Genomic DNA, 288,358 nt, shown 5'->3' on the forward strand with positions numbered 1-288,358 from the left:
CTTAACTACTAAATTGTTGATGGGATGTGAATGAGTATTCCGCAGTCGGTAACGCCCGACTGCAACGTTCTTACTTGTTTTTAATTGTAGTACTTGATTAATCCCAGTGGGCAAATTGGAATGCGATTTTCGATTCCTTGCACCTGCACATATACATGTGAAATTTACCTTTTTAATAAGAAGAATATGTATGTAAACACATACATACACATACTGGCCAAATAGATCCATTTTAAAGGGATGTAAAACTCATGCAATTAAAAAATACCTATTAAAGTAATGGGAAGTGCACTTGTTACTTTAGTTAGTTAGCTACTTAAATATTAGCGCGCCTCTTCAATTAAAACCCAAAATCGTTCACACAATTCTAAGTTGTCGTAGGCACACGTCAATGCTCATGTCGCATGCATACACATATAAACATACACAAACATACGCACATACATATAAAGGCACTCAAATGCTTCTACAATGATTACCCCATCATTTGTGAGCATCGCGGCCCCTGCGTACACACAATCAAACATACATGTGTATGTAAGTCTGAGCACTCCACAAGATCAACCAAATGCAAATTCTGGGCTTTAAAATTGCTACAGGCAGCAATAGCCTTGCACACAGGCATACAAATGCTCATAGTACATGTAGCAAAGGAGAGTGTGTGCGTGCACGCTCGTCGCGAAAGAATTTTTATTATGCGCACCAACGCTTTCATACCCTTCCCACAAATAATAACGAAAACGCAAACATTTTGTAGCAGCTTGGCAATCGGTTTGAAAAGTTAGATATACTCTTCACACAGAAGGGAAGGTATGGGCTCTTGCTGCGAAGAAATTTCAATTTTTGTGATCTGCTGCTTGTGCTCACGTGCATACATACATATACTCATTCGAGAGAGCAGAGAGCATCGAGAGAGAGAGAGAGCAAGGGAAACATTGAGCATAGAGGGACCTTTTGTTCAACATTTGACCATCTCGGTCGAGCGCATGAAGCGAAATGATTGTGCGTTCGTATATTTTCGTAGCCCGAACCCAAAAAGTGAAGAGCCGAGCAAATACGAAGTGTCTGGGAGATAACTCCCGAAAAAAAGTGTGCAAAACGCTTTACACTACTTGTCCGGTCTATGTGTTCTCTGGTTAGTGCTGAAACGCACCGTTCATATGACACTTTACAATACCCGCTGATGTTTTGGCAAGAGACGATGGATATCACTTTAATATCAAAATGATTAATCCATTGAATGGTAAAATCAATCATTGTTTTCATTTTAACTTTATATACATTTCATTCTTTTTGGTTTTGGTACACAAAAAAAGTTATCACTCTTAATTTAATAGAGAGTAGCTGTAAGAGTCGTAAACCTATTAGGGGTTCTAAAATACAATTTTTACGATCAACAAATCACAGGGCCAATCTTTGACTATTTGTGGCCTCAATCTAGAAAATACGTGTTTTTCTCAATTGTACGTGGCATGCTCACGTGTTGGCAAACCATCCGCATTATTTGTTCTTGCACCTGACCAAAAAACGAAGAATGTCGTTTACCACAAGGTGCTTGAATGAAAATCCGATTAATAAATTAATCAGAGTGTATCCACTGACCAGAGAACACATAGACTAGACATGTAGAACAAACTTTTTCAACACCGAAAAAATGCGCTGAACGGACCGGACAACTTCGTATTTGGTCGGCTCGGTCTTCTGAGGCTCAAGCAGTGAAAATAAGGCAAGACAAAATCAGTGTGCTGCGACTGCTGCCACGAAATGCACGCATTACTAAATGAAGCACGGATATGCACTCTTTTTCCCTTACTCACTCTCTCCCTCTCTTTATGCTCTCTCTCGCCTGTGTGCATGAAAAGTTCGATTACAAGCTGCCTTACTTTTTTAAGGAATGGCCGCTTTTTCTCCCGGGTGCATGAAATTATTGAATTTTGTAATGCAGAAAGTAATGAGGTGACGAAGTTTCCTTCGGCTCTCCATTACCCATGCGTATACTTTTTAAATATTGTAATGTAGAAATTCCGCAACCTGAAGAAAACGCCTTATACATTTTCAAAATCGCTTATGGGTTAGTAATGTGCGTACATTACAACACAATATACCTGCAACCCATTTTCCCACTATATAAAATGGCTTACTTCTTAATGCAATGTAATTGGAGAAATAATTGATTACTAATTGAAAGATAGAAATGCTTGAGTAATGCAGTATTTTTTGTTTTAATTTTTAAAAATTATTATTTATTATTTCTTAATATCTATAAATAAATGTATAGTCTTAAACTATGTATTATTACTATTTTATTATATCTATCTACATCTAAATCTAAAGCTATGTCTTATTATCTAGTTTGTCCTTATTATCGAACTTCTGATTTGCCAGTCGACCTTTCTGGACGCGAAAGCAGTTTCTTATTGTACTTATATAGGTCTTCTTAGTGGACCCTTCGGTTTTTATAGCATCTGTAAATTAAACAATATTAATTTTTTTGTCATTAAAAATACATGTAAGATGATGTATACATACCAGATACTTCCCTTTAAATTTACGTCCGCACGGCTCAACAATAGCAGAAAAGTGACGCGCCGCGGCGGGTAAAACGAAAACAGAAATCATCACACATATGCATTTTTGAACTTGTATTTACACTCATTAACACTATACACACAAAAGGAATAGGCATAGACAAAAAAACCAAACGAAAGAAGGCACGCATTCCATGCAAAAAACGGTAAAGTCCAAAACGAAATTCGGCGATTTCGTCGCGACGCAACGAAAGACGAAAATCGTTTGTTGGTTAGCGGGGAAGGGGCATACAGTAACGAAGTTGACAAGAGCTCGATTCTGTCGTATGAGTAGCACTTTTTATTTTGTACATTACAAATGCGCTGAAAAAAATGTTCATAGGTAATGCATTACTTTTTTGTCGTATGTATTGCATTATTTCAACAGACCTCATTCAGGTCGTCGCCACTGGGTAGCAGCAGCGCACAGAAATTGAATATTGTTCGCGACGATCCCAGCTCTTTCCTCTTGAGTGAAGGGTATACCGAAATCATAAAAGCATTTGTCACGCTCATGCAAACAAAATGTAAGCGTTTCGCTGGTTATTCGTGGGAAGGGTATGAAAGCGTTGATACGCATAAACAATATTATTTCGCGACGGGCAAGTACACACACACTTGTAGTCCCTTGCTACATGTAATAGCATTTGTGACCTGCGTGCGTTACTCTTGCTGCTTGTAGCAATTTTAAAGCCCAGCATTTGTCGTCGGTCGGTCTTACGGACTGTCATAACCACTTTCAACAGATGTACTATGTATGAACATACATACATATGTACATAAGTACATTTATATATTATTATTGCTAATCATGTTTATAAATGTGTTTATATCCGTAAATAATTATATATAATTAAAATTATTTTATACACATTTTTAACCGAAAAAATGATCGTAAAACACTACTAACTTTATTAAATGCTTTGCAATATATGAAATACACATGTCATATTATACTCAAGCTTTACTCATTATTGTCAAAAATTTCTAATTAAGTCATAATGGCCCATTTGATAGTCACCCTACGATTCAAATCATACAAAATTTACAAACTACTAAATCCAGAGACAATTACCTTGCCATCCCATACAAGCATACACATACACAAATTTATGTATGCATGTGCTCACTTCACAAGACAGACCAACGGCAAATTTTGGGCTTTACAATTTGCACAGCCTGTTCTGCACAGAAAGAATACATTTTCGCGACGAGCATGCACACACACATTTACATCCTTGCTACGTGTATGTGCTTTTGTGTGCGTGCGTCGCGAAACTCAATTCTTTCTCAGTATTTTCGTCTATTATCAGCCCAAAAGTTGCCGTTGGTCTGTCTTGTGAAGTGAGCACATGCATACATAAATTTGTGTATGTGTATGCTTGTATGGGATGGCAAGCTAATTGTCTCTGGATTTAGTAGTTTGTAAATGTTGTATGATTTGAATCGTAGGGTGACTATCAAATGGGCCATTATGACTTAATTAGAAATTTTTGACAATAATGAGTAAAGCTTGAGTATAATATGACATGTGTATTTCATATATTGCAAAGCATTTAATAAAGTTAGTAGTGTTTTACGATCATTTTTTCGGTTAAAAATGTGTATAAAATAATTTTAATTATATATAATTATTTACGGATATAAACACATTTATAAACATGATTAGCAATAATAATATATAAATGTACTTATGTACATATGTATGTATGTTCATACATAGTACATCTGTTGAAAGTGGTTATGACAGTCCGTAAGACCGACCGACGACAAATGCTGGGCTTTAAAATTGCTACAAGCAGCAAGAGTAACGCACGCAGGTCACAAATGCTATTACATGTAGCAAGGGACTACAAGTGTGTGTGTACTTGCCCGTCGCGAAATAATATTGTTTATGCGTATCAACGCTTTCATACCCTTCCCACGAATAACCAGCGAAACGCTTACATTTTGTTTGCATGAGCGTGACAAATGCTTTTATGATTTCGGTATACCCTTCACTCAAGAGGAAAGAGCTGGGATCGTCGCGAACAATATTCAATTTCTGTGCGCTGCTGCTATTTGAGAGACCATATAGAGAGAGAGAGAGAGAGAGAGAGAGAGCATAAAGAGAGGGAGAGAGTGAGTAAGGGAAAAAGAGTGCATATCCGTGCTTCATTTAGTAATGCGTGCATTTCGTGGCAGCAGTCGCAGCACACTGATTTTGTCTTGCCTTATTTTCACTGCTTGAGCCTCAGAAGACCGAGCCGACCAAATACGAAGTTGTCCGGTCCGTTCAGCGCATTTTTTCGGTGTTGAAAAAGTTTGTTCTACATGTCTAGTCTATGTGTTCTCTGGTCAGTGGTGTATCCCAACCTGAACAACGTAGCTTTCAACAATTTTTTACCTAGAAATAATAGATAGGGCAATGCAACGTTTGCCGGGCCAGCTAGTTATTAATAAAGTTCAGGCGACTACTAAGCATTGCTTTTATTATTACCTACTTGACGGTTTTAGGAATTTATCCATATTACAATCCTACAATCAAATGTCACAAAGAAAAAAATATATAGATGGTTCAAAAAAGCCATCACTATCGGGATATTCAATATCCATCGATAGATCGGTAACAGCCATCGATAGATTTGCAGGCCTACCTAGTGATGTAAATTTGGGTCGAAAATTCGATGTCGATGTTCATCGATGTTTGCAAAATGATAAATCGATGTTGTGTAAAACATCGGCTATAAACATCGATGTATCGATGTTTTCTACCAATTCCGTTATTTTTCGTTAATTCAATTCTTAAAAGCCTTTTAAATAAATGCTTTCTTAGTTTTTTTTTTTATTTCCCTATTGAGTGGTTTACCTAACAATATAATTAACAGAACTGAAAACTATATCAATTTTCGTAGTCTTGTGATTAAAAAATAATATAACAAATGCTTCCTTAGCAGTCTTTTTCATTACATTGCATTTTGCGCTATTTCCATCAATTTTTTTAAAGTGCCTCCAGCAAAAGCTTGTCTTTGTTGTTATTGTAGAATAAATACATTTGTAATTGCAAATAACTATATTTATATATATTTTCAACAATTTACTTACTTTGGCATTGCAAACACAGGGTAAAAAAATAAAACAAATTCGCGATGTTCTGTCAAACATCGATGCATCACTTAACATCGGTATCAATAAAAACATCGAAAAACATCGCCAAGAAACTTCGATTGTCGACGCATTGATGTTTTTTCACATCACTAGGCCTACCTAGTAGCCGTAATTTTACAAAATCCTTAAACATGAAGTTAAAGAGAGTGGATTATAAAAAATTATTTAAAAAGTTAAAATGGCGCATTAAAATTTACGTATTAGTAAGTTACCAGTATTTACTTATACATGATGTATTTTTGAACTTGAGAAGTAGTAAAATTAACATAAGTGCTATGCTATTTTCAGCGTAAATTTTAAACATGACTTTTGTGCAATTGTGTTATTTATTTTTATACCCTGAACCCATTTTCAATGGGAAATCAGGGTATAATGGTTTCGTTAAATGTATGTAACAGGCAGAAGGAGGCGTGGCAGACCCCATAAAGTATATATACAGTGTGCCACTAAAGTCACCGTACTCTTGTTATATTTGCGCGAATCACCCTGAAACTTGGCCAAATTTTTGTTAAAATAAAAAATTTTAATGCAGGATTATAAACTAATATATTTTCTTCTAAACTAAAAAAGAAAAACAGTGAAATTTCAAACTTAACATAATAATATTAATTAAAAACAAAAGGAACTCCAATGTCTGCGTCAACAAAAGTCTATGTACTCTTACAAACTAATATAAACTTACTAGCTATAAGGAACAATATAATCAAATTTCAAATTTAATATCTAGTGGGATAAACACCAGTTTTTCTATATATTTGGGATCCAGCGCGCACCACTCTTGGTGTAATGCCTCTCGCAGGAGGTTTTTGTTGCCAATTTGGTGCTTCCTTATTTTTTTTTCGAGCATATTCCAAACATGCTCAATTGGACTGATATCCGGGCTCTGTGGTGGCGTCTCTAAAAGGTGTAGTGTGTTGTACGCGAGATACAACCTGGTATTCATTGCTTTATGTTTTGGGTCATTATCCTGTTGAAACCAGAAATCAGATCCAATTCCAAGTTTCTTGGCGCTGCTCTTTAAATTTTTTTTTTTTTTTTTAAATATCAATGTACACATATTGGTCCATCACTCCGTCAACCCTAAACCATAATACCTTCGCAGTTTTTTACGGTTTTTATTGTATTTTTGGGGTTCATTGCTTCTCCTGGTCTCCTCCAGACGCGGAGACGCCCATCTGAGCCAAAAATATTATATTTAGACTCATCTGAGAAGACCAGATCTCTTGTTGTTTTTGATGCGCCCTTCATATTTGAATCTACCAATGACAGTCTGTATAGTAGACTTGCTTCTGGACATGATTTCTGCTATCTCTGCATACGACTTTTGCTCCTTTGTGTGGAGATGCAAAATCTTTCCACGATCTTTAAGCGATAACTCTTTTCGTGGCATTTTTACTGCAAAACTCAAATATTTTGTCCAGCTCAAGCAAAACACGCCAACTATTATGAATTTATTCATTATTGCATACATTTTTCGAAAACCCCGTTATTTCTAAGAAGAACGCTGACGCCAGACAGTGCATGAAAATAAGAGTACGTAGACTTTTGTTGACGCAAATATTTGGGTATGTTTACATTCGCTGTAATATTATGGAACTTAAATTAAAAGTAAATGTTTTTCTTTTATAATTTACAAGAAAATATATTAGCTTACAATACTGCATTAAAATTTATTTAATTTGACAAAAATTTGGCCAAGTTTCAGGGTGATTCGCGCAAATATAACAAGAGTACGGTGACTTTAGTGGCACACTGTATTCTTGATCAGGGCGACGAGCTGAGTCGATTTAGCTCTGTCCGTCTGTCCGTCCATCCGTCTGTCCGTATGTTTGAACGCGTCGATCTCTGAAGATATAAGAGCAAGAGACTTGAAATTTTTTTTCCTAGATCCGTGTATATCACGCGCATATCAAGTTTTTCTTTATATATCGATAACTACTCCCGATATTTTATTATCGATCAAAAACCTTATCGAAAGCTAGTTATTTAATTATATCTCCTACACCTTTAGAGCTAGAGCTTGCAAATTTTAAATGCAGACTTATATGTATTTTATATAATTTCGATTTTTGTTGTAATTTACCACCCCCCCTATATCCACCCCCTCACCCTCACCTCTGTAAAAGGCGTATTTCAAGTACTAGAGACATGTGCTTTGGAATGTACATACATTTTCACCATATAATTACGCTCTGAAACTTTAATTAAGATTGTACGTATACAAATTAAATTATTCAACAAATAAATTCTTATAATGTTACCTACACTACAGCGCAGCCCAAGCACAGTTAGCAGAGCGCATTCTAATACGTGTGTGTGTATGTATGTGTGTCGAAAAGAAGAAGTATGTGTGATTAGAATATCAAATTAGAGGGTTCAGGGTATCTCCTAGTCGAGCAGTCTCGACTAGAGTCTTCTTACTTGTTATACCCTGAACCCATTTTCAATGGGACATCAGGGTATAATGGTTTTTTGAATGTATGGTTTTTGAAATGTATGTAACAGGCAGAAGGAGACGTGGCAGACCCCACAAGGTATATATATTCTTGATCAGGGTGACGAGCTGAGTCGATTTGGCCCTGTCCGTCCGTGTGTCCGTCTGTTCGTCTGTCCGTATGTATGAACGCGTCGATTTCAGAAGATATAAGAGCTAGGGACTTTTTTATCTTATAATATAAAAAATTATAAAATTTATATCTTCTACACTTTTATTGCTAGAGTCTCCAAATTTTTAATGTATGCTTATATGCAATTTTTGCAATTTCGGTTTTTGTTGAAATTTACCCGAACCTCTATATCCACCCCCTCACCCTCACTTTTGTAAAAAGCGTATTTCAAAGACTAGAGACTTGTGCTTCGGCAAATACATGCATATTTATGTTATAATCATAAAGATCGTCCATCGACAAGAAAAGTTATTAAACCATTAATTTCCCATAGTAAGCCACCACTGCAGCCAATGCGTGCGTGCGTATGCCTGTGTGAGCGTGTGTGTGTGCATGTACGAATAATTATTGAAATATCAGTTGTTCAGGGTTCTTTGCCTTAAGAGATCTGAACTGGGACAGCAATTTATAGTGCGTTTTATGTTATATGTTATGGACCCATTTTTAATGGGAAATCAGGGTATAATGGTTATGTAACAGCCAGAAGGAGGCGTGGCAGACCCCACAAAGTATATATATATGTTCTTGATCAGGTCAACGAGCTGAGTCGATTTCGTCCGTGCGTCTGTATGCCTGTCCGTATGCTTGAACGCGTCGATCACAGAAGATATAGAAGCTAGAGACTTGAAATTTTTTCCTAGGAACACACCCACGCGCATATCGAGTTTGCTCATATATATCATATCATTTTCCCATTTTCAATGGGTTCAGGGTATTATTAAATCATACTAAGTGTTAACCACTGGCTGCAGGGGCCTTCGACTAACCCTTCTATATCTTGATCACTTTTAGTGCTGAGGTCATGAAATTTTGAAAATATACTCGGCTTAATAGTCTGAAATCAATAAGATATGGCAAAGGAATATACATCGATCTGTAATAGTTTTCTACCGTTTTAGAGCTAAAAAAAAAATTGTAATTACTTAAATTACTTTTTATATCGTATATTGATTTCCATTTTGAACTGTGAAGCCTGACTGCAAAGTTTTAGAGCTAAAATTGATTCATGTATATGATTAGTTTAATGAATTTTAATCAAATAGTTACCTAACAATACATTGTTTTTAAATTTGAAATGATAAACTTATTGAATTTGGTTTAGTATTCACTTATGTATTGATATATATGTTTATATTTAATAGTAACAAATATCAACAATGTTAAATACAACAACTACCATAAAAATAATAATAATAAATATAATAATAATAAAATTAATAATAATAATTATAATAAATAAAATAGTAATAAAGATGTAGATTATACTATACAATTATTTTATTATATCTAATTGATAATATACATGTCATGTAAGGCTTGTGTAATATTCAAAATAATTTGTTTACAAAAAAGTCTTCATTATTAGTAACGAATAATTTAAAAAACATAATAAATAGGTTTTTAATGTTTTTTTTTTCTTTATTGTTTTAGGAAAACGCATCTATTGTTGATGAAGTTTGCATTTTACAAAAAGAGCTCTCTGCTGCTCGATCAGAGAGACTGGCTCTAATAGAGAGACTTATGTTTTATGAAGGACTTGAAAAAGCTGCCGTAGGACAAGATCAGTATTTAAATGATGGTCGAATTCAAGAGCATTCGAGTAAACAACTTGAAAAAAAACAAAGTGATCTGATTAATAACAGATGTGAAAATATATTTAATAACATGCCAACATTAAGTCAAACGTTTCCTTTGAAATTGAATAACATTCTGGTACACTCGATTGGTGAAATAATTCCAGCGAATCCTAACTTCCATACAGCACACTGGATATACCCAGTTGGATATGTAGCAACAAGAATATATGCACATCCACGAGATCCGCGAAAAAAATGTGTATTTACATGTAAAATACTTAATAATGCTGGAGTTCCTCAATTCCAATTAATTCCTGATAATGATTTAGATGGAGTGTTTTTTGGAGACACAGCTAACAAATGTCATCAAGAACTGCTTAATTGTATACTGGGGTTTACGCATGATTCTTTAAAAGATAATTTCAAGACAAAGGGCGAAGAATTTTTTGGCCTATCGAATCAAAAAGTACAATTTCTTTTGATGTCAGATATAAGAATTAAACAATGTACTAAATTTAAAGGATATATATTGAACAGTGAAAGAGAGCAGAGTGAAAATAACGATCCAACATTATCCTTTGCGGACCTTCAAAACTATCTTAGATAATTTTTTTTTTTTTTTTATATCATTGCAGAATAATTGCAGAAAAGGAAATTAATTGTAATATTCATATTTTTCACCTTATCAATAATATTGATATCACTCTGATTTTAAGTTTTAAAAATAAAAACAATATCTATTCAGTCGAGTTCCGATAATTCGAAATGGCAAGTTCAGTTTTTCTTTTTCGATTTAAATAAAACTTTCAAATTATCGGTTTTGTGCAATGTCTTTCTTGCTGTCCGTCCGTATTTCCGTATGAACGGTATTTATTTCTTAAAGCTATTGACAAAAACGAGAGTCAATTTAATTTAAACAAGTAAGAAAGCTCTAGTCGAGACTACTCGACTACGAGATCCCCTGAACCCTTGGAGTAATAGCTATTTCAATAATTTTTCGCGTCTTTCAGCTTACACAAGAAACACGCACACACACACACACAGACGCACGCACGCACGCACGCACACACAGGCATACATACACACACATACATACAAACATACACACACACACACATACACAAACAATTACATACATATACACGCATGGGCGGCAGTGAGCGCTTACTATGAGAACTTAATTGCTTAATAACTTTTTTGTGAACGTACGATCTTCATGAAACTTTCAGATTATGATTATGACATGGATATGCATGTAATTGCCAAAGCACAAGTCTCTAGTATTTGAAATACGCTTTTTACAAAAGTGAGGGTGAGGGGGTGAATTTAAGGGTGGGGGGTAAATTTTAACAAAAACCGAAATTGTATAAATTGCATATAGGCATACATTAAAATTTTGGAGACTCTAGCAATAAAGGTGTAGAAGATATAATTTTATAACTGGTTTTCGATAAGGTTTTTTATCGATAAAAAAGATCGGGATGAGTTATCGATTTTTAATGATAAACTTGATATGCGCGCTGTAATTACGAACATTTTAAAAAAATTTGAAGTCTCTAGCTCTTATATCTTCTGAAATCGACGCGTTCATACATACGGACAGACGGACAGACGGACAGACAGACGGACAGGGCCAAATCAACTCAGCTCGTCGCCCTGATCAAGAATATATATACTTTGTGGGGTCTGCCACGCCTCCTTCTGCCTGTTACATACATTTCAACAAAACCATTATACCCTGATTTCCCATTGAAAATGGGTTCAGGGTATAAAAAAGCCTAAACAAAGTACAGGATATAATTTCAATAGTAACACCGACCCGATGGGGGTATTTTATTTGCAGGTCTGGCCAGCTATGCCCACGTCTCACAGCCAAATATGGTCAGTGATACTAATCTATATATATAAAAGAGAGTTGTGTAAAAGTGTACCGAGACTTATAACTTGATATGTACTGGACCAATTTTCATGGTTTTTGATATGTTGGATTTGTCTCCGCCACGAGTAGGATAGTAGATCTTAAAAATACTGAAAAAATTTGACGAATACTTGAAAAACGCGGGTTTTTTCCCTAAAGGCTCAAATTTCCATTGATACTCAGCACAAGCACCCACGAATAAACACGCATGGGCTGCAGTGTGCGCTTACTATGAGAACTTAATTGTTTAATAACTTTTTTTGTGGACATACGATCTTCATGAAACTTTCAGATTATGATTACAACATCTATATGCATTTGTCAAAGCACAAGAGTCTAGTATTTGAAATACGCCTTTTACAAATGTGATGGTGAGGGAGTGGAAATAGGGGGTAAATTTTAACAAAAACCGAAATGGCATAAATTGCATATAAGCTTACCTAAAATTTGGAGACTCTAGCAATAAAGGTGTAGGAGATATAATTTTATAACTGGTTTTATATATATTATATAAAATACATATAAGTCTACATTTAAAATTTGGAAGCTCTAGCTCAAAAGGTGTAGGAGATATAATTAAATAACTAGCTTTCGATAAGGTTTTTGATCGATAATAAAATATCGGGAGTAGTTATCGATATATAGAGAAAAACTTGATATGCGCGTGATATACACGGACCTAGGAAATGTAAGCTCGCCTCTTCAAATAAAACCCAAAATCGTTCACATCATTCTAAGTTGAGGGAGGCACACGTCAAAGCTCATGTAGCATGCATACACACATAAACATACACAAACATACGCACATACATATAAAGGCACTCAAATGCTTCTACAATGATTACCCCATCATTTGTGAGCATCGCGGCCCCTGCGTACACACAATCAAACATATGTATGTAAGTGTGAGCAGTTCACAAGATCGACCTAATGCAAATGCTGGGCTTTAAAATTGCTACAGGCAGCAATAGCCTCGCACACAGGCATACAAATGCTCATAGTACATGTAGCAAGGGAGAGTGTGTGCGTGCACGTTCGTTGCGAAAACTTTTTCATTATGCGCACCAACGCTTTCATACCCTTCCCACAAATAATAACGAAAATGTAAACATTCTGCACGACCATGGCAAACGGCTTGAAAAGTTCGGAATACTCTTCACTCAGAAGGGAAGGCATGGGTTCTTGCTGCGACGAAATTTCAATTTTCGTGAGCTGCTGCTTGTGCTCACATGCATACATACATATACACATTCGAGAGCAGAGAGCATCGAGAGAGAGAGAGCAAGGGAAACATTGAGCATAGAGGGATCTTTTGTTCGACATTTGACCATCTCGGACGAGCGCATGAAGCGAAATGATTGTGCGTTCGTATATTTTCGTAGCTCGAACCTAAAAGTAAGGAGCCGAGCGAATCTAAAGCTGTCTGGGGTGTTAAAGCCTCAGAAAAAGCGTGCAAAAAGCTTTCCACTAGTTGTCTAGTCTATGTGTTCTCTGGTTAGTGATATAAGCTTACATTAAAAATTTGGAGACTAGCAATAAAGGTGGAGAAGATATAATTTTATAACTGGTTTTCGATAAGGTTTTTTATCGATAAAAAAGGTCGGGATGAGTTATTGATTTTTAATGATAAACTCGATATCAGCGCTGTAAATACGGACAGTCTCTAGCTCTTATATCTTCTGAAATCGACGCGTTCATACATACGGACTGACGGACAGACAGACGGACAGGGCCAAATCGACTCAGCTCGTCGCCCTGATCATGAATATATGTACTTTATGGGGTGTGCCACGCCTCATTTTACCTGTTACATAGATTTCAACAAAACCATTATACCCTGATTTCCCATTGAAGATGGGTTCAGGGTATAAAAACAAGAAAAAAAAAATTAATGAAAAAAAAAAAATAAATAAATAGAATTTAGTATAGAAAAAGGAAAAGGAATGTATTAAAAGAAGTTGCAAGAAAAGTAAATACAAAGAATTAGAAATAATAAAAGGAAAAGAGTAAGGGAAGAGCCAAAATAGAATATATGTAGGATAGAATTGAGAAATCACTACACAACATTGGCAATAAAAATGTAAATGCTTATGCCTGGGCATTGTGAGTAATTTCTCTAAGATATGCTAGAAGTAAACTTTTATTTTAGGAAGAGAGAGCTCTAAGGAAAAAACGTGATAATATTTATTAAAATTAACGCAAAGAACATGAAACGCACTAGTACACACAGGTAAATGAAGCGGACGATAATGTCTAGTTGCTCGGGACGGAACCGAAAAATTTAGACGACCCAACAAAGAGGACGAATCAATATCACCCCTAATCAATTTATGCAGAAAAACAATTCCTAAAATTGTTCTGCGATTGGTTAGCGATGGAAGATCAACAAGCTGGAGCCTACTATGATATGACGGTAATCGTAAATTACTGTCCCATCTAAGGTCTCTTAAGGCAAAGAGAAGAAACTGTTTTTGGATCGATTCGATACGATCCTGATACAGTTTATGCTGCGGAGACCATACAACAGAGCAATACTCAAAGATAGGACGCACAAGCGAAGTGAATAATTGCTTTGTAGAAAAAGGATCTTTAAATTCCTTAGACCAACGTTTAATAAAGCCAAGCACATTTTTGGCTTCATTAATGATGGTAGAAATATGAAGATTAAAGTTAAGTTTACAGTCAAAGAACACACCAAGATCTTTGACAGTAAAGATGCGTCGTAAGTTGCTAATTTTATAATCAACAATTAGAGGAACGGTACGACTGAAGGTCATTATCATACACTTTGTCATTTATAAAAAGGGAAAAAAGCAATGTACCCAAATGGCTACCCTGAGGTATACCAGACGAGACAAAGATGAGTTTCGACATAGCTGTTCTCAGCAAGATTTTTTGGGTTCTACCCATTAAATAGGATGAAATCCAAGACACAAGTCTAGGTGAAAATTCTAAGCGTTCAAGCTTAATTTATTTCGGCGCTATTGAAGCTAGAGACTTAAAATTTGGAACACGTACTCGTGTATATCTCCGATAAAATGTGTTAAAATGCATTTTCCGATATGTTAAAAATTATATTAGTTGAAGAGCTAGAAAGCTGAAATTTTGAATGTAGACTCTTGTTGACGACCACCCAAGATCAGCAAGCTATGTATGTACATTCCAAAGCACACGTCTCTAGTACTTGAAATACGCCTTTTACAAAGGTGAGGGTGAGGGGGTGGATATAGGGGTGGGAGGTAAATTGCAACAAAAACCGAAATTATATAAAATACATGTAAGTCTACATTTAAAATTTGCAAGCTCTAGCTCTAAAGGTGTAGGAGATATAATTAAATAACTAGCTTTCGGTAAGGGTATTGATCGATAAAAAAATATCGGGAGTAGTTATCGATATATAACGAAAATTTTGTTATGCGCGTGATATACACGGACCTAGGAAAGAAAATTTCAAGTCTCTAGCTCTTATATCTTCTGAGGTCGACGCGTTCATACATACGGACGGACGGACGGACGGACAGACAGACGGACAGGGCCAAATCAACTCAGCTCGTCGCCCTGGTCAAGAATATATATACTTTGTGGGGTCTGCCACGCCTCCTTCTGCCTGTTACATACTTTTAACAAAACCATTATACCCTGATTTCCCATTTTCAATGGGTTCAGGGTATAACAAGAACGTTGCAGCCGGGCGTTACCGACTCCGGAGTACTCATTCACATCCCATCACCAATTTAGTAGCTAAGTTTAGGTCTAATATTGTAGAAAATTCAGTTTTTCTCGATTTGCCACGCTTCTACTGGGCGTAGACACCTCATTTTTGGTCAGTTTATAGAACTTTTGCGGTTTGCCACGTCCCCTGTGGGCGGACATATGTCCGTCTTAGCTCTTTGGTTGACCCACCAAGACCGAGTATATATATCATATTTCAGGTCTCTAATATCAATACTGCCTAAAATATAGCAGAATTGGAAAAGCACTATATCTTCAGGTCCACGTCTTTAGTGGGCGTAAACATTTCAGATTTTCATTAATCTTTTTGGAATAATAACATTAGCTCACGTGCAAAATTTAGGCGTTTAGCCGTGAAACTCTATGAGTTACAGTTTTATCCGATTTGCTACGCCCCTAATGGGCGTAGTTATATCCGCCATAGCTCATGGTATTGGGAGGTCGTCGCGGATCTACATTCCGAATTTCAGCTTTCTAGCTCTTCAACTATGATTTCCACATTCCGAATTTCAACTTTCTAGCTCTTCAGCTATGATTTCTGGCATATTGGAAAAGGCATTTTGCGATTTTCCACGCCCCTAGTGAGCGTATCGGGAAAAAATTAACACTTTATAAATCGGAGATGTACCCGAGTATGTGTTCCAAATTTCAAGTCTCTAGCTCCGAAATAAATTGCGTTAATACGGAGAGACGGACGGACATTACATAAAACCAATATAGTCATTTCACTTTGGTGAATGAGTATAACAAGTAAAAAAGCTCTAATCGAGACTGCTCGACTACAATATCCCCTGAACCCTTCTAAGAATTTATATTTTACGTCTTTCTGCTTAGACAAAAAACACATACATAGGCATGCACGCATAAACACGCATGGAGTGCAGTGTGGGCTTACTATGGGAACTTAATAACTTTTCTTGTCGATGGACTATCCCCATGAAATTTGTAGATCGTGGTCATAACATTGTAATGCGAGCATGTGCTAAAGCACAAGTCTCTAGTATTTGAAAGACGCCTTTTAGAAATATGTGGGTTATTTCTACAAATTATTTCTACAGTATTAGAGCTAAACGTAGCTTCTAAATTGCGAATGGGATGTGAATGAGTATTCTGCACTTCTTACTTGTTATACCCTGAACCCTTTTTCAATGGGAAATCGGGGTATAATGGTTTTGTTAAATGTATGTAACAGGCAGAAGGAGGCGTGGCAGACCCCATAAAGTATATATATTCTTGATCAGGGCGACGAGCTGAGTCGATTTAGCTATGTCCGTCCGTCCGTCCGTCTGTCCGTATGTTTGAACGCGTCGATCTCATAAGATATAAGAGCTAGAGACTTCAAATTTGTTTTCCTAGGTCCGTGTATAGCACGCGCATATCGAGTTTTGCTTTAAATATCGATAACTTGCCCCGTTATTTTGTTATCGATTAAAAACATTATCGAAAACCAGTAATAAATTTATATCTCCTACATCTTTAAAGCTATGCATTTTATACAATTTCGGTTTGTGTCAAAATTCACCCCCCACCCCCTAATTCACCCCCTCACCATCACATTTTTAAAAGGCGTATTTCCATGCATATCCATGTTATAATCATAATCTGAAAGTTTCATGAAGAAAGTACATCCACAAGAAAAGTTATTGAACAATTAGGTTCCTATTGTAAGCCACCACTGCAGTCAATGAGTGTTTATGCGTGCGTGCGTATCTCTGTGTGTGTGCGTGTTTTTTTTTTATTTATTTATTTTTTTTTTTTTCGTTTATTGACAATCTTATCATATTACAAGTTGCAAGTTGTGTGGTGGCTCGGATAGCGCGCGATGCTTGCGGGACGGCCGTAAAGCATTGCTTCGCAAGCACTATATGCTACCTTAGCCTGGGACAGCTCGTCTTCTTATTCTGTGGCCGCGAAGGTGCTTGTTAGTTCCCAAGCTTCCTCCGATTCCCAGCATGGCGTTGACTATGTTGCCCGCTCTGATGGAGCGGCCCGATGTCTCTTCCAGACGACGCCTCTCCTCCAGGAACCGTCCACATACGAAAAGGATGTGGTTGGCGTCATCCACATGCCCTCGCCCGCATCAGAAGCACTCATCAGTTTCCTCGTGACCAAAGCGCTTCAAGTAGCTCCGAAAGCATCCATGGCCCGAGAGGATCTGCGAAGTATAGAAGTTAACCTCGCCGTGTTTGCAGTTAACCCATGGTTCGAGCTCCGGGATGAGGTTGTGCGTTCACCGCCCATTAGCTGAGCTATTCCACTTTCTTTGCCATCGTGCAATGCTGTTCGCCCTGATAACGTTGTGTCGCACAGGCGCGTGCGAATTCCGCTCCACGGCTTCGGCGACCAGGTACTCCAGTGGCACCATGCCGGCTATGACAAGCGCCGCATCATCGGAGATTGTCCTGAAAGCGCAGCTGACTCTGATTGTGCTCAGTCTGTAGATCGCGCAAATGCCCCGGCTGTAGCTCGGCGTTGCCATCGCTCTTGACCATATTGGCGCAGCGTAGAGGATGACGGACCTAATGACGCTCATTAGGAGGAGACGTCGTTGCTGTTTAGGTCCCCGCGTGTTAAGCATAATTCTTGAGAGAGCTCTACAAGAATCAGCTGCCTTTTTATGCACATATTCTTAGTGCTCGCGGAAAGTTGATCTTGTGTCTAACATGACGCCAAGATACTTAATCGCCCTCTTTGACGCGATGGTGACGCTGCTTATCCTTATATTGGCAGTCTCCACTTTTTGCGACTGCTTACTAGGACGACTTCCGTCTTGTGCGCTGCTAGCTCGAGCCCAGCTCCTGTCAACCAGCTTCGTATGCGATTGATACTTTCGCTGCACATATCCTCTGTATCTTTAAGCTCCTTGCCTATGGCGACGACAGCCACATCATCAGCAAAGCCAATGGTGTGCGCACCTGCTGGTACTTCCAAGCGCAGTACGCCGTCGTACATGATATTCCATAGGAGAGGCCCCAGCACTGAGTCTTGGTCTCACTCGTGTTGTATACCAGTGTTCTTCCTCTGAAGTAGCTTTTTATTATCTCTTTTAGATATTTAGAGATATTATATTGTGACGGCGTATTCAGTATCATATCCCAGCTAGCTGTGTTGAAGGCGTTGTTAACGTCCAGGGTCGCGATGATGCAGTATTGCTGCGTCCCGTGCCTCCATCTGGTGCCTTGGATGGCGGAGGTTGCCAGGCCAACAACTTTTTCTAGAGCATCTGTTGTTGACCGGGCCTTCCGGAATCCAAATTGAATCCAATTTGGTGATAGGCTCCGGCGCTAGCAATAGCAGTCTTCAGTCTAGAGCAGATCAATTTCTCAAACACCTTTCCCATGGTGTCTAAGAGGCAGATCGGTCTGTATGAAGATGGCTCATCTGGTGGTTTGCCAGCCTTGGGTAGCAATACCAGGTCCTGGGTCTTCCATTTTGCCGGGAACGTCTCTTAAGCATTCGTTGAATAATTCGGCGAACGTACTAGGGTGCAAGGCGAGGGCTAGCTTCAGCGCACGATTTGGGATCCCGTCCGGCCCTGGAGCTGTGTCGGTTCTAGGACCTCTGAGAGCTACTAAGATTTCTTCGTCAATAACTAAAACAATTTGAGTTCTCGTTGAGCCCTGATTAACAGACTCGGATTCCGGGGCATGAATGGAGCTTAATCTTTCTGGAAAGAGCGTTTCCACAATCCATTTAAGCTCCAGACGATCCGTCGGATGCACCTGTTTACCTGCGTATAGTCTTTTAACTACTATCTTATATGCCCTGCCCCAAGGGTCATATTCGGCTGAGTCGCACAACTCTAGAAAGCATTCTCCTTGGTTGCCCGAATGGCCTTCTTCAACTGTCTTCTGGCTGCCTGGTAAGCTAATTGTTTTTCGAAAAACGTAGACCTACCCCGAGCCCGTTGATAGTTTCTTCTCGCCTGGATGCATTTACGTCGAATGTCACCTATTTGTGCATTCCACCAATACGTAGGCTCTTGTTGTCGCGTGAACTGCTTGCAGGCACTCTGTATTTGGGGCACAATTTGGCATGCTCTGACCTCAGCATTACCAATTGTGCCCAGAGATTGAATGGCCTCTGAAAAAGCCGCGGGATCAAAAGTATCCAGCCGATACGATTCCCTCCACAAGGTTGACGCCCTGGCAGGTGGCTCACCTATTGTGAACAGAAGTGCCGTATGATCGCTGCCCGTATAGCTATCGCAGTGGCTCCATGTTGCTTCCCGAACGAGGGATGAAGTGACAAAAGTAATGTCAATTACAGATCCGTATCCAGCCCGACTGAAGGTGAACTCGTGGCCAGTGTTGAGCAGTGCAACATCTAGTGTCGCGAAAATCTCCATTAAGATACGGCCTCTGGCATTTGTTGTGTGGCTATCCCATTCTAACACCCATGAGTTGAAATCTCCTGCTATAATGGCCTTCCGACCCCTAGCATCCTCGGCAAGCTCGTCAAGCGCAGTTGTGAAATCACTGAGCTGCATGCTGGGGGCCAGGTAGCAGCTGTAGAGCCATAGGCTACCATATTGGCTACGTACGAACCCATTGAATGACTTAACATTCGAAAGAACATTCGCTGTGTTGCCATATACCCACAACACCGCTTTGCCATTAGCATCTGTTGCCCATGTTCTAGGGCAGCTGGTTCTACAGTGGTGAGGCTCACTGAGAAATGCTACGTCTATACATTTTTCCCTTATAGTCTGCTCTAGAAGATCTTGGGCAGCGACACAATGATTTAAGTTAAGCTGAAGGAGCCTTAACATTTCATTTTACGAGCAGCCTCACGGTAGGATGGGCACTTGAAGCGGCCTGCTGAGTGGTCCGTCTGCTTTTCACCTTTCCGGATGCAGAGGCTACATTTTGGTGGCTTAGTGCATGCTTTTGCACTGTGACCCATCTTTCCACACCTGAAACAGGCGCCCTTTAGGTCACAGTCGCTGACGCAGTTTGCTGCCATATGACCGTAATCAAGGCACTTGAAACAGCGTTTCGGCGCGGATACGGCATACAACCCATCCAATTCTGATTTTGGACAGCTCGAGCAGTGTTTTGGATTTTCCAATTGGAAGAGTAACTGTAGCTCTTTGCTGTCCACCAAAAGCCGGTCGAAGCGACTTGATAACCTCAATGGGGAGTGAGCTATCCTTCAACTCCGGCCTAATTGACTCCAAGATCTCCTCTTTGCTCGCTAACTCATCTAGGTCACGAATCTCAATTTGAGCCGATTCGGTAAGTGTTTTAACTACCGCTCGGTCACCCAAGGCCTTGCCTACAGCTTCGTGAAGGGCCTCCGCGCTATGCTCCGGCTTTCTGCTCAGTTGCAACAAAAGGTCCCCCTTAGCTGTCTTCCTAATGCCTTGAACGTCGCTGCTCAGATGCTTCTTGACTACACGAAGCATGTCCACGTAGCTGCAACCACCTACGCCTGAAATCGCAATCGCGTCAGTCCTGGAACGTTTTTGCATAGGCTTTCGTCCCTTAACGACTTTCCAGCTGTTCGGGTTTGTCTGACGACCTGTCTGGTTTGAAGTTTTAGCTGCAGCCCGTAGAGCCATTGGTTCTTTTAGGTTCGCTGCACTTCTGCATTGGGCCTCGGCTTTTTTGAGGGAGTTTTCCTCTGTTCGGAGGCAACTTCGCTCCATCACTTGGGAATATTGCTACCGACTGGAGCACTAATGCTCGCTGCCTTAACATTCTCGCCTACTTTTTCAACCGATCAGTTACAGAACGCTTCGGCCGTCTTGTGGAGACTAACCAGCCTAGCCAGCTCCTCTCTCATTAAGGCATTTATATGACGTTGACCCCCAAATAAGGCAGACAAGCCATCTAAGGTAACTCCTAATTGAACTAACGCTTCTTTTAGTGATTTGGGTACCTGGCACTCAACCATTGGGGGCTGACTGGATGTCAACGGCTGCGGCAACGCTCTCTGTTGTTCCTGCGGCGATCGCTGCAACGAGGAACGGCGCGAAGCTTGCAGCTCATCCTCCATTATGGTATCCATTTTTGCTCCGACTACCACGGCGTGAAGCCTGTAGTGCCACTGCCAACCAATATAATTAGAGCTTAGAGACCGCAGTAACTTAAACTCAACATAACTACAGCGAGAGCCCGAAAGTATGCATTACTTTTAGTACCTGCTACCTCACATCAGCAGCTAGGTTGCTGTCTTTGCTAAGACTTAGCAACTCACCAAAGTTAGTGAGCGGCTGATTGTTCGCTGCAATTTCCAGCACTACTAACACCTGTTAGAGTGAATGCACCTGATCTTTATACCCTGAACCCATTTTCAATGGGAAATCAGGGTATAATGATTTTGTTGAAATGTATGTAACAGGGAGAAGGAGGCATGGCAGACCCCACAAAGTATATATATTCTTGATCAAGGCGACAAGCTGAGTGGATTTGGCCCTGTCCCTCTGTCTGTCCGTCCGTCTGTCCGTATGTTTGAACGCGTCGATTTCCGAAGATATAAGAGCTAGAGACTTGAATTTTTTTTGAATGTCCGTATATACAACGCGGATGTCGAGTTTGCTTTTAAAATTCGATAAATCATCCCGTTATGTTTTCATCGAATAAAAACATTCAAGTTCAAGTCAGATGCCACTACAGCTGATTGTGAATGATTTTTAATTTTTTTTTAAATTCTCAAATACTCAATATAATATGTAGATCATATGCTGAAAGTTTCATTAAATTCCATTCAGTCAAAAATTAATTAAAAATCATCAAATATTTGGCCAATTAACAAACGCACGTGCAGCAGCTACAACAGCATCGTATACGGAACTTTGAATAACATCAGCTGTTAGTTTGGTTTAGTTTTGGTAGATGGCGTTGCAGCAGTGAATCTATTTGAGTTTAGCCAGCGCAGCTTCCAAAAGTGAGGTGGCGTAGTGTGTTAGCGGCATAACGCTCGATCGAGAAGTCGCGGTTCGAAACCCGATCGGTGCAACGGATATTAATTTTTTTAATTGTTTCAAAATATTTTTATATTTTCATAAATGAGTTTTCTATTTCATTTATACTAGCTGGCCCGGCAAACGTTGCATTGCCCTATCCATTATTTCTATTGATATGGCAATTCTCATATTAGTGACAACGCTATCATGTACTTAGCTATTAAGAAGCATAATAAAACCAGTCTCACTTGAACAACCAAACGTTGCTCTTCTTCTCATCCACTCGCGCACAAATACTCGCCAACAGGTAATGGGCCCAGGGCTTATGTATGTGTGCAAAGAAATAGTGTAAAGCAGAGAGAGGAAAGTGAGCTCGAGAAGTTTCTGTGCATAACGGACATTGCAAGCAGAAAAGTAAAACTGAAAATGAGTTCTATGTACAATATAGAAAAGCTGGATGACACCAACTATGACTGTTGGAGTGTCATGGTAGAAAGTATTTTGGTTCATCATAACTTATGGGCCGTTGTTTCAAATGAGTTTGTGAAGCCAGAAGATGAAACGAGTGAAGCGTTCAAGACATGGATGTGTGGCTTTGAAATTACTCTAAAAGACGTGTTATTTGTACCAGGGCTACAGTGTAATTTCATATCAGTTGGAAAGGCAGTTGCCAATGAATGCTCTGTTGAATTTAATTCACGTTTTTGCAAAGTTTTTGACAGCGAAAATATAATCATATTAATTGCCAAAAGAATCAGCGGACTGTTTCTGTGTGAAACAAAAAATAATGAAAAGTTGTGTTTATCAAAAGGTGCTGATGATATCAAGAAATGGCATGCACGATACGGCCATTTAAATGTGCAAAGCCTTCGTGAACTGAAAAGCAAAGATATGGTGCGTGGATTGGCAGTAAGCTCTGACATAGAACATTTTGATTGTATAAATTGCTTGAGCCGATACATTTATGTTTACTTTATGAAACAAAAGTCTGAGGTGACCAAGATATTTAAAGAACATGTAACGATGTTAGAGCGTCAGAAAGGTCTGAAAGTGAAAATCATTAGAAGTGATAATGGTACAGAATATGTCAACAAAGATTTTGACGAATATATTAAAATGGCTGGTATTAAACGGCAGTTGAGTGCACCGTATACCCCGCAGCAAAATGGTGTTGCTGAGCGCTGCAATCGGACACTGGTTGAGATGGCAAGAGTAATGCTTAATAGTGCAGCATTAAACGAGAGTTTCTGGGCGGAAGCAGTCGCGTGCGCTGCATATCTAAGAAACCGATCACCAACGAAAGCTCTGGATGGCATAACACCTTTCGAGGCGTTTACAGGGCTGAAGCCAGTTGTCAAGCACTTGAGAGTGTTTGGATGCACAGCAATTGCACTGGAAAAGGGTCCAAAGAAGAAGTTCCAGGAGAAAGGAATACTCTGAGTCGTCAAAGGCATATCGACTGTTCGACAAGAACACAGGTGACATGAAGATCAGCAGAGACGTTTATTTCATCGAGGATAGCCTACGTGAGTCAACCGAGAAAGCTAGCGCTACGATAATGGTTGAAGATGATATTGCTGATCAGGAAGGTATACAAGAGGATCATTCTAATACAGAGGAGCAACCTGACGATAATGCTGACGAAGCTGAACAGCCAAGAAGAGCGTCAGGTAGGCCTAAAATAATCAGAACGGGCTTGAAGGGACGGCCAACTAAACAATACAACGTGGCAAATGTAATGTTAAGCAATAACATTAAAGTTCCTTTAACCGTGCAGCAAGCACAATCGAGTCCACAAGCAGATGAATGGAAAGCGGCAATGCAGGAAGAGTATAACGCATTGATGTGTAATGACACATGGGACCTGGTTCAGTTACCACAGGGTCAGAAGCCCATAGGCTGCAAATGGGTGTTTACTTTAAAGACGAATTCACCTGGAGAAGTTGAGCGCTACAAAGCGCGCTTGGTTGCAAAAGAATGCTGCCAAAGGTATGGCATAGACTTCAAAGAGACGTATTCTCCAGTAGTGCGCTATAGTACAATACGTATGATCCTGGCTATGGCTGCAGAATACGAGCTTTATGATGTTTCGACGGCATACCTAAACGGCATTCTGGAAGAAGATATCTACATGCAACAGCCAGAACTGTACGACGACCATTCTGGATGTGTTTTGAAGCTTAAAAGGTCGCTGTATGGCCTGAAGCAAGCTGGTCGGGTTTGGAACACTAAGTTGGACGGCGTTCTAACCAAAATGGGATACAGGGCATGCGAGAGCGAGCCATGTCTGTATACGATTCGCGTGAGCCAAAGGAAGCATATAGTGGGTCTGCTCAATGAGATGGGTATGTCTAATTGCCGCACCACGTCAACACCATTGGAAGATAACTTCCAAGTAAACTGCGAGAGAGAGTCGTGTAAGCGCGTTGATATCACAGAGTATTAGTCTGTGATTGGCTCGCTAGTGTATATTGCGTAATGCACACGGCCGGACATCTTACATTCGGTGTGCAAGCTGGCACAACGGAATTCGAATCCACATAGCGAACATCTTGCAGCAGAAAACCAAGTTTTGAGGTATCTGCACACCACAGCAGATCTAGCGTTAGTCTACGAGAAGACAGGAAAGGAGATTGCTCGCTATGCAGATGCAGATTGGGCTGGAGACTTAACTGATAGGAAGTCTTTCACAGGATATGCCTTCATGTGGGGAGGTTCGGCATTTTCATGGACCTCGAAGAAACAGAAGTCGGTGGCGCTGAGCAGTACTGAGGCGGAGTATATGGCGCTCTCTGATGCTGCAAAGGAGGCGATTTATTTAAGAAAGCTAATAGGCGAAATGAATCCGTATTTTAAGAGAAACTGTATAAAAATTTATGAAGATAATGTAAGCGCGTTAAATCTTGTGAAGAATCCTATATATCACGCAGCAAGCAAACATATTGATACTAAATATCCACCATACCATATACGAAATTGTAATGAAAATAAGTTAATCGATTTATCTTATTATCCATCAAATGAAATGATTGCCGATGTATTAACTAAGAATTTATCAAGAGTAAAACATATGAAATGTATAGCGTTGATCGGCCTAATGAAAATATAAGAATTGAGGAAGAGTGTTGATATGGCAATTGTCATATTGGTGGCAACGCTATCATGTACTTAGCTATTAAGAAGCATAATAAAACCAGTCTCACTTGAACAACCAAACGTTGCTCTTCTTCTCATCCCACTCGCGCACAAATACTCGCCAACAGGTAATGGGCCCAGGGCTTATGTATGTGTGCAAAGAAATAGTGTAAAGCAGAGAGAGGAAAGTGAGCTCGAGAAGTTTCTGTGCATAACGGACATTGCAAGCAGAAAAGTAAAACTGAAAATGAGTTCTATGTACAATATAGAAAAGCTGGATGACACCAACTATGACTGTTGGAGTGTCATGGTAGAAAGTATTTTGGTTCATCATAACTTATGGGCCGTTGTTTCAAATGAGTTTGTGAAGCCAGAAGATGAAACGAGTGAAGCGTTCAAGACATGGATGTGTGGCTTTGAAATTACTCTAAAAGACGTGTTATTTGTACCAGGGCTACAGTGTAATTTCATATCAGTTGGAAAGGCAGTTGCCAATGAATGCTCTGTTGAATTTAATTCACGTTTTTGCAAAGTTTTTGACAGCGAAAATATAATCATATTAATTGCCAAAAGAATCAGCGGACTGTTTCTGTGTGAAACAAAAAATAATGAAAAGTTGTGTTTATCAAAAGGTGCTGATGATATCAAGAAATGGCATGCACGATACGGCCATTTAAATGTGCAAAGCCTTCGTGAACTGAAAAGCAAAGATATGGTGCGTGGATTGGCAGTAAGCTCTGACATAGAACATTTTGATTGTATAAATTGCTTGAGCCGATACATTTATGTTTACTTTATGAAACAAAAGTCTGAGGTGACCAAGATATTTAAAGAACATGTAACGATGTTAGAGCGTCAGAAAGGTCTGAAAGTGAAAATCATTAGAAGTGATAATGGTACAGAATATGTCAACAAAGATTTTGACGAATATATTAAAATGGCTGGTATTAAACGGCAGTTGAGTGCACCGTATACCCCGCAGCAAAATGGTGTTGCTGAGCGCTGCAATCGGACACTGGTTGAGATGGCAAGAGTAATGCTTAATAGTGCAGCATTAAACGAGAGTTTCTGGGCGGAAGCAGTCGCGTGCGCTGCATATCTAAGAAACCGATCACCAACGAAAGCTCTGGATGGCATAACACCTTTCGAGGCGTTTACAGGGCTGAAGCCAGTTGTCAAGCACTTGAGAGTGTTTGGATGCACAGCAATTGCACTGGAAAAGGGTCCAAAGAAGAAGTTCCAGGAGAAAGGAATACTCTGAGTCGTCAAAGGCATATCGACTGTTCGACAAGAACACAGGTGACATGAAGATCAGCAGAGACGTTTATTTCATCGAGGATAGCCTACGTGAGTCAACCGAGAAAGCTAGCGCTACGATAATGGTTGAAGATGATATTGCTGATCAGGAAGGTATACAAGAGGATCATTCTAATACAGAGGAGCAACCTGACGATAATGCTGACGAAGCTGAACAGCCAAGAAGAGCGTCAGGTAGGCCTAAAATAATCAGAACGGGCTTGAAGGGACGGCCAACTAAACAATACAACGTGGCAAATGTAATGTTAAGCAATAACATTAAAGTTCCTTTAACCGTGCAGCAAGCACAATCGAGTCCACAAGCAGATGAATGGAAAGCGGCAATGCAGGAAGAGTATAACGCATTGATGTGTAATGACACATGGGACCTGGTTCAGTTACCACAGGGTCAGAAGCCCATAGGCTGCAAATGGGTGTTTACTTTAAAGACGAATTCACCTGGAGAAGTTGAGCGCTACAAAGCGCGCTTGGTTGCAAAAGAATGCTGCCAAAGGTATGGCATAGACTTCAAAGAGACGTATTCTCCAGTAGTGCGCTATAGTACAATACGTATGATCCTGGCTATGGCTGCAGAATACGAGCTTTATGATGTTTCGACGGCATACCTAAACGGCATTCTGGAAGAAGATATCTACATGCAACAGCCAGAACTGTACGACGACCATTCTGGATGTGTTTTGAAGCTTAAAAGGTCGCTGTATGGCCTGAAGCAAGCTGGTCGGGTTTGGAACACTAAGTTGGACGGCGTTCTAACCAAAATGGGATACAGGGCATGCGAGAGCGAGCCATGTCTGTATACGATTCGCGTGAGCCAAAGGAAGCATATAGTGGGTCTGCTCAATGAGATGGGTATGTCTAATTGCCGCACCACGTCAACACCATTGGAAGATAACTTCCAAGTAAACTGCGAGAGAGAGTCGTGTAAGCGCGTTGATATCACAGAGTATTAGTCTGTGATTGGCTCGCTAGTGTATATTGCGTAATGCACACGGCCGGACATCTTACATTCGGTGTGCAAGCTGGCACAACGGAATTCGAATCCACATAGCGAACATCTTGCAGCAGAAAACCAAGTTTTGAGGTATCTGCACACCACAGCAGATCTAGCGTTAGTCTACGAGAAGACAGGAAAGGAGATTGCTCGCTATGCAGATGCAGATTGGGCTGGAGACTTAACTGATAGGAAGTCTTTCACAGGATATGCCTTCATGTGGGGAGGTTCGGCATTTTCATGGACCTCGAAGAAACAGAAGTCGGTGGCGCTGAGCAGTACTGAGGCGGAGTATATGGCGCTCTCTGATGCTGCAAAGGAGGCGATTTATTTAAGAAAGCTAATAGGCGAAATGAATCCGTATTTTAAGAGAAACTGTATAAAAATTTATGAAGATAATGTAAGCGCGTTAAATCTTGTGAAGAATCCTATATATCACGCAGCAAGCAAACATATTGATACTAAATATCCACCATACCATATACGAAATTGTAATGAAAATAAGTTAATCGATTTATCTTATTATCCATCAAATGAAATGATTGCCGATGTATTAACTAAGAATTTATCAAGAGTAAAACATATGAAATGTATAGCGTTGATCGGCCTAATGAAAATATAAGAATTGAGGAAGAGTGTTGATATGGCAATTGTCATATTGGTGGCAACGCTATCATGTACTTAGCTATTAAGAAGCATAATAAAACCAGTCTCACTTGAACAACCAAACGTTGCTCTTCTTCTCATCCACTCGCGCACAAATACTCGCCAACAGGTAATGGGCCCAGGGCTTATGTATGTGTGCAAAGAAATAGTGTAAAGCAGAGAGAGGAAAGTGAGCTCGAGAAGTTTCTGTGCATAACGGACATTGCAAGCAGAAAAGTAAAACTGAAAATGAGTTCTATGTACAATATAGAAAAGCTGGATGACACCAACTATGACTGTTGGAGTGTCATGGTAGAAAGTATTTTGGTTCATCATAACTTATGGGCCGTTGTTTCAAATGAGTTTGTGAAGCCAGAAGATGAAACGAGTGAAGCGTTCAAGACATGGATGTGTGGCTTTGAAATTACTCTAAAAGACGTGTTATTTGTACCAGGGCTACAGTGTAATTTCATATCAGTTGGAAAGGCAGTTGCCAATGAATGCTCTGTTGAATTTAATTCACGTTTTTGCAAAGTTTTTGACAGCGAAAATATAATCATATTAATTGCCAAAAGAATCAGCGGACTGTTTCTGTGTGAAACAAAAAATAATGAAAAGTTGTGTTTATCAAAAGGTGCTGATGATATCAAGAAATGGCATGCACGATACGGCCATTTAAATGTGCAAAGCCTTCGTGAACTGAAAAGCAAAGATATGGTGCGTGGATTGGCAGTAAGCTCTGACATAGAACATTTTGATTGTATAAATTGCTTGAGCCGATACATTTATGTTTACTTTATGAAACAAAAGTCTGAGGTGACCAAGATATTTAAAGAACATGTAACGATGTTAGAGCGTCAGAAAGGTCTGAAAGTGAAAATCATTAGAAGTGATAATGGTACAGAATATGTCAACAAAGATTTTGACGAATATATTAAAATGGCTGGTATTAAACGGCAGTTGAGTGCACCGTATACCCCGCAGCAAAATGGTGTTGCTGAGCGCTGCAATCGGACACTGGTTGAGATGGCAAGAGTAATGCTTAATAGTGCAGCATTAAACGAGAGTTTCTGGGCGGAAGCAGTCGCGTGCGCTGCATATCTAAGAAACCGATCACCAACGAAAGCTCTGGATGGCATAACACCTTTCGAGGCGTTTACAGGGCTGAAGCCAGTTGTCAAGCACTTGAGAGTGTTTGGATGCACAGCAATTGCACTGGAAAAGGGTCCAAAGAAGAAGTTCCAGGAGAAAGGAATACTCTGAGTCGTCAAAGGCATATCGACTGTTCGACAAGAACACAGGTGACGTGAAGATCAGCAGAGACGTTTATTTCATCGAGGATAGCCTACGTGAGTCAACCGAGAAAGCTAGCGCTACGATAATGGTTGAAGATGATATTGCTGATCAGGAAGGTATACAAGAGGATCATTCTAATACAGAGGAGCAACCTGACGATAATGCTGACGAAGCTGAACAGCCAAGAAGAGCGTCAGGTAGGCCTAAAATAATCAGAACGGGCTTGAAGGGACGGCCAACTAAACAATACAACGTGGCAAATGTAATGTTAAGCAATAACATTAAAGTTCCTTTAACCGTGCAGCAAGCACAATCGAGTCCACAAGCAGATGAATGGAAAGCGGCAATGCAGGAAGAGTATAACGCATTGATGTGTAATGACACATGGGACCTGGTTCAGTTACCACAGGGTCAGAAGCCCATAGGCTGCAAATGGGTGTTTACTTTAAAGACGAATTCACCTGGAGAAGTTGAGCGCTACAAAGCGCGCTTGGTTGTAAAAGAATGCTGCCAAAGGTATGGCATAGACTTCAAAGAGACGTATTCTCCAGTAGTGCGCTATAGTACAATACGTATGATCCTGGCTATGGCTGCAGAATACGAGCTTTATGATGTTTCGACGGCATACCTAAACGGCATTCTGGAAGAAGATATCTACATGCAACAGCCAGAACTGTACGACGACCATTCTGGATGTGTTTTGAAGCTTAAAAGGTCGCTGTATGGCCTGAAGCAAGCTGGTCGGGTTTGGAACACTAAGTTGGACGGCGTTCTAACCAAAATGGGATACAGGGCATGCGAGAGCGAGCCATGTCTGTATACGATTCGCGTGAGCCAAAGGAAGCATATAGTGGGTCTGCTCAATGAGATGGGTATGTCTAATTGCCGCACCACGTCAACACCATTGGAAGATAACTTCCAAGTAAACTGCGAGAGAGAGTCGTGTAAGCGCGTTGATATCACAGAGTATTAGTCTGTGATTGGCTCGCTAGTGTATATTGCGTAATGCACACGGCCGGACATCTTACATTCGGTGTGCAAGCTGGCACAACGGAATTCGAATCCACATAGCGAACATCTTGCAGCAGAAAACCAAGTTTTGAGGTATCTGCACACCACAGCAGATCTAGCGTTAGTCTACGAGAAGACAGGAAAGGAGATTGCTCGCTATGCAGATGCAGATTGGGCTGGAGACTTAACTGATAGGAAGTCTTTCACAGGATATGCCTTCATGTGGGGAGGTTCGGCATTTTCATGGACCTCGAAGAAACAGAAGTCGGTGGCGCTGAGCAGTACTGAGGCGGAGTATATGGCGCTCTCTGATGCTGCAAAGGAGGCGATTTATTTAAGAAAGCTAATAGGCGAAATGAATCCGTATTTTAAGAGAAACTGTATAAAAATTTATGAAGATAATGTAAGCGCGTTAAATCTTGTGAAGAATCCTATATATCACGCAGCAAGCAAACATATTGATACTAAATATCCACCATACCATATACGAAATTGTAATGAAAATAAGTTAATCGATTTATCTTATTATCCATCAAATGAAATGATTGCCGATGTATTAACTAAGAATTTATCAAGAGTAAAACATATGAAATGTATAGCGTTGATCGGCCTAATGAAAATATAAGAATTGAGGAAGAGTGTTGATATGGCAATTGTCATATTGGTGGCAACGCTATCATGTACTTAGCTATTAAGAAGCATAATAAAACCAGTCTCACTTGAACAACCAAACGTTGCTCTTCTTCTCATCCACTCGCGCACAAATACTCGCCAACAATTTCTAGGTAAACAATTGTTGAAAGCTATGTTGTTCAGGCTTGGATACACTCTGATTAATTTATTAATCGGATTTTCATTCAAGCACCTTGTGGTAAACAAAATTCTTTGTTTTTTGGTCAGGTGCAAGAACAAATAATGCGGATGGTTTGCCAACACGTGAGCATGCCACGTACAATTGACCATGAGAAAAACACGCATTTTCTAGATTGAGGGCACAAATAGTCAAAGATTGGCCCTGTGTAAAAATTGTATTTTAGAACCCCTAATAGGTTTACGACTCTTACAGCTACTCTCTACTAAATTAAGAGTGATAACTTTTTTTTGTGTACCAAAACCAAACAGAATGAAATGTATATAAAGTTAAAATGAAAACAATGATTGATTTTACCATTCAATGGATTAATCATTTGATATTAAAGTGATATCCATCGTCTCCTTGCCAAAACATCAGCGGTTATTGTAAAGCGTCATATGAACGGTGCGTTTCAGATATTCTTTGTAGTTGCCCATTACTGCGTCGTGTAAGCACAATATCACGTGCTTCCAAGTTTTCACCAACAATTAGGATTGCCACTTCATCGATGGTTGGATTATATCCGTATTCTTCAATAATTTCCGCCCCAAATGAAGTCATTTGGAAACAGGCATTGTATTTTTTCTCGCGAGATTTCTCGTTCTTCGTCAGATAATTGACTCGCGATATTCCGATGCGTAATTGCATTATGGGTCCGCCGGGAAAGATTAGATCTTCTAGGACGCGACATTTTTATCAATAGTAGCACTGAATATTTTATTGTATTTACTTTTATACTATTGTATAATATGAGAGCAGGACCGAAAACTGTCACTGTTATCAAGCCTACTGAGTATCAATGGAAATTTGAATCTTTAGGGAAAAACCGCGTTTTTCAAGTCTTCGTCAAATTTTTTCAGTATTTTTATGATCTACAATCTAACTCGAGTTATAAGTGGAGGAGCACTTTTACACAACTCTCTTTTATATATATAGATTTTTAAATACACCGAAATTGAAATTTTAACCATACTAAATGTGCGTTTTTAAAAGTTTGGTTATTCTAGCAGATTCTTAGAATCACATCAGCAGTTAGTTTGGTTTAGTCTTGGTAGATGGCGCTGCAGCAGTGAATCTATTTGAGTTTTGCCAGCGCAGCTTCCAAAAGAGTATAATGGTTTTGTTGAAATGTATGTAACAGGCAGAAGGAGGCGTGGCAGACCCCACAAAGTATATATATTCTTGATCAGGGCGACGAGCTGAGTTGATTTGGCCCTGTCCGTCTGTCTGTCTGTCCGTCTGTCCGTATGTATGAACGCGTCGATTTCAGAAGATATGAGCTAGAGACTTAAAATTTTTTTTAATGTCCGTAATTACAGCGCGGATATCAAGTTTATCATTAAAAATCGATAACTCATCCCGATCTTTTTTATCGATAAAAAACCTTATCGAAAACCAGTTATAAAATAATATCTCCTACACCTTTATTGCTAGAGTCTCCAAATTTTTTATGTATGCTAATATGCAATTTATGCAATTTTGTTGTTTTTGTTAAAATTTACCCCCCACCCCTATATGCATCCCTTCACCCTCATGTTTGTAAAAAGCGTATTTCAAATACTAGAGACTTGTGCTTTGGAAAATACATGCATATCCATGTTGTTATCATAATCTGAAAGTTTCATGAAGATCGTGTGTCCACAAAAAAAGTTATTAAACAATTAAATTTTCATAGTAAGCGCACACTGCAGCCCTTGCGTGTTTATGCGTGGGTGCTTGTGTGTGTATGTGTTTGTGTATGTGTGTGTGCATGTGTTTGTGTATGTGTGTGTGTATGCGTGTGTGTGTATGTGTGTGTGTATGCGTGTGTGTGTATGTATGCCTGTGTGTGCGTGCGTGTGTGTGTGTGTGTGTGTGCGTGTTTCTTGTGTAAGCTGAAAGACGCGAAAAATTATTGAAATAGCTATTCAGAGGATCTCGTAGTCGAGCAGTCTCGACTATAGCTTTCTTTTTTGTTATTAGTTGGGTTCAGGGTAGTATCTTGTAAACAACGTCTTTGTTTTCTGAGTGCTGGATAGCTAATGCTCTCCGTATTTTATTCAAATTAAGTCTTAGCCTAAAATACATAAAGTTTACATAAAGAATTCTGTCGCTAAAAGCAGCGGCAGAATGGGAGTATATAGCATGCTTTATGTGTGTGTATATATGTTTGTATGCATATGCAGAAGGCATATACATTTTAGCGTTTAAGCTGCGGCGTGGACAAGAACGTAACAATGCTTACGTTGCAGATCCCACGCTGCAGGCCGGTCTATACATAAGTGAGCGATCATATTACGGCACTTATGTATAGCTGTTATAATATAAATAAAGCAACAAAGTGTTGCTATGTTGTGAGCATGATACTCTTACTTATATTTCGGGCATATGTCAACTTCATATATTGTATACACTACAATATTGTGAGCATATGCTTATATGTCATACAACATACTACAATATAGTCGAGCACTCTCGACTAGAGTTTTCTTACTGGTTATTAATTGCATAAGTCTGACGCCTAAAGTGACAAATCTTTTCGCGCTTAAAAAAAAAAGAAAGGGAAAGAGGAAAGCCCTGGCGCCAAAACAGTGACGCTATTGCCCCCCTCTTTTGCACCACCGGATTCTTCCACTGGGGTGCTCTGTCCACGATGGATCACGATGATGTCGACCGTACTCCACGAAAACGTGTGTGTGTGTGTATGTGTGTGCGTGTGTGTGCCTTGTGTAAGCAGAAAGACGCGAAAAATGATTGAAACAGCTATTGCTCGAAGGGTTCAGGGTATCTCCTAGTCGAGCAGTCTCGACTGGAGCCTTCTTACTTGTTTTAATTGGTTCAAAATATTTTTATATTTTATTAAGTGAGTTTTGTATTTTTATTAGTTGGGTTCAGGGTAGTATCTAGTCGAGCACTCTCGACTAGAGTTTTCATACTTGTTATTTATACAGAGCTTAGACTTATTTAATGTATGTGTAGCTGAGATATCATATTTACATTAAATTTAATTGGAACATTGATTGATATATTTAGATGGTAAAGGAAAATGGATGAAAACCCTTTAGTTGTGACTTAAAGCTATCTAGGTGGGAAGGACAAGGGCCGTATTAACTTGTATCTTGAGTTAAATATGATTTTTTCAATATAAATTTGGCTTTTGAGAGAGTGATGAGTTCATCAATCGCTCCTTGAGGGACTCCTAAGCAAATGGATTTTTTGGCAGACATAGTTTCGTTCAAGTATACGCAGAAATGTCTATCAGTCAGAAAACTTTAAATTATATAGGTCAAGTAAGCTGGAGTGTTTCAAGCTCTCAGTTTGTGGATCATCATGCCAAACAGTGTCAAAAGCAGCTTCAACATCCATGGTTACCAAACCTACGGATTGCTTTTCATCGAACTTGGTTTTGACAAATTTTATCAGTTTGTTCAAGGGTATTCTCTGAACCCATATTGTATTGGTAGTAGAATATTGTTATCTTCCAGGTGAGTGTTTAGTCGGATCTTGACCAGGCGTTCGAATACTCTCGATAAACCACAAAGAAGGCTAATCGGACGATAGCTCAACGAAGTACTAGGGGGTTTTCCTGGTTTTCCAATTGGAACAAGTAAGAAGGCTCCAGTCGAGACTGCTCGACTAGGAGATACCCTGAACCCTCTAAGCTGATATTCTAATCATTCTGCACTTCTTTTATGTACACATACATACACATGCACTTATAAGCACGCGCTCTGCTAACTGCGCAGTAAGCAGCGGCTGCACTTTGGCTGCGCTGCAATGTGGGCAATATTATGAGAATTTATTTGTTAAATAATTTCTTTTGTAGACATACAATCTTAATGAAACTTTTGGAGCGTAATTATATGGGTAAAATGTGTGTACATTCCAAAGCACAAGTCTCTAGTCTCTCTTGAAATGCGTTTTTTACAAATTGAGGGCGAAGGGGGCGTGGTATCCAAAATCTGTAAATTACAAAATCTTTGTATCCATTAACTTAATATACAACGCAAATTTGAAGACTCCAGGTCTAAAAGTGTTCAAACTAGGCTGAAAAAACCAAGTCGATTTTTCGATTATTCTCGATAAAAAAGTTATCGGATGAGTTATCGAAAAAATAAAGCAAACTCGTACTGCCTATGGTATACACGAGTATGCATGCTAAATTGCAGCTCTCTAGCTCATAAGAGATATAAATCTTCTAAGATCCTTTTGCTCATACGGACGGACGGACAGACGTACAGGGCTATATCGACTCAGCTCGTCGCGCTGATCAAGAATATATATACTTTATGGGCTCTGCGATGATTCCTTCGGCCTGTTACATACTTTGCACAAAACCATTATACCCTGATTTCCCATTTTCAATGGGTTCAGGGTATAAAAATTAACATAAGTTGTACCGCTCGGGATTCGAACCCGCGACTTCTCGATCGAGTGTCACGCAGCTACTCACTACGCCACCTCACTTTCGGAAGCCGTTTTGGCAAAATTGAAATAGATTCACTGCTACAAAACTAAACCAAACTAACTGCTGATGTGATTCTTAGAATCTGCCAGAATAACAAAACTTTTAAAAACGCACATTTAGTATGGTTAAAATTTCAATTTCGGTGTATTTAAAAATATAAATTAAATAGAAAACTCATTTATGAAAATATAAAAATATTTTGAAACAATTAAAAAAATTAACATCAGTTGCACCGATCGGGAATCGAACCGCGACTTCTCGATCAAGCGTTATGCCGCTAACACACTACGCCACCTCACTTTTGGAAGCTGCGCTGGCAAAACTCAAATAGATTCACTGCTGCATCGCCATCTACCAAAACTAAACCAAACTAACAGCTGATGTGATTCAAAGAATGTTCCAAAAGAAGTTTGAATATATGTGTGCACACGTATACGATGCTGTTGTAGATGCTGCACGTGCGTTTGTTAATTGGCCAAATATTTGATTTTTAATTAATTTTGGACTGAACGGAATTTAATGAAACTTTCAGCATATTATTTACATATTATATTGAATATTTGAGAAAATTAAAAAAAAATGAAAAATCATTCACAATTAGCTGTAGTGGCATCTGACTTGAAGTTGAATGTTTTTATTCGATAAAAACATAACGGGATGATTTATCGAAGCAAACTCGACATCCGCGCTGTATATACGGTCATTTAAAAAAAATCAAGTCTCTAGCTCTTATATCTTCGGAAATCGACGCGTTCACGGACGATCAACGGACGGACAGACGGACAGACAGACGGACAGGGACAAATCAACTCAGCTCGTCGCCCTGATCAAGAATATATATACTTTGTGGGGTCTGCCACGCCTTCTTCTGCCTGTTACATACATTTCAATAAAACCATTACACCCTGATTTCCCATTGAAAATGGGTTCAGGGTATAAAAATAAGCTAGCTTTAACCAACATGTAATAATCTGGAAATAAAGCATATATTGAATTGAGCTGAATTTAAGTCACAAGGCCAAACGTTGTCTGTATGTGGCTTAGATTTAGAAACATCAAAGTATATATATTCTTGATCAGGGCGACGAGCTGAGTTGATTTGGCCCTGTCCGTCCGAGCAGTCTCGACTATAGCTTTCTTACTTGTTTTATACTCAATTACGAAAGTGAATTAGTATATTGGTTTTGTGCAATGTCCGTCTTGCTGTCCGTCCGTCTGTCCGTCTGTCCGTATGAACGCAATCTATTTCGGCGCTATTGAAGCTAGAGACTTGAAATTTGGAACACATACTCGTGTATATCTCCGATTTATAAAGTGTTAAAATTTTCCCGATCTGCCCACTAGGGGCGTGGTAAATCGGAAAATGCATTTTCCGATATACCAGAAATCATGTTTGTTGAAGAGCTAGAAAGCTGAAATTTGGTATGTAGGTCCGCGCCGACCACCCAAGATCATAAGCTATGGCGGATATATCTCCGCCCTTTAGGGTCGTGGCAAATCGGAAAAAACTGTATCTCCAATAGTTTTACAGCTAGAGCGCAGAAATTTTGCACATCAGCTAATTTTATGATTCTGTAAAGTTTAAAGATAAAATTATAAGTCTACGCCCATTAGGGGCGTGGGAAATCGGACCTGAAGATCTAGTGATTTTTTAAATTCTGCTATAGAGCGAAACATAACTACTAAATTGCTGATGGGATGTGAATGAGTATTCCTCAGTCGGTAACGCCCGACTGCAACGTTCTTACTTGTTTATACCCTGAGCCCATTGAAAATGGGAAATCAGGGTATAATGGTTTTGTTAAAAGTATGTAACAGTCAGAAGGAGGCGTTGCAGACCCCGCAAAGTATATATATTCTTGATCAGGGCGACGAGCTGAGTTGATTTGGCCCTGTCCGTCTGTCTGTCCGTCCGTCCGTCCGTATGTATGAACGCGTCGATCTCAGAAGATATAAGACCTATAGAATTTTTTTCCTAGGTCCGTGTATATCACGCGTATATTGAGTTTTTCTCTAAATATCGATAACCACTCCCGATATTTTATTATCGATTAAGAACCTTATCGAAAACTAGTTATTTAATTATATCCCCTACACCTTTAGAGATAGAGATTCCAAATTTTAAATGTAGACTCACATGTGTTTTAAACAATTTCGGTTTTTGTTAAAATTTACTGCTCACCCCTATATTCACCCACTCACCCTCACCTTTGTGAAAGGCGTATTGTGCTTTGGCAAATGCATGCATATTCGTGTTATAATCATAATCTCAAAGTTTCATGAAGAAAGTACATCCACAAGAAAAGTTATTAAACAATTTAGTTCCCATAGTAAGTCACCACTACAGCCAATGCGTGATTATGCGTGCGTGCGTATGCTGTGTGTGTGCATGTGTGAATAATTATGGAAATATCAGTTGCTCGAAGGGTTCAGGGGATCTCGTAGTGGAGCAGTCTCGACTAGAGCTTTCTTACTTGTTTTCTAATTACTTTGTGAAACTGTTAGTTATTTTGTATTAATTGCTGTTGTATTTAGTGATTTGCTTTGAGTATTGTTACTTGATTCATTTCATAAGTTTGGGCTTTATATCATTTCTTTATTTTAAAGATTCTATTCTCTAACAATCGCAGTCACTGAACTACTTCGAACGAATACACTTGACTTCGATTGTGTTTTATTTCGTATTAATCTACAGTGGCTCACACCTTATTTCGTGCAGCAGCATAGTAAATCTTTGAAACCGTATTCCCGCTAAACCAGTAAAGATATCCAAAACAAGTAAGAACGTTGCAGTTCGGCGTTACCGACTGCGGAATACTCATTCACATCCCATCAACAATTTATTAGTTAAGTTTCGCTCTAATACTATAGAATATACAGGTTTTTTCGATTTGCCACGCCGCTACTGGGCGTAGCCTCCTCATTTTTAGCCAGTTCTTAGAACGAGAAACCGGTAACCTAAATGCAAATTTTGAATTCTTACGCTCAAAAAATGTGAAAATTACAGGGTATTTTTCGATTTGCCACGCCCCTAAAGAGGCGTAAAAATTATTTTTTGAGGCATCGATAGAGGAGGCTATCAGTAACTCAACTATCCAAGTTTAAAGCTAGTAGCTATTATACTTTAGGAGATATAAACTTTTGCGGTTTGCCACGCCCCCTGTGGGCGGACATATATCCGACAAAACTTTTTGGTCTTGGGTGATTAACCCGAGTATATATACAAAATTTGAGGTCTCTGGCATCAATAGTGTCCAAAATAAAGCAGAATATAAAAAATCACTATATCTTCAGGTCCGATTTGCCACGCCCCTAATGGGCCTAGGCTTATAATTTTGTCTTCAGACTTTAAGGAATCATAGCATTAGCTGACGTGCAAAATTTCAGCATCCTAGGTTTACAACTTTAGGAGATACAGTTTTATCCGATTTGCCACGCCCCCAATGGGCGGAGATATATCCGCCATAGCTCGTGATCTTGGGTGGTCGATGCGGATCTATATTCCAAATTTCAGCTTTCTAGCTCTTTAACTAACATGATTTCTGGTATATCAGAAAATGCATTTTCCGATTTGCCACGCCCCTAGTGGGCGGATCGGGAAAATTTTAACACTTTATAAATCGGAGATATACACGAGTATGTGTTCCAAATTTCAAGTCTCTAGCTTCAATAGCGCCGAAATAGATTGCGTTCATACGGACAGACGGACAGACGGACGGACGGACAGACGGACAGACGGACAGCAAGACGGACATTGCACAAAACCAATATACTGATTCACTTTCGTGAATGAGTATAAAAGTTTAAATGAGGTCTTATTTATTGCTTATTCATTATGTATTAACGCACTTCGTTATTTTTGTATTATAATTTATAACATTTAAAACTAAAGAAAACTAAAACAAGTAAGAACGTTGCAGTCGGGCGTTACCGACTGCGGAATACTCATTCACATCCCATCAACAATTTAGTAGTTAAGTTTCGCTCTAATACTGTAGAATATACAGGTTTTTCCGATTTGCCACGCCCGAACTGGGCGTAGATACCTCATTTTTGGTCAGTTTTTAGAAAGAGATAACGGTACCCTAACTGCAAAGTTTGAATGCTTACCCTCAAAAAATGTGAAAATTACAGGGTATTTTTCGATATGGCACGCCCCTAAAGAGGCGTAAAAATTATTTTTGGAGAATTGATAGAGGAGGCTACCAGTAACTCAACTATCCAAATTTGAAGCTTCTAGCTATTATACTTTAGGGGATATAAACTTTTGCGGTTTGCCACGCCCCCTGAGGGCGGACATATATCCGACAAAACTTTTTGGTCTTGGGTGATCAGTCCGAGTATATATACAAAATTTGAGGTCTCTGCCATCAATAGTGTCCAAAATATAGGAGAATTTAAAAAATCACTATATCTTCAGGTCCGATTTACCACGCCCCCAATGGGCGTAGACTTATAATTTTATCTTAAGACTTTATAGAATCATAACATTAGCTGACGTGCAAAATTTCAGCATTCTAGGTTTACAGCTTTAGGAGATACAGTTTTATCCGATTTGCCACGCCCCCAATGGGCGTAGATATATCCGCCATAGCCCGTGATCTTGGGTGGTCAACGTGGACCTACATACCAAATTTCAGCTTTCTAGCTCTGAGCTTTCGAGCTCTGAGATCAGCACCTAAAACCAAATATAAGCTGTGGCAGTGGCTGTTGCATGGTTGGGCCTGCAAGTCGGGTTCGGGTGTTGGATACTTAGTTTTCATTGATGTTAATATGAACAATAATATGTACCCATCCTTTTTAAAGGAGAATTAGCTCCAAAATGACGAAATCTGGGTCTCGAAGGGCGATCCCGATTGCATTAGGCAAATGACCAATAACATAAACCGGGTATTGACTAGTCCTGGTTGATCTGGAACAGTCCAAATGTGGTCAATCCACTGGCCCAGTGGTCATACCTAAAAGTTTAGGAAAATTTGTGGGCATAATTGGTCGTGGCCATTCGGAAATGGTCAATATCCAATAAAATTTACGTCAAAACGGCCCTCTTGGAGGAATGGTCAAAAATCTCTTGCGAAGTCATCCCAAAAAACAAAAAGGATGTATAAAAATCCTAATTTAAGAATTTTTAGACAATAAAGTCATTGAAAGTGAAGTGCACGAAATAAGCTGTGACATGGAAGAGGCCAGTTATTTTAGTTTTCTTTAATTTTAAATGTTATTAATTATAATACAAAAACAATGAAGTGCGTTAATACATAATGAATAAGCAATAAATAAGACCTCATTAAAATTTTTTTTGGATATCTTTACTGGTTTAGCGGGAATACGGTTTCAAAGTTTTACTATGTTGCTGCACGAAATAAGGTGTGAGCCACTGTATATTCTTCTGATCCCGATTTTATATACCCACACTCATGATTATTTTCAAACCTTAAATCTCGTGCGTCTATTGTTGAGTGTGTAAGGCTCACCATTGGTCTATTACATATTCTCATCTTATTGCTGAGTTTGTAAGCTTCCGCGTTGGTCTATTAGCTATTCTTATCCTATCGCTGAGTTTGTAAGGCTCTGCGCTCGTTTCTAACGTAATTTGACTATTTATAGAGTCCGTACATGTGACCCTTATCTTTTCCCAGCGCACTACTTGCTATTCGTTGAGTGCGTCGGAATTATGTGTACGATCTTGGTATATTCATCTGTTCATGTCTCAACAACTTGTTTTATATTTGTAGGATCAGAAGCGTTTTTCTGTTCAGCATGAGTTTCAGAGTATGGGGGTGCTATTCTACTAAACAAATGAGTCGTATATTAAATTCAGCGTATCGAGTGTAAGGAGAGTTGCACAATGCAAGAGCGACAAGTAATTATGCAGGTCCCAAATATAAATTCAAATTAATGAGTGAATTCGGCCCAACATACCGGCCCCCTTGAATAACGGAGTAGAGGAAGAATCACTATTTTGTGAACTAGTCTTCGGATTATGCCTTTGGTAGTGCAGACATCTTCAAGTCGTACTCGTTGATCTCGTTCATAGATTGTAACTTTAATGCGACACATTATACAGTTCGGAGAAGGTATGTTGTCCTCATGTATGAGAAACATGTCACCAATAGAGATACTGGATGATAGTTTGATCCACTTGGAGCGTACGTTCAGCTCATTGAAGGAGTCTGCTAGCGTCGCCAAAGTTTGATACCATTGTTTGATACCTGTCTTCAAACGCTAGCGGTCTAAAGATTTCTTCTATATTGTGTTCAGGCAATGCTCGCAAGGAGTGGAAGGTAGATATCAGAGCACCCAAGTCGCATCAATCTGATGATAGTGGAGTGAGCAGGAGCGAGTTGAGAAGGGTTTCTACTTATGCTGTGATTATGGCCAATTCCTCAAACGTGCAGCGGGCATTCATTAGGCTGTGCGTCATGAGTCCCTTGGCGCTTTTAACTGCCGCCTCCCAGAGGCCGCCAAAGTGGTGTGCTCTGAAACGAAAGTTTATGAATTCACTTGTGCAAAAACTAATAATTGATTGTTAATTTTCTTGCTTGAACAATTAGTTCCGTAGATCATTTAATTGATTGCTTGATCCAGTGAAATTCGTGGCGTTGTCTAAATTATATCCATAGGCAATCCTCGTCGTGCAATCATGTGCCCTAAAGCGGGTATGAAAGTATCCGTTGAGAGGTCAGATACCACCTCGCTAGGCACAGCCTTGGTGGCAATATATACTAATGTAAGCCGAAGGTAGACGCTAATGAATGCGTAGGTAGACGCTGACTGGTCCGCAAAAGTCAACTCCACAGTGAGCGAAAGGTCTCGATGGAGTTAATCGCTCTACAGGCAGATCTTCTGAAGATAGAGCGAGCCAGGTTTCGAGCATTTACGATCCAGAATTGAAGACGAATTAGTGCAAGAGGTGCCGAACCTCTGGTGCATTTGCCAATTCGAGACGGCCGCCAATCTTCAGTAGTAGGTATCCGTCTGTAATCTGTACAAATTGATTTCGAAATTTTATGTAACTTGAATTTCATCTGCGAAGTGTTGTTGCTGCAGATCACAAACGCACGTTGTAGCTCTTGAGGTGATGGCGAGGTCGTAGACAGCTCAACGGGTTTCGGAAGCGCGTGTATGAAGCGCAGCATCCAAGCAACAATTCGCAAACAGTCTATGCAACTGCAACTCTTTGGTGTTCGGCTGCATACAGAATCGAGGTCTTGTCAGCGACTCAACTGAAGTAAGCGATGCAGCAAACAATTTCCAAGCTAGGTAAAGTGTTTGTAGCACAGACTCATCCCATTGCAATTTGAGTATCCACAGCTCCTCCTGATCTTTGCTGTCACAATGACTGGCGCTAGAGGCGCTCACGACAGTCCACCAGGACTTGCCTGAACATTTTCACAACATCGGCAGTCAATGCATATTTGTAAGACCGAAGGCGTATCAAAAGCGTAAATAGATCCGTCTGAATAGTTGGTCCAATCACTAACAAGTCATTGAGTGATCGTTGTGATAAAGTTCGATTTGAGGAATCGAAAACAACTCTAAGCTTCGCTGAAGTGCTATTTGGCTTAAAGACGCAGTGATGTGGTATGCGATTGTGTGGGTCGACTAGCCTTCTGTATATTCAGCCTTTATCTGAGGATTGCGATTTAAGCGCCGTTTCAGTCACTCGACTCTCAGCCTTAAATGTCGATGGGCATCTTGAAATCCTCCAAACGTAACTTGATTATGGCCGAAGTGCCAAACTTGATGTTTGTGTGTTATTCGCCAACGCTGCAGATTCCCAATTTGGCAAGCGTAGGGATTTTTCTAACTGATAATCTGATATGAAGTGAGCAAGAATCCAATAGAGCACTACCAATCCTGTAGTTTCCAGATGCATCCATGACCTCGACTATGACCGTTGCTAGAATGATTTGGTCAGTAGTTCGTGTATGTATGTTTGAATACTGCAACGTGAAACTCGATGTTCTGAATAAAGACAAAGAGGACATGAGTGAGTTGAACAATTAAAAGACAAACCATGTCGCGTGGCTTCGTGGTTTGCTTGCAATCGCAGTTCGAAACTGGCTCAATTCTTACTTACCGCGTGATTCCAAATATTGGCAATGCCTCTCAACTACCTTTATACACGAATCCCACGTAGGCAACTTGGAATAATCTAATTATTCGTTCCATTTGCGCTTAGATTCCATGTCCATCTTATCTATGACAATGGCTATTAACATTGTCTGTGCGATATGTGCCTATTGATTTTAGCGAGTTGTCCAATGCTGTAGAGTTGTCAATCGATTTTCGAGACTATTTGACCTTGACATACTCTTGAGCATAAACAACAACGAGATATTGTCCAAGAACACTAATGTTGGATTGTCGTAGCGTTGATTCAAACGATCAAGTGCTTTTCGGAAGTTTTCAGGTGTGATCTGAAATGCCTTCACCGATTCTAATGTTGCTCCTTTTAAGCAGCTGATCAGCTGATTAAAATTTCCAAGCGACACTTTAGTTCAGATTGAATTGGCGCAGATTTCCCTTCTCTTAGTTTGGGATCGAAGACATTACGAATGCCGCTAATATTATGGCAACTGAGCGTGCAAAATATAAGGCGATGAGTTTCACTCAACTGAGCGCGTATAATGTCAAGCAGGAAGAAGGGCAATGCCTGCGACGAATTTCATGCCTTTATGTTATGCAGCGCAGTTTGTGCGTATGTATGTAAGCGCCTTTTTGTGAGCAGCTTCACTTATGTATTTCTACTTTGACGAATATGATTTATGAACGATGTCACGGCGGAAAGCAAATATATGCACAGCAATACCTTTTATGCTGGAACACTCCCGCTTATGTACATATGTATGCAGAATGTATATGTACCTGCGATGTACGGAGCTTTGAACAACACTGCTCCACGTAGGGCGCCAAAAATGTAGGATCAGAAGCGTATTTCTGTCCAGCACGAGTTTCAGAGTACGGGGATGCTATTCTTCTAAACAAATGAGCCGTTCTTTCGTAGAGTTCTTGATATAGACTAAAATATAAAACGTATGAGCAAGCACACTTTGCCTAATGTTCGGCGAATGAGTGTAAGTAAGGAGAGTTGTACAATGCAAGAGTGACAATTGATTAGGGTGGTCCCAAATATAAAAATATAGGTATTAAATTCAAATTAAATGTGAGGGAATTTGGCCCAACATTATTTATGATTACATCTATCGAATCTAGCTTATGTCCAATAATCTTTCTGGAAGATTTCTTTTTATTATATCTTATTATATTATTATATCTCATAGCATTGGAATCATGTTGATTATATTCTTTGCTTATCTGCAATATAGTATGAGATTTGGCTGGAAATAGTTATTGATATGAAATTTTGCATCCCCTCGTGCGGTCGGGCGTCAATAACACGACTGTATAATCGGACGAATCTGGCTGTCGATTCAAATCATGATTCATCTTTCGACCTTGTCGGGAGCGCCTGGGTAGGGGGTACCTTGAACCCATAAAAGTATTCAAGTAATTCAAGAAAACCAATTCCTGTAAGATTAAGGTGGGAAAATATTATCTATTTAATGTAATGTTATCGAACCCCCAATGAAATATGTTATGTAAAGGAAACAATATACAAATATTTTATTAATTTATGATATTTATAGTTTTAGCATATATATCATATATCAAATTGTTCCGAACCCCAAAACATATATGTATGTATATATATAAACAGCAATGCATTTTTCAAAATCTTTTCATAAATATTTTGCCTAATGATAATAATGATTCGTATTTTTTTGAAACGTTGTTCCTGCCTCTTCATCGATATTAACAAATTCATTAGTTATCGAAACCAATGCTTCCGAATTCGCAATTGTTTTCGAAACTTTGCTTAAGTAGTCACTCCTATATGAACTTTCATCAATATTTTGATTTTGTCTTTTACTATGGTGGCGACTACATAAGTTAAAGCATGTTTTTTGAGTTATTTCATTATTTTCTATTTTATTTTCTGACTCAATAACTGTATTATTGCAAGATTGATAGCAATTATCACAAGAGTCTTTATTATTTGCGCAGTCTGATTGATTTGAATTTGGTGAGGATGAAGGTTCATATTTGCGGGGCCGACCCCGAGATAAATGGCGTCTTTTAATGAACTCGTTATCATCAACCATCCAAAAAGAGCCGAAGTCATCTTCGTAACGTACAAAACATTTATGTAGTGACAAATTTGTTCGAATAGCATTCTATAGTTCCATGCAATTATATTATTGTAAAATTAACAAATATAAGAACATATTAATTTGAAATGAATAAAGTATTGGTACATTCATTAATTATGGAATAAAATATTTATATTTTTTTCTCCATAGCTATAGTATTTTGCAATAAGATAAATAGGTTGAATTTATTAAAGCATAAGACAAAATTTTTCACAGCATTCACTTTTTAACTGAAGCGTTTGGACAAGGAGCCATGTAAGTAAGTGTCGCAATGAGTAAGCTAAGTAAAAACGAACTCTCCGACTGTATTCCAACGTTAAAATATGGATATATTATCTGAGCTGAAGGCCTGTATTCCTAATTTTGTAATTAATTAATTAATCCATAGCCAATCAAATATAGGTTGTATTAAGTCGCATAAAAAAAAAAAAAAAAAATATTAATGATAAAGTAATATCAGTAACCATAGAGCACATAGACCGGATACGCAGTGTAAAGCCTTTTGCACAGTTCTTTTTTTTAGCATTAAAGCCCCAGATTATTTCTTATTTGCTCGGTTCCTTTTATGTTCGAGCTACGAAAATATGCGAAAGCACAATCATTTCACTTCATGTGCTCGACCGAGATGGTCGTCTCTTGAACAAAAGATGCCTCTATGCTCAAGTTTTTGTCTTGCTCTCTCTCTCTCTCTCTCTCTCTCTCTGCTCTCTCAAATGCTTCTATGCTCAATTTGGCGTAAAAAAAAATAACTTATGTGTGTTTTTCCCTCTCTCCTTTGGGCTTCTTTTGAGCCTTAATTTTCATACTCATTTACGTAAGTGAATTAGTATATTGGTTTTGTGCAATGTCCGTCTTGCTGTCCGTCCGTCTGTCCGTCCGTCCTTCTGTCCGTATGAATGCAATCTATTTCGGCGTTATTGAAGCATTTGCATATGCATTTTCCGATATGCCAGAAATCATGTTAGTTGAAGAGCTAGAAAGCTGAAATTTGGTATGTAGGTCCGCGTCGACCACCCTAGATCACGAGCTATGGCGGATATATCTCCGCCCATTGGGGGCGTGGCAAATTGGATAAAGCTGTATCTCCAAGAGTTTTACAGCTAGAGTGCTGAAATTTTGCACGTCAGCTAATGTTATGATTCTATAATGTCTAAAAATAAAATTATAAGTCTACGCCCATTAGGGGCGTGGCAAATCGGACCTGAAGGTATAGTGATTTTTTAAATTCTGCTATATTTTGGACACTATTGATGCCAGAGACCTCAAATTTTGTATATATAGTCGGGCTGATCATCCAAGACCAAAAAGCTCTGTCCGATATATGTCCGCCCACAGGGGGCGTGGCAAACCGTAAAAGTTTATATCTAGAATAGCTAGAAGCTTCAAATTTAAATAGTTAAGTTACCAGTAACCTCCTCTATCGATGACCCAAAAATAATTTTTACGCCTCTTTAGGGGCGTGGCATTCGACAAATACCCTGTAATTTGCACATTTTTTGAGGGTAAGCATTCAAATTTTATAGTTAGGGTATTGTTATCACGTTCTAAGAACTGACCAAACATGAGGTGTCTACGCTCAGTAGGGGCGTGGTACAGTATTTGAGCGAAACTTAACTACTAAATTGTTGATGGGATGTGAATGACTTCCACAGTCGGTAACGCTCGACTGCAACGTTCTTACTTGTTTTAAATTCATAACTCTTTGCGGTCCCTGGTTTTTACGCCGCCCGTATACCACGCTTTCTCCTGCCCTCGGTCCCTCGGGCTCCACTTGTAAGGTTACATTTATTACGGCCGAGGCTAGATCTCGGTCTCACAAGGGCCAGAACTTACAAGAAAATTTATTAAGTTCTACGGCACACAGAATCGGAAAGGGGGGGGACAGTTTTAAGCTTACGCGCTACAAAGCCTAGTTGCTACAAAACCTAAAACTACCAATGGAAACTTAATAAATATGCAACAATGCCTCACGAAATATAAATGAAACCTTATTATCCAACTTCCGCACTACAAAAGGCTGCTTGCTATGGCGCGAGCAGACAACGCAATGCCAGGCGGTTCGAGGGCATGAAGCGAAATGATTGTGCTTTAAACGTAAGGAGCCGAGCAAGTTGTCTGGGGCTTCAATGCTAAAAAAAGTGCAAAAACTCTTTATACTATGTGTCCGGCCTTTGTGCTGTACGGCTAGTGGTAGTATGCAGTTAAAGAAATTTTTGATAATTTGATGTTAATTACAAATAACAGGTAAACGAACGGACATTTATTACGTTATATACGTTATGATTCTTATAAGGCTTGGCTTAAAGACTAGACGAGCGGACAAAGCACAATTGCAAAGAAATTACGTACACTCAGTACTCTATTAAGGCGCTGTCAGTCAAAAATTACGAAACCGGTTATTAATATTTCTTTCAATATATGAAAATTATAAGATTTTCGTTATAAAAGCTTTCCTGGCTGGCAAGAAAAGGGTTGTATGTCATAAAAATAATCCCTTAATTTTTAGGAAAATTGCAGGAAATTTTTCGATATGCCAGCCTCAAAGAGGCATAATAATTAATTCTAGGTCATCAGCAGAGGCGATTATTAGTAATTCAACTATAACTTTTTTTCTATACTCATTCACGAAAGTGAATTTCGGCGCTATTAAAGCTAGGAATACTCCTGTATATCTCAGATTTATAAAGTGCTAAAATTTTCGCGATGTGCCCACTAGGGTCGTGACAAATCGGAAAATGCATTTTCCGATTAACAAGAAATCACATTAGTTGAAGAGCTAGAAGCTATGGTAGATCAACGCCCATTGGGGCCGTGACAAATAGGATAAAACTGTATCTCCTGGAGTCGTAAAGATAGAATGTTAATATTTTGCACATGAGCTAATGATATGATTCTATAAAGACTGATGAAAATATTACATGTCTACGGCCACTAGGGGCGTGGTAAATCGGCAAACCTGACGAACGTATACACTTGACTATGATGGTGTTTAGTTTCGTATTGATCTTTATATAGGTTTATAGACCCAGACTCATGCATATTTTTAACCTTAAATCTGGTGCGTCTATTGCTGAGTGTGCAAGGATCAGCATTGGTATATTACATATTCTTATCTTATCGCTATGTTTGTAAGCCTTCGCGTTGGTCTATTAGCTATTCTTATCCTATCGCTGAGTTTGTAAGGCTCTGCGCTCGTTTCTAACGTAATTTGACTATTTATAGAGTCCGTACATGTGACCCTTATCTTTTCCCAGCGCACTACTTGCTATTCGTTGAGTGCGTCGGAATTATGTGTACGATCTTGGTATATTCATCTGTTCATGTCTCAACAACTTGTTTTATATTTGTAGGATCAGAAGCGTTTTTCTGTTCAGCATGAGTTTCAGAGTATGGGGGTGCTATTCTACTAAACAAATGAGTCGTATATTAAATTCAGCGTATCGAGTGTAAGGAGAGTTGCACAATGCAAGAGCGACAAGTAATTATGCAGGTCCCAAATATAAATTCAAATTAATGAGTGAATTCGGCCCAACATACCGGCCCCCTTGAATAACGGAGTAGAGGAAGAATCACTATTTTGTGAACTAGTCTTCGGATTATGCCTTTGGTAGTGCAGACATCTTCAAGTCGTACTCGTTGATCTCGTTCATAGATTGTAACTTTAATGCGACACATTATACAGTTCGGAGAAGGTATGTTGTCCTCATGTATGAGAAACATGTCACCAATAGAGATACTGGATGATAGTTTGATCCACTTGGAGCGTACGTTCAGCTCATTGAAGGAGTCTGCTAGCGTCGCCAAAGTTTGATACCATTGTTTGATACCTGTCTTCAAACGCTAGCGGTCTAAAGATTTCTTCTATATTGTGTTCAGGCAATGCTCGCAAGGAGTGGAAGGTAGATATCAGAGCACCCAAGTCGCATCAATCTGATGATAGTGGAGTGAGCAGGAGCGAGTTGAGAAGGGTTTCTACTTATGCTGTGATTATGGCCAATTCCTCAAACGTGCAGCGGGCATTCATTAGGCTGTGCGTCATGAGTCCCTTGGCGCTTTTAACTGCCGCCTCCCAGAGGCCGCCAAAGTGGTGTGCTCTGAAACGAAAGTTTATGAATTCACTTGTGCAAAAACTAATAATTGATTGTTAATTTTCTTGCTTGAACAATTAGTTCCGTAGATCATTTAATTGATTGCTTGATCCAGTGAAATTCGTGGCGTTGTCTAAATTATATCCATAGGCAATCCTCGTCGTGCAATCATGTGCCCTAAAGCGGGTATGAAAGTATCCGTTGAGAGGTCAGATACCACCTCGCTAGGCACAGCCTTGGTGGCAATATATACTAATGTAAGCCGAAGGTAGACGCTAATGAATGCGTAGGTAGACGCTGACTGGTCCGCAAAAGTCAACTCCACAGTGAGCGAAAGGTCTCGATGGAGTTAATCGCTCTACAGGCAGATCTTCTGAAGATAGAGCGAGCCAGGTTTCGAGCATTTACGATCCAGAATTGAAGACGAATTAGTGCAAGAGGTGCCGAACCTCTGGTGCATTTGCCAATTCGAGACGGCCGCCAATCTTCAGTAGTAGGTATCCGTCTGTAATCTGTACAAATTGATTTCGAAATTTTATGTAACTTGAATTTCATCTGCGAAGTGTTGTTGCTGCAGATCACAAACGCACGTTGTAGCTCTTGAGGTGATGGCGAGGTCGTAGACAGCTCAACGGGTTTCGGAAGCGCGTGTATGAAGCGCAGCATCCAAGCAACAATTCGCAAACAGTCTATGCAACTGCAACTCTTTGGTGTTCGGCTGCATACAGAATCGAGGTCTTGTCAGCGACTCAACTGAAGTAAGCGATGCAGCAAACAATTTCCAAGCTAGGTAAAGTGTTTGTAGCACAGACTCATCCCATTGCAATTTGAGTATCCACAGCTCCTCCTGATCTTTGCTGTCACAATGACTGGCGCTAGAGGCGCTCACGACAGTCCACCAGGACTTGCCTGAACATTTTCACAACATCGGCAGTCAATGCATATTTGTAAGACCGAAGGCGTATCAAAAGCGTAAATAGATCCGTCTGAATAGTTGGTCCAATCACTAACAAGTCATTGAGTGATCGTTGTGATAAAGTTCGATTTGAGGAATCGAAAACAACTCTAAGCTTCGCTGAAGTGCTATTTGGCTTAAAGACGCAGTGATGTGGTATGCGATTGTGTGGGTCGACTAGCCTTCTGTATATTCAGCCTTTATCTGAGGATTGCGATTTAAGCGCCGTTTCAGTCACTCGACTCTCAGCCTTAAATGTCGATGGGCATCTTGAAATCCTCCAAACGTAACTTGATTATGGCCGAAGTGCCAAACTTGATGTTTGTGTGTTATTCGCCAACGCTGCAGATTCCCAATTTGGCAAGCGTAGGGATTTTTCTAACTGATAATCTGATATGAAGTGAGCAAGAATCCAATAGAGCACTACCAATCCTGTAGTTTCCAGATGCATCCATGACCTCGACTATGACCGTTGCTAGAATGATTTGGTCAGTAGTTCGTGTATGTATGTTTGAATACTGCAACGTGAAACTCGATGTTCTGAATAAAGACAAAGAGGACATGAGTGAGTTGAACAATTAAAAGACAAACCATGTCGCGTGGCTTCGTGGTTTGCTTGCAATCGCAGTTCGAAACTGGCTCAATTCTTACTTACCGCGTGATTCCAAATATTGGCAATGCCTCTCAACTACCTTTATACACGAATCCCACGTAGGCAACTTGGAATAATCTAATTATTCGTTCCATTTGCGCTTAGATTCCATGTCCATCTTATCTATGACAATGGCTATTAACATTGTCTGTGCGATATGTGCCTATTGATTTTAGCGAGTTGTCCAATGCTGTAGAGTTGTCAATCGATTTTCGAGACTATTTGACCTTGACATACTCTTGAGCATAAACAACAACGAGATATTGTCCAAGAACACTAATGTTGGATTGTCGTAGCGTTGATTCAAACGATCAAGTGCTTTTCGGAAGTTTTCAGGTGTGATCTGAAATGCCTTCACCGATTCTAATGTTGCTCCTTTTAAGCAGCTGATCAGCTGATTAAAATTTCCAAGCGACACTTTAGTTCAGATTGAATTGGCGCAGATTTCCCTTCTCTTAGTTTGGGATCGAAGACATTACGAATGCCGCTAATATTATGGCAACTGAGCGTGCAAAATATAAGGCGATGAGTTTCACTCAACTGAGCGCGTATAATGTCAAGCAGGAAGAAGGGCAATGCCTGCGACGAATTTCATGCCTTTATGTTATGCAGCGCAGTTTGTGCGTATGTATGTAAGCGCCTTTTTGTGAGCAGCTTCACTTATGTATTTCTACTTTGACGAATATGATTTATGAACGATGTCACGGCGGAAAGCAAATATATGCACAGCAATACCTTTTATGCTGGAACACTCCCGCTTATGTACATATGTATGCAGAATGTATATGTACCTGCGATGTACGGAGCTTTGAACAACACTGCTCCACGTAGGGCGCCAAAAATGTAGGATCAGAAGCGTATTTCTGTCCAGCACGAGTTTCAGAGTACGGGGATGCTATTCTTCTAAACAAATGAGCCGTTCTTTCGTAGAGTTCTTGATATAGACTAAAATATAAAACGTATGAGCAAGCACACTTTGCCTAATGTTCGGCGAATGAGTGTAAGTAAGGAGAGTTGTACAATGCAAGAGTGACAATTGATTAGGGTGGTCCCAAATATAAAAATATAGGTATTAAATTCAAATTAAATGTGAGGGAATTTGGCCCAACATTATTTATGATTACATCTATCGAATCTAGCTTATGTCCAATAATCTTTCTGGAAGATTTCTTTTTATTATATCTTATTATATTATTATATCTCATAGCATTGGAATCATGTTGATTATATTCTTTGCTTATCTGCAATATAGTATGAGATTTGGCTGGAAATAGTTATTGATATGAAATTTTGCATCCCCTCGTGCGGTCGGGCGTCAATAACACGACTGTATAATCGGACGAATCTGGCTGTCGATTCAAATCATGATTCATCTTTCGACCTTGTCGGGAGCGCCTGGGTAGGGGGTACCTTGAACCCATAAAAGTATTCAAGTAATTCAAGAAAACCAATTCCTGTAAGATTAAGGTGGGAAAATATTATCTATTTAATGTAATGTTATCGAACCCCCAATGAAATATGTTATGTAAAGGAAACAATATACAAATATTTTATTAATTTATGATATTTATAGTTTTAGCATATATATCATATATCAAATTGTTCCGAACCCCAAAACATATATGTATGTATATATATAAACAGCAATGCATTTTTCAAAATCTTTTCATAAATATTTTGCCTAATGATAATAATGATTCGTATTTTTTTGAAACGTTGTTCCTGCCTCTTCATCGATATTAACAAATTCATTAGTTATCGAAACCAATGCTTCCGAATTCGCAATTGTTTTCGAAACTTTGCTTAAGTAGTCACTCCTATATGAACTTTCATCAATATTTTGATTTTGTCTTTTACTATGGTGGCGACTACATAAGTTAAAGCATGTTTTTTGAGTTATTTCATTATTTTCTATTTTATTTTCTGACTCAATAACTGTATTATTGCAAGATTGATAGCAATTATCACAAGAGTCTTTATTATTTGCGCAGTCTGATTGATTTGAATTTGGTGAGGATGAAGGTTCATATTTGCGGGGCCGACCCCGAGATAAATGGCGTCTTTTAATGAACTCGTTATCATCAACCATCCAAAAAGAGCCGAAGTCATCTTCGTAACGTACAAAACATTTATGTAGTGACAAATTTGTTCGAATAGCATTCTATAGTTCCATGCAATTATATTATTGTAAAATTAACAAATATAAGAACATATTAATTTGAAATGAATAAAGTATTGGTACATTCATTAATTATGGAATAAAATATTTATATTTTTTTCTCCATAGCTATAGTATTTTGCAATAAGATAAATAGGTTGAATTTATTAAAGCATAAGACAAAATTTTTCACAGCATTCACTTTTTAACTGAAGCGTTTGGACAAGGAGCCATGTAAGTAAGTGTCGCAATGAGTAAGCTAAGTAAAAACGAACTCTCCGACTGTATTCCAACGTTAAAATATGGATATATTATCTGAGCTGAAGGCCTGTATTCCTAATTTTGTAATTAATTAATTAATCCATAGCCAATCAAATATAGGTTGTATTAAGTCGCATATAAAAAAAAAAAAAAAATATTAATGATAAAGTAATATCAGTAACCATAGAGCACATAGACCGGATACGCAGTGTAAAGCCTTTTGCACAGTTCTTTTTTTTAGCATTAAAGCCCCAGATTATTTCTTATTTGCTCGGTTCCTTTTATGTTCGAGCTACGAAAATATGCGAAAGCACAATCATTTCACTTCATGTGCTCGACCGAGATGGTCGTCTCTTGAACAAAAGATGCCTCTATGCTCAAGTTTTTGTCTTGCTCTCTCTCTCTCTCTCTCTCTCTCTGCTCTCTCAAATGCTTCTATGCTCAATTTGGCGTAAAAAAAATAACTTATGTGTGTTTTTCCCTCTCTCCTTTGGGCTTCTTTTGAGCCTTAATTTTCATACTCATTTACGTAAGTGAATTAGTATATTGGTTTTGTGCAATGTCCGTCTTGCTGTCCGTCCGTCTGTCCGTCCGTCCTTCTGTCCGTATGAATGCAATCTATTTCGGCGTTATTGAAGCATTTGCATATGCATTTTCCGATATGCCAGAAATCATGTTAGTTGAAGAGCTAGAAAGCTGAAATTTGGTATGTAGGTCCGCGTCGACCACCCTAGATCACGAGCTATGGCGGATATATCTCCGCCCATTGGGGGCGTGGCAAATTGGATAAAGCTGTATCTCCAAGAGTTTTACAGCTAGAGTGCTGAAATTTTGCACGTCAGCTAATGTTATGATTCTATAATGTCTAAAAATAAAATTATAAGTCTACGCCCATTAGGGGCGTGGCAAATCGGACCTGAAGGTATAGTGATTTTTTAAATTCTGCTATATTTTGGACACTATTGATGCCAGAGACCTCAAATTTTGTATATATAGTCGGGCTGATCATCCAAGACCAAAAAGCTCTGTCCGATATATGTCCGCCCACAGGGGGCGTGGCAAACCGTAAAAGTTTATATCTAGAATAGCTAGAAGCTTCAAATTTAAATAGTTAAGTTACCAGTAACCTCCTCTATCGATGACCCAAAAATAATTTTTACGCCTCTTTAGGGGCGTGGCATTCGACAAATACCCTGTAATTTGCACATTTTTTGAGGGTAAGCATTCAAATTTTATAGTTAGGGTATTGTTATCACGTTCTAAGAACTGACCAAACATGAGGTGTCTACGCTCAGTAGGGGCGTGGTACAGTATTTGAGCGAAACTTAACTACTAAATTGTTGATGGGATGTGAATGACTTCCACAGTCGGTAACGCTCGACTGCAACGTTCTTACTTGTTTTAAATTCATAACTCTTTGCGGTCCCTGGTTTTTACGCCGCCCGTATACCACGCTTTCTCCTGCCCTCGGTCCCTCGGGCTCCACTTGTAAGGTTACATTTATTACGGCCGAGGCTAGATCTCGGTCTCACAAGGGCCAGAACTTACAAGAAAATTTATTAAGTTCTACGGCACACAGAATCGGAAAGGGGGGGACAGTTTTAAGCTTACGCGCTACAAAGCCTAGTTGCTACAAAACCTAAAACTACCAATGGAAACTTAATAAATATGCAACAATGCCTCACGAAATATAAATGAAACCTTATTATCCAACTTCCGCACTACAAAAAGGCTGCTTGCTATGGCGCGAGCAGACAACGCAATGCCAGGCGGTTCGAGGGCATGAAGCGAAATGATTGTGCTTTAAACGTAAGGAGCCGAGCAAGTTGTCTGGGGCTTCAATGCTAAAAAAAGTGCAAAAACTCTTTATACTATGTGTCCGGCCTTTGTGCTGTACGGCTAGTGGTAGTATGCAGTTAAAGAAATTTTTGATAATTTGATGTTAATTACAAATAACAGGTAAACGAACGGACATTTATTACGTTATATACGTTATGATTCTTATAAGGCTTGGCTTAAAGACTAGACGAGCGGACAAAGCACAATTGCAAAGAAATTACGTACACTCAGTACTCTATTAAGGCGCTGTCAGTCAAAAATTACGAAACCGGTTATTAATATTTCTTTCAATATATGAAAATTATAAGATTTTCGTTATAAAGCTTTCCATGACCATGACCATCCATGACCTCGACTATGACCGTTGCTAGAATGATTTGGTCAGTAGTTCGTGTATGTATGTTTGAATACTGCAACGTGAAACTCGATGTTCTGAATAAAGACAAAGAGGACATGAGTGAGTTGAACAATTAAAAGACAAACCATGTCGCGTGGCTTCGTGGTTTGCTTGCAATCGCAGTTCGAAACTGGCTCAATTCGTACTTACCGCGTGATTCCAAATATTGGCAATGCCTCTCAACTACCTTTATACACGAATCCCACGTAGGCAACTTGGAATAATCTAATTATTCGTTCCATTTGCGCTTAGATTCCATGTCCATCTTATCTATGACAATGGCTATTAACATTGTCTGTGCGATATGTGCCTATTGATTTTAGCGAGTTGTCCAATGCTGTAGAGTTGTCAATCGATTTTCGAGACTATTTGACCTTGACATACTCTTGAGCATAAACAACAACGAGATATTGTCCAAGAACACTAATGTTGGATTGTCGTAGCGTTGATTCAAACGATCAAGTGCTTTTCGGAAATTTTCAGGTGTGATCTGAAATGCCTTCACCGATTCTAATGTTGCTCCTTTTAAGCAGCTGATCAGCTGATTAAAATTTCCAAGCGACACTTTAGTTCAGATTGAATTGGCGCAGATTTCCCTTCTCTTAGTTTGGGATCGAAGACATTACGAATGCCGCTAATATTATGGCAACTGAGCGTGCAAAATATAAGGCGATGAGTTTCACTCAACTGAGCGCGTATAATGTCAAGCAGGAAGAAGGGCAATGCCTGCGACGAATTTCATGCCTTTATGTTATGCAGCGCAGTTTGTGCGTATGTATGTAAGCGCCTTTTTGTGAGCAGCTTCACTTATGTATTTCTACTTTGACGAATATGATTTATGAACGATGTCACGGCGGAAAGCAAATATATGCACAGCAATACCTTTTATGCTGGAACACTCCCGCTTATGTACATATGTATGCAGAATGTATATGTACCTGCGATGTACGGAGCTTTGAACAACACTGCTCCACGTAGGGCGCCAAAAATGTAGGATCAGAAGCGTATTTCTGTCCAGCACGAGTTTCAGAGTACGGGGATGCTATTCTTCTAAACAAATGAGCCGTTCTTTCGTAGAGTTCTTGATATAGACTAAAATATAAAACGTATGAGCAAGCACACTTTGCCTAATGTTCGGCGAATGAGTGTAAGTAAGGAGAGTTGTACAATGCAAGAGTGACAATTGATTAGGGTGGTCCCAAATATAAAAATATAGGTATTAAATTCAAATTAAATGTGAGGGAATTTGGCCCAACATTATTTATGATTACATCTATCGAATCTAGCTTATGTCCAATAATCTTTCTGGAAGATTTCTTTTTATTATATCTTATTATATTATTATATCTCATAGCATTGGAATCATGTTGATTATATTCTTTGCTTATCTGCAATATAGTATGAGATTTGGCTGGAAATAGTTATTGATATGAAATTTTGCATCCCCTCGTGCGGTCGGGCGTCAATAACACGACTGTATAATCGGACGAATCTGGCTGTCGATTCAAATCATGATTCATCTTTCGACCTTGTCGGGAGCGCCTGGGTAGGGGGTACCTTGAACCCATAAAAGTATTCAAGTAATTCAAGAAAACCAATTCCTGTAAGATTAAGGTGGGAAAATATTATCTATTTAATGTAATGTTATCGAACCCCCAATGAAATATGTTATGTAAAGGAAACAATATACAAATATTTTATTAATTTATGATATTTATAGTTTTAGCATATATATCATATATCAAATTGTGCCGAACCCCAAAACATATATGTATGTATATATATAAACAGCAATGCATTTTTCAAAATCTTTTCATAAATATTTTGCCTAATGATAATAATGATTCGTATTTTTTTGAAACGTTGTTCCTGCCTCTTCATCGATATTAACAAATTCATTAGTTATCGAAACCAATGCTTCCGAATTCGCAATTGTTTTCGAAACTTTGCTTAAGTAGTCACTCCTATATGAACTTTCATCAATATTTTGATTTTGTCTTTTACTATGGTGGCGACTACATAAGTTAAAGCATGTTTTTTGAGTTATTTCATTATTTTCTATTTTATTTTCTGACTCAATAACTGTATTATTGCAAGATTGATAGCAATTATCACAAGAGTCTTTATTATTAGCGCAGTCTGATTGATTTGAATTTGGTGAGGATGAAGGTTCATATTTGCGGGGCCGACCCCGAGATAAATGGCGTCTTTTAATGAACTCGTTATCATCAACCATCCAAAAAGAGCCGAAGTCATCTTCGTAACGTACAAAACATTTATGTAGTGACAAATTTGTTCGAATAGCATTCTATAGTTCCATGCAATTATATTATTGTAAAATTAACAAATATAAGAACATATTAATTTGAAATGAATAAAGTATTGGTACATTCATTAATTATGGAATAAAATATTTATATTTTTTTCTCCATAGCTATAGTATTTTGCAATAAGATAAATAGGTTGAATTTATTAAAGCATAAGACAAAATTTTTCACAGCATTCACTTTTTAACTGAAGCGTTTGGACAAGGAGCCATGTAAGTAAGTGTCGCAATGAGTAAGCTAAGTAAAAACGAACTCTCCGACTGTATTCCAACGTTAAAATATGGATATATTATCTGAGCTGAAGGCCTGTATTCCTAATTTTGTAATTAATTAATTAATCCATAGCCAATCAAATATAGGTTGTATTAAGTCGCATATAAAAAAAAAAAAAAAATATTAATGATAAAGTAATATCAGTAACCATAGAGCACATAGACCGGATACGCAGTGTAAAGCCTTTTGCACAGTTCTTTTTTTTAGCATTAAAGCCCCAGATTATTTCTTATTTGCTCGGTTCCTTTTATGTTCGAGCTACGAAAATATGCGAAAGCACAATCATTTCACTTCATGTGCTCGACCGAGATGGTCGTCTCTTGAACAAAAGATGCCTCTATGCTCAAGTTTTTGTCTTGCTCTCTCTCTCTCTCTCTCTCTCTCTCTCTGCTCTCTCAAATGCTTCTATGCTCAATTTGGCGTAAAAAAAAATAACTTATGTGTGTTTTTCCCTCTCTCCTTTGGGCTTCTTTTGAGCCTTAATTTTCATACTCATTTACGTAAGTGAATTAGTATATTGGTTTTGTGCAATGTCCGTCTTGCTGTCCGTCCGTCTGTCCGTCCGTCCTTCTGTCCGTATGAATGCAATCTATTTCGGCGTTATTGAAGCATTTGCATATGCATTTTCCGATATGCCAGAAATCATGTTAGTTGAAGAGCTAGAAAGCTGAAATTTGGTATGTAGGTCCGCGTCGACCACCCTAGATCACGAGCTATGGCGGATATATCTCCGCCCATTGGGGGCGTGGCAAATTGGATAAAGCTGTATCTCCAAGAGTTTTACAGCTAGAGTGCTGAAATTTTGCACGTCAGCTAACGCTATGATTCTATAATGTCTAAAAATAAAATTATAAGTCTACGCCCATTAGGGGCGTGGCAAATCGGACCTGAAGGTATAGTGATTTTTTAAATTCTGCTATATTTTGGACACTATTGATGCCAGAGACCTCAAATTTTGTATATATAATCGGGCTGATCATCCAAGACCAAAAAGCTCTGTCCGATATATGTCCGCCCACAGGGGGCGTGGCAAACCGTAAAAGTTTATATCTAGAATAGCTAGAAGCTTCAAATTTAAATAGTTAAGTTACCAGTAACCTCCTCTATCGATGACCCAAAAATAATTTTTACGCCTCTTTAGGGGCGTGGCATTCGACAAATACCCTGTAATTTGCACATTTTTTGAGGGTAAGCATTCAAATTTTATAGTTAGGGTATTGTTATCACGTTCTAAGAACTGACCAAACATGAGGTGTCTACGCTCAGTAGGGGCGTGGTACAGTATTTGAGCGAAACTTAACTACTAAATTGTTGATGGGATGTGAATGACTTCCACAGTCGGTAACGCTCGACTGCAACGTTCTTACTTGTTTTAAATTCATAACTCTTTGCGGTCCCTGGTTTTTACGCCGCCCGTATACCACGCTTTCTCCTGCCCTCGGTCCCTCGGGCTCCACTTGTAAGGTTACATTTATTACGGCCGAGGCTAGATCTCGGTCTCACAAGGGCCAGAACTTACAAGAAAATTTATTAAGTTCTACGGCACACAGAATCGGAAAGGGGGGGACAGTTTTAAGCTTACGCGCTACAAAGCCTAGTTGCTACAAAACCTAAAACTACCAATGGAAACTTAATAAATATGCAACAATGCCTCACGAAATATAAATGAAACCTTATTATCCAACTTCCGCACTACAAAAGGCTGCTTGCTATGGCGCGAGCAGACAACGCAATGCCAGGCGGTTCGAGGGCATGAAGCGAAATGATTGTGCTTTAAACGTAAGGAGCCGAGCAAGTTGTCTGGGGCTTCAATGCTAAAAAAAGTGCAAAAACTCTTTATACTATGTGTCCGGCCTTTGTGCTGTACGGCTAGTGGTAGTATGCAGTTAAAGAAATTTTTGATAATTTGATGTTAATTACAAATAACAGGTAAACGAACGGACATTTATTACGTTATATACGTTATGATTCTTATAAGGCTTGGCTTAAAGACTAGACGAGCGGACAAAGCACAATTGCAAAGAAATTACGTACACTCAGTACTCTATTAAGGCGCTGTCAGTCAAAAATTACGAAACCGGTTATTAATATTTCTTTCAATATATGAAAATTATAAGATTTTCGTTATAAAGCTTTCCTGGCTGGCAAGAAAAGGGTTGTATGTCATAAAAATAATCCCTTAATTTTTAGGAAAATTGCAGGAAATTTTTCGATATGCCAGCCTCAAAGAGGCATAATAATTAATTCTAGGTCATCAGCAGAGGCGATTATTAGTAATTCAACTATAACTTTTTTTCTATACTCATTCACGAAAGTGAATTTCGGCGCTATTAAAGCTAGGAATACTCCTGTATATCTCAGATTTATAAAGTGCTAAAATTTTCGCGATGTGCCCACTAGGGTCGTGACAAATCGGAAAATGCATTTTCCGATTAACAAGAAATCACATTAGTTGAAGAGCTAGAAGCTATGGTAGATCAACGCCCATTGGGGCCGTGACAAATAGGATAAAACTGTATCTCCTGGAGTCGTAAAGATAGAATGTTAATATTTTGCACATGAGCTAATGATATGATTCTATAAAGACTGATGAAAATATTACATGTCTACGGCCACTAGGGGCGTGGTAAATCGGCAAACCTGACGAACGTATACACTTGACTATGATGGTGTTTAGTTTCGTATTGATCTTTATATAGGTTTATAGACCCAGACTCATGCATATTTTTAACCTTAAATCTGGTGCGTCTATTGCTGAGTGTGCAAGGATCAGCATTGGTATATTACATATTCTTATCTTATCGCTATGTTTGTAAGCCTTCGCGTTGGTCTATTAGCTATTCTTATATTATCGCTGAGGCTGTAAGGCTCTGCGCTCGTTTCTAACATAATTTGACTCTGGGGTTTCAAAGGTTAGTGTTCATTTGTCATTTATAGAGTCCGTACATGTGACCCTTATATTTTCCCAGTGCACTACCTGCCAGTCATTGAGCACATCGGAGGCATGTATACCATCTTCGTATACTCAACCATTCTACAAATTATTCTTCGTGGTCTCTCTTAATAAGCAAAAGTGCAAACGGCAAATCCTAAACAGACTAATTTAAAGTGATTATCGCACTGACGTGCGAGATTCTTACATAGTGATTAATAAACTTTCCATTGCTATTACGTTAAAGGCGATCAAAATATAAGCGACGACTATTTCGATTGTCTTAAAAGGAGCCATTAGCACGTGGCATAACAACGCTATTTGAACTAAATACAGAAACTACTACTGTTATAGATATAAAAGAACTAGAAGAGATGGAGGATATAATAATGGACAAACGTATAGGTATTAAAAGAACGAGAGAAAAAAATATTATTTTTAATTGTTCTATAAATTACAAAATATTAGTATTCATCATTTAGGTAAAGTTTTGCAAACGAAGTAAAAATATCCTTGGATATATATGACGTACACCAAAATAAATTTAAAGTTATACGTATCTAGCTTTATTGGTTTTCGAGATCCCTGCACGAACGGAGAGGCGAATCTAAAATAAGGCATATGTATACTATTTGGGGTCTTCGTACATACGCCCTTCTCCAAAGCATAATACCCTACAATTCCATTATCGATGAGTTCAGGGTATAACAAATCGATATTGCGAACTAACAGATCTACATAACCCTTCGAAGAAGTGATATTCCAATCATTCTACCCTTTTTAATGCATACACACTCACGTACTAATACAAGCATACAAGTATATAAGTTCCTTTTTTATATAGGAGGCAAAGTGGGCGTGGTTTAACAAAAATCAAATTATTGATTATAGTCGATAAAATGAGATAGGATGAATTATCGAATATATATAATGAACTTGTACTGCTTATGGTACACACGAGTATGTATTCGTTTATACAATCGTACAGACACCCGATCAGGCACCCCAGATCAATTCAACTTGTCCTCTTGATTAAGAATATATGTATATGTACTTTATAGAGTCTCCCACGTCTCCCTAATGGAACAGGCAGGCAGAGGAGCGGACGCGCAGACGGAAATTGCATTTACAATTTAAAATCTAGCATACGCAAAGGCAGACGGTCGGACGGGCAGACGGACGGACGAATGAGCGCACAGACGGACAGGGCTAGTTCAAGTCATCTAGTCATCCTGATAAAAAAATATATATGTAACTATCCCAACAACATTACACCCTGATTTCTAATTTTCAATAGATTTAGGGTATAATATGAAAAAAAAAACTTCTAGTCAGAGATCTTCTGAACTCTGCAAACAAATCATTTTAAATCATTCAGCATTTGCATGCATAAATTCAAAAACACATGCACACAGGCATTCATACAAATTTCAACAAGTGAAAATACCCTTCAAAGAGGCGTTTTTGATGTAAGCTTTAAAAATTGGGGCAAATTGCGCGTGGTATCCATTTTTGCTTTCGACATTTATACAGCAAATACAAATTATTTAGGTCTATGTGATGGCGGCGTTCATACGATCGGACAGGCGGACTTGTAGACGAAAGTGGTTCGATAAACTCGGCTCGTTATTTTAATTAAGAATATATATATGTAGGATTTTGATTTATTTGGTATTAAAAGTCAATTTCACGATTTTCTCTTAATTACAAACTATCATGAGTCTCACAATAAATGTCTACAATTTATATTATATTAATTAGATTATAGTATTATATAGATTGATTTTAGTTACACTTATATTATTTAATTAATAATTACGCGAACGTGATCCTTTCAGGCGATCCCCATCACCTCCCGCGATCTCCATTCTACTTCTACTTTCTTTCCTTACTTTCAACTGCACGTCTTCTCTACTTTGCGACTGCATTACAGCTGCTCTGTACTACGGCTACATCACAAAGGACGACTCTTGCTCTAGTTCAAAGCTTGCGTTCACTCCGAACTACTCTGCGGCTCATCTGCCAGGGATGTTGTAACTTTTAGCACTAACCAAATAACATATAGATGAGCCATATGGATCAAACTGTTTCAACGACGAACAAATGCGCTGAAAAGACCAGACAACTTCGTATTTACTCGGCTCGGTCTTTTGAGGCTCAAGCAGTGAAAATAAGGCACGACAAAATCAGTGCGCTACGACCGCTGCCACGAAATGCACACGTTCCCAAATGAAGTACGGTTATGCGCTCTTTTTCCCTTACTCACTCTCTCCCTCTCTTTATGCTCTCTATCTCTATGGTCTCTCAAAGAGCAGCAGCGCACAGACATTGAAAATTGTTCGCGACGATCCCAGCTCTATCCTTTTGAGTGAGGGGTATACCAAAATCATAAAAGCGTTTGTCACGCCCATGCAAACAAAATGTAAGCGTTTTGATGGTTATTCGTGGGAAGGGTATGAAAGCGTTGATGCGCATAAAGAATATGATTTCGCGACAGGCAAGCACACACACACTTGCAGTCTCTGGAAACATGTGTGAGCATTTGTGGCCTGTGTACGCAACTCTTGCTGCCTGTGCAAATTGTCAAGCCCAAAATTTACCGTTGGTCGGTCTTGTGAACTGAGCACATACATATGCATATGGATGGGATGATAATTGTCTGGCGATTCAGTAGTTTTTTAAATTTGTATGGTTTGATTTGTAGAGTGAAAGTCAAATGAGCCTTTATGACTTAATCAGTAATTTTGGCAATAAATATGTATCATTTCGACATGTGTATTTCATTTCCACTTGAAGTTTTTATGGTCCACTAGCCAATATATTGCAAAGCATTTAATAAACTTATTAGTGTACCCCGATCAAATTTGTTCGGTCTAAATTTGAATAAAATATGTAATTATAATTATATACAATAATAGTTTTTATCAATACACGCATTTATAAACATGATTAGATATAATAGTATATAAATGTACGTAAATATGTATGTACATATACATCTGTGTGAATTGGATATGGCAGTCCGTAAGACCAAGCAACCAGCGGCAAAATGATCTTTATTGCCAAAATTACTGATTAAGTCATAAAGGCTCATTTGACAGTCACTCTACAAATCAAACCATACAAAATTAAACAAGTAAGAAGACTCTAGTCGAGACTGCTCGACTAGGAGATACCCCGAACCCTCCAATCTGAAATTCTAATCACTCTGCACTTATTTTAGACACACATACATACACACGAACGTATCAGAACGCGCTCTGCTAACTGCGCAATAAGCAGCGATTGCGCTTGGGCTGCGCTGCATTGTGGGCAATATTTTAAGAATTTTTTTGTTGAATAATTTAATTCCTAGACGTACAATCTTAATAAAACTTTCAGAATATAATTATAATCTTCAAATGTATGTACATTCCAAAGCACAAGTCTCTAGTACTTGAAGTACGCCTTTTACAAAGGTGAGGGTGAGGGGGTTGATATAGAAGTGGGGGTAAATTTACAAAAAAAATCAATATTATATAAAATGCATATAAGTATACATTTAAAATTTGGAAGCTCTAGCTCTAAAGGTGTAGAAGATATAATTAAATACCTAGCTTTCGATAAGGTTTTTAATCGATAATAAAATATCGGGAGTAGTTATCGATATAAAGAAAAAAACTTGATATGCGCGTTCCCATATTTTCGTAGCCCGCACCTAAAAGTGAGGAGCCCAGCAAATACGAAGTGGTCTGGGAACTAATGCTCGAAAAACAAGTAAGAAAGCTCTAGTCGAGACTGCTCGACTACGAGATCCCCTGAACCCTTGGAGCAATAGATATTTCAATAATTTTTCGCGTCTTTCAGCTTACACAAGAAACACGCACACACACACACACGGACGTACGCACACACAGGCATACATACACACACACGCATACAGACACAAACGCATACACACACTCACATACACAAACACATACATACACATACACAAACACATACACACACATACACACACATACACAAACACATACACACACAAGCACCCACGCATAAACACGCATGGGCTGCAGTATGCGTTTACTATGAGAACTTAATTCTTTAATAACTTTTTTTATGGACGTACGATCTTCATGAAACTTTAAGATTATGATTATATCATGAATATGCATGTAATTGCTAAAGCACAAGTCTCTAGTATTTGAAATACGCTTTTTACAAAAGTGAGGGTGGGGGGTGTATTTAGAGGTGGGGGTACATTTTAACAAAAACCGAAATTGTATAAATTGCATATAAGCATACATTAAAAATTTGGAGACTCTAGCAATAAAGGTGTAGAAGATTTATTTTTATAACTGTTTTTCGATAAGGGTTTTTATCGATAAAAAAAAGATCGGGATGAGTTATCGATTTTTAATGATAAACTTGATATGCGCGCTGTAATTACGGACATTTAAAAAAAAATTTAAAGTCTCTAGCTCTTATATCTTCTGAAATCGACGCGTTCATACATACGGACAGACGGACAGACGGACGGACGGACAGACGGACAGACAGACGGACAGGGCCAAATCAACTCAGCTCGTCGCCCTGATCAAGAAAATATATATACTTTGTGGGGTCTGCCACGCCTACTTCTGCCTGTTACATACATTTCAACAAAACCATTATACCCTGATTTCCCATTGAAAATGGGTTCAGGGTATAAAAACTACTGAATCGCCAGTAATTATCATCCCATCCATATGCATTTGTATGTGCTCAGTTCACGAGACCGACCAACGGTAAATTTTGGGCTTGACAATTTACACAGGCAGCAAGAGTTGCGTACACAGGCCACAAATGCTCACACATGTTTCCAGAGACTGCAAGTGTGTGTGTGCTTGCCTGTCGCGAAATCATATTCTTTATGCGCATCAATGCTTTCATACCCTTCCCACGAATAACCATCAAAACGCTTACATTTTGTTTGCATGAGCGTGACAAACGCTTTTATGATTTCGGTATACCCTTCACTCAAAAGGAAAGAGCTGGGATCGTCGCGAACAATTTTCAATGTCTGTGCGCTGCTGCTATTTGAGAGACCATAGGGATAGTGAGCATAAAGAGAGGGAGAGAGTGAGTAAGGGAAAAAGAGCGCATAACCGTACATCATTTGGGAACGTGTGCATTTCGTGCCTTACTTTCACTGCTTGAGCCTCAAAAGACCGAGCCGAGCAAATACGAAGTTGTCTGATCTCTTCAGCGCATTTTTTCGTCGTTGAAAAAATTTGTTCTAGATGTCTAGTATATGTGTTCTCTGGTTAGTGCTTTTAGGAATCCCACATATATATGCATACTTTATAGGGTGTTCCATGCCTCCCTCTGACTGTTACATACATTTTCACAAAAACATATCTGGACTTCCCAATTTCAATGGGTTAATGGATTTAATCTTGTAATGGGTGTAGTTTTATCTTATATTTTTCTTCTCAAGCTTTCAGAAAATATTATGTAATGGTAGTTTTTAACCACTTTTATTATAAATACGTATGAAAGCTGCAGTCGAGACTGTTTGACTATGAGATTTCCTGAACACATCAATGAACTGATATTGTAAGCACATTTCTTTTATAACCACATATACAAACACATGCACACGTCCATCAAAATAAACGCATAAGCTGCCTTAGGCTGGAGTGCGCTCTAAAAACTGATTTTTTGATAAGCTCTTTATGCGTATGGTGCACAGAGTGAACGAGCATTTGTAGCTTAAGAGATCTATATGCTTGTACAGACGATCGGACAATTGCACCATTCCCATTTTCAATGAGTTTAGGGTATATAATACATAAATATGTAGTAATGAACTTAGTATTTGTTTACATTCATTGTACTACAATGCAATCAAACATCACTAATCAAATTGATAAGAATAAAATAATGCGCTTGATTGGAGTAGAGCTTTTTTTTTTTTTTAAATGTATATATGTACATGTATATTTGAATATGTTTATACTGTGCAATTTATAGAAAAATTATTAACTAGAGAAAAGCATATATGATGAAAAGTTACGAATGTCCCACATACCCAAAGTTTAAAGCTATATAAAAATTATTATCCATTGAATTTTTCACTCCTGCTAAATTACTAGCAGCAGCCGTTGTACGTTGTGGCCGTCTTTTATAGAATTCTATTTCATCTACAGTCCATACAGCGCCTTTTACATTCTCAACACGCATGAAGCATTTATGCAGAGACAGATTGTGACGTACTGCATTCTAAAGTTATTTATATGGTTAAGTTAAATCAATTAATTATTTAGTTAAATTTGAATTAAAATTAGTTTAGGGCAGCGACTGGTTTTAGTCTACAGTGTGGTCTATATTATAAGGATTTATTTGTTCAATTAATGTTTGAAGATGGACTATCTTAATCAAATTTACACTCAAATGTGTATTTTTGCCAAAGCACAAGTCGCTGCTATGTGAAACACACTTTTTCAAATTTCTTCAATATTTTGTATTCAGCTCATGGACCTAGTAAATCTAAAGTCTCTAGGTCGGACAATTTTCAAATTAATAATATCATTTTTAAAATTTTTTTATTATTTATTGTTTTATTATTTATTTATTTAATTTAATATAATAAACTCGTGCTGCGTATAATACACAAATATACAGCAAAATTTCAAAGCTTTAGCTCAAAGATATTCTGAGATCTCCATGTTTATACGGACAGACGGACGGACAAACGGCCATGGCTATATCAAATCAGCTCGTCGCCCTGATCAAGAATATATACATATATGCTCTGCCTGTTAAATACATTTTCACAATGACAATATACCCTAATTTCACATATTCAATGGTTTCAGGGTATAAAATTACAAAATCTTTTTATTCTATACAATATGGTTTTTATTAAAACTGCTAGTTGACCCGGCGAACTTCGTACCGCCTAATAGTCAAAGAATGTCGTGTTACCTCTTAGCTGAACTAATTTAGGCTTTGATGAATCATAGACAACCTATGAGAGCATGACCGAAAACTGACACTGTTATCAAATCTACTGAGTCTCAATGAAAATGCAAAGATCCTCAATAGCAATAGGGAAAATAACGTTTTTTAGTATTTTATAAGATATACTCTTCAAATCGGGGCGGAGACAAATCCAACAAATCAAAAAACATGAAAATTTGTCTCGAGTTATAAGTGATGTAACACATAACACTACTTTGTTTTATATTTACAGATATTACAATATTTTATTGTATGTACCTTCCAAGTGGCTGCATTTCTCCGGAAATAACAAAATGTGTTTTGAAACCAATTATATATCTCGTTTAATGTTAACTGCTTGTCTGGTGAGTCAATGATGGCCTTTGGATAAACAAAGAACATTTATATATGTATATAAGTTTTAAAATCAATTAATATATATTATATATTATTATATATTATATTTATATTAAATTATTTATTTCCATTAATAACAAGTAAGAAAGTTCTAGTCGAGACTGCCCGACTACTAGATCCCCTGAACCCATCGAGCAACTGATATTTCAATAATTACTGGCATATGCACACATTCACGCACACACACAGATATACGTAGGCATGCATAAGCACGCATTGGCATTAATTGTTTAATAACATATAATAACATTTCTTGTAGATGGACTATCTTCATGAAACTTTCAGATTATGAATATAACATAAATATGTATGTATTTGCCAAAGCACAAGCTCCTAGGATTTGAAATACGCCTTTTATAAATGTGAGGTTAAGGGGGTGAATTAGAGGGGGGGGTATAAATTTGGACAAAAATCGAAATTGTATAAAATGCATATAAGTATACATAAACAAGTAAGAAAGCTCTAGTCGAGACTGCTCGACTACGAGATCCCCTGAATCCTTGGAGTAATAGATATTTCAATAATTTTTCGCGTCTTTCAGCTTACACAAGAAACACGCACACACACACACACACACACACGCACGTACGCACACACAGACATACATACACACACGCATACACACACACGCATACACACACGCATACACACACACATACACATACACGCATACACACACACATACACATACACACACACGCATACACACACACACCTACACAAACACATACCCACACAAGCACCCACGCATAAACACGCATGGGCTGCAGTGTGCGCTTACTATGAGAACTTAATGTTTTAATAACTTTTTTTGTGGACGTACGATCTTCATGAAACTTTTAGATTATGATTATAACATGGATATGCATGTAATTGCCAAAGCACAAGTCTCTAGTATTTGAAATACGCTTTTTACAAAAGTGAGGGTGAGGGAGTGAATTTAGAGGTGGGGGGTAAATTTTAACAAAAACCGGAATTGTCTAAATTGCATATAAGCATACATTAAAAATTTGGAGACTCTAGCAATAAAGGTGTAGAAGATATAGTTTTATAGCTGGTTTTCGATAAGGTTTTTTTTTCGATAAGGTTTTTATTATCGATTTTTAATGATAAACTTGATATTCGCCCTGTAATTACGGACATTTAAAAAAAAAAATTTGAAGTCTCTAGCTCTTATATCTTCTGAAATCGACGCGTTCATACATACCGACAGACGGACAGACGGACGGACAGACAGACGGACAGGGCCAAATCAACTCAGCTCGTCGCCCTGATCAAGAATATATATACTTTATGGGGTCTGCAACGCCTCCTTCTGACTGTTACATACATTTCAACAAAATCATTATACCCTGATTTTCCATTGAAAATGGGTTCAGGGTATAAACAAGTAAGAAAGCTCTAGTCGAGACTGCTCGACTACGAGATCCCCTGAACCCTTGGAGCAATAGATATTTCAATACTTTTTCGCGACTTTCAGCTTAAACAAGAAACACGCACACACACACACACACACGCACGTACGCACACGAGTTCGAGTTGCGTTTTCACGGAGTGCGGTCGATGTCATCGTGGTCCATCGTAGACAATAGCTTGAACTGTGTTTTCCCCTGTGAAAGTGGAAAGAACTGAAGTCAACGTGTTTGCTGTGGGCGCGGCGTACCCAGCGACCTCAAAAGACTTACTGCGCGGCGGTTCGTGGAATTCCCAAGCGGTATAATTCGGTGGTGCAAGAGAGGTGCATTCACTCTAACAGCTGTTAGTAGTGCTGGAAATTGCATCGGGCAATCAGCTGCTCACTAACGTTGGTGAGTTGCTAAGCCTTAGCAAAGACAGCAACCTAGCTGCTGGAGTGAAGTAGCAGTTATTAAAAGTAGTGCATACTTTCGGGCTCTCGCTGTAGTCAAGTTGAGTTTAAGTTACTGCGGGTTGTAAACTCAGATTATATTAGTAGCCATTGCCCACTACAGGCTTCACGCCGTGGTAGTCGGAGCAGAAATGGAAGCCATAATGGAGGACGAGCTGCAAGCTTTTGCGCGTCGTTCCTCGTTGCAGCGATCGCCGCAGCAACAACAGAGGGTGTTGGCGCAGCCGTCGACTTCTAACCAGGCTCCAGTGGCTGAGTGCCAGGCACCCAAGTCACTAAAAGAAGCGTTAGCCCAAATAGGAGCTACACTAGAGGGTCTGTCTGCCTTATTTGGGGGTCAGCGGCATATAAATGCCTTAATGAGAGAGGAGCTGGCTAGGCTGGTCAGCCTTCACAAGACGGCCGAAGCGTTCTGCAACCGTTCGGTTAAAAACTGTGAGGTGCAGACCACGCCACTCAAAAAAGTAGGCGAAAACGTTAAGGCAGCGAGCATTAGTGCTACAGTAGGTAGCAATACTCCCAAGCGGTCGAGGGAAGTTGCCTCCGAACAGAGGAAAACTCCCTCAAAAAAGCCGAGGCCCAATAGAAGTGCAGCGAACCCAAAAGAACCAATGGCTCTACGGGCTACAGCTGAATCTGAAACTTCAAACCAGGCCGCCCGACAAACAAACCAGAGCAGCTGGACAGTCGTCAAAGGGCGAAAGCCTATGCAAAAACGTCCCAGGACTGACGCGATTGCGATTTCAGGCGTAGGGGGCTGCAGCTACGCGGACATGCTTCGTGTAGTTAAAAACGACCCAAATTTGAAGCATCTGAGCAGCGACGTTCAAGGCATTAGGAAGACAGCTAAGGGGGACCTTTTACTGCAACTGAGTAGGAAGCCGGAGCATAGCGCTGAGGCTCTGCACGAAGCTGTAGGCAAGGCCTTGGGAGACCGAGCGGTAGTTAAAACACTTACCGAATCGGCGCAAGTTGAGATTCGCGATCTAGATGAGTTAGCGACCAAAGAGGAGATCTTGGAGGCAATTAGGGTGGAGTTGAAGGATAGCTCACTCCCCATTGAGGCTATCAAATCGCTTCGGCCAGCTTTTGGTGGACAGCAAAGAGCTACGGTTGCTCTTCCAATTGGGAAAGCTAAAACTCTGCTCGAGCTGTCCAAAATTAGAATAGGATGGGTAGTTTGCCGTATCCGAGCCGTGGAGCAGCCTAAACGCTGTTTCAAGTGCCTCGATTACGGTCATATGGCAGCAAACTGCGGCAGCGACTGTGACTTAAAGGGCGCCTGTTTCAGGTGTGGAGAAATGGGTCACAGTGCCAAAGCATGCACCAAGCCACCAAAATGTAGCCTCTGCATCCGGAAAGGTGAAAAGCAGACGGACCATTCAGCAGGCAGCTTCAAGTGCCCATCTTACCGTGAAGCTGCTCGTAAAATGAAATGTTAAGGTTTTTGCAGCTTAACTTAAATCATTGTGTTGCTGCCCAAGATCTTCTAGAGCAGACCATTAGGGAAAAATGTATAGATGTAGCTTTTCTCAGTGAGCCTCACCACTGTAGAACCAGCTGCCCTAGGACATGGTCAACAGACGTTAATGGCAAAGCTGCGTTGTGGGTATGCGGCAACTCAACGAACTTACTTTCGAATGTTAAGTCATTCAATGGGTTCGTACGTGGCCGATATGGTAGCTTGTGGCTTTACAGTTGCTATCTGGCCCCCAGCATGCAGCTCAGTGAATTCACGACGGTGCTCGACGAGCTTGCCGAGGATGCTAGGGGTCGGAAGGCCATTATAGCTGGAGATTTTAACTCCTGGGCGCTAGAATGGGGTAGCCCAACAACAAATGCCAGAGGTCGTATCCTACTGGAGATCTTCGCGACACTAGATGTTGCACTGCTCAACACTGGCCATGAGTACACCTTCAGTCGGGCGGAATACGGGTCTGTTATCGACATTACTTTTGTCACTTCATCCCTCTTTCGGGGAGCAACATGGAGCCATTGCGATAGCTATACAGGCAGCGATCATACGGCACTTCTGTTCACAATAGGTGAGCCACCTGCCAGGGCGTCAACATTGTGGAGGGAGTCGTATCGGCTAGATACTTTTGATCCCGCGGTCTTTTCAGAGGCCATTCAGTCTCTAGGTACAATTGGCAATGCTGAGGCCAGAGCATGCCAAATGGTAGCCCAAATACAGTGTGCCTGCAATAGCAGCATGTTACGTCGCAAGCAGTTCACGCGACAACATGATCCTACGTATTGGTGGAACACGCAAATAGGTGACATTCGTCGCAAATGCATCCAGGCGAGAAGAAGCTACCAACGGGCTCGCGGTAGGTCAACGTTTTTTGAGAAACAGTTAGCTTACCAGGCAGCTAGAAGACAGCTGAAGAAGGCCATTCGGGCAAGCAAAAGAGAATGTTTTTTACAGTTGTGCGACTCAGCCGAATATGACCCTTGGGGCAGGGCATATAAGATAGTAGTTAAAAGACTATACGCAGGTAGACAGGTGCAGCCTACGGATCGTCTGGAGCTTAAATCGATTGTGGAAACACTCTTTCCAGAAAGGTTAAGCTCCATTCACGCCCCTGAGTCCGAGTCTGCTGATCAGGGCTCAACGAGCACTGAAATTGTTTTAATTACAGAGGAAGAAATATCAGTAGTTCTCCGGGGTCCTAGAACCAACACAGCTCCAGGGCCGGACGGGATCCCAAATCGCGCGCTAAAGCTAGCCCTCGCCTTGCACCCAAGTACGTTCGCCGAATTATTTAACGAATGCCTCATCCAAGAGACGTTCCCGGCAAAATGGAAAGCCCAGAATCTGGTATTGCTACCCAAGGCTGGCAAACCACCGGATGAGCCATCTTCGTACAGACCGATCTGTCTCTTAGACACCATGGGAAAGGTGTTTGAGAAACTGATCTGCTCTAGGCTGGAGACTGCGATTGCAAGCGCCGGAGGCCTGTCACCAAACCAATTTGGTTTCCGGAAGGCCCGGTCAACAACGAAGGAATACTGCATCATCGCAACCCTGGATGTAAGGAATGCCTTCAACACAGCTAGTTGGGATATGATACTGAATGCGCTGTCACAATATAATATCCCTAAATATCTAAGAGAGATAATAAAGAGCTACTTCAGAGGAAGAACACTTGTATACAACACGAGTGAGGGTCCCCAAACTCATACAGTGTCAGCTGGAGTACCCCAAGGCTCAGTGCTGGGGCCTCTCCTATGGAACATCATGTACGACGGCGTACTGCGCTTGGAACTACCAGCAGGCGCGCACACCATTGGCTTTGCTGATGATGTAGCTGTCGTAGCCATAGGAAAGGAGCTCAAAGATACAGAGGATATGTGCAGCGAAAGTATCAATCGCATACGAAGCTGGTTGACAGGAGCTGGGCTCGAGCTAGCGGCACACAAGACCGAAGTGGTACTAGTCAGCAGTCGCAAAGAGTGGAAACTGCCAATATAAAGATCGGCAGCGTCACCATTGCGTCAAAGAGGGCGATAAGATATCTTGGTGTCATGATAGACACAAGATTAACTTTCCGCGAGCACTTAGAATATGTGCATAAAAAGGCAGCTGATTCTTGTAGAGCTCTCTCGAGAATCATGCTTAACACGCGGGGACCTAAACAGCAACGACGTCTCCTCCTAATGAGCGTCATTAGGTCTGTCATCCTCTATGCTGCGCCAATATGGGCAAGAGCGATGGCAACGCCGAGCTACAGCCGAGGCATTTGCGCGATCTACAGGCTGAGCGCAATCAGAGTCAGCTGCGCTTTCAGGACTATCTCCGATGACGCGGCGCTCGTCATAGCCGGTATGGTGCCACTGGAGTATTTGGTCGCCGAAGCCGTGGAGCGGAATTCGCACGGGCCTACGCGACTCAACGCTGTCAGGGCGAACAGCATCGCACGATGGCAAAGAAGGTGGAATAGCTCAGCTAAAGGGCGGTGGACGCACAAGCTCATCCCGGAGCTTGAACCATGGGTTAACCGCAAACATGGCGAGGTTAACTTCTACCTTACGCAGATCCTCTCGGGTCATGGATGCTTTCGGAGCTATTTGAAGCGCTTTGGCCACGAGGAATCTGACGAGTGCCCCTGGTGCGAGCGAGGGCATGTGGAAGACGCCAACCACATTCTTTTCGAATGTGGACGGTTCCTGGAGGAGAGGCGTCGTCTGGAAGAGGCAGTGGGCCGCTCCATCAGAGCGGACAACTTAGTCAACGCCATGCTGGAATCGGAGGAAGCTTGGGAACTAACAAGCACCTTCGCGGCCACAGTGATGATGGAGCTCCGCAGAGTCGAGCGACTGAGAAGACGAGCTGTCCCAGGCTAAGGTAGCGCATAGTGCTTGCGAAGCAATGCTTTACGGCCGTCCCGCAAGCACCGCGCGCTATCCTAGCCACCACACAACTTGCAATTTTTTATTTTGTCAATAAATGAATATAAAAAAAAAAAAAAAAAAAAAAAAAACGTACGCACACACAGGCATACATACACACACACGCATACAGACACACACACATACACAGAGTGGAAACTGCCAATATAAAGATCGGCAGCGTCACCATTGCGTCAAAGAGGGCGATAAGATATCTTGGTGTCATGATAGACACAAGATTAACTTTCCGCGAGCACTTAGAATATGTGCATAAAAAGGCAGCTGATTCTTGTAGAGCTCTCTCGAGAATCATGCTTAACACGCGGGGACCTAAACAGCAACGACGTCTCCTCCTAATGAGCGTCATTAGGTCTGTCATCCTCTATGCTGCGCCAATATGGGCAAGAGTGATGGCAACGCCGAGCTACAGCCGAGGCATTTGCGCGATCTACAGGCTGAGCGCAATCAGAGTCAGCTGCGCTTTCAGGACTATCTCCGATGACGCGGCGCTCGTCATAGCCGGTATGGTGCCACTGGAGTATTTGGTCGCCGTGGAGCGGAATTCGCACGGGCCTTCGCGACTCAACCCTGTCAGGGCGAACAGCATCGCACGATGGCAAAGAAGGTGGAGTAGCTCAGCTAAAGGGCGGTGGACGCACAAGCTCATCCAGGAGCTTGAACCATGGGTCAACCGCAAACATGGCGAGGTTAACTTCTACCTTACGCAGATCCTCTCGGGTCATGGATGCTTTCGGAGCTATTTGAAGCGCTTTGGCCACGAGGAATCTGACGAGTGCCCCTGGTGCGAGCGAGGGCATGTGGAAGACGCCAACCACATTTTTTTCGAATGTGGACGGTTCCTGGAGGAGAGGCGTCGTCTGGAAGCGGCAGTGGGCCGCTCCAGCAGAGCGGACAACTTAGTCAACGCTATACTGGGATCGGAGAAAGCTTGGGAACTAACAAGCACCTTCGCGGCCACGGTGATGATGGAGCTCCGCAGAGTCGAGTGACTGAGAAGACGAGCTGTCCCAGGCTAAGGTAGCGCATAGTGCTTGGGAAGCAATGCTTTACGGCCGTCCCGTAAGCACCGCGCGCTATCCTAGCCACCACGCAACTTGCAATTTGTTATTTTGTCAATAAATGAATATAAAAAAAAAAAAAAAAAAAAAAAAAAAAAAACACACACACACACACATACACAAACGCATACACACATACACACACACATACACACGCAAGCAACCACGCATAAACACGCATGGGCGGCAGTGAGCGCTTACTATGAGAACTTAATTGCTTAATAACTTTTTTGTGGACGTACGATCTTCATGAAACTTTCAGATTATGATTATGACATGGATATGCATGTAATTGCCAAAGCACAAGTCTCTAGTATTTGAAATACGCTTTTTACAAAAGTGAGGGTGAGGGGGTGAATTTAAGGGTGGGGGGTAAATTTTAACAAAAACCGAAATTGTATAAATTGCATATAGGCATACATTAAAATTTTGGAGACTCTAGCAATAAAGGTGTAGAAGATATAATTTTATAACTGGTTTTCGATAAGGTTTTTTATCGATAAAAAAGATCGGGATGAGTTATCGATTTTTAATGATAAACTTGATATGCGCGCTGTAATTACGAACATTTTAAAAAAAATTTGAAGTCTCTAGCTCTTATATCTTCTGAAATCGACGCGTTCATACATACGGACAGACGGACAGACGGACAGACAGACGGACAGGGCCAAATCAACTCAGCTCGTCGCCCTGATCAAGAATATATATACTTTGTGGGGTCTGCCACGCCTCCTTCTGCCTGTTACATACATTTCAACAAAACCATTATACCCTGATTTCCCATTGAAAATGGGTTCAGGGTATAAAAAGCCTAAACAAAGTACAGGATATAATTTCAATAGTAACACCGACCCGATGGGGGTATTTTATTTGCAGGTCTGGCCAGCTATGCCCACGTCTCACAGCCAAATATGGTCAGTGATACTAATCTATATATATAAAAGAGAGTTGTGTAAAAGTGTACCGAGACTTATAACTTGATATGTACTGGACCAATTTTCATGGTTTTTGATATGTTGGATTTGTCTCCGCCACGAGTAGGATAGTAGATCTTAAAAATACTGAAAAAATTTGACGAATACTTGAAAAACGCGGGTTTTTTCCCTAAAGGCTCAAATTTCCATTGATACTCAGCACAAGCACCCACGAATAAACACGCATGGGCTGCAGTGTGCGCTTACTATGAGAACTTAATTGTTTAATAACTTTTTTTGTGGACATACGATCTTCATGAAACTTTCAGATTATGATTACAACATCTATATGCATTTGTCAAAGCACAAGAGTCTAGTATTTGAAATACGCCTTTTACAAATGTGATGGTGAGGGAGTGGAAATAGGGGGTAAATTTTAACAAAAACCGAAATGGCATAAATTGCATATAAGCTTACCTAAAATTTGGAGACTCTAGCAATAAAGGTGTAGGAGATATAATTTTATAACTGGTTTTCGATATTTTTTATCGATACTAAAAATCGGGATGAGTTATCGATAAACGATTATTGATAAACTTGATATCCGCGCTGTAAATTACAACAAAAACCGAAATTGCATAAATTGCATATAAGCTTACCTAAAATTTGGAGACTCTAGCAATAAAGGTGTAGGAGATATAATTTTATAACTGGTTTTATATATATTATATAAAATACATATAAGTCTACATTTAAAATTTGGAAGCTCTAGCTCAAAAGGTGTAGGAGATATAATTAAATAACTAGCTTTCGATAAGGTTTTTGATCGATAATAAAATATCGGGAGTAGTTATCGATATATAGAGAAAAACTTGATATGCGCGTGATATACACGGACCTAGGAAATGTAAGCTCGCCTCTTCAAATAAAACCCAAAATCGTTCACATCATTCTAAGTTGAGGGAGGCACACGTCAAAGCTCATGTAGCATGCATACACACATAAACATACACAAACATACGCACATACATATAAAGGCACTCAAATGCTTCTACAATGATTACCCCATCATTTGTGAGCATCGCGGCCCCTGCGTACACACAATCAAACATATGTATGTAAGTGTGAGCAGTTCACAAGATCGACCTAATGCAAATGCTGGGCTTTAAAATTGCTACAGGCAGCAATAGCCTCGCACACAGGCATACAAATGCTCATAGTACATGTAGCAAGGGAGAGTGTGTGCGTGCACGTTCGTTGCGAAAACTTTTTCATTATGCGCACCAACGCTTTCATACCCTTCCCACAAATAATAACGAAAATGTAAACATTCTGCACGACCATGGCAAACGGCTTGAAAAGTTCGGAATACTCTTCACTCAGAAGGGAAGGCATGGGTTCTTGCTGCGACGAAATTTCAATTTTCGTGAGCTGCTGCTTGTGCTCACATGCATACATACATATACACATTCGAGAGCAGAGAGCATCGAGAGAGAGAGAGCAAGGGAAACATTGAGCATAGAGGGATCTTTTGTTCGACATTTGACCATCTCGGACGAGCGCATGAAGCGAAATGATTGTGCGTTCGTATATTTTCGTAGCTCGAACCTAAAAGTAAGGAGCCGAGCGAATCTAAAGCTGTCTGGGGTGTTAAAGCCTCAGAAAAAGCGTGCAAAAAGCTTTCCACTAGTTGTCTAGTCTATGTGTTCTCTGGTTAGTGATATAAGCTTACATTAAAAATTTGGAGACTAGCAATAAAGGTGGAGAAGATATAATTTTATAACTGGTTTTCGATAAGGTTTTTTATCGATAAAAAAGGTCGGGATGAGTTATTGATTTTTAATGATAAACTCGATATCAGCGCTGTAAATACGGACAGTCTCTAGCTCTTATATCTTCTGAAATCGACGCGTTCATACATACGGACTGACGGACAGACAGACGGACAGGGCCAAATCGACTCAGCTCGTCGCCCTGATCATGAATATATGTACTTTATGGGGTGTGCCACGCCTCATTTTACCTGTTACATAGATTTCAACAAAACCATTATACCCTGATTTCCCATTGAAGATGGGTTCAGGGTATAAAAACAAGAAAAAAAAAATTAATGGAAAAAAAAAAATAAATAAATAGAATTTAGTATAGAAAAAGGAAAAGGAATGTATTAAAAGAAGTTGCAAGAAAAGTAAATACAAAGAATTAGAAATAATAAAAGGAAAAGAGTAAGGGAAGAGCCAAAATAGAATATATGTAGGATAGAATTGAGAAATCACTACACAACATTGGCAATAAAAATGTAAATGCTTATGCCTGGGCATTGTGAGTAATTTCTCTAAGATATGCTAGAAGTAAACTTTTTATTTTAGGAAGAGAGAGCTCTAAGGAAAAAACGTGATAATATTTATTAAAATTAACGCAAAGAACATGAAACGCACTAGTACACACAGGTAAATGAAGCGGACGATAATGTCTAGTTGCTCGGGACGGAACCGAAAAATTTAGACGACCCAACAAAGAGGACGAATCAATATCACCCCTAATCAATTTATGCAGAAAAACAATTCCTAAAATTGTTCTGCGATTGGTTAGCGATGGAAGATCAACAAGCTGGAGCCTACTATGATATGACGGTAATCGTAAATTACTGTCCCATCTAAGGTCTCTTAAGGCAAAGAGAAGAAACTGTTTTTGGATCGATTCGATACGATCCTGATACAGTTTATGCTGCGGAGACCATACAACAGAGCAATACTCAAAGATAGGACGCACAAGCGAAGTGAATAATTGCTTTGTAGAAAAAGGATCTTTAAATTCCTTAGACCAACGTTTAATAAAGCCAAGCACATTTTTGGCTTCATTAATGATGGTAGAAATATGAAGATTAAAGTTAAGTTTACAGTCAAAGAACACACCAAGATCTTTGACAGTAAAGATGCGTCGTAAGTTGCTAATTTTATAATCAACAATTAGAGGAACGGTACGACTGAAGGTCATTATCATACACTTTGTCATTTATAACAAGTAAGAAAGCTCTAGTCGAGACTGCTCGACTACGAGATCCCCTGAACCCTTGGAGCAATAGATATTTCAATACTTTTTCGCGACTTTCAGCTTACACAAGAAACACGCACACACACACACACACACGTACGTACGCACACACAGGTAAACATACACACACACGCATAAAGACACACATACACACACACACGCATACAGACACAAACGCATACACACACACACACACATACAAGCAACCACGCATAAACACGCATGGGCTGCAGTGTGCGCTTACTATGAGAACTTAATTGTTTAATAACTTTTTTTATGGACGTACGATCTTCATGAAACTTTTAGATTATGATTATAACATGAATATGCATGTAATTGCCAAAGCACAAGTCTCTAGTATTTGAAATACGCTTTTTACAAAAGTGAGGGTGAGGGGGGTGAATTTAGAGGTGGGGGGGTAAATTTTAACAAAAACCGAAATTGTATAAATTGCATATAAGCATACATTAAAAATTTGGAGACTCTAGCAATAAAGGTGTAGAAGATATAATTTTATAACTGGGTTTCGATAAGGTTTTTTATCGATAAAAAAGATCGGGATGAGTTATCGATTTTTAATGATAAACTTGATATGCGCGCTGTAATTACGGACATTTTAAAAAAAATTTGAAGTCTCTAGCTCTTATATCTTCTGAAATCGACGCGTTCATACATACGGACAGACGGACAGACGGACAGACGGACAGACAGACGGACAGGGCCAAATCAACTCAGCTCGTCACCCTGATCAAGAATATATATACTTTGTGGGGTCTGCCACGCCTCCTTCTCCCTGTTACATACATTTCAACAAAACCATTATACCCTGATTTCCCATTGAAAATGGGCTCAGGGTATAAAAAGGGAAAAAAGCAATGTACCCAAATGGCTACCCTGAGGTATACCAGACGAGACAAAGATGAGTTTCGACATAGCTGTTCTCAGCAAGATTTTTTGGGTTCTACCCATTAAATAGGATGAAATCCAAGACACAAGTCTAGATGAAAATTCTAAGCGTTCAAGCTTAATTTATTTCGGCGCTATTGAAGCTAGAGACTTAAAATTTGGAACACGTACTCGTGTATATCTCCGATAAAATGTGTTAAAATGCATTTTCCGATATGTTACAAATTATATTAGTTGAAGAGCTAGAAAGCTGAAATTTTGAATGTAGACTCTTGTTGACGACCACCCAAGATCAGCAAGCTATGTATGTACATTCCAAAGCACACGTCTCTAGTACTTGAAATACGCCTTTTACAAAGGTGAGGGTGAGGGGGTGGATATAGGGGTGGGAGGTAAATTGCAACAAAAACCGAAATTATATAAAATACATGTAAGTCTACATTTAAAATTTGCAAGCTCTAGCTCTAAAGGTGTAGGAGATATAATTAAATAACTAGCTTTCGGTAAGGGTATTGATCGATAAAAAAATATCGGGAGTAGTTATCGATATATAACGAAAATTTTGTTATGCGCGTGATATACACGGACCTAGGAAAGAAAATTTCAAGTCTCTAGCTCTTATATCTTCTGAGGTCGACGCGTTCATACATACGGACGGACGGACGGACGGACAGACAGACGGACAGGGCCAAATCAACTCAGCTCGTCGCCCTGGTCAAGAATATATATACTTTGTGGGGTCTGCCACGCCTCCTTCTGCCTGTTACATACTTTTAACAAAACCATTATACCCTGATTTCCCATTTTCAATGGGTTCAGGGTATAACAAGAACGTTGCAGCCGGGCGTTACCGACTCCGGAGTACTCATTCACATCCCATCACCAATTTAGTAGCTAAGTTTAGGTCTAATATTGTAGAAAATTCAGTTTTTCTCGATTTGCCACGCTTCTACTGGGCGTAGACACCTCATTTTTGGTCAGTTTATAGAACTTTTGCGGTTTGCCACGTCCCCTGTGGGCGGACATATGTCCGTCTTAGCTCTTTGGTTGACCCACCAAGACCGAGTATATATATCATATTTCAGGTCTCTAATATCAATACTGCCTAAAATATAGCAGAATTGGAAAATCACTATATCTTCAGGTCCACGTCTTTAGTGGGCGTAAACATTTCAGATTTTCATTAATCTTTTTGGAATAATAACATTAGCTCACGTGCAAAATTTAGGCGTTTAGCCGTGAAACTCTATGAGTTACAGTTTTATCCGATTTGCTACGCCCCTAATGGGCGTAGTTATATCCGCCATAGCTCATGGTATTGGGAGGTCGTCGCGGATCTACATTCCGAATTTCAGCTTTCTAGCTCTTCAACTATGATTTCCACATTCCGAATTTCAACTTTCTAGCTCTTCAGCTATGATTTCTGGCATATTGGAAAAGGCATTTTGCGATTTTCCACGCCCCTAGTGAGCGTATCGGGAAAAAATTAACACTTTATAAATCGGAGATGTACCCGAGTATGTGTTCCAAATTTCAAGTCTCTAGCTCCGAAATAAATTGCGTTAATACGGAGAGACGGACGGACATTACATAAAACCAATATAGTCATTTCACTTTGGTGAATGAGTATAACAAGTAAAAAAGCTCTAATCGAGACTGCTCGACTACAATATCCCCTGAACCCTTCTAAGAATTTATATTTTACGTCTTTCTGCTTAGACAAAAAACACATACATAGGCATGCACGCATAAACACGCATGGAGTGCAGTGTGGGCTTACTATGGGAACTTAATAACTTTTCTTGTCGATGGACTATCCCCATGAAATTTGTAGATCGTGGTCATAACATTGTAATGCGAGCATGTGCTAAAGCACAAGTCTCTAGTATTTGAAAGACGCCTTTTAGAAATATGTGGGTTATTTCTACAAATTATTTCTACAGTATTAGAGCTAAACGTAGCTTCTAAATTGCGAATGGGATGTGAATGAGTATTCTGCACTTCTTACTTGTTATACCCTGAACCCTTTTTCAATGGGAAATCGGGGTATAATGGTTTTGTTAAATGTATGTAACAGGCAGAAGGAGGCGTGGCAGACCCCATAAAGTATATATATTCTTGATCAGGGCGACGAGCTGAGTCGATTTAGCTATGTCCGTCCGTCCGTCCGTCTGTCCGTATGTTTGAACGCGTCGATCTCATAAGATATAAGAGCTAGAGACTTCAAATTTGTTTTCCTAGGTCCGTGTATAGCACGCGCATATCGAGTTTTGCTTTAAATATCGATAACTTGCCCCGTTATTTTGTTATCGATTAAAAACATTATCGAAAACCAGTAATAAATTTATATCTCCTACATCTTTAAAGCTATGCATTTTATACAATTTCGGTTTGTGTCAAAATTCACCCCCCACCCCTAATTCACCCCCTCACCATCACATTTTTAAAAGGCGTATTTCCATGCATATCCATGTTATAATCATAATCTGAAAGTTTCATGAAGAAAGTACATCCACAAGAAAAGTTATTGAACAATTAGGTTCCTATTGTAAGCCACCACTGCAGTCAATGAGTGTTTATGCGTGCGTGCGTATCTCTGTGTGTGTGCGTGTTTTTTTTTTATTTATTTATTTTTTTTTTTTTCGTTTATTGACAATCTTATCATATTACAAGTTGCAAGTTGTGTGGTGGCTCGGATAGCGCGCGATGCTTGCGGGACGGCCGTAAAGCATTGCTTCGCAAGCACTATATGCTACCTTAGCCTGGGACAGCTCGTCTTCTTATTCTGTGGCCGCGAAGGTGCTTGTTAGTTCCCAAGCTTCCTCCGATTCCCAGCATGGCGTTGACTATGTTGCCCGCTCTGATGGAGCGGCCCGATGTCTCTTCCAGACGACGCCTCTCCTCCAGGAACCGTCCACATACGAAAAGGATGTGGTTGGCGTCATCCACATGCCCTCGCCCGCATCAGAAGCACTCATCAGTTTCCTCGTGACCAAAGCGCTTCAAGTAGCTCCGAAAGCATCCATGGCCCGAGAGGATCTGCGAAGTATAGAAGTTAACCTCGCCGTGTTTGCAGTTAACCCATGGTTCGAGCTCCGGGATGAGGTTGTGCGTTCACCGCCCATTAGCTGAGCTATTCCACTTTCTTTGCCATCGTGCAATGCTGTTCGCCCTGATAACGTTGTGTCGCACAGGCGCGTGCGAATTCCGCTCCACGGCTTCGGCGACCAGGTACTCCAGTGGCACCATGCCGGCTATGACAAGCGCCGCATCATCGGAGATTGTCCTGAAAGCGCAGCTGACTCTGATTGTGCTCAGTCTGTAGATCGCGCAAATGCCCCGGCTGTAGCTCGGCGTTGCCATCGCTCTTGACCATATTGGCGCAGCGTAGAGGATGACGGACCTAATGACGCTCATTAGGAGGAGACGTCGTTGCTGTTTAGGTCCCCGCGTGTTAAGCATGATTCTCGAGAGAGCTCTACAAGAATCAGCTGCCTTTTTATGCACATATTCTAAGTGCTCGCGGAAAGTTAATCTTGTGTCTATCATGACACCAAGATATCTTATCGCCCTCTTTGACGCAATGGTGACGCTGCCGATCTTTACATTGGCAGTTTCCACTCTTTTGCGACTGCTGACTAGTACCACTTCGGTCTTGTGTGCCGCTAGCTCGAGCCCAGCTCCTGTCAACCAGCTTCGTATGCGTTTGATACTTTCGCTGCACATATCCTCTGTATCTTTGAGCTCCTTTCCTATGGCTACGACTGCTACATCATCAGCAAAGCCAATGGTGTGCGCGCCTGCTGGTAGTTCCAAGCGCAGTACGCCGTCGTACATGATGTTCCATAGGAGAGGCCCCAGCACTGAGCCTTGGGGTACTCCAGCTGACACTGTATGAGTTTGGGGACCCTCACTCGTGTTGTATACCAGTGTTCTTCCTCTGAAGTAGCTCTTTATTATCTCTCTTAGATATTTAGGGATATTATATTGTGACAGCGCATTCAGTATCATATCCCAACTAGCTGTGTTGAAGGCATTCCTTACATCCAGGGTCGCGATGATACAGTATTCCTTCGTCCCGTGCCTCCATCTGGTGCCTTGAATAGCGGAAGTGGCCAGACCAACAACTCTGTTAAGCGCGTCCGTTGTTGACCGGGCCTTCCGGAATCCAAATTGGTTTGGTGACAGGCCTCCGGCGCTTGCAATCGCAGTCTCCAGCCTAGAGCAGATCAGTTTCTCAAACACCTTTCCCATGGTGTCTAAGAGACAGATCGGTCTGTACGAAGATGGCTCATCTGGTGGTTTGCCAGCCTTGGGTAGCAATACCAGATTCTGGGCTTTCCATTTTGCCGGGAACGTCTCTTGGATCAGGCATTCGTTAAATAATTCGGCGAACGTACTTGGGTGCAAGGCGAGGGCTAGCTTTAGCGCACGATTTGGGATCCCGTCCGGCCCCGGAGCTGTGTTGGTTCTAAGACCTCGGAGAACTACTGATATTTCTTCCTCTGTAACTAAAACAATTTCAGCAATTTCAGTGCTTGTTGAGCCCTGATCAGCAGACTCGGACTCAGGGGCGTGAATGGAGCTTAAACTTTCTGGAAAGAGTGTTTCCACAATCGATTTAAGCTCCAGACGATCCGTAGGCTGCACCTGTCTACCTGCGTATAGTCTTTTAACTACTATCTTATATGCCCTGCCCCAAGGGTCATATTCGGCTGAGTCGCACAACTGTAAAAAACATTCTCTTTTGCTTGCCCGAATGGCCTTCTTCAGCTGTCTTCTAGCTGCCTGGTAAGCTAACTGTTTCTCAAGAAACGTTGGCCTACCGCGAGCCCGTTGGTAGCTTCTTCTCGCCTGGATGCATTTGCGACGAATGTCACCTATTTGCGTATTCCACCAATACGTAGGCTCATGTTGTCGCGTGAACTGCTTGCGGCGTAACATGCTGCTATTGCAGGCACTCTGTATTTGGGCTACCATTTGGCATGCTCTGGCCTCAGCATTACCAATTGTACCCAGAGACTGAATGGCCTCTGAAAAGACCGCGGGATCAAAAGTATCTAGCCGATACGACTCCCTCCACAATGTTGACGCCCTGGCAGGTGGCTCACCTATTGTGAACAGAAGTGCCGTATGATCGCTGCCTGTATAGCTATCGCAATGGCTCCATGTTGCTCCCCGAAAGAGGGATGAAGTGACAAAAGTAATGTCGATAACAGACCCGTATCCCGCCCGACTGAAGGTGTACTCATGGCCAGTGTTGAGCAGTGCAACATCTAGTGTCGCGAAGATCTCCAGTAGGATACGACCTCTGGCATTTGTTGTTGGGCTACCCCATTCTAGCGCCCAGGAGTTAAAATCTCCAGCTATAATGGCCTTCCGACCCCTAGCATCCTCGGCAAGCTCGTCGAGCACCGTCGTGAATTCACTGAGCTGCATGCTGGGGGCCAGATAGCAACTGTAAAGCCACAAGCTACCATATCGGCCACGTACGAACCCATTGAATGACTTAACATTCGAAAGTACGTTCGTTGAGTTGCCGCATACCCACAACGCAGCTTTGCCATTAACGTCTGTTGACCATGTCCTAGGGCAGCTGGTTCTACAGTGGTGAGGCTCACTGAGAAAAGCTACATCTATACATTTTTCCCTAATGGTCTGCTCTAGAAGATCTTGGGCAGCAACACAATGATTTAAGTTAAGCTGCAAAAACCTTAACATTTCATTTTACGAGCAGCTTCACGGTAAGATGGGCACTTGAAGCTGCCTGCTGAATGGTCCGTCTGCTTTTCACCTTTCCGGATGCAGAGGCTACATTTTGGTGGCTTGGTGCATGCTTTGGCACTGTGACCCATTTCTCCACACCTGAAACAGGCGCCCTTTAAGTCACAGTCGCTGCCGCGGTTTGCTGCCATATGACCGTAATCGAGGCACTTGAAACAGCGTTTAGGCTGCTCCACGGCTCGGATACGGCAAACTACCCATCCTATTCTAATTTTGGACAGCTCGAGCAGAGTTTTAGCTTTCCCAATTGGAAGAGCAACCGTAGCTCTTTGCTGTCCACCAAAAGCTGGCCGAAGCGATTTGATAGCCTCAATGGGGAGTGAGCTATCCTTCAACTCCACCCTAATTGCCTCTGCGTGCGTGCGTGCGTGTGTGTATGTGTGTGTGTGTGTGTGTGTGTGTGCGTGTTTCTTGTGTAAGCTGAAAGACGCGAAAAATTATTGAAATAGCTATCACTCCAAGGGTTCAGGGGATCTCGTAGTCGAGTAGTCTCGACTAGAGCTTTCTTACTTGTTAATAATTTACTTTTTTAATTTGTGAAGTTTTGTGTGCGGCGTCGGTTCATTAGTTTCATTATTTGCATTTTTGCTTTAGTGTTTCTATTTGTTGGCGCTCTCCCCAGTTCACTCTTTCTAAGTTTGTTAGTGTGAGTGTGTGTATAATTTGCTCTCACTATCTACTATCGTTGTATTTGCCTCTCTTGAATCTTTGATTTTTGTGCTGTGCAAGTATACTCTCTCGCTGTGGACTTTTGATCCGCTCTGTAACGGCCGTTTTTGTTGTTGACTCGCTCTCTCAACATATATTTTCGTTGCGCTCTGTAACGGCTGTTTGTTGTTGGACTCGCTCTCAACACATTTATACCTCTCTTGGTTTTTACATTTCTGTTTACATTCAGTAATTTTGTGATCCATCCCAATTGCCAATATGAGTTGCTGCAAAAAAGCTTGCACTTTCAGGCAGACAGTTGATTCTGCACAAGCGCAATTTATAAGTTGCTGGCTGTTTGATAACATGATGCATACTAAGTGTGCAGGTCTTACTGGGCGTGAATGTGACAAGATTATGTCTACTACTAAAGCTGGTAGTGGAGGCGTACGCTGGTCTTGTCCGATTTGCTTGGAAAAACAGATAAACTTTTCTAAAATGTATAGTGCTGTGAGGGCTCAATTTTTAAAACTGAAGAAGATTTCTATGCAGTTGACCAGTGACATGGCTGCTGCTGAAGAAATATTAAATCAGTATGGCTTTGAAAGTCCTCTCTCTCACTTGGAGACTCCTTTGTTGTCGGTAACTCTTTCTGTAATAGTACCGTCACCTAATTCGCTTGCTCCTCCCTCACCTTGCGCTTCTTTTTTGTCGTCGGCTCCCAATTCTCTAGATCCTCCTTCACCTTGTCCCATATCTGTTTCTCCTATTGAGGCTTCTATTGAAACTCAAGCCCCTGTCCCAAATTTGGTTACTACTTCTATTGTTGCTAAAACAAAGAGTGACAATAAGTCAGCCACTCCGGGCATCACCTTATCTGTCGTCTCTCCTCGAAAGCAAATATTTTTATCTAGGCTTTCATCTGATACGACATGTGAGGCAGTATCTGCTTTTATTGCAAGCAAGACTTCGGCTAATGTTTTTATATCGAAGTTTAGTTTCGCAACTCCGCGAGAAATTGCATATTTCAAGATTAGTGTGCCTGTAGAATATTTTAAAACTTTATGTAATTCTAATTTCTGGCCACCTCATGTAGTTGCTCATGAGTTCAAACCTAAAAATCGTAACAGATCGACTCCTATTTCAGTAAATTTACCGTCGGCGCAATCTTCATCTAGCATTGTGCCAAAAAACTAAAAATTTTTCAATCTTCTTCTCAGCTGTCTCTTATCTATCAAAATGTACGTGGCTTAAATTCTAAACTTATAAATCTATTCTTGCACAGTTTCAGTGTACACCATGATATTATTGCATTCACCGAAACCTGGCTAAGTAATAATATTCATAATAGTGAAATCCTTTCAGGTAATTTCACTACTTATAGACTCGATCGTTCGGTTCGCAGAGGGGGTGGGGTGTTAATTGCTGTTAAATCTATTATCCGCTCTGAATCGTTTACCTTTTCGTCCCTTCATGATGCGGAGATTATAGGGGTTAAATTAACTCTCCAATCGTGCTCATTATTTATCACATGTTCTTATATACCTCCCTCTTCTGATGTAAAAGTTTATGCTCAACATATTAATTGTATTAAAGAAGTTTATGAGCATGTAAATGATAGAGACTTGCTTCTTGTGTTGGGTGACTTTAATATTCCGAACATTTCTGGGTCATCAAGTTGTAATTAAAATTACTTTATTCCGACAATTGATCACTATCTTTTTGATGAATTGTTTAACCTGTCTATCTTTCAGATGAACTCTATTTTAAACCATCTAAATCGCACTCTAGATCTTGTGTTTGTTAATCATGATTCGCTCATTAATGTCGCGAGATCAACTCCTTTCTGCTTACCTGAGGATATACATCACCCCACTTTAGAGGTTTTATTAAATGTTGATAATCCTCCCACTAATACTTCAATGCCTTCCAAATTTAGTCGCTGTTATCGTAAATGCAATTTTGTTTTGCTTAACGAATTAATTAATTCAACAGACTGGTCTATTTTATATAAGTCGGTTGATATTAATTTGGCAGCATCGTTTTTTATTCTACCTTAAACTCTATTCTGGATGTTAGTGTCCCTCTCTGCCGTAATTCGTCAGATTCGAATAAGCCAACATGGTTTACCAAGACTCTTTCGAACTTGAGAAACATTAAAAGACCATCTCAACAAGGTTTTGTTCAAAATCGATCAACGTCCTCTAAGTTACTTGAGTTCACTTCGTTTGTTAATGATAGTTTCTCTAAAAAAAAATGCAAACTGATGTTATTTATACTGACTTCAGTAAAGCATTTGACTCAGTACATCATCACATACTAATTCTTAAGCTTGAACACTTAGGATTTTCACCTAGACTTTTGTCTTGGATTTCCTATTTAATGGGTAGAACCCAAAGAGTCTCGCTGAGAACAGCTACATATGTTTAAACTTATCTTTGTTTCGTCTGGTGTACCTCAGGGAAGCCATTTGGGTACATTGCTTTTTTCCCTTTTTATAAATGACCTTCCTAGTTGTATCTCGTATTCTACTATATTTATGTATGCTGATGATGTAAAACTTTGCCTTCCATACTCCAGCGCAAATGGACATCATCACCTTCAAGATAACCTAAATTCATTTCAACTTTGGTGTGTGGCAAACCAGCTGGACTTAAACTGCTCAAAGTGTATGATAATGACCTTCAGTCGTACCGTTCCTCTAATTGTTGATTATAAAATCAGCAATATTTCCTTACGACGCATCTTTACTGTCAAAGATCTTGGTGTGTTCTTTGACTGTAAACTTAACTTTAATCTTCATATTTCTACCATCATTAATGAGGCCAAAAGTGTGCTTGGCTTTATTAAACGTTGGTCTAAGGAATTTAAAGATCCTTTTACTACAAAGCAATTATTCACTTCGCTTGTGCGTCCTATCTTTGAGTATTGCTTTGTTGTATGGTCTCCGCAGCATAAACTGTATCAGGATCGTATCGAATCGGTCCAAAAACAGTTTCTTCTCTTTGCCTTAAGAGACCTTAGATGGGACAGTAATTTACGATTACCGTCATATCATAGTAGGCTCCAGCTTGTTGATCTTCCATCGCTAACCAATCGCAGAACAATTTTAGGAATTGTTTTTCTGCATAAATTGATTAGTGGTGATATTGATTCGTCCTCTTTGTTGGGTCGTCTAAATTTTTCGGTTCCGTCCCGAGCAACTAGACATTATCGTCCGCTTCATTTACCTGTGTGCACAAGGGATTATTCTTTGCACAGTGCGTTTCATGTTCTTTGCGTTAATTTTAATAAATATTATCACGTTTTTTCCTTAGAGCTCTCTATTCCTAAAAAAAAAAAGTTTACTTCTAGCTTATCTTAGAGAAATTACTCACAATGCCCAGGCATAAGCATATACATTTTTATTGCCAATGTTGTGTAGTGATTTCTCAATTCTATCCTACATATATTCTATTTCGGCTCTTCCCTTATTCTTTTCTTTTTATAATTTCTTATTCTTTGTATTAACTTTTCTTGCAACTTCTTTTAATACCTTCCTTTTTCTTTTTATACCCTGAACCCATTTTCAATGGGAAATCAGGGTATAATGGTTTTGTTGAAATGTATGTAACAGGGAGAAGGAGGCGTGGCAGACCCAACAAAGTATATATATTCTTGATCATGGCAACGAGCTAAGTCGATTTGGCCCTGTCCGTCTGTCTGTCCGTCCGTCCGTCCGTATGTATGAACGCGTCGATCTCAGAAGATATAAGAGCTAGAGACTTCAATTTTTTTTTTAAAGGACCGTATATACCATAGCTCGCAAATAACTGTTAACACTTTTTCGTTGTCTGCAAAAAAGTGTCTTTCAGTTATACAGTCAAAAACACTCAGACAGAAACTGTTTTTGTCGCGTCATGCTTAGCTCGCTAGCGCTCTGAGGGAGACAGTTATTTCTGTTTTCGTTTCCTTAAGTCAAACACTGATCGTTTGCTTGAGTTAAATGAAGTAACGGTAAGTGGCGTTTGTATGGGTAATCACGCGCGATTGCTGCGTTCTTTTTGTATGTATGTATGCGTGTATTTACATGCACACGAAGGCAAAAACATTTTCTGCTGAGTTTGTTAGTCAAAGTGTTTTTTGCTGAGAGGCTTTGTGTGAGGGAAAATCGTGTTAGTTTTACGCGACACTCATGTGAGAGCGTCACACGAATGAGTGATCGCATTGCGTCTGAGCGAAACAGATGCTAAAGAAAACAGAGAGTGACGCTCAGAGAGAGACGTGTCTGCACAATTTTTTTGGGTATGATGCGAGAAAAAGAATAAACGAAAAAAAGCTCAACTCTCATTTGCAAGCTCTGGTATATACAGCGCGGACGTCGAGTTTGCTTTTAAAATTCGATAAATCATCCCGTTATGTTTTTATCGAGTAAAAACATTCAAGTTCAAGTCAGATGCCACTATAGCTAATTGTGAATGATTTTTCATTTTTTTTAATTTCTCAAATATTCAATACAATATGTAGATCATATGCTGAAAGTTTCATTAAATTCCGTTCAGTCCAAAATTAATTAAAAATCATCAAATATTTGGCCAATTAACAAACGCACGTGCAGAAGCTACAACAGCATCGTATGCGTGTGCACACATACATTCAAACTTCTTCTAGAACATTCTTTGAATCACATCAGCTGTTAGTTTGGTTTAGTTTTGCTAGATGGCGCTGCAACAGTGAATCTATTCGAGTTTTGCCATCGTAGCTCGCGGAAGTGAGGTGGTGTAGTTAGTAGCTGCGTGACACTTGATCGAAAGGTCGCGGGTTCGAATACCGATCGGTGCAACTGATGTTAATTTTTGTAATTGTTTCAAAATATTTTTATATTTTCATAAATGAGTTTTCTATTTAATTTATATTTTTCAATACACCGAAATTGAAATTTTAACCATACCAAATGTGCGTTTTTAAAAGTTTGGTTATTCTAGCAGATTATTAGAATCACATCAGCAGTTAGTTTGGTTTAGTTTTGGTAGATGGCGCTGCAGCAGTGAATCTATTCGAGTTTTGCCTGCAAAGCTTTTAGAAGTGAGGTGGCGTAGTGTATTAGCGGCATGACGCTCGATCGAGAAGTCGCGGTTCGAAACCCGATCGGTGCAACGGATATTAATTTTTTTAATTGCTTCAAAATATTTGTATATTTTCATAAATGAGTTTTCTATTTAATTTATATTTTTAAATACATCGAAATTGTAATTTTAGCCATAGTAAATGGGCATTTTTATACTCATTCACGAAAGTGAATCAGTATATTGGTTTTGTGCAATGTCCGTCTTGCTGTCCGTCTTGCTGTCCGTCCGTCTGTCCGTCCGTCCGTCTGTCCGTCTGTCCGTCTGTCCGTATGAACGCAATCTATTTCGGCGCTATTGAAGCTAGAGACTTGAAATTTGGAGCACATACTCGTGTATATCTCCGATTTCCGCCCACTAGGGGCGTGGCAAATCGGAAAATGCATTTTCCGATATACCAGAAATCATATAAGTTGAAGAGCTAGAAAGCTGAAATTTGGTATGTAGGTCCGCGTCGACAACCCAAGATCACAAGCTATGGCGGATATATCTCCGCCCATTGGGGGCGTGGCAAATCGGATAAAACTGTATCTCCTAAAGTTGTAAACCTAGAATGCTGAAATTTTGCATGTCAGCTAATGTTATGATTCTATAATGTCTAAAATTAAAATTATAAGTCTACACCCATTAGGGGCGTGGCAAATCGGACCTGAAGATATAATGATTTTTCAAATTCTGCTATTTTTTGGACACTATTGATGCCAGAGATCTCAAATTTTGTATATATACTCGGGCTGATCACCCAAGACCAAAAAGCTTTGTCGGATATATGTCCGCCCGCAGGGGGCGTGGCAAACCGCAAAAATGTATATCTTCTAAAGTATAATAGCTAGAAGCTTCAAATTTAGATAGTTGAGTTACTGGTAGCCTCCTCTATCGATATAATTTTTACGCCTCTTTAGGGGCGTGGCATACCGAAAAATACCCTGTAATTTTCACTTTTTTTGAGAGTAAGCATTCAAACTTTGCAGTTAGGGTACTGTTATCTCGTTCTAGAAACTGACCAAAAATGAGGTGTCTACGCCCAGTAGGGGCGTGGCAAATCGGAAAAGCCTGTATATTCTACAGTATTAGAGCGAAACTTAACTACTAAATTGTTGATGGGATGTGAATGAGTATTCCGCAGTCGGTAACGCCCGACTGCAACGTTCTTACTTGTTATTAGTTGGGTTCAGGGTAGTATCTAGTCGAGCACTCTCGACTACAGTTTTCTTACTTGTTTTTAATTTTTTTGTTTATTTATTTTTTTGTTAAGAATTATTTTAAATATTGTGTTAGATATAGTTAATAAATCTACATTTAATATATTTTTTTAAGTTTTCTTACTAACACTTTCTTTTTATAGCTTGATTAGTATCACTGACCATATTTGGCTGTGAGACGTGGGCATAGCTGGCCAGACTGGCAAATAAAATACCTCCATCGGGTCGGTGTACTATTGAATTTTTATTCTGTACTTAGTTTAGGCTTTTTTTAATTTAATTGACTCCCGTTTTTGTCAATAGCTTTAAGAAAATAAATAAATAAATAAAATAAATAAATAAATAAACTTCTATCTTTCGCAGATCGTCTCGGGCCATGGATGCTTTCGGAGCTATTTGAAGCGCTTTGGTCACGAGGAAACTGACGAGTGCCCCTGGTGCGGGCGAGGGCATGTGGAAGACGCCAACCACATTCTTTTCATATGTGGACGGTTCCTGGAGGAGAGGCGTCGTCTAGAAGAGGCACTGGGCCACTCCATCAGAGCGGACAACATAGTCAACGCCATGCTGGAATCGGAGGAAGCTTGGGAACTAACAAGCACCTTCGCGGCCACAGTGATGATGGATCTCCGCAGAGTCGAGCGAATAAGAAGACGAGCTGTACCAGTGCTTGCGAAGCAATGCTTTACGGCCGTCCCGCAAGCATCGCGCGCTATCCGAGCCACCAGTCAACTTGCAACTAGTAGCATAATAAAATTGTCAATAAACGAATATAAAACAAGTAAGAACGTTGCAGTCGGGCGATACCGATTGCAGAAGACTCATTCACAGCCCAAACGCTTTCAACCAGAGTATATAGTGCAATTTTCAAGTCTAGTGCCCAGCAAAAAACACGGCACGATGCCATTAAAATTGGAAAATCATCGATAGCTATTGCATTCAAATTACATACATATATAATTTATACAATTTTGATTTTTATTATATATTTATATCCATACATTGGATACCGGCTTCAAGCTAGCAGCAGATCAGCGCGATTTTACTATACATGTGCACACACTCATCGTCTATTCTATGCGTACAGACAGAAGCGCGCCTTTTCTCACATTCTTAGAATTTCGATTGATTTCTGGACTTTCCGTACTGTAGTTTTGTCTGATGACGCTCTCTTATTAAGCTATTCTATTTTAGCAGCTGTGTGTGTGCATATGTATAGGAAAATCGCGCTGATCTGCTGCTAGCTTGAAGCCGGTATACAATATATGTATATAAATATATATTTGTATGTAATTTGAAGATTCTAGCTGCAATGATGCGATGATGATAGCAGCAGCTATCGATGTTTTCCAATTTTAATGGGATCATGCCCTGTTTTTTGTTGCGCACTAGACTTGAAAAATTAAGGAAAATAAATCAGGGAGCTCCTCCACATTGAATTTGATATCCGAATGCAAGAATGAAAACAAGACAACGCCTCTGTACATAGCATTGTCTCTGAAAGGCAAAGTTATATACTATAAAAGCATATTTATAGATCTATTACTTTGGCATTTTCTGTATTCTTTTCGTCAATTGTTTTGGACTCTACAATGAGTGCGTCATCGTACGGCCGGTGAATGAGCGGGGTTGAAGCATTAAACCGATCATATGGAAAAAATATTTATATAATATACTTATATTATTTGTATATGTATAAATGAAGAAAATTGTTGCAATAGATTAGTTATAAATAGCACTGCTACCTTGATTTTCAGTACAGAAAATTTTAGTGGCAATGGGATGATAAATATATGAAATTTAAAAATTAACCATAGACTGGATTATGATCAAGAAGGAGAACTGCATAGCGGCGAAAGGGGGATTGGTAGAATACATAAACATATGTATATATACATATAGACTTGAACCCATTTTCAATGGGAAATCAGGGTATAATGGTTTTGTTACATGTATGCAACAGGCAGAAGGAGGCGACGAGCTGAGTCGATTTAGCTCTGTCCGTCTGTCCATCCGACCGCCTGTCCGTATGTTTGAGCGCGTCGATCTCAGAAGATATAAGAGTTAGAGACTTGAAATTTGTTTTCCTAGGTCCGTGTATAACACGCGCATATCGAGTTTTGTTTTAAATAGGGATAACTTGCCCCGTTCTTTTGTTATTGATTAAAAACCTTATCGAAAACCAGTAATAAATTTATATCACCTACGTCTTTAAAGCTAGTCTCCAAATTTTTTATGTATACCTATATGCATTTTATACAATTTCGGGTTTTGTCAAAATTTACCCCACCTCTAATTCACCCCCTCACCATCGCCTTTGTAAAAGGCGTATTTCAAATACTAGTGCTTTGACTAATATAATCATGTTATAATCATAATCATGGAGATCATATACCCACTAAAAAGTTTATTAAACAATTAAATTCTCATAGTAAGCGCATACTGCAGCCCATGCGTGTTTAGCCGTGGGTGCTTGCGTGTGTGTGTGTTACAAAGAAATTGTCAGCCCAAGCGCAGTCGCTGCTAACTGCGTAGTTATCAGACCGCGTGCCTTTACGTGCGTGTGGATGTGTGTGTGCATGTTTATACTCATTCACGAAAGTGAACCAGTATATTGGTTTTGTGCAATGTCCGTCTTGCTGTCCGTCCGTCTGTCCGTCTGTCCGTATGAACGCAATCTATTTCGGCGCTATTGAAGCTAAAGACTTGAAATTTGGAACACATACTCGTGTGTATCTCCACAAAACCAATATACTGATTCACTTTCGCGAATGGGTATAATTACAAGTCTACGCCCATTAGGGGCGTGGCAAATCGGAACTGAAGATATAGTGATTTTTTAAATTCTGCTATATTTTGGACACTATTTATGCTAGAGATCTGAAATTTTGTATATATACTCGGGTTGATCACCCAAGTCCAACGAGCTATGGTAGATATATGTCCGCCCACAGGGGGCGGGGCAAACTTAACTACTAAATGGTTGATGGGATGTGAATGAGTATTCCGCAGTCGGTAACGGCCGAATGCAACGTTCTTCTTCAATGGGAAATCAGGGTATAATGGTTTCGTTGAAATGTATGTAACAGGCAGAAGGAGGCGCGGCAGACCCCATAAAGTATATATATTCTTGATCAGGGCGACGAGCTGAGTTGATTTGGCCCTGTCCGTCTGTCTGTCCGTCCGTCTGTCCGTCTGTCCGTCTGTCCGTATGTATGAACGCGTCGATTTCAGAAGATATAAGAGCTAGAGACTTCAAATTTTTTTTTTTAATGTCCGTAATTTCAGCGCGAATATCAAGTTTATCATTAAAAATCGATCTCATCCCGATCTTTTTTATCAATAAAAAACCTTATCGAATACCAGTTATAAAATTATATCTTCTACACCTTTATTGCTAGAGTCTCCAAATTTTTAATGTATGCTTATATGCAGTTTATACAATTTCGTTTTTTGTTAAAATTTACCCCCCACCCTTAAATTCACCCCCTCACCCTCACTTTTGTAAAAAGCGTATTTCAAATACTAGAGACTTGTGCTTTGGCAATTACATGCATATCCATTATAATCATAATCTGAAAGTTTCATCGTACGTCCACAAAAAAAGTTATTAAGCAATTCAGTTCTCATAGTAAGCGCTCACTGCCGCCCATGCGTGTTTATGCTTGTATATGTGTGTATATGTATGTAATTGTTTGTGTATGTGTGTGTGTTTGTGTTTGTGTGTGTGTGTGTGTGTGTGTGTGTGTGTGTGTGTGCGTGTTTCTTGTGTAAGCTGAAAGACGCGAAAAATTATTGAAATGGCTATTACTCCAAGGGTTCAGGGGATCTCGTAGTCGAGTAGTCTCGACTAGAGCTTTCTTACTTGTTTTTTGTATGTGCTCATAAATAAAGTGGTTCAGGGTTTCTCCTAGTGGAGCAGTCTCGACTAGAACAGTCTTAATTGTTAAAAACTGATTTTAATAAACATTATTAGTTTTAATTTACCTGTCTGATAAGAGATGCATATGTAAAAGGGGGACGCACGTCAGCATTTTTATAAAATTCCCTATTGCGTTGAATTTCTGAAAATTGAGAATGATTTGTCAGTAAAAGAAGTAACAATGTTGTAGGCGATATCGACTGAAAACGCCGCTGGCACCAAAAATGATTATTATACATATGCATACACATTTAGAATTTGTCACATTTGGTATACATAGTATGTATACAGCATATGATACGTTTTTGCAGAGAACACTTAGACACGCAGTGAAAAGCTTTTTGCAGACTTTTTTTTTTTCGATTATTCCGACACCAGATGACTTCGTATTTGTTTGGCTCGTCATCACTTTTAAGTTCGGGCTACGAAAATATATGAAAGTACAATCATTTCGCTTTATGCGCTCGTCCGAGATGGTCGAAAGTTGAACAAAAGATGCCTCTACGCTTAACTTTTTTCTTGCTCTTCCTCTCTCTCTCTCTCTCTCTTTGCTCTCTGCTCTTTGCTCTCACAAATATTTATATGTAAGTATGTAAAAACTTAATTATCTTCGCAGCAAGAACTCATGTCTTCCCTTCTGTCTGAAGAGTATACCTAACGCTTAAAATCGTTTGCCATGCTCATGCAAAATGTTTGCATTTTCGTTATTATTTGTGGTAAGGGTATGAAAGCGTTGGTGCGCATTAAGAAAATGTTTTCACGACGAGCATGTACACACACTTTTATCACGATTAAATGAATTAATAGGTATTGATAGCACGCAAGGCAACATTTTTATAGATTTAAAAAAATATATATATTAAATTCTGAATCTTTAACAAGTAAGAAAGCTATAGTCGAGACTGCCCGACTACGAGATCCCCTGAACCTTTCGAGCAATAGCTGTTTCTATAATTTTTCGCGTCTTTCTGCTTACACAAAACACACACACACACGCACACACACACACGCATACACACACACAAGCATACAAACACACAAGCATACTCACACACATCATACACACACACGCAAAAAACGAAATTGTATAAATTGCATATCACTATACATTTAAAATTTGGAGACTGTAGCTCCAAAGATGTAGGAGATATAACTTTGTTACTGATTTTCGATAAAGTTTTTTATCGATATCTATTTTTAAAGACAAACTCGATATCCGCGTGGTATACACGAACATTTTACAAAAAAATTGAGGTCTCTAGCTCTTGTATCTTCTGAAATCGACGCGTTCATACATATGGAAAGACGGACGGACAGGGCCAAATCGACTCAGCTCGTCGCCCTGATCAAGAATATATATACTTTGTGGGGTCTGCCACGCCTCCTTCTGCCTGTTACATAGATTTCAACAAAACCATTATACCCTGATAATTTAATTGAAAATGGGTTCAGGGTTTAAAAAAGAGGGAAGAAAATCAAAAGAGAAGACAATAAAATACGAAAAAAAGAAAAAAGAAAAAAAAGAGAAAAAAGGAGAGAAAAGAAAAGAAAACTAGACTAAGCGGATAAAGAAGTTATCTATAGAATAAGTAAATAGCGTAAGCGGAGCGGAAAAGCAGACTATCCAGACATCAACGACAGACATCCCATAATCAGGGGCTAAGCGTCGGCTGGGTCTACCAGCGTAGCAAGGACGAGCTAATAGTGATAGCTCGGGACCTCGGGCTCAATGACGAAGGCCGTGTCGATGACCTGAGGAAGAGATTATCCTCGTTCATTCAAGGCGGCAGCTATTCGGCGCAGATCAAGGAGCGGCTGGCTAAGTGGGAGACACGTTTCTCAAAGGTGTCTGGATTCTCTTTGGGAGGCGCAGCGACGAGCATGGGCAGCCGCGCTTATCAAAAGTCGGAGCCGGACCAACGGAAGATACAGGAGCGCGACCCCTTCTCGGCAGCGTCGCTAAAGCTGAGCGTACCCACGGCGAGTAGTGCGGCTGGGAGCCGGAGGAATGAGAGACCGTGGGAATTCTACGGTTGCGGCGAAAACAAGGTGCTCGCAACGGTACCGAAGGCTGACCGTCGGATTCCCATACCCTCGCCGCCGCCGGAAAGGCACCCGCCTTGGAGTGTAGATGAGCAGGTCCGAAAATGGGGAATGAGGAACCGACAGCCGGTCGGTTCCCCTTGACTTTATAGAAATCCTGGAGGAGCGGGCGATCACGTACGGCATCGAGCTAGACCGGATGCCCAGGGCGTTGAGCGAAGTACTGGTTGACAAGGCGACCAAATGGTTCCTAACCAGCGGGTTGAGGGAAGTGTCCTGGCTGGAACTTAAGAAAGAATTCCTCGACTTCTTCTTGCCGCCGCAGTACCTCGAGCTCTTGGAAGATTCGGGCGTCGCCAGCGGGAAGGCGAGTCCTTCAAGGATTATCTAATCAAGCTGCGACTACTAATGCGTCAGGCTAGGTACAGCCCGGCGCAAGAGTTAAACAGGGCCTACGAAAACGCATCCCCGAAATAAAGGCTATATGTACGGCGGCACGATTTCGCATCTCTCACGCAGCTGACGCAGATGGCAGCTGAATACAAGAATGTGCAAAGTCAGCAGAGGGAACAGGAGAAGAAGATTGCGGTGAAGACTGCTTGGTCAAAGCCGGCGGAGGGTAGGCAGGGCAATCCATTCCGCACACAGGCGCCAGACTCCCGGTTTGGAGAACAGGCCGCGAGTCAGACGTTGACGCCAGCGGCTGCATCGCCAATGGAGGCGTCGAGTCGGATGATGACTCAAGACACTCGATCCGGGCCGGGCCAGCGGCGAGTATGCTTCAGGTGCGCGCAGGCCGGACACTTCGCACGAGAGTGTCGCAATGCGCCAGTGATATTCTGCTGGCGCTGTGGACAGCGAGGCAGGAGCACGAAGGAGTGCAGCAAGCAGAACAGCGCGGAAAATGGACATGGGCGCCCTCCACAGGAGCGGAGCGGCACCGTTTAAACGATAAGGAAGAAGATAGGTACCCGCTCAGAGTGGATGAGGGCAAGATCGTCGCGACGGTGGTGATCGGGGGTTAAAAGATGACCGCCACGATCGACACTGGGGCCACGCGCAGTTTCGTAAGCGAGGACTGCATGTGCCAACAGACGATGCGAGGCGAGTACTACGACGTGGAGTCGAGGATCAGTGTGTTGTGGCGATGCCAAGTTGGTGATGAGGATGGTGGGAGACATGGCGGAGAAGCGTCGTCGACGAATAGGCAAGACGCGCAAGAAAGGAGCAGTCAATCCAGAGGGCAAGATTGGTTTCGCTCGGCGTCTCTTCACCAAAGGAGGGCCAGTGGTCGTCAGTCGTGAGATTGCCAACTGGCAGGCGCGCCGTCTGACAAGAGGAAAACGAGGTCGTCGGGCGTGATATTGCCAGTCGACGCGCAGGGCACGGCGAGTTTGGGCACGCCGTCGGACGAGAAGAAAAGGAAGAGCAAGGGGACGCCGGGAAGAGATCGGAGGGGACCGGGAAGGATCTCTTGGCGGCGAAGATGAATAGAACGAAAGGAAGCAAGGAATTGGCTCAGAGAAAGGGAGCCGGGCCTCCCGCGAGAGCTACAAAGCAGAGCGAGGATTTGAGGGGCCGCCGCCAGAGATCAATCACATTCAGGAGAGGCTCCGACACGCACGATTTATATCCACACTGGATCTGAAGAGCGAGTATAGGCAGATCGCGATGGCGGCAGATGTAGAGAATGCACGGCATTCAAAAAAATCGGAGCGACAAAAAACCAGTACATAGCCAATCTGAAAGAAGTTTTCCAGCGCTTGAAGGCGGCCAAATTGAAATTCAACAGGAAGAAGTGCAGTTTCTTTCGGGAAAAGTTGGCGTATCTTGGCCACGTGATAAGCGGAGAGAGTATTTGCACCGATCCTGAGAAAGTCGAGGCGATTTGGAGCCTCCCATCGCCTTCAAATCTAAAGGAGCTGCGGCAGTGCTTAGAAATGGCTTCATGGTATAGGCGCTTCGTGCCAAACTTCGCGTCGCTAGTACAACCGATGGCGAGGCTTCTTAAAAAGGATCAGAAGTGCATCTGGGGCGAAGGGCAGGAAGAGGCATTGCGGAAACTCAAGGAGAGGTTAACGACCGCGCCTATCTTGGCCTATCCCGACTTCTCGACAAAGTTTGTGTTGCAGACCAACACCAGCGACTACGGCCGGAGTGCGGTGCTGACAAAAGAGGCCGAGGGTCAAGAGCGGGGTAATAGCCTACGTCAACCGAAAGTTACTTTTCAGAGCTCAACTAGTCGGCCACGGAGAAGGAGTGTCTCGCGATCGTTTGGGCGATTCGAAAGATGCGGTGTGGAGGGCTACAGGTTCGACGGATCACCTGGCGCTGAGGCGGCTCAACTCCATAGAAAGTCCCACGGGCAGGATCGCTCGATGGGCGCTAAAGTTGCAGCAGTTTGACGTACGCTATCGCCGAGGGAGCTTGCACGTAGTAGCTGACACACTGTCCCGGCAAAACCTAGACAGTTGTCAGCAGACCGTGGAAAACAATCCCCCTTGTGGGTGGATCCAGAAGATGCGTGAGAGGATTGCGAGGGAGCCTGAGAAGTTCCAGGATTACGTTGAGGACAACGGACAGTTATATCGGAATCTGGGTCATCGGATGGACGAGGAGGATATTTTCCCATGGAAGCTGCGCATCCCCAGCAGTTATGAGAAAAACCACTGCCGCGCTGCTGCAGTTGGCGTTCCGGGAGCGGATCCGGAGCAGATTTGGAGTGCCCAGGACGTTCGTTTTCGTGAACGGCGTACATTTTACGAGTAGGAGTTTCAAGTCCTTCATGAAGTCCTTGGGTGTGGTACTCCAATACACGGCGCCTTACTCGCCGCCCAACGGAAAGGACGAATCGCAAAGTGAAGACCATGATAGCGCAATACATCGAGGACCATCAAAGCTCGTGGGACGAGCTATTGCACGAGATAACGCTGGCGGTCAATTCCAGTGTGGCCGATTCAACGGGCTTTACACCGGCATTCCTGATGATAGGGCGGAAGCCACGTTTGCCCGTCGTGTTATACGACGAGGTCACTTCTGGTTCGGCGACGAGGGAAATCAAGCCCGAGGCTAAGGAGGGCAGGATGAAAGAGGTCTTCGACATAGTACGCAGCAACCTGCAGCGGACTTCTAAGGATCAAGGCAGACACTACAACTTGCGCCGGCGCGACTGGTGGTCCTGTTACGACAGCATCAACTGTCGAACGCGGCAGAAGGATTTGCGGCGAAACTGGTACCCAAATTTGACGGTCCTTACAAGGTCGTCAAGTTCATCTCCCCCCTGGTAAAGGAAGGCTAAAACCTTTTCATCACGGAGAGGAGGAGGTCGACACGATCCCGGAAGTTGAGGCCGGGCAAACGGTGGACGAGGCGCGGCCAGCTTTGTCCCCTGGGGATAACGACAGAGTGCCCTACGAGACCCGCCATTCTGGTGGATCACTAACTTCCCCGTAGAAACCCCCATACTAACGTTAACCCTAACGCAATAGTTCGAGGGCCGCTTCGCTCATTAACGAAAATAAAACCGTATAATTGAAAGCTCTTCATCCATAGGGAGAGCACGAAGATGGATCAGGTGATCGAAATCAGCAGTGATGAGAAGTTCATGAACGTCGAGGGAGAAGAGTCAGAGCAAGGCTCAGCTCGCGTCGAAGACGCGAGAAGCGACAATACGTAGCCGTTCCCACGTGAGGAGGCGAGAGGACGACAGCGGGATCCCAGGTTGGGCAGGGATTATTACCGCCAACACGAGGAACAGGAACAGCCTTACAGTTTGCATACGGTTCATTGTTCGACGGTAAACGTAGCATCCCGGCTGGACGACGTCGTAATATTTAGGCGGACAGAATTTACGACCGTGTACATCCAAATGCCCGGAGTAAGGAAAACACCACCGTACGTGGAGGAATCGCCGGCACTTCCTACGGAGCAGAATACACATAATGCTCATGTTTCCAGAGACTGCAAGAGACGGTGCCGAGCAAATTCGAAGTTGAGTAATACCTAATGCACATTTTTTCGGTGGTGAAAAAGTTTGTTCTACATGTCTCATCTATGTGTTTTTTGGTCAATGATATTAACTTGGATACAAATATTTTGTAATTTAAAGATTTTGGATACCACGCCCCCTTCGCTCACACTTTGTAAAAAACATATTACAAGTACTAGCGACTTGTGCTTTGGAATGTACACACATTTTAGCCATATTATTATGCTTCATAAAGATAGTCCATTTATAAAAGAAACTATTCAACAAATAAATTCTCATAATATTGCCCACACAGCAGAGCGCGTGATATGCGTGCGTGTCTATGCATGTGTGCATAAAACAAGTGCAGAATAAGTAGAATATCAGCTTGGAGAGTTCACGGTATCTCCTAGTCGAACACTCTCGACTAGAGTCTTCTTACTTGTTTTTTTATACCCTGAACTCATTTTCAATGGGAAATCAGGGTATAATGGTTTTGTTGAAATGTATGTAACAGGCAGAAGGAGGCGTGGCAGACCCCACAAAGTATATATATTCTTGATCAGGGCGACGAGCTGAGTTGATTTGGCCCTGTCCGTCTGTCTGTCCGTCCGTCTGTCCGAATGTATGAACGCGTCGATTTCAGAAGATATAAGAGCTAGAGATTTCAAATTTTTTTTTAAATGTCCGTAATTACAGCGCGGATATCAAGTTTATAATTAAAAATCGATAACTCATCCCGATCTCTTTTTTATCGATAAAAAACCCTATCGAAATCCAGTTATAAAATTATATCTTCTACACCTTTATTGCTAGAGTCTCGAAATTTGTAATGTATGCTTATATGCAATTTATGCAATTTCGGTTTTTGTTAAAATTTACCCCCCACCCCTAAATTCACCCCCTCACCCTCACTTTTGTAAAAAGCGTATTTCAAATACTAGAGACTTATGCTTTAGCAAATATATGCATATCCATGTTGTTATCATAATCTAAAAGTTTCATGAAGATCGTACGTCCACAAAAAAAGTTATTAAACAATTAAGTTCTCATAGTAAGCGCTCACTGCCGCCCATGCGTGTTTATGCTTGTGTGTGTATGTGTATGTAAATGTTTGTGTGTGTGTATGTGTGTGTATGTATGCCTGTGTGTGCGTGCGTGTGTGTGTGTGTGTTTCTTGTGTAAGCTGAAAGACGCGAACAATTATTGAAATAGCTATTACTCCAAGGGTTCAGGGGATCTCGTAGTCGAGCAGTCTCGACTAGAGCTTTCTTACTTGTTTTTTTTTTTTGGTATTTAATTTTTTTTTAAGTGCATTGAAGCATTTTCCAATATATATATTTTTTTTATTTTTATAATTTAGTAATTATCTTATTCTATTTAGGTAATTTTTTGTTTTATTAAAAAACGTTTAAAAAGACAAAAAAATTGCCATTAAGTTTAAAAAGCTTCCTGTGCCAATAATTTAGTTCGCCGCTGTATGTGGCATGGTTAGACAAAACATTACAAATAATTGAATAAACTCTTCAATACCTTACTCACCATGTTGTACATCAAGACCAGCTCTCTCTAGCATATATGGGAGACCTAAAATAAGATTACAAATATTTATATACAATGGTATTCTAAATCCACAATTATTTTATTGCTAGCAAATAAAGTATTAAAGTATCCGCTAAATTTTTTAACACAATTTACAAAGTACTTGAAATACGCATTTTACAAAGGTGTGGGTGAGGGGGGGGATATAGGGGTGTGAGGTACATTACAACAAAAATCGAAATTATATAAAATGCATATAAGTCTACATTTAAAGTTTGGAAGCTCGAGCTCGAAAGGTGGAGATATAATTAAATAACTAGCTTTCGATAAGGTTTTTAATCGATAATAAAATATCGGGGCAGGTTATCGATTTTTGAAGAGAAACTCGATATACGCGAAAAATATTTCAAGTCTCTAGCTCTTATATCTTCTGAGATCGAGGCGTTCATACATACGGATGGACGGTCGGACAGACAGATGGACGCACACGCCTAATTATGGCTAGATCTGGCCTATTTGAAAATGAAATAGCCAAAAAATTTCGCCAAATAGGCCTTTATGAATTAATCAGTAATTTTCGCAATTTATAGTCGCAACCCGATATATTGCAAAGCATTTAATAAACTTTTTAGTGTATCACGAAAATTTTTCGGTTGAAAATGTGTATAAATTATAATTATATATAATTAGTAGTATTTTATAGATATACACATATTTATAAACATGATTAGCTATAATAATATATGAATGTGTTTATATACATATGTATGTATGTATGTTCATACATAGTACATCTCTGTGAAGTAGTTATGACAGTGCGTAAGACCGACCAACTGCAAACGCTGGGCTGCTTTAAAATTGCTACAGGCAGCAAGAGCTTCGCACACTGTCATACAAATGCTCATGTACTAAGTGTGCAAGTGTGGGTGTGCAAGCCCATAAATAAATATTGAAACGCTTACTGTTTGTTTGCACGAGCGTGGCATACGCTTTTCAGATTTCGGTATGCTCTTCACTCAAAAGGAAAGAGCTGGGATCGTCGCGAACAAATTTCAGTTTTTGTGCTGCTGAGCTTGACGATTTGAGAGACCGTAGAGAGAGAGAGAGAGAGTATGAGAGAGAGTAGCGCACTAATTTCCTCGTGCTACCCTAGCCAGCAAATACCAAGCCGAGCGAATCCGAAGTTGTTGGTAGCTACTAGACAGATTTTTCGGTGCTGAAAAAGATTGTTCTACATTTCTAGTCTATGTGTTGTTTGGTTAGTGGTTAAGGGTATAACAAGTAAGCAGGGCTGCCAGATTAGCCTTTTATCGGCCAGATCTGGCCTTTTTCAACTGCCAATTGCAGGGAAAATTGCAATCTAGCTGATGGCGGGAAAATTGGCACTTGTTAAATTCTCAAATCTGCATTAATTAAAGTGCCTCCAAAGTACTTGAATATTATTAGCACAAACAATTCGTACTCTGCCGAGGAGAAAATTGATTTTATTGAGCTCGATAATCGTGTGTAAATTTTCGAATAAAAGTATAATGCTTTACAAGTAAAAAAGTTCTAGTCAAGACTGCTCGAGTACGAGATCTTCTGAACCCTTCGAGCAATAGCTATTTCATTCATTTTTCGCGTCTTTCTGCATATAAATCAACATTAAAAATTTGGAGACTTTAGCTTTCAAGTTGTAGGAGATATAATTTTAAAACTGATTTTCGGTAAAGTTTTTTTATCGATAAAAAAATTATCGGGAGTAGTTATCCATTTTTAAAGCAAAACTCGATAGCCGCGTGGTATACACGGACATTTTACAAAAAAATTGAGATCTCTAGTTCTTGTATCTTCTGAAATCGACACGTTCAAACACTTACAGACGGACAGACGGACGGACGGACAGTGCTAAATCGACTCAGTTCGTCGCCCTGATCAAGAATATACATACTTTGTGGGGTCTGCCAGGTCTCCTTCTGCTTGTTACATACATTTCAACAGAACCATTATACCCTGATTTCCCATTGAAAATGGGTTCAGGGTATACACATTTTTAACCAAAACACGGTATAGTGCTCTAGTTGAAACTGATCGACTAGGAGATCCCCTGAACTCTGCAATGAGCTGATATTCCATTCATTCCATCTTTATCAAACTTTTAGAACGTGTCAAGGAGAACCCTTAGTGCCGAATAATCTAGGGCTAGTATAAACGTTGAAATATTTATAAAAGCATACAAAATAATAACTCGAAGGTTCAGCGGATCTCGTAGCCGGACTGGCTTAAAAGGATTTTAATCGATACCAATAAACGAGAATAGATAACTGATTTCTTAAACGAGATAAATCTGGATATATAGAAAATGATTCGTAAAATAAATAGCAATAAGTACGAAATCTAATTGATGAATATTTATTTATGTACATTCACTTACCACCAGTAACTGAAAATGTATTTTTTTCATTATTTCTTTTCTTTATAACAGATAAACTGGAATTAGCAATGGGAAGATTACCGGAAATCGGAGAATGCGATCGATAAAGAGCTCGAGTAACATTATTTATCACAATTGGAGACGTTGCACTGCACAAATTGATTTCATTTCCAGGAGCTTCCTAACAAAATATATAAATAATTATTAATAACAAGTAAGAAAACTATAGTCGAGACTCCTCGACTAGATACTACCCTTAACCAAACTAAGAAAAATGCTAAATGTGTACGGTTTAAAATTTCTATTTCGATATGTTTAAAAATATAAGTAAAATAAAAAACTCAGTGTAATATATTTATATTTATGTCCTGAAAAATCTAATGATATGACGCCTTTTACTAGTTGCAATTGGGAAAATTAAATACTTTGAAACAATTAAAATAAACATAAATTCCGCGCTCTGGAGTCGAACCCGAGACTCCTCGATCGAGCGTCGCGCTAGTCACAATGCCCCCTCACTTTTCGAAACTGTGATGGCAAAAGTGAAAAAGTTTCACTGCCACAGCGCCATCTAGAAACAAGTAAGAAAGCTGTAGTCGAGACTGCTCGACTACGAAATCCTCTGAACCCTTCGAAGAATTGATATTTAAAAATAATTCTTCGAGTCTTTCTGCTTACGCAAGAAACATCCACACTCACACAGAGAAAAACATAGGGATGCAAGCATAAACACGCATTGGCAGCAGTGCACAATGGGCGAAACGGCTGATTTAGCGGTGATTAATTAATAACTTCTGCAAAAATTATGCTATTTTTGTAAGGATACATTCATTTTGTAGATAAATTAATTACACATCAGAATTAATGTAGAGCAACATTTTTAATTAAGTGACTATAAACGCCAAAATCGTTCACACCATTCTAAGTTGAGGAAGGCACACGCCAATGTTCATCTCCTATGCATACACACAAAGATATACATACACGCACATGTAAAGGCACACAGGCATACAAATGCTTCTACAAGTGATATCCCATAATTGTGAGCATCGCATCCCATGCGTACATACAATCAAATGCATATACATACATATGTATGTGAACACTTCACAAGATAGACCAAATGCAAATGCTGGGATTTAAAATTGCTACAGGCAGCAAGAAATTCGCATACAGGCATACAAATGCTCATAGTACATGTAGCATACTGTAAGTGTGTGTGTGCATGCTCGTCGCGAAAACATTTTAATTATGTGCGCCAACGCTTTCATACCCTTCCCACAAATAATAACGAAAACGCATGGCAAACGGCTTGAAGAGTTAGGAATACTCTTCACTCAGAAGGGAAGACATGGGCTCTTGCTGCGACGAAATTTCAATTTTCGTGAATTGCTACTTGTGCTCACATGCATACATACATATACATATTTGAGAGAGGAGAGAGCATCGAGAGAGAGAGAGAGAGACAGCAAGGGAAATATTCAGCATCGACGTTCAACAGTCGACCATCGTAGCCCGACCCTAAAAGTGAGGAGCCGAGCAAATACGAAGTGGTCTGATAACTAATGCTCGAAAAAAGTGTGCAAAACGCTTTCACTACTTGTCCGGTCTATGTGTTCTCTGGTTAGTGATATAAGTCTACATTTAAAATTTTGATATTCTAGCTCTAAAGATGTAGGAGATATAACTTTATAAAGATTTTCGATAAAATGCATGAATATCCATGTTATCATCATAATCTGAAAGTTTCATGAAAAAAGTACATCCATGCTTGTTTGCGTGTAAATGAATGTGTGTGTAAGCAAAAAGACGCGAAAAATTATTGAAATAGCTACTGCTCGAAGGGCTCAGAGCATCTCGTAGTCGAGCAGTCTCGACTGGAGCTTTCTTCGTTCTTTTTTTTAAAGCCGAAATAATAAGTATCTTTCTACATTCTCCCGTTTTATGTTGAGCTTATTTTGATATAAAGCATAATATGAAAATATCGTATCTATTCTAGTTATTAATATTTTTGATCGTTAAAACATAGATATCAGTTGCACCCGAAAAATAAAAATAGTTTCTTATAACTTAGAATACACTACATAATATATTTTTGCATACTTAAGAAATCATTTAAAAAAATTTTAACAGTACCTTTCGATCGACTTTTGAGGGCGACAATAACTGCTTTGATAAATATAAATGATGCATCATAGCTTGCAGACGATCTCTTTCCTTTTGCAGGTGACTTTCCAATTGGGAAACCACTTGCATTTGTACCCGAGCCTGGGCTGTTGATCTGTCATCTAATGCATGCTCCGAATTCAAGTGTCTGTTGGAAAAAATGTTATAAATAATATGGGATATGTATTACATTGTATACAATGTGCGGAAGTGACAACGCAAATATATTATCTTAAATCCTTCTGTGCGTACAAAAAAAAGCTATAAAATACCTTCTATAATACAGGCGTATAAATAATTCTAATTAAAACAAGTACGAAAGCTCTAGTCGAGACTGCTCGACTACGAGATCCTCTGAACCCTTCGAGCAATCAATCATTTCAATTATTTTTCGCGTCTTTTTGCTTACACAAGAAAGACGCTCACACGCATACACACACACAAACACATACACACACAAGCACCCACGCATAATCAAGCATGGGCAGTGTGGGCTTACTATGAGAACTTAATTGTTTAATAACTTTGTTTGGGGTCATACGATCTTCATGAAATTATGAATATAACATGGATATGCATGTATTTGGCAAAGCATAAGTCCCTAGTATTTTAAATACGCCTTTTTAAGTGAGGGGGTGAATATAGGGATGGGGGGTACATTTTAAGAAAAATCGAAATTGTATAAAATACATATAAGTCTAAATTTAAAAGCTGAAGCTCTGGGAGATATATTTAAATAACTACCTTTCGGTAAGGCTTTTAATCGATAATAAAATATCTGGCGTAGTTATCGATATTTAGAGAAAAACTCGATATGCGCGTGATATACACGGACCTAGGAAAAATTTTAAGTCTCTGAGATCGATGCATTCATACATACGGACGAACGAACGGATGGACAGACAGACGGACGGACGGACGGACGGACAGACAGACGGACAGGGCCAAATCGACCCAGCTCGTCGCCCTGATCAAGAATACATATGCTGCCACGCCTCCTTCTGTCTGTGACATACTTTTAACAAAACTTATACCCTGATTTCCCATTTTCAATGGGTTCAGGGTATAACAAGTAAGAAAGCTCTAGTCTAGATTGCTCGACTACGAGATCCCCTGAACCCTTCGAGCAACTGATATATAAATAATTTTTTGCACATACACACACACACGCACATACACAGGCATACGCACGCACGCATAAACACGCATTGGCTGCAGTGCTGGCTTACAATGGGAATTTAATTGTTAAATAACTTCTCTTGTGGATGTACTTTCTTCATGAATCTTTCAGAATATGATTATAACATGGATATGCATGCATTTACCAAAGCACAAATCGCTAGTATTTGATATACGTCTTTTACAAATATATGGGTTTTTATAGATAAAAAATAACGGGATGAGCTATCGATTTTTTGCGATAAACTCGATATCCGCGTGGTATACACGGACATTTTATAAGATTTCCCATTTTCAATGGGTTCAGGGTATAAACAAAATTGAGGTCTCTAGCTTTTATATCTTCTAAAATCGACGCGTTCAAACATACTGACAGACGGACAGAGAGACAGACGGATGGGGCCAAATCATTTCAGCTTGTCGCCTCGATCCAGAATAAGTATACTTTGTATGTATACTATACATTAACCGCTTCAATTTTATCCCAATATACGCACAGCTGTGAACCTTGTAAGGCGGATCCCCCATTCACCGCCTTACATTGTTTGTAGCACATAAGTTATAGTGATATTTTTGTAGTATATAATTTATAGTATATAATTTGTAGTATATAATTTGTAGAATATAAGCGCATATCGTTAAGTTTGTAGTTTGTAATTGTTAGTTTTAATGGTTAGAATGTATGTAATATTAGGTAATGTGAATATTGGTAATTGTTAACTTTAAGATTTAAATTTAAAAGGCGGCTGAGCTCGCGTAGAGCGTCGGCTATCGGCAGTGTAACCTTGCCCGGCGTGGTGAAAGCTCACGAGGGCGGAGAGCGCTGCATTGCCAACGCCGAGGTGAATTGGGCGCTCGCGCATGCGAGCAGCCCAAGTAAGGATTAGATGGGAGGAGTGAGTTGGAGAGCGTCGTTCAGATCGGACGTGACTAGGATTAAGGTAATTGATTAGACAACGTCGTGTTGAGCAGACGCATTAGTAGTCTTTGCAGAGCGTCACACGGGTCAGACCCAATTAGCGAGTAAGTGCGATCGAGAGAAGATAAATTGGTGAAATTGTAATAGTGAAGTAAGATAATATAAAGAGCAATAGTAAATAATCACACAGAAAAGGAAAACTAAGTAAGTTGATTCATTTCCTCACCTCAATATTTTGTAAGAAACTGCTAGTCTCTTGAAAAATTTCGTTAATTCGTAAAAATATTATACATAATTCGAAGTTTTTCTGCTTACTTGGCGATGATCTTTCCTCTTATAATTCGTAATTTCGAAACATTTTTAATTCGTAATGCTTGAATTTGCTGGAAGTTAAACTACCGTTAGGTCTCGCAGACTACCATGCCTTTATATCGCTTCATGTGTGATATTTGATTGCTCTCTCATTGGGCTTACATTAGTTTGCTAATTTTATTTGAAGCATGTAAACGATTCGTAAAAATGTTAAGCAAACGTTCTCGTAGGTTCCTATCAACTTCACAAAAACAAGAAATAATATCAGCTATTGATAATGGAAACAAAACAAAACTTGTGTGGCAAAACAATGGCTCCATCAACATTAATTTCAATTCTTAACAGAAAGTAATTATGGGAACACGCAATCAGATAAAGCGTCAAAAGTTAACTGACGACGACAAGCCAAAACAGAAATTCAGCGACTAAGACCCCACAAAGTATATATATTCTTGATCAGGGCGACGAGCTGAGTCGATTTGGCCCTGTCCGTCTGTCTGTCTGTCCGTCTGTTCGTATGTTTGAACGCGTCGATTTCCGAAGAGCTAGAGACTTCAATTTCGTTTTTAAATGACCGTATATACAGTGCGGACGTCGAGTTTTCTTTTAAAATACGATAAGTCCTCCCGTTATGTTTTTATCGAGTAAAAACATTCAAGTTCAAGTCAGATGAGACTATAGCTAATTGTGAATGATTTTTAATTTTTACACCCTGAACCCATTTTCAATGGGAAATCAGGGTATAATAATTTTGTTGATATGTATGTAACAGGCAGAAGGAGGCGTGGCAGACCCCACAAAGTATATATATTCTTGATCAGGGCGACGAGCTGAGTTGATTTGGCCCTGTCCGTCTGTCTGTCCGTCCGTCTGTCCGTCTGTCCGTATGTATGAACGCGTCGATTTCAGAAGATATAAGAGCTAGAGACTTCAAATTTTTTTTAAAATGTCCGTAATTACAGCGCGCATATCAAGTTTATCATTAAAAATCGATAACTCATCCCGATCTTTTTTTATCGATAAAAAACCTTATAGAAAACCAATTATAAAATTATATCTTCTACACCTTTATTGCTAGATTTAATTTATTTTAATGTATGCTTATATGCAATTTATACAATTTCGGTTTTTGTTAAAATGTACCCCCACCCTTAAATTCACCCCCCCACCCTCACTTTTGTAAAAAGCGTATTTCAAATACTAGAGACTTGTGCTTTAGCAATTACATGCATATCTATGTTATAATCATAATCTGAAAGTTTCATGAAGATCGTACGTCCACAAAAAAAGTTATTAAGCAATTAAGTTCTCATAGTAAGCGCACACTGCCGCCCATGCGTGTTTATGCTTGTGTGTGTATATGTATGTAAATGTTTGTGTATGTGTGTGTGTGTGTGTGTATGCGTGTGTGTATGTATGTGTGTGTATGTATGCCTGTGTGTGCGTACGTGTGTGTGTGTGGGTGTGTGCGTGTTTCTTGTGTAAGCTGAAAGACGCGAAAAATTATTGAAATATCTATTGCTTGAAGGGTTCAGGGGATCTCGTAGTCGAGCAGTCTCGACTAGAGCTTTCTTACTTGTTTTAAATATCTCAAATATTCATAAATAATATGTAGATCAAATGCTGAAAGGTTCATTAAATTCCGTTCAGTCCAAAAGTAATAAAAAACAAGTAAGAAGGCTCCAGTCGAGACTGCTCGACTGGGGGATACCCTGAACCCTCCAAACTGATATTCTAATCATTCTGGACTTCTTTTATGCACACATACATACACATGCACTTATAAGCACGCGCTCTGCTAACTGCGCAGTAAGCAGCGGCTGCGCTTGGGCTGCACTGTAGTGTGGGCAATATTATGAGAATTTATTTGTTGAATAATTTCTTTTGTAGACATACGATCTTTTAGAGCGTAATCATATGGCTAAAATGTGTGTACATTCCAAAGCACAAGTCTCTAGTACTTGAAATGCGCTTTTTACAAATTGGGGGCGAAGGGGGCGTGGTATCCAAAATCTGTAAATTACAAAATCTTTGTATCTATTAACTTTATATACAACGCAAATTTGAAGTCTCCAGGTCTAAAAGTGTTCAAATTAGGCTGAAAAAACAATGTCAAGTTTTCGAATATTCTCGATAAAAAATTTATCGGACGAGTTATCGAAAAAATAAAGCAAACTTGTACTGCCTATGGTATACACGAGTATGCATGCCAAATTTTAGCTCTCTAGCTCTTATATCTTCTGAGATCCTTTTGCTCATACGGACGGACGGACGGACGGACAGACGGACAGGGCTATATCGGCTCAGCTCGTCGCCCTGATCAAGAATATATATACTTTGTGGGGTCTGCCACGCCTCCTTCTGCCTGTTACATACATATCAACAAAATTATTATACCCCGATTTCCCATTTTCAATGGGTTCAGGGTATAAAAATGCCCATTTAGTAAAGCTAAAATTTCAATTTCGATATATTTAAAAATATAAATTAAATAGAAAACTCATTTATGAAAATATACAAATATTTTGAAACAATCAAAAAAATTAACATTAGTTGCACCGATCGGGATTCGAACCGCGACCTGTCAATTGAGCGTCATGCAGCTAACACACTACGCCACCGCACTTCTGAAAGCGGAGCTGGCAAAACTCAAATAGATTCACTGCTGCAGCGCCATCTAGCAAAACCAAACCAAACTAACTGCTGATGTGATTCTAAGAATCTGCTAGAATAACCAAACTTTTAAAAACGCACATTTAGTATGGTTAAAATTTCAATTTCGGTGTATTTAAAAATATTAATTAAATAAAAACTCATTTATGATAATATTAAAATATTTTGAAACAATTAAAAAAGTTAACATCAGTTGCACCGATCGGGATACGAACCGGGACTTCTCGATCGAGCGACATGCCGCTAACACACTACGCCACCTTACTCCTGAAAGCTCCGCTCGCAAAACTCAAATAGATTCACTACTGCAGCGCCATCTACCAAAATTAAATCAAACTAACAGCTGATGTGATTCAAAGAATGTTCCAGAAGAAGTTTGAATGTATGTGTGCACACATGTCAGAACGTTGCAGTCGGGCGTTACCGACTGCGAAATACTCATTCACATCCCATCAACAATTTAGTAGTTAAGTTTCGCTCTAATACTGCAGAATATACAGGTTTTTCCGATTTGCCACGCCCCAACTGGGCGTAGACACCTCATTTTTTGTCAGTTTCTAGAACGAGATAACAGTACCCTATCTGCAAAGTTTGAATGCTTACTCTCAAAAAAAGTGAAAATTACAGGGTATTTTTCGATATGCCCCGCCCCTAAAGAGGCGTAAAAATTATTTTTGGGGAATCGATAGAGGAGGCTACCAGTAACTCAACTATTCAAATTTGAAGCTTCTAGCTATTATACTTGAGGAGATATACACTTTTGCGGTTTGCCACGCCCCCTGTGGGCGGACATATATCCGACAAAACTTTTTGGTCTTGGGTGATTAGCCCGAGTATATATACAAAATTTGAGGTCTCTGGCATCAATAGTGTCCAAAATATAGCAGAATATAAAAAATCACTATATCTTCAGGTCCGCTTTGCCACGCCCCTAATGGGCGTAGGCTTATAACTTTGTCTTTAGACATTATAGAATCATAGCATTAGCTGACGTGCAAAATTTCAGCATCCTAGGCTTACAACTTTAGGAGATACAGTTTTATCCGATTTGCCACGCCCCCAATAGGCGGAGATATATCCGCCATAGCTCGTGATCTTGGGTGGTCAACGCGGACCTAAATACCAAATTTCAGCTTTCTAGCTCTTTAACTAACATGATTTCTGGTATATCGGAAAATGCATTTTCCGATTTGCCACACCCCTAGTGGGGGGGAGGTATACACGAGTATGTGTTCCAAATTTCAAGTCTCTAGCTTCAATAGCGCCGAAATAGATTGCGTTCATACGGACAGACGGACAGACGGACGGACGGACAGACGGACGGACGGACGGACGGACGGACGGACGGACGGACGGACAGACGGACGGACGGACAGACGGACGGACGGACAGACGGACGGACGGACGGACGGACGGACAGACGGACGGACGGACGGACAGACGGACGGACGGACAGACGGACAGACGGACGGACATAGCACAAAACCAATATACTGATTCACTTTCGTGAATGAGTATAACAAGTAAGAAACCTCTAGTCGAGACTGCTCGACTACGAGATCCCCTGAACCCTTCGAGCAATAGCTATTTCAATCATTTTTCGCGTTTTTATACTTACACAAGACACACCCGCACACGTACACATACACACACACGCATATAAACACACGCATACATACACACACACGCATATACACACACGCATACACACTTCATCCCTCTTTTGGGGAGCAACATGGAGCCATTGCGATAGCTATACAGGCAGCGATCATACGGCACTTCTGTTCACAATAGATGAGCCACCTGCCAGGGCGTCAACATTGTGAAGGGAGTCGTATCGGCTAGATACTTTTGATCCCGCGGTCTTTTCAGAGGCCATTCAGTCTCTGGGTACAATTGGTAATGCTGAGGCCAGAGCATGCCAAATGGTAGCCCAAATACAGAGTGCCTGCAATAGCAGCATGTTACGCCGCAGGCAGTTCACGCGACAACATAAGCCTACGTATTGGTGGAATACGCAAATAGGTGAAATTCGTTGCAAATGCATCCAGGCGAGAAGAAGCTACCAACGGGCTCGCGGTAGGTCAACGTTTTTTGAGAAACAGTTAGCTTACCAGGCAGCTAGAAGACAGCTGAAGAAGGCCATTCGGGCAAGCAAAAGAGAATGTTTTTTACAGTTGTGCGATTCAGCCGAATATGACCCTTGGGGCAGGGCATATAAGATAGTAGTTAAAAGACTATACGCAGGTGGACAGGTGCAGCCTACGGATCGTCTGGAGCTTAAATCGATTGTGGAAACACTCTTTCCAGAAAGTTTAAGCTCCATTCACGCCCCTGAGTCCGAGTCTGCTGATCAGGGCTCAACGAGCACTGAAATTGTTTTAGTTACAGAGGAAGAAATATCAGTAGTTCTCCGAGGTCTTAGAACCAACACAGCTCCAGGGCCGTACGGGATCGAATGTGGACGGTTCCTGGAAGAGAGGCGTCGTCTGGAAGAGGCAGTGGGCCGCTCCATCAGGGCGGACAACTTAGTCAACGCCATGCTGAATCGGAGGAAGCTTGGGAACTAACAAGCACCTTCGCGGCCACGGTGATGATGGAGCTGTCTCAGTAGGTGGTCGATGCGGATCTATAATCCAAATTTCAGCTTTCTAGCTGTTTAACTAACATGATTTCTGGTATATCGGAAAATGCATTTTCCGATTTCCCACGCCCCTAGTGGGCGGATCGGGAAAATTTTAACACTTTATAAATCGGAGATATACACGAGTATGTGTTCCAAATTTCAAGTCTCTAGCTTCAATAGCGCTGAAATAGATTGCGTTCATACGGACAGACGGACAGACGGACGGACGGACAGACGGACAGACGGACAGACGGACGGACAGCAAGACGGACATTGCACAAATCCAATATACTGATTCACTTTCGTGAATGAGTATAATGATTCACTTTCGTGAATGAGTATAAAAAAAAAAAAAACACACGCATACACACACACATATACACACACACACGCACACACACATACGCACACAAGCACCCACGCCTAAACACACATGGGCTGCAATGTGCGCTTGCTATGAGAACTTAATGGTTTATTAACTTTTTTTGTGGACATACGATCTTCATGAAACTCAGATTATGATCATAGCTCGGATTTACATATATTTGCCAAAGCATAAGTCTCTAGTATTTGAAATACGCCTTTTACAAATATGTTGGTGGTGGATATAGCGGTGGGGGTCCATTTTAACAAAAACCGAAATTGTATAAATTTTTAAAGCAAAACTCGATATCCGCGTGGTATACACGGACATTTTACAAAAAAATTTAGGCCTCTAGCTCTTGTATCTTCTGAAATCGACGCGTTCAAACGAACAGACGGACGGACAGGGCCAAATCGACTCAGCTCGTCGCCCTGATCATGAATATATATACTTTATGGGGTCTGCCACGCCTCCTTCTGCCTGTTACATACATTTCAACAAAACTATTATACCCTGATTTCCCATTTTCAATGGGCTCAGTGTATAACAAGTATGAAAGAGATTTCAATAATTGTTCGCACATGCACACACAAACGCATACACACAGGCATATGCACGCACGCATAAACACGCATTTAATTGTTTAATAACTTTTCTTGTGGATGTACTTTCTTCTCCCTTTCCCTTTCTAGAGAGGGAGAGTAAGAAAGAAAAGGCGCGCAGTAAGGCTTCATCGGAGCCGAGCAAATAAGAAGTGTTGCTACGAAGATATATGCATGCAAGGACTCGAGTGACTCGACGCCTATATGCTTCGGTTAAATTCTGTTATATTCATATACGGACTCCACTATCTTCTGACATATATTTAACAAAACTATTTTCAATTGCTCGACTAAATTCTTTTGGTTTGCCATATTTTCGTAGCCCGAACTTAAAAGTAAAGGACCGAGCAAATACGAAGTTGTGTGGAATAGTTATAATCAAATTTAACTATGCAAAAAACTTTTTAGAGATGTTCAGTCTATTTATTATACTGTTAGTCCATTTGCTTAATCGGCGTTTATACTTAACACCTCTACCTGTTACATACATATTCACAAAAACATTATACCCTGATTTTCCATTTACAATTTCATTTATATATCATATAATCTTAAATCTACTTACTTTACAAAAGAGGCAATATCTTCCAAATCAACTTCACAACCAGGCCATCTACATATTCCATGAGCGAATAAGGGATGATAATATTTGCGAATGGCAAATACATCATGTATGTGATTATATTCGTTATTATATATATCATTTTCTTTTGAACGAAGAATCTTCTCAGAATCTGACAATATATTCTTTTCTTGGTCAGATATAAATTCGGGAAAGCTGTAAAAGTTGATATCAGTACTTGGCGTCATTGTATGCATTTGTTGACCATTTGATGTTGGTATTTGACTATTAAAGTCTGGAACAAATATTGATTCTCCCACGCTGGAAGTTGGTGAACTGGACTTAATAATGTGTGTTGCATATGATGCATGAATAGGAACACCATCCTTTTGTAAACCATTATTTTTAAGTTTTTCAGGACAAAAATCGGAAGATATTGGTGAGTGGTAAAGAGATTTGCTAAAAATTTCTTTTTGTTGATGATTATCGATGTGCGGAGATCCTTTATTATCTTCAGAAAATTCGTCCGCAGGAAACCGAAGCATAATAATTATAATGAACTGAATGGAAACAAGACAATTAAAACATTTTGTATTTATTTTTCTTGGTTTTTTTAGGTAGGAATAAGCAGAATTAAAATGCATTGAACAGTTTCCTTATTTATATCACTAACCACAGAACACATAGACCGGACAAGTAGTGTAAAGCGTTTTGCACACTTTTTTTCGGGAGTTATCTTCCAGACCACTTCGTATTTGCTCGGCTCCTCGCTTTTTGAGTTCGTGCTACGAAAATATACGAAAGCACAATCATTTCGCATCATGTGCTCACCGAGATAGTCGACTGTTGAACAAAAGATGCCACTATGCTCAATTATTCCCTTGCTCTCTCTCTGTCTCGATGCTCTCTACTATCTCAAAGAACCCATGTCTTCCCTTCCGAGTGAAGAGTATTCCGAACTCTTCAAGCCGTTTGCCATGCTCGTGCAAAATGTTTGCGTTTTCGTTATTATTTGTGGGAAGGGAATGAAAGCGTTAGTGCGCATAAAGAAAATGTTTTAGTGTCGAGCACGCAAAAAGACACTTACAGTATGCTACATGTATTAGCATTTGTATGCCTGTGTGCGAAGCTCTTGCTGCCTGTAGCAATTTTAAAGCATTTGCATTTTGCTCACACTTACATATGTACGTTTGATTGTGTGTGCGCAGGGGTCGCGATGCTAACAAATTATGCAAATTGTAGAATCATTTGTATGCCTGTGTGCCTTTACATGTGCGTGTTAAAACATTTTCATTATGAGCACCAACGCTTTTATACCCTTCCCACAAATAATAACGAAAACGCAAATATTTTGTAAGAGCTTGGCAAACGGTTGGAAAAGTTCGGTATATTCTTCACACAGAAGGGAAGAAACGGGAGTCTCACGTGAAGAAATTTAAATTTTTGTGAACTGCTGCTTGTGCTTACATGCATGAAGCGAAATGATTGTGCTTTCGTATATTTTCGTAGCCCGAATCCAAAAATGAGGAGCCGAGCAAATACGAAGTTGTGTGGGACGCAATGCTCGAAAAAAGTGTGCAAAACGCTTTACACTACGTATCCGGTCTATATGCTCTGTGGTTAGTGCTATTACATACATTTCAACAAAAACATTATACCCTGATTTCCCATTTTCAGTGGGTTCAGAGTATAATTAGAAATATAATTATGTCGGCTACATCTTTGAAGCTAGAGTCGCTAAATTTTGAAATTCTAAAAGTGTTCAAATTAGGCTGAAAAAACAAAATCAATTTTTCGATTATTCTCGATAAAAAGTTATCGGATGATTTATCGAAAAAATAAAGCAAACTCGTACTGCGTATGGTATACACGAGTATGCATGCCAAATTTCAGCTCTCTAGCTCTTGTAACTTCTGAGATCGACGCACACATACGGACGGACGGACAGACGGACAGGGCTATATCGACTCAGTTCGTCGCGCTGATCAAGAATATATATACATTGTGGGGTCTTCTTCTGCCCGTTACATACTTTTCACAAAACCATTATACCCTGATTTCCCATTTTCAATGGGTTCAGGGTATAAAAAATTAAATTAAATTAAATCTAAACAAGTAAGAAGGCTCCAGTCGAAACTGCTCGACTGGGAGATACCCTGAACCCTCCAAGCTGATATTCTAACCATTCTGCACTTCTTCTATGCACACATACATACACATGCACTTATAAGCACGCGCTCTGCTAACTGCGCAGTAAGCAGCGGCTGCGCTTGGGCTGCGCTGCAATGTGGGCAATATTATGAGAATTTATTAGTTGAATAATTTCTCTTGTAGTAAGAGTATCTTTATGAAACTTTCAGAATGTGTTCATATAGTTAAAATGTGTGTACATTCCAAAGCACTCTCTAGTACTTGAAATGCGCTTTTTACAAATTGGGGGCGAAGGGGGCGTGGTATCCAAAATCTGTAAATTACAAAATCTTTGTGTCTATTAACTCTATATACAACGCAAATTTGAAGTCTCCTGGTTGAAAAGTGTTCAAATTAGGCTGAAAAAACAATGTCGATTTTTCGATTATTCTCGATAAAAAAGTTATCGGATGAGTTATCGAAAAAATAAAGCAAACTCGTACTGCCTATGATATACACGAGTATGCATGCCAAATTTCAGCTCTCTAGCTCTTATAACTTCTGAGATCCTTTTGCTCATACGGACGGACGGACGGACGGACAGACGGACAGGGCTATATCGACTCAGCTCGTCGTCCTGATCAAGAATATATATACTTTATGGGGTCTGCGATGATTCCTTCTGCCTGTTACATACTTTTCACAAAACCATTATACCCTGATTTCCCATTTTCAATGGGTTCAGGGTATAACAAGTAAGAAGGTTCTAGTCGAGACTGCTCGACTAGGAGATACCCTGAACCCTCTAAGCTGATATTCTAATCATTCTGCCTTTTTAAAGCAAACATACATACACATGCATCCACACGCACGCATAAGCCTGCGCTCTGCTAACAGCGCAGTAAGCAGCGACTGCGCTTGGGCTGCGCTGCAGTGTGGGCATATTATGAGAATTTATTTGTTGAATAATTTCTTTTGTAGACATAAGATCTTAATGAAACTTTCAGAGTGTAATCATATGATGAATATGTGTGTACATTCCAAAGGACAAGTCTCTAGTACTTGAAATGCGTTTTTTACGAATCGGGGGGAAAGGGGGCGTGGTATCCAAAATCTGTAAATTACAAAATCTTTGTATCCATTAACTCTATATACAACGCAAATTTGAAGTCTCCAGGTCTAAAAGTGTTCAAATTAGGCTGAAAAAACAATGCCGATTTTTCGATTATTCTCGATAAAAAAGTTATCGGATGAATTATCGAAAAAATAAAGCAAACTCGTACTGCGTATGGTACACACGAGTATGCATGCCAAATTTCAGCTCTCTAGCTCTTATAACTTCTGAGATCGACGCACTCATACGGACGGACGGACGGACGGACGGACGGACGGACAGACGGACAGGGCTATATCAACTCAGCTCGTCGCGCTGATCAAGAATATATATACTTTATGGGGTCTGCCACGCCTCCTTCTGCCCGTTACATACTTTTTCACAAAACCATTATACCCTGATTTCCAATTTTCAATGGGTTCAGGGTATAAAAATATGATAAGCTTTTACTGCGTGTGGTATAAACGTGTGTACATGCCAAATTTCAGCTCTCTAGCTCATATAACTTCTGAGATCTAGGCGTTCATACGTTCGGACGGACAGGGCTATATCGACTTAGCTCGTCGCCCTGATCAAGAATATATATACTTTATGGGGTCTGCTATGATTCCTTCTGCCTGTTACATACTTTTCACAAAACTATTATACGCCGATTTCCCATTTTCAATGGGTTCAGGGTATAATAATGCTGCATCGTACAAAGCGTATTTTAGCTCCGCATTTTTGCAACGATCTTGAGATGTTTTGAGAGCTATAGAAGGAAATTAATGGTATCACGAGGAGAGGAAGGCTGTGACGAGATAATAGAGCTGAGTTGATTTAGCCTTGTCCGTCTGTCCGTCCGTCCGTCTGTCTGTCCGTATGTTTGAACACGTCGACCTCAGAAGATATAAGAGCTAGAGACTTGAAATTTGTATTTCACTCCTTTCACTTTCGGGAATGAGTAAATTGGTTTTGTGAAATATTCGTCTGTCCGTATGAACGCAGTTTATTTCGGCGCATTGAATCTAGACACTTGAAATTTGGAACATATACTCGTATCCAATTTCAGATCCGTCCACTAGGGGCGTAGCAAATCGGAAAATGTTATATATTAGTTTATATCTCCTACAGTCTAAGGGCTCGAAGCTGTAGATTTGGAAAGTTGAGTTACTGGTAACCGCCTCTATTGATGTTTCTGAAATAATTGTTAAACCTTTTAAGAGGCGTGGCATATCGAAAAATACCCTGTAATTTTTCCAATTCTTTTAGCATAAAAGTTCAAATTTTCCACTTAGGTTAGTACACGGGCGCGGGTTGAGCGGCGTAACCCACACCCGCCAGCACCCAACCCGAAACTCGATTTTTCAGCCCATACCCACGGGTAACCGCGGGTGCCCACGGGTCCCATGCGTACATATAATCAAATGTATATACATACATACTATGTATGAAGAGAAATGATTTTGTGTTCCCATATTTGCGTAGCCCGCACCTAAAAGTGAGGAGCCCAGCAAATACGAAGTGGTCTGGGAACTAATGCTCGAAAAACAAGTAAGAAAGCTCTAGTCGAGACTGCTCGACTACGAGATCCCCTGAACCCTTGGAGCAATAGATATTTTAATAATTTTTCGTGTCTTTCAGCTTACACAAGAAAGACGCATACACACACACACACGCACACACAGGCATACATACACACACGTATACAGACACACATACACACACACACACGCATACACACACAAACGCATACACATACATACATACACACCCACATACACATACACATACACACACAAGCACCCACGCATAAACACGCATGGGCTGCAGTGTGCGCTTACTATAAGAACTTAATTGTTTAATAACTTTTTTTATGGACGTACGATCTTCATGAAACTTTAAGATTATGATTATAACATGAATATGCATGTAATTGTCAAAGCAAAGTCTCTAGTATTTGAAATACGCTTTTTACAAAAGTGTCTGTGAGGGGGTGAATTTAGAGGTGGGGGAAAATTTTAACAAAAACCGAAATTGTATAAATTGCATATAAGCATACATTAAAAATTTGGAGACTCTAGCAATAAAGGTGTAGAAGATATAATTTTATAACTGGTTTTCGATAAGGTTTTTTATCGATAAAAAAAAGATCGGGATGAGTTATCAATTTTTAATGATAAACTCGATATCCGCGCTGTAATTACGGACATTTTAAAAAAAATTTGAAGTCTCTAGCTCTTATATCTTCTGAAATCGACGCGTTCATACATACGGACAGACGGAAGGACGGACAGACGGACGGACAGACAGACGGACAGGGCCAAATCAACTCAGCTCGTCGCCCTGATCAAGAATATATATACTTTGTGGGGTCTGCCACGCCTCCTTCTGCCTGTTACATACATTTCAACAAAAACATTATACCCTGATTTCCCATTGAAAATGGGTTCAGGGTATAAAAAGAAAATTATAAGTCTACGCCCATTAGGGGCGTGGCAAATCGGATCTGAAGATATAGTGATTTTTTATGTTCTGCTCTATTTTGGACACTATTGATGCCAGAGACCCCAAATTTTGTATATACAGTCGGGCTGATCACCCAAGACCAAAAAGCTTTGTCGGACATATGTACGCCCACAGGGGGCGTGGCAAACCGCAAAAGTTGATTTATCCTAAAGTATAATAGCTAGAAGCTTTAAAATGGATAGTTGAGTTACTGGTAGCCTCCCCTATCGATTTCCCAAAAAATAATTTTTACGCCTCCTTAGGGGCGTGGCATATCGAAAAATACCCTGTAATTTTTACTTTTTTTGAGGGTAAGCATTCAAACTTTGCAGTTAGGGTACCGTTACCTCGATCTAAAAACTGACCAAAAATGAAGTGTCTACGCCCAGTTGGGGCGTGGCAAATCGGAAAAACCGCATTTTCTACAGTATTAGAGCTAAACTTAACTACTAAATTGTTGATGGGATGTGAATGAGTATTTCGCAGTCGGTAACGCCCGACTGCAACGTTCTTACTTGTTATACCCTGAACCCATTGAAAATGGGAAATCAGGGTATAATGGTTTTGTTGAAATGTATGTAACAGGCAGAAGGAGGCGTGACAGACCCCACATATATATATTCTTGATCAGGGCGACGAGCTGAGTTGATTTGGCCCTGTCCGTCTGTCTGTCCGTCTGTCCGTCCGTCCGTCTGTCCGTATGTATGAACGCGTCGATTTCAGAAGATATAAGAGCTAGAGACTTCAAATTTTTTTTTAAATGTCCGTAATTACAGCGCGCATATCAAGTTTATCATTAAAAATCGATAACTCATCCCGATATTTTTTATCGATAAAAACTTTATCGAAAACCAGTTATAAAATTATATCTTCTACACCTTTATTGCTAGAGTCTCCAAATTTTTAATGTATGCTTATCAGTCTTCGACTAACACTCATCGCGATTAGTTGTCTGTTCTGATAAGCTCGTCTCACTCAGTTTCTATACACCTTTTCGTTCTCTCTTCCCTTTCTTGCTCGTTCTTTTGCACGCGGTCACATTCACACGAATAAATCTGCGTACGCATAATACAGCCATGGCACCGGGCCACCTAACATAATGGAAAACAGATTTTCACTACTAAGTGATAGTCCAAAAGCCAAAAAGAAAAGACAAAACCAAAAAATCCCGTTTGACTTCCCCGAACTCCGCGTAAATACACCACCCGCACAGAACCCCAAATATATAACTTTGTCTGCTAAGAATGAGTAGAAACCTTTATCTGAATATTCTTGCTTCGCCATAAATAGGGCAATAAAGCTCATTAGCCCTGAAGTCCTTTCCATTTCGTCATTACGTGATGGCAGTCTTCTTTTGCTGGTAAAAAGGAAATAAGTCGCTGATAGATTTATCACAACAAAGCACTTACCGGGTATTTGTGAGGTTAACTGTAAACTGCACGACTCCCTCAATAATATAAAGGGCACAATCTACGCTTCGTTCCTCAACAATGTACCAGAAGAAGAAATTGTACAAGAATTAAAACCTCAAAATGTGGTCTCAGTATACAAATTTACCAAAAAATTCGATGGAAAAGTTAAACCTTCCGGTGTGGTACTAGTCACCTTCGAGTTATTTACACTTCCAAACAAACTTTCTATTGCCTGGAATAATGTTAAGGTAAAGGAGTATATTCCTAACCCTATGCGGTGTAAAAACTGACAACTTCTCGGTCATACTGTTAAACATTGCTAAAATTCTGCTATTTGTGTTAACTGTAACCTCCCACCCCACCCTAATGATGAATGCTCCGGGACACAATGCGTAAATTGTGGTGCTGGCCATCCCGCCTCGTCGCCTACGTGCAATAAATATGTTGAACAAAGAGAAATTCTGTAAATTAATACTCGTAATAAGTGCAGCATGCGTGAAGCCAAAACATTGCTTAACCAAATCAGCCCCTCTATCACTTCTTTATCTTTCGCCAAAGTAGCCGCCTCTGCGATCTCCACGCAAGCTAAAGATAACGCACACACAAAAACCATCATAAACAAAGATAACAACTTTACAACTGTAAACGAAAAGTCAATGCAGACAAATACCAACCAAAAATCTCTTTCATCTCCCTTATCTCCACCCTCCACTTCAACACCAAAAACTTACTTACCAAAACAAAACAAACAATACGATAGCGAAACAGTTACCGTTAACCAAAGCACACAGCATAATAATGATCTAGTTAATTCCAGATCTACATACGTACAAAACCAAACAAATGAAATAAATTCGGCAATTCTATTGCCCACAAGTCTTGAATCGATTAATACAGTTTCGGACGAGTCAATGGATGACTCTTCCTCTTAACTTCTACTTCTCTTATCATAATTCCTTCTACACATAACATCTGCTTCTCTTTTATATCCCAATGTCTATTAAAATTCTAAATTGGAACATAAATGGATATATTAATAATTACCATGAACTTATTATATTAATTAAAGAAAAAAACTCAGATGTTATGTGCATACAAGAAACTCACTTAGCTAACACCGCTAAAAATATAATTTTCCCTAAACCATATATTGGTTATTTTAAAAACTCGAGTTCCATGCAAAAAGAAGGCATTTGCTTTCTAATTAAACGCCACATTCCCCACAAAAATATCGCTATTAGGAGTAACATTCTCTGTGATGCTCTCCAATTAGATCTCAACAATAAAATTGCTCTAATCAATGTATACATACCACCAACTAAATATTTTCATGAAAACGACCTTTTGGGTTTACTTGTCAATATTCGCACTCCACTACTAATTAATTCAGATTTTAATTCCTGGAGCCCTCTATAGGGATCTGCATGCCTAAACTCACGCGGCAAAAAAGTGGAAAAATTTATCTCTCAATCAAATCTCTCAGTTTTAAATAATGGATCACCAACCCACTTCTCAACCCACTCCACTTTTACTTGTGTTGATATTACCCTGGTTTCAGCTGATATTCTACACCGGTGCTCTTGGTCAATTGATAAGTTTTTACACGGCAGCGACCACTTCCCCAGCATAACCAATATTATCACACAATTTCGGCCTGAAAAAACAATTCCCACCGCAAAATACAAAACTGATGCAGCAAATTGGGACAAATTTAAGTTAAGCCTCTCTTCCAGTTAAACAGATTGCTCATATGTCAACATCCATCATGGCGTAGCCAAGCTAACCAAAGCCATTCGCAAGGCAGCAAATGAGTCTATCCCCCAAACTAAAGGTATACCCCTTAGAGTTAGCCCTGTCTGGTGGAATAAGGACACAAAAAAATTGCGCGATGAAAAACAACAACTGTGGCAGATCTTTAAGCGCAACATAAATACCATTAACCTAATTGCTTATAAAAATGCCAACGCATTATTCAAAAGAGAAACAAAAATCGCTAAAAGATCAGCTCTGTTTAACTTCACATCCCGGATCTCGCCAAAATCCTCTATGACCCAAATCTGGACTGACGTAAAGCGTCTAACTGGCTCGCCCAGCGTACCACTGAAAAGCCTTAAAGTTGGCCAACTTGTATTAACATCTACACAAGATATTTCAGAAGCGCTCGGCGTTATGTGGTCAAATCTTTCCAAAGACAATAACTTTTCGCCCGAATATATTTTTAATAAAGACATGACAATCAATAGAACTTACACCCCTACTAGTGTTAACCCTAAAGCTAAATATTTAGAGTCAAACATATTCCTATCCGAACTGAATGTATCACTTGTGCATTCTAAAGGTAAAACACCCGGTTTCGACCGCATCTCATACCCTATCATCTAAAACCTCACTGATAACGCTAAACTCATGTTAATTAATATCTATAACGATATGCTACAGAACGGTTCCTACCCCCACACATGGAAAATGGCAATCGTGTTACCTATTCCGAAACCAAAGAAGCCTGCGCATCATATTAATAGCTTTCGACCAATATCTCTTCTCTCCTGCCTTGCCAAGCTTTTTGAAAAAATTCTCTCTCGCCGCCTAATGTGGCTCGTCACAAAAAATAATCTTATTTCCCACAATCAAAATGCTTTTAAACGCAAACACAGAACGATCGATTCTCTCCTGCAGATCCATCATTTCGTGTCGGATGCCCTTTCAGAAAAAAATCATGTCTCCATTTTGGGAACTGATTTTGAAAAGGCATTCGATCGCGTTTGTATACATGCTGTTCTTAATCAACTTGACCTATGGAAAGTTTGTCCAAGGGTCTATAATATAGTAAAGGCCTTTATGGCTCAACGCTCCTTTAGAGTTCGAGTCAATAATAAGTTATCAAATACCTACTGCCTATACAACGGCATCCCACAAGGCTCCCCACTCTCGGTATCTTTATTTATAATCGCCTTTGAAAAATTAAACTCGATTGTCCGTAATCACAAAAATATAAAACTCACAGCATATGCAGATGATGCTATCATTTATACGAAGATAAAAGACACTGTTGCCGCCAATAACGCTCTTAGCCGAGTCCTTAATGATATTAAAACGTGGGGAGACTTTTTGGGTGCCACCCTCTCAATAGAAAAATGCAAATTACTGCATATTTGCAGAAAGCGTAATTGTTCCATTGGACAAAAATCCTTTAATAATAATAACATAGAATTAGTTAATAGCCTAAAAATACTTGGAATTGTATTTGATAAGAACTTTAATTTTGTACAACACTGCCTAGAATTAAGATCCAACATATAATCTTGAATAAATATTATTAAATTTTTAAGTTCAAATATTCATATAAACACGCTAACATACATAACAAAAGCTCTTATCCTCTCCAAATTGGATTATGGTCTGCCAATCTACGGTTGTTGCTCCGACTCCACTCTCAAAATAATTATGCCTCCATACCACACAGCCGTCCGGCGTAGCATTAATGCGTATCCAACCTCACCGATCAAATGTATCCTTGCGGAAGCTGGACTGCCCTCTATCAAAGATAGGTTGGTGGTATCTACAACAAAACTCTTAGCCAAACTCTGCACCACGCCAAATTTTCTACTACTAAAATGCTTCAAGAGCGCTATTGCAGCCAAAAAAAATTACAAAACAATGTCCACTATAAGAAGATGTGCAGCTATCCTACGCAAGTCAAATATCCTCATACCATGTCATCCCAAGAAACCACCATGCAAGCCCCCTTGGCTACTGGAAGATGTTAATATCAATCTCGACATCCACGCTCATAAAAAGAAGAACACCAGCAGCGATATTTTCAAGCAACTTTATAGACAGGAAAGAGATAAATACCGAAACCGGACCTGGCTGTTCTCAGACGCTTCGAAATCTGGAGACTACACATCCTTTGCAGTGGTCTGTAATCAAAATGTTACCATAGCCCACGGCCTACTTCCAAATTACTACTCCATCTTCACGGCAGAGGCTTTTGCTGTTTTAAAAGCTTGTCATTTCGCTCAGAAAAACAAAGGCAAATTTATTATCTGCACAGACAGTTTGTCCACACTAACTGCAGTACAAAATCTCAACTGCTATAACGATGTTATCAGTGACATCCGCAGCTTATGCATCGCAAACAATGTTGTGCTTATTTGGGTACCCAGTCACGAAGGAATCCCTGGCAATGAAAACGCGGATACAGCAGCTAATTTAGTTGCACAATCCCCAACCATCATGCATATTCCATTAGCTGAGACTGACATCCGCTTACAACTTATTCGGCACGCCAACATAACTTCATGCGACTGGAATAACTTCCACCATCGCTACAAAACGTACAACGCTACTGGACTTGGCAGCAAATATCACCCCAATACCCGAAAACAGGAGTGGTCAACTTTTGTTCGTCTGCATATTGGACACACACAATTTTCACACGGTCACCTACTTACGGGCTCTGCGCCTCCTCTTTGCAGCTGTAACAACAACAGCAGCACACGTAAAACGGTAGACCATATACTTGACCAATGCCCAACCTACCAACGGGAGAGGATAAGACTCTTCGGCAACACACCTCCTACCACACTACTTACCGAACCTACAGCTGTAAATATTAATTTAATTGTTAAGTTTATAAATCTTTGTAATATTTTTCATCCAATTTAACTTCCAACATTCACGTCGATGGCCCTCGTAGCTAGCACGTTTAATAATTTTTAGACTTATATTTTTTATATTATTTAATAAATAAATAATAATAATAATGTATGCTTATATGCAATTTATACAATTTCGGTTTTTGTTAAAATGTACCCCCACCTCTAAATTCACCCCCTCACCCTCACTTTTGTAAAAAGCGTATTTCAAATACTAGAGACTTGTGCTTAAGATGCATATTCATGTTATAATCATAATCTGAAAGTTTCATGAAGATCGTACGTCCATAAAAAAAGTTATTAAACAATTAAGTTCTCATAGTAAGCGCACACTGCAGCCCATGCGTTTTTATGCGTGGGTGCTTGTGTGTGTATATGTTTGTGTCTGTGTGTGCATGTGTTTGTGTATGTGTATGTATGTGTTTGTATATGTGTGTGCATGTGTTTGTGTATGTGTATGTATGTGTGTGTGTGTGTGCGTGTTTCTTGTGTAAGCTGAAAGACGCGAAAAATTATTGAAATATCTATTGCTTGAAGGGTTCAGGGGATCTCGTAGTCGAGCAGTCTCGACTAGAGCTTTCTTACTTGTTAATTATAAACTTGATATCCGCGCTGTAATTACGGACATTTAAAAAAAAATTTGAAGTCTCTAGCTCCTATATCTTCTGAAATCGACGCGTTCATACATACGGACAGACGGACGGACAGACAGACGGACAGGGCCAAATCAACTCAGCTCGTCACCCTGATCAAGAATATATATACTTTGTGGGGTCTGCCACGCCTCCTTCTGCCTGTTACATACATTTCAACAAAACCATTATATCCTAATTTCCCATTTTCAATGGGTTCAGGGTATAACAAGTAAGAAGACTCTAGTCGAGACTGCTCGACTAGGAGATACCCTGAACCCTCTAATTTGATATTCTAATCAGTCTGCACTTCTTTTCGACGCACATACATACACACGCACGTATCAGAACACGCTCTGCTAACTGCGCAGTAAGCAGCGACTACGCTTGGGCTGCGCTGCAGTGTGGGCAACATTATAAGAATTTATTTGTTGATTTCTAGACGTACAATCTTAATGAAACTTTCAGGACGCAATCATATGGTAAAAATGTATGTACATTCCAAAGCACACGTCTCTAGTACTTGAAGTACGCCTTTTACAAATGTGAGGGTGAGGGGGTGGATATAGGGGTGGGAGGTAAATTGCAACGAAAACCGAAATTATATAAAATACATATAAGTCTACATTTAAAATTTGCAATCTCTAGTTCGAAAGGTGTAGGAGATATAATTAAATAACTAGCTTTCGATAAGGTTTTTAATCGATAATAAAATATCTTGAAAACTTTATATGCGCGTGATATACACGGACCTAGGAAAAAAAATTTCAAGTCTCTAGCTCTTATATCTTCTGAAATCGACGCGTTCATACATACGGACAGACGGACGGACGGACGGACAGACAGACGGACAGGGCCAAATCGACTCAGCACGTCGCCCTTATCAAGAATATTTATACTTTGTGGGGTCTGCCACGCCTCCTTCTGCCTGTTACATACTTTTAACAAAACCATTATACCCTGATTTCCCATTGAAAATGGGCTCAGTGTATAACAAGTAAGAAAACTCTAGTCGACAGTGCTCGACTAGATACTACCCTGAAGCCAACTAATAAAAGTTCCCATTTAGTATGGCTTAAATTTCAATTTCGATGTATTTAAATATATAAATGAAGTACAAAACTCCTTTAATAAAATATAAAAATATTTTGAAACAATTGAAAAAATTAATATAACTCGCACCGCTCGGGACTCGAACCTGCGACTTCTCGATCGAGCGTCATGCCGCTAACACACTACGCCACCTCACTTCTAAAAGGAGCGCTGGCAAAACTCAAATAGATTCACTGCTGCAGCGCCATCTAGCAAAACTAATCCAAACTAACAGCTGATGTGATTCAAAGAATGTTCTAGAAGAAGTTTGAATGTATGTGTGCACCCGCATACGATGCTGTTGTAGCTGCTGCACGTGCGTTTGTTAATTGGCCAAATATTTGATGATTTTTAATTAATTTAATTAAATTAATTTAATTTAATAATTAATGAAACTTTCAGCATATGATCTACATATTATATTGAATATTTGAGAAATTTAAAAAAATGAAAAATCATTCACACTTACCTATACTGGCATCTGACTTGAACTTGAATGTTTTTACTCGATAAAAACATAACGGGATGATTTATCGAATTTTAAAAGTAAACTCAACGTCCGCGCTGTATATACGGTCATTTTTAAAAAAAATTGAAGTCTCTAGCTCTTATATCTTCGGAAATCGACGCGTTCAAACATACGGACAGACGGACAGGGCCAAATCGACTCAGCTCGTCGCCCTGATCAAGAATATATATAATTTGTGGGGTCTGCCACGCCTCCTTCTCCCTGTTACATACATTTCAACAAAATCATTATACCCTGATTTCCCATTGAAAATGGGTTCAGGGTATAAAAATTGAAGTCTCTAGCTCTTATATCTTCGGAAATCGACGCATTCAAACATACGGACAGACGGACGGACGGACAGACGGACAGGGCCAAATCGACTCAGCTCGTCGCCCTGATCAAGAATATATATACTTTGTGGGGTCTGCCACGCCTCCTTCTGTTACATACATTTCAACAAAACCATTATACCCTGATTTCCCATTGAAAATGGGTTGAGGGTATAAAAACAAAAGCTTACTGCGGGGCTCGAACCATCGCAATCTGCCCCCGTGGCAAATCGGTATTTGTAGCGCCCAACTATATGCGTGTGCCACATATACAAGTTAAGACTTTCGACAATCTGAGGAGGCTGGAGAGTCCAGTCAGACAGTCAAGGAGAGAACCTAACCATTGAACAGATTTAGTTCAGTTTATATTCGGACTAGAGAGAGTTTAGACCTATTGTACCAAATTATATAAAATATATTATTTCATTGAACACAAAGTTGTATATATATTCACAAGAACCCAACACAGCGTCCCCAATCATTAGTACTCTAGTGTGGGAGCGCTTAACTTACATATATGTATGTAGGATTTTGAATTATTTGGTGTTAAGAGTCAATTTGACGATTTTCTCTTAATTACAAACTATGACGAGTTTCACAATAAATGTCTACAACTTATATTATATTAATTAGATTATAGTATTATAAAGATTGATTTAGTTACACCTATATTATTCAATTAATTGTACGCGAACGTGATCCATTCAGGCGATGTTTCGAGATGTTGTAACTTTTAGGAATCCCACATGTATATAAATAAGCTTAATACATATTCATAAGACGGAAGGAATCATTTTTAGGAAATTTAAAAAATATAAAAGAAGCTAAAATAACAAAAATTTGCAATTTTCAAAACCAAGTAAGAAAGCTCTAGCCCGACTACGAGATCCCCTGAACCTTTCGAGCAATTGATATTTCAATAGTTATTCACACATGCACACACACACGCACTCACACAGCCATACGCTCGCAAGCATAAACACGCATTGGCTGCAGTGGTGGCCTACTATGGAAACTTAATTATACCCTGAACCCATTTTCAATGGGAAATCAGGGTATAATGGTTTTGTTAAATGTATGTAACAGGCAGAAGGAGGCGTGGCAGACCCCACAAAGTATATATATTCTTGATCAGGGCGACGAGCTGAATCAATTTAGCTCTGTCCGTCCGTCCATCTGTCCGTCTGTCCGTATGTTTGAACGCGTCGATCTCAGAAGATATAAGATCTAGAGACTTGAAATTTTTTTCCTAGATCCGTGTATAGCACGCGCATAGTTTTGCTTTAAATATCGATTACTTTTCCCGTTATTTTGTTATTGATTAAAAACATTATCGAAAACCAGTAATAAATTTATATCTAGTCTCCAAATTTTAAATGTATGTATGTATGTCAAAAATTACCCCCCACCTCTAATTTACCCCCTCACCCTCACATTTGTAAAAGGCGTATTTCAAATATTAGAGATTTGTGCTTTGGCAAACTACATCCACAAGAAAAGTTATTGAACAATTAAGTTCCCTTAGTAAGCCACCAGTGCAGCCAATGCGTTTTTTATGCGTGCGTGCGTATCTCTGTGTGTGTGCGTGTGTGTGTGTGTCTTATGTAAGCAGAAAGACGCGAAAAATGATTGAAACAGCTGTTGCTCGAAGGGTTCAGGGGATCTCGTAGTCAGGCAGTCTCGACTAGAGCTTTCTTACTTGTTTATGCTCATTCACGAAAGTGAATTAGTATATTGGTTCTGTGCAATGTCCGTCTTGCTGTCTGTCCGTCTGTCATTCTTGAAGACTTGAAATTTTGGAACACATACTCGTGTATATCTCCGATTTATAAAGTGTTAAAATTTTCCCGATCCGCCCACTAGGGGCGTAGCAAATCGGAAAATGCATTTTCTAATATGCCAGAAATCATATTAGTTGAAGAGCTAGAATGCTGAAATTTGGTATGTTGATCTGCGTCAACCACCCTAGATTACGAGCTATGGCGGATATATCTCCGCCCATGGGGGGCATGGCAAATCGGATAAAACTGTATCTCTAAGAGTTTTACAGCTAGAGCGCTGAAATTTTGCACGTCAGATAATGTTATGATTCTATAAAGTCTAAAGACTTATATGTCTACGCCTATTAGGGGCGTGGCAAATCGGACCTGAAGATATAGTGATTTTTTTTAATTCTGCTACATTTTGGACATTATTGATGCTAGAGACCTTACATTTTGTATATATACTCGGGCTGATCACCCAAGACCAAAAAGCTATATCGGATATATGTCCGTCCACAGGGGGCGCGGAAACTTAATTTACAAACTCAAATTTATATAGTTAAGTTACCAGTAACCTCCTCTATCGATGACCCAAAAATAATTTTTACGCCTCTTTAGGGGCGTGGCATATCGAAAAATACCCTGTAATTTTCACATTATTTGAGGGTAAGCATTCAAACTTTAGTTTGCAGTTAGGAAAAAACTGTATTTTCTACAGTATTAGAGCGAAACTTAACTACTGAATTGTTGATGGGATGTTAATGAGTATTTCGCAGTCGGTAACGCCCAACTGCAACGTTCTGACATGTGTGCACACATACATTCAAACTTCTTCTGGAACATTCTTTGAATCACATCAGCTGTTAGTTTGATTTAATTTTGGTAGATGGCGCTGCAGTAGTGAATCTATTTGAGTTTTGCGAGCGGAGCTTTCAGGAGTAAGGTGGCGTAGTGTGTTAGCGGCATGTCACTTGATCGAGAAGTCCCGGTTCGTATCCCGATCGGTGCAACTGATGTTAACTTTTTTAATTGTTTCAAAATATTTTAATATTATCATAAATGAGTTTTTATTTAATTAATATTTTTAAATACACCGAAATTGAAATTTTAACCATACTAAATGTGCGTTTTTAAAAGTTTGGTTATTCTAGCAGATTCTTAGAATCACATCAGCAGTTAGTTTGGTTTGGTTTTGCTAGATGGCGCTGCAGCAGTGAATCTATTTGAGTTTTGCCAGCTCCGCTTTCAGAAGTGAGGTGGCGTAGTGTGTTAGCTGCATGACGCTCGATTGACAGGTCGCGGTTCGAATCCCGATCGGTGCAACTAATGTTAATTTTTTTGATTGTTTCAAAATATTTGTATATTTTCATAAATGAGTTTTCTATTTAATTTATATTTTTAAATATATCGAAATTGAAATTTTAGCTTTACTAAATGGGCATTTTTATACCCTGAACCCATTGAAAATGGGAAATCGGGGTATAATGGTTTTGTTAAAAGTATGTAACAGGCAGAAGGAGGCGTGGCAGACCCCACAAAGTATATATATTCCTGATCAGGTCGACGAGCTGAGTCGATTTGGCCCTGTCCGTCTGTCTGTCCGTCCGTATGTATGAACGCGTCGATTTCAGAAGATATAAGAGCTAGAGACTTGCAATTTTTTTTCCTAGGTCCGTGTGTATCACGCGCATATCAAGTTTTTCTTTATATATCGATAACTACTCCCGATATTTTATTATCGATAAAAAACCTTATCGAAAGCTAGTTTTTTAATTATATCTCCTAAACCTTTAGAACTAGAGCTTCCAAATTTTAAATATAGACTTTTATGTATTTTATATAATTTCGATTTTTGTTGTAATGTACCCCCCACCCCTATATCCACCCCCTCACCGACACCTTTGTAAAAGGCGTATTTCAAGTACTAGAGACATGTGCTTTGGAATGTACATACATTTTCACCATATAATTACGCCCTGAAACTTTCATTAAGATTGTACGTATAGAAATTAAATTATTCAACAAATAAATTCTTATAATGTTGCCCACACTACAGCTCAGCCCAAGCGCAGTTAGCAGAGCGAATTCTAATACGTGTGTGTGTATGTATGTGTGTCGAAAAGAAGTGCAGACTGATTAGAATATCAAATTACAGGGTTCAGGGTATCTCCCAGTCGAGCAGTCTCGACTAGAGTCTTCTTACTTTTCTTTTATACTCATTCACGAAAGTGAATCAGTATATTGGTTTTGTGCAATGTCCGTCTTGCTGTCCGTCCGTCTGTCCGTATGAACGCAATCTATTTCGGCGCTATTGAAGCTAGAGACTTGAAATTTGGAACACATACTCGTGTATATCTCCGATTTATAAAGTGTTAAAATTTTCCCGATCCGCCCACTAGGGGCAAATCGGAAAATGCATTTTCCGATATACCAGAAATCATGTTTGTTGAAGAGCTAGAAAGCTGAAATTTGGTATGTAGGTCCGCGTTGACCACCCAAGATCACGAGCTATGGCGGATATATCTACGCCCATTGGGGGCGTGGCAAATCGGATAAAACTGTATCTCCTAAAGTTGTAAACCTAGAAATTTTGCACGTCAGCTAATGGTATGATTCTATAAAGTCTGAAGATAAATTATAAGTCTACGCCCATTAGGGGCGTGGCAAATCGGACCTGAAGATATAGTGATTTTTTAAATTCTCCTATATTTTGGACACTATTGATGGCAGAGACCTCAAATTTTGTATATATACTCGGACTGATCACCCAAAACCAAAAAGTTTTATCGGATATATGTCCGCCCACAGGGGGCGTGGCGAACCGCAAAAGTTTATATCTCCTCAAGTATAATAGCTAGAAGCTTCAAATTTGGATAGTTGAGTTACTGGTAGCCTCTTCTGTCGATTCCCCAAAAATAATTTTTACGCCTCTTTAGGGGCGTGGCATATCGAAAAATACCCTGTAATTTTCACATTTTTTGAGGGTAAGCATTCAAACTTTGCAGTTAGGGTACCGTTATCTCTTTCTAAAAACTGACCAAAAATGAGGTGTCTACGCCCAGTTGGGGCGTGGCAAACCTGTATATTCTACAGTATTAGAGCGAAACTTAACTACTAAATTGTTGATGGGATGTGAATGAGTATTCCGCAGTCGGTAACGCCCGACTGCAACGTTCTTACTTGTTAATAACTTTTTTTGTGGATGCACTATCTTCATGAAACATTCAGATTATGAATATAACATAGATATGCACGTATTGCCAAAGAACAAGTCCCTAGTGCTTGAAATACGCCTTTTAAAAATGTGATTATGAGGAGGTGTTTGTTAAAAGCGTATTTTCTTTAACTGTTCTTTAACAAATACATGCATATCCTTGTTATAATCATAATCTGAAAATTTCATGAAGATCGTATGTCCACAAAGTTATTAAACAATTGAGTTCTCATAGTAAGCGCACACTGCCGCCCATGCGTCTTTATGCTTGTGTGTGTATGTGTGTGTAAATGTTTGTGTATGTGTGTGTGTGTGTGTGTGTGTGTGTGTATGTATGCTGTGGGTGCGTGCGTGTGTGTGTGTGTATGTGTGCGTGTTTCTTGTGTAAGCTGAAAGACGCGGAAAATGATTGAAATAGATATTGCTCCAAGGGTTCAGGGGATCTCGTAGTCGAGCAGTTACTTGTTTAAAATGTTTTTATACCCTGAACACATTTTCAATGGGAAATCAGGATATAATGGTTTTGTTAAATGTATGTAACAGGCAGAAGAAGGCGTGGTTGACCACATGAAGTATATATATTCTTGAAAAGGGCGACGAGCTGACTTGATTTAGCCCTGTTCGTCCGTCCGTCTGTCCCTATGTTTGAACGCGTCGATCTCAGAAGATATGAGAATTAGAGACTTGAAATTCTTTTTCCTAGGTCCGTGTATAGCACGCGCATATCGAGTTTTGTTTTAAATATCGAATAAAAACATTATCGAAAACCAGTAATAAATTTTTATCTCCTACATCTTTAAAGCTAGAGTCTCCAAATTTTGTATGTAGAGTTATATGAATTTTATCAGAGCTTGCAAATGAGAGTTGATCGTTTTTTCGTTTATGCTCTTCTTCGCATCATAACCAAAAAAATTGTGCAGACACGTCTCGCTCTGAGCGTCACTCTGTGTTATACCCTGAACCCATTTTCAATGGGAAATCAGGATATAGTGGTTTTGTTAAATGTATGTAACAGGCAGAAGGAGGCGTGGCAGACCCCACAAAGTATATATATTCTTCATCAGGGCGACGAGCTGAGTTGATTTGACCCTGTCCGTCTGTCTGTCCGTCCGTCTGTCCGTATGAACGCGTCGATTTCAGAAGATATAAGAGCTAGAGAAATTTTTTTTAAAATGTCCGTAATTACAGCGCGCATTGATTGATTTATCATTAAAAATCGATAACTCATCCCGATCTTTTTTATCGAAAACCAGTTATAAAATAATATCTTCTACACCTTTATTGCTAGTCTCCAAATTTTTAATGTATGCTTACATGCAATTTATACAATTTCGGTTTTTGTTAAAATGTACCCCCACCTCTAAATTCACCCCCTCACCCTCACTTTTGTAAAAAGCGTATTTCAAATACTAGAGACTTGTGCTTTGGCAATTACATGCATATCCATGATATAATCATAATCTGAAAGTTTCATGAAGATCGTACGTCCATAAAAAATTATTAAACAATTAAGTTCTCATAGTAAACGCACACTGCAGCCCATGCGTGTTTATGCGTGGGTGCTTGTGTGTGTATGTGTTTGTGTATGTGTGTGTATGTGTTTGTGTATGTGTATGTATGTGTTTGTGTATGTGTGTGTGTATGTGAGTGTGTGTATGCGTTTGTGTCTGTATGCGTGTGTGTGTATTTATGCCTGTGTGTGCGTACGTGCGTGTGTGTGTGCTTGTGTGTGCGTGTTTCTTGTGTAAGCTGAAAGACGCGAAAAATTATTGAAATATCTATTGCTCCAAGGGTTCAGGGGATCTCGTAGTCGAGCAGTCTCGACTAGAGCTTTCTTACTTGTTTTCTTTAGAATCTGTTTCGCTCAGACGCAATGCAATGACTCATTCGTGTGACACTCTCACATGAGTGTCGCGTAAAACTAACACGATTTTCGCTCACACAAAGACTCTCAGCAAAAAACACTTTGACTAAAAAACTCAGCAGAAATTGTTTTTGCCTTCGTGTGCATGTAAATACATGCATACATACATACAAAAAGAACGCAGCAATCGCGCGTGATTACCCATACAAACGCAACTTACCGTTTGCTTCATTTAACTCAAGCAAACGATCAGTGTTTGACTTAAGGAAACGAAAACAGAAATAACTGTCTCCCTCAGAGCGCGAGCGAGCTAAGCATGACGCGACAAAAACAGTTTCTGTCTGAGTGTTTTTGACTGTGTCAGTGGAAGACACTTATTTGCAGACAACGAAAAAGTGTAAACAGTTAATGAATTTTATACAATTTCGGTTTTTGTCAAAACTTACCCCCCACCTCACATTTGTAAAAGGCGGATGTTATATTCATAATCTGAAAGTTTCATGAAGATAGTCCATCCAGAAGAGAAGTTATTAGGCAATTAAGTTCCCATAGTAAGCCAACACTGCAGCCAATGCGTGTTTATGCGTGCGTATGCACGCATGTCTGTGTGTGTGCGTGTATGTGTGCATATGCGAATAAATATTGAAATATCAGTTGCTCGATGGGTTCAGGGGATCTAGTAGTCGGGCAGTCTTGACATGAGCTTTCTTACTTGTTTTAATATGAAGTAAACATATTAATAAACCCATTATAATTTTAAAATATTTTTCTAAATTTAAAAAAAAAATGTTTATTCCCTAAAGAAAGCATATTACACATGTGTACGATTTTCAATGACGCATACTGAAGTTATAACTAAAAGTTCATAGAAAGACACGTTTTTGCCTCCAATAAAGTAAAGCTAAATACTTAAAAAATAGTCTTACAAACTAACAAAAATTTCATTTTTGGTATATTTAATATCTTGTAGGGTAACCTTTATTCTTTATAACCTCTTTTAGTCGGTTAGGCATTGAAAGAACTAACTTTTCTGTGTAATTCTTATAAATTTTTTCCCATTCCTCTTTTAAAACTTCTATAAGCTTAGGTTTTGATGATATATGATGCTTCCTGATATTTTTATACCCTGAACCCATTGAAAATGGGAAATCAGGGTATAATGGTTTTGTGAAAAGTATGTAACAGGCAGAAGGAATCATCGCAGACCCCACAAAGTATATATATTCTTGATCAGGACGACGAGCTGAGTCGATATAGCCCAGTCCGTCTGTCCGTTCGCCCGTCCGTCCCTCCGACCGTACGTATGAGCAAATCCTTTTGCGATATAGATATAAGAGCTAGAGAGCGGAAGTTTGACATGCATACTCGTGTATACCATAGGCAGCACAAGTTTATCATATTTTTTCGATAACTCATCCGATAACTATCGAGAATAATCGAAAAATCGACATTGTTTTTTCAGCCTAATTTGAACACTTTTAAACCTGGAGACTTCAAATTTACGTTGTATATAAAGTTAATGAATACAAAGATCTTGTAATTTACAGATTTTGGATACCACGCCCCCTTCGCCCTCAATTTGTAAAAATTTCAGGTACTAGAGGCTTGTGCTTTGGAATGTACACACATTTTAACCATATGATAACGCTCTTAAAGTTTGATTAAGATTGTATATCTACAAAAGAAGTTATTCAACAAATAAATTCTCATAATATTGCCCGCATTGCAGCGCAGCCCAAGCGCAGCCGCTGCTAACTGCGCAGTCAGCAGAACGCGTGCTTATAAGTGCATGTGTATGTATGTGTGCATAAAAGAAGTCCAGAATGATTAGAATATCAGCTTTAAGGGTTCAGGGTATCTCCTAGTCGATCAGTCTCGACTAGAGCCTTCTTACTTGTTTTTTCTAATATATGCCAACAATTTTCTATTGGATTAAGATCAGGACTTTGGGGAGGCGTTTTTAATAAATTTGTCGTATTATAAGCCCAGTACATTTTCGTATCATGAGCCATGTGTTTAGGGTCATTGTCTTGTTGGAAATAATAAGACCTCGGCAATCCTAGCTTGGCACCAATTTTTATACTCATTCACGAAAGTGAATCAGTATATTGGTTTTGTGCAATGTCCGTCTTGCTGTCCGTCCCTCCGTCTGTCCGTATGAACGCAATCTATTTCGGCGCTATTGAAGCTAGAGCCTTGAAATTTGGATCACATACTCGTGTATGTCTCCGATCTATAAAGTGTTAAAATTTTCCCGATCCGCCCACTAGGGGCGTAGCAAATCGGAAAATGCATCTAAAGAGCTAGAAGTCTACGCCCATTAGGGACGTGGCAAATCGAACCTGAAGATTAAGTGATTTTTTAAATTCTGCTATATTTTGTATGTATACTTGGGCTGATCACCCAGCTTTAAATAGCTAAAGTTTCTAAATTTTTAATGTAGATTTATATACAATTTATACTATTTCAGTTTTTATTAAAATTTACCCCCACCCCTATATCCACCCTCTCACCCACATATTTGTAAAAGGCTTATTTCAAATACTAGAGATTTGTGCTTTGGCAAATACATGCTTATCTATGCTATAATCATAATCTCAAAGTTGTATGAAGATCGTATGTCCACAAAAAAAGTTATTTAACAATTAAGTTCTCATAGTAAGCGCGCACTGCAGCCCATGTGTGCTTATGCGTGTGCGTGTTTCTTGTGTAAGCAGAGACACGCAAAAAATGATTGAAATAGCTATTGCTAGAAGAGTTCAGGGGATCTCGTAGTCGAGCAGTCTCGACTATAGCTTTCTTACTTGTTTAAATATAATTTAAGCTCGTTGTTAATTTTCGGGAAGGCAATTTGTTTTATTCGTCGAACTATCCACCTTGTATTGTTATACCCTGAACCCATTTTCAATGGGAAATCAGGGTATAATGGTTTTGTTGAAATGTATATAACAGGCAGAAGGAGGCGTGTCAGACCCCACAAAGTATATATATTCTTGATCAGGGCGACGAGCTGAGTTTATTTGGCCCGTCTGTCCGTATGTCCGTATTTTTGAACGCGTCGATTTCCGAAGATATAAGAGATAGAGATTTTTTTTCTAATGACCGTATATACAGCGCGGATGGAATCGAATTTGCTTTTAAAATTCGATAAATCATCCCGTTATGCTTTTATCGAATAAAAACATTCAAGTTCAAGTCAGATGCCACTATAGCTAATTGTGAATGATTTTTCATTTTTTTGAATTTCTCAAATATTCAATATAATATGTAGATCATATGCTGAAAGTTTCATCAAATATTTGGCCAATTAACAAACGCACGTGCAGCAGCTACAACAGCATCGTATACGTGTACACACATACATTCAAACTTCTTCTGGAACATTCTTTGAATCACATCAGTTGTTAGTTTGGTTTAGTTTTGGTAGATGGCGCTGCAGCAGTGAATCTATTTGAGTTTGCCATCGCCGCTTTCAGAAGTGAGGTGGCGTAGTGTGTTAGCGGCATAACGCTCGATTGGGAAGTCGCGGTTCCCGATCGGTGCAACTGATGTTAATTTTGTTAATTGTTTCAAAATATTTGTATATTTTCATAAATGAGTTTTCTATTTAATTTATATTTTTAAATACACCGAAATTGAAATTTTAACCATACTAAATGTGCGTTTTTAAAAGTTTGGTTATTCTAGCAGATTCTTAGAATCACATCAGCAGTTAGTTTGGTTTGGTTTTGCTAGATGGCGCTGCAGCAGTGAATCTATTTCAGTTTTGCCAAAACGGCTTCCGAAAGTGAGGTGGCGTAGTGAGTAGCTGCGTGACACTCGATCGAGAAGTCGCGGGTTCGAATCCCAAGCGGCAATTGGTTCAAAATATTTTTATATTTTATTAAATGAGTTTTGTATATCATTTATATTTTTAAATACATCGAAATTGAAATTTTAGCCATAGTAAATGGGCATTTTTATTAGTTGGGTTCAGGGTAGTATCTAGTTGAGCACTCTCGACTAGAGTTTTCTTACTTGTTTTCTTTTAACTTTGTATTTTCCTGAACTTTTAATTTATTTTGGACTGTACTGTTTATTTTAATTCATTTCATGATATACTAAATGGTACTTCGATGTCTATTAAGGATTTAACTATCTCAGTATCACTTTTTCCACTATTATACTGGAAAATAGCCAGCACTTGCTCCTTAGAAGATGTCTGCTTCATGGCTTTTAAGTGAAGCTTTTAAATTACATAAATGTAGCGGAAAATCACTAAAGACACCTCCAGCTACATTCTCAGCTAAGCTCAATTGGAAAAGTTTTTGGAATACCCGAAATTTGATTAAATTAAACAGCTGTACGATTTCCAGTGACACTACATTTTCGTACAGTTTGAGGTGTTGCCCCAATCACTGACCAAACAACACATAGACTAGACATGTAGAGCAACGTTTTTCCACGCCGCAAAATCTGTGCAGCAGGTCCCGGCCAACTTCGTATTCGCTCGGCTTGGTATTGGCTGGCTCGGGTAATGAAAGATAGCACGACGAAATCAGTGCGCTCTAAGCACGCAAACGAAATGGTCATATATGCGCTTTGCGTTTTTTGTCTTACTCTCCCTCTAACTCTCTCTCTCTCTCTCTCTGTGGGCTCTCAAATCATGAAGCTCAGCAGCGCACAAAAATTGAAATTTCTTCGCGACGGTCCCAGCTCTTTCCTTTTGAGTAAAGAGTATACCGAAATCTTAAAATCGTTTGCGACATTCATGCAAACAAAATGTAAGCGTTTCGATGGTTATTCGTGGGAAGGGTATGAAAGCGTTGATACGCATAAACAATATTATTTCGCGACGGGCAAGTACACACACACTTGTAGTCCCTTGTTACATGTATGAGCATTTGTGACCTGCGTGCGTTACTCTTGCTGCTTGTAGCAATTTTAAAGCCCAGCATTTGCATTTGGTCGGTCTTACGGACTGTCATAACCACTTTAAACAGATGTACTATGTATGAACATACAACATATGTACATAAGTACATTTATATATTATTATTGCTAATCATGTTTATAAATGTGTTTATATCCGTAAATAATTATATATAATTAAAATTATTTTATACACATTTTTAACCGAAAAAATTATCGTAAAACACTACTAACTTTATTAAATGCTTTGCAATATATGAAATACACATTTCATATTATACTCAAGCTTTACTCATTATTGTCAAAAATTTCTAATTAAGTCATAATGGCCCATGTGATAGTCACCCTACGATTCAAATCATACAAAATTTACAAACTACTAAATCCAGAGACAATTAGCTTGCCATCCCATACAAGCATACACATACACAAATGTACATATGTATGCATGTGCTCACTTCACAAGGCAGACCAACGGCAAATTTTGGGCTGATAATAGACGAAAATACTGAGAAAGAATTGAGTTTCGCGACGCACGCACACAAAAGCACATACACGTAGCAAGGATGTAAATGTGTGTGTGCATGCCCGTCGCGAGATCATATTCTTTATGCGCCTCAACGCATTCATACCCTTCCCATAAATATATATCGAAACGCTAACATTTTGTTTGCATGAATGTCGCAAACGATTTTAAGATTTCGGTATACTCTTTACTCAAAAGGAAAGAGCTGGGACCGTCGCGAAGAAATTTCAATTCTTGTGCGCTGCTGAGCTTCATGATTTGAGAGCCCACAGAGAGAGAGAGAGAGAGAGTTAGAGGGAGAGTAAGACAAAAAACGCAAAGCGCATATATGACCATTTCGATTGCGTGCTTAGAGCGCACTGATTTCGTCGTGCTATCTTTCATTACCCGAGCCAGCCAATACCAAGCCGAGCGAATACGAAGTTGGCCGGGACCTGCTGCACAGATTTTGCGGCGTGGAAAAACGTTGCTCTACATGTCTAGTCTATGTGTTGTTTGGTCAGTGCCCCAATTTAAGAAAAAATGGGATTGCTACTCCCTGTTCTATGAACATTATATGAAACCTTTTTGTACAGCCTACCTTTTAAAAAATATTTTGTACAAAAATGTTGTTTATTTTAGAAGTTAAGAGCTAAATTTTAAATTCATATTATCTGTACGATTTTTAATGACGCACACTGTATTAAACTTAGCAACATATAGACCCCATTCTGTTTGTAAGTTAATATTAATAAATAAGGTAATAAAACTGTAGTACAATTTTTTTTAGTTTATTACTATATAGTCGGTTTCAAAGAAAAATGTGCTGCTGTACGAAGACATTATTGGCACACTGTATGCACATAAGAACAAACCTGCCAATGCATACATACATACATATGTAGACATGCATGCATTTATGTCCGCAAATAGAAGTGTAAAACATAACCATCTACAGACCATTTGATCACAAAGTTGTACACAGATGTTTACGTATATATGTACATACAAATATATAAGATTGATGCAAAACTTAATATATTGACATATACCAAAGTAGAATACATACATACATACATTATATTTGCATTCACAATATCTGTATGTATGTACGTACATTCAGTACCATTTTGTCAGCGAAATTGTATGAATGTATGTACATAAATGAATAAATATAGCCATATAGTTTATTAGTCGTATAGTTAACTAATCGGGTGTTTAATTTTGTTTTATATATGTAAAATATTGCAATTTAGAGTCTAGACTGGCGTGCACAATTATGTATGGATATAGACACCACAAGTATACACATTTTGCAATTCGAGTGCAAGTGAACAGAATGTAAGTACAAGGACACTACTTAAGAATATCTCTGAGAAAAAAAAAAAAAAATATATATATATATATATATCAAAATATATATATTTATATCATATATATATATATATATATATCAAAATATATATATATATAATATATTTTCGTTGTGAGCTTATTTAAGGAATTCGAGTAAATGATTCTGTATATCCCGTATTAAGTAGTGCTGCAAAGCCGTCGATGGAAATATCGATAGTATCGATGGAGTTTCTGTTGTAAGATAGATCGATACTAGCACTAACCAGAGACACTGACCAGAGTTAATACTTAGTACAAGTAATTGGTATAGGAACTATCGCTCATCTCTATTGGAAAACCCTTTTTAAAAATACCCATTTGTAAAAGAGTAGTGCTTTAAATACAGAATTAAAATAATAATAATAATGCCAACCAGTGAGATGGGATTTTCAGAAGAGCAAATGGGCATGAAGTTCGATCGATGTGTATCTGATACAATTGTTAAAGGAAGTGAGTGCTTACTATTATATAATATACTGTATTAGAGGTTTAAATTTGTATGCAATGTACCAATAGTCTCTTAATGCACAATGCTGTTCTTTCGAAGTGAATATATCATATATAGCAACAAAATCTCATTTTCAAGAAACACACTATAAATTCGACCACTTTTACCACTTTACCATAGAATACATAGACCGAACACGAAGTGTAAAGTATTTTGCACTTTTTTTTAGCAAAGCTCAGTGTCTTACTTCTAATAAAATATGACAAAGCACAATCATTTCGCTTCATGCGGTCGACCGAGATGGACGACTTTTGAACAAAATCCCTTTACAAAAGACGCCCTTTTCAATTATTGGTAAGGTGGGTCGGGGAGGGAGAGGGCAGAATTAAAAAAAATCAAAATTTTATAAAATAAATAGGTACATATGTTTTTAATATGGAGACTTGAAAGATGTAGAAGACTACGATTTTCGATAAGTTATAACCGATAACAAATTAACAGTAGCTATCGATTTATAGAAACTAACCGCTGACCAAAGAACACATAGATGAGACATGTAGAACAAACTTTTTCACCACCGAAAAAATGTGCATTAGGGACTACTCACCTTCGTAGTTGCTCGGCTCCGTCTCTTACGGCTCGAGCAGTGAAAATACAACACTACAAAGTCAGTTCGTTGCGAGCGCTCAAACGAAATGGTCCCATTCTTATATGAAGCAAGGCTATGCGCTATTTGTCCTACTCTCTCTCTCACTCTATCTCTCTCTTTGGTCTTTCAAATCACCGAACTCAGCATCTCATGCATACACACAATCAAATGTACATATGTATATACATGTATGTATGTATGTTTGTGAGCACAAAATCGACCAAATGCAAATGCTGGGCTTTAAAATTACTACAAGCAGCAAAAGTTACGCACACAGGCCACGAATGCTCATGTTTCCAGAGACTGCAAGTGTGTGTGTCTGTGTGCACACTCGTCGCGAAAGCATTGCCATGAGTATCAACGCTTTCATACCCTTCTCACGAATAACCATACAAACGCTTACGTTTTGTTTGCATGAGCGTGACAAACGCTTTTATGATTAGGTATCACTTCAAAGGGAAAGAGCTGGGATCATCGCGAACAAAATTCAATTTTTGTGCGCTGCTGAGTTCGGTGATTTGAAAGACCAAAGAGAGAGATAGAGTGAGAGAGAGAGTAGGACAAATAGCGCATAGCCTTGCTTCATATAAGAATGGGACCATTTCGTTTGAGCGCTCGCAACGAACTGACTTTGTAGTGTTGTATTTTCACTGCTCGAGCCGTAAGAGACGGAGCCGAGCAACTACGAAGGTGAGTAGTCCCTAATGCACATTTTTTCGGTGGTGAAAAAGTTTGTTCTACATGTCTCATCTATGTGTTCTTTGGTCAGTGAACTAACTCTATCTGCGCCTGATATACACGGATGTAGGAACAAAAATGTCAAGTCTCTAGCTCTAATATCATCTGACATCGACGCGTTCATACATACGCACAGTCAGACGGACAGGGCTACAGAGACTCGGCCAACAACTTTTTGAAACCCTGATCAAGAATACATACAAACAAAAATACTCATACATATCACTGACCAGAGAACACATAGACTAGACATGTAGTACAAAGTTTTTCAACACCGAAAAATCTTTCTCCTCGGGCCTATCAATTTCGTATTTGCTCGGCTCTTCGCTTTTAGGCTCGGGCTACGAAAATATGCGAAAGCCCAATCAGAGAGAGATGGTCAAATGTTAAATAAAAGATGCATCTATGCTCAATTTTTGTTCTTGCTCTCTCGCTCTGTCTGCTTTTTGCTCTCTCAAATATGTATATGTATGTATGCATGTGAGCACAAGCAGCAGCTCACGAAAATTGAAATTTCTTCGCGTTAGACTGCCGTTTCTTCCCTTACGTGCGAAGAGTATTCCGAACTCTTCAAACCGTTTACCAAGCTCGTACAAAATATTTGCGTTTTCGTTATTATTTGTGGGAAGGGTATGAAAGCGTTGGTGCGCATAATGAAAATTCTTTCCCGACGAGCATGCACACACACACTGTCCCTTGCTACATGTACTATGAGCCTGTATGTCTGTGTGTGAAGCTCTGGCTGCCTGTAGCAATTTTGAAGCCCAGCATTTGAATTTGGTCGATCTTGTGAAGTGCTCACATACATATGTATGTTTGTATGTATATACATTTGATTGTGTGTACGCATGGGATGCGCTGCTCACAATTATGGGATATAAATTGTAGAGCCATTTGTATGCCTGTGTGCCTTTACATGTGCGTGTGTGTTTATCTTTGTTTGGGAGATGAACATTGGCGTGTGTCTACCTCAACTTAGAATGGTGTGAACGATTTTGGTTATTAATTGAAGAGGCTCTTTTATTTATTTTAGAGGCACCTTTTATTCAACATTTGACCATCTCGGTCGAGCGCATGAAGCGGAATGATTGGGCTTTCGCATATTTTCGTAGCCCGAACCTAAAAGCGAAGAGCCGAGCAAATACGAAATTGATAGGCCCGAGGAGACAGATTTTTCGGTGTTGAAAAACTTTGTGCTACATGTCTAGTCTGTGTGTTCTCTGGTCAGTGTACATATGTATCTTTCTGTCAAAAGTCTACGTATTCTTAATCCTAACTATTAATTTGAATCATTATACAAAGACGAATAGACTTTGACAGAACATTGTAATTTACCCCTCACCCCAATATTCACCTCCTCACCCATATATTTGTAAAAGGTGTATTTGAAATACTAGAGATTTGTGCTTTGCCACATGCACTCATTTCAATGTAATAATCACGATCTGAAAGATGAAGATAGTCCTTCGACTAGAAATGTTAATAAACAATTAAGTTCACATAGTAAGCTGTGTGTGTGGTTCTTGTGTAAGCAGAAAAACGGAAAAAATTTGTCGATGGGTTCAGGAGATTTCATAGACAGGGGATATCATAGACTAGATCTTTCCTACTTTTTATACCCTGAACCCATTGAAGATGGGAAATCAGGGTATAATGGTTTTGTTAAAATGTATATAACAGGCAGAAGGAGGCGTGTCAGACACCACAAAGTATACATATATAGTCTTGATTCTTGTATGAACACATCGATTCCAGAAGATATAAGAGCTAGAGACTTGAATTTTTTTTTAAATGTCCGTATATACAGCGTGGATATCGAGTTTATCAAATCGATAACTCATCCCGTTATTTTTTATCGGTAAAAACCCTTATCGAAAATCAGTTGTAAAATTATATCTCCTACATCTTTAAATCTAGAGTCTATAAATTTTGAATGTATACTTATATGCATATACAATTTCGGGTTTTGTTAGAATTGGCCTTCACCCTTACATCCACCCCCTCACCCACATATTTGTAAAAGGCGTATTGCAAATACTAGAGACTTGTGCTTTGGCAAATACATGCATATCTATGCTATAATCCTAATCTCAAAGTTGTATGACGATTGTACGTCCACAAGAAAAGTTATTAAACAATTAACTTCTCATAGTAAGCGCACACTGCAGCCCATGCGTGTTTATGCGTGGGTGCTTGTGTGGGTGTGTGTGTGTATGCGTGTGTTATCGCGTGTTTATTGTGTAGCAGAAAGACGAAAAAATTATTGAAATAGCTATTGCTGGAAGGGTACAGGGGATCTCGTAGTTGAGAGCTTTCGAATAGAGCTTTCTTACTTGTTTAATATGATCATCACCAAGATCCCAGTAAGATTTGGCTTCGCAATAAACCAGTTGGAAATGAAAAATCGTCGTAAAAGGGGCTTTTCATATACTTCACGTGTATTAAATACACTTTATTGATATTAAATTTTCTTAGAAAACTAACAAACGTATTTTTTATTTACAGGTGGCGGTCTTATCATTGGATCGGTTGTGTCATTATTATTTTTCAGAAGACGTTTGTGGCCTACTTGGCTAGGGGCTGGCTTTGGAGTTGGCGTGGCCTATAGTTCTTGTGAAAATAACTTAAACTCAGTAAAATAATAAAATGTCCTAATAAAAAATTGCTGTATGTAAAAGCAATATCGACCAATGATTCAAGTTGAAATGTGATTGCAATTGTTGTCACATGTATGTATATATATGTATATATATTTTTTAAAAATGTATGTAACATGCCGAAAGAGACGCGTTAGTCTCCTGCAATTAGATTTATGTTAACGAGTGCCCCTTGCACTTAAGAGTTTGAAATTAATTCTGTATGAAGCGTGACTATACATACAATACATACATATGTATATACATATACTTACCAGCATAACTCTGCGTACACCAGGAAGGCATTTGCTACAAGGCAATTGTGGGACTGAAACTCATTTTTATAACCTGAACCCATTTTCAATGGGAAATCGGGGTATAATGGTTTTGTTAAAATGTATGTGACAGGCAGAAAGAGGCGTGGCAGACCCCACAAAGTATATATATTCTTGATCAGGACGACGAGCTGAGTTGATTTGGCCCTGTCCGTCTGTCTGTCCATCTGTCCGTATGTATGATCGCGTCGATTTCAGAAGATATAAGAGCTAGAGACTTAAAATTTTTTATTTTTAAATGTCCGTATTTACAGCGCGGCTATCAAGTTTATCATTAAAAATCGATAACTCATCCCGATCTTTTTTTTATCGATAAAGAACCTTATCGAAAACCAGTTATAAAGTTATATCCCCTACACCTTTATTGATAGAGTCTCCAAATTTTTTATGTATGCTTATATGCAATTTATGCAATTTCGTTTTTTTTTCAAATTATTTCAAATACTAGAGACTTGTGCTTTGGCAAATACATGCATATCCATGTTGTAATCATAATCTGAAAGTTTCATGAAGATCGTATGTCCACAAAAAGTTATTAAACAATTAAGTTCTCATAGTAATCGCACACTGCAGCCCATGCGTGTTTATGCGTGGGTGCTTGTGTATGTGTGTGTGTTTGTGTATGTGTGTGTGTATGTGTGTGTGTATATAAAATTCGATAAATCATCCCGTTATGTTTTTATCGAATACAAGCATTCAAGTTCAAGTCAGATACCAGTATAGCTAATTGTGAATAATTTTTCATTTTTATACCCTGAACCCATTTTCAATGGGAAATCAGGGTATAATGGTTTTGTTGAAATGTATTTAACAGGGAGAAGGAGGCGTGGCAGACCCCACAAAGTTGATTTGGCCCTGTCCGTCTGTCTGTCCGTATGTATGAACGCGTCGATTTCAGAAGATATAAGAGCTAGAGACTTCAAATTTTTTTAAATGTCCGTAATTACAGTGCGGATATCAACTTTATCATTAAAAATCGATAACTCACCCCGATCTTTTTTTTATCGATAAAAAACCTTATCGAAAACCAGTTATAAAATTATATCTCCTACACCATTATTGCTAGTCTCCAAATTTTTATACTCATTCACGAAAGTGAATCAGTATATTGGTTTTGTGCAATGTCCGTCTTGATGTCCGTTCGTCTGTCCGTCCGTCCGTCTGTCCGTATGAACGCAATCTATTTCAGCGCTATTGAAGCTAGAGACTTGAAATTTGGAACACATACTCGTGTATATCTCAGATTTATAAAGTGTTAAAATTTTCCCGATCCGCCCACTAGGGGCGTGGCAAATCGGAAAATGCATTTTCCGATATGCCAGAAATGATATTAATTGAAGAGGTAGAAAGCTGAAATTTGGAATATAGACCTGCATCGACCGCCCAAGACCACGAGCTATGGCGGATATATCTCCGCCCATTGGGGGCGTGGCAAATCGGATAAAACTGTATCTCCAAGAGTTTTACAGCTAGAGCGCTGAAATTTTGCACGTCAGCTAATGTTATGATTATGTATAGTCAAAGTACAAATTATAAGTCTTTGCCCATTAGGGGCGTGGCAAATTGGACCTGAAGATAAAGTGCTTTTTTAAATTCTGCTATATTTTGGACACTACTGATGCCAGAGACCTCAAATTTTGTATATATACTCGGCTGATCACCCAAGACCAAAAAACTTTGTCGGATATATGTCCGCCCACAGGGGGCGTGGCAAACCGCAAAAGTTTATATCTCCGAAAGTATAATAGCTAGAAGCTAGATAGTTAAATTACGAGTAACCTCTATCGATGGCCTAAAAATAATTTTTACGCCTCTTTAGGGACGTGGCATATCGAAAAATACCCTGTAATTTTCACATTTTTTGAGGGTAAGCATTCAAAATTTGCAGTTAGGGTACCGTTATCTTGTTCTAAGAACTGACAAACAATGAGGTGTCTACGCCCAATATGGGCATGGCAAATCGGGAAAAACCGCATTTTCTACAGTATTAGAGCTAAACTTAGCAACTAAATTGTTGATGGGGTGTGAATGAGTATTCCGCAGTCGGTTACGCTCGACTGCAACGTTCTTACTTGTTTATGTATGCTTATATGCAATTTATGCAATATAGGTTTTTGCTAAAATTTACCCCCCTCACCATCACATTTGTAAAAGGCGTATTTCAAATACTAGAGACTTTTGCTTTGACAAATACATGCATATACATGTTGTAATCATAATCTGAAAGTTTCATGAAGATCGTATGTCACAAAAAAGTTATTAAGCAATTAAGTTCTCATAGTAAGCGCACACTGCAGCCCATGCGTGTTTATTCGTGGGTGCTTGTGTGGGTATGTGTTTGTGTATGTGTGTGTGTATGCGTTTGTGTTTTTATACCCTGAACCCATTGAAAATGGGAAATCAGGGTATAATGGTTTTGTTAAAAGTATGTAACAGGCAGAAGGAGGCGTGGCAGACCCCACAAAGTATATATATTCTTGATCAGGGCGACGAGCTGAGTCGAGTTGGCCCTGTCCGTCTGTCTGTCCGTCCGTCCGTCCGTCCGTCCGTCCGTCCGTCCGTATGTATGAACGCGTCGATCTCAGAAGATATAAGAGTTAGAGATTTGAAATTTTTTTCCTAGCTCCGTGTATATCACGCGCATATCAAGTTTTTCTTTTTATATCGATAACTACTCCCGATATTTTATTATCGATTAAAAACCTTATCGAAAGCTAGCTATTTAATTATATCTCCTACACCTTTAGAGCTAGAGCTTGCAAATTTGAAATGTAGACTTAGATATATTTTATATAATTTCGATTTTTGTTGTAATTTACCCCCCACCCCTAAAGTACTAGAGACGTGTGCTTTGGAATGTACATACATTTTCACCATATGATTACGCTCTGAAAGTTTCATTAAGATTGTACGTCTAGAAATTAAATTATTCAACAAATAAATGCTTATAATGTTGCCCACACTGCAGCGCAGCCCAAGCGCAGTCGCTGCTTACTGCAGAGTTAGCAGAGCGCGTTCTAATACGTGCGTAGTGCGTAGTATATCAAATTAGAGGGTTCAGGGTATCTCCTAGTCGAGCAGTCTCGACTAGAGTCTTCTTACTTGTTTTTTTTTTTTTTTTTTTATATTCATTTATTGACAAACTTATATAACATATTGCAAGTTGCGTGGTGGCTAGGATAGCGCGCGGTGCTTGCGGGACGGCCGTAAAGCATTGCTTCGCAAGCACTATGCGCTACCTTAGCCTGGGACAGCTCGTCTTCTCAGTCGCTCGACTCTGCGGAGCTCCATCATCACCGTGGCCGCGAAAGTGCTTGTTAGTTCCCAAGCTTCCTCCGATTCCAGCATGGCGTTGACTAAGTTGTCCGCTCTGATGGAGCGGCCCACTGCCTCTTCCAGACGACGCCTCTCCTCCAGGAACCGTCCACACTCGAAAAGAATGTGGTTGGCGTCTTCCACATGCCCTCGCTCGCACCAGGGGCACTCGTCAGATTCCTCGTGGCCAAAGCGCTTCAAATAGCTCCGAAAGCATCCATGACCCGAGAGGATCTGCGTAAGGTAGAAGTTAACCTCGCCATGTTTGCGGTTAACCCATGGTTCAAGCTCCGGGATGAGCTTGTGCGTCCACTGCCCTTTAGCTGAGCTATTCCACCTTCTTTGCCATCGTGCGATGCTGTTCGCCCTGACAGCGTTGAGTCGCGTAGGCCCGTGCGAACCAAATACTCCAGTGGCACCATACCGGCTATGACGAGCGCCGCGTCATCGGAGATAGTCCTGAAAGCGCAGCTGACTCTGATTGCGCTCAGCCTGTAGATCGCGCAAATGCCTCGGCTGTAGTACGGCGTTGCCGTCGCTCTTGCCCATATTGGCGCAGCATAGAGGATGACAGACCTAATGACGCTCATTAGGAGGAGACGTCGTTGCTGTTTAGGTCCCCGCGTGTTAAGCATGATTCTCGAGAGAGCTCTACAAGAATCAGCTGCCTTTTTATGCACATATTCTAAGTGCTCGCGGAAAGTTAATCTTGTGTCTATCATGACACCAAGATATCTTATCGCCCTCTTTGACGCAATGGTGACGCTGCCGATCTTTATATTGGCAGTTTCCACTCTTTTGCGACTGCTGACTAGTACAACTTCGGTCTTGTGTGCCGCTAGCTCGAGCCCAGCTCCTGTCAACCAGCTTCGTATGCGATTGATACTTTCGCTGCAAATATCCTCTGTATCTTTGAGCTCCTTTCCTATGGCTACGACAGCTACATCATCAGCAAAGCCAATGGTGTGCGCGCCTGCTGGTAGTTCCAAGCGCAGTACGCCGTCGTAGATGATGTTCCATAGGAGAGGCCCCAGCACTGAGCCTTGGGGTACTCCAGCTGACACTGTATGAGTTTGGGGACCCTCACTCGTGTTGTATACCAGTGTTCTTCCTCTGAAGTAGCTCTTTATTATCTCTCTTAGATATTTAGGGATATTATATTGTGACAGCGCATTCAGTATCATATCCCAACTAGCTGTGTTGAAGGCATTCCTTACATCCAGGGTCGCGATGATGCAGTATTCCTTCGTCCCGTGCCTCCATCTGGTGCCTTGAATAGCGGAAGTGGCCAGACCGACAACTTTGTTAAGCGCGTCCGTTGTTGACCGGGCCTTCCGGAATCCAAATTGGTTTAGTGACAGGCCTCCGACGCTTGCAATCGCAGTCTCCAGCCTAGAGCAGATCAGTTTCTCAAACACCTTTCCCATGGTGTCTAAGAGACAGATCGGTCTGTACGAAGATGGCTCATCTGGTGGTTTGCCAGCCTTGGGTAGCAATACCAGATTCTGGGCTTTCCATTTTGCCGGGAACGTCTCTTGGATCAGGCATTCGTTAAATAATTCGGCGAACGTACTTGGGTGCAAGGCGAGGGCTAGCTTTAGCGCACGATTTGGGATCCCGTCCGGCCCTGGAGCTGTGTTGGTTCTAAGACCTCGGAGAGTTACTATGATTTCTTCCTCTGTAACTAAAACAATTTCGTGCGTTTGTGTGTGTATGCGTGTGTGTGTATGTGTGTTACATACATTTCAACAAAACCATTATACCCTGATTTCCCATTGAAAATGGGTTCAGGGTATAAAAAATGAAGCGGAGCGAAGAGGAGTAAAGCAAGGTTAAGTAAAATAAAGGCGAGCGGTGCAAAAATAAAATAAAGTCAAGTAAGTAATTAAAGTAAAAGTAGAATAAAGCAGAAGCGAGGTCAAACGAATAAAACTAAAGTAACGACAGTAAAGCGAAGTGAAGATACGATTAAGAGACAGTAAAAATAGAATGAGAAAGTAATATGAAATGGAATAGAATAAGACGAAATGTAAAAAAGTAAAGAAAAAAATAAAAGAAAAGAAAGCAAAATAAAACGGAATAGATTAAGATTAAGTAAAGAAGAGTAAAATAAACACGAGCGAAGCGAGGCGAAGTAAAAGCGAAGAAAATAAAGCAAATTCAAGTCAAGCGAGGTAAAGCGGAGCAATATGGAATAAAGTAAAGTAAAATAAAGTAAAGAAAAATGAAGCAGAACCTAGTAAAATAAAAGAAGAGAAACAAAAGTAAGGCCGGAGTACGGTGGAGTGTTGCGAGCAGAGCAGAGGGAAGGAGGGGAAGATCGTCGCGACGGTGTCGATCGGGGGTCAAAAGATGAGTGCCACGATCGACATAGGGGCCACGCGCAGTTTTGTAAGCGAGGACTGCGTGCGCCAACGAACGATTCGGGGCGAGTACAGCGACGTGGACTCAAGGATCAGGCTGACGGACGGGTCAGCCCTGAACGTCACAAAGATGATAAGGACGGACGTGAGTCTAGCAGGGAAGACGCCTCAGGCGATTCTGCTCATAATGCCGACCATGCTAGGCCACGTACTCGGTTGGACTTTTTGTGCGCCATCGGCACCACGGTGCGTAGTGGCAACGCCGTGTTGGTGATGAGGATGGTGGAAGAATCAGAGGAAGAAGCGCCGTCGTCGGATGGAAAAGCGCGCAGGGAAGAGGACAGGACTGGCTCGCTAGTGGAGACACGAAAGGAACGCCCGAGCGTGAGCTTGGGGAGGATCTCCCGGTGGCGAGGATGGATAAGAAAAAAGGAAGCAAGGAACTGTATCAGAGAAGGGGAGCTGGGCCTCCCGCGGGAGCGACAGAGCAGAGCGAGGACCAGAAGGGTGGACTCAGGGAGCGGCCACTAGAGATCAAGGCAATCAAGTTGGAAAAGGAGGCGAGCCCGGAGAGGGCCCGCCGATGAGACAGAACAGAGAGAAAATATATGATCCACGCCCAGCAGTAAGCAATGGCCGGACGAGTTGGAGGACGATTTGCAGGAGTTTTTAAAAGCGGAGCTGGCACTCTTCGAAGACCTCAAAGGAGTGACACACATAGCCGAACATAGTATCAGGATGAGGGACAACAAACCTCTCAAACAGAGGTACTATCCTAAGAATCCGGCTTTCACTTTCACTTTCTGCATAGTGATAGATGAGCAGGTGGACGAACTACTTCAAGCTGGAGCCATTGAGCCGTCGAAGAGCCCTCACAGAGCAACCATAGTCTTAGTCAAAAAAAAAACTGGGGAGTGGCGTAGATGCGTAGATTATCGACGGCTCAACGCCCACTCGATCCCAGATGCGTACCCTGTTCCGAGGATCCTTCACATTCTGGAAAGGCTACGACACGCACGATTTATATCCTCGCTGGATCTAAAGAGCGGTTACTGGCAGATCTCAATCACTGCTGCCAATTTAGCTTTTTTCCCGTCAAATCTGACTGTTTCCGAAGACCAATTGCGGGAAATATTTGGGAATTGCGGGAAGCGGGAGTTCTGGCTTTTTTTAAAAAATGAATTTGGCTTTTTTCGCTTTTTTTTAATACTGCCACCAATGAAAAAATGTAGCAGCGCGGTTGCCACTTGTTAAAAAAGTTTGGTATTAAAATCTTCCATTTTCGATAAACCTGTGAAGAAGTTTGGTAAAAATATACCAAATGTGTCAAAGAGTGGCAGCTTTATCATACGTTTATATCGATATTCGCCAATATCACCACCACTACTTTACACAAACTGTGATCACAATAAGTGGGATTTTTTCGGCTACAAATTTTTAGCCAAAGTGCCGTGATGCTTGGATAAAGAGCGAAGAATTCAAGGAGTGGCTTCGCAGGGATGACATGGACGACACAAGGGTCTATTGCAGTTATTGTAAGACTACAATAACTGCAAAGCTGAGCGATCTTCGTGCTCATGCAAGCACGAAAAACACACAAGTGCGTTGGGTGGCTTCCAGCAAAAGAATAAAATTGATTTTGGTACCTTGCCTACAAAAGCTTTGGAACAGGAAGCAGCATTGTGTCTGTTTATTGCACAGCACACAGCTATGGCACAGGTAGACCATTTGGGTAATTTATGCAGCAGCCATTTTGATATTGCAACAGCCGGGCGAATAAAGCTTCATCGCACAAAATGCACCAGTATTATAAAAAATGTTTTGGCGCGTCATTTTTACGAAGATTTGTGCAGCGATATAGGCGACTCTAAGTTCAGCCTTATACTCGATGAATCAACGGACATCAGCGTTACAAAACTTTTAGGTATTTATCTTAATATTTGTTCTTGTTATTTTAATATATTTAATTTCATGTATTGCATGTATGTTTATATATGAATACTTATTTAGGTTTGGTAATTAAGTACTTTTCCGTTCCGCGAGGTGAATTCGTCTCAACATTTTTAAGTCTGGTTCAACTAGAATTTGGTAATGCTACTTGCATTGTTGATGGCGTGAAAAACGTGTTATTGTCATACAAATTAGATATAAAAAATCTAATTGGCATTGGTACCGATAATGCTACCGTTATGGTTGTCATAAACAGGAGTGTCTACACGGAATTGAAGAAGGAGGCTCCACAGCTAATTTTGGTAAAATGTGTTTGTCATTCTGTGCAACTTGCCGTTAGCCAAGAGCATCTCCAAGTAGACAGAATAGCCGACATTGAGCGGCAGTACTATGATATTAATCTAGTCAAGTGGGAAAACATCAATGACAGCTCCAAATTTTGGAATGAAGTCTCTAATTACAAGGATTCTGGCGGCAACTGCAGATTCCTTGACTTGGCAGCTGTTGCCCTGCAAATGTTTTCATTACCATGGTCCAACGCGGAGGTGGAACGCGTATTTAGACAGCTTAACTTGGTAAAGTCCAAGTTAAGGAACTCAATGAGCCTGAACACAATAAACAGTATTCTTAGCATAAGGTAATATTTTATTAAGAGTGAAAAGATGATACCGATTTATATATTATTTTTTTATTTAATATAACACACAGATATGGTTTGCGAAGACTGGGCAAATGCTGCTATGAATACAAAGTTCCTCCAAATTATCTTCGCATGATAGGTACTAATAGATCGTACGATTCTGAAAGCGATGCTAGTCGCGACGAATTAGATAGCATGCTGAAAATCTTGTAAATTAAAAAAAAAAACATGAAAATAATCAAACCATAAAAACCGCTTTTTTTAGGCTTTTTTGTAAAAATTTTCAGCTTTTTTTTCCGTTTCTTCCATCTAAAAACAGCTTTTTTTTTCTGGTAAAAAGTTGGCAGCACTGATCTCAATGGCAGCGGATCTTGGTACAGGCGCTTCGTACCAAACTTCGCGTCGCTAGTACAACCGATGTGTCGTTGAGATGAGCCACTACCGTGCTGCTACAGTTGGCGTTCCGGGAACGTATACTGAGCAGGTTCTGAGTGCCCAGGACATTCGTGTGCGACAACGGCGTACAGTTTGCGAGCAGGAGTTTCAAGTCCTTCATGAAATCCTTGGGGGTGGTACTCCAATACACGGCACCTTATTCGCCGCAGGAGAACTCAACGGAGAGGACGAATCGCACAGTGAAGAGTATGATAGCGCAATTCATCGAGGGCCATCAAAGTTCGTGGAATGAACTATTGTCCGAGATAACGCTGATGGTCAATTCAAGTGTGGCCAATTCCACGGGGTTTACACCAGCATTCCTAATGTTAGGGCGGGAGCCATGTTTACCCGCCGCATTATACGACGAGGTTACTCCCGGTTGGACGACGAGGGAAATCGATTCCGGGGCCAGGGCCATTTCGGTCATTAACACGAATAAAACCAGAGAATTAAAGGTTTTAAATTTGCAGGAAATTGCGAAGATGGAAAAGGTCATAGAAATCAGTAGCGATGAGGAATTTGTGGACATGGAGAGAGAGAGGAGTCGGAGCAAGGCTTCAACAGTGAACGTGGCCTCTCGGCTGGATGGCCTCGTAATGTTGATGCGGTCGAATCACACGACCGTGTACATTCAGATGCCTGGGGGCAGGTGAGCGAGTCCGACGCGTTGGACGGCGAGTGAAGAGGAGGAGGCCCCAGCGGCAGGAGAGATTATAGATCCCCGGAGACTGCGGCGCGGGACGTGGCCAGAGGGGGGGACGCGAGGGCGTCGCCCCAAGCCAAAAGGTTGTGGATCCGTAGGGGTGAGGACAAAATCCGTGCCGAGAGTGTAAGCCCTGGAGAAAGTGGCGGCGCTAAACCACTTTTCCAGCGTCGGTCCAATACTGGAGGGAAGCCACCGGCAGGAGTCTCCTCCCTACGCTACGCGTCGGGCACAGTCGAGAATCGACGCCTACTGCGCCAACCCAGCTCCAGCACGGAGAATTCGCCGGAGCGGAACCAGACAGCCAAGCGTGAACGCCGCCGGCGACGAGCAGTTCTGTGTCATTGCTTTCACAGCTAGGTTCGTACTATATTTGTGTGCTAGTTCAGACGTTAAACCATCACTTATATATGCACCTTCTAGAGCCTTTGCCAGGGTTTCCACCTCTTGGGTGTATTGATTATTGGCAGTCTTGCTCTTTTGTTGCAGGTTAAGGAGTTTTGCAGATATTACCTCTACAGATTCACCTTCAACTGCTTTTGATAAGTGCGTAACAATGGCAGAAATTCTCTGCTCATTGCTTATCAAATTACGTGCACGACCCTTTACCTTTGTTTTTATAAGATTTATCACTACTACTTCGTGGAATCTATAAGCTCTAATGCATCCACGAAACTACGGAGATTTTCACCCTTTCCATCGAACTCTGGTATGAGTGACAAAATCTACGACCGTTTGGGCCATTGTGCCTTTGAATATCTTTATATCAATTTCGGATACATGGAATGTAGCAGGCGTGTTTAGCATATTTGGTACAAATATATCAAATTTGTGCCTATCGGTGATGTATAAAAGGTTTTCTCTGAGCCTTTTAAGTACATCAGTCGCCAGAGTGTGGTGCAGTTACGTTAGTCTTGCTATATTATCACAAATGTGTAAAGTGTTACAGTATATTGCGCAGATGGTGGATTAAGAGTGATTATGCAGTGCACGCACTTGATCCGGCCATTAGGTCATCGGGAAGAGGGAAGAGGGTATGAAGGGAGGAACTGCAACTCCTGGCGCTATATATATATTTATTTAAAAAAATCGCGAGCGAACGACTGTCATCGGCCACTCTAATGAAAAAAAAGTAAGAACGTTGCAGTCGGGCGATACCGATTGCAGAAGACTCATTCACAGCCCAAACGTTGTCAACCAGAGTATATAGTACAATTTTCAAGCTTAGTGCGCAACAAAAAACAGGGCATGATCCCATTAAAATTGGAAAATCATCGATAGCTATCTATTGCTATGATCATTGCATCATTGCATTCAAATTACAAATTAAATTATATATATAATATAATTTATTCAATTTTGACTTTTAATAATATATATTTGTATCCATATAGATACCGGCTTCAAACTATCAGCAGATCAGCGCGATTTTCCTATACATGTGCACACACTCATCGTCTATTCTTTGCGTACAGACAGAAGCGCGCCTTTTCTCACATTCTTAGAATTTCGATTGATTTCTGGACTTTCTAGCCGTTACTGTAGTTTTGTCTGATGACGCTCTCTTATTAAGCTATTCTATTTTAGCAACTGATTGCTCGATCAAAGCAGTGGCGCGGGTGCTAAGGGCGACGCAAGTAATGTTAGAGTAGGGGAGGTTCGAACCTTTACTATGTTTTTTTTTTTTTTTTTCATACATATTTCGTTTTTTATAAAATAGATATTTTATTGGGAAGGTGCGAGCTTGACTGAATGGCACTTAATACTTTTCATTTTCTTAGTCGAATAATTTTATAAGTTTAAATTTGTTTCTTCTTAAATAGCCCTCAAATACATATACGCAAATACATACATATGTATATATAATTATATATGTTTGCCTGCGCGCATAGCATCAAGCATTCCAGCCTTATACACGCGCTCATTTGTATGTGTGTATGTATGTACACATAAATGCGTGCTCTAGCATATTCTAAGAATCCCGTTGCGATTTATTTGTCTTTGCATTGTTTTTGAAATTCCAGCCGCTACACTGGCTTTTCTTTGCTATGTGGCGTCATAACAATAATGTGATTTCGTTTTAACTACTATTGATCGAAACGACGCGGTGGTGCTGTAGGCTGAAGCGCCGGCGATCTTTATTTTACCTATTTTGACAAACATGCTGTTTGGGTTGGGTGCGAGCTCAAATCCCGCTGAAAACACGTTTTTGTAAATTGCAAATTTTTGTTATTTTAGCTTTTTTATATTTTATTAATTTTATAAAAATGTTTCCTTCCGTGCTATCAATGCCTATTAAGCCTACTTATGTGTACATATACATAAATAAATGACTGACGCATATAAATGTCGCAATTCGGGCACTGTAAATGCCGATTGCCACGCCCCTAGTGGCCGAAGACTCCTCAATTTTAGCCAGTTCTTAGAACGAACAACCGGTTACCTAAATGCAAAATTTGAATTCTTACGCTCAAAAAATGTGAAAATTACAGGGTATTTTTCGATATGCCACGCCCCTAAAGAGGCTTAAAAATTATTTTTGGGGCATCGATAGAGGAGGCCACCAGTAACTTAACTATCCAAATTTGAAGCTTCTAGCTCTTAAACTGTAGGAGATATAAACTTTTGCGGTTTGCCACGCCCCCTATAGGCGGACAAATATCTACCATAGCTCGTTGGACTTGGGTGGTCAACCCGCGTATATATACTAAATTTCAGATCTCTAGCATCAATAGTGCCTAAAATATAGCAGAATTCGAAAAATCACTATATCTTCAGGTCCGATTTGCCACGCCCCTAGTGGGCGTAGATATATAATTTTTTCACCCATCTTCATAGAATTAAAACATTAGCTTACGTGCGAAATTTCAGCATTCTAGGTTTATAACTTTAGGAGATACAGTTTTGTCCGATTTGCCACGCCCCTAATGGGCGGAGATATATCCGCCATAGCTTGTGATCTTGGGTCGGCGCGGACCCTTATACCAAATTTCAGCTTTCTAGCTTTTCAACAAACATGATTTCTGGTATATCGGAAAATGCATTTTCCGATTTGCCACGCCCCTAGTGGGCGGATCGGGAAAATTTTAACACTTTATAGTTTGGAGATATACACGAGTATGTGTTCCAAATTTCTAGCTTCAATAGCGCCGAAATAGATTGCGTTCATATGGACTGACGGACAGACGGACGGACAGCAAGACGGACATTGCACAAAACCAATATACTCATTTCACTTTCGTGAATGAGTCTAAAAACATAATGCAATAGGCAATAATCTTCTTATTATTTAGATTTTGATAAGCTGATCTAGATCGGAGAGAAAAAGCTCTACAAAAGCTCCCTTTTCTTTTTGTGTTTTCTGTATCTTCTCTTTTGCCTTCTACCCAAAACAATAATGTATAATTATATGTTTACATTAAATGTAATGAAATTTAACTAAGTTTGATCATGCGCCATGCGGCGCGTCTTGTAGGTTTTCTTAGCTCTCCAAGCTGGGGATGGGATCGCTGTTAATAAAGGCAGGTAGCCAGCGATCAAGGTAGGGTGGGCATGGTGGGTCGCCTTAATATCTGTTAATGCCAGATCCCATTAACAAGAATTGCTCCTCCCGCACCACACAATGTTATGTTGTTAACAGCATTCGGTTAATAACATAACCCAGTTCTCCTACTGGTTCGCTGTACCACTGACCAGAGAACACATAGACTAGACATGTTGTGAGGAGCAATATAGGTATGCACGTATTAATGTATATAAACGTATGTATTTGCTGTGCGTTTATATGCATATACGTGCATATACATGTTGCTCCACACAGCGACGCGAATACTGTAGGAGCGACCCTCGCACTGGAAAGGGGGTCAAAGTCCTGTTAGAGGCGGGCTCTTTCGCTCCTACAGATTCAGCAATGGGTTCGCGTCGCACGCACGACGATCATCGGTGACCGTTAGCCGAGGTGCCGTTCGGGCCGGGTGATAGCAGTGGACGTTTTCACTCGCATGGCAACAACGGTACTTCGGCCAATGGGAGGCTGCCACGCAATTTGGCGGGAAAGTGGCGTCACCCAGATCACGCCACTTTACCGTTTGTATGGGCACGAGCAGCAGGAAGGCCCCGCTCCAGAGCCGAACAGGCCCCGTTACCACACGAGGCAGGGCCTGTGGCTGGGGTATAAAAGGCCACCAGCGGCTCCATACAAGGAGTCGAAAAGTCAAAAAGGAGTCGAAACGATACGAGAGAGTGTTGCCGTCGAAATTTATAAAAGTGAAAGTGAAGAAGTGTCGAAATCAAGTCAACGCGAGTGGTAATACAGGACTCCCAGGACATCGTGAGAACAGCAAGGACATCGTGGGAACAGCAAGGACATCCAGTGGGAATCCTTGCAGATCATCAGCAGGCGCCGATCAGGACATCGGTGCACATCAGCAACGTAAGCGAGGCCTGCACACCTGGGTGAGTTCGCGTAGCCGTGCGTAAGAGAAGTGCTTGTGAGTGAACGAAGCTAGCGTTGTGCTGTGAGTGAGCGAGATAGTAGGAGAGATCGGCATAGCTGGCGAACCGCCAGAGTTTACAGATCCAGATCCTGGCGTTTCTCAAATCCTCACAGTGAGCTAGCGTGTTTAGCACAACACTCTCCCAGCCGGAGTGCGTTGAACCAGCGCTCAGTAGGTGTGCGTCGCTAAGCAAACCAGCGAGCCAGCATCCATTTAAATAAGTGACTTGTACATTGCATATTTATTTAAGAAAATATACCACTGCGCTATAAAACCTAAACCACAAGACTAATTAATTATCGCAGGGGCTTCAACAAATAAATTTGTTGGCAACGAATCCACAGTCAGCTGAAACTAGCCCAGCTTAGACTCGGGATAAACCGAAGGTTCGTTACAACTGGCGCCCAACGTGGGGCCCTGCGATAAGAGTGTGATTAGTGAATACTTGTGAATATGGTGCGAGCGTGGGTATACAATCTTAAAAAAGATGAAGTGCTGCGTTATGGTGACGAATTCGGAGTGAGCTTGTCAGGCACACTAGACGTTATGCGGAGGCAGTTTGGCGAGTGGGTTGCGAGGAATGAAGGAAGCATTCCTTTCTCACTGAGGATCGCCGAGCTGGAGCGACTGCATGGACGCCGTGCCTCACTCAGGGATGAGGCAACGACCGCCGTCACGGAGGACGACCTGGAATCAGAGCTTGCGCATGTGGCGCGGCTCTGTGTGCCCTCCACAAGCGCAGCAGCACGACTGCAGGGCACGCGGCAGGGTGAGATGAGAGCCACATCCACCCCGCAACCGGAAATTAGGCCACGAGGACACGACAGCACAGCTCAGGAATATCCAAAGGTGGCCAAACAAGTGCGGGAGTGGAGCTTCCGCTTTGATGGCACCACAAAGCCTTTGGAGTTCTTGGAGCAGGTGGAGTGGTCGGCGGACACCTATGGCCTGGATCTGGACATGATCCCGCGGGCGATGCCAGAGCTGCTGAAGGGCATGGCATTAAAATGGTACGTGGCCAACAACCGGCACTGGACGGCGTGGGCGACATTCGTGCGCAGCTTCCAGGAGTTTTTCCTGCCCAGAGGCTATCTGGAGAAGCTGGAGGATGACGTCAAACGCCGGAGGCAGATGGTAGATGAGTGCTTCAAAGTCTACATGGTGGAGATGCAGACTCTCATGCGGCCTCTGCGCTATGGAGCAGACCGCGAAATGAAGCTGATATACAATAACAGCCTGCCCGATCTGCGCGCTTACGCCAGGCCGCGAGAGGTTGCGACAACAGCCACGGCATGGCCGGTCACGACTGATGGCCATGGACGACGCTGGAGGCGATGTGGAGTATCGCCGTATGGAGGATGAGGCGAAGCCTTCTCCTGCGCCAAGGACAGGCGCAACCGGAGCAAGGACACACATCCCGAATCCAGCCAGGGCATGCCGAGTGTGTGGCCAGGAGGGGCACCGCGCGTTTACGTGTCGCAACAAGGCGCTGGATTTCTGCTGGCAGTGCGGGCGCATTGGAGTAAGAACGTTTGCCTGTTGTCAGTCGGGTAACGAGAAGCGACACCCGCCATCCAGGGGCGAGCGGGAGCAGCAGTCAGGAGCCCCCAGGCACTAGTGGGCCGCCTCCTGGATGAAGGCAGCCAGATGTCGGCGATCGTGGCCATTGGAGCCACTCAACAAAGAGCTACGATCGACACGGGAGCCACAAGCAGCTTTATCAGCGAAAAGCTTGCTGACGAGCTCAGAGGAGTGGGCGTGGTGCGTGCTACACGGCGGCGCATACGCTTAGCGGACGGCAGTTGCAGTCAGGTGGACTCGCAACTGGAGGCGACGATCAGCCTGGGGAATCGGCAAATACAGATTCCGTTGCTGATTCTGCCAGGAGTGATCGAAGATCTAGTGCTGGGCTGGGATTTCTTGGCCAGCATGGGCACCACACTGGAGTGCGGTGGTTTGACATTGAAGGTCGAGCCAAGAATTCCACAGTCGAGCGGACAGCCGGAGGAGAAGCTATCCGTGGTTGTGGCCAGCGTGGAGGCAAACCCAGCGACGCCGATGGAGGCAAAAATGGAACAGCCAACGCCTATGCACGATGACCCAGAGGTGGATGCTTTCCTGAGGCATGAGCTGGAGAAGTTCCAGCATGTGAAGGGCACCACCAGGATCACGGAGCACCGGATCAGGATGCAGGATAACAGCCCCATAAAGCAGCGCTACTTCCCCAAAAATCCAAAAATGCAGGCGGAGATCAACCTGCAGGTGGATGAGCTGCTGGCCAAAGGCTGCATCGAGCCCTCGAAGAGCCCACATAGCGCGCCGATTGTCATGGTTCGTAAGAAGAATGGGAAGTGGCGGCTATGTGTGGATTTTCGACAGCTAAACAGCAGATCCATCAAAGATGCATACCCTTTGCCGCGTGTGCATCACATTCTGGACCAGCTGCGAGAGGCGCGCTACATCAGCAGCTTGGATTTGAAGGATGGGTATTGGCAGATACCGATGGAGAAGGCCAGCAGACCACTGACGGCATTCACGGTGCCAGGAAAGGGGCTCTTTCAGTGGAAAGTTATGCCATTTGGACTCCATTCTGCGCCAGCAACGTTTCAGCGAGCTCTGGACCAAGTGATCGGCCCAGACATGATGCCCCATGCCTTTGCCTACCTGGACGACATCATCGTCATCGGCCGGACGCGACAGGAGCATATGAACAACCTACGAGAGGTGTTCCGGCGACTGCGGGCAGCCAACTTGAGGATCAACATCGACAAGTGCGATTTCTTCAAGAAAGAGCTAAAGTATCTGGGTCACAAGGTCACGGAGGATGGCATTTGCACGGATCCAGAGAAAGTGGCCGCTATCGCCGAGCTGAAGCCACCCACAAACGTAAAAGAGTTACGGCAATACGTGGGCGTGGCTTCATGGTACCGCCGCTTTGTGCCAGATTTTGCAGCCACAGTGCATCCGCTAAATGCACTGCTCAAAAAGGGCACGAAGTGGGAGTGGACGGAGGAGCGGCAAAGAGCGTTCGAGACGGTAAAGGCCAAATTGACGGAGTCACCGGTGCTGGCGTGCCCTGATTTCTCGAAGCCATTTTGCTTGCAAACGGACGCAAGCAATTATGGGCTTGGGGCAATCCTGACGCAGACCTCGGAGGATGGTGAGCGCGTCATTTCGTATGCCAGCCGGACACTGAACAGTGCTGAAAAGAACTATTCAGCTACTGAGAAAGAGTGTCTGGCTATAATCTGGGGCATACGAAAGCTCAGGCCATACCTGGAAGGCTACAAATTTGTAGTGGTCACTGACCATATGGCTCTGAAGTGGCTCAATTCAATCGAGAGCCCCACGGGAAGGATTGCCAGATGGGCACTGGAGCTGCAGCAGTATGACTTCGAGATCCGCTACAGGAAGGGCAAGCAGAATGTGGTAGCAGATGCGCTCTCACGGCAGCCTCTGGGAGAGGAGGCGTGTCGATTGGTCAAGAGCAAGGAGACGCCAGCTGGGACAGGATGTCGCTGGCTCACCAGGCTTCAGCAAGACATAAAGAAGGCGCCACATAAGTTTCCAGACTATATGGAAGAGTCTGGAAACTTATATCGGCACATCCCTCATCAAGCCGGCCACGAGGATGTGGCTGCATGGAAGTTGTGCGTGCCGGCGGACCGGCGCAAACAAGTGCTGGAGGAGAACCATGACGCAGCCACCGCTGGCCACCTTGGGAGTCGAAAAACTATCGCTCGGGTGGCAGCGCGGTATTACTGGCCAGGTATGTACCGGGATGTGAGAAGATACATACAGCGCTGCGAGGTGTGCCAGCGATACAAGCCCAGTCAGCTGCAAGCTGCTGGGCAAATGCTGACACAGGTGCCCGAGGAGCCATGGGCAACAGTTTGTGCCGATTTTGTTGGCCCACTGCCGAGATCAAAGCATGGTAACACTATGCTTTTGGTCTTCATAGACCGCTTCTCGAAATGGACGGAGATGGTGCCGCTGCGGAGTGCGAATAGCACAGCTCTCCAGAAGGCATTTCGAGAGCGGATCTTGGCACGGTTCGGCACGCCAAAGGTGCTCATTACGGATAATGGTACCCAATTCACCAGTCGGGCATTCAAGGTGTTTCTAGAGGAGCTTGGGGTGCGCCACCAGCTGACAGCACCATACACACCTCAAGAGAATCCCACTGAGAGGGCCAACAGGACCGTTAAAACGATGATTGCGCAGTTCGCTGGAGAGGACCAGAGATGCTGGGACGACGCATTGCCGGAGTTGACGTTGGCGGTCAACAGCAGCGTGTCAGCATCCACAGGATATTCGGCCGCCTTCATCACGCAAGGGCGAGAGCCTAGGTTGCCCAAATCACTGTTCGACGCGCAAACGATTGGCACAGGCCAGGAGGCACAGACACCAGTCGAGAGAGCCAGCAAGATGCGCGAAGTGTTTGAGATCGTGCGTCGGAACCTGGAGAGAGCTGGACAGGATCAGGCGCGGCACTACAATCTACGGAGGCGGCAGTGGAAGCCGGCCGTAGGTGACAAGGTGTGGGCAAAGGAACGCCACTTGTCTAATGCCGCAGGGGGATTCGCAGCAAAACTGGCGCCACGTTATGGAGGCCCATATATAGTGGCCAGTTTTGTGTCTCCAGTCATCTGCCGGATAAGGTCGGAGGCAGAGAAGCGGACCAGGACGGCGCATGTGGCGGATCTCAAGCCGTGGAGAGGAGACACGGGTGAGCAATAGAGCCGTTTTTTTTTTTTTTTTCCAAAAAAAAAAAAAAAAAAAAGGGAGTGAATACACAGCGAAGTGTATTGCTTCTCATCAAAAAATAAAGAAGAAGAAAAAAATAAGACGACAAAATTTTGCTCAAAAATGCATAATTTCGGCTGCGAAACGCATCTGTGACTGGAAAACCACAGTTGCCACCAGGAAAATTACGGTATGTGGGTGCGCAACAACAATGTGTTTGAACTGCGCGCGCACGACAGCAAGCAGTGTACAGTACTGCGCCGAAAAACTTAGCTGTCGGTGCATGCGCAATGCATAGATACAACAACAAAGCAGTGCATGCGCAAGCAGCACTCATATACGGTACATGCGCAACAACAACGCGCGCAGCTGAAATTATGTATTAATCGCACGAAAACGAAAAGCGGAAAACAAAAACAAACGCATTCCAGGCGAAAGCATTTCTGCACACACACACACAGCGAAGCGAGAGCAAGCGAGCGTAGGCAAGGGTCAAGGGCCTACGTCGGCTGCCCAGCGATCGCTAGCGCACGAAGATGTCAAAGCGAGCGACATCTAAAACCGCCAACAACAAAACGTGCAGAGACAACTAAAACAGCCAACAACAAAACACACAGCGACATATAAAACAATCACTACCGACGAGATGCATAAACGGCCAACAACAATGCAACGCAGCAGAAGAACTTGCATTGGATGTTCGGCCACCGAAGGGCTATGTATGCATGTGTAGGTGAGAGTGGGGAAAACGGTATCAAGGCGATACCGTAGCCTGCCTGGAATTCAGCCATAAGGCCGGGAAAGCTAGAGTGGGCTGAACAGAGGACACAGGACCCGTTATATGCTGCCGCCTACGCAGCCGGCGGCGCGGCAGCAGAGGGTATAAATGGGCATGTTGGCATCGGGCCGGGTCTTCTTGTGGATGAGTTACCAGAGTGGACCGACGGCGCTCGAGTGCAGTGTGTCGAGTGAAGTGTTCCAAGTGAAGACGAGGAGCATGCAGGCATATTTTTGGGGTTGCCATTGGGAGATTGGTTCGCCATCGATGCCTGCCACGCGATGAATCCAACCGGTTGTCTGTGCTGGGGCGTAGGCGCGTTTTGTTGGCCGATCCTCGCGCACTGGCCAGCGACTTTGCTGGAGCTGTGCGCGAATGAGGAGTGAGCCGCAAAATAGCAGCCGGCGTCAAAGTTCGACACCGGTGGCAGTTGCGAACGACATCGATGTGGCCAGCTCTCAACAGCAATCCAACTATGTGTCTGCAGCGCCGCAACGGAGACATAGCGGCATCCAGGAGGGCAGCTGCTAACATGGTCGACGAGGGATATGGTGAGGCAGGTGGCCGCCGCACGAGTGCCAAAGCCACCGGAGACTGCAGAACCAACAGGTGAGTTGTGCAGGAGCGTCCGGCGTGGGCGGAGGCAGCGGCGGCCCATATTGCACGCGGGCATGCAGTCAGAGATGTGGCTGTTTGCTGTGAGAGTGTGACTACAGACGCCTGCCACGCGAATGGCTCCACCGGTCATGGATCGCCAGGTGTCGGTAAAGCTTGGCAACCGAATCCTCGCGCACTGGCCAGCGACTCCGCTGGAGCTGTGCGCGAAAGAGGAGTGGCCAACAAGCGCACCGACACCAAAGATCGAACACCGGCGCCCATTTGCGAACGACGTCTGTGGCCCGATCTCATAGCAGCAGTGCATGTAGCGACTGCGATGCCCCACCGGAGCATCTCCAAGGGCCCAAGAAGCAGCAGAAACCAGAAGAGAGATGTCTCCAACGGCGAGGGACAGCATGCGCCAAATGGGCGAAATGGCCATTGCCGTGCGCGCGTGCGCCAATGCCACCGGGGGCTGTAAAACCGAGAGGCGAGTTTTGCAGCAGCGCCCGGCGTGGGCATTGGCAGCGGCAGGCCATCAGGTCAAGGGGCATAGAGGAAAAGATGCCCAACCTGAAAAACAATATTTTTATTAAAGTTTTGTCGAGACTTATAAAAATATTTGCCCATTCACTTACCGGCAGAGTGCAGCATTGCCAGCGGTAAGGGAAAAATACAGCTGTTAACATTAACAGAGTATTAACAGCAGCGATCAGCGCAAAATGGAGCATCGAGGGATGGAGCGACGCAAAACGGAGCAGCGCAGCGGAGGCGGGCGCCAAATTCAAACACGATGGTCTCGTGTTTTCCCGAAGGAAGAGGGGAGTGTGAGGAGCAATATAGGTATGCACGTATTAATGTATATAAACGTATGTATTTGCTGTGCGTTTATATGCATATACGTGCATATACATGTTGCTCCACACAGTGACGCGAATACTGTAGGAGCGACCCTCGCACTGGAAAGGGGGTCAAAGTCCTGTTAGAGGCCGGCTCTTTCGCTCCTACAGATTCAGCAATGGGTTCGCGTCGCACGCACGACGATCATCGGTGACCGTTAGCCGAGGTGCCGTTCGGGCCGGGTGATAGCAGTGGACGTTTTCACTCGCATGGCAACAACGGTACTTCGGCCAATGGGAGGCTGCCACGCAATTTGGCGGGAAAGTGGCATCACCCAGATCACGCCACTTTACCGTTTGTATGGGCACGAGCAGCAGGAAGGCCCCGCTCCAGAGCCGAACAGGCCCCGTTACCACACGAGGCAGGGCCTGTGGCTGGGGTATAAAAGGCCACCAGCGGCTCCATACAAGGAGTCGAAAAGTCAAAAAGGAGTCGAAACGATACGAGAGAGTGTTGCCGTCGAAATTTATAAAAGTGAAAGTGAAGAAGTGTCGAAATCAAGTCAACGCGAGTGGTAAAACAGGACTCCCAGGACATCGTGAGAACAGCAAGGACATCGTGGGAACAGCAAGGACATCCAGTGGGAATCCTTGCAGATCATCAGCAGGCGCCGATCAGGACATCGGTGCACATCAGCAACGTAAGCGAGGCCTGCACACCTGGGTGAGTTCGCGTAGCCGTGCGTAAGAGAAGTGCTTGTGAGTGAACGAAGCTAGCGTTGTGCTGTGAGTGAGCGAGATAGTAGGAGAGATCGGCATAGCTGGCGAACCGCCAGAGTTTACAGATCCAGATCCTGGCGTTTCTCAAATCCTCACAGTGAGCTAGCGTGTTTAGCACAACACTCTCCCAGCCGGAGTGCGTTGAACCAGCGCTCAGTAGGTGTGCGTCGCTAAGCAAACCAGCGAGCCAGCATCCATTTAAATAAGTGACTTGTACATTGCATATTTATTTAAGAAAATATACCACTGCGCTATAAAACCTAAACCACAAGACTAATTAATTATCGCAGGGGCTTCAACAAATAAATTTGTTGGCAACGAATCCACAGTCAGCTGAAACTAGCCCAGCTTAGACTCGGGATAAACCGAAGGTTCGTTACAATGTAGAACAAACTTTTTCAACACCGAAAAAATGCGCTGAACGGACCGGACAACTTCGTATTTGGTCGGCTCGGTCTTCTGAGGCTCAAGCAGTGAAAATAAGGCAATACAAAATCAGTCTGCTGCGACTGCTGCCACGAAATGCATGCATTACTAAATGAAGCACGGCTATGCGCTCTTTTTCCCTTACTCACTCTCTCCCTCTCTTTATGCTCTCTCTCTCTCTCTCTCTCTATATGGTCACTCAAATAGCAGCAGCGCACAGTTGCCGTTGGTCTGCCTTGTGAAGTGAGCACATGCATACATACATTTGTGTATGTGTATGCTTGTATGGGATGGCAAGCTAATTGTCTCTGGATTTAGTAGTTTGTAAATTTTGTATGATTTGAATCGAAGGGTGACTATCAAATGGGCCATTATACTTAATTAGAAATTTTTGACAATAATGAGTAAAGCTTGAGTATAATATGACATGTGTATTTCATATATTGCAAAGCATTTAATAAAGTTAGTAGTGTTTTACGATAATTTTTTCGGTTAAAAATGTGTATAAAATAATTTTAATTATATATAATTATTTACGGATATAAACACATTTATAAACATGATTAGCAATAATAATATATAAATGTACTTATGTACATATGTATGTATGTTCATACATAGTACATCTGTTTAAAGTGGTTATGACAGTCCGTAAGACCGACCAAATGCAAATGCTGGGCTTTAAAATTGCTACAAGCAGCAAGAGTAACGCACGCAGGTCACAAATGCTCATACATGTAGCAAGGGACTACAAGTGTGTGTGTACTTGCCCGTCGCGAAATAATATTGTTTATGCGTATCAACGCTTTCATACCCTTCCCACGAATAACCATCGAAACGCTTACATTTTGTTTGCATGAGCGTGACAAATGCTTTTATGATTTCGGTATACCCTTCACTCAAGAGGAAAGAGCTGGGATCGTCGCGAACAATATTCAATTTCTGTGCGCTGCTGCTATTTGAGAGACCATATAGAGAGAGAGAGAGAGAGAGAGCATAAAGAGAGGGAGAGAGTGAGTAAGGGAAAAAGAGCGCATAGCCGTGCTTCATTTAGTAATGCATGCATTTCGTGGCAGCAGTCGCAGCACACTGATTTTGTCTTGCCTTATTTTCACTGCTTGAGCCTCAGAAGACCGAGCCGACCAAATACGAAGTTGTCCGGTCCGTTCAGCGCATTTTTTCGGTGTTGAAAAAGTTTGTTCTACATGTCTAGTCTATGTGTTCTCTGGTCAGTAGCTGTACTCAGCGCCCTGCTGGGGACTTCGCCCCACTTGCCTCACTTGCCTATCCTGGTATTGACACTGCTGTTCATATATACATACATATTCAATAGACTTTATACGACCGACACAGTTCTCATCCACCAATAAAGATAAGGAAATATACAATCTGATCTTTTGTATTTATTGAAGACGCCACCACTCCAACATTTGGTCCTTCGAGCCAGAGTATTCATCCACCTTCACACCAGCATTCCAGCGGCCGTCGAGATAAGTACCCCATTCTTGTCTAGAGTAGTACATACATATATATATGCATAAATACACTGGCACCTCTCATGCGCCTTCCCTTGTATATACATATACATATATGTACTAATCTAGCAATATTTCGACTACATGCCTATATGTATATATTCTTATATATAGATATGTATTAAGCTGTGTTTAAATCCGATTAATATTTATTAACACGAAAAGAACAATATCCTTTGTTGTACGTTAAATAAATTTATTTACATATTCTGCCTTTTCACACATCCGCACATACTCATATTTATTTATAACTAGTCGCCGGCTGCAGAGTGACATATATATGTACATATATACATGCTCCTCACTCGATCTATTAAATCAAAAACAATATCCGTTTGTATTTTTAATAGTTTTATTTTGTAATTTAATATCTAATCCTCCAAGCATAATTATTTTTACTTGTTTTAGTTATCTATTTGCTAAATGTGTGTCCGCTTTCTTCTGTTTGTACGCACATACGCTCATACATACATACATACAAACATGTATGCATATATGAGCATCTTGAACTTTATATTTCACTCGCGTACAAACAGCCCAGCAACACAATTAACATACAAATTCACAATAGCAACTTCCACATACATATACACGACACATTTACTAAACAATAAACAGCTAGCTGACCCCGAGTTTTACAAGAGTGCGGAAATTGATGTCCTGATAGGCGCGGATATCCTTCCGACTCTCATTCAGGGAGGTTATCACCCTAATATTTGTGGGCCTCTTATAGGTCTGGAGACTGTTTTCGGTTGGGTACTGACAGGCCCACTTTCACAGATGATACCAGGAAGGGTCTCCTCCTTCACAACTCAGGTTTCTGTTTCGGAAGAGGAGAAACTTGAGTCTCCGCCAACCGTATCATCTGACGAAGCTCTTCCATTCCGAGCTCCAAACAGCACCACTCCGAAAGTGATCTCCGTCCAGCACTGAATGACAGCCTGAATACTATTCTTCATTCAGGCCCATCATTTCAACCCGATCCTCGTCCTCCTTGTGCTGTCAAGCTAACCTCAATGTTGTGTTCTAACGAGCAAGTAATTCTACCTCCAACTCATTCGATCTTCCAGGTAAAGACGCCGTCATCAGAAAGCAGCAAGCCACGCGGTACCAATTCCTTCCAGTGCCGCGTGTGCCCAGGAGCCCACGGCCTCCGAAATTGCCATCGTTTTCTGGGCCTTTCAGAGGAGAAGCGGATGCGTGCGGTACTTACACATAAGTACTGTACGAACTGCTTGGCTCACGAGCACTCCGGGCAATCCTGCCGAAGAAAGGGACGTTGCAAAACGTGTGGCCAGAATCACTACACGCTCCTGCATCTCCAGGGATCAGTACGTCACTCCGCCTCGACTCCTAAACAGGCGGTCACAGCTCCGCTGACGACCTTGATCCGCACTGCAAGAGGTCTCCAGCTTGGACACGACGTCTTAATTTGCAATCCTTGCAAGGGGGGGGAGTATGTTAATGCCAGATCCCATTAACAAGGATTGCTCCTCCCGCACCACACAATGTTATGTGTTTAACAGCCTTTTGTTAATAACATAACCCAGTTCTCCTACTGGTTCGCTGTACTTAGCGCCCCGCTGGGGACTTCGCCCCACTTGCCTCACTTGCCTATCCTGGTATTGATACTGCTGTTCATATATACATACATATTCAATAGACTATACGAGCGACACAGGTCTCATCCACCAATAAAGATTAGGAAATATTCAATCTGATCTTTTGTATTTATTGAAGACGCCACCACTCCAACAATATCTAAGGCCGACGTTCGCTGAGCAGGCACAGATTTGTTTGCGCAGCGAGACCCAGCTCGGACAGGTATGTTTGTGTGTATCTAGATCTTTCCTATCTATCTCTCTTCTTTTTAGACTCATTCACGAAGTGAAAGAGTATATTGGTTTTGTGCAATGTCCGTCTTGCTGTCCGTCCGTCTGTCCGTATGAACGCAATCTATTTCGGCGCTATTGAAGCTAGAGACTTGAAATTTGGAACACATACTCGTGTATATCTCCGATTTATAAAGTGTTAAAATTTTCCCGATCCGCCCACTAGGGGCGTGGCAAATCGGAAAATGCATTTTCAGATATACCAGAAATCATGTTTGTTGAAAAGCTAGAAAGCTGAAATTTGGTATGTAGGTCCGCGCCGACCAACCAAGATCACAAGCTATGGCGGATATATCTCCGCCCATTAGGGGCGTGGCAAATCGGACAAAACTGTATCTCCTAAAGTTATAAACCTAGAATGCTGAAATTTTGCACGTAAGCTAATGTTTTAATTCTATGAAGATGGGTGAAAAAATTATATATCTACGCCCACTAGGGGCGTGGCAAATCGGATCTGAAGATATAGTGATTTTTCGAATTCTGCTATATTTTAGGCACTATTGATGCTAGAGATCTGAAATTTGGATATATACGCGGGTTGATCACCCAAGTCCAACGAGCTATGGTAGATATATGTCCGCCTATAGGGGGCGTGGCAAACCGCAAAAGTTTATATCTCCTACAGTTTAAGAGCTAGAAGCTTCAAATTTGGATAGTTAAGTTACTGGTGGCCTCCTCTATCGATGCCCCAAAAATAATTTTTAAGCCTCTTTAGGGGCGTGGCATATCGAAAAATACCCTGTAATTTTCACATTTTTTGAGCGTAAGAATTCAAATTTTGCATTTAGGTAACCGGTTGCTCGTTCTAAGAACTGGCTAAAATTGAGGAGTCTACGGCCACTAGGGGCGTGGCAATCGGCATTTACAGTGCCCGAATTGCGACATTTATATGCGTCAGTCATCTATTTATGTATATGTACACATAAGTAGCCTTAATAGGCATTGATTGCACGAAAGGAAACATTTTTATAAAATTAATAAAATATAAAAAAACTAAGATAACAAAAATTTGCAATTTACAAAAAAATGTTTTCAGTGGGATTTGAACTCGCACCCAACCCAAACAGCATGTTTGTCAAAATAGGTAAAATAAAGATCGCCGGCGCTCCAGCCTACAGCACCACCGCGTCGTTTCGATCAATAGTAGTTAAAACGAAATCACATTATTGTTATGACGCCACATAGCAAAGAAAAGCCAGTGGCTGGAAATTCAAAAACAATGCAAAGACAAATCAATCGCAACGGGATTCTTAGAATATGCTAGAGCACGCATTTATGTGTACATACATACACACATACAAATGAGCGCGTGTATAAGGCTGGAATGCTTGATGCTATGCGCGCAGGCAAACATATATAATTATATATACATATGTATGTATTTGCGTATATGTATTTGAGGGCTATTTAAGAAGAAACAAATTTAAACTTATAAAATTCGACTAAGCAAATGAAAAGAATTAAGTGACATTCAGTCAAGCTCGCACCTTCCCAATAAAATATCTATTTTATAAAAAACGAAATATGTATGAAAAAAAAAAAAAAAAAAAAATAACATAGTAAAGGTTCGAACCTCCCCTACTCTAACATTACTTGCGTCGCCCTTAGCACCCGCGCCACTGCTTTGATCGAGCAATCAGTTGCTAAAATAGAATAGCTTAATAAGAGAGCGTCATCAGACAAAACTACAGTAACGGCTAGAAAGTCCAGAAATCAATCGAAATTCTAAGAATGTGAGAAAAGGCGCGCTTCTGTCTGTACGCATAGAATAGACGATGAGTGTATGCACAAGCATAGGAAAATAGCGCTGATCTGCTGTTAGCTTGAAGCCGGTATCCAATGTATGGATATAAATATATAATAAAAATCAAAATTGTATAAATTATATATGTATGTAATTTGAATGCAATAGCTATCGATGATTTTCCAATTTTAATGGCATCATGCCGTGTTTTTTGCTGCGCACTAGACTTGAAAATTGCACTATATACCCTGGTTGACAGCATTTGGGCTGTGAATGAGTCTTCTGCAATCGGTATCGCCCGACTGCAACGTTCTTACTTGTTTTAAATGTACGTTTATACAAGAGATATGCTTTCAATAATAAATTTAAGGTTGTTAATGCCACTAGTATTGACATTAGCAATGTCTGGTGTAATAACCCGGTACTTTCAAGAAAACCACTTTATTTCCGCTGAGTCTGCGAACTTCCCCACTAAATCTTGTATTCCTTGAATTTTATCCCTAATTACTCGATTGAACATCAGTTCCGTAGGAGCGGTGCTTGTGGTTAATTAGGAGTTACATTGTACATCAGTGTGAAAGCTTGAATTTCCTCCATAAGATTCCTCTTGTTTTGATGAGCTATCTTTAACCGCTTGACTAATGCCTTGTTTATTTTCTCGACCTCACCGTTGGCTTGTGGCCAATATGGAGGTGTTGTTATTTGTTCGATGCCGCACGATTTACAATAGTTCTTGAATTCAAGGCTTACATATTGTCGGCCATTATCGGTTCATAGCTCTTTCGGGTAACCCAGTCTACTAAAAATTTCCTTACACGCCCCAATCAGTGATTCAGATGTGATGGAGCGAAGGAATTTAAACTGGAGCAATAGTCTATTAAGACTAGGATATATTCATTGTTGGGTAGCGGTCCTAAGAGATCTGTAGCAACCGAAATCCATGGTCCATTCGGAAATTCCGTTCTCTTCATGGCCAGCACCAACACTTTCTGTGTCAATGTTGATGGAATACCGATTTGAACTCCTCTAAGCATGATTGTTCCCATTGTTGACAGTTCATGTCGAAACGGGTATAATTTATTTGATATTGCCGAGTCCCATGACCCCTGTTGAAGGCACGCCATCGCGTCTACTATTTCCTCATCTAGTGTGCTGTTTTCAGCAATTTCAGATATCGATATTGGTATTGGTGTAGAGTTTTCAATAATTCGCAATATGCTGTGCTTACCCTTGATGTCGTAGCAACTGGATGGCGTTTGCTCACACTAACTGGACAAACTATCAGCTCTGTTTTCCTTTCCTGATTTGTAAATAACTTTAAATTTATACACTTGAAGACGCAGAAGCTATTTTTCGATACGCGCTGGAGGCCTTGATGTTGGCTTAAAAATGGTTTCTAGTGGCTCATGGCTCGAACTCTAGTCCTATCAAATAGAAATAGTATTTCTCTACTGCCCAGACCAAAGCTAAACTCTCTTTTTCCGTCTGGGAATAACGCTTCTCTACATCTGTTCAGCTCTTACTAGCAAATGTAATTATATTTGGCTCGCCCTCCTTGTTAAATTGTAAAAGTACTGCACCTAGAGCCACTGGACTAGCATCAGCGATTAATCGCGTTTTATTTTTGGGGTTAAAATATGAAAGACTCGGGATCTTAGTTAACGCTGACTTTAGCTTCCGAAACCCATTTTCTTCAGCTGGTCCCAAAATAAACTTCTGATCTTTCTTTACTAGCTCACGTAAGGATTCCGTTGAAAGATTTCCGGTGCCGCATTTATGCCAAACATTAGTCGCTTATATCTAACTAACCCACGAGGTGTAATGAAAGTCGTTATCATCGTACTTGATTCATCCAACTCAAATTGATAATACGCGTCCGTAAGATCCAGTCGTGAAAATATTCTATCAATTTCTTAATTTACTCATAAAAGATTAAAATGTCGTCAAAGGGTAGTTCTCGCGAAGAATCGCATGGTTGGCTTGCCTCATTTGAACGTGATCACCATCGGAGAGATCCGCGGGCTGTGACCCTTGAGCGGTCCAATAATGTCCAGTTTGTAGGCTTCCTCTAACTTTGCATTGACTTTCCTTTCGAGCGCAGCAGGAATATGCCTCATTGGTTGTTTCAGGGGATCGACGTAGGGGTCTATCGTTAGCTTTACCCAAATACCTTTCCACTTGGGAAATGGTGGCACCATCTCAATGTTGTTATTCGGTAGTCCAACTCGCAGAACGTTCAACTTCGTTGCCGTTTCTCGTCCCAGCGGTGACTGCCGTCCTTTTTCAATTACGAACTAGTAAGAAAGCTTTAGTCGAGACTGCTCGACTACGAAATCCTCTGAACCCTTCCAGAAACTGATATTTTAATAATTATTCGCACATGCACACATACACAGTGTTGGCTTACTATGGGAACTTAAGTGTTTAATAACTTTTCTTGTGGATGGACTATCTTCATAGATATGCATGTATTTGCCAAAGCACAAGTCCCTAGTATTTGAAATACGCCTTTTACAAATGTGTTGGTGAGGGGGTGAATTAGAGGTGGGGGTAAATTTTGACAAAAATCAAAATTGTATAAAATGCATATAAGTATACATAACAAATTTGGAGAGTCTAGCTTTAAAGATGTAGGAGATATAAATTTATTACTGGTTTTCGATAATGTGTTTAATCGATAACAAAATAACGGGGCAATTTATCGATATTTAAAGCAAAACTCGATATGCGCGCGCTATACACGGACCTAGGAAAACAAATTTCAAGTCTCTAGCTCTTATATCTTCTGAGATTAACGTTCAAACATACGGACAGACGGACGGACGGACAGACGCACAGGGCTAAATCGACTCAGCTCGTCGCCCTGCTCAAGAATATATATACTTTATGGGGTCTGCCACGCCTCCTTCTGCCTGTTACATACATTTAACAAAACCATTATACGCTGATTTCCCATTGAAAATGGGTTCAGGGTATAAAAATAAAATAAACAAGTAAGACAATAGCTTATTGTCAAAGACTGCTCAACTGCGAGACCCCCTGAACCCTTGGAGCAATAGCTATTTCAATAATTTTTCGCGTCTTTCAGCTTACACAAGAAACACGCACACACACACACACACGCACGCACGAACACACAGGCATATATACTCGACCGTACTCGTGGAGTTCGGTTGACGTCATCGTGATCCATCGTGGACAATAGCTTGATCTGTGTTTTTCCCTGCGAAAGTGGAAATATCTAAAGAAAACGTGTATGCTGTGGGCGCAACGTACCCAGCGACCTCGAAAGCTACCAGAGACTTACTGCGCGGTGGTTCGTGGAGTACCACGGTGGTAGAATCCAGTGGTGCAAGAGAGGGGGGCAATAGCGTCACTGTTTTTGGCGTCAGGGTTTTCCTCTTTCCCTTTCTTTTTTAAGCGCGAAAAGATTTGTCACATTAGGCGTCACATTCGTGCAAATAATAAAAAATTAGGTGCATTCACTCTAACAGCTGTTAGTAGTGCTGGAAATTGCAGCGGACAATCAGCTGCTCGCTAACTTTGGTGAGTTGCTAAGACTCAGCAAAGACAGCAACCTAGCTGCTGGTGTGAGGTAGGAGGTATTAAAAGTAGTGCATACTTTTGGGCTCTCGCTGTAGTTAAGTTGAGTTTAAGTTACTGCGGGCTGTAAACTCAGATTACATTAGTAGCCATTGCCCACTACAGGCTTCACGCCGTTGTAGTCGGAGCAGAAATGGATACCATGATGGAGGACGAGCTGCAAGCTTTTGCGCGTCGTTCCTCGTTGCAGCGATCGCCGCAGCAACAACCGAGGGCGTTGGCGCAGCCGTCGACTTCTAATCAGGCTCCAGTGGCTGAGTGCCAGGCACCCAACTCACTAAAAGAAGCGTTAGCTCAAATAGGAGCTACACTAGAGGGTTTGTCTGCCTTATTTGGGGGTCAGCGGCATATAAATGCCTTAATGAGAGAGGAGCTGGCTAGGCTGGTCAGCCTTCACAAGGCGGCCGAAGCGTTCTGCAACCGTTCGGTTAAAAACTGTGAGGTGCAGACCACGCCACTCAAAAAAGTAGGCGAAAATGTTAAGGCAGCGAGCATTAGTGCTACAGTAGGTAGCAATACTCCCAAGCGGTCGAGGGAAGTTGTCTCCGAACAGAGGAAAACTCCCTCAAAAAAGCCGAGGCCCAATAGAAGTGCAGCGAACCCAAAAGAACCAATGGCTCTACGGGCTACAGCTGAAACTTCAAACCAGGCCGCTCGACAGACAAGCCAGAGCAGCTGGACAGTCGTTAAAGGGCGAAAGCCTCTGCAAAAACGTCCCAGGACTGACGCGATTGCGATTTCAGGCGTAGGGGGTTGCAGCTATGCGGACATGCTTCGTGTAGTTAAAAGCGACCCAAATTTGAAGCATCTGAGCAGCGACGTTCAAGGCATTAGGAAGACAGCTAAGGGGGACCTTTTATTGCAACTGAGTAGGAAGCCGGAGCATAGCGCTGAGGCTCTGCACGAAGCTGTAGGCAAGGCCTTGGGAGACCGAGCGGTAGTTAAAACACTTACCGAATCGGCTCAAGTTGAGATTCGCGATCTAGATGAGTTAGAGAGCAAAGAGGAGATCTTGGAGTCGATTAGTGCGGAGTTGAAGGATAGCTCACTCCCCATTGAGGCTATCAAATCGCTTCGGCTTGCTTTTGGTGGACAGCAAAGAGCTACGGTTGCTCTTCCAATTGGAAAAGCTAAAACTCTGCTCGAGCTGTCCAAAATCAGAATTGGATGGGTAGTATGCCGTATCCGCGCCGTGGATCAGCCTAAACGCTGTTTCAAGTGCCTCGATTACGGTCATATGGCAGCAAACTGCGGCAGCGACTGTGACCCAAAGGGCGCCTGTTTCAGGTGTGGAGAGATGGGTTACAGTGCAAAAGCACCACCACCAAAATGTAGCCTCTGCATCCGGAAAGGTGAAAAGCAGACGGACCATTCAGCAGGCAGCTTCAAGTGCCCATCCTACCGTGAAGCTGCTCGTAAAATGAAATGTTAAGGTTCTTGCAGCTTAACTTAAATCATTGTATTGCTGCCCAAGATCTTCATAGCTTTTCTCAGTGAGCCCCACCACTGTATAACCAGCTGCCCTTGGACATACTCAACAGACGTTAATGGCAAAGCTGCGTTGTGGGTATGCGGCAACTCAACGAACGTACTTTCGAATGTTAAGTCATTCAATGGGTTCGTACGTGGCCGATATGGTAGCTTATGGCTTTACAGTTGCTATCTGGCCCCCAGCATGCAGCTCAGTGAATTCACGACGGTGCTCGACGAGCTTGCCGAGGATGCTAGGGGTCGGAAGGCCATTATAGCTGGAGATTTTAACTCCTGGGCGTTAGAATGGGGTAGCCTCACAACAAATGCCAGAGGTCGTATCCAACTGGAGATCTTCGCGACACTAGATGTTGCACTGCTCAACACTGGCCACGAGTACACCTTCAGTTGGGCGGGATACGGATCTGTTATCGACATTACTTTTGTCACTTTATCCCTCGTTCGGGAAGCAACATGGAGCCATTGCGATAGCTAACGGGCAGCGATCATACGGCACTCCTGCTCACAATAGGTGAGCCACCTGCCAGGGCGCCAACCTTGTGGAGGGAGTCGTATCGGCTAGATACTTTTGATCCCACGGTCTTTTCAGAGGCCATTCAGTCTCTGGGCACAATTGGTAATGCTGAGGCCAGAGCATGCCAAATGGTAGCCCAAATACAGAGTGCCTGCAACAAGAGCCTACGTATTGGTGGAATGCACAAATAGGTGAAATTCGTCGCAAATGCATCCAGGCGAGAAGAAGCTACCAACGGGCTCGCGGTAGGTCTACGTTTTTTGAGAAACAATTAGCTTACCAGCAGCTAGAAGACAGTTGAAGAGGGCCATTCGGGCAATCAAAACAGAATGCTTTTTAGAGTTGTGCGACTCAGCCGAATATGACCCTTGGGGCAGGGCACATAAGATAGTAGTTAAAAGACTATACGCAGGTAAACAGGTGCAGCCTACGGATCGTCTGGAGCTTAAATCGATTGTGGAAACGCTCTTTCCAGAAAGTTTAAGCTCCATTCACGCCCCTGGGTCCGAGTCTGCTGATCAGGGCTCAACGAGTACTGAAATTGTTTTAGTCACAGAGGAAGAAATCATAGTAACTCTCCGGGGTCTTAGAACCAACACTCCTCCAGGGCCGGACGGGATCCCAAATCGTGCGCTAAGGCTAGCCCTCGCCTTGCACCCTAGTACGTTCGCTGAATTATTCAACGAATGTCTAATTCAAGAGACGTGCCCAGAACCTGGTGTTGCTACCCAAGGCTGGCAAACCACCAGATGAGCCATCTTCATACAGACCGACCTGTCTCTTAGACACCATGGGAAAGGTGTTTGAGAAATTGATCTGCTCTAGACTGGAGGGATATGATACTGAATGCGCTGTCACAATATAATATCCCTAAATATTTTAAAGAAACAATAGTAAGTACCAGCAGGTGCGCACACCATTGGCTTTGCTGATGATGTAGCTGTCGTTAGCCATAGGAAAGCAGCTCAAAGATACAGGGGATATGTGCAGCGAAAGTATCAATCGCATACGAAGCTGGTTGACTTGAGCTGGGCTCGAGCTAGCGGCACACAAAACTGAAGTTGTCCTAGTCAACAGACGCAAAAGAGTGGAAACTGCCAATATAAAGATCGAGTGGAAACTGCCAATATAAAGATCGGCAGCGTCACCATTGCGTCAAAGAGAGTGATCAAGTATCTTCGTGTCATGATAGACACAAGATTAACTTTCCGTGAGCACTTAGAGAATTATGCTTAACACGTGGAGACCTAAACAGCAACGACGTCTCCTTTTAATGAGCGTCATTAGGTCCGTCATCCTCTATGCTACGCCAATATGGGCAAAAGCGATGGCAACGCCGAGCTACAGCCGGGGCATTTGCGCGATCTACAGACTGAGCGCAATCAGAGTCAGCTGCGCTTTCAGGACTATCTCCGATGACGCGGCGCTCGTCATAGCCGGTATTGTACCACTGGAGTACTTGGTCGCCGAAGCCGTGGAGCGGAATTCGGACGGACAGACTGACAGGGCCAAATTGACTCAGCTCGTCGCCCTGATCACGAATATATATACTTTATGGGGTCTGCCACGCCTTCTTCTGCCTATTACATACATTTCAACAAAACCATTATACCCTGATTTCCCATTAAAAATGGGTTCAGGGTATAAAAAGTAAGGAAGCTCTACTCGAGACCTCCCGTCTACGAGATCCCTTGAACCCTTCGAGCAACTGCTATTTCAATAATTATTCGCATATGCACCCATCAGGACGACGAGCTAAGTCGATTTGGCCCTGTCAGGCAAAGGAGCCGTGGTAGACCCCATTCTTGATCAGGGCGACGAGCTGAATCGATTTGGCCCTGTTCGTCTCTCTGTCCGTCTAGGTTCGTGTATATCGCGCGCATATCGGGTTTTTCTTTGAATTTCGATAACTGCTCCCGATATTTTATTAACGATTATAAACCTTATCGAAAGCTAGTTATTTAATTACATCTCCTACACCTTTAGAGCTAGAGCTTCAAGATTTTATATGAAGACTTAAATGTATTTTATATAATTTCGATTTTTGTTATAATTTATCCCCCATCCCTATATCCACCCCTCACCATCACCTTTGTAAAAGGCGTATTTCAAATACTACAGAATTGTGCTTTGGCACATATACGCACTTTAATGTTATATTAACGACCTTGCAAGGTTATTTTTTATGGCCTGGGTCAAAGCTCAGCCTCGCCAAGGCCAGAACTTACATTTGTAATTGTTTGTAAGTTTATTTTTATGGCCAGGGTCAAAGCTCAGCCTCGCCAAGACCAGAACTTACATTTGTAATTGTTTGTAAGTTTCTACAGGACATGCAGTGTTAGAGAAAAGGGGGAAGATACCGATTAGAGGTTATGTGACCACGCCCACACAGTTGCATCAGGAGGGCGACAGAAATCAAGCAGCGCGGTCAAGTGCACTCGAGATTTCTGGGGTCGGGATTACGAGGGCACGCTACGGGAAGTTAGTGGCATGCTACGGGTGGTAGACAGCCGACCGAGGAACACTTAGCGTTTTTTTTTTTACTCATCCGGCGAACGGGTTCACGCCACGTCCAAACTACCAGTTAGTATCTACTATTATTGTTTGTTGTTAGCATAAAAGGTTAATGAGGCGGTGGGGACTAGCTACCAATGAATTCGCATTATTTTCATAATTTATGTTTCGTTTATTCATTATAATATTATAGCGCAAACATGTTCGCGAACATCATTTTAAAACAAATTTTTGGCTGTGAACATGTCAGCGGAAGAAAACAAAATCGTCATTAAACAAGTAAGAAAGCTCTAGTCGAGACTGCTCGACTACGATATCCCCTGAACCCTTGGAGCAATAGATATTTCAATAATTTTTCGCGTCTTTCAGCTTATACAAGAAACACGCACACACACACACATACGCACGTACGCACACACAGGCATACATACACACACACGCATACAGACACACATACACACACACACGCATACATACACAAACGCATACACACACACACACATACACACACATACACAAACACATACACACACAAGCAACCACGCATAAACACGCATGGGCTGCAGTGTGCGCTTACTATGAGAACTTAATTGCTTAATAACTTTTTTTTATGAAGGTACGATCTTCATGAAACTTTCAGATTATGATTATAACATGAATATGCATGTAATTGCCAAAGCACAAGTCTCTAGTATTTGAAATACGCTTTTTACAAAAGTGAGGGTGAGGGGGTGAATTTAAGGGTGGGAAGTAAATTTTAACAAAAACCGAAATTGCATAAATTGCATATAAGCATACATAAAAAATTTTGAGACTCTAGCAATAAAGGTGTAGAAGATATAATTTTATAACTGGTTTTCGATAAGGTTTTTTATCGATAAAAAAAGATCGGGATGAGTTATCGATTTTTAATGATAAACTTGATATGCGCGCTGTAATTACGGACAATTTAAAAAAAATTTGAAGTCTCTAGCTCTTATATCTTCTGAAATCGACGCGTTCATACATACGGACAGACGGACAGACGGACGGACGGACAGACGGACAGACGGACAGACAGACGGACAGGGCCAAATCAACTCAGCTCGTCGCCCTGATCAAGAATATATATACTTTGTGGGGTCTGCCACGCCTCCTTCTGCCTGTTACATACATTTCAACAAAACCATTATACCCTGATTTCCCATTGAAAATGGGTTCAGGGTATAAAAAACAAGTAAGAAGACTCTAGTCGAGACTGCTCGACTAGGAGATACCCTGAACCCTCTAATCTGATATTCCAATCTGTCTGCACATCTTTTCGACACACATACATACACACACACGTATTAGAATGCGCTCTGCTAACTGCGCTTGGGCTGCGCTGTAGTGTAGTAACATTATAAGAATTTATTTGTTGAATAATTTAATTTCTATACGTACAATCTTAATGAAAGTTTCAGGGCGTAATTATATGGTGAAAATGTATGTACATTCCAAAGCACATGTCTCTAGTACTTGAAATACGCCTTTTACAAAGGTGAGGGTGAGGGGGTGGATATAGGGGTGGGGGGTAAATTACAACAAAAATCGAAATTATATAAAATACATATAAGTATACATTTAAAATTTGCAAGCTCTAGCTCTAAAGGTGTAGGAGATATGATTAAATAACTAGCTTTCGATAAGGATTTGGATCGATAATAAAATATCGGGAGTAGTTATCGATATATAAAGAAAAACTTGATATGCGCGTGATATACACGGACCTAGGAAAAAAAATTTCAAGTCTCTAGCTCTTATATTTTCTGAAATCGACGCGTTCATACATACGGACGGACGGACGGACGGACGGACGGACGGACGGACGGACAGACAGACGGACAGGGCCAAATCGAATTAGCTTGTCGCCCTGATCAAGAATATATATACTTTGTGGGGTCTGCTACGCCTCCTTCTGCCTGTTACATACTTTTAACAAAACCATTATACCCTGATTTCCCATTTTCAATGGGTTCAGGGTATAACAAGTACGAAGGCTCTAGTCGAGACTGCTCGACTAGGAGATACCCTGAACCCTCTAAGCTGATATTCTAATCATTCTGCCTTTTTAAAGCACACATACATACACATGCATCCACACGCACGCATAATCCTGCGCTCTGCTAACTGCGCAGTAAGCAGCGACTGCGCTTGGGCTGCGCTGCAGTGTGGGCATATTATGAGAATTTATTTGTTGAATAATTTCTTTTGTAGACATAAGATCTTAATGAAACTTTCAGAGTGTAATCATATGATGAATATGTGTGTACATTCCAAAGGACAAGTCTCTAGTACTTGAAATGCGTTTTTTACGAATCGGGGGGAAAGGGGGCGTGGTATCCAAAATCTGTAAATTACAAAATCTTTGTATCCAATTACTCTATATACAACGCAAATTTGAAGTCTCCAGGTCTAAAAGTGTTCAAATTAGGCTGAAAAAACAATGCCGATTTTTCGATTATTCTCGATAAAAAAGTTATCGGATGAATTATCGAAAAAATAAAGCAAACTCGTACTGCGTATGGTACACACGAGTATGCATGCCAAATTTCAGCTCTCTAGCTCTTATAACTTCTGAGATCGACGCACTCATACGGACGGACGGACGGACGGACGGACGGACAGACGGACAGGGCTATATCAACTCAGCTCGTCGCGCTGATCAAGAATATATATACTTTATGGGGTCTGCCACGCCTCCTTCTGCCCGTTATATACTTTTTCACAAAACCATTATACCCTGATTTCCCATTTTCAATGGGTTCAGGGTATAAAAAGGAGGAAAAGGAACTTCAAAAACGAAAACATACCATATGGATGAAACAGTGGTATGCCAAACGAGAACAGTACACCCACACAAAATTGTTGAAGGAGCTGAATGAAACCTCACATTAGGACTTAAAACATTTTCTTCGTATGGATGGGACAACTTATGAAGAGCTATGAAGCTTAGTAGGTCCCAAAATAAAGCGAGTGAGCACTCACATGAGACATGCTATAACGCCAAATGAGAGACTTTCTACAGCTCTGCGTTTCTTAGCTACTGGGCAAACCTTTGCCGATTTGAAATTCATCTACTTCCTTATATTTTAATAGGAACTTATTATTTTATTTTTGTATTTTTCGCTTTTGTTTTGCCACAAAGCCGGCTCATTTTGTAAGCAATCAATAAATTCTTCCAAAAATTTGCGATTTATTTTTGCACGTCGTTTCTGTTAGAAATATTTCTAGAAGTGGCGTTCGTGTCAGGACTCGAATCCATTGTCGAACATGTTGCACGAACACCCGTAAGATAGAAACATTTATATTTTTGGGCGAACAAAAAGTTCGTACAAGCACTACAAAGTATAATTCGCACAACTTTAACATCTTATAGCTACAAAATACACAACTCAATTAACTTATGTTCTACTAATTCAAACCTCTATAAACTTTGAACTCCCTGCGGCGCGAGTATGATGTAAGGCGGTTCGCTAGCGAACCTTGCACCTTCCTTTACTTAACCCCGCCTCCTGAAGCCGCCACCATTGCGTTGTAGACGCCATCATCCACGATACTTCCTCCGCGCCGTTTGCCGAACTGTCCACCTCTGAGATTATTCACCCTCTGACACCGCTGACGCAACCTCGGCGCCTTCTGCCGTTCTCCCTCGGCTTCGGGATCGATTTCCCTTGTCGCCGTGGGTGCATTGTAGCACTCTAGCATTACTCTGCTTCTCAGATTGTCGGGGACGCACCGCTTCCACGGGATGAAATCCTCCTCACTAGTCTGATGACCCAGACTCCGATAAAATTGCCCGTTTTCCTCGACGTAGACTTGGAACCTTTCCGGTTGCCTCCCAATCCTCTCGTGCATCCTCTCGAACCACCTGCAAGGGGGATTGACTTCCTTGCTGACGACACTCTAGTGGTTGCCAGGAGATTGCTTCGGCCACCACATCCAACTTCCCTCGACGATAAAGATGCCGATAGCGCGGCGGCTTCAGCGCTTCGAGGTTCGGCACGAATCGCCTATACCACAGCGGCATCCTAAAGAGACTCCATTTCTTCCAATTCATGACTTCCCTTAGCCTGCGGAAGACCTTTCTCAGAATCGCCATACGTTTCTCTTTCGTGGCACCAATCATCGCAATGCCACCCAATGTCTTCTTCTGGCACGTTGCGCCTGCAGAAAGTATTCCAAAAGGCATCGTCCGCTGCTGGAACAGCCTTCCTCTTGGCATGGTGCGCTCTCGACTATCCGCCATTATTGGGATCTGCCAAGGCCTGCTTTCTAGATCCATGGTGGACGTAAATCGAGTTCGTCGCAACCTCTCCAGAATGTGATGAATCGTCGAAACAGGATACGTGTCCGGGATCGAGTGTGCGTTGAGCTGTCGATGATCTACGCACATTCCCCAGACTTCTTATTAACTAGGACTATGGGTGCGCTGTGTGGGCTCCCTGACGGCTCAATAACCCCAGCTAGAAGCAACTCGTTCATCGGCTCGTCGATCATCTTCTGCATAGCCGGACTCAGGGTAGTACCTCTGTCGAAGAGGCTTGTCGTTTTTCGTTCTAACGCTATGTTCCTTTCTCTCCTTCCTCCAGCGCTTCTCGCGTTGGCGGCCCCCTTTGGGCTCACCTTCCTTCTCTTCCTCTATCGCCTTGAACTCTAGTGGATGTTTCCTTCCTCTGATTCAAATCCTTGCTTCATTTTATGTCATTTATCCTTGCCACCGGAAGATCCTCCCTGAGTTCTTCCTTCGGCGCTTCGTTGTTTCCTCGTTTACTTTTGTCAGACGGCGTGTCCAAACTCGACGCTCCCTTCGCATCGACTGGCGATCTCACGACTGACATACTCGGGCCCTCCTTTGGTGTCGGGACTCTGCGCGACCCCTCCAGACACCGTGCTCTTCCCTCGCCATTCGCAACGACGACAGAAGACCATTTGCACTTCCTTGCAAATTGCCCAGCCTGCGCACACCTGTAGCATACGCGTCGCAGATCCATCCCGGATCCGGTCTCCTGAGCCATCATGCGAATCGTCGCTTCCATCGACGATGCTACCGCTGGCGTCACCATTTGACCCACTTTTTGTCCTTCGAAACCTAATAACCCAAAGATAACCCGGACTCCTTCGAGAAACTTGTTTCCCACTCGACCAGTCGCCCCTTGAGTTCTGCAGAATAGTTGCCGCCCTGGATGAACGAGGACAATCTCTTCCTCAGATCTTCCACGCGTCCTTCGTCGTCGAGCCCCAGATCTCGAACTATTGCTACCAGCTCATATTTGCATCGCTGGTAGACCCAGCCGATGCTTAGCCCCGGATTGCGGGATGCACCACCCTCCATTCTCGTATCTCGATAGTCTTCCTTTCCGCTCCGCTTACACTAGTCTTATTCTATTACTCCGGCTTATTCTATTTTTATTCTTTTATTATATAATTTTCTTTATTCGCCTAATAAAGTTTTCTTTTATTTTCTCTTTTCCTTTCTTTTCATTTCTTTCTCTTTTCTTTTCCCTGAACCCATTTTCAATGGGTAATCGGGGTATGATGGTTTTGTTGAAATGTATGTAATAGGCAGAAGGAGGCGTGGTAGACCCCACAAAATATATATATATTCTTGATCAGGGCGATTAGCTGAGTTGATTTGGCCCTGTCCGTTTGTCTGTCTGTCCGTCCGTTCGTCTGTCCGTATGTTTGATTTCAGAAGATATAAGAGCTAGAGACTTCAAATTTTTTTAAATATTTGTATTTACAGCGCGGATTACGAGTTAATCATTAAAAATCGATAACTCATTCCGCTCTTTTTTATCGATAAAAAACCTTATCGAAGATCAGTTATTAAATTATATCTCCTACATCTTTAAAGATGGAGTCTCAAAATTTTAATTGTATACTTATATGAATTTTATCCAATTTCGTTTTTTGATTTACCCTCCACCCCTATATTCACCCCCTCACCCAAATATTTGTAAAAGGCTTATTTCAAATACTAGAGACTTGTGCTTTGGCAAGTGCACGTATTTCATTGTTATAATTACGATCATGAAGATCCTATGTCCACAAAAAAAGTTATTAAACAATTAAGCTATCATAGTAAGCGCACACTGCAGCCCATACGTGTTTATGCGTAGCTGCTTGTGTGTGTGTGTGTGTGTGTGTGTGTTTTTTTTTTTTTTTTTTATATATTCGTTTATTTACAATCTTATTATACTACAAATTGCAAGTTGAGTGGTGGCTCGGATAGCGCGCGATGCTTGCGGGACGGCCGTAAAGCATTGCTTCGCAAGCACTATGCGCTACCTTAGCCTGGGACAGCTCGTCTTCTCAGTCGCTCGACTCTGCGCAGTTCCATCATCACTGTGGCTGCGAAGGTGCTTGTTAGTTTCCAAGCTTCCTCCGATTCCAGCATGGCGTAGACTATGTTGTCCGCTCTGATGGAGTGGCCCACTGCCTCTTCTAGACGACGCCTTTCCTCCAGGAACCGTCCACATACGATAAGGATGTGGTTGGCGTCTTCCACATGCCCTCGCTCGCACCAGGGGCACTCGTCAGTTTCCTCGTGACCAAAGCGCTTCAAATAGCTCCGAAAGCATCCATGGCGATCTGCGAAAGATAGAAGTTAACCTCGCCGTGTTTGCGGTTGACCCATGGTTCGAGCTCCGGGATGAGCTTGTGCGTCCACCGCCCTTTAGCTGAGCTATTCCACTTCCTTTGCCATCGTGCAATGCTGTTCGCCCTGGGTTGTGTCGCACAGACGCGTGCGAATTCCGCTCCACGGCTTCGGCGACCAGGTACTCCAGTGGGACCATGCCGGCTATGACAAGCGCTGCATCATCGGAGATAGTCCTGAAAGCGCAGCTGACTCTGATTGCGCTCAGTCTGTAGATCGCGCAAATGTCCCGGCTGTAGCTCGGCGTTGCCATCGCTCTTGCCCATATTGGCGCAGCATAGAGGATGACAGACCTAATGACGCTCATTAGAAGACGTCGTTGCTGTTTAGGTCCCTGCGTGTTAAGCATAATTCTTGAGAGAGCTCTACAAGAATCAACTGCCTTTTTATGCACATATTCTAAGTGCTCGCGGAAAGTTAATCTTGTGTCTAACATGACGCCAAGATACTTAATCGCCCTCTTTGACGCGATGCTGACGCTGCCTATCCTTATATTGGCAGTCTCCACTTTCTTGCGACTGCTTACTAGGACGACTTCCGTCTTGTGCGCCGCTAGCTCGAGCCCAGCTCCTGTCAACCAGCTTCGTATGCGATTGATACTTTCGCTGCACATATCCTCTGTATCTTTAAGCTCCTTGCCTATGGCGACGACAGCTACATCATCAGCAAAGCCAATGGTGTGCGCACCTGCTGGTACTTCCAAGCGCAGTATGCCGTCGTACATGATATTCCAGAGAGAGGCCCCAGCACTGAGCCTTGGGGTACTCCAGCTGACACTGTATGAGTTTGGGACCCTCACTCGTATTGTATACAAGTGTTCGTCCTCTGAAGTAACTCTTTATTGTTTCTTAAAGATATTTAGGGATATTATATTGTGACAGCGCAATCAGTATCATATCCCAACTAGCTGTGTTGAAGGCATTCATAACGTCCAGGGTCGCGATGATGCAGTATTGCATCGTCCCGTGCCTCCATCTGGTGCCTTGGATGGCGGAAGTTGCCAGGCCAACAACTTTTTCTAGAGCATCCGTTGTTGACCGGGCCTTCCGGAATCCAAATTGATTTGGTGATAGGCCTCCGGCGCTAGCAATAGCAGTCTCCAGTCTAGAGCAGATCAATTTCTCAAACACCTTTCCTATGGCGTCTTTTAGGCAGATCGGTCTGTATGAAGATGGCTCATCTGGTGGTTTGCCAGCCTTGGGTAGCAATACCAGGTTCTGGGTCTTCCATTTCGTCTCTTCTATTAAGCATTCGTTGAATAATTCGGCGAACGTACTAGGGTGCAAGGCGAGGGCTAGCCTTAGCGCATGATTTGGGATCCCATCCAGCCCTGGAGCTGTGTTGGTTCTAAGACCTCTGAGAGCTACTAGGATTTCTTCGTCTGTAACTAAAACAATTTGAGTGCTCGTTGAGCCCTGATTAGTAGACTCGGACTCCGGGGCATGAATGGAGCTTAAACTTTCTGGAAAGAGCGTTTCCACAATCGATTTAAGCTCCAAACGATCCGTCGGCTGCACCTGTTTACCTGCGTATAGTCTTTTAACTACTATCTTATATGCCCTGCCCCAAGGGTCATATTCGGCTGAGTCGCACAACTCTAAAAAGCATTCTCTTTTGCTTGCCCGAATGGCCCTCTTCAGCTGTCTTCTAGCTGCCGGGACCTACTGCGAGCCCGTTGGTAGCTTCTCGCCTGGATGCATTTGCGACGAATGTCACCTATTTGTGCATTCCACTAATACGTAGGCTCTTGTTGTCGCGTGAACTGCTTGCGGCGTAACATGCTGCTATTGCAGGCACTCTGTATTTGGGCCACCATTTGGCATGCTCTGGCCTCAGCATTACTAGATGTGCCCAGAGACTGAATGGCCTCTGAAAAAGCCGTGGGATCAAAAGTATCCATCCGATACGATTCCCTCCACAAGGTTGGCGCCCTGGCAGGTGGCTCACCTATTGTGAGCAGGAGTGCCGTATGATCGCTGCCCGTATAGCTATCGCAATGGCTCCATGTTGCTTCGCGAACGAGGGATAAAGTGACAAAAATAATGTCAATTACAGATCCGTATCCCGCCCGACTGAAGGTGAACTCGTGGCCAGTGTTGCGCAGTGCAACATCTAGTGTCGCGAAGATCTCCAGTTGGATACGACCTCTGGCATTTGTTGTGAGGCTACCCCATTCTAACGCCCAGGAGTTAAAATCTCCTGCTATAATGGCCTTTCGACCCCTAGCATCCTCGGCAAGCTCGTCGAGCACCGTCGTGAATTCACTGAGCTGCATGCTGGGGGCCAGATAGCAACTGTAAAGCCATAAGCTACCATATCGGCCACGTACGAACCCATTGAATGATTTAACATTCGAAAGTACGTTCGTTGAGTTGCCACATACCCACAACGCAGCTTTGCCATTAACGTCTGTTGAGTATGTCCAAAGGCAGCTGGTTATACAGTGGTGGGGCTCACTGAGAAAAGCTACGTCTATACATTTTTCCCTAATGGTCTGCTCTAGAAGATCTTGGGCAGCAATACAATGATTTAAGTTAAGCTGCAAGAACCTTAACATTTCATTTTACGAGCAGCTTCACGGTAGGATGGGCACTTGAAGCTGCCTGCTGAATGGTCCGTCTGCTTTTCACCTTTCCGGATGCAGAGGCTACATTTTGGTGGTGGTGCTTTTGCACTGTAACCCATATCTCCATACCTGAAACAGGCGCCCTTTGGGTCACAGTCGCTGCCGCAGTTTGCTGCCATATGACCGTAATCGCGGCACTTGAAACAGCGTTTAGGCTGATCCACGGCGTGGATACGGCATACTACCCATCCAATTCTGATTTTGGACAGCTCGAGCAGAGTTTTGGCTTTTCCAATTGGAAGAGCAACCGTAGCTCTTTGCTGTCCACCAAAAGCTGGCCGAAGCGATTTGATAGCCTCAATGGGGAGTGAGCTATCCTTCAACTCCACCCTAATTGCCTCCAAGATCTCCTTTTTGCTCACTAACTCATCTAGGTCACGAATCTCAATTTGAGCCGATTCGGTAAGTGTTTTAACTACCGCTCGGTCTCCCAAGGCCTTGCCTACAGCTTCGTGAAGGGCCTTAGCACTATGCTCCGGCTTTCTGCTCAGTTGCAACAAAAGGTCACCCTTAGCTGTCTTCCTAATGCCTTGAACGTCGCCGCTCAGATGCTTTAAATTTGGGTCGGTTCTGACTACACGAAGCATGTCCACATAGCTGCAACCACCCACGCCTGAAATCGCGATTGCGTCACTTCTGGGTCGTTTTTGCATGGGCTTGCGTCCTTTAACGATTGTCCAGCTGTTCGGGTTTGTCTGTCGACCTGACTGATTTGAACTTTCAGCTGTAGCCCGTAGAGCCATTGGCTCTTTTGGGTTCGCTGCGCCTTTATTGGGCCTCGACTTTTCTTAGGGTGTTTTCCTCTGATCGGTGGCAACTTCCCTCGACCGCTTGGGCATATTGCTACCTGAGATCGCACTAGTGCTCGCTTTCTCCACTACTTTCTGGAGCGACATGCTCTGCACCTCGCAGTTTTTAACCGGTCGGTTGCAGAGCTTTTCGGCCGTCTTATGGAGATTGACCAGCCTAGCCAGCTCGTCTCTCATTAGGGATTTAATATGCCGCTGACCCCTAAATAAGGCAGTCAAGCCCTCTAGAGTAACTCCTATTTGGGCAAACGCTTCTTTTAGTGAGTTGAGTGCTTGGCACTCAGCCATTGATTAAAGGTCGACGGCTGCGGCAGCGCCCTCTGTTGTTGCTGCGGTAATCGCTGCAACGAGGAACGACGCGCGAAAGCTTGCAGCTCGTCCTCCATCCTGGCATCCATTTTTTGTTCCGACTACAACGACGTGAAACCTGTAGTTGGCAATGGCTACTAATATAATTTGAGTTTACACGCTTGTGTGTGTATGTGTGTGTGTGTGTATGTGTGTGTGTATGTGTGTTTGTGTATGCGTTTGTGTGTGTATGCGTGTGTATGTGTGTGTGTATGTGTGTTTGTGTATGCGTTTGTGTGTGTATGCGTGTGTGTGTGTGTATGTGTATGTATGTGCTTGTGTATGTGCTTGTGTATGTGTGTGTGTATGTGTGTAAGTATGCGTTTGTGTGTGTATGCGTGTGTTTTTTTTTTTTTTTATATTCATTTATTGACAAAATTATATAACAAATTGCAAGTTGCGTGGTGGCTAGGATAGCGCGCGGTGCTTGCGGGACGGCCGTAAAGCATTGCTTCGCAAGCACTATGCGCTACCTTAGCCTGGGACAGCTCGTCTTCTCAGTCGCTCGACTCTGCGGAGCTCCATCATCACTGTGGCTGCGAAGGTGCTTGTTAGTTCCCAAGGTTCCTCCGCTCTGATGGAGCGGCCCACTGCCTCTTCTAGACGACGCCTCTCCTCCAGGAACCGTCCACATTCGAAAAGAATGTGGTTGGCGTCTTCCATATGCCCTCGCTCGCACCAGGGGCACTCGTCAGATTCCTCGTGGCCAAAGCGCTTCAAATAGCTCCGAAAGCATTCATGACCCGAGAGGATCTGCGTAAGGTAGAAGTTAACCTCGCCATGTTTGCGGTTAACCCATGGTTCAAGCTCCGGGATGAGCTTGTGCGTCCACCGCCCTTTAGTTGAGCTATTCCACCTTCTTTGTCATCGTGCGATGCTGTTCGCCCTGACAGCGTTGAGTCGCGTAGGCCCGTGCGAATTCCGCTCCACGGCTTCGGCAACCAAATACTCCAGTGGCACCATACCGGCTATGACGAGCGCCGCGTCATCGGAGATAGTCCTGACAGCGCAGCTGACTCTGATTGCGCTCAGTCTGTAGATCGCGCAAATGCCTCGGCTGTAGTTCGGCGTTGCCATCGCTCTTGCCCATATTGGCGCAGCATAGAGGATGACAGACCTAATGACGCTCATTAGGAGGAGACGTCGTTGCTGTTTAGGTCCCCGCGTGTTAAGCATGATTCTCGAGAGAGCTCTACAAGAATCAGCTGCCTTTTTATGCACATACTCTAAGCGCTCGCGAAAAGTTAATCTTGTGTCTATCATGACACCAAGATATCTTATCGCCCTCTTTGACGCAATGGTGACGCTGCCGATCTTTATATTGGCAGTTTCCACTCTTTTGCGACTGCTGACTAGTACAACTTCGGTCTTGTGTGCCGCTAGCTCGAGCCCAGCTCCTGTCAACCAGCTTCGTATGCGATTGATACTTTCGCTGCACATATCCTCTGTATCTTTGAGCTCCTTTCCTATGGCTACGACAGCTACATCCTCAGCAAAGCCAATGGTGTGCGCGCCTGCTGGTAGTTCCAAGCGCAGTACGCCGTCGTAGATGATGTTCCATAGGAGAGGCCCCAGCACTGAGCCTTGGGGTACTCCAGCTGACACTGTATGAGTTTGGGGACCCTCACTCGTGTTGTATACCAGTGTTCTTCCTCTGAAGTAGCTCTTTATTATCTCTCTTAGATATTTAGGGATATTATATTGTGACAGCGCATTCAGTATCATATCCCAACTAGCTGTGTTGAAGGCATTCCTTACATCCAGGGTCGCGATGATGCAGTATTCCTTCGTCCCGTGCCTCCATCTGGTGCCTTGAATAGCGGAAGTGGCCAGACCGACAACTTTGTTAAGCGCGTCCGTTGTTGACCGGGCCTTCCGGGATCCAAATTGGTTTGGTGACAGGCCTCCAGGCAATCGCAGTCTCCAGCCTAGAGCGGATCAGTTTCTCAAACACCTTTCCCATGGTGTCTAAGAGACAGATCGGTCTATACGAAGATGGCTCATCTGGTGGTTTGCCAGCCTTGGGTAGCAATACCAGATTCTGGGCTTTCCATTTTGCCGGGAACGTCTCTTGGATCAGGCATTCGTTAAATATTTCGGCGAACTTACTTGGGTGCAAGGCGAGGGCTAGCTTTAGCGCACGATTTGGGATCCCGTCCGGCCCTGGAGCTGTGTTGGTTCTAAGACCTCGGAGAACTACTGATATTTCTTCCTCTGTAACTAAAACAATTTCAGTGCTCGTTGAGCCCTGATCAGCAGACTCGGACTCAGGGGCGTGAATGGAGCTTAAACTTTCTGGAAAGAGTGTTGCCACAATCGATTTAAGCTCCAGACGATCCGTAGGCTGCACCTGTCTACCTGCGTATAGTCTTTTAACTACTATCTTATATGCCCTGCCCCAAGGGTCATATTCGGCTGAGTCGCACAGCTGTAAAAAACATTCTCTTTTGCTTGCCCGAATGGCCTTCTTCAGCTGTCTTCTAGCTGCCTGGTAAGCTAACTGTTTCTCAAAAAACGTAGACCTACCGCGAGCCCGTTGGTAGCTTCTTCTCGCCTGGATGCATTTGCAACGAATGTCACCTATTTGCGTATTCCACCAATACGTAGGCTCATGTTGTCGCGTGAACTGCTTGCGGCGTAACATGCTTCTATTGCAGGCACTCTGTATTTGGGCTACCATTTGGCATGCTCTGGCCTCAGCATTACCAATTGTACCCAGAGACTGAATGGCCTCTGAAAAGACCGCGGGATCAAAAGTATCTAGCCGATACGACTCTCTCCACAATGTTGACGCCCTGGCGGGTGGCTCACCTATTGTGAACAGAAGTGCCGTATGATCGCTGCCTGTATAGCTATCGCAATGGCTCCATGTTGCTCCCGGAAAGAGGGATGAAGTGACAAAAGTAATGTCGATAACAGACCCGTATCCCGCCCGACTGAAGGTGTACTCATGGCCAGTGTTGAGCAGTGCAACATCTAGTGTCGCGAAGATCTCCAGTAGGATACGACCTCTGGCATTTGTTGTGGGGCTACCCCATTCTAGCTCCCAGGAGTTAAAATCTCCAGCTATAATGGCCTTCCGACCCCTAGCATCCTCGGCAAGCTCGTCGAGCACCGTCGTGAATTCACTGAGCTGCATGCTGGGGGCCAGATAGCAACTGTAAAGCCATAAGCTACCATATCGGCCACGTACGAACCCATTGAATGACTTAACATTCGAAAGTAAGTTCGTTGAGTTGCCGCATACCCACAACGCAGCTTTGCCATTAGCGTCTGTTGACCATGTCCTAGGGCAGCTGGTTCTACAGTGGTGAGGCTCACTGAGAAAAGCTACATCTATACATTTGTCCCTAATGGTCTGCTCTAGAAGATCTTGGGCAGCAACACAATGATTTAAGTTAAGCTGCAAAAACTGTGTTTGCGTGCGTGCGTGTGTGTGTGTGCATGTTTCTTGTGTAAGCTGAAAGGCGCGAAAAATGATTGAAGTAGCTATTGCTCCAAGGGTTCAGGGGATCTCGTAGTCGAGCAGTCTCGACTATAGCTTTCTTACTTGTTTTTTTTTTTTTTTTTTTTTAAAATTTTGATCACCCCATGCACAGACGATCTAAACACATTTAATTGCTTACTGATCTCCGTAAATGTTTTCCCAGATTTAAAATAATCTCTAATCAACACTCTGATTTCGTTGCAAATAGGCTTACCACTTACCATCGTTGCTAAACTTTCACTGATCTGCACCGATTTTAAAATTTTTGCATTCTGCATTGCTATATTATTCGCAGACTATAACTAAGAGTGACTCAGTTACATTGGTTGCTTTTGTTTTGCTTTTCTCTTGAGATACGCAGCGTTCGAATTAATAATAGTCAATTTTTCTTATCTTTTAAGTCAACCGTTTGAATAAATTACTCATATTGTTGTTGTTTTTGTAAATACAGCAAACATTTTTTTCATCGTGAAGAGAATAAAATTCTCTTTAAGGCGAAATGCATTGGTTTCTTTAGTCGTATTGATAATATAGTGTGTTAAACATTGCATCGCAAAAAAACATTTTGTTAGAATTATTAGTGGTTGGGGCTCGTATGATTATTAAATAATTAAATTCCCATAGCAAGTCCTCACTGCAACCCATGCGTATTTTTGTGCTTTGTGTCTTTTGTTAGCAGAAAAAAGCGAAGATTTATTTAAAGCTTTCTCACTTATTTTAATTTTAGACTTATAGACAATTTGTATATTTATGTACATATATATATATCCCACATATGTACATATACAAATGATATTTATGCATTATGCTTAGGTTGAAATGAATTCCATAGTAAAGTCGTCCGTTACTAATCAGCGATTAATTTAATCGTGGACTCAACCTGAATTGTGTACACGTGTCCTAAGCCACGTGCGTATTTTGAGGGTAAGTATATATATGTGTTTCAAGCACGTTGCTAGCGATTTTGATTTTTATGCTGCCATTGTTGTTTCCCAATCATTTTACTTAACGACACTACCAGACGTTGGAAATAAATTGTATATTAAGGGATGGTAATGTGTGAAAAATATTTGTTTAATAATTTGATGCACCATTCAGATTAGGAACAAAGAAAGCCAGGAGACACACGTGCACGTAAAGCAACATTTAAGTAAAGGTGAGACAACAAGAACTTTAATCAGTTATAAATCCGTAAAATAAATATTTTGGTTGTTTATTTTTCAGTATCTTAAGTGCTCATAACAATTAAATACGTATATTATTTCGTATGTATATGTATACAGTCTACAGCCATCGTCTTGGCCAAAAACTTCTATAATTTACGGGCCTGCAAAATAAGACGTCTGCTTATTATATGGAAATAAAAAAACTTACCTTTTTTCCCCATTTTTAAATGGTTCTAGGTGAAGAAATCCAAATATGACTATTTTAGATGACTACTTTAATCAATACACATATTTCTATTTGGTATCATTCATTTCAGTCACTTCGAATTTATTTAAATCACGGTAGTAAATACATATGTGGAGCGCGTGTTTATAAATGGGAAATGCTATATATATATATATATATATATATATATATATATATATATATATATATATATATAGAGAGAGAGAGAGAGAGAGAGAGAGAGTAAATATATATGTATCATATTATTAGTTATTTCGAAATTCAAGGCACAATTATAATGTTGCGAATGAAGGGATTCTGTAGGGGACTCGAGATAACTTTGAATTAATGAGAGGTTCGAAATATCGTAGGTTTGAAATAATATATATACATATACATTCAGCCGGTTATGTAAACGAAAATTCAATGTCTTCATTGGTCTCCACACAAACTTATATGAAGGAGCTCCCGCTTAGTACGTCTCCGCTTTTAACGACAATCCGCTAATCTCTACGATTTTGTGACGAAAAAAAAAAAAAATAAATAAATAAAGCGAAATAATGACAAAACATTTAAGCATAAAAAGACACTGCTAAAAATGTATATAATGTACAATGTATCTATTTATCACTGATCAGTGCCCTTGGTTGTGTGCGTAGCAGTGATACAAATGCTCCTAACACATAGAAAGGGAGCAAAACTGCAATGCCGATGTCTCACAAATGTTTATTTTTGTTGCTCCTTCTGGTTAAAGCGTCCTCCGGGTATAGCAACGTAAAATCGACGTCGGTCAATTGACCGTCGTTATAAGCGGATTTTGATATGCATATATGAGTTCATTGGTAATGGGAAATGTTGTTGCTATAGAATCTGTTACAGGTTCCAGTTTAAATTATACGGTTTATTTGCCTTTGGTCTAAGATAAGGATACGTTACGTTTAAAAATGCATGAATTAATACGTGTTTCATTATTTTTATACCCTGAACCCATTTTCAATGGGAAATCATGGTATAATGGTATTGTTAAATGTATGTAACAGGCAGAAGGAAGCGTGGCAGACCCCATAAAGTATATATATTCTTGATCAGGGCGACGAGATGAATTGATTTAGCCCTGTCCGTCTGCTCGTCCGTCAGTCTGTTCGTCTGTCCGTATGTTTGAACGCGTCGATTCCAGAAGATATAAGAGCTAGAGACTTGAAATTTTGTTTTCCTAGGTCCGTGTATATCACGCGCATATCGAGTTTTTCTCTATATATCGATTAATTACTATCGATTAAAAACCATATCGAAAGCTAGCTATTTAATTATATCTCCTACACCTTTAGAGCTAGAGCTTGCAAATGTTAAATGACTTATGTATATGCACTTTACATAATTTCGATTTTTGTTGTAATTTACCCCTCACCCTTATATCCACCCCCTCACCCACACCTTTTGTGAAAGGCGTATTTCAAATAGTAGAGACTTCGGAATGTACACACATTTGAACAATATGATTATGTTCTGAAAGTTTCATTAATATTGTACGTCTAAAAATTAAATTATTCAACAAATAAATTCTTATAATGTTGCCCACACTGCAGCGCAGCCCAAGCGCAGTCGATGCTCATTGTGCAGTTAACAAAGCGCGTTCTAATACGTGCGTGTGTATGTATGTGTGCCGAAAAGAAGTGCAGAGTGATTAGAATATCAGATTGGAGGGTTCAGGGTATCTCCTAGTCGAGCAGTCTTGACTAGAGTCTTCTTACTTTTTTTTTTTTTTTTTTTTTGAGTAAAGTTGCATGTATTTAATTAGATCGGAGTTTAAAAATGTACGTACATATATAAATGTGTACAAAAAATCACATATTTTCCATATTGTGTGCTCAAACATTCGGTTTCTATTTCATACCATCATGTACATATGTTTGAAGCCTTGTGAGTTACAAAAGAGGCGTAACTTGAAACTGACCAATCGCAGCACTCAACCACTGTTTTTTACTTATGCTCCTCCCCCATACAAATTGAGCAGCATCATGTAATCATTTTGTGGAATACATACATATGTATATGTTTTGTTTTACTGGTGCTTCTAGAGATATTTCTTGTAGTATGTTTATATATATATATATGTATATATATTTATATATATCACCAATAAAACAAAAAATCTCTTTCTAACATATTTATATGATTACACATAAAAATTTTAATTCCTTAATATTAATAATTGTGTTAGAGTATCAATTTAGAGAATACAATTTAATACAAAGCTACTTTTTAGCGACATTTAATTTACTATGTATAAAAGAATTTGAGTGCGTGTATTGATGATGACGTAACTTCAATTCCATCGTTTTATCCGGACCGACTATGATTGCTGAGTGCATCGGTTTTGTGAAATGACCGTCTTGTTTTCTATGCTTCTGTCTGTTCGACATTATAAATGCCGCTATTAAAGCTTGGGGTACTAAGGGACGTGGCAAAGCGGCAAAATTGCATATTCCGGCAAACTATGGTAGTTGGAGTGCTAGAGATTTTTAATTGAAAATTTATATTCAGTTTGAACATGCAAGACCATAAAATATGGCAGATATATCTACTAACATTAGGAGCGTGGCAAATCGTTTGTCACGTGCGTATAGAGTTTCTTTACAAAAATATGTAAAATGGGAAATGAGAGTATAATGGTTTTGTTGAAAAGTATGTAATATCTTTAAAGCTAGAGTCTCAAAAACTTAAATATATATTCAGGTTAATTGTATATAATTTCGAGTTTCGTTATATTTTGGATACCGGTTTCAAACTAACCAGAATTCCCGGTGAAGGTCAGATGCCAATATAGCTAATTGTTAATGATTTGGCTTTTTTTTTATACTCTGATCCCATTGAAAATGGGAAATCAGGGTATAATGGTTTTGTTGAAATGTATGTAACAGGCATACACACACATACACACAAGCAGCCACGCATAAACACGCATGGGCTGCAGTGTGCGCTTACTACATATGAGAGCTTAATTGTTTGATAACTTTTTGTGTGGACATACGATCTTCAAGATCGTTATTATAAAAATAATGCGTGTGCACTTGCCAAAGCACAAGTCTCTAGTATTTGAAATACGTCTTTTACAAAGGTGAGGGTGAGGGGGTGGATTTTAACAAAAACCGAAAAGCATAAAAATATATGTACATTGAAAATTTAGAGACTGTAGACATCTTTAGAGCTACAGTATCCAAATTTTGAATGTATATTGATATGCATTTTATACAATTTCGGGTTTTTTTTAAATTTACCCCCACCCCTCGATCCACCCCCTCACCTTCACCTTTGTAAACGGCGTATTTCAAATACTAGCGACTTGTGCTTTGGAAAGTACATGCATATTATTGTTATAAATACGATCTGAAAGTTTCATGTCGTATGTCCACACAAAAAGTTATTAAACAATTAAGTTCTCATAGTGCAACCCATGCGTGTTTATGCATGGGTGCTTGTCTGTGTGTATGTTTGTGTGTGTGTGTGTGTGTGTGTGTGTGTGTGTGTGTGTATGCGTGTGTGTGTGGGTGTGTGCGTGTTTCTTGTGTCAGCAGAAAGACGCGAAAAATTACTGAAATAGCTATTGCTCAAAGGGTTCAGGGGATCTCGTAGTCGAGCAGTCTCGACTAGAGCTTTCTTACTTGTTCATTCTATCTTTGCACACTGGGCGGAATTGCCAAATAAGTGGCATAAAATCGAAAAACCCTGATATCGAGCTGAAACTTGGTATATTTGATAATTACGGCAATCCAAATATGTATACAAAATTTTAAGTTGATATATGGGAAAATCCCGTATATGGGAACTAAGCGTATACGTAATCTCAAATGAATTTGTAAAAGCTTTAAAAAAGGTGCAACAATTTTTAATAAGCATGATATTTTTAAATCTCTTATGTATTAAGCTAGTAAAGGAATTTATGACTTCATTAAATTAATACTTAATAACAGGTCTTAATTTATGTATTTGACGATAAAACTCATTCGAACAATTTATTGTAAAATTAGTACAACTAATTCAAAGCATATCGATTAATATCATCGATATCTGCATCATCACAATCATCATTACAACTGTAATCATCAGTTAAATGTTGAATACTTGGGAGGGTATTAAAATGGGGCGTATCTAAGATTAGGCGGATGTGTTTGAGTTTTTAACGGGCTGCTTTTTGTTTCTAAAAGTTATGCTAGAGATGAAGGGATCTGAAGAGTGGATCTGTGCAATACACCCATCATATTATTAATTATCCGTGAATTGTGTCGAGCATGCAGTAGCCGGTCATGCTTGTAAAATTTTGTTGGCTTCAGACGCATTTTCCCCAAGACCGCTTACCGGCATCACTGATGAAGTTATTATTATTATTGTTCCCAGGAAAATTTCGACTTTATGCTACTTATTTGGCAGTTCCGCCCAGTGTGCCTTGGTGAGGCGCGATTTCAGGACGCTCAATTAGAGCAAATATACCACTTCACTTGGATATTTAATTATTTTGAAAAGCTTTGTCTTTTTTGAAGTCAAAGACAACAAAAATGGATCAAATAGGTCTAATGCCCTCTGAAAGACTTCGTGATGTTTTTTTATACTCATTCACGAAAGTGAATCAGTATATTGGTTTTGTGCAATGTCCGTCTTGCTGTCCGTCCGTCTGTCCGTCTGTCCGTCCGTCCGTCTGTCCGTCTGTCCGTATGAACGCAATCTATTTCGGCGCTATTGAAGCTAGAGACTTGAAATTTGGAACACATACTCGTGTATATCTCCGATTTATAAAGTGTTAAAATGTTCCCGATCCGCCCACTAGGGGCGTGGCAAATCGAAAAATGCATTTTCCAATATACCAGAAATCATGTTAGTTAAAGAGCTAGAAAGCTGAAATTTGGTATGTAGGTCCGCGTTGACCACCCAAGATCACGAGCTATGGCGGATATATCTACTCCCATTGGGGGCGTGGCAAATCGGATAAAACTGTATCTCCTAAAGTTGTAAACCTAGAATGCTGAAATTTTGCACGTCAGCTAATGCTATGATTCTATAAAGTCTAAAGATAAATTATAAGTCTACGCCCATTGGGGGCGTGGAAAATCGGACCTGAAGATATAGTGATTTTTTAAATTCTGCTATATTTTGGACACTATTGATGGCAGAGACCTCAAATTTTGTATATATACTCGGATTGATCACCCAAGACCAAAAAGTTTTGTCGGATATATGTCCGCCCACAGGGGGCGTGGCAAACTGCAAAAGTTTATATCTCCTAAAGTATAATAGCTAGAAGCTTCAAATTGGGATAGTTGAGTTACTGGTAGCCTCCTCTATCGATTCCCCAAAAATAATTTTTACGCCTCTTTGGGGGCGTGGCATATCGGAAAATACATTTTTTGAGGTTAGGCATTCAAACTTTGCAGTTAGGGTACCGTTATCTCTTTCTAAAAACTGACCAAAAATGAGGTGTCTACGCCCAGTTGAGGCGTGGCAAATCGGAAAAACCTGTATATTCTACAGTATTAGAGCGAAACTTAACTACTAAAGTGTTGATGGGATGTGAATGAGTATTCCGCAGTCGGTAACGCCCGACTGCAACGTTCTTACTTGTTTTAATCTGGTGCTCATTCGGACGACCTTTTATCATTTTTATAAATTTTGTTCCGAGCCTCTGATGCGCTTTCTTCAAGAATACTAGCAGCTATTCATTAGCTGGTATCCATGGGTATCTGTTTTTTTTTTTTTTACCCTAGATTTCGGCTACTTTTAAAATCAATATATTAGACAACTTGAGCAGAAATAACATTTTTCACATTTTCGTCCATATTGTTATTCATTTGCTCAACGATAAATAATTTTATTTAGCTAAAATATACGACAACAAAATATTGTACAATTTGACAATGGAAGAAGTATGTTCCAAAAATTTAATTCATATTTCGGCTTCCAAATTTCAATAGAAAATAAATTTTATGAGTAACCAAGAAAATTATTATATTTTTTCCCATTCTATTTGAAAATATAATATTCTAAATGCACGACGTGGATGTTTTAGTTTCTTTCCTTCTTTGAAATTTTCAACGCAAAGTTGTTTTCATTATTTCGGCTTCGGAATTATTTTATATCAAATTTTTGCTTTTTGTTGCGCAGCTTGCAAGTTACAATAATTTTACCATTCTTTATTTTTTCTTACAGAGCAACTCTGTGCTATCTAACTTTGTTATATGGTATGGGCCGTCCAAAAAATTATTCAAAAATATGTTATAGTTTAGTTAACTTATTAATAATTGTAAAATAAAATAAGTAAGAAATCTCAAGTCGATAGTGCTCAACTAGATACTACCCTGAACCAAATTAATAAAAACACACATTTAGTATGGTTCAAAATTTCAATTTCGATATATTTAACAGGTAAGCCTGATGTCAGAGTGGAAATTGTATAAAATGCATATAAGTATACATAAAAAATTTGGAAAGTCTAGCTTTGAAGATGTAGCAGATATAAATTTATTACTGGTTTTCGATAATGTTTTTAATCGATAACAAAATAATGGGGCAAGTTATCGATATTTAAATGTATTTTTATCGATAAAAAACCTTATCGAAAACCAGTTATAAAATTATATCTTCTACACCTTTATTGCTAGAGTCTCCAAATTTTTAATGTATGCTTATATGCAGTTTATACAATTTCGTTTTTTGTTAAAATTTACCCCCACCCTTAAATTCACCCCCTCACCCTCACTTTTGTAAAAAGGGTATTTCAAATACTAGAGACTTGTGCTTTGGCAATTACATGCATATCAATGTTATAATCATAATCTAAGTTCCATGAAGATCGTACGTCCACAAAAAAAGTTATTAAGCAATTAAGTTCTCATAGTAAGCGCTCACTGCCGCCCATGCGTGTTTATGCTTGTGTGTGTATATGTATGTAATTGTTTGTGTGTGTGTGTGTGTGTGTGTGTGTATGTATGTGTGTGTAGGTATGCCTGTGTGTGCGTGCGTGCGTGCGTGTGTGTATGTGTGTGTGTGCGTGTTTCTTGTGTAAGCTGAAAGACGCGAAAAATTATTGAAATAGCTATTACTCCAAGGGTTCAGGGGATCTCGTAGTCGAATAGTCTCGACTAGAGCTTTCTTACTTGTTTTAAATAGATATTTTATTGGGAAGGTGCGAGCTTAAATGAATGACACTTAATACTTATCTTTTTTTTAGTCGAATAATTTTATAAGTTTAAATTTGTTTCTTCTTAAATAGACCTCAAATGCATATACGCATATACATACATATATATGTAAATATGTATATATATGTAAGTCTCCACGCATAGCATAAAGCATTCTAGCCTTATACACGCGCTCATTTGCATATGTGTATAAATGCGTACTATAGCATATTCTAAGAATCTCAGTTGCGATTGATTTTTCATAACAATAATGTGATTTTGTTTTAATTACTGCGCCGGCGATCTTCATTTTAGTTATTTTGACAAACATGCTATTTGGCTTGGATGCGAGCTTTTTTCCCGCGGAAAACTCTTTTTTGTAAATTTAAAATTTTTGTTATTTCAGCTTCTTTTGTATTTTTTAAATTTCATGCAAATGTTGCTTTCCGTATTGTGAATATATATTAAGCTTATTTATATGTACAAATTAGATTAATTAGATGGCTGACGCATAAATGTCGCAATACGGGCACTATAAATGCCGATTGCCACGCCCTTAGTGACCGTAGACTCCTCATTTTTGTCCAGTTCTTAGAAAGAGCAACCGGTAACCTAAATGCAAATGCAATTTGAATTCTTACGCTCAAAAAATGTAACAATTACAGGGTATTTTTGATATGACACGCCCCTAAAGAGTCGGTAAAATTCTTTTCAGGGCATCGATAGAGGAGGCCACCAGTAACTCAACTATCCATTTGAAGCTTCTAGCTCTTAAACTGTAGGAGATATATATATATTTCAGGTCTAGCATCAATAGTGCCTAAAATATAGCAGAATTCGATGAATCACTATATCTTCAGGTCCGATTTGCCACACGTCTAGCTGGCGAAGATAAATGCATATACCAGAAATCATATTAGTTGAAGAGCTGAGATTTTAAATGTAGATCTCCAAGAGTTTTATAGCTAGAACGCTGAAATTTAGCACGTGGGCTAATGTTATTGATGTAAAGATTAATTAAATTATATGTCTACGACTACTAGGGGCGTGGAAAATCGAAATTGAAGAAATAGTGATCTTTAAAATTCTGTTATATTTTGGAAACTATTGATGCTAGAGACTTCAAATTGGGTATATATAGTCGGGCCACCCAAGACCAAAAAGCTAAGGCGGAAATATGTCTTTCCACAGGGGGCATGGCAAACCGAAAAGTTTATATCTCCTACTGTATAAGAGCTAGAAGCTCAAATTTGGATAGTAGACTTACTAGTAACCTCTTTTATCGATGATCCACTTCTTTTATGTACACATGCATACGCACGCATCCACACGCACGTATTATCACGTGCTCTGCTGACTGCGCAGTTAGCAGCGACTGCGCTTGGGCTGTGAATTTATTTGTTGAAAAATTTCTTTTGTAGACATATAATCTTTATGAAACTTTCAGAGCGTGATCATATAATGTGTGCCTTTTTTACAAATTTGGGTTGAAGGGGGCGTGGTATCAAAAATCCGTAAATTACAAAATCTTCGTATCGATCAACTGTATATACACAGTAAATCTGAAGTCTCTAGGTCTAAAAGTGTTCAAATTAGGCTGAAAAAACAAAATCATTTTTTCGATTATTCCCGATAAAAAAGTTATCGGATAAACTTGTACTGCGTATGGTACACACGAGTATGCATGCTAAATTTCAGCTCTCTAGCTCTTATAACTTCTGAGATCGACGCACTCATACGGACGGACGGACAAGGCTATATCGACTCAGCTCGTCGTGCTGATCAAGAATATATACACTTTATGGGGTCTGCCACGCCTCCTTCTGTCTGTTACATAATTTTAACAAAACCATTATACCGTAATTTCCCATTTTCAATGGGTTCAGGGTTTAAATATATAAAGGTATGGAAGTATCGTACTACTCGTGTACTTACTGGTATCTGCTATAACAAAATTAAAATATAAATAGCTTTTCTTATTGTAATCCACATAAAAATTGTAACGCTGGGATATTAAAAAACTTAAAGGATTCCAATTCAGCAATTATTTGAGAGTTACAAAAATATTCCCATCCAGTCGAACGGATGAATTGAACTTCAAGAACTCAGCACGACATAATTTTTCAGTTGAATGATTATGTTCACTAAGATCTTCAGACAAATTAAAATAAGCAGAAAGAGCAATCAAAATCATAAGTCACCCCTAAATGGAAATTGGCTATACCCCGACAAATGGGAATTCAAAGTATTGTGGTATTCTGTAGATGCATGACGTCTAACTGAGTCGATTTTACCAAGTTCGTGGATATTAGTAAGTTAAGTAAACTTATATTCATATGTATATACCATATGTTATTGTTGTACATGTTTATAAAAAAATGTCTTAATAATTAATATTTCTTAACCAATATCTTTCATATCAATAATAATCGTAAGCCGGACTTGGGTTTTCAAAGAAAGCTCAAGGAACATAAAAGGCAACCATAATTGTAAACTAAGCTCGCATAATTTACTGTATACTTGGATTTAAAGACAAGTGCTCTGCTTGTATAGCTTTGCACTCATTTTTGTTTATTTCTGCTTGAATACAACAAATACATAGATATAACTGTGTGTATGTTCTGTATTTACATATGCATAAATATGTATGTATGTAAGTGGACATTACTAAATTCACGCAAGACATGAATTATGCGCCATTTGTGTGGTAATGTACTAAAAACAAGTAAGAAAGCTCTAGTCGAGACTGCTCGACTACGAGATCCCCTGAACCCTTTCAGCAACTGATATTTCAATAATTATTCGCACATGCACACACACACACAGACATACGCACGCACGCATAAACACGCATTGGCTGCAGTGTTGGCTTAATATAGGAAGTTAATTGTTTAATAAATTTTCTTGTGAATGCACTATCTTCATGAAACTTTTAGATTATGAATATAACTTAGATATGTATGTATTTGCCGAAGCACAAGTCCCTAGTATTTGAAATGCGCCTTTCACAAAAGTTGAGGGAGAGGGGGTGAACTAGGGGTCGGGGGTAAATTTTGACAAAAATTGAAAATATGTAAAGTGCATATAAGTCAACATTTAAAATTTGCAAGCTCTAGCTCTAAAGGTGTAGGAGAAATAATTTAATAGCTAGCTTTCGATATGGTGTTTAATCGATAATAAAATATCGGAAGTAGTTAATCGATATATAGAGAAAAACTCGATATGCGCGTGATATACATATAGGAAAACAAAATTTCAAGTCTGTAGCTCTTATATCTTCTGAGATCGACGCGTTAATACATACGGACGTACGGACGGACGGACGGACAGACAGACGGACAGGGCCAAATCGACTCAGCTCCCATTTTCAATGGGAAATCAGGAAATCAGTTTTGTTGAAATTTATGTATCATGCAGACCCCACCAAGTATAAATATTCTTGATCAGGGCGACGAGCTGAGTCGATTTAGCTCTGTCCGTCTGTCCGTCCCTCCGTCTGTCCGTCTGTTTGAACGCCAGTTTTGCTTTAAATATCGATAACTTATCCCGTTATTTTTTTATCGATTAAAATATTATCGAATATCAGTTTTAAAAGTTTATCTCCTACATCTTCGATTTTTTCCCAAATTTATCCCCCTTACCCGCATATTTGTATAAGGCGTATTTCAAATAGTAGAGACGTGTTCTTCGGCAAATACATACATGTCTATGTCATATTTATAATCTATAAGTTTTTTGAAAATAGTCCATCCACAAAAAAAGTTATTAAACAATTAAGTTCCCATAGTAACCCACCACTGCAGTCAATGCGTGTTTATGTATGCGTGCGTATGTGTGTGTTTCTTGTGTAAACAGAAATGCGCGAATAAATATTAAAATACTTGTTAGTTATGTTTTCATTTCAGTCGCTTAATTTTTACCGAAAAGTTTCTTGCTATAAAAATTTTATTTCCGTCATGTATATACACATATAGAATAAGTCACAAAAAATTATGTACAATTGATAAGTAAAATAAAACCGGAGAAAGACTACAATAATATATATTATCGTCACAAGCCTCAATGAATAGGGGTGTTTTTTGCGCTTGTCCGGTAACTGAGCTTATTATGTGTTGTCAATGTCGTTGTTAGGAGTAACTGCCTTCCTGGTAATATGAAAATTAAATTAAACCATAACATCATCAAAATTTTAAGAAAGGAAGGAGTTACCCTACATTACGCGCCCAGTTGCTTAAAATATTAGAACATGTTACTAACCCACGTGTATTAAATTTTCTCATCATGCTCACTAAAGGGATGGACAATTGATAGAGCTTTTTAATCTCACACGTATCTAAAAAATATATAATAAATATGCAGAGGGCTAAGTCGACTCAGCTTGTCGCCCTGATCACGAATATATTAACTTTATTGAGTCTGCCATACCTCCTTCTGCCTGTTACATACATTTAACAAAACCTAATTTCCCATTTTCAATGAGTTAAGGGTATAATTATTTAGTAGACGTACCCAATTCTTTAGATTTTTCGGATATCAGGGTACATATATTGATTTTGAGAAAGTGTATGCAACAGTCAGAAAATGGCACACCCTATAAAAAATATATATCCAGTTAACTGAGTCAAAATGAGCGCAGAGCAGTCTTACACTATAAATACAGAGACACTACGGGGTTTTTTTATATTTCTAAACGGAGAAAATGGGATATTAAATCAAGAGCTTTCTTATTTAATAATGATTCAAAATGTTTTCTGTGGGTCCATGTAAAGAATAGGACAATTTTGTAATTAACATATTTTCGATACCACTCTCGTTTTACCCTAAATTGGTGTAAAGCTTTAAAATGTTAGAAGCTTGTGAGTTTGCAAATACATACATAGGAAGTTTATTGTATTGATCTTAGAGTTTATCTATGTAGCGATGTTATAGAATTTCATATAAACCGACCTTGGAAAATCAAGTCTCTAGCTCTTATATCTTATGAGATATAACTGATAGACGGGCGGACGGACAAACTGACGGGGATAAATAGACTTTGTTCGCCGCACTGATCAAGAATATAATTTATGGGGTCTTCCACGGCTCCTTTTCCTGTATGTATCATTAACAGAAACTCATATATCTTATTCATAATTAGAGCTAGATTCTCCAAATTTTGATTTAAATTCTCTAGCTCTTGAATATGATTTCTTGCGTACCGAAAAATGCACATTCCCTTTATAATCATTTACTAAAGTAAAATGATCATATTGTTAGCGTTAATATTCGGTTTTGTAGATAAGTTTTATAAATCCGAATGACAAATGACACATTTAATCGTTTTTAACGAAAGTTTGAGTTTCAAGATCTAATACTGTAGTAAGTTCAGTTTTCCACGCTCTCACTGGGCATAGATACATAATTTTTGGCCAGTTCTTAGAATTAACCTAAAGAGGCGAAACAATTATTTTTGGGTCATCGACAGAGGCGGTTACCAGTAACTCAAATATTTGAAGCTTCTAGCACTTCAACTATTGGAGATGTATACAAAAAATATACAAATATTTGAAGCTTATAGGATATAAACTTTTGCGGCTTGCCACGCCTGTGGCATAGTGACCAATCCGAGTATATATACCAAATTTCAAGTTTCTACCATTAACAGTGCTCAAAATAAAGCAGAACTTGAAAAAGTAAGAAAACTCTAGTTGAGAGTGCTCGACTAGATACTACCCTGAACCAAACTAATAAACAAGTAGTCTCTAGTGCGCAAGCATAGCAGCAAGCAGGGCCTAGTCCCATTAAAATTAAAAGGGAGTTATGTAGAAGTGTTCCGAGACTTATAACTTGATATGTGCTGGACCAATTTTCATAGTTTTTGATTTGTTGGATTTGTCTCCGCCACGAGTAGGATAGTAGATCTTAAAAATACTGAAAAAATTTGACGAATACTTGAAAAACGCAGTTTTTTCCCTCAAGATTCAAATTTCCATTGATACTCAGTAGGCTTGATAACAGTGACAGTTTTCGGTCCTGCTCTCATATTATACAATAGTATAGAAGTAAATAAAAAAATTTAGTCAGTCAGTCTACGACACAGCCTCAGGCGAAACTGACTATTCATAAAAAAAAACACATTTGATAAAAATAATACGTGCGTACAGAAGCTAAATATCTCGAAAGTTCAGGTATTTGTTTGTCTCAAACATAAATTTGTGTAAATTATTTGTATTTATATTTCTCGATTGTTTTATGTTGCTTTGTGCGAGAGCACATTCAGTGTTACTATTGATAAAAATGCCGCGTCCTAGAAGATCTAATCTTTCCCGGCGGACCCATAATGCAATTAGGCATAGGCGCCGCGTTAGTACCCAGCAAAGAAGGGCCTTAATTCGTGCTTCTCAAAGAGAGGTAGCCCGTGAAACGGCAATAAGAAATGGTTCAAGGATTGATTTGAATCGAGCAGCGTTTCAATATGATTGCACCATTGACTACAGCTTGAATCGTTTAGTTTGCATTGGTCCAATGGGCGTTGTTTGCCAGCATTGTGGCGCATTGAAGTTTGCTGGTGAAACGCCCGGTTTGTGCTGCCTTAGTGGTAAAGTGACATTGCCATTAGTGGTCCCGCCACCAGAGCCATTGCGTTCCCTGCTTTATGGCGAAACACTAGAATCACGACATTTTCTAGCGACCACTCAAAAATACAATGCCTGTTTCCAAATGACTTCATTTGGGGCGGAAATTATTGGAGACGGATATAATCCGACATTTAAGGTAATTTACGTTAAAAATTTTATTTTCTATTATCATAAAAAAAAATATTTGAAATAATGTAGTTTGTTAGATTTCTGTAAAAAGTGTTTTTGTAAATCTAACTATAACTATGGCTTTGAATTTAAAGATTCAAGGCCAGATTTGCCATCGCATTGGATCATTGCAACCAATTGAAGATTCACAGCACAATTTCTTGCAAATATACTTCAATGGCCAAAGTTTTAGTAGCAGCAAAAATTATCATGTGGGACGAATACACAATGGCGCACAAACGCGCATTGGAAGCACTAGACCGAACATTAAAAGATCTGCGCAATGACTCGAGATGTTTTGGTGGTTCAATGATTTTATTATCTGGCGATTTCCGACAAACTCTACCAATAATGCCAAGATCTTCTGCTGCCGACGAAATAAACGCTTGCCTCAAAGCATCAAATCTGTGGCGATATGTAACCAAACTTCAACTGTCTGTAAATATGAGAGTTGCATAGTTGAACGATCTATCTGCTGATGATTTCTCGAAGCAATTGCTGAATATCGGTAATGACCGTATTCCTGTTGAAGAATCGAGTGGCTTGATTTCATTTCCTCAAAATTTTTGCAATTTCGTCTCATCAATAGATGAGCTTATCAACAAAGTATTGCCGAATATCATTGTTTTATTTGTGGCCTCAATCTAGAAAATGCGTGTTTTTCTCATGGTCAATTGTACGTGGCATGCTATCGTGTTGGCAAACCATCCGCAATATTTGATCTTGCACCTGACCAAAAAACGAAGAATGTCGTTTACCACAAGGTGCTTGAATTAAAATCCGATTAATAAATTAATCAGAGTGTATCCCAACCTGAACAACATAGCTTTCAACAATTTTTTACCTAGAAATAATGGATAGGGCAATGCAACGTTTGCCGGGCCAGCTAGTTAATATATAAATTATACAATTTTGATTTTTATTATATTTTGGATACCAGCTCCAAGCTAGCAGCAGATCAGCGCGATTTTCCTATACATGTGCACACACTCATCGTGTATTCTATGCGTACAGACAGAAGTGCGCCTTTTAGCGTATTCTAAGAATTTCTAGCCATTACTGTAGTTTTTTCAGATGACGCTCTGTTATTAAGTTATTCTATTTTAGCTACAAGCTGATCAAGCAAAGCAGTGGCGCGGATTCTAAAGGATTCGATGTTATTTTTTTTTTATACCCTGAACCCATTGAAAATGGGTAATCAGGGTACAATGGTTTTATGAAAAGTATGTAAAAGGCAGAAGGAATCATCGCAGACCCCATAAAGTATAAATATTCTTGATCAGCACGACGGGCTGAATCGATATAGCCCTGCCCGTCTGTCCGTCCGTCCGTAAGAGCTAGAAAAAAATAAAAATAGGCATGCATACTCGTGTATACCATAGGCAGTACAAGTTTATCTTATTTCTTTGGATAACTCATCCGAAAGATCGACTTTGTTTTTTCAACCCAATTGGAGCAGTTGTAGGCCTGGAGTCTTCAAATTTACGTTGTATCACTAACCAGAGAACACATAGACTAGACATCTAGAGCAAATTTTTTCAACGATTAAAAAATGCGCTGAAGAAACCAGACAACTTCGTATTTGCTCGACTCGGTCTTTTGAGGCTCAAGTAGTGAAAATAAAGCACGACAAAATCAGTGCTCTGCGACCGCTGCCACGAAATGCACACGTTCCCAAATGAAGTACGGTTATGAGCTCTATTTCCCTTACTCACTCTCTGTCTCTCTTTATGCTCTCTCTCTATGGTCTCTCAAATAGCAACTGATATTTCAATAATTATTCGCACATGCACACACAAACGCGCACACACAAACATACGCACGCACGCATAAACACGCATTGGCTGCAGTGGTGGCTTACTATGGGAACTTAATTGTTTAATAACTTTTCTTCGTGAATTATGAATATAACATAGATATGCATGTATTTGCCAAAGCACAAGTCCCTAGTATTTTAAAAACGCCTTTTACAAATGTGATGGTGAGGGTGTGAATTAGGGGTGGGGGTAAATTTTGACAAAAACCGAAATTGTATATGGAGACTAGCTTTAAGGATGTAGGAGATAACATTTTAAAACTTATTTTAAAACTATTTAAAGCAAAACTCGATATGCGCGTGGTATAGACGGACCTAGGAAAACAAATTTTCAAGGCTCTAGCTTTTATATCTTCTGAGATCGACGCGTTCAAATCGACTCAGCTCGTCGCCCTAATCAAGAATATATATACTTTATGGCTAAGTATATCTATCCAACCAAGGCAATATTTTTCACAAAAAAAGGGAAGGACATCTACGTGTCAACAACAGATATAAAATTGGACTCGAAATATATACATGGTATTGCCGTTTAGTTTTAATTTTATTTAGCTTGTAATAAATAATCCTGGGGTGTTCTATTTTTTTGATTTTCCCCTCAAATAATTTTGTCATCGTATAAGCCATGTTGTCATGTTTATCCTGTAATTTGTGTAAATTAATATCTAAGTATAAAAGTCCTAGTTCTTAGTCTAAACTCTTAAGTTATTGGAAGAAATCATTCACAAAAAATCTGTAGGTATCACAAAAAGTGAAATAAGATGTAAGAACTTAATATATTAAATGATGAAATATATATAAATACAATAAATTAATATTCTTCAAACAAATTTATATGAAATGTTATTGCTTTTTATTTGTCCTTGTATTGAAGGCATTGCATGATAACTTTTGCGAAAATACGATGATATAGTAAGTGATTTATAACGTCTGTTTTCACTTTCTTTTATTTATTACCTTTCCTTGTCTAATAATATCTTCGATCTTGGACAGCTAACAGCTTTAGGTCCAAATTGAAAGACGTAGTTTGAGAATATTACTTGCATATACTTTATGTTTTTCAGGACCTAAAATTACCTTTATTTGCTTGAAAATTTACAATAATGTATATTTGGATAGGATATATATACACTCATGATGAAAATAATGGGTAAACCCCTTAAAATGAAACTTTTTGAGTTTAGTTTAGCAAAACATTTTTATACTCATTTACGAAAGTGTTATGAGTATATTGGTCCTGTGCAATGTCCGTCTTGCTGTCCGTCCGTCTGTCCGTATGAACGCAGTTTATTTCGGCGCTATTGAAGCTAGAGACTTGAAATTTGGAGCACATACTCGTGTATATCTCCGATTTATAAAGTGTTAAAATTTCCACTAGGGGCGTGGCAAATCGGAAAATGCATTTTCCGGTATATCAGAAATCATGTTAGTTGAAGAGCTAGAAAGCTGAATTTTAGTATGTAGGTTTGCGTCGACCACCAAAGATCACGAGCTATGGCGGATATATCTCCGCCCATTGGGGGCGTGGCAAATCAGATAAAACTGTAAAGTTGTAAATCTAGAATGCTGAAATTTTGCACGAGAGCTTTATAAAGATGGGTAAAAAAATTATATATACGCCTACTAGGGGCGTGGCAAATCGGACCTGAAGATATAGTGATTTTTGTAATTCTGCTATATTTTAGGCACTGTTGATGCTAGAAACCTGAAATTTGGTATATATATGCGGGCTGACCACCAAAGTCAAACGAGCTATGGTAGAAATATGTGTGTCCGCCCATAGGGGACGTGGCAACACGCAAAAATTTATATCTCCTACATTTTAAGAGCCTCCTCTATCGATGGTTCAAAAATAATTTTTACGCCTCTTTAGGGGCGTGGCAAATCGAAAAATACCCTACAACTTTCACATTTTTTGAAATTTTGCATTTAGGTTAACGGTTGCTCGATCTAAGATCTGAATCTACGGTCACTAAGGGCGTGGCAATAGGCATTTATAATGCCCGAATCGCGGCAAGTATGTGCGTCAGCCATCTATTTATGTATTTGTAAATTTGTACAAATAAGCTTAATAGATATTAAGATATTATAAAAGAATCTGAAAAAACAAAAATTTGCAATTTACAAAAAAGAGTTTTCCGCGGGATTTGAACTCGCACCCAAGCCAAATAGCATGTTTATCAAAATAACTTAAATCGCCGGCGCTTCTGCCTACAGCACCACCGCGTCGTTTCGAACAAAAGTAATTAAAACGAAATTACATTATTGTTATGACGTCATATAGCAATGAAAAGTCAGTGTAGCGGCTGGAAATTCAAAAACAATGCAAAGTCAAATTAATCGCAACGAGATTGAACGGCTCGGATTTTGCAATTCATATAATGCGATGGTGCAGTTCTAGTGTGGTTTTTAATGGACGTCCACGTGTTTCCATTTTATTGTGCACCCTTAAAGCATTTTTCCCAAAATTAAGAGATCTTTTCATCAGTTTCGCAAAGATTTGCCATTCCTTCTAAGGTTTTTAGCAATTCTGCGTTCATCACTTGAGCAATGAATATTTCTAACCACCTACATATGATATTGATAAATTTTTTTTACTTTTATCATCTGTAGGAAGGATAACAATAATAAAAACCTTTCGTATTTTAAACTTTTTTTCAGACTGAAGAAATCGAGTGTGCCCATTATTTTCAATAAATTGTGACTACTATAAATTTAGGGGGAAATACAATTTGTTTTTTTTTTTTTTTTTTTTTTTTTTTTTTTTTTTTGTTTTGCTCACATCCCATTTCCAGATTGCGTTCCTAAAGTTACCCTTTTTTTTGGTTTTTTTTTTATTTTTTTTCAAAAATACCAAAAATTAATTAATTATGACAAAATTATTTAGGTGTATGGTATGCATTTTAATTACAATAAATTAAAAATGGAAATACTAAATATAATGATTTAATTTAGTGAAAAACTTAGCTCTTAATTTATAATTTATTGAGTATTGTTATTTAAATTCAACATTGAGCACTTTTGCTATATAGCAATTTGATATAAGATACTCTAATTTTTTATATCAGTGCCATTATATAAGCACGGTCCACACAAACCAGTCCCAAATTATTACACGACTTCGAGTTGGTACTTCTTAAATGTGGAAGCATTGTTGCGTTGTGTGAAAATACAAGCTTAGCGAGCAATTCTATTGTTAGATACACGGTAAGGGGAAATTTAACAATTTAAGAATGCATTTAACATTCCTAAACTAATTCCAAAAATGCGACCTCAAGCCGCATGAGGGTTGAAACATAGTCATTTTCGATTGGTGAACGTACATAAAAGGAGTGGCGATGCAAAGAATATTGGTATAACAACAGTCATCTCTTTTTAACCAATACGAATTCATATATGAATTTCAAAGAGCGAGTGAAATATGTATACTTAAAAGTGGGCAGGCACTATTTGAAGCTGTCACAAGCCAGTTAGCTCTGAATTCAGATTCCAGCCCACGGATGGTTTCCCTGTTCTCTTATTGGTTAGTATCATTAAAATGAATAAGCAATATTTTGATGTTTGTTTTGTTCAACGAAGTGTGTAGCCAGTACCAACAGTACAGAGTTATCGTTAATAGGAAAAACTTATTCGAGGGCTATCCAGAAGCCATCTGAGGAGTACTCGTCAGTACTGTTCAGACCTCTTATTTCATTTGACGGAATCGTGTCGAGTGGATATTCATAATAAATTCACTGACGTGGGCTTATATGTCTTTAAATTTACATACTATACATATATTGTGCAGCAAAAATACAAATTTTCAGTGTTACATATTCTAGTGCTTAATCAAAATTATATAATGAGCCTAAGCAATTGATTAGAGCTATGCCAATACTGGTGCTAAAATATCAATCATACTATATAATAGCATTATCATTACAAAAAGTTTATTCATATACTAATTTGAGCTGTGAAATTATAATTATGCTTCAAGGAATATTCAAAATAAGTGAACAATAATGAATAATGTAAGAAAAATATGGGTTGGCATTGTTAAGCAATAAAAAATTGAACACTTTTCTAAATACTTGGTTATCCTTATGTTGATCAATTACTGACTAAGTAAAGGACTAAAAAAGAGTCGCATTTAGTATGATTTTAAATGTAGGTATGTTCTCTCTCTCTCTCTCTCTCTCTCTCTCTCTCTCTCTCTGTCTCTATATATAGTATATAGAGACAGTTTTTCTAATCAGTCAGAATAACCGTGCATACATTGATATGCCGTAAAAAGTATAACTTAACTTTTTTTCCAATCCCTAGTGTTTTGTATTTATACCCAGAGCCCATTGAATATAGAAAAATGTCTCTAACCGGCAGAAGGATGCGTAGCAGACCCCATAAATTGGATATATTCCCGACGAGCTGAGTCGATTTAGCTCTGTCAACCGAGCCATCTATTGCTTCTTTTGAAACCAAGAATTATGATTGCTTTGGCAATTACCCACTTCTGTATAGTAATATTTACCTACAATTATAATTAAATACAATTAACTCCTCGTAGTAAGCCAATGTGCTGCCCATGCAGCTTCCTAAAACGCACAATAAGCCAAGACCATTTTTATACCCTGAACCCATTGAAAATGGGAAGTCAGGGTGTAATGGTTTTGTTAAAAGTATGTATCAGGCAGAAGGAATCATCGCAGACCCCTTAAAGTATATATAGCACGATGAGCTGAGACGATATAGTCTTGTCCGTCTAGTATTTTTTCTATAACTCTAGTTGAGACTGCTCGACTAGGAGATATCCTGAACCCTTTAAGCTGATATTCTAAACATTCTGCACTTCTTTTATGCACACATGCATGTACACGCATCCACAGGCACGTATAATCACGCGCTCTGCTGACTGCGAAGTTAGCAGCGGCAGCGCTTGGGCTGCACTGCAGTGTGAGAAATATTATGAGAAATTATTTGTTGAATAATTTCTTTTGTAGATGGACAATCATAATGAAACGTTCAGAGAGTGATCACATGGTTAAAATGTGTGTACATTCCAAAGCACAAGTACTCTAGTACTTGAAATACGAATTGGTGGCGAAGGGGGCGTGGTACAAAATCTTTGTAATCATCAAATGTACATATATACGCAGTAAATCTGAAGTCTCTAAGCCGAAAACAAAAACAATTCAAAATTTAGGTTATTCTCGATAAAAAAGTTATCGGATGAGTTATCGAAAATAATACACTTGTACTGCGTATGGCATCATTACCAATTTCAAGTCTCTAGCTCTTATAACTTCTGAGATCTAGGCGTTATTACGGACGGACGGACAGGGCTATATCGAGTCAGCTCGTCGTCTTGATCTAGAATATATATATATATATATATATATATATATATATATATATATATATTGTCTGTTACATACATTTCAACAAAACCATTGTCCCTTGATTTTCCATTTTCAATAGGTTCAGGGTGTTATATAGACTACGAGATCTCTTGAACCCTTCGAGCAGCTGATATTTCAATAATTATTCGCACATGCACACACACACACAAACACGACGCGAACTTAACTGTTTAATAACCTTTTTAAGGATGGACTATGTGGTATACACCGACCTAGGATACAAAATTTCTAGTTTCTTGCTCTTATATCTTCTGAGATCGACACGTTCAAACATACGGACAGATGGATGGATGGACAGACGGGCAGGGCTAAATCGACTCAGTTTGTCGCCCTAAGCCTTTTTCTGCTTGTTACATACATTTCATTAAAACCATATTACTCTCATTTCCCATTATCAATATGTTCAGGGTAAAATAAAATCAGAGGAGCTCTAGATTATTAGTTATCCTGGATTTTGTTAATATATAATTCCAAGCAAAATATACACATATTTATTGCCTACTTTATAAATCCGCTGCATCTCTTTTTATACCCTGAACCCATTGAAAATGGGAAATCAAGGTATAATGGTTTTGTGAAAAAGTATGTAACGGGCATAAGGAATCATCGCAGACCCCATAATTTATATATATTGTTGATCAGCACGACGAGCTGAATCGATATAGCCCTGTCCGTCCGCATACTCGTGTGTACCATACGCAGTACAAGTTTATAATATTTTTTCGATAACTCATTCGATAACTTTTTTATCGAGAATAATCGAAAAATTGATTTTTTCAGCCATAATTTATATATATTGTTGATCAGCACGACGAGCTGAATCGATATAGCCCTGTCCGTCCGCATACTCGTGTGTACCATACGCAGTACAAGTTTATAATATTTTTTCGATAACTCATTCGATAACTTTTTTATCGATAATAATCGAAAAATTGATTTTTTCAGCCTAATTTGAACACTTTTAAACCTCGAGACTTCAAATTTACTGTGTATATACATTTGATGAATACAAAGATTTTGGGCTGCAGCGCAACTGCGCAATCAGCAGAGCGCATGATATACGTGCCTGTGTATGCATGTGTACATAAAAGAAAAGCAGAATAATTAGAATATCAGCTTGGAGTGTTCAGGGTATCTCCTACTCGAGCAGTCTCGACAGGAGCCTTTTTACTTGTTTATAAACCTGAAATATACATATGTAAATAGCAAAGTCCAAAATTCAACATATTTTGACTTAAATATATTGAATGTTTGAGTTGCTATATACATAACTTCATACGTATTAATTATATAAATATATATCTATATATTTATATATGTAGATACTTTTGTTAGTGCTCTAGTCGCGACTAGCAGATACGATCTTCTTTGTTTCATATATATCAACATGCATACATGCCTATACACACATGCGCGCACAATGACACAGTCTTCTTGCTACGCAGATACCGAAGGCAACGTATATACATATACTTCTTTATTGGAACTGAAATGTTGGATAGCTTTTGCATGGAGGCGGGTATTTTTGCCAATTATGAAATACTTTCTGTTCGAAAAATGTTTTTATTTTTATTTTTATTTATTTTTTTATTTTATTTTATTTTTATTTTTTTGAAGTTTGGATGTATTTATTATATGAAAGAAAGTGGAATATTAACTTTAGTTTATATATTTATGATAATTTTTCCGTGTCCATCCGCTAGCTTGCTCGACTTTGTTATGCTATAAATTACAATAAAAGAATAATTAATTATATGAAAAATAATAGTCAGGGCTACATATTATTTTCATTTGTATTTTTGTAGATGCAATAACTTGAAAGTGACGAATGAACCAAAGTTTTTCGTATGTCCGCGTCAAATATAATTGATCAATTTAATGAGCGGCGAGGCTTTCGAGCGATACCTGACGAAGAGGAAACTAGTTTAGGGCATGAATCAGATTTGGTTATGAGTTTATCTCAAAAAGAAATACTGATTCAAGCAACGGCTTCTCATCAGCATCAATTGGAACCACTCCCTAAGCCTACAACAAACGACACCTCACCACAAAACTCGGTTTCTCCTGCAGCCGCTGTCGCGGTTGCACATCACCACCACAGCCTGTCTAGTATTCAACATCTTCAGAACTTGCACAGCCAACATCAAAATACTCTATTCAACAATAACCACTCAACACCGTTTAGTGTGACTGACATTTTGAGTCCAATAGAGGAATCATACCGCAAATTGGAAATTAACGGAAACCCGCCCTCCCCATTTCGGTAAGCCAAAAATATAGAAAAAATTTTGTGTCAACATACATGACATACAAACACTTCTCTACGAATTAATTAAAAATTATTAATTATAGTAGTTTTGCGTGGTATTATGATATATAATTAATTTTTGAAGCTGACGAGAGGAAAAAAAACATATTTTTGGTTTTATTACATATGTATGTATGTATATATGTATAACTATGGAGAAGAATGGATTGGTGTAAAATATAACAATCAAGAACAGTGCCGTCGGGATGTACCGTCTTGAATTCACTCATTCCGAGATGTCAGGTTCTTATTGATTAAAATATATTTCTTTAATGTAAATCAATAGAAGATGCTAACAGAAATTCAGTTTATAAATTTTGAGTATCAAAATCTAAAACTTTACATAATACTTTTTGGCATTTATATCTACCGTATCTTATTGATTTTGAGCTGGCACTAAAGTGCTTAAAATATAGACGAATATTAGGCAACGCTATATATTCAGATACATTTTGTCTGTATATACGAAAATAAAACAAGAATTATTGAAATTTCAGTTCTTCAAAACATTAAAACCGCATAATATGGAAATTTTTAGTTTACTGTGCGGGGTCTTGTGAGGCTTTCCTAGTACATGTTCAGTTCAGTGTGTGGCGGACCCTTCATACGTTATCTACTTTATAATATGTCATCCGATCATTTGATTTGATAATTTAAGCTCAGGATGAATAATATAAAATCTGTGTAGAATTCTACACTGAATGTATTTGGAATATTTCGAATTTTGGATATACCCCCGCTTTGGGTATTTGCGATTTGGCAATCACCCACTTATGGATAGTAATATTACTCTGTACACAATTTTGAGAATTAACTTATGGTAGTAAGCCAATGTGCTGCCCATGCCGCTTCATAAAGCACACAATAAGCCAAGACCATTTTTACGTATTCAAATATATTTTCTGTTATGCATACATATATGTAGAGTTATTAGAGTATCAGCTCTACGCAGAATTTACCTAAAAATATTTTGAAATAAGTCCACTGTTGTCATAACATTAATAATAATTTAAGAAAGAAAACTTAAATTCTGATATACTCATTTTTGGGCTATCAAATCATCAGAAATAAGTAACCCTAAGTATTGGCTTGGTTTATTCAAAATTAGTATGTTTATATACATATGTATATGTGTACATGAGTTCACGCCCTTTCCTCAAAATTAATTTCGAGGAAAGGGCGTGAACTCAGCTTTTCGGCATGGTTAATATATATAATATAAAATATACACATCTACATATATATGTACATATGTCTGTACGTGGACAAACAACGCTTAGTCCTTCTCTGCGCCACATGTTTTATCCAATTTTCTTAATACCTTCTCTTTTACTTAAAGATTTCAATGAAATTTACAACATATCCTATCAAATATTTGTCATTAAGCAATAATTTAATCATTTCAAATGAGCTTTATTATACCCTGAACCCATTGAAAATGGGAAATCAGGGTATAAGTTTTTTTTAAAATGTATGTAACAGGCATACATATCGAGTTTTGCTTTAAATATCGATAACTTGTCCCGTTATTTTGTTATCGATTAAAAACATTATCGAAACCCAGTAATAAATTTATATTTCCTACATCTTTGAAGCTAGAGTGACCAAATTGTTAATGTAGATTTATAAGTACTTTATGGAATTTCGATTTTTGTCAAAATTCTAATTCACCCCCTCACCCTTACATTTGAAAAGGCGTATTTCAAATACTAGGGACTTGTGCTTTGGCCAATACATGCATATACAAGTTATATTTATAATCTGAAAGTTTCATGAAGAAAGTACATCCACAAGAAAAGTTATTAAACAATTAATAGTTAGCCACCACTGCAACCAATGCGTGTTTATGCATGTGTGCGCTATGACTGTGCGTGTGTGTGCATATACGAATAATTATTAATATTATGAAAATTCAGTTGCTCGAAGGGTTCAGGGGATCTCACAGTCGGGCAGTCTCGACTTCTAATGAATAAAATTGAAACGGTATTCGAGAATTTAAACATATTCTACTTGCATCTGCAATACCTACGGACTAATTTCAAGTCTCTAGCAGTTTAATAATTGTACTCATCTTGCTGTCATCGTTCTGTCTAAAGTGATTTCAAATTAAAATAGGTATGCTTGCTCTGTAATAAAGTATTAAGATTTTAGCGCCACGCCCCCATTGTTGATTGGAGAGTTTTGAAATTTGGAATATATATTCGGGATAACAACCTAACGCCAACAAGGTATGGTAGATAATGAATCTTTCATAGCTAACAAATTTTCTTCCTTTTTTTAATGGCATGCCGTTTCGGGAAAACTATCAACACGAGTTTATAAATTCTAAATTTCAAATATATTTAATAGAGCTTCGATTTTTGCTGTAATTTACCACCCACCCTTAAATTCACCTCTTTACCAACATATTTGTAAAAGGCGTATTAAAAATATTAGAGACTTGTGCTTTAGCACATGAGCGCACTTCAGGGTTATAATCACAATCTGAAAGTTTTATGATAGTCTATCGACAAGAAAAGTTATTAAACAATTAAGTTTCCATAGTATCTGTCTGTGTGTTTCTTGTGTAAACAGAAAGAAAGGTTCAAGGAATTCCGTATTCGAGCAGTCTCGACTATAGCTTTCTTATTTGTTTCTTTTAAATTTTATGGACATAGATAAAGTACGAAAAAAAGGAATTAAGACATAAATTATTATTAAGACATTAATTAATTAATTGTATTCTTTTCAGCTCTAATTCTAGTGGCAGTAGTATTAATTCGCCAGGAACAGTAAGTACTTCAACAATGGCGAACCCGTACGCTATGGGATCACTGTATCATAGTCCAGGAGTTCAAAGCTATTGTGGACCGACAGATAATTTATCATTGGCAGGACATTACACTGATATGCGAGGCTCGGCTTCGTGGTATGGATCAACGGCAAATGACCCTAGATTTGCAAGTACGTAATATAAGAAACAAAACAAATTAATAATTTGAATACTGTTTATAGATTGATATGTAAATATGCTTTCTATAAAAGTATAAAATAAAGTATAATATGTAGAATGTAGACTATAGTTCCTGAATCTCAGCCGGTAATAATTGAAATAAACAAGAGTACTCTTACTTCTCCTCCTCTGATATTCAAATTAGTCTACACTTTTTTTATGCCCATATACAAAAACACATGCACAACACGCACATTGGAGTCTGGCAATTATTTGCCCGTCTTTCCGCCCGTCCGCCTGTCCGGATATTTGAATGCGACGATCTCAGACGACATAAGAGCTAGAGGATTTTTTTCCTTGGTCCGTGCGCATATCGAGTTTTTCTCAAAAAATCGAAAACTTGTCCCGTTATTTTGTTATTGATTAAAAACAATATCAGTAATAACCTTATACATATATGCTGCCAATTTTTAAATATACATACTTGTTATTATTACTCACCCCCACCCTTATAGCCACACCCTAACCACTAAACGTGTAAAATGCGTATTTAAAATACTAGAAATTCGATCTAGGGCAACTCCATTCGTCTGAAAGTTTCATAGTTTATTCACAGTTGCTCGAAGGCTTTAGAGGATCTAGTTGTCGAGCAGTCTCGACTAGAGCTTTCTTACCCATTAAAAATCGGAAACCAGGGTATAATATAGGCATAGGGAGGCGTGTCTGTCTGTCCATCTATCCGTATGCTTGAACGCGTTTAACTCAGAAAATATGAGGGCTATAGACTTGAAACTTGATTTTGTTTTTTTAGGCCCGCACATTTTTGCATAAATCGATAACTAATACCGTAATTGAAATATAGTTATAAAATAATATTTTCTCCACCTTTATAACTAAATGTAGATTTATATGTATTTTATAAAATTTCTATTTTTGTTAATATACCACCACCTATGTATATCCACCCCCTCATCACTAAATTTGCAAAAGACTTATCTTTTAAGAACTAGAGACCTGGGTTGAGAGACTTGGAAGTTCACGTATTTCAATGATCTCGTAATCGAGGAGTCTCGACTAGAGTTTCCTGACTTGTTTTAAATTTGGCTCAGCTCAAATTTTCATTACATGAATTTACGCACGTAATTTAAATACATTTAGAGCTAGAGATATTTTATTTAATCTTTGGCTCGAAAAATATTTAGTTACACTTAAAATAATAAAGTAAAAATATTTATTATTATCGAAAAAAAAATAGGATGAGAAATATAATTAACAACTGAGAAAGCACGTGCCGAGACAGCTAATACTTGAACTCTTACAGCAGCTTATATTTCGTGTCGCTGACATAAAAACCAATAAAAGCATATACACGCAATGCAGATTGACTACCTTCGTAAAACTTTAAGAACGAAGTAAAAAAATGCAAATTTTTGTATTTGCCATAGAACAAGTGTAAATTTTTCAAATTTAGAAGGATAACGGTGGATTAGGCTTTTTCGGAAAAAAACTTGTTCTGCGTGTGCTATGCTAAGTACCTGAGTACGATACGCGGACAGAAGAACAGGTGTAAATCGCGAAAATGGGTTCAGGGTATAACAAGTAAAAAAGCTCTAGTCGAGAGTGCTCGACTAGATGCTACAAGTGCACTTCCCAATACATTCATAGTCTGTCCGTCCGTCTGTCCGTCCGTCCGTCTGTTCGTATGTTTGAACGCGTCGATCTCAGAAGATATAGCATATCGCGCATATCGACTTTTGTTTTATATATCGATAAATTGCCCCGTTATTTTGCTATCGATTAAAAACATTATCGAAAATCAGTAATAAATTTATATTTCCTACATCTTTAAAGCTAGAGTCTCAAAACTTTTAATGTATACTTACATATATGCATTTTATACTATTTCTGTTTTTATCAAGATTTACCCCCACCTCTAATCCACCCCTCACCTTCACATTTGTAAAAGGCGTATTTCAAATACTAGGGACTTGTGCTTTGGCAAATACATGTATATCTATGTTATATTCTTAATCTGAAAGTTTCATGAAGTTAGTCCATCCAGAAGAAAAAAGTTATTAAGCAATTAAGTTCCTATAGTAAGCCAACACTTCAGCCAATGCGTGTTTATGCGTGCGTACGTATGTCTGTGTGTGTGCGTGTTTGTGTGCATATGCAAATAATTATTGAAATATCAGTTGCTCGAAGGGTTCAGGGGATCTCGTAGTCGGGCAGTCTCGACTAGAGCTTTATTTTTGTTTTTTTTTTTTTATTAATAAGATTAAAAATCCGGTAGTTGAGGCTTAAACATAATATTTGACCAATAAACAAATAACAGGCATAGTGTACGCGTTTTCTATTATTTATGGGATCGCAATTTTAATCGAAATATGCGTGTTATAAAATATGCCTGATAAAGATAATCAGGCATTTTCTGAGTCTCTCCTTGTTTGCTATCTCCAAGTAGAGATTTCTTAGTTGATATACGCAAATATGTGAATATATGTATGTATATAGTATTGAAATTGTTGTGAGCACTTCGAAATATAAACAGAAAAAAAAACGGAAAAATGTTCATGCTAAGCACTTCAAACTGTTTGCTTTACTTTACCAGCACAGATATTTAAAATGGCAATTATGCTGAGTCACCCAATCACTGTAAATTTTTCTAAAAATGAAAAAGGTTTGCGTGAGAATAATTGATTTTAAATTATAATGTTGTCATTGTTTACTTAAGAAATGAAAAGATGATTTTCACTTTTACGCATATGACGTTTCTAAGCCAAATACCATATTTGTTTACATTCCTGATATAATATAATGAAAAGGTGCTATAGACCAAATATTGTAGAAGCTGACCGTTTAAAATAAACGCTCAATACAAAATCCGAGTAAATATAATATAGAAAATAAATATATAATAGAAATATATAATATAGAAAACTTTTTGTTCGTCATCAAAATCAAATTTGTATTGTAGTTTAATATTATTAAAAATAAATAATTGTTTTAATATTTTATTACAGTTTCACGTCTTATGAGCTCCTCAGCCGGTGGATCAATGGGTCACATGGGAAACATGACTGGGTTAGCTGCATGCAGCGTAAGTGATACAAAACCTCTTCAGTTTCCATTAGCACAAAGACGAAAAAGACGAGTTCTTTTCACACAAGCACAGGTTTGTTCTTTATAAAATTTATTTTCGTTTAATAGACTTTAAAATAAATTTGCTATCCCCTGAACTAATTAAAAACATCTAAGAACGTTGCAGTCGGGCGTTACCAAATAATCATTCACAGCCCCAACGCTGTCAACTTTTAACTGTAGTTTTGTCAAATGACGCTCTGTTATGAAGATACATATATTATTTTACCTACCAGATGACAAGGCAAAGTAGTTCAATCCTATGTTATACCCTGAACCCATTGAAAATGGGAAATCAGGGTATATTGGTTTTGTTGAAATGTATATAACAGGCAGAAGGAGGCGTGTCAAGCCCCACAAAGTGTATATATTCTTGATCAGGGCGACTGCTCTGCTCGGAATCTGTCCGTTCGTCTGTCCGTATATATGAACGCGTCGACTTCAGAAAATATAAGATCTAGAGACTTCAATTTTTTTTTTTTAATTTCCGTATTTTCAGCGCGGATATCGAGTTTATCACTAAAAATTGATAACTCATCGCGTTCTTTTTTATACCCTGAACCCATTTTCAATGGGAAAGCTAGAGTCTCTTTATGTATACTTTTATGCATTTTATACAATTTCGGTTTTTGCCAAAATTTACGCCCCACCCCTAATTCATCCCCTCACCCTCACATTTGTAAAAGGCGTATTTCAAACACTAGGGACTTGTGCTTTGGAATGTACATACATTTTCACCATATAATTATGCTCTGAAAATTTCATTATTGATTGTACGTCTAGAAATTAAATTATTCAACAAATAAATTCTTATAATGTTGCCCAAACTGCGTTTACTGCGCAGTTAGCAGAGCGCGTTCTAATACGTGCGTGTGTATGTATATGCGCCGAAAATAAGTGCAGAGTGATTAGAATATCAGATTAGAGGGTTCGGGGTATCTCCTAGTCGAGCAGTCTCGACTAGAGTCTTCTTATTTGTTTAACGATAAAAAACCTTATCGAAAATCAGTTATTAAATTATATCTCCTACATTTTTGAAGCTAGAGTGTCCAAATTTTGAATGTATACTTATATGCATTTTATACAATTTCAGTTTTTATTAAAATTTACCCCCCACCCTTATATCCACCCCCTCACCCACATATTTGTAAAAGGCGTATTTCAAATACTATAGACTTGTGCTTTATAAGAGCACGCATTTCATTGTTATAAAAAGTTATTAAGCAATTAAGTTCTCATAGTAAGAGCACACTGCAGCCCATGCGTGTTTATGCGTGGGTTCTTGTGTATGTATGTGTTTGTGTATGTGTATGTGTGTGTGTGTGTGTGTGTGTGTGTGCGCGTTTCTTGTGTAAGCAGAAAGACGCGAAAAATGATTAAAATAGCTATTGTTCGAAGGGTCCAGGGGATCTCGTAGTCGAGCAGTCTCGACTAGAGCTTTCTTACTTGTTTTTTAATATCCGTATATGTATATAGCGCGCATCATTTGTTAGATGGCACTGCAGTAGTGAATCTACATACATCTACATGTACATATGTATTTCAGTTCTGTCATCAGACTTTCGAAAAGTGAAGTGGCGTTGTGACTAGCCGCGCGACGCTCGAAGGAGAAGTGTCGGGCTTGACTACAGAGCGCACAATTTAAGTTTATTTTATTTGTTTCAAAATATATAATTTTCTTAATTCCAACTTGTAAAAGCGCACCATGTCATTTTTTTTTGTAATACATACAAAATACATATCTATGTATGTATGTACTAGAGAGCTGCGTGAATTCCAGAAAAACAGTGTTCGAATTAACAGTTCGCAATATACATATGTGTGTATTTATGTATATATGTATGTATTTATATATATATATATGACTCATGCCAGAAAATTCAGCCGAGCAAAAAAAAATTTAAGGAGTGGGAGTGTGAGTGTGTGAGTACATGAGTTGATAAGTTCGCATACAGACACAAAAATGATCATACATATAGCACGAGACTGTAAGTGTGTGTGCATGGTTGGCGCGAACAGATTTCAATTTTTCTGCGAAATTGCTTGTGCGCACATATAGGGAAAGAGCATAGAGAAACAGAAAGAGTAAGTGAGAGAGAGTAACGCAAAAATAGCGCTTTAAAAATGAAAATGTGATCATGTATGTATGTTTGAGCAGCGCACTGATTTTATCAAGCCAAACAACTACAAAGTAGAAAATGCATGCATAAACTAGAGATTCGACGCCTTTACACTTTGGCATTTTTCGCCTATCACGCACTCATTCACTTTTTTGTTTATTAGCGTTTTTTTTTATTTTTTATAAATCAAGTAAGAGCGTTGCAATCGGGCGTTACCAACTGCAGAATTTTCATTCACATCCCATTTTTCTGATTTGCCACACCCTCAATTAGTATATATGTATGTATGTATGTATTTATATACACTTTTTGTGCAAATTAATAGAGGATGCTATCAGCCACTTAGTCGCTAAGCTATGAGTTTCTAGCTCTAATACAGTAGAAAATGCAGTTTTACCCGATTTGCCACGCTCATAGGGGTTGTAGATAATTTTTGGCGAGTTCTGAGAACAAGCCATAACTAGCCTCTAAAAGGGCGTAACAATTCATTTTGGGTCATCAATTGAGGAGGTTACCAATAACTCTTAAACTTTAGGAGATATAAACTACTTTTGCTACGCTCCCTGTGGGCCTAGACTTTTGGACTTGGGTGGTCTACCCGAGGATATATACCAAATTTCAGGTTTCTAGCGTCAATAGTGCCTAAAATATCAAAGTGATGTCGAAAAACCACTATATCTTCAGATCTGATTTGAAACGCCCCTAGTGGGCATAGACATTTCATTTTCCATTAGTCTTCAAAAAAAATGTTAGCATTAGCGCACGTGCAACATTTCAGCGGTCTGGCACGACTATGTGACACAACTATGTGTTCAAATTTAAAGTACATACATACATATGTACATCTATTGCATCAATTTTGCCGAAAAAAATTGCGTTCGCACTGACATACGGACGGATGGGTTGGCGATACATTTGTAACATTTTTTTTTTACTTTCTTCTTTCCTTCTCTTTAAAATAATAAATAAAATAAGAAAAAGTGCCGTTTCTAATTAAATATGATGTTAAAGTTAAATTTGTACTTTTTTTGTTTTGCAAACAATTAATGGACATACAGTATGTACGAGCATTGAATGGTTAGTGATTGAACAAAAATACTTTTAAGCCGTGAGTTGGGTTTCTTTTTACGTACATACGAATATCAAAACGAACATTGCAGGCTTTATTTAGGCCTAAGGTATTATTTAAGCTTAAATCCGAATATTCAAGAAATTTTCCTTTACCCTAATATTAATAAACTTTTATATATATGTAATTATATTCATACCTATTATATTATATGTACATATATATGTACACACATACATGTATGCATGTATATGCGCAGACGTAATGTTTGAACGTCGTATATTCAACGGTAGTATTTGTCGAGCGATATATGCAAACACACATTTGTACAATGCAAATATACTCTTAAAAGGGTATTTATTTTTGTTGATGGATAAAGTAGTGAAGTGTATTGTAAATATTAAATTCTTTTTCATTTTACCGTTATAAATACTTAAAGTGTATTTTATTATATTTATTTGAAATATGTACATTCATTTTAAGATGATTGTATGTTTGTCATACATATATTGTTTCCATATAATTTTCACATTTATGTATATCAAATTAATATACGTTACAGCCAATAAGTGAGAGCTAGAGACTGTGTATTAGTATATTTTTCATTTATTTATTTATTTCTTTAAAGCTATTGACAAAAACGAGAGTCAATTTTAATTTAAAAAAGCCTATACAAAGTACACGATATAATTTCAATAGTAACACCAACCCGATGGGGGTATTTTATTTGCCAGTCCGGCCGGCTATGCCCACGTCTCACAGCCAAATATGGTCAGTGATACTATTGAAGCTATGAAAAGAAAGTGTTAGTAAGAAAACTTAAAAAAATAAAATATTAAAATGTAGGTTATTAACTATATCTAACATAATTAAAATAATTCTTAAAATAATATTAAAAAATAAAAAAGTAATAATAATAATAAAAAAAAAAAAAAAAAATAAATAAATAAATAAAAGGAGTTAAAAAAAACAATAATAAACAAGTAAGAAAGCTCTAGTCGAGACTACTCGACTACGAGATCCCCTGAACCCTTGGAGTAATAGCTATTTCAATAATTTTTCGCGTCTTTCAGCTTACACAAGAAACACGCACACACACACACACACACACACACGCACGCACGCACAGACACACACATACACAAACACATACACACACAAGCAACCACGCATTAACACGCATGGGCGGCAGTGAGCGCTTACTATGAGAACTTAATTGCTTAATAACTTTTTTTGTGGACGTACGATCTTCATGAAACCTTTAGATTATGATAACAACATAGATATGCATGTATTTGCCAAAGCACAAGTCTCTAGTATTTGAAATACGCTTTTTACAAAAGTGAGGATGAGGGGGTGAATTTAGAGGTGGGGGGTAAATTTTAACAAAAACCGAAATTGTATAAATTGCATATAAGCATACATTAAAAATTTGGAGACTCTAGCAATAAAGGTGTAGAAGATATAATTTTATAACTGGTTTTCGATAAGGTTTTTTATCGATAAAAAAGATCGGGATGAGTTATCGATTTTTAATGATAAACTTGATATGCGCGCTGTAATTACGGACATTTTAAAAAAAATTTGAAGTCTCTAGCTCTTATATCTTCTGAAATCGACGCGTTCATACATACGGACAGACGGACAGACGGACGGACGGACAGACGGACAGACGGACAGACGGACAGACAGACGGACAGGGCCAAATCAACTCAGCTCGTCGCCCTGATCAAGAATATATATACTTTGTGGGGTCTGCCACGCCTCCTTCTGCCTGTTACATACATTTCAACAAAACCATTATATTCTGATTTCCCATTGAAAATGGGTTCAGGGTATAAAAAAAGAAAAAAATAATAAAATAAGAAGAGATAAAGTATAGAAAAAGAAAAAGGACGGTAATAAGAGAAGTTGCAAGAAAAGTTAATAAAAAGAAAAATAAATAATAAAAAGAAAAGAGTAATGGAAGAGCCAAAAATAGAGTATAAGAATAGAATTGAGAAATCACTAACACAACATTAGCAGCAAAAACGTATGCCAATGCTTATGCCTGGGCATTGTGAGTGATTTCCCTAAGATAAGCTGATAGTACACTTTTTATTTTAGGAGGAGAGAGCTCTAAGGAAAAAACGTGATAATATTTATTAAAATTAACACAAAGAACATGAAACGCACTGTGCAAAGAATAATCCCTAGTGCACACAGGTAAATGAAGCGGACGATAGTGTCTAGTTGCTCGGGACGGAACCAAAAAATTTAGACGACCCAACAAAGAGGACGAATCAATATCACCACTAATCAATTTATGCAGAAAAACAATTCCTAAAATTGTTCTGCGATTGGTTAGCGATGGAAGATCAATTAGCTGGAGCCTACTATGATAAGACGGTAATCGTAAATTACTGTCCCATCTAAGGTCTCTTAAGGCAAAGAGAAGAAACTGTTTTTGGACCGATTCGATACGATCCTGATACAGTTTATGTTGCGGAGACCATACGACAGAACAATACTCTAGGATAGGACGCACAAGCGAAGTAAATAAGCGCTTGGTAATAAAAGGATCTTTAAATTCCTTAGACCAACGTTTAATAAAGCCAAGCACACTTTTGGCTTCATTAATGATGGTACAAATATGAAGATTAAAGTTAAGTTTACAGTCAAAGAACACACCAAGATCTTTGACTGTAAAGATGCGTCGTAAGGAATTATTGCTAATTTTATAATCAACAATTAGAGGAACGGTACGACTGAAGGTCATTGTCATACACTTTGAGCAATTTAGGTCAAGCTGGTTTGCCACACACCAAAGTTGAAATGCATTTAGGTCATCTTGAAGGTGAAGATGTCCATTTGCTCTGGAGTATGGAAGGCAAAGTTTTACATCATCAGCATACATAAATATAGTGGAATACGAGATACAACTAGAAAGGTCATTTATAAAAAGGGAAAAGAGCAATGGGCCCAAATGGCTACCCTGAGGTACACCAGACGAAACAAAGATAAGTTTAGACATAGCTGTTCTCAGCAAGACTCTTTGGGTTCTACCCGTTAAATAGGATGAAATCCAAGACAAAAGTCTAGGTGAAAATCCTAAGCGTTCAAGCTTAAGAATTAGTATGTGATGATGTACTGAGTCAAATGCTTTACTGAAGTCCGTATAAATAACATCAGTTTGCATTTTTTTGGAAAAGCTGTCATTAACAAGCGAAGTGAACTCAAGTAAATTAGAGGACGTAGATCGATTTTGAACAAAACCATGTTGAGATGGTTGAATAATCGATTTGCAAAAATGCTGCAAGGCCGATGTTATGATTTTCTCAAATAACTTCGGAATAGCAGATAATTTCGCGATGCCTCTATAATTGGAAATATCAGATCTTCCATCTTTTTATACCCTGAACCCATTTTCAATGGGAAATCAGGGTATAATGGTTTTGTTGAAATGTATGTAACAGGCAGAAGGAGGCGTGGCAGACCCCTCAAAGTATATATATTCTTGATCAGGGCGACGAGCTGAGTTGATTTGGCCCTGTCCGTCTGTCTGTCCGTCTGTCCGTCCGTCCGTCTGTCCGTCTGTCCGTCTGTCCGTATGTATGAACGCGTCGATTTCCGAAGATATAAGAGTTAAAGACTTCAAATTTTTTTTAAAATGTTCGTAATTACAGCGCGCATATCAAGTTTATCATTAAAAATCGATAACTCATCCCGATCTTTTTTTATCGATAAAAAACCTTATCGAAAACCAGTTATAAAATTATATCTTCTACACCTTTATTGCTAGAGTCTCGAAATTTTTAATGTATGCCTGTATGCAATTTATACAATTTCGGTTTTTGTTAAAATTTACCCCCCACCCTTAAATTCACCCCCTCACCCACACTTTTGTAAAAAGCGTATTTCAAATACTAGAGACTTGTGCTTTGGCAATTACATGCATATCCATGTCATAATCATAATCTGAAAGTTTCATGAAGATCGTACGTCCACAAAAAAGTTATTAAGCAATTAAGTTCTCATAGTAAGCGCTCACTGCCGCCCATGCGTGTTTATGCTTGTGTGTGTATATGTATGTTATTGTTTGTGTATGTGTGTGTGTGTGTGTATGTGTGTATGTATGTGTGTGTATGTATGCCTGTGTGTGCGTGCGTGTGTGCGTGTTTCTTGTGTAAGCTGAAAGACGCGAAAAATTATTGAAATAGCTATTACTCCAAGGGTTCAGGGGATTTCGTAGTCGAGTAGTCTCGACTAGAGCTTTCTTACTTGTTTCTATTGCAATACTCACTAGTTTATTACCAAAAATTTTTAAATTGGGTGTTATGAAAGCATCAAAATATTATATCGCTTTGCTTTTTCTGATTCTCAATCACATGTTGCAATAATTACTGAATTCTTTTTTCTCTATTGCAATATTGCTAAACAAGTAAAAACTTTCTGTTATCAAAGCATCAAAATATTGAATCGATTTGCCTTTTCTGTTTCTCCATCACATGTTGCAATAATTACTGAATTCATTTTTCTCTATTGCAATACTTACTAGTTTATTGCTAAACAATTAAAAATTTTCTGTTATCAAAGCATCAAAATATTGAATCGATTTGCCTTTTCTGTTTCTCCATCACATGTTGCAATAATTACTGAATTCATTTTTATACCCTGAACCCATTGAAAATGGGAAATCAGGGTATAATGGTTTTGTTAAAAGTATGTAACAGGCAGAAGGAGGCGTGGCAGACCCCACAAAGTATATATATTCTTGATCAGGGCGACGAGCTAAGTCGATTTGGCCCTGTCCGTCTGTCTGTCCGTCCGTCCGTCCGTCCGTCCGTCCGTCCGTCCGTATGTATGAACGCGTCGATTTCAGAAGATATAAGAGCTAGAGACTTGAAATTTTTTTTCCTAGGTCCGTGTATATCACGCGCATATCAAGTTTTTCTTTAAATATTGATAACTACTCCCGATATTTTATTATCGATCAAAAACCTTATCGAAAGCTAGTTATTTAATTATATCTCCTACATCTTTAGAGCTAGAGCTTCCAAATTTTAAATGTAGAGTTATATATATTTTATACAATTTCGATTTTTGTTAAAATTTACCCCCCACTCCTATTTCCACCCCCTTACCCTCACCTTTGTAAAAGGCGTATTTCAAGTACTAGAGGCTTGTGCTCTAGAATGTAAACACATTTTTACCATTTGATTACGCCCTGAAAGTTTCATTAAGATTGTACGTCTAGAAATTAAATTATTCAACAAATAAATTCTTATAATGTTGCCCACAATACAGCGCAGCCCAAGCGCAGTCGCTGCTTACTGCGCAGTTAGCAGAGCGCATTGTAATACGTGCGTGTTTATGTATGTGTGTCCAAAAGAAGTGCAGACTGATTAGAATATCAGATTAGAGGGTTCAGGGTATCTCCTAGTCGAGCAGTCTCGACTAGAGTCTTCGTACTTGTTATACCCTGAACCCATTGAAAATGGGAAATCAGGGTATAATGGTTTTGTTAAAAGTATGTAACAGGCAGAAGGAGGCGTGGCAGACCCCACAAAGTATATATATTCTTGATCAGGGCGATGAGCTAAGTCGATTTGGCCCTGTCCGTCTGTCTGTCTGTCCGTCCGTCCGTCCGTCCGTCCGTCCGTATGTATGAACGCGTCGATTTCAGAAGATATAAGAGCTAGAGACTTGAAATTTTTTTTCCTAGGTCCGTATATATCACGCGCATATCAAGTTTTTCTTTATATATCGATAACTACTCCCGATATTTTACTATCGATCAAAAACCTTATCGAAAGCTAGTTATTTAATTATATCTCCTACACCTTTATAGCTAGAGCTTGAAAATTTTAAATGTAGACTTATATGTATTTTATATAATTTCGATTTTTGTTGAAATTTACCCCCCACCCCTATATCCACCCCCTCACCCTCACCTTTGTAAAACGCGTATTTCAAGTACTAGAGACATGTACTTTGGAATGTACATACATTTTCACCATATAATTACGCCCTGAAACTTTCATTAAGATTGTACGTATAGAAATTAAATTATTCAACAAATAAATTCTTATAATGTTACCTACACTACAGCGCAGCCCTAGCGCAGTTAGCAGAGCGCATTCTAATACGTGTGTGTGTATGTATGTGTGTCGAAAAGAAGTGCAGACTGATTAGAATATCAGATTAGAGGGTTCAGGGTATCTCCTAGTCGAGCAGTCTCGACTAGAGACTTCTTACTTGTTTATATAAGGGAATGATGAAAGATTCTTTCCAAATTGAAGGGAACACAGAAGTATCCAAGGACAAGTTAAACAATTTTAGTAATTGTGACTGAAGAGAAACACAACTTTAATCACACAACTAGGAATATTATCAGCACCAGGAGAGAAAGATGATTTCAATGTCTTAATGGCTGCAGCCAGAGAGGATGCAGTAACTTTGGGAGTATTTATAGATCCATATTCAGGAAGAGAATAAGGATATGAGTTGCTGTAGAGATCAGCAGAAGAATAAGTGGATTGAAAACAAGTAAGAAAGCTCTAGTCGAGACTGCTCGACTACGAGATCCCCTGAACCCTTGGAGCAATAGATATTTCAATAATTTTTCGCGTCTTTCAGCTTACACAAGAAACACGCACACACACACACACGCACGTACGCACACACAGGCATACATACACACACACGCATACACACACACATACACACACAAACGCATACACACACACATACACACACAAGCACCCACGCATAAACACGTATGGGCTGCAGTGTGCGCTTACTATGAGAACTTAATTGCTTAATAACTTTTTTTATGGACGTACGATCTTCATGAAACTTTCAGATTATGATTATAACATGAATATGCATGCAATTGCCAAAGCACAGTCTCTAGTATTTGAAATACGTTTTTTACAAAAGTGAGGGTGAGGGGGTGAATTTAGAGGTGGGGGTAAATTTTAACAAAAACCGAAATTGTATAAATTGCATATAAGCATACATTAAAAATTTGGAGACTCTAGCAGTAAAGGTGTAGAAGATATAATTTTATTACTGGTTTTCGATAAGGTTTTTTATCGATACAAAAAGATCGGGATGAGTTATCGATTTTTAATGATAAACTTGATATGCGCGCTGTAATCACGGACATTTAAAAAAAAATTTGAAGTCTCTAGCTCTTATATCTTCTGAAATCGACGCGTTCATACATACGGACGGACAGACAGAAGGACAGTGCCAAATCGACTTAGCTCGTCGCCCTGATCAAGAATATATATACTTTGTGGGGTCTGCCACGCCTCCTTCTGCCCGTTACATACTTTTAACAAAACCATTATACCCTGATTTCCCATTTTCAATGGGTTCAGGGTATAAAAATGTATTTTTGGCTTTTTATATTTTTGGACTTTTAAACTTTATAAATATTTCAAATCAAAAATCTGCAAAAATTTAAAAAAAAATCAAAAGATTAAAACCTGACTAATCAAAAATAAATAAAAAATTCAAAATTCGAAATTCAAAAAAAAAAAAAGTTAGTTATTAACAAGTAAGAACGTTGCAGTCGGGCGTTACCGACTGCGGAATACTCATTCACATCCCATCAACAATTTAGTAGTTAAATTTCGCTCTAATACTGTAGAATATACAGGCTTTTCCGATTTGCCACGCCCCTACTGGGCATAGACACCTAATTTTTGGTCAGTTTCTAGAACGAGATAACAGTACCCTAACTGCAAAGTTTGAATGCTTACTCTCAAAAAAAGTGAAAACTACAGGGTATTTTTCGATACGCCCCTAAAGAGGCGTAAAAATTATTTTTTGGGGAATAGATAGATGAGGCTACCAGTAACTCAACTATTTAAATTTGAAGCTTCTAGCTATTATACTTTAGGAGATATACATTTTTGCGGTTTGCCACGCCCCCTGTGGGCGGACATATATCCGACAAAGCTTTTTGGTCTTGGGTGATCAGCCCGAGTATATATACAAAATTTGAGATCTCTGGCATCAATAGTGTCCAAAAAATAGCAGAATTTGAAAAATCACTATATCTTCAGGTCCGATTTGCCACGCCCCTAATGGGTGTAGACTTATAATTTAATTTTTAGACTTTATAGAATCATAACATTAGCTGACATGCAAAATTTCAGCATTCTAGGTTTACAACTTTAGGAGATACAGTTTTATCCGATCTGCCACGCCCCCAATGGGCGGAGATATATCCGCCATAGCTTGTGATCTTGGGTTGTCGATGCGGACCTACATACCAAATTTCAGCTTTCTAGCTCTTCAACTTATATGATTTCTGGTATATCGGAAAATGCATTTTCCGATTTGCCACGCCCCTAGTGGGCGGATCGGGAAAATTTTAACACTTTATAAATCGGAGATATACACGAGTATGTGTTCCAAATTTCAAGTCTCTAGCTTCAATAGCGCCGAAATAGATTGCGTTCATACGGACAGACGGACAGACGGACAGATGGACAGACGGACGGACAGCAAGACGGACATTGAACAAAACCAATATACTGATTCACTTTCGTGAATGAGTATAAAAAGTGTATTTTTGGCTTTTTATATTTTTGGACTTTTACAAAAGCTAAATATCTCGAAAGTTCAGGTATTTGTTTGTCTCAAACATAAATTTGTGTAAATTATTTATATTTATATTTCTCGATTGTTTTATATGGTTTTGTGCGAGGGCATATTCAGTATTACTATTAATAAAAATGCCGCGTTCTAGAAGATCTAATCTTTCCCGGCGGACCCATAATGCAATTAGGCAACGGAATAGCGCGAGTCAATTATCTGACGAAGAGCGAGAAATCGCCCGAGAAAGGCTCCGCGCTAGTACCCAGCAAAGAAGGGCCTTAATTCGTGCTTCTCAAAGAGAGGCAGCCCGTGAAATGGCAATAAGAAATGGTTCAAGGATTGATTTGAATCGAGCAGCGTTTCGATATGATTGCACCATTGATTACAGCTTGAATCGTTTAGTTTGCATTGGTCCAATGGACGTTGTTTGCCAGCATTGTGGCGCATTGAAGTTTGCTGGTGAAACGCCCGGTTTGTGCTGCCTTAGTGGTAAAGTGACATTGCCATTAGTGGTCCCGCCACCAGAGCCATTGCGTTCCCTACTTTTCTAGCGAGCACTCAAAAATACAATGCCTGTTTCCAATTCGGGGCAGAGACAAATCCAACAAATCAAATCCATGAAAATTGGTGCAGCAGATCTCGAATTATAAGTTTTGTAACAAACTCTACTTTGTTTTATATATATAGAGACTGTTAGGCGGTACGAAGTTCGCCGGGACAACTAGTATTTATTTAAAATTAAGTCCCTTGATTCTTGATTATATTTATTCATAAAATTATAAAAAATGTTAAAAATATGTATGCTGTTAATTTTTTTTTTTTTTTTTAGGTCTATGAGCTTGAGAGAAGATTTAAGCAACAGCGATATTTATCGGCCCCTGAGCGAGAACACTTAGCAAGTCTTATTCACTTGACCCCCACACAAGTAAGTAATACAATAAAAATTATAAAAAATATTTAATCCAAAATAATTGGCTATGCAATGGTACAAATTTAGATTTACTTATTGTGTCCATTGTTATACCCTGAACCCATTTTCAATGGGAAATCAGGGTATAATGGTTTTGTTGAAATGTATGTAACAGGCAGAAGGAGGCGTGGCAGACCCCATAAAGTATATACATTCTTGATCAGGGCGACGAGCTGAGTTGATTTGGCCCTGTCCGTCTGCCTGTCCGTCTGTCCGCCCGTCCGTCCGTCTGTCCGTCTGTCCGTATGTATGAACGCGTCGATTTCAGAAGATATAAGAGCTAGAGACTTCAAATTTTTTTTTAAATGTCCGTAATTACAACGCGCATATCAAGTTTATCATTAAAAATCGGTAACTCATCTCGATCTTTTTTTTATCGATAAAAAACCTTATCGAAACCCAGTTATAAAATTATATCTTCTACACCTTTATTGCTAGAGTCTCCAAATTTTTAATGTATGCTTATATGCAATTTATACAATTTCGGTTTTTGTTAAAATTTACCCCCCACCTCTAAATTCACCCCCTCACCATCACTTTTGTAAAAAGCGTATTTCAAATACTAGAGACTTGTGCTTGTGTACTTGTGTACTTGTGGCAATTACATGCATATTCATGTTATAATCATAATCTAAAAGTTTCATGAAGATCGTACGTCCATAAAAAAAGTTATTAAACAATTAAGTTCTCATAGTAAGCGCACACTGCAGCCCATGCGTGTTTATGCGTGGTTGCTCGTGTGTTTATGTGTTTGTGTATGTGTGTGTATGTGTGTGTGTGTATGCGTTTTTGTATGTAGGCGTGTGTGTGTATGTGTGTCTGTATGCGTGTGTGTGTATGTATGCCTGTGTGTGCGTGTTTCTTGTGTAAGCTGAAAGACGCGAAAAAGTATTGAAATATCTATTGCTCCAAGGGTTCAGGGGATCTCGTAGTCGAGCAGTCTCGACTAGAGCTTTCTTACTTGTTATACCCTGAACCCATTTTCAATGGGAAATCAGGGTATAATGGTTTTGTTAAAATGTATGTAACAGGCAGAAGGAGGCGTGGCAGACCCCACAAAGTATATATATTCTTGATCAGGGCGATGAGCTGAGTCGATTTGGCCCTGTCCGTCTGTCTGTCCGTCCGTCCGTCCGTCCGTCCGTATGTATGAGCGCGTCGATCTCAGAAGATATAAGAGCTAGAGACTTGAAATTTTTTTTCCTAGGTCCGTGTATATCACGCGCATATCAAGTTTTTCTTTTTATATCGATAACTACTCCCGATATTTTATTATCGATTAAAAACCTTTTCGAAAGCTAGTTATTTAATTATATCTCCTACACCTTTAGAGCTAGAGCTTGCAAATTTTAAATGTAGACTTATATAATTTCGATTTTTATTGTTATTTACCCACCACCCCCTCACCCTCACCTTTGTACAAGGCGTATTTCAAGTACTAGAGACTTGTGCTTTGGAATGTACATACATTTTCACCATATGATTACGCCCTGAAAGTTTCATTAAGATTGTACGTCTAAAAATTAAATTATTCAACAAATAAATTCTTATAATGTTGCCCACACTACAGCGTTCTAATACGTGCTCGTGTATGTATGTGTGTCGAAAAGAAGTGCAGACTGATTAGAATATCAGATTAGAGGGTTCAGGGTATATCCTAGTCGAGCAGTCTCGACTAGAGTCTTCTTACTTGTTTTTATCAGAAATCAGTTATAAAATTATATTGTATCTATATATAATTATATATCTCCTACATCTTTAAAGCTAGAGTCTCAACATTTTTAAAGTATACTTGCATATATGCATTTTATACAATTTCGGTTTTGTTAAAATTTACCCACCCCCTCACCCACATATTTGTAAAGGGCGTATTTCAAATTCTAGATACTTGTGCTTTAGCAAATGCATGCATATCCGTGTTATAATCATAATCTGAACGATTTCATGAAGAAAGTACATCCACGAAAAAAGTGTGTTTTTAGCCATTTCTTAGAATGAGCTATAGGTAACGTAACTGCAAAATTTGGATACGTACGCTCAATAAATGTGAAAAGAGGCGCAAGAATTATTTTTTGGGTCATCGGTAGGGGAGGCTATAAACTTTTTATGGGCGTCTTGGGTATACCAGATTTTAGGTCTCTAGTATAGCTGTAAGAAATAAACAGTGCTTATCAAAATTATAAACCACTTATAATCCATTTAAACGAATCGGCTGAAAATTTTTCCCAAAGGGCACATTTCCTTCAAAACTTCAAAATTGAGTGTTTTAATATTTCAACTATGAATGGCAAAAACTTTTTCACTTAAAATTACCGATTTAATAACAATTTCTTAAAAAGAAGTAAAAAACAAAGAAAAATAGTACCCATTTGCTGTATCAAAATTATAGCCCAATTTCATATTTTGGTAAAAAAAAAAAATCAGAATTCGTTGCGGATTGATGGAAAATGTTAATACTTAGTCCGGCCTCCATTTGCCTTAGTTAACTTAAAAATTCTCTTTCTCATTGAACCCACTAAATTTAATGAATGGTCCTTTTCGATACTTTGTCATTCATTTAGAATGCATACACACGTCTAGCAATATTACCCTAGACATTTTCTATCGGGTTGAGATCTGGAGAACATGCTAGCCAGTCAAGGACATCAACATGCGGTTCCTCCAAACACTGCTTTGTACGTCTGCTCACATGGATTCGGGCATTATCCTGTTGGCAAACCATTGGTTTTTCACATAATTCCCGTAAATATGGAATTAGACACTTATCCAGAGTCTGAATATACTCTTCACTGTTCATTCGGCTCGTTACAAACTTTAATTCTAAGGTACCAAATGAACAAAATTTACCCCAAATTATTACGGAGCCACCTCCAAAGTCTGTCCTTAAAAAAAACATAGGATCCTTTTTCAAATAATGCTAATAAGAATCATATCCATCAGGACCATCCAGGTTAAACTTCTTAAGCTAGGTCCACACGATGCAAACAATTTGCAGCAAGTTGATTGCTGCAATCAAATTTGCACGTTTGAACACGAGTGCAAACATTTTGCTGCAAACAAAAAATTTGCAATAACTGTTCGCGGCACCTTTTTTGTTTATCGTCTGAACACAGAATTTTGCCGTTAGCTTGGTTGCGTCAGTTGTTTGCTTGTTTGCATGTGCTGTTTGCTTTCAGCCGCGATATTGCAGCAAGCAAAGCAAAATGTGGGATCGCGAGAAAACGATTAAATAAATTGAATTGTACGAGAATTTTTGAGTTTTATGGGATGTTTCGTCAGTAGTCTTTAAAAGCAATTATAAAAAGCAAAAGGCTTATCGCGAAATTGCTAAAAAAAAATTACTTTTTCTAATAAAAAATTGAAATCACTGACTGACATGCGAAAATTGTAATAGTTTTTTTCATCACCATATTGTAGCTCTTTTAAAAGGTTCTGATGCACTTCTTTTTCATCTCTTTTAGAAATCCACTCTTTCACCCAACACTTTTTTTTTTTTTTTTCAGACTTTGATCTTCTCATTTTTTTTTTTTTTTTTTTGTTTTATCAAAATTGCTAATATAGCAACAGCAGCAACTCTCGATTGTTGTCCCGACATAATATAAACACGTCGTTATTCCTTGAATTTTTCAATTCAACTGAACTTGCAAATGAGTGTCACTTGCAAGCAGTGCAAACAAAAACAAAAAATGAAAACACGTGTAGACATTAATGCAATATATTGCACGAAATAGCCATGCAAAAGTTTGCATGCAAAACAAAAATTGATTGCAGCAAGTAATTTGCATGCAATATTTGCATTGGTGTGAACATTTGTGCAAACTTTTGCTGCAAATTATTTTCAACTTGCTGCAAATTGTTTGCATCGTGTGTACCTAGCTTTACAATCAGAAAATATGACCTGTTAGAGTAAAAATATATAAATATACTGTAAACCAAAAGACGATGATTCAAACGGGCGTATGTCAGGTCGATCGCAGTATGTCTTTCGGCAAAATTAAGTCGAGCAACCTTGTGTCGACTTAGCAACATGGGTGCTCTGGTCAGTTTAGACCTCTTTATGATTTCTGAGCTCTTAAGAACTTGTCAAACAGTCATCGCTGACATAGATTCGCCTACATGTGATGCCAAAGCTGTACAAGCGGTTGTGTGTATCGCGCGCAATTAATAACGGGTTTCGCCCAGTTCGTTTTCTTGATCCTTATTCTTCGGGGTTATCCAAAGAAATTTTAATTACACTTTCAAAATTTTATATTTTTGATATTTTTATACCCTGAACCCATTTTCAAGGTATAATGGTTTTGTTAAAAGTATGTAACAGGCAGAAGGAGGCGTGGCAGACCCCATAAAGTATATATATTCTTGATCAGGGCGACGTGCTGAGTCGATTTGGCACTGTCCGTCTGTCCGTCCGTCCGTCTCTCCGTACGTTTGAACGCGTCGATCTCAGAAGATATAAGAGCTAGAGACTTGAATTTCCTAGGTCCGTGTATGGCACACGCATATCGAGTTTTGCTTTAAATATCGATAACTTACCCCGTTATTTTGTTATCGATTAAAATTATTATCGAAAACCAGTAATAAATTTATATCTCCTACATCTTTAAAGCTAGACTCTCCAAATTTTTTATGTATACCTATATGCATTTTATACAATTTTTTCGGTTTTTGTCAAAATTTACTCCCCACCTCTAATTCACCCCCTCAACATCACATTTGTAAAAGGCGTATTTCAAATACTAGGGAATTCTGCTTTGGCAAATACATGCATATCTATGTTATATTCATAATTTGAAAGTTTCTTGAAGATAGTCCATCCACAAGAAAAGTTATTAAACAATTAAGTTTCCATAGTAAGCAGCCAATGCGTATTTATACGTGCGTCGTATGTCTGTGTGTGTGCGTGTATGTGTGCATATGCGAATAATTATTGAAATATCAGTTGCTTGAAGGGTTCAGGGAATCTCGTAGTCGAGCAGTCCCGACTAGAGCTTTCTTACTTGTTTTATCATAATTTTTTCATAATAATTTTTTTCCGAGCGGCATCTCTTAAAAAATATCTAAATATATTTAATTACAATGTCTGTAAAGCTAAAAGTCTGTTTCGCACTTAATAAAAGCACACAGCAAAAGTTAACGGTTCTTTCTTAGTTTTCTATAAATTGAACAAAAATTTCCATAAATTCTACTGAACATTCATGCTCCAGTCTACAAAATGCTGTAAACTTTATTTTTGAAAAGCCTTAAAAATGTTGTTAAAACTGGCTCAAAGCTTAAGTTGCTAGGTGGGCTGTAGTTTCACCCGATTCGCCAAGCCCCCAATGGGCGAAAATATGCCTGCCAAGACTCTTGGGTGGTCAACGCGAATCTACATTCCAAATTTTAGCTTTCAGGTCGTCAACTAATATGACTACGAGTATATGTATCGAGTTTCAAGTACACTGCAGCAATGGGGCCGAAAAAATTGTATTCATACGAACAGAAAAAAACCATGTATAATTAATATACTATTCCATTTTACGAACGTTAATTAAATTCCCACCGTAAGGTGCGTTTGACACGACACTTGCACTTGCACTTGGACTTTATTTTATAGTATCAACGTATTAGAATTTGATTATGAAAAACCGTTTAAGATAATAATCCGTTCCCTTTCAGATATCTATGTATATGAAATTAAAATATATATTCCAAAAGTATACGAAGATTTTTTTTTATAAAATAATTAAATTTCGGTTAGCAAATAATCATAATATAAGGAAATTTAATTGATAACACAATGTTTATGTTTTTGAAAAAAATATAATAGAATGGGGGATAGGAGAACCTTACACTTTAAATGTAATATAATTGTCATTAGGTTAAGCAATTACTTTACTAACAATAGATATGGGGTGTGACGTGTTATAACAATAAAAATATTTGAATTGTGCATTGTCACCCTTGAGTTTTATTATCTGGAAATTTCATACAATGCCTACCCACCTAAACAGGAGTACTGATTACCTTAGAATAAAGCATCTCTGGAACACATTGAAATAAGTATGCGGACAACAGTGGCATGTTTTTGAAAGATAAAAACGCATTAATGAACAATGGGAAAAATTTATTTGAACTCACCCTAACTTTTGTATTGAAATATGCTCATTGTTTGAGCACGCTCTTTTCTATAAAAGGTTCTTCGTATTGTATTCAATGAAAAAATGCTCGATGTAGTAAAATAATCTAACTTATCAAGCGGAATACACATCCCCTTATAAATACTTCTTACCTGCACATACATATTTATATGTTTATACAACTGAATATACCATTTATACATTATCTGTAATTAGTGCAAACCACTAAAAGTTACAAATTTAATTCAATCTTAAAGATTGCTTATACTCAATTAGTTTCATTTAAATATATTAAAGTGATCGTTTAAATAAACTGAACCAACTAACCGCATTGAAGTTGGGCTATACACAATTTAAAACCATATCATTATAGTAAAGGAAGCTGCACTGAATGTTTAATTACTGCTCTAAAATGGTATAATTGAATTCCATTTAGAGCTGCACCTGCATAAAATATTGGAGTACACACATATTTATGTATTTTTCCAACTTGCTGCGTCCATCTAAATTGTATTTATTTATTTTTATACTCATTCACGAATGTGAATTATTATACTCAATCACGAAAGTGTTTTATTATACTCATTCACGAAAGTGAATTAGTATATTGGTTTTCTGCAATGTCCATCTTGCTGTCCATCCGTCTGTCCGTCCGTCCGTCTGTCCGTATGAACGTATGATCTATTTCGGCGCTATTGAAGCTAGAGACTTGAAATTTGGAACACATACTCGTGTAAATCTCCGATGTTAAAATTTTCCCGATCCGCCCACTAGGGGCGTGGCAATGCATTTTCCGATTTGCCAGAAATCAAGTTAGTTGAAGAGCTAGAAAGCTGAAATTTGCTATGTAGGTCCGGATCGACCACCGTAGGTCACGAGCTATGGCGGATATATCTCCGCCTATTAGGGGCGTGGCAAATCGGGTAAAACTGTATCTCCAAGAGTTTTACAGCTAGAACGCTGAAATTTTGCACGTCAGCTAATGTTATGATTCTATAAAGTCTCGTGTGTACCATACGCAGTACAAGTTTAGCATATTTTTCCGATAATTCGTCTGATAACTTTTTATCGAGAATAATAGAAAAATTGATTTTATTTTTGTTCAGTCTAATTTGAACACTTTTAGACCTAGAGACTTCAGATTTACTGTGTATATACAGTTGATCGATACGAAGATTTACGGATTTTTGATACCACGCCCCCTTCAACCCAAATTTGTAAAAAAGGCACACATTATATGATCACGCTCTGAAAGTTTCATAAAGATTGTATGTCTACAAAAGAAATTATTCAACAAATAAATTCACAGCCCAAGCGCAGTCGCTGCTAACTGCGCAGTCAGCAGAGTACGTGATAATACGTGCGTGTGGATGCGTGCGTATGCATGTGTACATAAAAGAAGTGCAGAATGAGTAGAATATCAGCTTGGAGGGTTCAGCGTATCTCCCAGTCGAGCAGTCTCTACTAGCGCCTTCTTACTTGTTTAAAGTATATATTGGCAAAGCGTTATGTAATAACTAAAACTATAATTGTATAGCCTAAAAAATAAAAAAGTTATTACAATAGTAGTATCACCAACCCGATGGGGGTTCTTATTTACTAGTCCGGCCAGCTATGCCTCTTTTCACAGCCCAATATGGTCAATGATATTTTGAAACTGTAAGAAACAGAGAGTGTTAAATGAAAATATAAAACAAGTAAGAACGTTGCAGTCGGGCGTTACTGACTGCGGAATACTCATTCACATCCCATGGGCAACTTCGTAACTAAGTTTAGCTCTAATACTAGGTATAAAAGTGTTCAAATTTGCCACGCCCCTACTGGGCATTTTTGGCCAGTTCTTAGAACGAGCTAACGGTAACCTAACAACAAAATTTGGATGCTTACACTCCAAAAATGTGAAAATTACAGGGTATTTTTCGAAATACCACGCCCCTAAAAGGGAGTAATAATTTTTTTTGGATCATCGATAAAAGAGGTTACTAGTAAGTCTACTATCCAAATTTGAGCTTCTAGCTTTTAGCTTCTAGCTCTTATACAGTAGGAGATATAAACTTTTCGGTTTGCCATGCCCCCTGTGGGAAGACATATTTCCGCCTTAGCTTTTTGGTCTTGGGTGGCCCGACTATATATAGTTTATTTATAAATAGTTTCCAAAATATAACAGAATTTTAAAAATCACTGTATCTTCAATTTCGATTTTCCACGCCCCTAGTAGTCGTAGACATATAATTTAATTAATCTTTACATCAATAACATTAGCCCACGTGCAAAATTTCAGCGTTCTAGCTATAAAACTCTTGGAGATCTACATTTAAAATTTCAGCTCTTCAACTAATATGATTTCTGGTATATGCATTTATCTTCGCCAACTAGGCGCGTGGCAAATCGGACCTGAAGATATAGTGATTCATCGAATTCTGCTATATTTTAGGCACTATTGATGCTACACCTGAAATATATATATATCTCCTACAGTTTAAGAGCTAGAAGCTTCAAATGGATAGTTGAGTTACTGGTGGCCTCCTCTATCGATGCCCTGAAAAGAATTTTACCGACTCTTTAGGGGCGTGTCATATCAAAAATACCCTGTAATTGTCACATTTTTTGAGCGTAAGAATTCAAATTGCATTTGCATTTAGGTTACCGGTTGCTCGTTCTAAGAACTGGACAAAAATGAGGAGTCTACGGTCACTAAGGGCGTGGCAATCGGCATTTATAGTGCCCGTATTGCGACATTTATGCGTCAGCCATCTAATTAATCTAATTTGTACATATAAATAAGCTTAATATATATTCACAATACGGAAAGCAACATTTGCATGAAATTTAAAAAATACAAAAGAAGCTGAAATAACAAAAATTTTAAATTTACAAAAAAGAGTTTTCCGCGGGAAAAAAGCTCGCATCCAAGCCAAATAGCATGTTTGTCAAAATAACTAAAATGAAGATCGCCGGCGCAGTAATTAAAACAAAATCACATTATTGTTATGAAAAATCAATCGCAACTGAGATTCTTAGAATATGCTATAGTATGCATTTATACGCATATGCAAATGAGCGCGTGTATAAGGCTAGAATGCTTTATGTTATGCGTGGAGACTTACATATACATATATACATATTTACATATATGTATGTATATGCGTATATGCATTTGAGGTCTATTTAAGAAGAAACAAATTTAAACTTTTATTTTATTTTAAATTATTCGACTAAAAAAAAGATAAGTATTAAATGTCATTCATTTAAGCTCGCACCTTCCCAATAAAATATCTATTTAAAAAAAATAAAAAAATAGAATAACTTAATAACAGAGAGTCATCTGAAAAAACTACAGTAACACCTAGAAAATCCAGAAATCAATCGAAATTCTAAGAATATGCTAAAAGGCGCGCTTCTGTCTGTACGCATAGAATAGACGACGAGTGAGTATGCATGTGGGAAATCAGGGTATAATGGTTTTGTTAAAAGCAGAGCTTGCAAATGAGAGTTGAGCGTTTTTTCGTTTATTCTCTTCCTCGCATCATAACCAAAAAAAATTGTGCAGACACGTCTCTCTCTGAGCGTCACTCTCTGTTTTCTTTAGCATCTGTTTCGCTCAGACGCAATGCGATCGCTCATTCGTGTGACGCTCTCACATGAGTGTCGCGTAAAACTAACACGATTTTCCCTCACACAAAGCCTCTCAGCAAAAAACACTTTGACTAAAAAACTCAGCAGAAAATGTTTTTGCCTTCGTGTGCATGTAAATACACGCATACATACATATAAAAAGAACGCAGCAATCGCGCGTGATTACCCATACAAACGCAACTTACCGTTACTTCATTTAACTCAAGCAAACGATCAGTGTTTGACGTGAGGAAACGAAAACAGAAACAACTGCCTCCCTCAGAGCGCGAGAGAGCTAAGCCAGACGCGACAAAAACAGTTTCTGTCTGAGTTTTTTTGACTGTGTCAGTGAAAGACACTTTTTTGCAGACAACGAAAAAGTGTTAACAGTTATTTGCGAGCTATGGTTAAAAGTATGTAACAGGCAGAAGGAGGCGTGGCAGACCCCTCAACGTATATTCTTGATCAGGGACGGACGGACGGACAGACGGACACGCCTAAATCGACTCAGCTCGTCGCCCTGATCAATAATATATATACTTTATGGGGTCTGCCACGCCTCCTTCTGCCTGTTACATACTTTTAACAAAACCATTCTACCCTGATTTCCCATTTTCAATAGATTCAGGGTATAACAAGTAAGAAAGCTTAATATAGGAATTTAATTGCTTAATAACTTTTCTTCTGGATGGACTATCTTCATGAAACTTTCAGATTATGAATATAACATAGATATGCATGAATTTGCCAAAGTATAAGTCTCTAGTATTTGAGAATTAATATAAATAAATATTTGAAATACGCCTTTTACAAATATGTGGGTGAGGGGGTGGATATAGGGGTGGGGGTAAATTTTAACAAAAACCGAAATTGTATAAATTGCATATAAATCTACATTAAAAATTTGGAGACTAGCTTTAAAGTTGTAGGAGATATAATTTTAAACATGATTTTCGATAAGGGTTTTTATCGATTTTTTAAGCAAAACTCGATATTCGCGTGGTATACACGGACATTTTACAAACAAATTTAGGTCTCTAGTTTTTGTATCTTCTGAAATTGACGCGTTCAAACATACTGACAGACGGAGGGACGGACAGGCCTAAATCGACTCAGCTTGTCGCCCTGATCAGGAATATATATACTCTGTGGGGTCTGCCACGCCTCCTTCTGCCTGTTACATACATTTCAACAAAACTATTATATCCTGATTTCCCATTATCAATGGGTTCAGGGTATAAAAAAATTAACATCAGTGCGCGCTCGGGGCTCGAACCCGAGACTTCTCGATCGAGCGTCATGCCGGCAACTCTAGCTATAAAGATGAAGGAACTATAATTTTATAACTAGTTTTCGATAAGATCGATAACATAATAACGGGAAGAAGAAAATACCATTGTGGTGATTGATGGTATAACAAGAGTGGATAGGTTTTTTAGTCTCTTAAATGATTTTTAGACTCTTACATTATTATTGAAAATATAGGTATTAATTATTTTGTATATAAATATAAAGATATAAAATATCATTTCTACAAATTTGAGATATGAACATCGTATAAAAAAAATCTTCAAATTCAAACATTACTCTTTTGTTTTTGTACTTACAGGTAAAAATATGGTTTCAAAACCATCGGTATAAATGCAAACGACAAGCAAAAGAAAAAGCAATGGCAGAACAAAATCAACATAATCAAGTAAGACGAATGAATTCTAATGAAACTATAATTTAGTGTATCTCGCAAAAGAATCGATTGTTTGACTAAATTCAATTATTGTTAAGAAATAAAGCCTATCAAAGTATTATATTAGATAAATATTATAAATAACAAGTAAGAAGACTCTAGTCCAGACTGCTCGACTAGGAGATACCCAGAACCCTCTAATTTGATATTCTAATCACTCTGCACTTCTTTTCGGCACACATACATACACACGCACGTATTAGAACGCGCTCTGCTAACTGTGCAATAAGCAGCGACTGCGCTTGGGCTGCGCTGCAGTGTGGGCAACATTATAAGAATTTATTTGTTGAATAATTTAATTTCTAGACGTACAATCTTAATGAAACTTTCAGAGAGTAAATGAAAATGTATGTACATTCTAAAGCACAAGTCTCTAGTATTTGAAGTACGCCTTTTACAAAGGTGAGGGTGAGGGGGTGGAAATAGGAGTGGGAGGTAAATTTTAACAAAAATAGAAATTGTATAAAATATATATAAGTCTACATTTTAAATTTGGAAGCTCTAGCTCTAAAGGTGTAGGAGATATAATTTTATAACTGGTTTTCGATAAGGTTTTTTATCGATAACAAGTAAGAAAACTCTAGTTGAGAGTGCTCGACTAGATACTACCCTGAACCCAATTAATAAAAATGCCCATTTACTATGGCTAAAATTTCAATTTCGATGTATTTAAAAATATAAATTAAATTGAAAACTCATTTATGAAAATATAAAAATATTTGGAAGCAATTAAAACAAGTAAGAACGTTGCAGTCGGGCGTTACCGACTGCGGAATACTCATTCACATCCCATCAACAATTTAGTAGTTAAGTTTCGCTGTAATACTGTAGAATATACAGGTTTTTCCGATTTGCCACGCCCCTACTGGGCGTAGAAACCTCATTTTTGGTCAGTTTTTAGAGATAACGGTACCCTAACTGCAAAGTTTGAATGCTTAACCTCAAAAAATGTGAAAATTACAGTGTATTTTTCGATATGCCACGCCTCTAAAGAGGCGTAAAAATTATTTTTGGGGAATCGATAGAAGAGGCTACCAGTAACTCAACTATCCAAATTTAAAGCTTCTAGCTATTATACTTTAGGAGATATAAACTTTTGTGGTTTGCCACGCCCCCTGTGGGAGAACATATATCCGACAAAACTTTTTGGTCTTGGGTAATCAGTCCGAGTATATATACAAAATTTGAGGTCTCTGCCATCAATAGTGTCCAAAATATAGGAGAATTTAAGAAATCACTATATCTTCAGGTCCGATTTGCCACGCCCCAATGGGCATAGACTTATAATTATACTCATTCACGAAAATGAATCAGTATATTGGTTTTGTGCAATGTCCGTCTTGCTGTCCGTCCGTGCAGCAGCTACAACAGCATCGTATGCGTGTGCACACATGCATTCAAACTTCTTCTAGAACATTCTTTGAATTACATCAGCTGTTAGTATCGTTTAGTTTTGCTAGATGGCGCTGCAGCAGTGAATCTATTTCAGTTTTCCCATCGTGGCTCGCGAAAATGAGGTGGCGTAGTGAGTAGCTGCGTGACACTTGATCGAAAGGTCGCGGGTTCGAATCCCGATCGGTGTAACTGATGTTAATTTTTTTAAATGTTTCAAAATATTTTTATATTTTCATAAATGAGTTTTCTATTTAATTTATATTTTTCAATAACCGGAATTGAAATTATAACCATACCAAATGTGCGTTTTTAAGAGTTTGGTTATTCTAGCAGGTTCTTAGAATCACATCAGCAGTTAGTTTGGTTTAGTTTTGGTAGATGGCGCTGCAGTAGTGAATCTATTCGAGTTTTGCCAGCGAAGCTTTTAGAAGTGAGGTGGCGTACTGTGTTAGCGGCATGTCGCTCGATCGAGAAGTCGCGGTTCGAAACCCGATCGGTGCAACTGATGATAATTTTTATACTCATTCACGAAAGTGAATCAGTATATTGGTTTTGTGCAATGTCCGACTTGCTGTCCGTCCGTCTGTCCGTCCGTACGTCTGTCCGTCTGTCCGTATGAACGCAATCTATTTCGGCGCTATTGAAGCTAGAGACTTGAAATTTGGAACACATACTCGTGTATATCTCCGATTTATAAAGTGTTAAAATTTTCCCGACCTGCCCACTAGGGGCGTGGCAAATCGGAAAATGCATTTTCCGATATACCAGAAATCATGTTAGTTAAAGAGCTAGAAAGCTGAAATTTGGTACGTAGGTCCGCGTCGACCACCCAAGATCACGAGTTATGGCGGATATATCTCGCCCATTGGAGGCGTGGCAAATCGGCTAAAACTGTATCTCCTAAAGTTGTAAACCTAGAATGCTGAAATTTTGCACGTCAGCTAATGTTATGATTCTATAAAGTCAAAAGACAATTTATAAGTCTACGCCTTTTAGGGGCGTGGCAAATCGGACCTGAAGATATAGTGAATTTTTAAATTCTGCTCTATTTTGGACACTATTGATGCCAGAGACCTCAAATTTTGTATATATACTCGGGCTGATCACCTAAGACCAAAAAGCTTTGTCGGATATATGTCCGCCCACAGGGGGCGTGGCAAACAGCAAAAGTTGATATCTCCTAAAGTATTTAGATAGTAAAGTTACCAGTAACCTCCTCTATCGATGACCCAAAAATAATTTTTACGCCTCTTTAGGGGCGTGCCATATCGAAAAATACCCTGTAATTTCTCATTTTTTGAGGGTAAGCATTCAAACTTTGCAGTTAGTGTACCGTTATCACGTTCTAAGAACTGACCAAAAATGAGGTGTCTGCGCCCAGTAGGGGCGTGGCTAATCGGAAATACCTGTATATTCTACAGTATTAGAGCGAAACTTAACTACTATATTGTTGATGGGATGTGAATGAGTATTCCGCAGTCGGTAACGCCCGACTTTATAAAATCATACCATTAGCTGACGTGCAAAATTTCAGCATTCTAGGTTTACAATTTTAGGAGATACAGTTTTATCCGATTTGCCACGCCCCCAATGGGCGTAGATATATCCGCCATAGCTCGTGATCTTGGGTGGTCAACGCGGACCTACATACCAAATTTCAGCTTTCTAGCTCTTTAACTAACATGATTTCTGGTATATCGGAAAATGCATTTTCCGATTTGCCACGCCCCTAGTGGGCAGGTCGGGAAAATTTTAACACTTTATAAATCGGAGATATACACGAGTATGTGTTCCAAATTTCAAGTCTCTAGCTTCAATAGCGCCGAAAAAGATTGCGTTCAACGGACAGACGGACAGACGGACGGACGGACAGACGGACGGACAGCAAGTCGGACATTGCACAAAACCAATATACTGATTCACTTTCGTGAATGAGTATAAAAATTATCATCAGTTGCACCGATCGGGTTTCGAACCGCGACTTCTCGATCGAGCGACATGCCGCTAACACACTACGCCACCTCACTTCTAAAAGCTTCGCTGGCAAAACTCGAATAGATTCACTGCTGCAGCGCCATCTACCAAAACTAAACCAAACTAACTGCTGATGTGATTCTAAGAACCTGCTAGAATAACCAAACTCTTAAAAACGGTTATTGAAAAATATAAATTAAATAGAAAACTCATTTATGAAAATATAAAAATATTTTGAAACAATTAAAACAAGTAAGAAGACTCTAGTCGAGCCTGCTCGACTAGGAGATACCCTGAACCCTCTAATCTGATATTCTAATCAGTCTGCACTTCTTTTCGACAAACATACATACACACACACGTATTAGAATGCGCTCTGCTAACTGCGCTTGGGCTGCGCTGTAGTGTAGGTAACATTATAAGAATTTATTTGTTGAATAATTTAATTTCTATACGTACAATCTTAATGAAAGTTTTAGGTCGTAATTATATAGTAAAAATGTATGTACATTCCAAAGCACATGTCTCTAGTACTTGAAACACGCCTTTTACAAAGGTGAAGGTGAGGGGGTGGATATAGGGGTGGGGGGTACATTACAACAAAAATCGAAATTATATAAAATACATATAAGTCTACATTTAAAATTTGCAAGCTCTAGCTCTAAAGGTGTAGGAGATATAATTAAATAACTAGCTTTCGATAAGGTTTTTGATCGATAATAAAATATCGGGAGTAGTTATCGATATATAAAGAAAAACTTGATATGCGCGTGATATACACGGACCTAGGAAAAAAAATTTCAAGTCTCTAGCTCTTATATCTTCTGAAATCGACGCGTTCATACATACGGACGGACGGACGGACGGACGGACGGACAGACAGACGGACAGGGCCAAATCGACTTAGCTCGTCGCCCTGATCAAGAATATATATACTTTGTGGGGTCTGCCACGCCTCCTTCTGCCTGTTACATACTTTTAACAAAACCATTATACCCTGATTTCCCATTTTCAATGGGTTCAGGGTATAAAAATTAACATCAGTTACACCGATCGGGATTCGAACCCGCGACCTTTCGATCAAGTGTCACGCAGCTACTCACTACGCCACCTCATTTTCGCGAGCCGCGATGGCAAAACTGAAATAGATTCACTGCTGCAGCGCCATCTAGCAAAACTAAACGAAACTAACAGCTGATGTGATTCAAAGAATGTTCTAGAAGAAGTTTGAATGCATGTGTGCACACGCATACGATGCTGTTGTAGCTGCAGCACGTGCGTTTGTTAATTGGCCAAATATTTGATGATTTTTAATTAATTTTTGACTGAACGAAATTTAATGAAACTTTCAGCATATGATCTACATTTTGAATATTTGAGAAATTTAAAAAAATTAAAAATCATTCACAATTAGCTATAGTGGCATCTGACTTGAACTTGAATGTTTTTACTCGATAAAAACATAACGGGATGATTTATCGAATTTTAAAAGCAAACTCGACGTCCGCGCTGTATATACGGTCATTAAAAAACAAGTAAGAAAGCTCTAGTCGAGACTGCTCGACTACGAGATCCCCTGAACCCTTGGAGCAATAGATATTTCAATACTTTTTCGCGACTTTCAGCTTACACAAGAAACACGCACACACACACACACAGGTATACATAACACACACACGCATACAGACACACATACACACACACACGCATACAGACACAAACGCATACACACACACACATACACACACACATACACATACAAGCAACCACGCATAAACACGCATGGGCTGCAGTGTGCGCTTACTATGAGAACTTAATTGTTTAATAACTTTTTTTATGGACGTACGATCTTCATGAAACTTTTAGATTATGATAATAACATGAATATGCATGTAATTGCCAAAACACAAGTCTCTAGTATTCGAAATACGCTTTTTACAAAAGTGAGGGTGAGGGGGTGAATTTAGAGGTGGGGGGTAAATTTTAACAAAAACCGAAATTGTATAAATTGCATATAAGCATACATTAAAAATTTGGAGACTCTAGCAATAAAGGTGTAGAAGATAAAATTTTATAACTGGGTTTCGATAAGGTTTTTTATCGATAAAAAAAGATCGAGATGAGTTATCGATTTTTAATGATAAACTTGATATGCGCGCTGTAATTACGGACATTTTAAAAAAAATTTTGAAGTCTCTAGCTCTTATATCTTCTGAAATCGACGCGTTCATACATACGGACAGACGGACAGACGGACAGACAGACGGACAGGGCCAAATCAACTCAGCTCGTCACCCTGATCAAGAATATATATACTTTATGGGGTCTGCCACGCCTCCTTCTCCCTGTTACATACATTTCAACAAAACCATTATACCCTGATTTCCCATTGAAAATGGGTTCAGGGTATAAAAATTGAAGTCTCTAGCTCTTATATCTTCTGAAATCGACGCGTTCAAACATACGGACAGACGGACAGACGGACAGGGCGAAATCGACTCAGCTCGTCGCCCTGATCAAGAATATATATACTTTGTGGGGTCTGCCACGCCTGCTTCTCCCTGTTACATACATTTCAACAAAACCATTATACCCTGATTTCCCATTGAAAGTGGGTTCAGGGTATATAAAAGATCGGGATGAGTGATCGATTTTTAATGATAAACTCGATATCCGCGCTGTAATTACGGACATTTAAAAAAAATTTCAAGTCTCTAGCTTTTATATCTTCGGAAATCGACGCGTTCAAGCATACGGACAGACGGACAGGGCTATATCGACTCAGCTCGTCACCCTGATCAAGAATATATACACTTTGTGGGGTCTGCCACGCCTCCTTCTGCCTGTTACATACATTTCAACAAAACCATTATACCCTGATTTCCCATTGAAAATGGGTTCAGGGTATAAAAAGATAATATGATAAATAGAATAGGGAAATCACCACACAATGTGGAACCTCTGACCGAACATCCAGTTAGTGCATCAGTTCACACTTGGGCACTATGTGTGATTTTCTTAAGATAACCTGAAAACAAAGATTAAATTATCGGGAGAGTTTAAGAGAGACGTCATGATAAAATTTATAATAATAAAACGTAAACATAAACACGCATTGTCTGCAGTGTGGGCTTACTATGGAATTTTAATTTTCATTATCAGATTATGATTATAACATGCATATGCATACATTTGCCAAAGCACAAGTCTCTAGTATTTGAAATACGTCTTTTACAAATATGTGGGTGAGGGGGTGGATATAGGGGTGGGGGCTACATTTTAACAAAAGCCGACATTGTATAAAATATGTACATCTAAAAATATATTTATTTGGAGACGCTAGCTTTAAAGATGTAGGAGATATATTTTATAACTGAATTACCATAAGGCTATTAATCGATAACAAAATAAAGTGAGGACTTGATATGCGCGTGGTATATACTGACCTAGGAATAACAAGTAAGAAGACTCTAGTCGAGACTGCTCGACTAGGAGATACCCTGAACCCTCTAATTTGATATTCTAATCACTCTGCACTTCTTTTCGGCATACATACATACACACGCACGTATTAGAACGCGCTCTGCTAACTGCGCAGTAAGCAGCGACTGCGCTTGGGCTGCGCTGCAGTGTGGGCAACATTATAAGAATTTATTTGTTGAATAATTTAATTTCTAGACGTACAATCTGAAACTTTCAGAACATAATCATATGGTGAATATGTATGTACATTTCAAAGCACAAATCTCTAGTACTTGACACCCGCCTTTTACAAAGGTGAGGGTGACGGGGGTGGATATAGGGGTGGGGGGTAAATTACAACAAAAATCGAAATTATATAAAATTCATATAACTGTATATTTAAAATTTGGAAACTCTAGTTCTAAAGGTGTAGGAGATATAATTAAATAACTAGCTTTCGATAAGGTTTTTAATCGATAATAAAATATCGGGAGTAGTAATCGATATAAAAAGAAAAACTTGATATGCGCGTGATATACACGGACCTGGGAAAAAAATTTCAAGTCTCTAGCTCTTATATCTTCTGAAATCGACGCGTTCATACATACGGACGGACGGACGGACGGACGGACGGACAGACAGACGGACAGGGCCAAATCGACTTAGCTCATCGCCCTGATCAAGAATATATATACTTTGTGGGGTCTGCCACGCCTCCTTCTGCCTGTTACATACTTTTAACAAAACCATTATACCCTGATTTCCCATTTTCAATGGGTTCAGGGTATAACAAGTAAGAAAGCTCTAGTCGAGACTGCTCGACTACGAGATCCCCTGAACCCGATAAATCATCCGATAACTTTTTTATCGAGAATAATCGAAAAATTGATTTTGTTTTTTCAGCCTAATTTGAACACTTTTAGACCTTTGCGTTGTATATAAAGTTAATGAATACAAAGATTTTGCAATTTACAGATTTTGGATATCACGCCCCCTTCGCCCCCAATTTGTAAAAAACGCATTTCAAGTACTAGAGACTTGTGCTTTGGAATGTACACACATTTTAACCATATGATTACGTTTTGAAAGTTTTATTAAGATCGTATGTGTACAAAAGAAATTATTCAACAAATAAATTCTCATAATATTGCCCACATTGCAGCGCAGCCCAAGCGCAGCCGCTGCTTACTGCGCAGTTAGCAGAGTGCGTGCTTATAACTGCATGTGTATGTATGTGTGCATAAAAGAAGTCCAGAATGAATAGAATATCAGCTCGGAGAGTTCAGGGTATCTCCTAGTCGAGCAGTCTCGACTGGAGCCTTCTTACTTGTTTTTTGTTAATTTAGTTGTAGATTGCTCATAGAGGAGCATTTTATAAGGTTGTAAGGTTTTCCACGGAAATACCTGCATTATTCTTCGTTCGCGACTAATTTTTTAATGATTTCACTTAATCACGTTGTTTGCCCATAAGTTACCGAAAACTATGATCAAATAATGGCTATTATTAAAGAGGACAACAAAAATAACTTAAAAAATAAAAATATGTATTTTTGAATCCAAGCAAATTACCGAAAATTAATTTGAAAGGGAATGTCAAAATACTTTTGTCCAGCCAAATAATGATAATCCGCCATTCAAATAATTATAGAAAATTATTGAGTCATGTCATGAATGCAATATTTTTGTCACTTAAAGCCTAGTATGTTTGCTCTCTCTAAAAAATATAATGGGTACCGTTAGCTCTCTCAGCACGCAGAAATAAGCGGTTATAGTATATGTTATATAAATTTTCATAAACTATCATAACCTGAAATTTTAATTTACATGGGTTCAAGAAATAGACAAATATTGAAAGAATTTCAGCCCAAACTTGCATGGTTAATCAAAAGGGACCGATGAACAACCACATATAAGGGGCAATGTTTAATCGACTCAGGTTGATCAAGATGGGATGTGTCACATTCATTATGAAAGTTACATATGTACATAGTCATTATAACCAGATTTCCCATTTACTATGTTATTCGTAAAAACAATATACAGAGGAATTATTTTGGAAAAATTCTGGTCCCTAGACAAACTTATATGAGCAAACTTATACGGTAATAGCATCTTCCGGGTATAACGACGATCTATTGAATGTCGTTCTAACTGGATTCTACCGTATATACATATATACGAAATTTCCTATTAAACTGAATTAATATTTTACTGTCCTACCGAATAAAAATAAATAAAACTAAATTAACATGCTTATATATTTTATATTTTTATTTTTTCTCTAGTCTGCAAGCTCGCCAAGGCGCGTTGCTGTTCCCGTTTTAGTAAAAGATGGGAAGCCATGCCCGGGAGCAGGCAATTCAATACAACAGCAAACACACACTAATAGCTCAACAACATCTGGAAACAACAGCAATAATAGCAATGGAAATGCTAATGGAGTAGCTGGAACAAGTTCAGTTCCAAACAATGTACCAAGTGTCCTAAATCTGATCCCTGGAGATGCGCCTAACTCACACTCCCCTGACACATCATCATCTCTGATAGCAAGTTACAGTGGGACAGTTGGAGGTTCCAATGCTTCTATGTTACAACAACCCTGCAATAATGCTCTAATGTCTAATAGTTTAGCTATGGCCTATCGAAACCAAAATAATTTTATTTCGAATGGTCATCAACAACAGTGTGCTGGTTACTTGCCATTGCAAGGTAGAGCATGGTAAAATTAGAATTAGAATTAAATTCTTTCGGTTCTGTTAAAGTGTACTCAATTCAGTTATGTGTATATTTTCTAATACATTACATTTTTGAAAAGCTAATGCTCTTCTAGCTTTTACTTTCATAAAATGAAATTTTTGCTTTATTTGCTATTATAAGATATAACCTAAAAAAAAGAAATAAAGTAATAATAATAATAATTTAATAATTAATGAAATAAGTGTAAATATTAATAGGTCAATCAATGTATTAACAATAAACTGAAATTTTAAAATTGAGTGGTTCACATAAATGCAATTATATTAAATTGTGTAAAATTAAACTTACTTTTATTGAATTTTTGATTCGTCAATTTCTAGATATGAAACGTTTATTGTTTATACCCTGAACAAATTGAAAATGAGAAATCTGGGTTTTATGTATTTGTGAAATGTATGTGACAGGGATAAAAGGTGTGGAAAATCTCATAAAGTATATATGTTCCTAATCAGGATAACTAGCTGAATTGATCTGACCAATTCCGTCAGTAAGAGAGTAGAGATCTCCGAAACTACAAATGTTAGATAAATTTTAAATGTGTTTTCGCGTATACCATACGCATTACAAGTTTATAACATTTATACCCTGAACCCATTAAAAATGGCAAATCAGGGTATAACAGTTTTTTTTAAATGTATGTAACAGCCATATTTTGCCATAATTATTGAATTCTTTTTTCTCCATTGCAATACTTACCAGTTTATTGCCGAATAATTTAAAATTTTCTGTTATCAAAATATTAAAACGCTTTCCTTTTTCTGATTTTCCATCATATTTTGCCATAATTATTAAATTCATTATTCTCTATTGCAATATTGCAATTATTTTTGGGTCATCGATAGAGGAGGTTACTGGTAACTTTACTATCTAAATACTTTAGGAGATATAAACTTTTGCGGTTTGCCACGCCCCCCTGTGGGCGGACATATATCCGACAAAGCTTTTTGGTTTTAGGTGATCAGCGCGAGTAAATATACAACATTTGAGGTCTCTGGCATCAATAGTGTCCAAAATATAGCAGAATATAAAAAATCACTATATCTTCAGGTCTGATTTGCCACGCCCCTGATGGGCGTAGACTTATAATTTTTTCTTTAGACTTTATAGAATTATAACATTAGCTGACGAACAAAATTTCAGCATTCTATTTTTACAACTTTAGGAGATACAGTTTTATCCGATTTGCCACGCCCCCAATGGGCGGAGATATATCCCCCCAAGTGGGGGGATCGGGAAAATTTTAACACTTTATAAATCGGAGATATACACGAGTATGTGTTCCAAATTTCAAGTCTCTAGCTTCAATAGCGCCGAAATAGATTGCGTTCATACGGACAGACGGACGGACGGACAGACGGACGGACAGCAAGTCGGACATTGCACAAAACCAATATACTGATTCACTTTCGTGAATGAGTATAAAAATTTGATGTAGAGAAGAATCGCTAGTTTTATACCCTGAACCCATTTTCAATGGATAATCAGGGTATAATGGTTCTGTTGAAATGCATGTAATAGGCAGAAGGAGGCGTGGCGGACCCCTCAAAGTATATATATTCTTGATCAGGGCGACGAGCTATGTTGATTTAGCCCTGTCCGTCTGTCTGTCTGCGCGTATGTCTGAACGCGTCGATCTCAGAAGATATAAGAGCTAGAGACTTTGAAATTTTTTTTCCTATGTCCGTGTATAGCACTCGCATATCGAGTTTTGCTTTAAATGTCGATATTGATTAAAAACATTATCGAAAATCAGTAATAAATTTATATCTCCTACATCTTTAAAGCTAGAGTCTCCAAATTTTATATGTATACTTATATGCATTATATGCATGTTTAATCAAAATTAGCCCCCCAACCCTAATTCACCGCCATCACATGTGTAAAAGGCGTATTTTAAATACTAGGGACTGTGCTTTGGCAAATACATGCATATCTATGTTATATTCATAATCTGAAAGTTTCATGAAGAAAGTACGTCCACAAGAAAAGGTATCAAACAATTAAATTCCCATAGTAAGCCCAGACCTCAGCCAATTCATGTTTATGCGTGCGTGCGTATGGTTGTGTGTGTGCATGTGCGAATAATTTTTGAAATATCAGTTGCTCGAAGGGTTCAGGGGATCTCGTAGTCGAGCAGTCTCGACTAGAGCTTTCTTACTTGTTATACCCTAAACCCATTGAAAATGGGAAATCAGAGTATAATGGTTTTGTGAAAAAGTAAGTAAGCAATGATCGAAGACCCCATAAAGTATATATATTCTTTATCAGCACGACGAGCTGAATCAATATAGGCCTGTCCGTCTATCCGTCCGTCCGTCCGTGCGTCCATCCGTATGAGTGCGTCGATCTCAGAAGTTATAAGAGCTAGAGAGCTGAAATTTGCCATGCATACTCGTGTGTACTATACGCAATACAAGTTTATCATATTTTTTCGATAGCTCATCCGTTAACTTTTTTATCGATAATAATCGAAAAATGGTTTTTCAGCCTACTTTGAACATTTTTTGACCTATAGACTTCAGATTTACTGTGTGTATACAGTTGTTCGATACGCAGATTTTGTAATTTACAGATTTTGGATACCATGCCCCCTTTGCCACAATTTGTAAATAACTCATTTCAAGTATTCGAGACTTGTGCTTTGGCAAATACATGCATTTTCATGTTATAATCAAAATCTGAAAGTTTCATGAAGAAAGTACATCCACAAGAAAAGTTATTGAACAATTAGGTTCCTGTAGTAAGCCACCACTGCAGCCAATAATTACGCTCTAAAACTTTCATTAAGATTGTATGTCTACAGCAGCGCAGCCCAAGCGCAGTCGCTGCTGCCGTCAGCAGAGCGCGTGATTATACGTTTGTTTATATTATATTATATGTTTGCATAAGTGAAGTGCAGAATGAGTAGAATATCAGCTTAGAGGGTTCAGGGTATCTCCTAGCTCGTCGTGCTGATCAAGAATATATATATTTTACAGGGTCTGCGGTAATTCCTTCTGCCTGTTACATACTTTTCCACAAAACCATTATACCCTGATTTCTCATTTTAAATGGGTTCATGGTATAAAAATAAATCGCAGTACAGAGGGTGTGCTTGAATTAGTGCACACAGATGTATGTGGACCGATGAATGTCAGGTTAATCGGTGGCAATCGCTATTTTGCGACATTCATTGAGCGTTTGTTTACTCACGCATGATTTTTGTCTATATAATGAACGCAAAAAACGAAGTTTTGGAAAATTTTTCGCAGCGATAATGACACGGAGTATGTAAATAAGCAGTTTACTGATTTTTGATTGATGCGGCATACAAAGGCAGTTGACAATACCCTATACACCATTTGCGAGTTTTTGGTTCTCGCGTGCTTGCTCTGAACAAGGCTAAGAGGAGCAAATCTCAAGCAAAAGGAAACAAGTAAGACAGCTCTAGTCGAGAGTGCCCGACTACGAGATCCCCTGAACCTTTCGAGCAATAGCGGTTTCAATCATTTTTCTCGTCTTTCTGCTTACACAAGACACACACACACACACACACACACACACACACACACACACACGCTTATACACACAGGCATATACACACACAAGCATAAACACTCATGGGCGGCAGTGAGCGCTTACTATGAGAACTTAATTGCTTAATAACTTTTTTGTGGACGTACGATCTTCATGAAACTTTCAGATTATGATTATAACATGAATATGCATGTAATTGCCAAAGCACATGTCTCTAGTATTTGAAATACGCTTTTTACAAAAATGAGGGCGGGGGGCTGAATTTAAGGGTGGGGGGTAAATTTTAACAAAAACCGAAATTGTATAAATTACATATAAGCATACATTAAATATTTGGAGACTCTAGCAATAAAGGTGTAGAGGATATAATTTTATAACTGGTTTTCGATAAGGTTTTTTATCGATAAAAAAAGATCGGGATGAGTTATCGATTTTTAATGATAAACTTGATATGCGCGCTGTAATTACGGACATTTAAGAAAAAATTTGAAGTCTCTAGCTCTTATATCTTCTGAAATCGACGCGTTCATACATACGGACAGACGGACGGACGGACGGACGGACAGACGGACAGACAGACGGACATGGCCAAATCGACTCAGCTCGTCGCCCTGATCAAGAATATATATACTTTGTGGGGTCTGCCACGCCTCCTTCTGCCTGTTACATACATTTCAACAAAACCCTGATTTACCATTGAAAATGGGTTCAGGGTATAAAGAAACAAGTAAGAACGTTGCAGTCGGGCGATACCAATTGCAGAATACTCATTCACAGCCCGAACGCTGTCAACCCGAGTATATAGTGCAATTTTCAAGTCTAGTGCGCAACAAAAAAACAGGACATGATCCCATTAAAAATGGAAAATCATCGATAGCTATTGCTATGATCATTGCATCATTGCATTCAAATTACATACATATATAATTTATAAAATTTTAATTTTTATTATATATAAATATATCCATATGTTGGATACCGGCCTCAAACTAGCAGCAGATCAGCGTGATTTTCCTATACATGTGCACACACTCATCGTCTATTCTATGCGTACACACAGAAACGCGCCTTTTAGCATATTCTTAGAATTTCGATTGATTTCTGGACTTTCTAGCCGTTATTGTAGTTTTGTCTGATGACGTGCTCTTATTAAGCTATTCTATTTTAACAACTAGCTGGTCAAGCAAAGCAGTAACGCGTGTTAAAGACGACGCAAATTATGTTAGAGTAGGGGAGGTTCGAACCTCTTAGATGTTCCTTTTTTTTTCATACATATTTCGTTTTTTATAAAATAGATATTTTATTGGGAAGGTGCGAGCTTGAATGAATGGCACTTAATACTTTTCTTTTTCTTAGTCGAATAATTTTATAAGTTTAAATTTGTTTCTTCTTAAATAGCCCTCAAATACATATCTGCACACAAAGCATCAAGCATTCCAGCCTTATACACGCGCTCATTTGTATGTGTGTATGTATGTACACATAAATCGCGTTGCGATTGATTTGGCTTTGCATTGGTTTTGAATTTCCAGCTACACTTTTCTTTGCTATGTGGCGTCATAACAGTAATGATTTCGTTTTAACTACTGTTGCTCGAAACGACGCGGTGGTGCTGTAGGCAGAGGCGCCGGCGATCTTTATTTTAGATATTTTGACATGAACATGCTATTTGGCTTGGGTGCGAGATCAAATGGCACGGAAAACACTTTTTTGTAAATTGCAAATTTTTGTTATTTCAGCTTCTTTTATATTTTTTAAATTTCATAAAAATGTTTCTTTCCGTATTATGAATATATATTAAGCTTATTTATATGTACAAATACATAAATAGATGGCTGACGCATATAAATGCCGCGATTCGGGCGCTATAAATGCCGATTGCCACGCCCCTAGTGGCCATAGACTCCTCATTTTTGGCCAGTTCTTAGTACGAGCAAGCGGAACTTAAATGCAAAATTTGAATTCTTACGCTCAAAAAATGTGAAATTACAGGTTCTTTTTCGATATGCCACGCCCCTAAAGAGGTTTAAAAATTATTTTTGGGGCATCGATAGAGGAAGCTACCAGTAACTCAACTATCCAGCTTCTAGCTGGCGGTTTGCCACGCCCCCTATGGGCGGACATATATCTACAATAGCTCATTGGACTTGGGTGGTCAACCCGCGTATATATACTAAATTACAGATATCTAGCATCAATAGATAAATATAAATATATAAAATATAGAATTCGAAAAATCACTATGTCTTCAGGTCCGATTTGCCACGCCCCAAGTAGGCGTAGATATATAATTTAATCTTTATAGAATTAAAACATCAGCTTATTTGCAAAATTTCAGCATTCTAGGTTTATAACTTTAGGAGATACAGTTTTATCCGATTTGCCATGCCCCCCATTGGCGGAGATATATCCGCCATAGCTTGTGATCTCGGGTGGTCGACGCGGGCCTTCATACCACATTTCACCTTTTAGCTCTTCAACAAACATTATTTCTGGTATATCTGAAAATGCATTTTCCGATTTGCCACGCCCTTAGTGAACGGATCGGGAAAATTTTAACACTTTATAAATCGGAGATATACACGAGTATGTGTATGTATTTCAAGTCTCTAGCTTCAATAGCGCCGAAATAGATTGAGTTCATACGGACAGACGGAAGGACAGTAAGACGGACATTGCACAAAACCAATATACTCATTTCACTTTCGTGAATGAGTCTACAAATTCATTGCGAAATTTGCTCAAATCTTTTAAAATCATCGGAAGAAATGCAGTGTTCTTCTGAGTATTTGATACTCTATAAAAATTTGTTGAAGGTTTTTCTTAAATGAAACACGGTATATGTAGGCGCAACACAAAAAGTTTATTTAACACAATATTCAGTAACAAATACACTTCTTCACGTACCGCGACGATTTGAACTTAACTAACCGAGCCGACACACTGACATTGATCTTACACAATGAACTTACTGAATGAACTTTGGCTCGACTTACAGCGCGCTTATATACCTACTTCTACTGCATATCGAATGTTCTGGATGTCTCCTTATGCTTCTATGTTTGCGTCTATTTCATAATCCAGAACATTCGGTTTCTTATTCTAGAGACAAATGTGCGATCAGCCGACGACTGTGTTTACCGTTAGCTCAAATGCTCACTTGATGATGAGTTTTTCGAGATCAATCCTCAACACCCTCCCTAAAACTCAACATCTCTATAACAAATTTGTCCCTTATTCTTCATTCCCAATTTCTCTCTTAGATACAAAAATCTGGGCTTTGGCAAAGCTTTAGTAAAAATGTCAGCGATCTGCTCTTCACTCTTTACATACCTTACATCTATCTCATCTTTCTCAAATAAATCGCGTACAAAATTATATTTAACATCTATATGTTTGCTTCGTTGATGAAATTCAGGATTTTTGATTAGCTTAATCGCACTTATATTATCTATAAACAAGATGTAGTTACTTAAATTAATGTTACAATCAAAAAACAATTTCTTTAGCCATATCATTTCCTTACTTGCTAGAGCTGCACTTACATATTCGGCTTCTGTTGTTGATAAAGCTACACATTGTTGTTTTTTTACTTTGCCACGTTATTGCAGCATTCGCATATTTACACAAAATTCCAGATGTAGATTTCCGAGTTTTCTTATCACCTGCATAATCAGCATCACTATATGTCTCAAAAATATTATTATTTTTACTGTATAAAATTCCCAAATCCATCGTTCCTTTCAAATAACGAAATATTCTCTTAACTAACGTCCAGTGATGCTGCTTCGGGTTTTCTAGCTCTCGGGAAACTACATTAACAGAAAAACTTATATCTGGCCTTGAAACAACTTGTAAAAACATTAAATTTCCTATTGCTTCGCGGTAAGGTGCATTACAATTATTTTGTTCAGATACATTTTCATCAGACTTTAACGCTTCATTATAATTTAAAGGCAAGCTTTGTGTAATAAATGTAACAGGGCAACCATAAAAATCTGGCATACGAATCTGTGATCTATCTCGCAATCGCCGACCCATTTCACTATTATTATGTTCAGTTGATTCATCTTCAATTTTATTATTTTCGTATTCACTTTCATTAGTCTCACTTTCAGAATTGTCAACTAAAATTTCAGGTTTTTTAAACTGAGCTGTAAAGTTTTCTGGTTTAAAACATACATCTCTACTTATAATTACATCTCTCATATTTGGAACATATACACGATATCCTTTGCAATTTTCAACGTATCCTACTATAAATCCTTTAATAGACTTTTTATCTAATTTTCTCCTTTTTTCTTTTGGTACATGTACAAAACATTCAGTCCCGAAAATTTTAAGATTTCCGATATCTGGCTCTTTCTTGAACCACAACTCATATGGAGTTTTATTCCCATGTTTTGTTGGACCTGTGCGGTTAATTACATAAACTGCAGTGTTTACTGCTTCTGCCCATAGAAATAATGGTAACTCAGAATTAGAATGCAACATTGATCGTGCAGCTTCAATAATAGTTCTATTCTCACGTTCCGCAACTCCATTCTGTTCAGGTGTATAAGGAGCATTAACAATATGTTTTATTCCCTTCTTATTAAAGAACAATTTAACTTCTTTATTAATATATTCTCTACCCCCATCGCTGTGAATTTCTTTAATGTTTTCATGAAATTGATTCTGAATTGCCTGAATAAAAATTTGGAGTTTTTCAAATACTTCTGACTTATGACGTATAAAATAAACTTCCCGATAACTTGAATAATCATCTTTAAAGCTAACAAAATACAACTTTTTACCAATAGACTCTACCTCTATCGGACCGCAAACATCAGTATGAATTATCTCTCGTGTCTTTGTTGCACGGTCAATATTTTTGTGAAATGTTAGCCGATGCTGCTTCCCATAAGCACATCCTTCACAAAAGAAATCATTTTCTAGAAAATCAATATTCTTATTTTTCAAATAATCGCGAACATGTCGAACGTTTTGATGACAAAACCTCTCGTGCCATACTTGTAAAGAATCACTTTCTTTCGATTCTATTTTTCTTGTTAAATTACACAATTTTGGCATCAAAACATTCGCATCTAATTTTAATAAGTTTCCGAACCTAGAACCTGTTGCAATTATTTTATTATCACGTCTCAACAAACACTGTGTTCCTTTATTTTTAATAAGACAATCAACACCCCTTTTTACAGCTGACATAATAGAAAATAAATTGTAAACTATTTCCGGAACATACAAAACATTAAACATTGTCGTCGCCCTTTTATTATTGTTGACATAAGTTTCAATATCAATATTACCTTTTCCGTGCGCCGTGATATATTTACCGTTACCTACGCCTATCCTCAGGGGCTCCAAAAATTCTTCATAAGTAGAATACCAATCTCGACGCCTTGACATGTGATCAGAAGCTCCTAAGTCGATCACCCACACGTCATCTTCTCTGCCGTCCCTGCTCGCAATCAATCCTTTCCTCGATGATTCACCCGATTCTCCTTGATTATTTTCCGCTTGACTTCCTGCATTTCTCCTTTGGTGACATGTGTTGCTCTTGTGGCCTTTCTTCTTGCATATATAACACCTGTAGCAGTCCTTCTTCAGATGTCCCATCACGCCGCAGTTATAGCACTTCATAATTTTCTTCTTATTTTCATGTTCTCTTTTATTTTTTCCGTTGCCGGCGACTAACGCTGTTGACTCTTCAGGTACCACTTCTTGTTCTTTTGACCGCATTTCTTCTGTCATTAAACGAGTCGTCAAATTGTTCAATGTTCTTTTGCTGTCTTCGACCGAATCCCACGCACTATGAAAATAGTTAAACTTTTGAGGCAAAGATGACAGGATTCGCGACATTAACATTGTTTCAGGCACAGCACTTCCAAGATTTTTCATCTTGCTCCACAAAACTTCCAACTTTGAAATATTGTAGTCCACACTCTCACTTTCAATCCATTTGAAATCAAAAAACTGTTTCTGAATAGCCGATAAATTTTCTTCTGATTTCATATCATACACTGAGTTCAATTTTATCCACATTTCTCTTGCTGTTTTGCAGCTCACAATCAATTCCATCGGTCTTCTCTCGATAGAATGAATAATTATTTTCCTTGCAGTCTTATCAGCTTTCAAGAACCTTTTCGAGTCTCTCTCGTATGTTGCAGACTCCTGTGTCGGACACGTCAAACTACCTTCACAAACGGCAAGAACATCGTCGTCTTCTTCCAATAGCGTACGAATCATAAAACACCACAAATGCCAATTGTCTTTGTCGCGTAATCGTTCAATTCTCATATTTAATGGCTCCATTTTCATTGTCTTTATTTAGTTACAAATTTGCCACTAATTCACTTTTGTACTTGCACTCGATTTCACACTACATTACACGTTTAGCACTGTCTGGGCCCATAACCTGTTGAAGGTTTTTCTTAAATGAAACACGGTATATGTAGGCGCAACACAAAAAGTTTATTTAACACAATATTCAGTAACAAATACACTTCTTCACGTACCGCGACGATTTGAACTTAACTAACCGAGCCGACACACTGACATTGATCTTACACAATGAACTTACTGAATGAACTTTGGCTCGACTTACAGCGCGCTTATATACCTACTTCTACTGCATATCGAATGTTCTGGATGTCTCCTTATGCTTCTATGTTTGCGTCTATTTCATAATCCAGAACATTCGGTTTCTTATTCTAGAGACAAATGTGCGATCAGCCGACGACTGTGTTTACCGTTAGCTCAAATGCTCACTTGATGATGAGTTTTTCGAGATCAATCCTCAACAAAATTCGCATTATATAAATAGATATCTTAAATTAAAGGACCCTTCTGACCATTTTTTCAATTTAATAAAACTGCATTTTGAAACATTTAGGACAATTTTCGAATAGAATCCATACATCGTTCCCCCTATTATTCATTTATTTAAAGATATTGACAAAACTAGAGTCAACTAATATGAAAATAGCCAATAAAAAGTACAACAAAATCCGATGGGGGTATTTTGTTTGCCAGTCCGGCCAGCTATGTCCCACTTCACAGCCAAATATGGTCAGTGATACTATTGAAACTATGTTAAAATAGAAAAATTGAAATTAGATATTAAAAGAGCTTAACTATAGTTAATATAATCAAAATTATAATAAATCTTAAGGTAAAAGTATTAGTAAAGAAAAAGTAAAGTATTACCAATATTGCAAGAAATAGTAAAAAGAGCAAAGAATAAGAAATAACAAGTAAGAAAGCTCTAGTCGAGACTGCTCGACTACGAGATCCCTGGAACCCTTCGAGCAATAGCTATTTCAATAATTTTTCGCATCTTTCTGCTTACACAAGAAACACGCACACACACACATACACACGCGAATACACACACAGACACACACACACACAGACACACACACACACAGACATATACACTTGCGAAGCAATGCTTTACGGCCGTCCCGCACTATCCTAGCCACCACGCAACTTGCAACTTGTATTATAAAGATTGTAAATAAGCGAATATAAAAACAAGTAAGAAGACTCTAGTCGACACTGCTCGACTAGGATATACCCTGAACCCTCTAATCTGATATTCTAATCAGTCTGCACTTCTTTTCGACACACATACATACACACGCACGTATTAGAACGCGCTCTGCTAACTGCGCAGTAAGCAGCGACTGCGCTTGGGCTGCGCTGTAGTCTGGGCAACATTATAAGAATTTATTTGTTGAATAATTTAATTTTTAGACGTACAATCTTAATGAAACTTTCAGGGCGTAATCATATGGTGAAAATGTATGTACATTCCAAAGCACATGTATCTAGTACTTGAAATACGCGTTTTACAAAGGTGAGGGTGAGGGGGTGGATATAGGGGTGGGGGTAAATTACAACAAAAATCGAAATTATATAAAATACATATAAGTCTACATATAAAATTTGGAAGCTCTAGCTCTAAAGGTGTAGGAGATATAATTAAATAACTAGCTTTCGATAAGGTTTTTGATCGATAATAAAATATCGGGAGTAGTTATCAATATAAAAAGAAAAACTTGATATGCGCGTGATATACACGGACCTAGGAAAAAAAATTTCAAGTCTCTAGCTCTTATATCTTCTGAAATCGACGCGTTCATACATACGGACGGACGGACGGACGGACGGACGGACGGACGGACAGACAGACGGACAGGGCCAAATCGACTTAGCTCGTCGCCCTGATCAAGAATATATATACTTTGTGGGGTCTGCCACGCCTCCTTCTGCCTGTTACATACTTTTAACAAAACCATTATACCCTGATTTCCCATTTTCAATGGGTTCAGGGTATAACAAGTAAGAAAACTCTAGTCGAGACTGCTCGACTAGGAGATACCCTGAACCCTCTAATCTGATATTCTAATCACTCTGCACTTCTTTTCGGCACACGTACATACACATCCACGTATTAGAACGCGCTCTGCTAACTGCGCAGTAAGCAGCGACTGCGCTTGTGCTGCGCTGCAGTGTGGGCAACATTATAAGGATTTATTTGTTGAATATTTTAATTTCTAGACGTAAAATTTTAATGAAACTTTCAGAACATAATCATAATATTCAAATGTATGTACATTCTAAAGCACACGTCTCTAGTACTTGAAATACGCCTTTTACAAAGGTGATGGTGAGGGGGTGGATATAGGGGTGGGGGTAAATTACAACAAAAATCGAAATTATATAAAATGCATATAAGTCTACATATAAAATTTGGAAGCTCTACCTCTAAAGGTGTAGGAGATATAATTAAATAACTAGCTTTCGATAAGGTTTTTGATCGATAATAAATTATCGGGAGTAGTTATCGATATATAAAGAAAAACTTGATATGCGCGTGATATACACGGACCTAGGAAAAAAAATTTCAAGACTCTAGCTCTTATATCTTCTGAAATCGACGCGTTCATACATACGGACGGACGGACGGACGGACAGACAGACGGACAGGGCCAAATCGACTTAGCTCGTCGCCCTGATCAAGAATATATATACTTTGTGGGGTCTGCCACGCCTCCTTCTGTCTGTTACATACTTTTAACAAAACCATTATACCCTGATTTCCCATTTTCAATGGGTTCAGGGTATACAAAAAAAAAAAAAACAAGTAAGAAAGCTCTAGTCGAGACTGCTCGACTACGAGATCCCCTGAACCCTTGGAGCAATAGATATTTCAATACTTTTTCGCGACTTTCAGCTTACACAAGAAACACGCACACACACACACACACACACACGCACGTACGCAAACACAGGCATACATACACACACACGCATACAGACACACACACACGCATACATACACAAACGCATACACACACACACATACACACACACACATACACAAACACATACACACACAAGCAACCATGCATAAACACGCATGGGCTGCAGTGTGCGCTTACTATGAGAACTTAATTGTTTAATAATTTTTTGTATGGACGTACGATCTTCATGAAACTTTTAGATTATGATTATAACATGAATATGCATGTAATTGCCAAAGCACAAGTCTCTAGTATTTGAAATACGCTTTTTACAAAAGTGAGGGTGAGGGGGTGAATTTAGAGGTGGGGGGTAAATTTTAACAAAAACCGAAATTGTATAAATTGCATATAAGCATACATTAAAAATTTGGAGACTCTAGCAATAAAGGTGTAGAAGATATAATTTTATAACTGGGTTTCGATAAGGGTTTTTATCGATAAAAAAAGATCGGGATGAGTTATCGATTTTTAATGATAAACTTGATATGCGCGCTGTAATTACGGACATTTTAAAAAAAATTTGAAGTCTCTAGCTCTTATATCTTCTGAAATCGACGCGTTCATACATACGGACAGACGGACAGACAGACGGACAGGGCCAAATCAACTCAGCTCGTCACCCTGATCAAGAATATATATACCTTGTGGGGTCTGCCACGCCTCCTTCTCCCTGTTACATACATTTCAACAAAACCATTATACCCTGATTTCCCATTGAAAATGGGTTCAGGGTATAAAAAAAAAAAAAACTCACACACACACACATGGTGTGAGCAACAGATGCTAATGGCAAAGCGGTGTTGTGGGTATGTGGCAACACAACGAATGTTCTTTCGAATGTTAAGTCATTTAATTGGTTCGTACGTGGCCAATACGGTAGCCTATGGCTCTACAGCTGCTACCGGGCCCCTAGCATGCAGCTGAGTGATTTCACAACGGCGCTTGACGAGCTTGCTAGGGGTAGCCACACAACAAATGTCAGAGGCCGTATCTTACTGGAGATTTTCGCGACACTAGATGTTGCACTGCTCAACATTGGCCACGAGTTCACCTTCAGTCGGGCTGGATACGGATCTGTAATTGACATTACTTCACCCTCACCTTACACTTCATCCCTCGTTCGGGAAGCAACATGGAGCCACTGCGATAGCTATACGGGCAGCGATCATACGGCACTTCTGTTCACAATAGGTGAGCCACCTGCCAGGGCGTCAACCTTGTGGAGGGAATCGTATCGGCTGGATACTGTTGATCCCGCGGCTTTTTCAGAGGCCATTCAGTCTCTGGGCACAATTGGTAATGTTGAGGCCAGAGTATTTGGTGGCCCAAATACAGAGTGCCTGCAATAGCAGCATGTTACGCCGCAAGCAGTTCACGCGACAACAAGAGCCTACGTATTGGTGGAATTGTGCGACTCAGCCGAATATGACCCTTGGGGCATGGCATATAAGACAGTAGTTAAAAGACTATACGCAGGTAAACAGGTGCAACCGACGGATCGTCTGGAGCTTAAATCGATTGTGGAAACGCTCTTTCCAGAAAGATTAAGCTCGATTCATGCCCCGGAGTCCGAGTCTACAAATCAGGGCTCAACGAGCACTTAAATTGTTTTAGTTACAGACGAAGAAATCTTAGTAGCTCTCAGAGGTCTTAGAACCAACACTGCTCCAGGGCCGGACGGGATCCCAAATCGTGCGCTAAAGCTAGCCCTCGCCTTGCACCCTAGTACGTTCGCCGAATTATTCAACGAATGCTTAATACAAGAGATTGCTACCCAAGGCTGGCAAACCACCAGACAAGCCATCTTCATACAGACCGATCTGCTTCTTAGACACCATTGGAAAGGTGTTTGAGAAATTGATCTGCTCTAGGCTGGAGACTGCGATTGCAAGCGCCGGAGGCCTGTCACCAAACCAATTTGGATTCCGGAAGGCCTGGTCAACAACAGATGCTCTAGAAAAAGTTGTTGGCCTGGCAACTTCCGCTATCCAAGGCACCAGACGGAGGCACGGGACGAAGCAATACTGCATCATCGCGACCCTGGATGTAAGGAATGCCTTTAACACAGCTAGTTGGGATATGATACTGAATGCGCTGTCACAATATAATATCCCTAAATATCTAATGGAGATAATAAAGAGCTACTTCAGTGGAAGAACACTGGTATACAACACGAGTGAGGGTCCCCAAACTCATACAGTGTCAGCTGGAGTACCCCAAGGCTCAGTGCTGGGGCCTCTCCTATAGAATATCATATACGACGGCGTACGGTGCTTGGAAGTACCAGCAGGTGCGCACACCATTGGCTTTGCTGATGATGTGGCTGTCGTCGCCATAGGCAAGGAGCTTAAAGATACAAAGGATATGTGCAGCGAAAGTATCAATCGCATACGAGGCTGGTTGACAGGAGCTGGGCTCGAGCTTGCATCGCACAAGACGGAAGTCGTCCCAGTAAGCAGTCGCAAAAAAGTGGAGACTACCAATATAAGGATAGGCAGCGTCAGCATCGCGTCAAAGAGGGCGATTATCTTGGCGTCATGTTAGACACAAGATTAACTTTCCGCGAGCACTTAGAATATGTGCATAAAAAGGCAGCTGATTCTTGTAGAGCTCTTTCAAGAATTATGCTTAACACGCGGGGACCTAAATAGCAACGACGTCTTCTTCTAATGAGCGTCATTAGGCCTGTCATTCTCTTTGCTGCGCCAATATGGTCAAGAGGGATGGCAACGCCGAGCTACAGCCGGGACATTTGCGCGATCTACAGACTGAGCGCAATCAGAGTCAGCTGCGCTTTCAGGACTATCTCCGATGACGCGGCGCTCGTCACAGCCGGTATGGTGCCATTGGAGTATTTGGTTGCCGAAGCCGTGGAGCGGAATTCGCACGCGCCTGTGCGTCACAATGGAAGTGGAATAGCTCAGCTAAAGGGCGGTGGACGCAATAGCTCACCCCGGAGCTCGAACCATGGGTTAACCGCAAACACGGCGAAGTTAACTTCTATCTTTCGCAGATCCTCTCGGGCCATGGATGCTTTCGGAGTTATGTGAAGCGCTTTGGTCACGAGGAAACTGACGAGTGCCCCTGGTGCGGGCGAGAGCATGTGGAAGACGCCAACCACATCCTTTTCGTATATGGACGGTTCCTGGAGGAGAGGCGTCGCCTAGAAGAGGCACTGGGCCACTCCATCAGAGCGGACAACATAGTCAACGCCATGCTGGAATCGGAGGAAGCTTGAGAACTTACAAGCACCTTCGCGGCCACAGTGTTGATGGAGCTCCGCAGAGTCGACCGAATAAGAAGACGAGCTGTCCCAGGCTAAGGTAGCGCATAGTGCTTGCGAAGCATTGCTTTACGGGCGTCCCGCAAGCATCGCGCGCTATCCTAGCCACCACACAACCTGTAATATAATAGGATTGTCAATAAACGAATATAAAAACAAGTAAGAAAACTCTAGTCGAGAGTACTCGACTAGATAAACATACGGACAGACGGACAGACGGACGGACGGACAGACGGACAGACAGACAGACGGACAGGGCCAAATCGACTCAGCTCGTCGCCCTGATCAAGAATATATATACTTTGTGGGGTCTGCCACGCCTCCTTCTGCCTGTTACATACATTTCAACAAAACCATTATACCCTGATTTCCCATTGAAAATGGGTTCAGGGTATAAAAAAAAAAAACATACACAGACACATACACACACACATACACACACAAGCACCCACGCATAGACACGCATGGGCGGCAATGTGCTCTTACTCTGAGAACTGTTTAATAACTTTTTTGTGGACATACGATTTTCATGAAACTTTCAGATTATGATTATAACATGAATATGCATGTATTTGCTAAAGCACATGTCTCTAGTATTTGAAATACGCTTTTTACAAAAGTGAAGGTGAGGGGGTGAATATAGGGGTGCGGAATAAATTTTAATAAAACCCAAAACTGTATAAATTGCATATAAGCATATATTAAATTTGGAGACTCTAGCAATAAAGGTGTAGAAGATATATTTTTATAGCTGGTTTTCGCGATGAGTTATCGATTTTTAATGATAAACTCGATATCCGCGCTGTAATTACGGACATTTAAGATAAAATTTGAAGTCTCTAGCTCTTATAGGATCTGAAATCGACGCGTTCATACATATGGACGGACGGACGGACGGACAGACAGACGGACAGGGCCAAATCAACTCAGCTCGTCGCCCTGATCAAGAATGTATATACTTTATGGGGTCTGCCACGCCTCCTCATGCCTGTTACATACATTTCAACAAAACCAGTATACGCTGATTTCCCATTGAAAATGGGTTCAGGGTATACAAAATAAAAATACGTCTTTTTAGTCCATGCCAAAATTAATTTGATGGAATATTTAAAATTATTGTTTTCTGTCAAATTGTTTATATTCATTCAGGATACAAGCTTAATAAAATAAATGATAAACATTTTATTAACAGCTTCTTATTTTTAATTTATTTATAAACTTTATTTATATTCAACTTTTAGTCTAATTAATAACAAAACAGTACTTTCATTTGATTTAAAGCATTTAAGATACATAATTTACTTCTAAGTCTATTTGAGATCCAGTAGTTTCATGTTTGTATTAAGGAACAATAAAATATTTACTACATTTGGCTTCAAAGAACATCGGCGATCTGATATAATTTGCCCTGCTTTGCTAAAAGTTCATTCGGACTCGCACGATTACGCCGGAACACGCAAAAATTATTTTTAAAAATCTTGAATTTTAGTAGTTAATCAACAAATTTCATCTTATCTTCCAATATTCCAGTGGACTGCATTCCTCTGGTGCAATAGAATTTTCCAAGTGCTGCCGCAAGATGATTATGGCCCTACTCTTTGAGGGCGACACTTTGCTTTGTAATTTGTCCTTCATAAACGAAAACCGTACCGGCTCTGGTGGAGTTGGTTGAGAAATTCGCGTTGCTTTGGACATTTCCTGCGACAGCTCCTCTTCTAGAATTAATAATTGAAATAATCTCAACCAACTCAAAAGTCAACAAACCGGCTTACTTTTGGGTTCTACAAGAGTAAAATGGTTTATAAAAAGATATAAATACAGAAAACTGTAACTTACATGTCTTCACTTCGAGCACGTGCAAAAGAATGAAAAATATCGATAGTAGCAAGCGAACATCGATGTTTTTCAAAAATACAAAACCATCGATGTATCGATAGTGCAATCGATGTTTTTCCAGCTCTATCAGCTCGTCACCCTGATCAAGAATATATATACTTTGTGGGGTCTGCCACGTCTCCTTCTGCCTGTTACATACATTTCAACAAAACCATTATACCCAGATTTCCCATTGAAAATGGGTTCAGGGTATAAAAAAAAAAGCATCGAAGAGGTTTTGAACCTCCCTTACTCTAACATAATTTGCGTCGCCCTTAGCACCCGCGCCACTGGTTTGCTTGATCAGCCAGTTGCTAAAATAGAATAGCTTAATAAGAGAGCGTCATCAGACAAAACTACAGTAACGGCTAGAAAGTCCTGAGATCAATCGTAATTCTAAGAATATGCTAAAAGGCGCGCTTCTTTTTGTACGCATAGAATAGACGATGAGTGTGTGCTCATGAATAGGAAAATCGCGCCGATCTGCTGCTAACTTGAAGCCGGTATCCAATATATGGATATAAATATATAATAAAAATCAAAATTGTTTAAATGATACATACATATATGTAATTTGACGATCCTAGCAGCAATCACTAACCACAGAACAAATAGACCGGACAAGTAGTGTAAAGCGTTTTGCACACGTTTTTCGGCAGTCGTATTATATGAGCACTTCACAAGATCGACCAAATGGAAATGCTGGGCTTCAAAATTTCTACAGGCAGCCAGAGCTTCCCACACAGACATACAAATGCTCATAGTACATATAGCGAGAGTGTGTGTGTGCATGCTCATCGCGGAAACATTTTCTTTATGCGCACCAACGTTTTCATACCCTTCCCACAAATAATAACGAAAATGCAAACATTTCGCATGAGCATGGCAAACGATTTGAAAAGTTAGGTATTCTCTTCACACAGAAGGGAAGAAACGGGACTCAACGCGACGAAATTTTCGTGAGCTGCTGCTTGTGATCACATGCATACATACTTATACATATTTAGGCCTCGTAAAACTGAAGATCCGAGCAAATACGAAGTGGTCTGGGAGACAACTCTATATTTTTGAGAAAGAAAATAACTTCATTTGGACAAATTCAATTTGATAACTGAACCTATTAAATAATGTTAACAAGAATTGTGTAAGAATATTGTGTAAGAAAAAAAAAACAATTACTTAACCTGGTGGATACTGACAAAAGGCGTAATAAGAAAATTAGTGAAGTCAAAATGTCGCATGCAAAGTTGAAGAAGCTGCTGGCCGAGACCAATACGGAACTGGGTCATGCCGTGAGACGTGCGAACAATACGAAGCGGAGGTAAAACGTTTGCGTCAGCGCGTGCAGGATAGTGATGGCAAAAAAAATCATTGTTCGATTATTTAATCATATGATTTATTTTATGTGCTTTAAAGATTAATTGCAATTAATCGCGGAAAAATGGAAAAATCGATTAATCAAATGATTTTTTTGAATGCGCTTAATTTATTTTTTTATGAACTCCTTTTAGAAGCAACAATAGCAACACGAACAGTAAAGAATATAAATGTTTATTTATTTAAAATTGAGTTAAGAAATAGTAGTTGTGAAAGGTGCTCTGTTGTTAACCTGTTCCTTTTTTCGGTTAATGTGTCACCCGCCTTGGAAAAAAGACATTCCGCTGGTACCGAAGTGCCTATTAAGAAACAATACCGACAAGCTATAACATATAGCTTAGGGTATACAGTACGCATCTCCTCCCAGGCGTTGACGACATTACGCTTCAATTGAAAAGCAGGAGCATTTAAAAAAAGACTGAGCTCGTCTTGAATTTTGGCACGCAGGTCACAAATGCTCATACATGTAGCAAGGGACTACAAGTGTGTGTGTACTTGCCCGTCGCGAAATAATATTGTTTATGCGTATCAACGCTTTCATACCCTTCCCACGAATAACCATCGAAACGCTTACATTTTGTTTGCATGAGCGTGCCAAATGCTTTTATGATTTCGGTATACCCTTCACTCAAGAGGAAAGAGCTGGGATCGTCGCGAACAATATTCAATTTCTGTGCGCTGCTGCTATTTGAGTGACCATATATAGAGAGAGAGAGAAAGAGCATAAAGAGAGGGAGAGAGTGAGTAAGGGAAAAAGAGCGCATAGCCGTGCTTCATTTAGTAATGCGTGCATTTCGTGGCAGCAGTCGCAGCACACTGATTTTGTCTTGCCTTATTTTCACTGCTTGAGCCTCAGAAGACCGAGCCGACCAAATACGAAGTTGTCCGGTCCGCTCAGCGCATTTTTTCGGTGTTGAAAAAGTTTGTTCTACATGTCTAGTCTATGTGTTCTCTGGTCAGTGATATAAGTTAATACCATGCTCTGACCACGTTCCCACGCCTACCTCGGTGGGCCCACAAGCTTGACGTGCCCACTCAGCACGTCCGCTACAACCCGTGCACTTAGCTGCACGCGCTTCTCCCAGGGCGTTCACTCCGCTGGGGTAACGAACTGGCGAAATTTGCATCGTAGCCGAATTGCACATTTCAAGTCTCTAGCTCTTATATCTTCTGAGATCGACGCGTTCATACATACGGACGGACGGACGGACAGACGGACAGGGCCAAATTGATTTAGCTCGTCAATAATATACATACATACTTTGTGGGGTCTGCCACGCCTCCTTCTGCCTATTACATACTTTTAACAAAACCATTATACCCTCATTTCCCATTGAAAATGGGTTCAGGGTATAAAAATTAACATTTTTTCTGTTTTTCTTAAATAGTCCGGACAAGTAGTGTAAAGCGTTTTACACACTTTTTTTCAAGCGATTTTTTTTGGGAATAAAGTTTCTCTTGACGAACAAGATTCTGAAACGAATTGTGATCGTTAATCAAAAGTTCACTGTTCGTACTTATGTATTTGTGTACATACATATGTTTTCAAATTAGCATAGAATATTGGAAAGCTCACATACAATCGAACTAATATGATGCGATCAAGACCAAATTGCTGGAAGGACTATATAAATTTAATGCCATGGTAATGGATGAGAATGGAGTAGAATTATAAAATATTATTGGATGCAAAAAATGTTTCAGAATCCTGAAGTACTCTAGTTATACTTCCAATATAGTAATACACAAATGCTGTATAGCAGCAAAGAACTCGTTAACTGAATCAGACGTCCCCGAAACGTGTCCATTTAGAAACCAAAAAGCTTATTTTAGATGCCGCCGCTGAATGGACCGTCAAAAATTGTCGGCCCTTTAATATCATTAAAGACGATTGTTTACGAAATTACTTGCTATATTTACTAAAGTTGGAGCAAAATATGGTAGTAGAGTAAGTATAGATGAAATTACTCCCCATCCGTCGACAATCTCGAGAAATGCACAATGCACTGTATTAGAGGCGGCGGAAAGGTCACCCGGCTGCTAGCACTGAAATCGATGGGAGATGAATCAAATACAGGTAGAATAACAATATTAATATTCCAATAGCTCTATTTCAATAATGTTTATTATTTCAGGCGCAACCATTAAGAATAAAACCACCAAAATATTGAG

The 288,358-nt window shown here is 39.6% G+C and overlaps 6 protein-coding genes across 30 annotated transcripts; 5 read left to right on the forward strand and 1 right to left on the reverse strand.

Moving 5' to 3' along the window:
* Positions 1-5,784: 5,784 nt before the first annotated feature.
* LOC26527372 (transforming growth factor beta regulator 1) lies at positions 5,785-10,599 on the forward strand. The gene is made up of 2 exons (XM_044007808.1): positions 5,785-5,917; positions 9,812-10,599. Exons 1-2 carry the CDS (start codon positions 5,846-5,848, stop codon positions 10,562-10,564), a joined length of 825 nt encoding a protein of 274 aa, XP_043863743.1. The 5' UTR covers positions 5,785-5,845; the 3' UTR covers positions 10,565-10,599.
* Positions 10,600-42,237: 31,638 nt separating this feature from the next.
* Positions 42,238-148,599, reverse strand: LOC6572007 (forkhead box protein P1). Of its 22 annotated transcripts, none has more exons than XM_044007860.1 (11): positions 147,672-147,902; positions 119,936-120,492; positions 110,666-110,843; positions 108,530-108,710; positions 106,117-106,161; positions 98,630-98,706; positions 69,554-69,655; positions 57,718-58,380; positions 52,916-53,578; positions 44,296-45,746; positions 42,238-44,180 (listed from the first exon to the last, which is right to left on the reverse strand). In XM_044007860.1, exons 1-8 carry the CDS (start codon positions 147,714-147,716, stop codon positions 58,201-58,203), a joined length of 1,365 nt encoding a protein of 454 aa, XP_043863795.1. In that variant the 5' UTR covers positions 147,717-147,902; the 3' UTR covers positions 42,238-44,180; positions 44,296-45,746; positions 52,916-53,578; positions 57,718-58,200. The 22 variants fall into 22 exon arrangements, with proteins under 22 accessions (XP_043863795.1, XP_043863797.1, XP_043863796.1 ...); XM_044007862.1 differs by having other exon boundaries at positions 42,238-43,197; positions 43,276-45,746; XM_044007859.1 differs by lacking the exons at positions 42,238-44,180; positions 44,296-45,746 and adding exons at positions 50,070-51,029; positions 51,108-52,012 and having other exon boundaries at positions 52,128-53,578.
* Positions 99,971-108,883, forward strand: LOC122756921. Of its 3 annotated transcripts, XR_006356785.1 has the most exons (3): positions 108,126-108,162; positions 108,258-108,483; positions 108,581-108,883. XR_006356785.1 is itself a non-coding variant. In XM_044007873.1 (2 exons), the coding sequence occupies exon 1, from the start codon at positions 103,475-103,477 to the stop codon at positions 103,892-103,894; it is 420 nt and encodes a 139-aa protein (XP_043863808.1). In that variant the 5' UTR covers positions 99,971-103,474; the 3' UTR covers positions 103,895-104,597; positions 108,581-108,883. The 3 variants fall into 3 exon arrangements, 1 of the variants encoding a protein (XP_043863808.1); XM_044007873.1 differs by lacking the exons at positions 108,126-108,162; positions 108,258-108,483 and adding an exon at positions 99,971-104,597; XR_006356784.1 differs by having other exon boundaries at positions 108,082-108,483.
* LOC26527406 (MICOS complex subunit Mic10) lies at positions 148,218-152,478 on the forward strand. Its single transcript, XM_015166131.3, has 2 exons — positions 148,218-148,399; positions 152,290-152,478. Exons 1-2 carry the CDS (start codon positions 148,315-148,317, stop codon positions 152,424-152,426), a joined length of 222 nt encoding a protein of 73 aa, XP_015021617.1. The 5' UTR covers positions 148,218-148,314; the 3' UTR covers positions 152,427-152,478.
* A 5,322-nt stretch (positions 152,479-157,800) lies between these two features.
* On the forward strand, positions 157,801-161,261 carry LOC26527623. Its single transcript, XM_032728343.2, has 3 exons — positions 157,801-160,357; positions 160,444-161,020; positions 161,092-161,261. Exons 1-3 carry the CDS (start codon positions 160,144-160,146, stop codon positions 161,234-161,236), a joined length of 936 nt encoding a protein of 311 aa, XP_032584234.1. The 5' UTR covers positions 157,801-160,143; the 3' UTR covers positions 161,237-161,261.
* A 61,627-nt stretch (positions 161,262-222,888) lies between these two features.
* LOC6572004 (homeobox protein Nkx-2.4) lies at positions 222,889-266,833 on the forward strand. 2 transcript variants are annotated; one of them, XM_001998122.4, is made up of 7 exons: positions 222,889-223,240; positions 226,432-226,889; positions 229,666-229,877; positions 232,890-233,041; positions 245,621-245,716; positions 257,102-257,188; positions 266,353-266,833. In XM_001998122.4, exons 2-7 carry the CDS (start codon positions 226,474-226,476, stop codon positions 266,788-266,790), a joined length of 1,401 nt encoding a protein of 466 aa, XP_001998158.1. In that variant the 5' UTR covers positions 222,889-223,240; positions 226,432-226,473; the 3' UTR covers positions 266,791-266,833. The 2 variants fall into 2 exon arrangements, with proteins under 2 accessions (XP_001998158.1, XP_043863594.1); XM_044007659.1 differs by lacking the exon at positions 222,889-223,240 and adding an exon at positions 226,086-226,141.
* The last annotated feature ends 21,525 nt before the right edge of the window (positions 266,834-288,358 follow it).

Source organism: Drosophila mojavensis, unplaced genomic scaffold (genome assembly GCF_018153725.1).
Source record: "Drosophila mojavensis isolate 15081-1352.22 unplaced genomic scaffold, ASM1815372v1 contig_19, whole genome shotgun sequence".
Taxonomy (NCBI): domain Eukaryota; kingdom Metazoa; phylum Arthropoda; class Insecta; order Diptera; family Drosophilidae; genus Drosophila; species Drosophila mojavensis.

Bases quoted from the DNA above. Each gene is read 5' to 3' on its own strand.
- LOC26527372 (XM_044007808.1), top strand. From the start codon at position 5,846: ATGAAGTTAAAGAGAGTGGATTATAAAAAATTATTTAAAAAGTTAAAA. The intron at 5,918-9,811 runs GTAAGTTACCAG...TTATTGTTTTAG, and splicing joins GCATTAAAATTTACGTATTA to GAAAACGCATCTATTGTTGA.
- LOC6572004 (XM_001998122.4), top strand. From the start codon at position 226,474: ATGTCCGCGTCAAATATAATTGATCAATTTAATGAGCGGCGAGGCTTT. The intron at 229,878-232,889 runs GTACGTAATATA...ATTTTATTACAG, and splicing joins AAATGACCCTAGATTTGCAA to TTTCACGTCTTATGAGCTCC. The intron at 233,042-245,620 runs GTTTGTTCTTTA...TTTTTTTTTTAG, and splicing joins TTCTTTTCACACAAGCACAG to GTCTATGAGCTTGAGAGAAG.
- LOC122756921 (XM_044007873.1), top strand. From the start codon at position 103,475: ATGATAGCGCAATACATCGAGGACCATCAAAGCTCGTGGGACGAGCTA.
- LOC26527623 (XM_032728343.2), top strand. From the start codon at position 160,144: ATGGCACAGGTAGACCATTTGGGTAATTTATGCAGCAGCCATTTTGAT. The intron at 160,358-160,443 runs GTATTTATCTTA...ATACTTATTTAG, and splicing joins CAGCGTTACAAAACTTTTAG to GTTTGGTAATTAAGTACTTT. The intron at 161,021-161,091 runs GTAATATTTTAT...TATAACACACAG, and splicing joins AACAGTATTCTTAGCATAAG to ATATGGTTTGCGAAGACTGG.
- LOC26527406 (XM_015166131.3), top strand. From the start codon at position 148,315: ATGCCAACCAGTGAGATGGGATTTTCAGAAGAGCAAATGGGCATGAAG. The intron at 148,400-152,289 runs GTGAGTGCTTAC...TTTTATTTACAG, and splicing joins TGATACAATTGTTAAAGGAA to GTGGCGGTCTTATCATTGGA.
- LOC6572007 (XM_044007851.1), bottom strand. From the start codon at position 147,716: ATGTACATACATTCATACAATTTCGCTGACAAAATGGTACTGAAT. The intron at 108,711-110,665 runs GTACTGTTAAAA...ATATTTTGTTAG, and splicing joins CCTCAAAAGTCGATCGAAAG to GAAGCTCCTGGAAATGAAAT. The intron at 69,656-98,629 runs GTAAATTAAAAC...GTTTATCCAAAG, and splicing joins ATGCATCTCTTATCAGACAG to GCCATCATTGACTCACCAGA.